The sequence below is a fragment of the Chiloscyllium punctatum genome, chromosome 4, assembly GCF_047496795.1.
Source record: "Chiloscyllium punctatum isolate Juve2018m chromosome 4, sChiPun1.3, whole genome shotgun sequence".
NCBI classification, from domain to species: domain Eukaryota; kingdom Metazoa; phylum Chordata; class Chondrichthyes; order Orectolobiformes; family Hemiscylliidae; genus Chiloscyllium; species Chiloscyllium punctatum.
Genome location: NC_092742.1, coordinates 99,537,575 through 99,825,932, shown reverse-complemented (window position 1 = coordinate 99,825,932; position 288,358 = coordinate 99,537,575). Strand labels below are relative to the sequence as shown.

Below are 288,358 nucleotides of genomic sequence, written 5' to 3'. Positions count from 1 at the left end.
ACAATTCTGCAGCCCTGACAACATACCAGCAAATCAGCTCTGCACTCTCTCCAAAGCAATTGCATCTTTCCTGTAATGTGGGAACCAGAATTACTTCAGTTGTGGCCTCACCAGTGTCTTCTACAGTTTCATCATTATATCCCTACTTTCGTATCCTGTACCTGAGCTGCCATGATCTCCAATGCCGAAACTTGCACCTTTAATACAGTACCCTGTATTGAATGCTCAAAACTAGATTTGCTCTGACCATATACTTGCTGAGGAGCTTCTCTGTCTGACTTCTTTTGATCTGGTGTGCAGAATTCTTCTTGATTTGTCGATTGCTGCCCCCACTTTATTTCAACAATTTACCTGAATGAGTGGGGTCAGACTGGAGTGACCACTACCAGATACATATTCCCCTCCTCTCCCTTGTCAGTCCTTTGCAGGCACTATTCCATCTGGGACACACTGATCCACTCCTCCTCCACTTCACCTTCTCCCCAACACCTTCCAGGTGGAGTAGCGATTTACCTGGACTTCACTCAATTTAGCCTCCTGGATTTGCTGCTCACAATGTGGTCTCCTCTACACTGGGGAGACAAAACGCAGACTAAGTGACAGCTTCACAGTACACTTATGTTCTGTCCAACCAAAACTGGAGGTGTACTGAACAATGAAGAAGGTTATCTCAGAGTACAACAGTACCTTGATCAGATGGGTCAATGGGCCAAGGATTGGCAGATGAAGTTTAATTTAGATAAATGTGGGGTGCTACAGTTTGGTAAAGCAAACCAAGGCAGAACTCATACACTAAATGGTAGGGTCCTGGGGAGTGTTGCCAAGCAAAGAGACCTTGGGGTGGAAAATCCTTGAAAGTGAGGCACAGGTAGACAGGACAACAAGGAAGGTGTTTGGTACATTTGCCATTATGGTCTGTGCACCAAGTTTAGGAGTTGAACTGTCATGTTTTGGCTGCACAGGACATTGGCTAGGCTAGTTTCGAATGCTGCATTCAATTCTGGTCTCCCTGTTATAGGAAATAAATTGTTAAACTTGAAAGGATTCAGAAAATATTTATAAGGATGTTGCTTGGACAAAGGATTCAGCTATAGGGAGAGACTGAATAGACTGGGGCTATTTTCCTTGCAGCATCAGAGCCTGAGCGGTTATCTTATAGAGGTTTATAAAATAATGCGGGGCATGGATTGGATTAAACACCAATGTCTTTTACCCAGAGGAGGGGAGTCCAAAACTAAAGGTGAGAGGAGAAAGATTTAAAAGGGATCTGAAGGGCAACATTTTCACATAAAGGGTGGTGCGTGTGTGGAACAAGCTGCCAGAGGAAGTGATAGAGGCGGATATTTGGACAGGATTTAGAGGGATATGGTCCAAATATTGGCAAAAGGGACTGGTTCTGTTTAGGAGACCTGGTCAGCATGGACGAGTTGAGCCGAAGGGTCTGTTTCTGTGCTGTATGACCCTGAGAACATTTATTGCATGACAGACAATTGCTCAGGCATGCTTACATGAACCTGACAGGAGTTAGTACAAAAGTTAGATATAACTAGCAGTAGAACAGGTGAAACAAGTACAGCATGAATATTAGCCCCTTCAGAACCATTACTTTGTACAATATTTCACTCCACCAGCCTAAACCTATTTCCCTGTGTTTATCCCATTATACAATCGGGGATTTTTAAAAATCAAATGCGACAATTTTATTGGCTGTTGTTTCATATAACGTGCACAAGACCCATCATGTGAAGCCTGATACAGAATTCAAATACAGAATAATTGTGTGTCAAGGGAATCAGGATAGTTAGGAAGGCATTCAGTATACTTGCCTTCATTGCTTTGAGCTGGGATGTCAAAGTTGTACGGACATTGGTGTGGCCTCTTCTGGAGTGTTGTGTGCAGTTCTGGTCACCCTGTTACGGGAAGAATATTATTAAAGTGGGGAGAATGCAGAAAAGATTTACCAGGATGAAGCTGGGAATGGAGGGTTTGAGATCTAAAACAGACTGGGACTTTTTTCACTGGAGTGTAGGAGGTTGAAGGGTGAGCTTATTGAGATTTTTAAAATCATGAGGGGCATAGATAAGGTGAATGACAAGTGTCTTTTCTCTAGGGTGGGGAAGTTTGAAAGTAGGGGCCAGAGGTTTAAGGTGAGAGGAGAAAGATTTGAAAAGGACATGAGGGGCAATATTTTTATAGTCTGTGGAATGAACTGCCAGAAGAAGTGGTGGATGTAGATACAGTTACAACATTTAAAAGATATTTGGATAAGTTCATGAATAGGAAAAGTTTGGAGGGATAGGGACCAAGTGCAGCAGGGAGGGCTGGTTTAGTTTGAGAACATGATCGGTGTGGATTGGTTGGACCGAAGGATCTACAGTATTTCTGTGTTGTATGATTCTGTGATTGTAAATCAGTTTTGTAGGATTCTTGTTTAAACCATTCTAATACACTGAACTAGGTACATGTGAGAATAACTGAATATGTGCCATGTAACCTAGAGATATAACAGTAACTATAGTCTCAGATAATGGGCACAGAGGACCTTCTTTTAATATATAAAAGTACAAAGGCATATTCAATCCACTTCCATTTCCGTGCCCTGATTTTCTGCTGGTTTTAGCTGTTTGGTGTTGCTTCCAGTTGCAGCATTAGATTCACTTCGGATCAGTCCCACATTCCTTATTAAGTGGTCCATTTGCTTTCTCCTCTTTTTCTGGAAGGGACTCCACTTTGGGTTTTGATTGGTTAACAATTACTACTGACCCATCTCCCCTCAAATTTCACAAATCCAGGAGCTTTGGACATTTTACAATCTACCCAAAGTCTGTGTGAAAGTGGCAGACACGGTAGTGTCCAAGAACATTGCATCTGTCCCGATCCAAAATGGAAAATCCTGCCCCACATGTTAGGACATTCCAACAAACAGCTGCCAAGCTGAGTTCCTGTTAGTAGCTGGGCTATGAAATAGATGCTTTGTCTCCCAGTCATGGGACCAGGCCAATGAAACAGCATTCAGGTCAAGAATGTAATGCTAAATGCAATTTAAATCTGGCACTATGTGCTGGGAGAGGAATGTGCTCTGATATACTGTATATTCAGCTCAGAGAGACAGTCAAAATATTCTGAAAATAGATGTCAGTAAAGATTCCTGGGAATGGAAGTCTCTTTCTCTCTCACTCACAACATGCATACTCCAGGAAGCAAAGAATGCAATATTGTCCTGCCATTTAATCAGGAGTATTTTTGAATGAACTTTCATTTCATACTATCTCCCCCATTGACTCTGGACGAGCCCCTTCTGCTTCTTAATGTTTTTAACCCAATGATTATTTTAGATGATTAATAGCTTGCTTCTTTGATCTGCTTTAATACATTTGCAGTACTTGATGGATTCCTGTGAGTGTGACTGTGCCCTGTAATCCTATGTGCTGAAATGTGCTGTATCATGTGAGCGATAGCCTTCTACAAATCAATAGTGCATTAGAGACTGAATGGGTTAATTTAGGTAACACCGTATAAAACACATTAGAAGTTATGAAGCAGACATTTCAACGTTTGTGTATGTATGCAGCTTGCTAGGCAGAGTCATAATACTGTATACAGACAGCCTATGAAGTCCTTAAAACAGGTCACATTGCACTTTGACATAATCATCTTCACTTTCTACTATACCTCCAATTTTGGAGTGATCTGCAAACTTACTAACCATACCTCCTATATTCATATCCAAATCTTTAATGCAAATCATGAAAAGCAATGGACCCAACACTAATCATTGTGACACGCTGCTGACTCCAGGCCTCCAGGCATAAAAGCACCATTATCTGTTTGATATCTTCGAGCCAGTTTTGTATCTAATTGGCTAGCTCCCCCTGGATCCCATGTGATCTAACCTTACCAAGCAGGCTATCATGTGGGACCTTGTCAAATGGTTTGCTGAAGTCCATATAGATAACTTTGGATGGTGTTAAATTTGAGGGGGTGCAGGAAAGATTTACAAGGATGTTGCCAAGACTGAAATGTTTGAGTTATAGGGAGAGGCTGAGTAGGCTGGGGCTTTTTTCCCTGGAGGCTGAGGGGTGACCTTATAGAGGTTTATAAAATCTTGAGGGGCATGGATAGGGTTAACAGCTAACAGCTTTTTCCTAATGGCGGGGGTGGGGGGGGGGTGTCCAAAACTTAGAGGGTATAGTTTAAAGGTGAGAGGAGAAAGACTTAAAAAAGACCCAATGGGTAACATTTTCATGGTGGTGTGTGTATGGAAAAAGCTGCCAGAGGAAGTAGTGGAGGCGGGTCAATTACAACATTTAAAAGGCATCTGGATGGGTATATGAATAGGAAGGGTTTAGAGGGATATGGACCAAATGCTGGCAAATGGGACTAGACCAGATTGGGATGTCTGGTCAGTGCTGATGAGTTGGAAAGTAAGGTCTGTTTCTGTGCTGTATGATTCCATGAACTCTCTTAAAGGCAAGGTACACATAGAACATGCTGCACAGCTGCAATGCATATTAAACTTTCTATTCTGAAAGCAACTTTTGTATCTTCAGTTGTTGGTAACCTTACTTCAGTTGTTGGTAAAGTGTTGGAAAAGGTTATAAGAGATAGAATTTATAATCATCTAGAAATGAATAATTTGATTAGGGATAGTCAGCATGGTTTTGTAAAGGGTAGGTTGTGCCTCACAAATCTTATTGAGTTCTTTGAGAAGGTGACCAAACAGGTAGATGAAGGTAAACCAGTTGATGTGGTTATATGGATTTCAGCAAGGTGTTTGATAAGGTTCCCCATAGTAGGCTATTATACAAAATGCGGAGGAATGGGATTGTGGGAGGTATCGCAATTTGGATCAGTAATTGGCTTGCTGAAAGAAGACAGAGGGTGGTGGTTGATGGGAAATGTTCATCCTGGAGACCAGTTACCAGTGGTGTACCGCAAGGGTCGGTGTTGGGTCCACTGCTGTTCGTCATTTTTATAAACAACCTGGATGAAGGTGTAGAAGGGTGGGTTAGTAAATTTGCAGACGACACTAAGGTCGGTGGAGTTGTGGATAGTGACGAAGGATGTTGTAGGTTACAGAGAGACATAGATAAGCTGCAGAGCTGGGCTGAGAGATGGCAAATGGAGTTTAATGTGGACAAGTGTGAGGTGATTCACTTTGGTCAGAGTAACCGGAATGCAAAGTACTAGGCTAATGGTAAGATTCTTGGTAGTGTAGATGAGCAGAGAGATCTCGGTGTCCAGGTACACGGATCCTTGAAAGTTGCCACCCAGGTTGACATGGTTGTTAAGAAGGCATACAGGGTTTTAACTTTTATTAATAGAGGGATCAAGTTCCGGAACCAGGAGGTTATGCTGCAGCTGTACAAAACTCTAGTGCAGCCGCACTTGGAGTATTGTGTACAGTTCTGGTCACCGCATTATAAGAAGGATGTGGAAGCTTTGGAAAGAGTGCAGAGGAGATTTACTAGGATGTTCGTGGGCGGCACGGTGGCACACTTCTGCCTCACAGCGCCAGAGACCCGGGTTCAATTCCTGCCTCAGGCAACTGACTGTGTGGAGTTTGCACATTCTCCCCGTGTCTGCGTGAGTTTCCTCCGGGTGCTCCGGTTTCCTCCCACAGTCCAAAAATGTGCAGGTTAGGTGAATTGGCCACGCTAAATTGCCCGCAGCATTAGATGCAGGGGTAAATGTAGGGGAATGGGTATGGGTGGGTGCGCTTCGGCGGGTCGGTGTGGACTTGTTGGGCTGGAGGGCCTGTTTCCACACTGTAAGTAATCTAATCTAAATGTGCAGTTGCCTGGTATGGAGGGAAGGTCTTACGAGGAAAGGCTGAGGGACTTGAGGCTGTTTTTGTTAGAGAGAAGAAAGTTGAGAGGTGACTTAATAAAGACATGTAAGATAATCAGAGGGTTAGATAGGGTGGACAGGGAGAGCCTTTTTCCAAGAATGGTGACGGTGAGCACGAGGGGGCATAGCTTTAAATTGAGGGGTGATAGATATAGGACAGATGTCAGAGGTAGTTTCTTTACTCAGAGTGTAATAAGGGAGAATGCTTTGCCTGCAACGGTAGTAGATTCGCCAACTTTAAGTACATTTGAGTCGTCATTGGACAAGCATATGGACATACACAGAATAGATGGGCTTCAGATTGGTATGACAGGTTGGCGCAACATCAAGGGCCGAAGGGCCTGTACTGCGCTGTAATGTTCTATGTTCTATCCCTTTTAAATGTTGATATTTATCTTTAACAACTGATGAAGAGGCACATAGTATAAGCTATATTTGTTTTAATTTACTGACATATCACACAGAATTAGACTTCATTAATGCTGCTACAATGTATATATGCTCACACATTCACATGGGTTTGGTTAGGGATGGCACCCCTATCACTGTAACCTCTTCCAACTTCATAATTCTGGAAATTAGGGAATACCATCCCCTGTAAGTTCCCCTACCAGCCACTTACCATCTTGATTTGGAAACGTATCATCATTCATTCACTGTCGCTTGATCAAAATCTGGAATTTCCTCCCACAGAGGCTGATATCCCATCACCAAGTCACCCTTTATTTACATGTGGAGAGTCCTTGATACTGACCAAGCTCCCTCAGAGCCAGCGCTCAGAGTGCCAGGATGTCTGGCATTCCTGTTTATTTCTGTCAGCCAGGGATCCCTAACTGGACCAGATTAGCAGCCCCAATCAGGGAACTCTAAACTCATTACAATCATGACAGTGGGTCAGCCCACAGCCCATGGGTTGCAGCGATTCAGGAAGGCAGCATATCAGAAATGCAGTCTTTTTTTATTTTCACATACAGTCTCTCTCCAGTTCAGTAGTTAGAAATACCAAAAGAAAAAATCTGCCCTTTTTGATTTTTTAAGAGGAAACCTCTCTGTTCAAAATTTTACCCTGAAAACGCAAGTATTCAGCTCCAACAGCCAGCAAAAGCCCACCAACTGAAAAGAAAACTAAAGTCCTTTTGGGTCAGGATGAGCCTGACCCCACTCACTGATGATTCTTTTGACTTACTTTTAAAAAAAACACTCACAGAGAACTCAAAGCTGTTTGCTGACAGCCTGTCTGAAGCAGACATTTTGGTACCACTGTGACAGCACTCCTCTGCAAGAGGACCAGCATAGAATACAAGTCTTAAAGGCACGATATTATCATAGAACTGCAAAGATGGTGGTGGACAGGCCACTTCAACTCACGCTCGTCTGCTCCATCTGTTCCTTTTTTTCCCCTTGTTTTTCAATTTTCTCTTTTTCTCTCTTTAGTGCTTTTTTTGCCTCTTCTTTTTTCTCAGCATCTTCCTGTAGTCCTAGCCTCAGCAGCACAGACTTGGACTCCCAGCCTCCGTGCAGAATTGGACTCTTGGCCTCTGCAAGAACCCGGCAAGGCCTCCTTCCATCCTGGTGTAGAGGTCTCCTGGCCTGGTGTGGTGAGTTCCCATCCTGGCGTGGTGGTCTCCTGGCAAAGTGTGGTGAGTTCCCAGCCCGGTATGGTAAGTTCCCGGCCCAGTGTGGCAGTGTCCCTTCCTGATGTGGAGATCTCCTGACCGGGTGTGGAGATCTCCTGGCCGGGTGTAGAGATCTCCTGGCCGGGTGTAGAGATCTCCTGGCCGGGTGTGGAGGTCTCCTGGCCGGGTGTGGAGGTCTCCTGGCCGGGTGTGGAGGTCTCCTGGCCGGGTGTGGTGAGTTCCTGGCCTGGTATGGAGGTCTCCCACCCCGGTGTGGCAGGTTCCTAGCCCAGTGTGGAGGTCCCCTTGCCCGGTATGGTGAATTCCCGGCCTGGTGTGGAGTTCACCCAGTCCGGTGTGGCGGGTTCTTGGCCTGGAGTGGCAAACTCCCGGCCCGGTTTAGTGGTCTCCTGGCTGTTGTGGTGGTCTCCCGGCCCGGTATGGAGATCTCCCAGCCTAGTGTGGTGAGTTCCTGGCCCGGTGTGGCAGTTTCTCTGACTAGCGTGATAGTCTCTTGGCCCCCGGCATGGTTTCAGCACAAGCCTCTGGCCTCGAGGTGATTCCAGAGCAGTCTCCTGGCCTTGACAGCCTTGAGGTGAAGCCTGGCACAGTCTGGAGTCAAGGCCCAGTATGGTCTGGAGGCTAGGTGCCAATGTGGACTGGGTTGGAAGGACTCTTTGTTTTGAATTTTTATTTCTCTACTTTCTAATATAGTCCCAGATTTTCAATGCTGGGCTTTTTAAAATTTTACCAATTTTTTTTCCTACGAACTTGTACTGAACAATCTGTACCTAGGTACCTTGTGTCCAAGATGGCACTGTAAGTGGCGATTTGTAAACTTTTCACTGTACTCAGTTAAGTACATGTGGCGAAAACCTAATTTAATTCAATTCAGATTTGAAGGAGGTGTCAGACTTTTACCTATAAACACAAAGCCAGTTTTCAGTTGTTTAGCCCAATGTGCAGCATGAGGGTGGAGTGGATTGCCTGATATTCCTCAGTTTCTGATCTAGATTAATAGAAGCGATGAGGAATTTGCAACAGCAACAGTTATGTGATGGATGGCAGTTATAGGAAGGGGGGAAAGTCTCAGATACAGTCATATCGATGGGTTAACTCCACGAAAGGTAAGAGAGGTAGGTACCTAGGGCAGGAGTCTTTTGTGGATATACCCACTTGAAACAGGTATGCTGTTTTGGAAAATGTAGGGGTTGATGGATTCTCAGGGGAAGGTAGCATGAACAGCCAAGTTTCTGGTATTGAGACTGGCTCTAATGCAACAAGGGGTATGTCGGCTTCCAAGGGATCAATTGTGTGAGGGGATTCTGTAGTCCAAGATACAGACAGACGTTTCTGTGGCCAGCAGTGAAAAAGCAGAATGGGGTGTTGTTTCCCTGGTACCAGGATCAAGGATGTCTCAGAGAGGGTGTAGAATGTTCTCATGGGGGAGAGGGGCCAGCAAGAGGTCATTGTCCACATTGGAACCAACGATATAGGAAGGAAAAAGGTTGAGATTCTGAAGGGAGATTACAGAAAGTTAGGCAGAAATTTAAAAAGGAGGTCCTCAAGAGTAGTAATATCTGGATTACTCCCAGTGCTACGAGCTAGTGAGGACAGGAATAGGAGGATAGAGCAGATGAATACATGGCTGAGGAGCTGGTGTATGGGAGAAGGATTCACATTTTTGGATCATTGGAATCTCTTTTGTGGTAGAAGTGACCTGTACAAGAAGGATGGATTGCACCTAAATTGGAAGAGGACTAATATACTGGCAGGGAAATTTGATAGAGCTGCTTGGGAGGATTTAAACTAGTAAGGTGGAGGGGTGGGACCAAGGGAGATAGTGAGGAAAGAGATCAATCTGAGACTGGTGCAGTTGAGAACAGAAGCGAGTCAAATAGTCAGGGCAGGCAGGGACAAGGTACAACTAATAAATTAAACTGCATTTATTTCAATGGAAGGGGACTAACAGGGAAGGCAGATGAACTCAGGGCATAGTGAGGAACATGGGACTGGGATATCATAGCAATTTCAGAAACATGGCTCAGGGATGGGCAGGACGAGCATCTTAATGTTTCAGGATACAAATGCTACAGGAAGGATAGAAAGGGAGGCAAGAGAGGAGGGGGAGTGGCGTTTTTGATAAGGGATAGCATTATAGCTGTGCTGAGGGAAGATATTCCCGGAAATACAGCCAGGGACGTTATTTGGGTGGAACTGAGAAATAAGAAAGGGATAATCACCTTATTGGGATTGTATTATAGACCTCCTAATACTCAGAGGGAAATGGAGAAACAAACTTGTAAGGAGATCTCAGCTATCTGTAAGAATAATAGGGTGGTTATGGTAGGGGATTTTAACTTTCCAAACATAGCCATAGTGTTAAAGGTTTAGATGGAGAGGAATTTGTTAAGAGCATGCAAGATAATTTTCTGATTCAGTACGTGGATGTACTTACTAGAGAAGGTGCAAAACTTGACCTACTCTTGGGAAATAAGGCAGGGCAGGTGACTGAGGTGTCAGTGGGGAGAACTTTGGGGCCAGTGACCATAATTCTGTTAGATTTAAAATAATGATGGAAAAGGATAGACCAGATCTAAAAGTTGAAGTTCTAAATTGGAGAAAGGCCAATTTTGACGATATTAGACAAGAACTTTCGGAAGCTGATTGGGGCAGATGTTCGCAGTTAGAAGGATGGCTGGAAAATGGGAAGCCTTCAGAAATGAGATAATGAGAATCCAGAAAAAGTATATTCCTGTCAGGGTGAAAGGAAAGGCGGGTAGGTATAGGGAATGCTGGAATGAGGATTTGGTTAAGAAAAAGAAGGAAGCATATGTAAGGTAGAGACAGGAGAGATCGAGTGAATCATTAGAAGAGTATAAAGAAAGTAGGAGTATACTTAAGAGGGAAATCTGGAGGGCAAAAAGGGGACATGAGACAGCTTTGGCAAATAGAATTAAGGAGAATCCAAAGGGTTTTTACAAATATATTAAGGACAAAAGGATAACTTGGGAGAGAATAGGGCCCCTCAAAGATCAGCAAGGTGGCCTTTGTGTGAAGCCAAAGAAAATGGGGGAGATACTAAATGAATATTTTGCATCAGTATTTACTGTGAAAAGGATATGGAAGATATACACTGTAGGGAAATAGATGGTGACATCTTGCAAAATGTCCAGATTACAGAGGAGGAAGTGCTGGATGTCTTGAAACGGGTAAAGATTAGATTAGATTACTTACAGTGTGGAAACAGGCCCTTCGGCCCAACAAGTCCACACTGCCCCGCCGAATCGCAACCCACCCATACCCCTACATCTACCCCTTACCTAACACTACGGGCAATTTAGCATAGCCAATTCACCTGACCTGCACATCTTTGGACTGTGGGAGGAAACCGGAGCACCCGGAGGAAACCCACGCAGACACGGGGAGAACGTGCAAACTCCACACAGTCAGTCGCCTGAGGCGGGGATTGAACCCAGGTCTCTGGCGCTGTGAGGCAGCAGTGGTAACCACTGTGCCACCGTGCCGCCCAATGTAAAGGTGGATAAATCCCCAGGACCTGATCAGGTGTACCCGAGAACTCTGTGGGAAGCTAGAGAAGTGATTACTAGGCCTCTTACTGAGATATTTGCATCATCGAAAGTCACAGGTGAGGTGCCAGAAGACTGGAGGTTGGTAAATGTGGTGCCGCTGTTTAAGAAGGGTGGTAAGGACAAGCCAGGGAACTATAGACCAATGAGCCTGACCTCGGTGGTGGGCAAGTTGTTGGAGGGAATCCTGAGGGACAGGATATACATGTATTTGGAAAGGCAAGGACATGGCTTTGTTCATGGGAAATCATGTCTCACAAACTTAATTGAGTTTTTTGAAGAACTAACAAAGAGTATTGATGAGGGCAAAGCGGTAGATGTGATCTATATGGACTTCAGTAAGGCATTCGACAAGGTTCCCCATGGGAGACTGATTAGCAAGGTCAGATCTCATGGAATACAGGGAGAACAAGCCATTTGGATACAGAACTGGCTCAAAGGTAGAAGACAGAGGGTGGTGGTGGAGGGTTGTTTTTCAGACTGGAGGCCTGCGATCAGTGGAGTGCCACAAGGATTGGTGCTGGGTCCTCTACCTTTTGTCATTTACATAAATGATTTGGATGTGAGCATATAAATTTGCAGATGACACCAAAATTGGAGGTGTAGTGGACAGCGAAGAGGGTTACCTCAGATTACAACAGGATCTGGACCAGATGGGCCAATGGGCTGAGAGTGGCAGATGGAGTTTAATTCAAATAAATGCGAGGTGCTGCATTTTGGGAAAGCAAATCTTAGCAGGACTTATACACTTAATGATAAGGTCCTAGGGAGTGTTGCTGAACAAAGAGACCTTGGAATGCAGGTTCATAGCTCCTTGAAAGTGGAGTCGCAGGTAGATAGGATAGTGAAGAAGGCGTTTAGTATGCTTTCCTTTATTGGTCAGAGTATTGAGTACAGGAGTTGGGAGGTCATGTTGCTGCTGTACAGGACATTGGTTAGGCCACTGTTGGAATATTGCGTGCAATTCTGGTCTCCTTCCTATCAGAACAATGTTATGAAACTTGAAAGGTTTCAGAAAAGATTTACAAGGATGTTGCCAGAGTTGGAGGATTTGAGTCATAAGGAGAGGCTGAACAGGCTGGGGCTGTTTTCCCTGGAGTGTCGGAGGCTGAGGGGTGACTTTATAGAGGTTTTCAAAATTATTAGGGGCATGGATAGGTTAAATAGGCATAGTCTTTTCCCTGGGGTCGGGGAGTCCAGAACTAGAGGGCGTAGGTTTAGGGTGAGAGGGGAAAGATATAAAAGAGACCTAAGGGGCAACGTTTTCACACAGACAGTGGTACGAGTATGGAATGAGCTGCCAGAGAAAGTGGTGGAGGCTGGTACAATTGCAACATTTAAGAGGCATTTGGATGGGTATATGAATTAGAAGGGTTTGGAGGGATATGGGCTGGGTGCTGGCAGGTGGGACGAGATTGGGTTGGATATCTGGTCGGCATGGACGGGTTGGACCAAAGGGTCTGTTTCCATACTGTACATCTCTATGATTCTATAATAACCCACTCCATGGTTCCAGAAGCCAGTGGAGAGAGCGTGACAGAAACCTGCTTCTCACTTTTGCTGGTGTTTATTTCAAAGGAATGTTGGGGATAGGAACCAAAACAGAGAGGCCATACATACCAAGGACAGTTTAGAAAAGCTAGGTAAACAAACCAGACAGGGCAACGTGTCATAGAATAATAAAGGGCCTTTATCGTAGAGAGAAACCATTTGGCTTACTGATTGTATGCTAACTCTTTGCTTTGTTGTACTCCCTAGCCCTCTTTCTGTAAATATTAGCTCCAATTTCCAATTATTGAAGGGCAGAATGATTGAAACCAGAGGCAACAAGTATAAAATAATCACTCAAAAATCCAATCAGGGACTGAGGAGAGAGGTGAGAGGGTGGAAATTACATCCACAAGGTGACACTGACATGAAGTGCGGAGATATATTTAAAAGGAAACCAGATAAGTACATGAGGAAGAAAGGACTAGAAAGACAGAATGGGAAGTTATGATGGAGGCTGAAAAGAGACACATATATGGTAGAAGAACTAGTTTCGACTGGTCAACTGGCTCCTGTACTGTAACTCCCATGGAATTCAGTGCAATAACAAATGTGGTCCTTTTATCTTAAGTACAAACATGTTTATTGCTGGACTTTTTGTCAGTGTCTGAAATGAGGTTATCAGCTCCTCTGTGTAAACGACTTAGAACTTTGGAATTTTGTGATCGTACTTCAATTTACATGGGAAGAAGCATCTGCTGGATCCCTTCCAGGGTTTCTATTCCAATGTGTGGTCTCTGAAGATATCACGTAAATAGAGCTGGCATTTGTACCAGGGAGAGTGTCAACTTTATAAATGACTGCTCAGCATCAGGCATTTTCAGGAGACATTTCATCCTCAGAATAGTTCCAATGACACCTTTCTAGAAAATTCCTGAACCATTCCCCATGTCAGCTAAACATTAATATATTTTATTTAAATAGGATCATTATCACAGTAGAAATTCTTGTGGCTGCATTCTGACCAAAAACTCATCGATCTTCAAAAGGGGATATGAGGACAAGTCTTGATCAAAGAGGTCATTTTGGTGTCTTAAGCAGGAGAGAAAGGTGGAATGGTTTGAGGAAGGAATTCCAGACTTTGAGACTGAGGACACTAATGTGGAGATTTGAATGGAAGTCCACAGGAAATCTGGAGGCAGAGGTGAACTAATGTTTTGGAGAGTTCGAATGTGAACACAACGATAAGAATTTTTCAATTAAATTACTTTTTGACAACAGGAATCAATACAGCATTGGCTAGGGGAGAAATGTCTGTAATTCAGATGGATAATTACGGAAACAAACAGTGACCAGAAAGAATTGGGATGGGGGTGGGTGCAGTCAGTGAGAGTTTGGGGGAGGTAGTAAGTGTTGGGCACAGGGTGGTCAGTAAGTACTGATTTGGGAGGGTCAGTGAGTGTCAGGGGAGTCAGTGTCAGGGGGGTCAGTGTCAGGGATGGCAGTCAGTGTTAGAGGGTCAGTAGAATAGAGTAACTTTATTTGTCGTTTCTACCAGATACAACAGGTACAATAAAAATGAAACAGCATTCCTCTAGGACCAAGGTGCTATGTAAACACACAGACTACATGAGAGTATAGTCATACACAGGGCAGCATAAAGTGCATAGAAAAGTGCAAAACATGCAAGACAGCACTGTAATTCCTGACAAGACATCAGGCACAGAGGTGGACAAATTATAATGTGATTTGAATGATCATTAATAAAACATTATTTTAGACGCAATTCAAAAAGTCATCTGAAAATTGCAAATGGAATAGAGTGTGTCGGTGGGTTGGTGAATGTCAGGGAGTCAGGTGTCAGGGGTCTCAGTGTCGGGGGTCAGTGCTGGGGTATCTGTGTATGGGGCGGCTCAGTGAGTATCTGGGGTCAGTGAGTGTCAGGGGTTTAGTGTCAGGATGTCAGTGTCAGGAGGTCAATGTTGGGGGAGGTCAATGTCGGGCAGTCAGTGAGTGTTGGGAGGTCAGTGTCAGGGGAGTTCATTGAGTGTCAGGGTGTCAGTGAGTGTCAGGGGGACAATGTCAGGGGGTCAGTGAATGTCAGGATGTCAACGAGTGTCAAGGGGGTTAATGTCAGGATGTCAGTGTGTGTCAGGATGTCAGTGAGTGTTGGGGGGGGTCAGTGAGTGTCGGGGAGGTTCAATGTCAGGGTGTCAGTGAATGTCAGGATGTCAGTGAGTGTCGGGGGAGTCAATATCAGGGTGTCAGTGAATGTCAGGATGTCAGTGAGTGTCGGGGGGGGGTCAATGAATGTCAGGGTCAGTGAGTGTCGGGGGGTTCAATGTCAGGGTGTCAGTGAATGTCAGGATGTCAGTGAGTGTCGGGGGAGTCAATATCAGGGTGTCAGTGAATGTCAGGATGTCAGTGAGTGTCGGGGGGGGGTCAATGAATGTCGGGGTCAGTGAGTGTCGGGGGGTTCAATGTCAGGGTGTCAATGAATGTCAAGATGTCAGTGAGTGTCGGGGTGGTCAATATCAGGAGTCAGTGAGTGTCGGGGGGTCAGTGTGTGTCGGAGGGGGTCAGTGATTGTTGTTGGGGAAGTTTGAACCAAGGCTTAATGAGGCCAGGATCTGAGTGGTCCTGGCAGAATCCAAACCCAGCAGTTTGTGTTTCTTTTTCCTTGCAGTGCATTCATACTGGACACCAAATAGGGTCTAGTGACCTTCTTCAGAAGGTGGTTATGGTTCTGAAGAAGAGTCATAGAGATGTACAGCATGAAACAAACCCTTCAGTCCAACTCCTCCATGCTGACCAGACATCCCAACCCAATCTAGTCCCACCTACCAGCACCCGGTCCATATCCCTCTAAATCCTTCCTATTCATATACCCATCCAGATGCCTTTTAAATGTTGCAATTGTACCAGCCTCCACCACTTCCTCTGGCAGCTCATTCCATACACGTACCACCCTCTGCATGAAAACATTGCCCCTTAGGTCTCTTTTATATCTTTCCCCTTTCGCCCTAAACCTATGCCCTCTAGTTCTGGACTCCCCCACCCCAGGGAAAAGACTTTGTCTATTTATCCTATGCATGCCCCTCATAATTTTGTAAACCAATGTCCTGTACAGCCGCAACATAACCTCCCAATTCCTGTACTCAATACAATAAAGGAGAGCATACCAAATGCCTTCTTCACTATCCTATCTACCTCCCACTCCACTTTCAAGGAGCTATGAACCTGCACCCCAAGGTCTCTTTGTTCAGTAGCACTCCCCAGGACCTTGCAATTAAGTGTACAAGATTTGCTTTCCCAAAATGCAGTACCTTGCATTTATCTGAATTAAACTCCATCTGCCATTTCTCAGCCCATCGGCCCATCTGATCAAGATCCTGCTGTAATCTGAGATAACCCTCTTCGCTGTCCACTACACCTCCAATTTTGGTGTCATCTGCAAACTTACTAACTGTACCTCTTATGCTTGCATCCAAATTATTTATATAAATGATGAAAAGTAGTGGACACAGCACTGATCCTTGTGGCACTCCACTGGTCACAGACCTCCAGTCTGAAAAACAACCCTCCACCACCACCCCGTCTTCTCCCTTTGAGTCAGTTCTGTATCCAAATGGCTAGTTCTCCCTGTAATCATGAGATCTAGCTTTGTTAACTAGTCTCCCATGAGGAATCTTGTCGAACATCACTGGGCCCCAAAACATTAACTCTGCATTCTTTGCATAGATGCTGCGAGACCCATTGAGTTTTCCCAACAATTACTGTTTTTGTTCCTAATTTCCATCATTCACACTTCTTTGAGGTCTTTTTTACATAGTGTTGCACTGAGCTATTGTTTCAAGGTATTGCTCCACACTGCCACCTAGTGAGATGCTCATTCAGATAAACTGCATCATCCGACACTCCTGTTTTCACAAGAAATGGGCTGTCAAGACAGCAAAAATGCCACAAACCAAACCAATCTGCATCCTATCCTGATCTTGTTTTCAGATTGTAGCATTGTGGTAATGTCACTGGCCTAGAAATCCAGAGGCTAGGCTCGTTCAAATCCCACCAAAGCAGCTACAAGGGGAAGCTTAAATTCAATTCATGAGCAAAATGATAGTCTCATTAGTAATCTTCATGAAACAGCTAGATTATTTTAAAAGTAGTTCACTAAGGAAGGAAATCTATTCCCTTACCTGGCCTTGGCTACACATGACTTTAGGTTCACAGCAATGTGGTTGATTTTTAAATGGCTCATCAAGTCACTCAGTTTGAGGGCACTTAGGGATGAGAAATAAATGCTGGCCTTGTGGGTGATCATCCCACAAAGAGGGCTTTTCAAAAACGTCATTGTTTTGCACAAAGCTCACCCTCCCCTCCCCCTCCCGTCCTTAAATGGACCTTTGTATTGTTTGTGCCCTATGAATACCTGGTATATCCATTCATTCACTGTCTGGAAACGGTACATCCAAGCAGTTTCCACAATCACTCCCCACACACCATCAGCTTTTAAAATTCCTTCACTTCTACAGAAATGTCCTCAGGCCATCGAAGTGTGCTTGCAGTCAATGCATCAAAGAATCATCTGCATATTCTTCAATGCTATTGCAAACACAATGTCCTTAAGGTGAGTTCAGAACCAGGCAAGATAAAATTGCAATCCTGTGAGCTCAGGATGTTCTATGAAGTTTGAAGGTTTGATTTTAGGTGTGTTTATGAGATGCTGCTATATTGGAACAGTTGATTAGTAGTTAAAATATATATTATTTTGTTAGTATTTCAACAGAGTTAATTATGCCAATTCTTTTTATTTGTTTCTATTTAAACTGTGGTGTATGAATAAAATGTATTCTGCTTAAAGCCTCATAGTTTGACCAATTGAATCACATCTAGAAGCCAGCACCTTGCACTTGTCTTTAAATAAGATAAAAGTTAGAGTCTAGACTATCTCCTTGATATGCTTTGAGGGTGTTTGGTCTGGTGCATATCAATTAATTGTCACCAAAAAAAATCACCCGATTCATTGGTGTTCTCAGAATATCTCCTTTTGGGAAGGATAATCTGCCATTTTTACCTGATCTGTCCTACATGTGACTCCAGGCACGCAACAATGTGACTGCCTCTTAACTGCTCTCTGAAATGAAAGGAATGAAACTGCTCAGACCACCTGGCATCCAGCCAGTTAATTACCCTCCAAAGCAAGCTACAAAGGTCAAGGGAAATTAGGGATAGGCAACCAATCCTGATCTTGCCAGTGATTCTACATACCTTGAATGAACAAAAAAAAGTGTGCTTTCAAAGTGTACGAAGAACACCGTGGTTTTTGATATACATTAATGAATTAGATTTGGAGGTACATGGCTCAATGATCGTGCAGGTGGAAACTTGGAAATGGAAGATGGTCAAAAGATCGTAATAAACCTGAGGAGGACCTGGATAGGTTAATAGAATGAGTAGGTTCAATCAGATGAAATCCAACCCCCAGAGTTGAGATGTCATGTTGAGGTTGTACAGGACGTTGGTGAGGCCTCTTTTAGAGTACTGCGTCTAGTCCTGGTCACCCTATTATAGGAAGATATTATTAAATTGGAGAGGGTTCAGACAAGATTTACCTGGATGTTATTGGGAATATAAGATTTGAGTTATAGGGAGAGGCTGGATAAGCTGGGACCTTTTTAATTGGAGCATAGGAGTTTGAAGTGTGACCTTCCAGAGGTTTATGAAATCATGAGGGGCTTAGATAAGGTGAATAGCAAAAGTCTTTTTCCCAGGATTGGGAAGTTAAACTAGGGGGCAAATTTATAAGGTGAGAGAAGAAGGATTTAAAAAGGACATGAGGGGCAAGTTCTTTACACAGAGAGTGGTTCATCTGTGGAATGGATTTCCAGAGTAAGTGGTGGATGTGAGTACAGTTACAACATTTAAAAGGCATTTGGACAAGTACATGAATCGGAAAGGTTTAGAAGGATATGGGCCAAGCTCAGGCAGGTGGCACTATTTTAGTTTAGGATTACAGTCGGCATGGATTAGTTGGATCAATGGATCTTTTTCAGTACTGTATGATTCTGAGAAAAACACAAAGTGAAACGACATAAGGATAGACAGTGCAACCCAAATGGTGAAATTTGAAGATCAGAAAGGGTTCTGGGAATGGTCATGCACAAACCTTCTCATTCCTTTTTTCAGTTCACTCCATGGTCTTGGTTCTCTCATTGTTTGCCTTCCCATTCAGTCAAACAACTCTGAGATCTCTCCCCTTCCCATCAACCCAAGCTTCTTAACACCCCCTCCCCCCACCCATCCCCATTGCATCCCCAACCACACACACCCCCAACACATACTTTATGTTTCCCCATTGGTGGCCATTCCTTCAGCTATCTTTCCCACCCCTGAGCATCATTACCTTAAAGATGCTCCTTTGGTCCAAACTTTAGACACTGGTCCTAATATTTCGTCATTGATTCGTAATCAGACAGAATTTGACAATGTAATGCATGGCAAAGTTTTACCATGCTACTAACTCTCCAGTCTTTCAGGTCTTTTTTTTCAACTGCTGTGGTTCTGGATGGCAGTTCTTTACAAATTCAAGAAAACCATTTCCGTTTCCAACTGCAGGTTACCAACACCACTCCTCTCGTTGCAAAGGTGACAAGTAAAGTCACCCAATAATCCTAGAAGACTCGTTCATTAGAGACAACTGGGGGTGGTTTAACCTGAGGGTCACTACACCTCATGGTAACTTCAGCCAGTGTGGGAATTGAACCCGGTTATGGACCAGACCAGACCCCCTCAAAACATTTCAAGAAGATAGCCCAGACCCTAAGTTTTCTAGTTGCTTTAAGCAGGTGTAAGCGGATATTCCAGGAGTGATGCAGCTCGTCAAAGCTCCTTGGTTTTAAACAAAACAGAATTTATTTGCAGAATACCAAATGAAACACAAACAAAAGAAAACAGAATACAGAATAATTTAACCTAGCCAAAAGCCCAACAGACTATCCCAACTTAATGATGCTCTTCTAAATGCCTGCAACAGTCCCCATAAACACCCCCTTGGCAAAAAGGTAAAATCAGATACAAGTTCTTACAGGAGGGAGATAGCAGAGAAATTCAGTATGGAACCCCCTTCCACTGTAGCTGTTTCCTTAGATTCACAAGCTTAAACTGACCAGCAGCTCTGAACGGCCAGACTGCTAAAACCAAACCAAACCAAACCAAACCAAACCAAACCAGAGAAAGGCTGAGCTGGGAAAAATGGACACTCCCTTTTCATTGTACAAGTGTTTACTTTTAAAACTAGAAAGCCTTTTTCCGAGGCAGTATCTGTTAGCTATATTCAAACTGGCCCTAAAACCCCAACAAACCAGACACCTCGGAATTAATGCATTTATAATCAAGGACAACCTAACTTTGTTAATGGAGCAGCATCATCAGAACCCATGTTGTTGTCATCACTCTGCATCATAAACCAGCTGTCCAGCCAACTGAGTTAACCAAGTCCAACACACACTGACACAAAAGCATGTACAGGCATTTACACACACGTGTAGGTGTGTATATATATGCAGTCATATATACACATGGAGATAAAAGTTTGCACACGTGTGTGTAAACAGATACCTGTAGATGAGCTCAAACACATACACGCATGCACACACAAACATACGCAGATGCTCATACATGCAACACATACATAATCCAGACATGCATGGACAGACACACACAGATACAAGCATGTACAGACACATGAAGATAAATTGAGTCGAAGTCTGGGTTTCCATCATTACTGTCATCAATGTATGGGGTCAGAGGTTACATACTTTGAAATTCTTCAGCACTTGTCAAGCATGCTATCAGATCTGTGTGTGAGAAATTTGGAATGCTGCTGAGGTAATTAGATGAGACACTTAGAAGAATTAGCAATGGAAAGTACACTTCTCATTAATTACCAGGCAGTCTTTTATCAAAAGTGGGCATGATTAGGCCACACTTGGAGTACTGCGTATTCTTCTGGTCTTTGTGCTGTAAAAATTAATATAGAGGTACTGAAAAAGATGCAGAAATGATTCATAGGATGATAATTAGAAGTGAGAGGCTTAATGATTGGGAAAGGCTTTCAGAATGTGAGCTCCTTTCTCTGGAAAATAGAACACTAATGGTGATCAGTGACAGCAGATAATGAAGTGTAGACATGGATACAATGTTGTATCCGTGGTTGAGCTAAAATCAAAAGGCCATGAAATAAGTTGGTTGCTAAATAAGCCAGAAAGGAATTCAGAGAATTTGTTCAGAGAGCGGTTTGAAAGTCAAACTTTACACTACAATCTGGTCCAGTCGTATCATATGCATGAGCCAGAGGGAGGTCTGCAGTATTTTTGCCCGATCTGCACAGAGTGCACGTCAGAAGATTTCACACAAAAGTATAAACTGTAAAGTCCAGAACAGTTAGTGAGGTCGGACTTGGTATACCAGAGGATTTCTATGCTCTATGGCTGGATGAGAATCAGACATTTGATCTTATTAATCACATCACAGAAACCCTTCAGCTCATGGGCAATTAGGAATCGACAATAAATGTTGGCCCATCCCGCGATGCCTTCATCCAGTGAATGAATTAAAAAAAAGAGAAAGCATGTTTCTGATGACCAGGTTGTCCACAGCCAGGCGTCACAATCTTAGGATACACTGCCTCTCTGACTAGTGGTCTCTCAAGGCCATGCACAGCCTGTCAACCATGAAAACTTTGTCCTGGCTTTAGTACTGAACAAACTGTGGCCCATTTCCTGTGTGACTGCTGAAGGCTTTTTATCCAATCTGAAAGGGAAAGCAGGCCTAGGGTCATCTGGTCCTCTGGAAACCAAACAGTGCTCAAGGTGAGACACCTTTTTCATACTGGCCAAAAGTAGGTGCTGGCTCAGTGGTTGGTACTGCTGCCTCACAGCACTAGTGACAGAGGTATAATTCCACCCAAGGGTGACTGAAGTTTGCACATTCTTCCATTTCTGCTTGGGCTTCCTTCAGGAACTCTGGTTTGCTCCCACAGTCCAAAGATGTGCACGTTAGATGAATTGGCCATGCTAAATTGCCCAGTGGTATCTCGGGATGTGTTGGCCAAGTGGGTTGGTTATGGTGAATACAAGGTGGTTCAGGGAGTTGGTGCAGACCTGATGTAGGGATCTATGAGAAGTCCCAATATTTAAGAGCCCTATTGCAGGATTACACGTGGAGGGGCTTCTCTTATGATGAATTGGCCAGAATTGTGTGTGTGTATGTGTGTGTGTGTGTGTGTGTGAGAGAGAGAACATTGTGCAATTAAGAACAGAACACGACACTATGTCTTTAGTGTTTAGGTGCCAAACTGCAGCAATTGATAATGCAGCACTTCCAAAAGGTGACCCAGCAGGCGAGTCAAAAACTTTCTGGCAATTCCATTTGTAATGCCCCCGGAGCTGTTCTGGCCATTGTGGAAGAAGGAATGACAATCCATGTCATAGGAATTAATTTCGTCAGGGAAATCTCAAATCAACTGGGATCTGAATCTGAGTTAGTCTATGTAATTCCATTGATACTGATATTATAAAAACAAAGCACCAATGGAAACACTCAGTAATTCAGGCAGCAACTATGAAGAGAAAACCCAAGTTAAGAATTTAGGTTAGTGACATTTTATCAACTGAGTTCTACAAAGAATTCTTCAATTGGTGAAATGATTCCACCACAGTTCATGCTCCAATATGTTTTTCAAAGGCAAGTGTATTATTCGGACACAAAAATACACTAATTATTACATTACACAAACACACTAATGTAACTGTGCTTCCTTCAAGCTCAGGGTGATTAGCTTTGCTTTCTAAAGATGGTTTTTTGGCTGTTCATCAGCTCTTCCAGCACTGTTACAGAGAAATATTATTTCCCTTCCACTCACGCCCAGATCATCTTTGATAAGTCAATCACCTGATGTTCTCTCTGTACAAACCTCTAGGTAATAATATATCTGCTATTTCTATGAATCCAAAAGGAAGCATCCTAGCCACGTATCCATTAAATTTCCTGTTTCACCCACCATAACAGCCAAACTACCATGTTCACACTGTGTTCAAACTGGATGATAATGATGTGAAAACTGACACTGATGTGATTAAAAAGAGAAACCAGGCAGTTGCTGATTTTCCCCACAAGTGAACCTTAGGAATAAGCTCTGTTTCATGTATTTATAATTGCTCTTGAGAAAATGCTGATGAAGTGCCTTCATGAGCCACTGCAGTCCATGTGCTGTATGTAGATCTATAATGTCCTTAGGGAGGGAATTCCAGCATTTTGATCCAGTGACACTAAAGGAAAGGCAATATATTTCCAAATCAGGATGGCGAATGTTTTGGAGGGGAACTTGGAGGGGTGGTTTTCCCAAATATCTGCTACCCTTGTCTATCTAGATGGGAGTGGTCATGGATTTGGAAGGTGCTGTCTAGAGTTTTTGGTGACACTACATCTTGTAGATAGCACACACTGATGCCAATAAGTATAGATGGGTGGAAGGAGTGGATGTTTGTGGATGTGGTGCCAATCAAGAAGGCTGCTCTGTCCTGGATGGTGTCAAGCTTCTTGAGTGTTGTTGAAGCTTTTCCCATCCAGGCAATCATTGCTGAACATCCCCACTTCTGACGTTATTATGGAGGGAAGGTCATTAATGAAGCAGCTGAAGATGGTTGGACCTAGGATACTACCCTGAAAAAGTCCTCAGAGCTATCCTGAAGCTGACATGATTCTCCTCTAACAACTACGATCATCTTATGTGCCAGGTATGACTCCAACCAGCAAATAGTTGACACCCCAATGCCTACTGATGCCAGTGACTCCTTGATGTCAAACTTGGTTAAAAGCCATCTTATGTCAAGCATAGTCACAGTCTCCTTTCATCATGATTTTAGCTCTTTTGTACATGCTTGAATCAATTTAGCAAGGTGCTAAGGGGCCTGACAGAATTTAAACTGAGCATCAGTGAGCATGCCTGACAAGTTACTTGAGGACTGAAGCCTTGCAATTGACAGAACCTTTAACAGTTTCCCAAAGGTGATTGCATGGATTCCCTAACACCAAGGATCTGAAAAGCCACAACCCCACACTGTAGCTACCATGTGCCACCATTTATCAACTTCATCATCTGGTGTGGTCCTCCATCTCTTTCCACAGGTTAACTACAGTCTATTTGTTGTAATCCCATAGAAATCAGAAGTCAATGCCATTGAAGATAAAGAGTAGCAGCTGAACAAAAAAGGGCAGAATCCTGAGTATCAGGAGGCCAAAGAGTGGGGTATGAAGGAGAAGGAGACACTACACAAGCATAGTTTTGCCTCTGCCTGTAGAATCTATCTGAACATGACTGCTGACCTGTGCTGAAGGAATCTGCAACTTTATACTCTTGTTGCTGTGAATTTCATATCACTTTATCTGCCAACAATAGCCCAGTTAACTGTGTCTTTGAGTTTTTTAAGCACTGGATTCTGTCAAAGGTCCCTGAGAGATTCCAATTCCAGTCTGTCACCAAGATGATAGATGCCTTGTCCGACAAAGCTGGATAACTACCAACGTAACTGTTGCTAGTGAGAAGCTGCTGTTTTGTTTTTTGGCATTGATGATAGTCTACTATTAGGATGCGATGCTGTGTCCTCCTCGACCTGTCTAAAAGAGGCTTTGGGTTGATGATGAGGCTGGTGAGCGATATAGGAAGAGTTCATGAGCTTTGGCCTTGGAGAGCTAAAAGTTTGGTAATGATGAGACCTTCCACACCACCCTGCAATCAGCATTTGGATAAGGTGTGGCACCGCCCTCTGCCTCTTCAGTAACCTGGATCAGTAATCTCATCATCACCAACTACCTTCTGAAAGAGCCTTCTCAATGCCTCAACCACCTTCTCAATTCTCTTTAAGGCACCTTCTCCTCCCATTCACCCCACTTCTTGAGTCTTAAGAAATAGGAGCATGATTGAGCCACATTGCCTTTGAGCCAGCTCTGCTGTTCTATATGATCAAGGAAGATCTTGGGTTTCAATCCCACTTTCTCATCCATATCCCTAATTCCTTCAACCTCAAATATCTGTCTTCCACAGCCTTAAGTTGACAGGGGGTTCTGGATACTCTGAGTACAGAAGATTCAGAATTAACCGTTTGGCATGGCAATTGCTCTGCCCAAGACCGCAAGAAATTACAGGGAGTTGTTAATGCAGTCCAGTCCCACACAAGCCAGCCTTCCTTCCATTGACTCCCTCTACACTTGCCGCTACCTTGGGAAAGCAGCCAAAATAAACAGAGACCCCTCCGGTTATATTCTCTTCCATTGGGTAGAAAAGTTTGAAAACGCTTAACAACAGATTCAAGAACAGCTTCTTCCCTGCTGTTATCAGACTTATCAATGGACCTCTCTCATTATACTGGAGTTGATCTTTCTCTGCACCTTCTCTGTAGTTGTAATACTATATTCTGCATTCTGTTTTATTACCCTGATGTACTTTCATAAAGTATGATTTGTCAGGATGGGACACAAAACAACACTTTTTCCTGTATCTTGGTACATGTGAGAATGATAATTCAAATTTTAAAAAAAATTATTCACATTTCAGACCTAACTAATTGGCCATTCTCCTGAGACTGTGCTCCTGCGTTCTAGATTCTTCAAGCCAGTGATTACAACCTCAGTTTCTACATTGTCAAGCAGTCTTCATAGGTTTTCAATGAGATGATCTGTCAATTTTCTAAACTCCAGAGAAATTAGACCAAATATACTCAGCCTCCCAAAATAGGACAACTTCTTATCCCAGGAATCAAATTGAGTGAACTCTCACTTCACTGCTTCTGATGCAATGATATTGTTCCTTAAATATGGAGACCTAAAGTGCACATACTATTCTAAGTGTGGTTTCACCAAAGCCCTGTACAACTGTTGCAAAATACTTTATTCCTACACTCCAACCCCCTTACAATAAAGACCTTCACCTAACTGCTTGCTGTACCTGCCTTCTAACTTTCAATATTATTTGTACACTGCCAAGTTCAGTCCCTCTGAACATCATCATTCAAAATGTTTCTTGCTTTATAAAGATATGCTGTTTTCCTATTTTTATGACCAGAATGAATAATCTCACACAGCTCTACATTCTCCATCTGCCATTCGACTGTACAGCCAACTTATCTAAATCTTTCTACAGCCTGAGTTCCCTTGATAATTTGCATTCCCACGTATCATCAGCTAAAGCTGATAATTAGCCTCAGTCTTTGCATCGAAGTCTCTATGTCCAACATAGGTTATAAGTAGCTGAAACCTCAACAATAATCCTTGTGGCACTCGAGCTTACAAAAGCTGTTACCCCAACCTTCCTGAATGTTAACCAATTCTTTATCATTGCTAATATATTATGGTCAACTTGCAAACTCATTTCTTGCATTTTTTTAATGTGGTGTCTTTTTAGAAATATATTGCATCTACTGGCTTCTCTTTATCAACTCTACTGGCGACATCTTCAAAAACTCCAATAATAAATTTGTAAAACATGATTTCCCCTTCATAACAATATGTTAACTTTATCTGATTATACCACATTATACACCCATTTCTCCTGTGAGGACTAAAGAAAGCTATGACACTGTTGTCCTTTAGGGACAGGTAAATTGTTCCCAATAATCTGAAAAAGTATTTTAATCAACCTACTGGAACATGTGACATACCTCCATGGAACATGAACCCAAACCTATAAGCCTAGAGATAGGAACACTACCACATGGACTGCAGCACTTAAAGGTAGCAGCTCACCACCACCTTCTTAAGGGCAACTACAGATGGGCAATAAATGCTGGCAAGCCAGCGACGCCTACGTCCCATGAGCAAAGCTATTGGAGAGGATTCTCAGGGTTAGGATATATGCACATTTGGAAGAGCATGGCCTAATTAGGGACAGTCAGCATGACTTTGTGCAGGGCAGGTCATGCCTTAATAACTTGATTGAATTTTTTGAGGAGGTGACAAAAGTGATCAATGAGAGGAGAACAGTGAATATTGTCTATATGGATTTTAATAAGGCCTTCGACAATGTCCCTCAATGTAGGCTTACCCACAAGATTAAGATGCATGGTATCCACGGTGACTTGGCCACATGGATTCAGATTGGCTTGGCCATAGAAGGCAGAGGATAGTGGTGGAAAGTTATTTTTCAGGCTGAGGTCCATGACTAGTGGTATTCTGCAGGGATTCACAGTTCTGTACTGCTTGAGATATACATAAATGACTTGGATGAAAATGTAGATGGGGGTGGTGGTTAGTAAGTTTGTAGATGATACAAAGATCTATGGAATTGTGGATAGTGTAGAAGCTTGTCAAAAGATACAGTGGGAGAGAGATCAGTTGCACTATGGGCGAAAACGGCAGATGGTGCTTAATCTATGTAAGTGTGAGGTACTTCACTTTGGGAGATCAAATGTTAAGGAAATGTATACAGTTAATGGCAGGATCCTGAACAGCATTGATGTACAGAGGGATCTTGGTGTTCAAGTCCATAGCTCTCTGAAAGTGGCCACATGAGTATCTAGGGTGGTATAGAAGGTGTATGACATGCTTACCTTTATTGGTCAGGGAATTGAGTACAAGAGTCAGGATGTCATGTTGCAGACTTTGATTAGGCCATACTTAAAGTACTGGTCACCACAGGCGACTGACTGTGTGGAGTTTGCACGTTCTCCCCGTGTCTGCGTGGGTTTCCTCCGGGTGCTCCGGTTTCCTCCCACAGTCCAAAGATGTGCAGGTCAGGTGAATTGGCCATGCTAAGTTGCCCGTAGTGTTAGGTAAGGGGTAAATGTAGGAATATGGGTGGGTTGCGCTTCGGTGGGTTGCGCTTCGGTGGGTCGGTGTGGACTTGTTGGGCCGAATGGCCTGTTTCCACACTGTAATGTAATGTAATGTAATCTAATCTAATTACAGGAAGGATGTGGAGGCTATGGAGGGAGTGCAGAAGAAGTTTACCAGGATGCTGCCTGGATTAAGGATATGAGCTATAAAAGGGAGGCTAGGAAAGCTGAGGTTGTTTTCTCTGGAATGGCAGAGGCTGAGGGGAAACTTGATAGAAGTCTATAAAATTATGAGATGTATAGATAGGGTTGACGGGTCAAAATCTTTTTCCCCAGAGTTGAAATGTCTCAAATTAGGGGGGCATGCATTTAAGATGAGAAAATGAAAGTTCAAAGATGTGAGGAGCAATTTTTTTATTTAAAGAGAGTGGGAGGAGTGTGGAACAAGCTGCCAGAGATGGTGGTGGAGGCAAATATGCCAGGGGCATTTAAGAGATTTTTAAATAAGCACATGAATATGCAAGGAATGGAGGGATATGGACCGAAGGCAGGCAGAAGGGATTTGGCGTCATGTTCGGCACAACATCATGAGCTGAAGGGCCCGTTCCTGTGCTGTGAAAAAAGAGATATTCCACAAACTGCACATTTCCATAATGGCATGTCATAGAGTCAGAAGAGTCATCCAGCATGGAAACTGATCCTTTGGTCTAACTTACGATATTGACCATGTTCCCAAGCTAAACTAGTCCACTGGCCCATGTTTGGCCCATAATCCCGACAATCTTTCCTAAACAAAATGTTGTAGCCATACCTACATCCACTATTTCCTCTGGCAGTTTATTCCACGTCTGAGAAGTGTGACATCTCAGAGCTTCTCTATGGAGTGACAGAGGCACAGATTGGGCACACATTCCTCCACAGTTGAGGAGCAGTACAAGTCCTGTATCTCCTCAGCAACTGAGTGAGGTAGGGACCATACCCAAAGACCTGTCTTAAAACTGGAAAGTTTTACTCACCCTACCAGATTGTGATGGTTCATTGAACTGTTTCTTACATTGGTTCATGTCTGCCAGATCCCTCTCTAGCATTAACTTTGTTGATTAATTCAAGCCATCTCCTCTTGTTCTGGATAAGTGACATATCTTGGTCTCTGGGAAAATAGGATCGATCTCTCTTTCACATGGCTTTGACTAAGGTATCCAGGTCATCATGTTAGTAAACAGCTATCTGAACTGAACTGTTTTTTTCTGCAAAAGAGAAGATATTCAGTTCTGAAATCTTCACTTGAATTTTGTGTACTTTAGTACTACTTTCAAGAGTGAGATGTTTGCTATTTGTATATAAACCCAAGATCGAAAACAACAAACAAGGTCACATTGTCGAACTCGTACGACAAATACCTACAATAGTTTGCCATGAGCAAACTGAAAAGTTGTTTTCACAACATTTATTTTCCATGAATAAATGAGACTCAGTTTTGGGAGTCAGTTACACAGAAAGAGGCAGTGCATAATGCTTAGCTTTGTAGCCCCTGAAAACGGTGCTCTCCCATCAGTCAACGGTTGTGATCTAGCTCAGTTCCCATCAGCCATTAATTAGTCAGGCAAAACCCAGCCCCTTTCCAATGCAGTCTTGACAGAAGTGATGATCAAGACAGATGTCAGAGGAAAGATCTTTACGCAGAGGGTGGTAAGGGCGTAGAATGCCCTACCTACTAATGTAGTCAACTCAGCCACATTAGGGAGATTTAAACAATCCTTAGGTAAGCACATGGATGATGATGGGATAGTGTAGGGGGACGAGTTGAGAATTGTTCGCAGGTCGGTGCAACATTGAGGGCCGAAGGGACTGTTCTGTTCTGTATTGTTCTATGTTCTATCAGTTCCAGTTTAGTATGAGGGATAGATTTGAAACACGGAAATTAACGTGCCTCCCGATTCCTGAAATCTGCAAAAATCTGACTCTTAGTGTCTTCACACAGATCATAACTTATAAGAGTTTGATGCTCAGTTTTGAATTCTCTCAACTGCAGTTCAGTATAAAATCATTGAGCAGAGAAAAATTAGCATAGCTAGTTAGAGAAATAAGTATGGTGCTGTATATCAGCGGGAGTGGGGTATTCATTACCATTGCCCATTCAGGTTTTGTGATAATTTTACACAACCCAAAGACAGCACCAGAAATACAATGGAAGAATACTTTGTTCTGTTTCCAGTGATCGGACAGGATTCTTATTCCAAGTGTGTACATCCACTTCTTTAATGTCCTCACTGTACCTTCTGTTTCTTTGGCAAAGACTTTCACACAGTTCTGACAAGTTTGATGAAATGGTGAGGTAACCAACTGTTGCTGAATTGAGCGAAGCCTGGTGATACTATGTAGAAGCAAATGTTTCACATCCTAAAGGAATATCGAATCAGCTAAACATCATGTCAAAAGCAACAAAAAGCAGCTTATCATTGTTGAAAGTAAATAAATGCACTGACAGGAAGCCTGTTATTTTGATGACTGTAAATACCCTTTCACCCTAATCTTCTCTCAGCAGCTAGGTTCACTTGCCTTGAGCATAACACTCCTGTGACCTTCGTCTGGCTTCTATGCACAATGAGCAGTGAGATTATACTGATACCACCTTTCCTATCTGGAAGGATCTTGTGGTGTAGGATGCCAGGGCAATAATGACTTCCAAGGCCATTGGGAGAGCAGCACTTAACCTAATTCGAGGCCGGAGTTTGCTGTAAAACCAGCAGCACAACTCTGTGACTACCTCCTTCGTGAAAGTTAAAAAAAATCAAACAACACCAGGTTATAGTGCAACAGGTTTATTTGGAAGCACTACCTTTCGAAAAGCTGCTTCTTCATCACACAACAACCACTTGATGTTGTGTGATTTTTAACTTTGTCCACCCAGTCCAAAACCGGCACCTCCAAATCCTTTGTGAAACATAGTCTACACAGCTCCTGACTTGGGCCAAGTCAGAGTGGTGCTTCTGGAATATCCTTCGTGGGTCAGGCCGTTTATGGAAAAATCACCTTCTCATCCCTCATCATGTCTAGTCAATGCACCATACCACGTGGCACAGCAGTGACAAATCTCATACATATGCAAGGAAATGTTATTTTCTGCTTCCCCTTCATGAGCAAAAGCCTCAAAATTGTGCCAATAAATCACCATACTGCCTCCAGAAACATTGTCTTAGCACAAGCATATTAAATTATTCTGTTGTGACATGCTGTTACAGTAAACCGCAGACTACAGCCAATCTCGCTTTGTATTGTTTAAGATTAATTAAGGAAAATGGTGCTGCATGACCTTTGAGCAGTTTTAGTATCCTGGAGTCACATCAGCCTATTCTCCTCAATGACAGTATGATTCCATGTTTAGCACATCTTTGAGCACACAGGGAAGGCAACTGCGTACACCATTCTTGTCTATTCACACCACATGAGGAAAAAACTCACATAAAGTAAATACTGGGAAGCCACTGTAGCACTGCAGAAAGCATTTATTCCTACACTGTTTTCTACCTTAGTGAATGAATGATTTATTTTCACATATGTCTAGGTAGATACAGTGAGAGTGCTCTGTCACCACAATCCGGTGCAATTTTGAGGTCTAAAAGAATAAAAAGATACTTAAATAGAGCTTGTCTTCATCAGCTGGGGTCCCAAACATGGCTCCAGGACCTATGCAAGGTCTCTGCAAGGTCCTTGCTTTCAGACTACCAGAGCCAGGAGTCCCTGTTTCCACCATCACTGCAGCCTGGCCGCTGATTCATGGAGTCCACACATCAGTCCTATGAAGCCAGCAGGCCCCACTCCAGTCATCACCAGACCATTGAGGCAGCCACGTGATGTCAGGAAGTACAGAAGAAAAAGGTTAAAAAGACAAAAAAAGGAGAGAAAACAAAACCCCGCAGATGGACATTGTTGAAGAAAATCTTTTGAATAAATCTCGTACATAGACCTTGAGTATTGACATGTTTATTTCATATATAGCATGGGGGGAGAGAGAGAGAGACCAACTTGAATGAATGGTTCCGAATCACTCCAACAGGTTACAGAGTTTCACTGGACTTTATAGTCTTACAGGCATACCATGCCAGTGCCAACATCTTGAACAGCTGAGCCTGCTCTCTCCTCCGCACTGCAAGGTCAGGATCTGTAAATCAATCCTTAATCCATGCCAGTATTGCACTCCTAACCCACGTGGGTTAATTTGGTCACCCAAACTCTTGGTGGGGACCTTAACAAAAGCCTACAAAATCTAAATATACTACAGCCATTAGCTCTTCACTCTCAATGTTTCAGCAATATCCCTCAAATAAAGTCCAACAATTTTGTTGAAAATGATTTTCCATTCACAAATCTGTGCTTACTATGCTCAATCAGATCATTTGTATCCAAGTATCCATTTGTCATGTCCTTTATCAAAAATTCTAGGATTTTTCCCTACTGTTTCAGGATTCTTTTTTCTCTTGTTTCTTTTTTAAGTAACGGGGCGGCACTTGCAATCTACCATGGAATCATTCCAGAAACTATGGAATTTTGGGATATAATTATCAAGGTATCACCTATCTCTTTGCCACCTCTTTCTACCCACTCCACCTCAGCCTTTTGTAAGTTAATAAGTGCCCAGGTCATGGGCACTTATTAACTTACAAAAGGCTGAGGTGGAGTGGGTAGAAAGGACATATTTCCTTTAGCAAAGAGGTCAATACAAAGGGTCACAAAATTAAAGTAAGGCCAGAGGATTGAAAGAGAGTTAAATAGAAATGCTATTACACTGAAACTGGAGGAGGTCTACAACTCATTATTTGAAAGGGCAGTAGGGGCAATCATCATTGGGTATACAGTTGGAGGTGCTTTAACCTACAGTGCTAAGACAAAGAGCTGGAAAGTAGAATTTGGCTAGCACCTTCTTGCCATAAACGCTTCACCTTCTACACTGCACTTTACATAAATACCCAGAATTAAAATAACACTCTTGCTCAAGGATCATTCTGTAGAATTTCGATTGTAACAGCTGTGACTGCAGTCAGGTGATGATTCATTAACCCAGAGAAATTGAGGATTGACTAAGTTGTGTTGTGACAGAGTTACAAAGGTGTCCGATCCCAATGTCAATCTTCCCAAGTCAGAATGTTCAGGGACAGTTTCGTTCTATACCCAGTGACATCATTCCCATTCAGCACTGGGGATAAAACTAGATATTCAGAAATAGATTACATTGAGGCCAGGATGTTTCTGAACATTTTTTTCACAAAGTAAATATTAAAACAACCAGATAGCAGAATGAGCAACAGCAGCAAAGAATTGCAATAAATCCAGCCTGTCTAACGGTCCCTGTCTAACTGGGACAGGGACTGCTGTCATACAGGATACCAGCACACTGCTGGGACAAGGACTGCTGGCAGTACAGGATAAAAGCACATTGCTGGGACAGAGACTGCTGTCAGTACAGGAAATCAGCTCACTGCTGAGACAGGGACTGCCGTAAGTACAGGATACCAGCACACTGGTAACATATATCTTTACTAGGGCTTGTCTCTCTTTTTGCTGATGAAACTGCTTGCATTTAATCCAAAGCAAATTTTGTCGAGTTGCAAACTCAAATGGGACTGAATCCTCATATCTCATTTTTCTGATTCCTCTATGAAAATGGGCCCTGCTTGAAAGGTGCAGACATTTGGGGCAAGCAGTAGGGGATCGCTCTCCGAATGGCAGCAGCTGAATTACTACACTAACACTGCTGGAATGTTACCCAACCCATTTTGAGAGCATTGTCAATCACATGATCACTAGATAAGGGCCAATGAACAATACATTCCTGAGACTCCAAACACTCTTGCTCATTGTTAGACTATCTTTCAATGTGAACTTTTTCACCTCAGAACGAAAGTAGTCTGTTCTAGTGCTAAGTGATCCAATAATACATGGATCTGATCCCAAAAAGTGGAATCTTATGCAGACAGGATAGTGAAAAACCCATCTGGTAGTTTGCCTTTATTGGTCATTGTGTGGCGTCTCGGAGTTGGCAGGTCATATTGCAGCTGTACAGGACATTGGTTAGGCCACTTTTTGGAATACTGCAATCAATTCTGGTCTCCCTGCTACAGGAAGGATGTTGTTAAATTTGAAAGGGTCCAGAAAAGCTTTATAAGGATTTTGCCAGGGTTGGAAGGTCAGAGCTACAGGGAGAGCCTTATTAGGCTGGGGCTATTTTCCCTGAAGCCTTGGAGGCTGAAGGGTGGTTTTATAGACATTTAAAAAAACACTGGGGGAAAGGATAGGGTAATAGCCAAGGTCTTATCCCCAGGTAGGGGTGTCCAAAATTAGAGGGTATAGGTTTAAGGAGAAAGGGAAAGATTTAAAAGGGACCTATGAGGCAATTTTTTTCCCACAGAAGGTGGTGTGTGCATGGAATGAGCTGCCAGAGGAAGTGGTGGAGGCTGGTCCAACATTTAAAAGGCATCTGAATGGATATATGAATAGGAGGGTTTAGAGGAAAGTGGCCAAATGCTGGCAAATGGGATTTGATTAATTTAGGATGTCGATGGGCATGGATGAGTTGGATTTAAGGACCTGTTTCCATGCTGTACAAATTTATGATTATATGATTCTATGATCAAAGTTCTGCATCTTGTCGCACTCAGTTACGAATGGTGGTGCTAAATTAAACACAACTAGAAAAGGAAACTCTGCAATCATTCCCATTAAGTCAAGGTGAGTATGAAGTGGATGATCCATGTTGACATCCTCCTTAAGTCCCCAGCATCACAGATTCCAGTCTCAACTAATTGTATACACTCCATGTAATGTCAAGAAATGGCTGAAGGCAATGGATACTGCAAAGACCCTACCTCTGGCTGTAACACTAAACATACCCCAGAACTAAATGCACCTTTATTCCAGGATATATGAACATGTTATGATAATCTTTGTTTAATATAATCATGTGAGCTAGTTTGAATAAGATTGGATAATATATTCATGTATGCTGGCCTGGAATGTTGACTATGTGAACACCGTTGGATAAGTATGGATGAGTCAATGTATAACGTTTTGATTGGAAATTATTATCTGTAGGCATAGCTGATCGGAACCTTGGTACCAGGAGAAATAGTACAAAGTCTTTGGTTTCGTAATAAAGTTTGAGCTATATGCCATCTTTTATAATGTACACTTTCCATGCATGCATGAATAAATGTTAAACAAAGAAATCTGAGTTCCGTCTGGTCTAAATGTCCTGGAGCTGAAATGGTTGACCTCTACGACCACAACCATCTTCCTTTGTTTTAAGTTCAACTTCAACTGGTATTCTCATTTACTCCAGTTTTACCGGGACTCTTATGGAATACTCGATCAACTCTTCCTGATATCAAGGCAGGTACTCTTACTTTTCTCTTGGAGTTCAGCTTTTTTCTCCATGTTTGAACCAGAGATGTAAGGAGGTTGGGTGCACAGTGAGCTGGCAAAAGCCAAACTGGGCACCAGCTTTCCTTGGCGCCAGGCAGAGGTCAATGTTGTTACTGTACGTAGCTAGAGGTGTGGCAGTACCAGAGCACAAATCTTCAGTACAATTGCCAGAATGTTGTTAGGTTTTGCAGTAACCAGTGCCTTCAGCCTGCCTTGATGCTATGTCAGGTGAATTGAAAAGAATGACGACTGACATTGGTGATACTGGGGACCTCTGGAGAGAGCCAAGATGGAACATCCTACTTCTGACTCAAGATGATGGAAAATACTTCAGCCTCTTGCACTGATATGCTGGGCTCCCATCATTGAGGATATTTGTGAAACCTTCAGTGAGTTTAACTGCCCAGTACCATTCACGACTGGATGTGGCTGGACTGAACTCTATCCTATCACTTGCTGTCACAATTTGGCATACAAGTACTCCTAGTAGAAAGTGAGGACTGCAGATGCTGGAGATCAGAGTCAACAGTATGGTGCTGCAAAAGCACAGCATGTCAGGCAGCATCTAAGGAGCAGGCGAATCGACGTTTTGGGCAAGGGCTTATGCTCGAAACATCGATTCTCCTGCTCCTTGGATGCTGCCTGACATACAAGTACTCCTGTTTGGTAGCTTCACCAGGTGGACACCTAATTTTTAGGTATGCCTGGTCCTACTCCCAGCAAGCCCTGTTGCACTCTTCATTGAACCAGGGTTGATTCCCTTGATGGTGATGTTTATAGATTGTAGTTGAATACAGTTCTACTGCTGCTGCTGCTGATGGCCTACAGCGCTTCATAGATACCCTGCTTGCATTGCTAGATCTGTTCAAAATTTGTCCTATTCAGCACAATGGTTGTGCCACACAACACGATGGATGGGACTTTGTCTCAAAAAACGCTGTGCAGTGCTCATTCCTACCAATATTGTTTGATGCATCTGCTGCAGGTAGACTGACAAGGATGAGGTTATGTTTTCTCTTTTGTCGGCTCCCTCACCAATGTGTCAACCCACGTAAAAGTAAAGTGGCCATAGTCTCAGAAGACAACTCTCTCATTACAGAGAGAGACATTGGTGGTGGTTTAACCTGAGAGCCACTCCAGCAGAGGCGAGGGGAGAGGTTGATAAGGACAGTCCTTCATGGCAACCTCAGCCGGTGCGGGAATTGAACTACACCGTTGGCAGTGTTCTGCATCACAAAGCAGCTAAGAGTCCAGCTAACTGAGCTAATCAACCCTCACTATCTGCCATAGATACAGTCTGGAAGATTTGTTCTTCAGGTCAGAGGCTGGGAATTTGTAGAACTTACGGCATATAGAGTACAATACTGTACATGTCAATGTCAACTCTGAAAGAATTACCCAATCAATCCCACTGCACCACTTTCCCCACAGCCTTGCAATTCTAACACATTGTAGTATAACCATCCTTCTAAGGTCTCAGCTAATTCTTTGATCTTTCTCTTAAACTACTTATTATTGTCTCACTGACAAGTTGAATTAACCTCAAGAAAATTGTTTATCATCTTGCTGAAATCAGTCTGGTCACATAACCTTTCCAGGTTAATTCCAAAAAAATGCAAACATCCGCAGCCTCTTATTTTAGCTACTCCAATCTTGATCCTTTCCTAATGATTTTATAACTGTACCAAGGAAATTTTGAAGGGTTTATCTGTTTGTCCAGTTGTGGGCTTTGCTCGTCAAGCTGCTATTTATCACCCTTACCAAATTGTACTGAAGCAAATCATGGTGAATCTTCTTGAAATGCCTTATTAAAGCCCAAGATTCTCCTACAGTATGTTCGGTAGGATAACAATAACTTGCATTTATATAGCACCTTTAATACAGTAAAGTGTCCCAAGGCCTTTTTGCACAGAGATATTACCAGACAAAACTTGACACGGATTCAAGACAAAATGTTATAAGAGGTGAGAAAAGAATGGTCAGAGAGAAGATTTTAAGAAGCACCTTGAAGAGAGAGTGAGGTTGAGAGACAAAGGGGTTTAAAGAGGGAATTCCAGAACATAGGGTCCATATAGCCAAAAAACATAGCTACCAGTGATAGAGTGATGAACATCACGTGTATAAAAATCGAGGATTGGAGGACAGCAGAAATGTCAGAGATAGGCAGGGAGAGATTTAAAAACAAGGATTAGAATTTTAATATGCTTGACTGGGAGTCAATGTACGTGCAAGGGAACAATGAAGGAATGTTGTAGTATAGGGCTGATGGTATTCCCATGAAACTGCTGACCTTATATGGGCCCATAATCAAATGCTTTCTGAAACTCTTTCCAATCACAATTCCCCATACCTTTCTTTCCACTTCTCCATATGTTGATCTGGTTTCTTCCTTAATTGTTATCACTGAATTCCAAGCTTATAAATGTGTAAAGAGGCTTTTTCCAGTCTCAGACCTAAATGAAGTCAGACCTATATGCATTGAATCTTATATCTGTAGCTTCTGTTTCCTCATCCCTAAACTTTATTTATCCCTGCAAAACATTTTCTATGAATGCATATAACTACAAAGACAGAGGCTCCAACCTGTTATACATCAGACTCGATCTACATTTTGAACAAACTTGACAAAATAAATCAATAATTTAATCACTTTCCCAGATTTGAATGCTTTTACTCTTTGTGTAAAAGGTGACAGAAGAACAGTTCACGAGAGCTGTCCAAATCTGATTGTTGCATCAGGAGCAATTTGGAATTGAAAAGTAGCTCTGAGAAATCAGAGACATGGAAGAAAGATCTGGGAGCAGGAAGACAGCCAAGCACATGGATAAGTCCAGCAATGTTCTCTCGAAGGAAGATCCTGAGGGTAATTTACCCAGTATTCTGGTGAACCACTACCAGTTTTGTGGCTATGACTTGGAGATCACTCGGTACTTGAATGAAAGGATGGGGGTCTCAGCTTTCGTTTGGAACAGTGTAAGTTTAAAGAACTTTTGTATTAACCTAATTTGGGGAAACTAGTCAATATTTATATCTTACATTACCTGAGAAAAACTGCAGCATCTTCACTCACTAATAGCAGAAAATGTTGCAAATACTCAACAGGTCGGGCGGTACCCTTGGAGAAAGAGAGATTTAATATTTCAGGTCAGCAACGACTGATCAGAATGAGGACATGTTGGAGATATAACAGGCTTTAAACAAATGCAAGTGGGAAATGAGACAAGGGAGGAACCAAAGGGGAAGTCTATAAGGGAAGAAAGGCAGGAGAGATTAAATAACAAGAGGAATGATAGTCCAAAGCAAAAGGAGCTGGTAGTTCATTGGATATTGAATTCAATTAGCTTTATTGTCACGTATACTCACATGACTACTGTGAAAAGTTTATAAGTTACCACTTATGGCGTCACCTTAGACACAAAGGTATCAATGTATAGATTGAGCACAAATCTTTAGGTTAAAAACTCAGAAAAATAAATTAATAAAAATTCCAGCAGTACAGACTTTCAAAAGTACTGAAATCAAGTCTTACTATTCTTGGTGTTTAAAAGTCTGAAGAATTTCCCAACTTACCTGTCTTTTTGTCCCAGATTGACAGAAACCATAAACTAGGTTTCTATCCTTAATAAGAATGACAATTTAATACAAAATAATGCTTTCTAACCATAGGTAAACAATTATATAACTTACTGGTTAAATAACCATAAGCTTCTCCTCTATACACATACACACACACAATATTATGAGTGAAGGGGAAGACTGGGAAGGCAGTTCACTGGCCCTAGTATACATGGGTTTTTCTGAGATGATCTTTTTACTGTTCAGAATTCTGCTTCTCAATCTTCCTTCTGTAGGTACTTTCACTTGTTTTCAGAATGCTGAGGGTGAGTGATACACACTTATAAAAGTCTCTGATTTAATAATTTAAAAAATCACAGCTTGAGGTAACTGATTAGGGGAAACGAACTGGCTGTCGTCAGGCATGAGATACTTTTTACTGCAGAGCAAAAACATGGTTCCTTCTCTTCCAGATAGCCCCTGAACATTTACATCCCCAACCTATTCAGCTATTTAGGAGTCAATCTCATAGTTGGTACGGGCAGGGAGTCTTTGTTATTGATAACTAGTCACTATTTCACTGACCAATCCTGTTGTCAGGAAAATCTCAATTTGTACACAGCCTCTGGCTCCAGTTCATCTGGAACCAGGCTTTCCACCTTTGCTTGAACAAGCAGCTGTGTAAACAGCACTCACAATGAGTGTCTGGTAACTTGCTTTTAGAAAGTGTGTGTGTGTGTTATAGAGGAGAAGCTTATGGTTATTTAACCAGTAAGTTATATGTTAATGGTTTATAATTGTTTACCTATGGTTGGAAAGTATTATTTTGTATTAAATTGTCATTTTTATTAAAGGATAGAAAATCTACAATAATCCTTGTCTTTTAAAACAGTACTTTTCTGATTTCAGTCCACAATCAAAAAATTAGAAATAAAAGAAGATTATAGGCTTTACAACAAGTAAAGCATTAAATGGTAGATCTACAGATTTCCCTCAGTAGAGAAGGCCCTTTCTTTCCTGTCCGTATCTTAATATACACTCATTTTATATCTTTTTTTTAATCAACATTAACAATCTTTTGTCTGTTGCATTGGGCCTCTACGCCTTCTGTTCCCTTCGCCCCACCTTTTTTTCTGTCAGAAGTATTAAATAAGCATTTTCTAATGTCTTTCACTTCTGAAGAAGTCACACTGGACTCGAAATGTTAACTCTGTTTGTCTATCCACATATCTGTTTGTCTAGAATCCCATGTGTTTGTCTGTGATGTTAGCAGGATCCCTGCAGAAGCAGGAAGTGGCCCTGAAATGATTACTTAAGTGACTCAATTGGACATTTGGCAACTAATCTGCCAACTGTTGGCAAAATGGCAGTAGGAAGGCATCATGCATGACACCCCATTCCTGCTTGCCATGTTCCCAACTACCAGAGGGCTCATAAAACTCTGACAGTTTGTCAATATCTTCTAATTCCTGAATCCTCCTCCAATGTGCAAACTTTCTCTAGACCTACTCTGGTATTGATTCCTTTTGGTTTTGATCACTCTTATATCTTTTCCCAATATTCTCATTTTTAAGAAGATCAACCGCAGCTTCTGTAATATATCCACATTAAATCTAAGCCTTCATCTGTAGAACCATTTCTATAAATCTTTTCATATCCTCTCTAAAGGGTTTAGTTTCTTCCTAAAGTGTGGTGGTTAGAATTGGACTTTATAATTCAGTTGAAGCTGAAGATGTGTTTAATAAAGGTTATCATAATCTCTTGGTTTTCACCCTAGTTACAAATCCCAAAATCACATATGCTGGGTCTTCCTAAAGTGGTGTTTGGGACCCCAAGTGGAGTTGCATGCAGTAATTTGGAGGTTGCAATTTCCAAGGTAGCAATAGCCCTTGCGGAGCTATACTCCTGCCCTAACAGACAGCCACCCATTCTCACAGGCATAATCCTCACAGTTCTCATTGAATGGGTCCCTTTCAAGCCTTGTATTCAGGTCACAATGGGAAAAAGTTTGGGAAGCACTGCCTAAGCCTCTATGACCATTGGCTCAACGTGCTTGTCACCATCAACAATCAGCTATCTCTTTTGCTGTATCATGTTTTAGAATTGTACCCTTTATTTCCCATTGTCTGTAATTCTTATGAGAAAAATGTATCACTTCAAATTTCCTCAGCAAAGTGTTTACCCATTCCACCAGCCTGGCTATGTCCTTTTGAAGACTGCCACTATCCTCCTCACTGTTCACAATACTTCTAGTTTTCACTTACCTACAGATCTTGAAAAGTGTTCCTGTAGACCAAAGTATATTTCATTTGATATGTACTCAGAAAAATAGTGGTCTTAGTGCCAGACCCTGTGGAACCCCATATTTATCTCCTGCTAACCGAAAACGCAACAGATTCCCACTACTCTTTCACATCACCTGCATTACCCCCATTGATCCTCTCTGTAACTTCATCAAAACTTTCAGTCTAATTAGTTAAACATGCTTTGAACAAATCCAGGCTGGTTTAATTAAACTCATTTGTCCAAGTGATTGTTAATTGTGTCCTGAACTATTGCTTCTGACTGCCTTCTCCAATCACCAAAGTTAAACTGACTGGGCTGTAGTTGCAGGATTTAACTTTACAATCTTTTCTGAACAAGGGTGTAATATTTGTAAACTTAGCACCACCCATATTTAAGCAACATTGAAAGGTTATAACCATGCCTACTTACTTTGGTATCTTTGATACATCCCGTTCAGCCCTGGTGATTTATCAATGTTACTACAGTCAATCTTTTTAATAACTTGTTTATTACTCTATCCAGTTTCTAACTTGCACTCTTTCACGAAAACTTGGAAACATCTTTCTGCTTGGGAAGGACAGATGCATTTATTTAGAAACAAAGTCAGAAATTGCTGGAAAAACTCAGCAAGTCTGGCAGCATTTGTGGAGAGAAAGCAGAGTTAACATTTCAGGTTCAGTGATCCTTCTTTACAGCTGATTGTAGCTGGGAAAAGGTTGGTAATGTATGCTGAAGCTGGGGTGAGGGTAGGGGGTTAGGGAAGAGAAGTAAACTATAGGTAGTGGTAGAAAGAAAGGGAGAGAACAATAGTTTAGCAGACAAAGGAATGAGTAATAGTCAGCCTAGAAGAATCGCGAGCTACTAATGGAGACCATTAGTACCTGAAAATGGGTTTGTTTGTGATAACAGCCCATGTGATGACAAGGCCTGGTGTACACTGGTTGCGCTAAGGACGAGGGAGAAGGTGCTCTGACCCTAAAATTATTGAACTTGACATTGAGTCCTAAAGACTGCAGGGTTCCCAAGCAAAAAATAGGATGAGCATTTTTCCTGCAATTTCTGTTTTTGTTTCTGAAATCTGCTGGAAAGTTGTAGTTCTTCGGTTTATTCATTTAGAACCTCAGCCATGCCCTCTGCTTCTTCGTGTAGATCCATCTTTTTTGTGTCCTAATAAAGCCCACTCTCATCTTGCTACTTTTTTTGCTATTTATATGTCTGTAGAAGACTTTTGGATTCCCTTTTCATTTAGCTGCCAGTTTCTTCTCTCATACTCTAGCTTGTTATAATCCCCATAGAGACTGATGATGTTTACAAAGGGATTTGAACCTCCAGGGACTGGCTTAAAGGATTACATATGATTTCAAGTTTTAAGATTTTAATTTAACAAATAAACTAAACACAGCATTGACTATTTTCGTAGGTAACATGTAGTTTAGTTCACAGAAAATATCCCTCATTTAACTTTTAAAATGGCCAAAACTCCCCATCCACAATTACACTTCATCCTGTCCTAGTAGCAACACTGATTAACTGTCCTCTAGTAGTCAAACTCCATTTTAGCTTGAAATTCAAGAGGCAATTAAAGTATAACTGTTTATAAAACCTGATACGTTGTAGTTCCATGTTGTTTCTATTTTATAGACTGGTCCTCCTCTCAATTCTTTACACTTTTACCATCCCATTCTATATTAGGATAAAATTAAAAATCACACAACACCAGATTATAGTCCAACAGGTTTATTTGGAAGCACCCCAGTCCAAAACCGGCACCTCCTAGTTATATATTAGGATAATTTAAGTTACTCATCACAAATGTGTGCATTCTCTATAATTTCCTTGCAAGTTTCCTCCTCTACATTTTTCGTACTAGTTTATGCCCTTTGCAATACATAGTAGTGTAACTGTAGTAGTAGTGTAATTGTATCTCTACCACTTAACTTGAACCAATCAGATCCTGTTATTGGACTCCCCAGGACAACCTCTCTCTAGCACTGGAATATAATTCTTAACTAATGAAAGCCACTCCCGCCCCATCCATTTTCTTTCTCATGTGGATATCTGCACGAAAGCTCATCAACTTTATTTATTACATATGTGCACAGTTATTATATTCCCCTGAATCTGACTCCACTTAATACTTTGCTATTTCTTACACATGTGCTATGTGTCTCTCCTACCTGATGAAGGAGCAGTGCTCTGAAAGCTTGTAGATTCAAATAGACTGTTGGACTCTGACCTGGCGTTGTGTGATTTTCAACTTGGTCCACCCGAGTCTAACACTGGCACCTCGAAGTTATCTCTCCTAATCATTCTTGCAACTTCTTTTTTCAAATTCAGTCAAGGGGTGAGGGCATCGCTGGCCAGGCCAAGATTTATTGACCATCCCTAATTGTTAAGAGTAAGCCACATTGTTGTGGATCTGGATTCACATGTAGGCCAGAAGGATGGCAATTTCCTTCCCTAAAGGGCATTAATGAACTAGATGGGTTTTTCCTGACAATCGACAATGGATTCATAGTCATCATTAGACTCTTAATTCCAGATATTTATTCAATTCAAATTCCACCATCTGCCACAGCGGGATTCGAACCCAGCTGCCCAGAACATTACCTGGGTCTCTGGATTAACAGTCCAGCGTTAATACCACTTCCTTACACTACATCTTGCTTCCAATTCACCTGCCAAAGTAGTTTGAACTCTTCCCAACAGCACTAACAATCCACCCTTCTCGAATTGTCCTACTCTCTTGTTGGTCAAAGATCTATCGAACTCAACTTTGAATATACACAAATTACCAAAATCATTTTAACATTGTTTAGATGTATCTAGAAGTCTTGAATGCATAACATAAAAGAATTGTGAAAGCCCTAACAATAGCATTTTTACAAAGAGAATGGAATAAATTCTTAGATATTATTCTGAAATTGTGCTTCCCAGTCCTAGATTCGCTCAGGGAAGTCCAGCATGGAAACCCGAGGTGTTATGCTTTCCTGAATATGGAAAGAGGTTGTTAAAGAGATAGGGTACACTATAGTCAGAGTTTGCCAGGAATCTTCTAACATAAGGCCTCAAAAATCTAAAGCGTTGGGAAGGGTATATTCATCCAGAAGACAGAACAAAAGGATAAATCATACCATAATAGGCTGCTTGGTCATTACATCACAAGAAAACAGGCATTCTGTCTCAAAAATAGTGCGGTGAAGAAGGCATATGGTGTACTGGCTTTTATTGGTAGAGGAATTGAGTTCCGGAGTCCTGAGGTCATGTTGCAGTTGTATAAGACTCTGGTGCGGCCGCATCTGGAGTATTGTGTGCATTTTTGGTCGCCATACTATAGGAAGGATGTGGAGGCACTGGAACAGGTGCAGAAGAGGTTTACCAGGATGTTGCCTGGTATGGTAGGAAGATCGTATGAGGAAAGGCTGAGGCACTTGGGGATGTTTTCATTGGAGAAAAGAAGGTTTAGGGGTGACTTGATAGAGGTGTACAAGATGATTAGGTGTTTAGATAGGGTTGACCATGAGAACCTTTTTCCAGTATGGAGTCAGCTATTACGAGGGAGCATACCTTTAAATTAAGGGGTGGTAGGTATAGGACAGATGTTAGGGGTAGATTCTTTACTCAGCGAGTCGTGAGTTCATGGAATGCCCTGCCAGTAGCAGTGGTGGACTCTCCCTCTTTATGGGCTTTTAAATGGGCATTGGATAGGCATATGGAGGATAGGGGGCTAGTGGAGGTTAGGTGGGCTTGGATCGGTGCAATATCGAGGGCCAAAGGGCCTGTACTGCGCTGTATGTTTCTATGTTCTATGTTCTAAATGTTTAATGCTGGTGTTTATGCTCCATGTGACGGTATTAAACTGGAAAGAGTGCAAAAAAGATTGACAAGGATGTTAACAAGACTGTGCTTATATGGAAAGAGCTGCCAGAGGAAGCAGTATAGTTATGCACAATTGCAACATTTAAAAGACATTTGGGCGGTACGTAGATAAGAGCCAAATGCTGGCATATGGGAAAGGTCAGTTTAGAAAACCTGGTCAGCAATGAGTTGGGCCGAAGGGCCTGATTCACAGCTCTCTTTCCCAAATCCTATCAGCATAACCTTTTATTTCTTTTTCATTCACAAGCTTATCCATTTCACAATACCTTACATACAAAACATACTAAGTCATAGCTCAAGAGTGGAAAAATGCAGGGAGAGTAGATAATTGGATAGCTCTTTCAAACAGCTGGTAGAGGTGTATGGTTTGAATGGTCTCCTTATTCTCTGTATGTTAAAACTCCTGTTCTATCGCTGCACCTGCATGACAGTAAATTCATAGAGCCATAGCACAGAAACAGACCCTTCATTCCAACTTGTCCATGCTGACTATGTTAATCGAGTTAATCGAGTCCCATTTGCCAGCAGTTGTCCCAAATCCCTGCAAACCCTTCCTATTCATGTACCCATTCCTGAAGAAGGGCTTATGCCCGAAACGTCAATTCTCCTACTCCTCGGATGCTGCCTGGTCTGCTGTGTTTTTCCAGCACCACATTTTTCAACTCTGGTCTCCAGTATCTGCAATCCTCACTTTCTCCTATTCATGTACCCATTCAGATACCTTTTAAATATTGTAATTGTACCAGGCTCCACCACTTCCTCTGGCAGCTCATTCCGTACACGTACCACCCTTTGTGTGAAAATAGAACATATAACATAGAACATAGAAAAATACAGCGCAGTACAGGCCCTTTGGCCCTCAATGTTGCGCCGATCCAAGTCCACCTAACCTACACTAGCCCACTATCCTCCATATGCCTATCCAATGCCTGTTTAAATGCCCATAAAGAGGGAGAGTCCACCACTGCTACTGGCAGGGCATTCCATGAACTCACGACTCGCTGAGTAAAGAATCTACCCCTAACATCTGTCTTATACCTACCACCCCTTAATTTAAAGCTATGCACCTCAGGTCCCTTTTAAATCTTTCCCTCTCACCATGAACCTATGCCCTCTAGTTTTGGACACCCCTACGCTGGGAAAAAGATCTTGACTATTCACCCTAACCAAGCCCCTCATGATTTTATAATCACCTATAAGGTCACCCAACACTCCAGGGAAAATACACCTAGTCTGTTGAGCTTCTCCTGATAACTCAAACCCTCAACCCTGCTAACATCTTTGTAAATCTTTTTTGCACCTTTCCAAGTTTAACATCTTTTCTATTAGCAGGAAGACCAGAATTGAATACAGTATTCCAAAAGTGGCTTAACTAATGTCCTGGCCAGCCACAGCATGACATCCCAACTCCTATACTCAATGCACTGATAGTCCACTATCACCTGATAAACAATCACCTGATGAAGGAGCGTCGCTCTGAAAGCTAGTGTGCTTCCAATTAAACCTGTTGGACTATAACCTGGTGTTGTGTGATTTTTAACTTTGTACACCCCAGTCCAACACCGGCATCCCCAAATCCTGATCATTTAAGGAAGTGTACTTAAGATCTTCTTCACTACCCTGTCTACCTTTGACTCCACCTTCAAGGAGTATGAACCTGCACCCCAAGGTCTCTTTGTTCAGTAACACTCCCTAGGACCCTGCCATTAAGTGTACAAGTCCAGCCCTGATTTGCCTTACCAAAAGCGACACCTCACATTTATCTAAATTAAATTTCATCTGCTTTTCCTCGGCTCATCGGCCCATCTAGTCAAGGTTCTATTGTAACTGGATGAAGTGTTAACTGCATCTCCATAGCGTGATTTTTGACAATGGTTGGAAACCCATTCTGCTCTGCACTGGGTTATGGGGTGCATGCCACTCACTGCCCACTACTGCACTGCTACCTGATATTTTGTTACAATGATGTGCCCAAACTAATTCTGACTTCAATGGATGTTGCCCTTTGCTTTCCTCAGGGCCTCACTCTCTGCCAGTTCTTCCAGCAGGAGAAGATCAATTTCTCTGGGATGAAGGTGCTTGAGTTAGGATCTGGCACTGGGATTGTGGGAATTCTGGCAGCTTTGCTGGGTAAGTTAAAGAGCCGTTGTCAACCCAATATAATTGCTTTACTGATGTGGAAAAGGTATAGTAACCAGACAAGTCCCATGAATTACCAGAAGATGCATTTCGCGTTTGCCACCACAGAGTAATGTGTTCAAAGACCTCCCTCCCCTATGCTTCATGCTTTGGACAATTAAAAGGGGAACATTCGTCTAGACAATCAGGCTCCTGTTGGGAGAATGCATCAGCTAAAGATCAGCATTTCTTGCGGTCAGAATCAAACCCCTTAGTGGAGCGAAACCCTGATCTCAACTCTCCATCTCCTGATCAGTTGCATGGGGTGGGTGGGGACTAGAGTGGCCAACTCTGATTTAAGGTAATCTGGAAAATTTGTCACATGACCAATTCCCACCAACCACCCTGACCCTACACTCCCAATATACCAACAGGTGCTTTTGAAGTTATGTTCCATTATAGAAACACGACAGGCAATTTACAGAAGGCAGTCCCACTTAGACTTTCACTATACTCTCAGGTTATACAGAGGAAGTGCCGGCTGAGATCTGTGCATGAATTCTGTGAGTGGGATTCTGAATTAATCTCACACACAGTCTGACAATTTCTGCCTGCCACAGGCTTTTGTCCTATAACACACTCACTCACTCATTCTCTCTCTGCTTTCTGTCAGCCTTGAGGTGCTTTTGGGTCAGAAAGTTATGGGTTCAAGTCCCCTCTAGACCTGTGAGCACAAAACCCAGGCTAACATTTTTATGTAGGAACGACCCATTCACCTGACACAGTAAACCAAAGGCTCCATTTACTCTTCCTGGTTAAAATAGGCTCAGGTGGGCAGCATGATGGCTCAGTGGTTAGCACTGCTGCCTCACAGCACCAGGGTCCCAGGTTTGATTCCAGCCTCAGGCGACTGTCTGTGTGGAGTTTGCACATTCTCCCCGTATCTGCGTGGGTTTCATCTAGGTGCTCCGGTTTCCTCCCACAGTCCAAAGATGTACAGGTCAGGTGAATTGGCCGTGCTAAGTTGCCCGTAGTGTTAGGTGCATTGGTCAGAGGGAAATGGGTCTGGGTGGGTTACTCTTCGGAGGGTCGGTGTGGACTGGTTGGGCCAAAGGGCCTGTTTCCACACTGTAGGGAATCTAATCTTAATTGGAAAACAGTAGGCAACTCCTCTCTGACATTTGTCCCTTGACCAACACCAATGAATCAGATATTTCAACACAGCTTTCATTCCAGGCTGTGGAAGTTTCTATTTGCAAATTGGCTCTCCCACACCCTACACTTCAGCAGGATGCTCCAAAGTCCTTAATTTCTTGGAAATGTTTGGCCATCCAAAGGTTGTGAAAGCCTAGAGATAATATTTTCTTTATCTTATTCTGTTTCATACCGCTTCCCTGTGACTGTTAACTGGGGTACGGGTCTCCATGATGGGACATAAAGATGAATTAATTCTGTTGCTTCTTCTTTAGGTGGGGAGGTAACCTTGACGGATCAGATCCAAGCTTTGAAGCAAATTGAGTACAACGTTTCAGTCAATGTCCCTGATTCATGCAGACACCTTCCAAAAATCAGAGCTCTTTCCTGGGGATTTGACCAAGTACACTTCCCCAGTGACTATGACATAATCCTGGGTTCAGACATTGTGTATTATCCATCAGATTTCCCCCTGCTGCTGCAGACACTGCGACACCTTAGCAACCAGCGAACAACCATCTACATCGCGACAGAGTTAAGGGGCTGTTGTGCAGCTCACAAATTCCATGAGGAGATTATCCCACAATATTTCAACTCCCGCATTGTTTACAGAAACCAGAGTGCTGACATAAATCTGTACAAATTAACACTGAAGGTTCCCAAAACAGGAGAGGAGCTGTCAATGGAGAAAGAGACAAGGAAAAAATTACTGTCCAATTAATTCACAGTCTCACAACTCACTAACATGCTTGAAGAATTATAAATCCAGTGCAGGAGGAAGAATGTGATGGATGGTCTTCAAACTTATGCAGAGTTTTACAGATAAATGTTGGCCAGACAACCCAAATAGTCCGTGCTACTTCCACCCTCACTACTTCACCCAATCATAATATCCTGTTTTCTTTCTCTCATAGTTAGATTCCTCCTAGATGCACGTGCCTCAACCACTCTATGTTGAATCAAGTTTCACACTTCAAGCTATCCGTATTGAAAGAGGTTTCTCCTGAACTTCTTATTGGATTGATTAGTCATAACTTATCATTTTAACACCTACTTTGGACTCCTCCACATTGGTGCAAAATTGGCAATGAAAGTAACGGTGAGGTGAATGGCATTCCCTATAGTTTATTTCACAGACAGTTTAGGCAAAGAGTATATGTGCAATTGAATAGAGCTATCCAAAATTTGCTGTTAGAGTTGTGCCACTGCCTTTATCTTTAAGAAACCTCAATGCACTGATCAACTGGCAATGCAAATGCATTAATTCTCATGAAGCTGCTGAATTTCATTTTAGGTATGACACATGCATGTCACATGAAGCGAATTCCAGTCCAAATATGACCACAACATCATAATAATTTTGACTGCTTGCAGCCAAACTCTTGCACTGAAATTAACAATGTCAAATTATTGCAAGTTCATCACTGAAAATTTTGAAAATGTCCAATATATATTTATTAGTATTTCAATTTTTCCCACTCCTTAATTTCCCTGTCCTTATTTCCCATCTGTCTTTGATTTGACATTGAAATGACTTTCTGTAATCCACCTTTCTTCTCAGAGTTTGAGCAGCTACTTTCCCAAACCTCCAGTCTGATTCTGTGGGAAAGTGGCTTCCCTCTTCACAGATGCCCAGTTTTACACGCTGCAATATTACTGGCTCACAATTTTTGCAACGTGCTACACAAAACGATTTGGAAAACTACGCGTAAACACCTAAGTTTAATTAAGCAGAGGTCACAGATTTAAATTATTGCTGAAAAAAGGCACTTTTTGTCAAAGTTTTTCATGTTGCACTCAACACGACAAGTCCCAAAAATACCAATTCTAGGGGGATACCAATACATATACTCCAACAGTGTAGACTGCTGACATGTTGGCTAGATGTCAATAGTAGAGGCGTTTCCATGGAGAATACACCAATGAATGATGATTGCCAGTTAACAGTTAGCTTTGTCTAAAGTTTACCATTCTGAAAGCCAGTATTCATGGAACTTACAAACTTGTGCAATTGAGTTTTTAAAAATACACAATGCATGCCCAAAAAGATGGGATCACCGCCTCGCTCAACAATATTTTTGTTGGATTCTATGAGAGTCATGTCTTCAATGGAATGACACCTAACCTCTTATTCCTTGCATATTTCTGAGATGTAGATGATAGTTTTGCTATATTTGAGTCTGCAGCTGCATGTCAGAATTTCTTTATATATTTTAAGGGGCACCACTGGACACTCAAATTCACATCTGAAATGCAACAGTCAAATAAGCTCCCTATCTTCAATTACCTAGTTGAGAAATCGGCCAGGAGAGCTCTGTATGACTGTCTACTACAAAACTACCTTCACTGGTCAGTATATACATTGGGAATCTTACTGTTCCACATCTTGGTCATCTTGGAAACCTTGTAAATAGGGCCGGAGTTATTTTTTTCACTGTGCAAACTTGATGCTAAAATAGGGTGCGATAATGGCTATCCTGATCAGATTATTACTTGCAATGTATTTGGTAAACTCATGAACAGAACTTAAACATGGTGACGGTTGGTCCTGAAAAGTGCCCAGTCTACCTCAGATTACCCCGAAAGGATAGGGTATCACTCTGCTCACTCTGCTATAAAGTAGTACCACCAACGGTCTCTGCCACTAAAGAAATGCTACTGTCAAGTCAAAAAGATGTTCTGCCTATCAAACAAACAAATAATGTGATATATGAATTCAGAACTGATTTGACGTGGGATTTGTACAAAACTGGCGGATTGTATGAAATAACATATCCCTTCGGTTGTTCACAACAGGCAAGGCACTGACTATGCCCAACTACCCAGTGCTTGGGAACCTTATAACACCATATCTGCATGTATGGATTGAGCCACCAGAGGAAATGGTAGAGGCTATTTTAAAAGGCATCTGGATGGGTACAACCACAAAGGATTTTTTTAGTTATCATTTCTATATTGGAGATGGTTGCGTAAAATCTGTTCCCAAGAATGACCACTTGGACAAGGTACTGAGTGGTGGGTAGTATGAAACCTGACCAATAATCAAAGCCAGCACTTTCAGATAAAGAATTGAAAAAGTATATCTGTAATAATTTAATTTTATTATATGTAATTTCATTCCCTGAGTATATATTTATTAATGTTATTTCAGTAATAGGGCAAAGGTCAGTGTGATTTGATGTTTATATTAAAAAACTGATTGTAAAAGATATAATCAAACTTGTTGGTTTAATGATGCTCCGATGAAGAGTCAACTAGACTCTTAGCTTGCTCTCTCTCCATGGATTCTGTCTGACCCACTGTGATCTCCAGCATTTGTTGTTTTCAGTACCGATTCCAGCATCTGCAGTAATTTGCTCCTCTTTGTTGGTTTAATTATTGTGCAATTTAGTAATTATTTCAGCTTGTTTTTGTCTCTAGTTATATATGGAATGAGCTGCCAGAGGCAGGTACAATTATAACATTTAAAGGAAAGGTTTAAAGTGATATGGAGCAAATGCAGGCAAATCAAACTAGCTTAGTTGAGGAAACCTGGTTGGCATGGTTGTGTTGGGCCGAGAGATCTGTTTCTGTGGTGTACATCTCAATGACTCTATGAATATGAAGGAATTAGAGGGATATAGGCCAAATGCTGGTAAATGGGACTAGATTAATTTAGGATATCTGGTCAGCGTGGATGAGTTGAACCTTCTATGACTCTACGTCTAACATTAGCTGTGATTCTGCAATTAGACAACATTTGCTGCAAAAGTCCTGAGTGTGTGAAGTATTACACTGACAAACAATTTAGGATTCTGAAACTTGGTCTCAGTGTGACACAATTGCAAGTATTTGAAGCTACATAATATGAATACACAGGGCCCTATTCTTTTCAGACAGAAAGAACACGTGTGCGCACTAGGGCCCGTTTCAATTCAACAAAATGGGTAACAGCCATTCTCTGGTTCACCTCTTGGGGCAATGTCCCAACCAGAATCAATCTGTCTGGTTTAAAATTTAACAAAGCCTAGCTGTTAATTGTCAATTCACTAGCTGGTGTATCCTTCAAGGCACTGTCTCCAGGAACCAAATCAACCATTCAGCACTTTCCTCTCAAGCATTAATTTCCTGATAATTGTGCTGATGAGCACAAGAAGAAAAGCTTTAACAAAATTTTTTTTTACAATACTTAGATTAGATTAGATTCTTTACAGTGTGGAAACAGGTCCTTTGGCTCAACCAGTCCCCTCTGAAGAGTAACCCACCCAGAACCATTTCCCTCCTAACACTAACACTAGTGGGCAATTCAGCATGGCCAATTCACCTGACCTGCACATTGTGGGAGGAAAACAGAGCACCCAGAGGAAACCCTCGCAGACACAGGGAAAATGTGCAAACTCCACACAGATAGTCACCCAAGGCTGGAACTGAACCTGGGACCCTGGTGCTGTGAGGCAGCAATGCTAACCACTGAGCCACCTACTAAAATCTGTACTCTGAAATGACTGATTTAAGATAATTGGCAAGACAACAAGAGTACAGATGAGGAGGCACTTTTAACTATTATCTGGAATGCTTTGCCTGAAAGGATGACAGATGCAGGTTTATTAGTTATTTTCATAAGAAAATTGGAGCAGAGAGAGAGAGTGACAGCGAGAATGAGAACACTTTATTTGTCATTTCTACCATATACAACTGATACAGTTAAAAACGAGACAGCTTTCCCCCAGAACCAAGGTGCTACATGGACAGCACAAAATACACAATCATACAAAGGGCAGCATAAAGTGCATAAGACGTGCAAAACACGCAAACTACAGTGTACTAAAAGAATGATAATTAATAGACATCGTTCTAGCATCAATTTGAAGTCGTGCAAAGAATAAACCTGAAATGGAAAATCTGGCTATCTTGTTTAAGAAACCCACATGGGCTGAGTGGATTACTTCATTCCCTGATGGTTCAAAGAGTAAACTAATCAAAAATGATATTTACTCAAATCATTTCAATCTGGGATGAATGACACTAAAAAAAAACTAAAAGTGCTGTTTAATAACAAGATAAATGCATAGAACATTCTTAATTTATGAAAAATTAATTAGTGGTAAATTTTTTAATGACAAATTACAGAATCCAAGTATTTTTGAGATTTTCAAACACATTTGGAAATTTGTCAGTTTCACTGGTGGTTGTAAGGTCGATTGGAAGACTTGCATTTGTACAGCACCTCAAAACATCCTTAACTACTTTATGGCCCATGAAACAACTTCTTAAAGTGCAATCAGTCTTGCAGAAAACACGACAACAAACTGGCACACAGGTCTCATAATTAACAAGTAGAAAATGCCCAGATAATTTATTTTATTGATATAGATTGAGGAATAAATATTGGCCAGCATGGTAAGGAGAAATATCCCACTTAGCTCAAATATTTTCAAGGAAGCCTTCCCCGTACATCTGTGCTCTTCCAGCACCACTAATCCAAAATCTTGTTTCAAGCATCTGCAGTCATTGTTTTTACCTAGTTGATTTTAAGCCTACTGCGAATCCTCTTGCAAGGATGCCTGCCTTGAAGAAGTTTTCCTCCTCTCTCGACAAGAATCTCAGGGAGTCCCTCTCCCACTGCAACTCCCAGGTCCTACCTGCCTATCTTCTTTTCCATCTATCCACTCCACCCTCTTCCCTGACCTATCATCTTCATCCCCTCCCCCACTCACCTATTGTACTCTATGCTACTTTCTCCCCACCCCCACCCTCCTCTAGCTTATCTCTCCACGCTTCAGGCTCTCTGCCTTTATTCCTGATGAAGGGCTTTTGCCCGAAACATGGATTTTGCTGCTCCTCAGATGCTGCCTGAACTGCTGTGCTCTTCCAGCACCACTAATACAAAATCTGGTTTCCAGCATCTGCAGTCATTGTTTTTACCTTCCCCGTACATCTAATATTCCATCTGCACAACATCACCTCTTCAGTACATGGCAGAATTATACAGCTCATTGGAGAGGCAATGAATACTAACTGCAGAAAGAAGTTAGCATGGTCAGAATTAAAGACCATACACAGTATAATTTTGTCAAAGTAAGCCTCTGTGACACTGAATAAAAGTGGATTCTGGAAATCTGAACTAAAAAGAGAAAAGTGCTGGTGACACTCATCTATGAGGAAACAGTTAAGTTTTTTGAGTGTATTCAGAGAGTCCTCTTCAAAGGTTATATTGGACCCAGACTGTTCACACTTTACAACGATGTTGCCAGGGTTGGAGGTTTTGAGCTGTAGGCTGGAGCTGTTTTGCCTGCAGCATCAGAGGCTAAGGGGTGACGTTATAGAAGTTTATAAATCACAAGGGGCATAGATAGAGTGATTGGCTAAGGATTTTTTTTCCTAGGGTGGGGGAGTCCAATACTAGAGGGCATAGGTTCAAGGTGAGAGGAGAAAGATTTAAATGGTTGCTAAGGGGCAACATCTTCACCCAGAGGGTAGTGCGTGTCTGGAATTGAGCTGCTAGAGGAAGTGATGGAAGCTGGTATAATTACAGCATTGAAAAGGCATCTGGATGGGCATATGAACAGGAAGAGCTTAGAGGGATATGGGCCAAATGCTGGCAAATAGGACTAGATTAGTTTAGGGTAACTGGTCGGTATGGACGTGTTGGGTCTGTTTCTGTGCTGTACATCTCTATGACTCTCCACAGAAGGTGGTGGATCTCGTGAATTTCTCCAGGAAAGGTCAGCATAAACTATGTTCAAAGGATAGGACTGTAGGAGTGCCCTGAGGCAGTCGGGTTAAGAATCAATCCCTCTTGATATCCATTCACCTTCAGTAATAACTCAGTGGGAACATTCACACCTCTCTCAAAGTCTCATTTCGTGATGTTGATCGGGTTTAAATTGAAGTATTGCAGTAATTTACCCCCATTCCACTGGTATAAACGTCACTAAAGATAAATGTATCGGCAGTAACTCCCTATATACTCACACAGCCTGAGGACATCTCTCCCTCCCTCACACACACACAGTACAACAACCGTTAACGGGCATGCGTACTGGGCACAATGTCACCGCAGGGAGCGCGTCCCCGAGCGTGGGAGCAGCGAGCAGGGCGGCATCTCAAGCACGAGCAAACAGCGCCCCACCCCCAAGTCGGTGGGCTCTCCGCCTCAATAACCTGCTCCGCCCTCTAAACCAGAGGGGCCGGACACGCGGCGTCTTCCGATTACGATTGGACAGATGTTTAGGGGACGTAACAACCCGCCCTGAATAGACAGGAAGTAAATGACTGGATAGGCGGGGTCTCCGCGGACACCCCGGGCAGTGATTGGTTGTTAACCGGGATCGCTGCGGATGCCCGGGTTGTGATTGGTAAGTACCTGGAAGGGCGGAGTGACGGTGTATCCCGGTGATGCGATTGGCTATCTCCTCTAGGCCCCAGACCTGATGCTGTGTACGTCTCCGCAGTCATGAGCTCGATCCTGGATGAGTATGAGGATTCCCAGGCCCGATCCCGTTCCCGGCCCGTCGGACTCCCCTACCAACAGCAACGCCTCGGTGTTTCAGGCATCGGCCAGTCAGGTACCGCCAGCCGGGTGAACGAGAGAAAGAGGGACGGGTTGGGGGGAAGGAAGGAAGGAAGTAGAGGGGTGCCAGAGATGGAGGAGGAGGAGGGAGTGAGGTGCCAGAGACGGGGGGAGGGGGTGGGAGGAGGAGGAGTGGGGTGCCAGAGATGGAGGGCTGGGGGGGGGGGGGGGGAGAGGAGGAGTGGGATGCCAGAGATAGGGAATGTCAGAGGTTGAGGAGGGGAGAGTTAAAGGCTTGATAGAATGCGGGACACTTGGCTGTATGCCTTTGTGTGTATTAAATGCCTATCCAGCTGAAAAATGTTTTGCTGGAAAAGCACAGCAGGTCAGGCAGTATCCAAGGAGCAGGAGAGTTGACGTTTTGGGCATAAGCCCTTCTTCAGGAATGAGGAGGGTGTGCCAGGCAGGCTAAGATAGGTAGGGAGGAGGGACTTGGGGGAGGGGTGTTGGGAATGCGATCGGTGGAAGGAGGTTAAGGTGGGGGCGGAGAGGTCGGGGAGAAGGTTGCAGGTCAAGAATGCAGTGCTGAGTCTGAGGCTTGGGACTGAGATAAGGTGGGAGGAGGGAAAATGAGAAAGCTGGAGAAATCTGCATTCATCCCTTGTGGTTGGAGGGTTCCTAGGCGGAAGATGAGGCGCTTTTCCTCCAGGACCTGCGTGTCCTTGGCGGAGTGGGAGGGGGAGTTAGTGTTCAGCCATGGGGCGGTTGGGTTAGTTGGTGCGGGTGTCCCAGAGGTGTTCTCTGAAATGTTCTGCAAGTAGGCAACATCGGGTGCAGCGGATGCAATAAATGGTGTGTAGAGATCCTGGTGAACTTGTGATGGATATGGAAGGATCCCTTGGGGCCTTGGAGGGAAGTGAGGGGGGAGGTGTGGGCGCAAGTTTTGCATTGCTTGCGGTTGCAGGGGAAGGTGTCGGGAGTGGAGGTTGGGTTGGTGGGGGGTGTGGACCTGACAAGGGAGTCGCGGAGGGAGTGGTCTTTCCAGAACACTGATAGGGGAGGGGAGTGAAATATATCCTTGGTGGTGGGGTCTGTTTGGAGGTGGCGGAAATGACGAAAGATGATACAATGTATCTGGAGGTTGGTGGGGTGGTACGTGAGGACCGGTGGGGTTCTGTCCTGGTAGCGATTGGAGGGGCGGGGTTCAAGGGCAGAGGAACGGGAGGTGGAGGAGAAGCGGTGGAGAGCATCGTCAACCACGTCTGAGGGGAAATTGCGGTCTTTGAAGGAGGAGGCTATCTGGGTTGTTCGGTATTGGAATTGGTCCTCCTGGGAGCAGATGCGGCGGAGTGCAGTAAATGATGTGTGTGGAGGTGCAGGTGAATTTGTGACGGATATGGATGCAGGTGAATTTGTGACGGATATGGATACGTTTCAGAGAACACCTCTGGGACACTTGCACCAACCACCTCGTGGCTGAACACTTTAACTCCCCCTCCCACTCTGCCAAGGACATGCAGGTCCTTGGCTGCCTCCATCGCCAGACCATGGCAACACGACGCCTGGAGGAAGAGTACCTCATCTTCTGCCTAGGAATCCTCCAACCACAAGGGATGAATGCAGATTTCCCCAGCTTTCTCATTTCCCCTCACCTCATGTCAGTCCCGACTGTTGGACTCAGCACCGCCTTCTTGACCTGCAATCTTCTTCCCGACTTCTCCGCCCCCACTCCTTTTTTGGCCTATCTCCCTCACCTTAACCTTCTTCCACCTATTGCATTCCCAACGCCCCTCCCCTAAGTCCCTCCTCCCTACCTTTTATCTGGCATACCCTCCCCATTCCTGAAAATGGGCTTATGCCCGAAACGTCGATTCTCCTGCTCCTTGGATGCTACCTGACCTGCGTTTTTCCAGCAACGCATTTTTCAGCTCTGATCTCCAGTATCTGCAGTCCTCACTTTCTCCTTATATACCTATCCGGTCAGGCTATTGTATCGAGAGAGAGAGAGAGAGACTGGCAGCTGTTGATGTTGCAAATAGCAGGGTTATAGTTGGCAATCTAGCAATCTCTGGTTGTTACAGGTTACGTCAGTGCACGCCTTGAAGAGGAAAAGCCAATCTTTTCCAAACAGAGGATTGATTTCAGCCCTCCCAGTGCCATCAACCACCTTGTGGTATGCAACAACCAGCTGTGTATGTGTTTAGGCAAAGAGACTCTTCTCAGGTAAGAGCCACTCAACCCTCCATGCTCTTTGTGGCTATGTTCCTGTTGTTTTCACCTGGCTTTGTTGTCTTTGCATTAAACCAACTTGGCATCAGATGTTCAGTTGGATGGTGATTATTGAGTTGGTGGAGCTGGTCTCTATGCTGAAGTGTGTAGTCAGTGGTGTTTTCTACTATTGAACCAGTGAAGGGAGTATCTACTGCAATATTGGATGCCAGAGCAGCAGCCATGTTGATTTAAGATACTGGAAGGGTTGTCAGAAGCAGAGGTGGGACATATCTGGACATAAGAATCCATGTTGTTTTGGTTTTGGATGATGTTCCCAATGGCAGCAATAACATCATAGTGAACCTGATGCTTATGCTGCTGAATTTGTGATGAAATGGCAGTGTGCGCTCAAACCTACCAGTTGGGGTAATAGTCAGTTATTTGTATAAAAATGTGAAATTAAAAAGCTACATCAATAATGGTGACCATAAAAACCCACCTGATTCCCCAACATCTTCAGGGAAGGAAATTTACTGTCTTTCCCTGGTCTACATGTGACTCCAGATCCATGGCAACATGGCTGCCTTGTCACAGCTGCCTGTAATGGTGTAGAAATTGCCCTCCCTCAGTTTCATGAAAGCCACTCACCACCATGTTCTTGAGGGTAGTTAGGGATGGGCAATAAATGCTGGAATAAAAGCAAGATACTGTGATGCGAATCTGAAACAAAGACAGCTGGAGAAACCCATTGGGTCTAACACCATCTGTAGAGAGAGAAGGAGAATTAATGTTTCAAATCTGCTGTGATTCTTCAATAAATACCCCATGAATAAAGAACTGGAGGGGACAAGAATATAGGAAATTATATTGGAGGGGGAAAAGTAACCTTGCAGTTAATTCATTGGCTATGATTCTATCGAGCAGTGTTACCCAACTCACGAGTAAAGCTCTGAATTGAATCTTGGACTCGCTGGGGTTGTGTGCTCCATTGTACACTGAGATTATTGCTGATAACTTGAGTTGTTTCTTTTTCTCTTTTTTTTTTTCCCTTCTTGGGTAGGATTGATTTAGGAAAACCTGACCAACCAAACCAGATTGAACTGGGGCGCAAAGACGATGCCAGGATCCACAAATTGTTTCTGGACCCCTCTGGTACGGTGCTTGTACTTCCTTTTGTTGTGGGGTGACAGGCTCCCTGGGCACACACTGACTTCTGCTGTACGTGACTTGTAAAATCAACACCTTGTATTCAATTGCTCCCTCTCCCTTCTCTGTAATTTCTAGCTATGCAACTCTGAGCACCTCTAATTCCAGCCTCCATCATTTCTCCACCTTTAATGCACTACCATTAACTGTTGCTAAGGCCCTAAGATCTAGAATCCCTCCCTATATCTCTGATTTTCTGCTGCCCTCTCTTCCTCAAAAATCTACCTCTGATCAAACTTTTGAACACTGGTTTCTTTGGTTCAGTGTTAACTTTGGTCAAACTGTGCTCCTGTCAAAGGACTTGGGGTGTTCTGTTATCTTAAAGGCACTGGATGAATATGAGTTGATGTGATGGTCCCAGTTTATCCATATTGAGCAGCAGCCTCCCATCTGCTCAGTAAGTGAGCAGTTGTGCCAGTCAGCCTTGCATTCAATATCATGTTTCTGAAACGAAACACTGACGTTTCCACCAATGTTACACCTATCTTGAGGCACTTGCTCTTTCCTAGCATGAGGTGGGGTTGTGTGTGTGTGTTCTAGTCCCTGCTCTCGTGAGCCCAGATGAAGTGCATTCATGACTTTCAGTGTGGAAGGATTATAACTGAGCAGACCTATGACCTGACCTGAACTGGATAGTTCTTTGGGACATGAACCCTGGCTAATTCTCCTCCCTGGGGTACTGAAGACAAAACTTGTGTCGGAACAGCACATTTCTAATCATTTTATATACCTCATCTCCCATCTGAGCACCACAAACCTGTAATGAACGACATTTTGAGATTTAGCTCGGTGTGCTTAACTGTGGCCCTGTGTTCAGTGTGAACTGATGCAGATGTATTTGCTCCGTGTTGCAGGGTCCCATCTCCTGATCAGCCTTACGTCCAGCGAGTGTCTTTACGTGAACAGGAATTCTCAGAAAATGAGAAGCCTCTCCCGCTGGAAGGGCCATTTAATTGAGAGTGTAGGCTGGAACAAGCACATGGGCAGTGAGAGCAACACTGGCCCCATTCTGGTTGGAACCAGCCAAGGTCAGATGTACGAAGCAGAGATTGTGGTCTCAGAGGATCGGCTGTTTAACTCTAGTCCTGATCAGTACTTCAAGTACATTTACAGCCTGGAAGAGGACGGCTCCCCGGCTCCCGTCTGCTGCCTGGAGATTGAGCGCAGCATTGACGCGAGATTCTTTGTCATTGCCACCACTCGCAAGCGGTTGTACCAGTTTGTCGGGAAGGCCCCAGAGGCCAGTGAACAGCAGGTATTCCAGCCCATCTTCAACCAGTATGCTGACTCTTTGCCCAGTTTCCAGGAGTTCCCAGTCAGCCTGGGCTACAGTGAGATCTCTTTTTACACCTCCAAACTGCGATCCAGTCCACGCTCCTTTGCCTGGATGATGGGAAATGGTGTGCTGTACGGCACCCTTGATTACAGCAGGCTTGACTCCCTTCTGAGTGACATGAAGGTCTGGGAGTACTCGGCAGACACCGAGTCTCCCCGCTCTATTGTCCTGACCCAGTTTCACTTCCTGCTGCTACTCTCTGACAGGGTGAAGGCCATTTGCACGCTGAACGGGCAGCTGGTCTTCGAGGACGTGTTCCCTGACAAGTTTGGCCGGCTCCTGCGGATGGTCAAGGATTCTGTGGCTGGGTTGATCTGGATCTACACAGAGAAGGCTGTTTTCCGGTACCACGTTCAGAAAGAATCACGGGATGTCTGGCAGATGTACATGAACATGGGCAAGTTTGACCTGGCGAAGGAATACTGCAAAGACCGGCCTGAGTGCCTGGATGCTGTGCTTGCCAAGGAAGCCGACCACTGCTTTCAGAACAAGAAGTACGTGGAAAGCGCCAAATACTACGCTCTGACGCAGAGGTATTTTGAGGAGATTGCGCTGAAGTTCATCGAAGCCAAACAAGAGGAGGCACTGAAGGAGTTTCTGCTGAAAAAGCTGAAGAATCTGAAGCTGGAGGACAAAACACAGATGACCTTGTTGGTGAGCTGGCTCACTGAGATCTACCTGAACTGGCTGGGCATGTTTGAAGGCGATGAGAGCAAGCAGAACCAGTTTGACGCGACGAGGGAGGAGTTCCGACAGTTTCTGAGCAGCTCCAAGATTAAAGAGTGCCTGCTCAACAACCGCTCGACCATCTATGACCTCTTGGCTAGCCATGGCAACGTAGTGGACATGGTGTTCTTCTCTGTGATCATGCAGGATTATGAGCGGGTTGTGGCCCACCATTGCCAGCATGATGACTACAGTGCAGCTCTGGAGGTCATGTCCAAGTACCAGGACCCTTCTCTCTTCTATAAGTTCTCCCCCGTCCTCATGCAGCACATTCCCAAGCTGGTGGTGGATGCATGGATCACCATGCGGAGGCGGCTGGATCCCAAGAGCCTCATCCCGGCGCTGGTCAACTACAGCCAGATCGGCAGCTCGGAACAGATTGGTGAAGCCATCCGCTACCTGGAGTTCTGCGTACACGATCTGAATGTCACCGACCAGGCAATTCACAATTACCTGCTGTCTCTGTATGCCAAGTACAAGCCCAAGGCCCTGCTGTGGTACCTGGAACAAGCTGGGTCGGATACAAACCACATTCATTATGACCTGAAGTACGCACTGCGCCTGTGTGCAGAGAATGGTCACCGTCAGGCCTGTGTGCACATTTATAAGACAATGGAATTATACGAAGAGGCGGTAGATCTTGCACTGCAGGTATGTTAGATTTTTGGTTGCTGTTCTTCTTGCAATAGTTACTGTGATTGGGATTGAGGATCGTAGAATCCCTACAGTTTGGAAGCAGGCCTTTCAGCCCATTGAATCCACATTGACCCTCCAAACAGCATCCCACCCAGACCCACACCCCTACTCTATCCCTGTAAAGAATTCAAGGCAGCTCACCACCACCTTCTCAAGGGCAAATAAGGATGGGTTATCAATGCTGGCCAGCCACTGATGCCAAAGTCCCACAAATGAATAAAAAAACCTCCTGCATTTCTGTGGCTAACCTGCCTAGTCTGCATAACCCTTGCCACTATGGGTAATTTAGCATAGTCATTCCACTTAACCTGTATATCTTTGGAAAGTGGGAGGAAACCACATCACCTGTGGAATCCCTTGCAGGCCCAGAGAGAATATGCAAAATCTGCACAGACAATTGCCCAAGGTTGGAATTGGACCCACGATCCCTGGAGCGGCAGGGGGGGGAGAAGCAGCAGTGCTAACCACTGAGCCACCGTGCTGGCCTCATTGTAACGAGCAAGGAGCTGAGGATCAAAGAGCTTGCATTTCTGCAAATTTAATTTCATTTGAAAGAAGGCAGTCTGATAGTGCAGCACTTCCTCTGTACGGTACTGATGTGTCAGCCTGGATTTTGTGCTTTTGTTTGTGGGAGTGGCATTTGAAACTGATTCCAATAGCTTCCTGTTGCTGAGACTGGTTGTGTCTAACTCTGATCTCAAGTAAAACTAGTTAATTAACCATGAACTAGTGACCATAGCTTGGAAACTTTATCCTTTTTGCTTTGTGTGGTTCTGCCCAATTCTTTTAAACTGAGTAAAGCCACCAAACACTCCCGGGACAGCACAGGGTTAGATGCAGAGTAAAGTTCCCTCTTCTCTTTTAAACTAAAAGTAAACAGAAAGTAAAGTTTCCTCTATCATCTGGTTCTGCTCTGTATTGGATGTTACATTCATACAGCACCACGTTCCCAACTGTGCACATCTGTGGAATACAATGAAGTGTTAGATATTGCTGTGACAGAGCAGGAGAGACGGAGAGTCTATGGAAAGGAGTAGGGGCCACAATTCCATCAGCCATTACCTAATGACATAGCAGAGTAGTTCCAGGTGAATGGCCTACTCCTGTTCTTTTTTTCTTTCAAACCTTCTAAATCTCTCTGTTAGAATTGTTTTAAATCATTCTCTCTCTATTCTGTTAAATCCAGGCAGTTTCAGACTAATGAATGGTTTTTGTAAGGGGAGGCCTGACCACAAAGGTGGAATTGATTCCAAAATGGGCTCATTTTCTCCAGTCCAGCCTTTCAGAGTTAATCCAGTTCAGACTTCTAAAATACTGCTGCTGCAACTTACAAAGACACACCTCCCTTGGGTAGTAAAATGGTGCTGTCTGATAAATTGCTTCCCCTCAAATCTAAGATACCAGGGTCTTTAATGTGCTGTAACTTGAATCATACAACTATTGTGTGGAAGCTAACTCTGTGATAAAGGAAACAGACCTTTTGCTTAGTCAGGAATGACTCTTGCAGTTAGATGGAACATTTGGACCTTCAGATGACAACATCTCTTAACAGCCCAAAATGTTGGGGATTGCTATTTCAAAATAAATTACTATTTTCAAATCACTTTTATAACATATCTTCTTCCTGCCAGCTTACTCTGAGTGAGCAAACTGTATTAAAGGTATCAAAATATAAGTTTTAAAATATCAATATGTAACAAGTGTGAGGTTACATATTTGGACCAAAAAAGGATACAGGTACTTTCTAGATGGTATAAAGTTAAATACAGTTATTGTCCTAAAACACGTGCGGGTTTAGGTGCATAGATCTTTAAAATGCTATGAATTGAAAAGAAAATAATTGAGATAGCTAATGGCCTTTATATTAAGAAGACTGGAGGATGCAGAAGTGATGATGCAGTTTTACAAAATTTGTGATTAGACCCCACTTAGAATAATTTGAGCAGATATAGACATCTTAGGAAGGATAATATTGACCTTGGATGGAGGATAACATAGGTTTACACAATGAAACCAGGTTAAGTTTGATAAGAGATTAAACAAATTAGGCCTGCTTTCTCTAGAATCTAGAAGGTTAATGGGTGATTTGCTCAAAGTCTTCAAGATACTAACAAAAAGACAGGGAGATAAAGATAAATAGTTTCCACTGGGGATTCCAGAACTAGTGGGCATAGTCTGAGAATTAGGGCCAGACTGTTCAGGAGAGATAGGCAAAAGTGAGATTAGAGTCAAGAGTGTGGTGTTGGAAAAGCACAGTAGGTCAGGCAGCATCCGAGGAGCAGGAGGAATGACATTTCACACAAAAGCCTTCCATCAGGAATGAGGAGAGATGTTAGGAAGTGCTTCTACACACAAAGGGTAGTAGAGGTTTCTACCACAAACAGCAGTGGATGTTGGATCAGTTGCTAATTTTAAATCTGTTAGATCACTTTTTGTGAAGGAAAGTTATAAAGGGGTATGGACCAAAGGTTTATATGGAGTTAGGCCACAGATCAGCTATGGTCTCATTAACAAGTGAAGCAGCATAAAGCAACAAAACTGCCTACTTCTATTCATGTGTCTCTATTGGCTAAAACTAGCTAGGAACACCCTAATTTATCTTGGAGTACTTAGGACGTTTCTACAATTTCGACTCCTTTCAAAGTGTTGACACTGCCATGGCAACTCGACATCCTTTTGGTTCTGAAACTTGCCCCTTTTGAATCCCAAAAGTAATTTATGCCCGTCTGCTCTAAAAGTTTGAAAATCTCTCACAGCTCACTCTATTATTCAGTTTAAAACTTTGTAATTGAATTTATTTACAGAATATATAATTTCACAAAATAGGAGTGAAATACTTGATTTACACAATATTTTAAAAAGTCTAAATTCTTGCTGCCATCAGACGCCTGAGTTGTGCATTTAATGACTGTAGCATGGATTCTCAATTTGAGTGAGACAAGGAGGCAACAAGAAATACTTGTACTCTTCCATGTGCTTCTTAAAACATCCTTTTTAAAATCATCTTTTGTACTGAACCCCACTTTTTTGTTAAACATAATTAGATGAAATGTAAATAGCACATTTAGCGATCTAGACAGTTGTCAAACCATATCTGAAATATAACCTCTTTGAATTTTCTTCTAACAATTTAACATGAGTTAGAACTGATAATAAAACTAACATTATCTCTTTTTCCAATAAACTAAATGGGCTAGGTATCCTAGCAATGTAAATATTGCTTGGTAATGCTTGTGTTTTTTTGTTTAATGAGGCCCCTATGATTTTTAAAAAAGCACACTAAAACTAGTGCAATTGACCTTTTGAGCTGAATATTAGGAACTAAACAATATCAAAAAATAACACTTGACAGTCACCAAAATGATACTGGGGTTAAAGGATATGAAGATAGGTAATGCAGACTAGACTTTTATTCCATTTGAATTTAGAAAATTGGGGTGAGGGGATCTAATTAAGATATTTCAGATGATCAAAGAATCTGATGAAAGCGAGAAACTTCTTCTGGTGGAGTAAGTCCAGAATAGAGTTAGGGGATGTATAACTTCAAACTGAGAGCAAGGTCATTCAGGGGTCATGAAGCTTTTCTTCACTTGAGAAGCAGAGAATCTCACTTTTCCTTTCATCTCCCAAAAAGCTGCTGAGGCTGTGGGAAATTTGAAAATGTCAAATATGATTGGCTGTGATTTAACTGAATGGCAGAACTAGCTGGAAGAACCAAATGGAATCCTGTACCGAGGTTTCTATTATAGAAATGTTCAAATATGAAGTGGTTGTGTAACTTCTACCATGTCACTTTCCTCATGAGAGTAATTGGATAGGAGTCAGCAGTAGGGGGTGGCAGGGTGGCTCAGTGGTTAGCACTAGTTGAAAGGTTCTCTGGTGAAGATGTTGGGGGCAGGGAATCTGAAGTTAGAGGAGGTGGAGCCTTGATGAAAGGTTACGCTGGAAATGTCAACACTCATGCTGTGCTTTTCCAGCAACACACTGTCGACAATGGTTAGCACTGCTGCTTCACAGTGGCAGGGATCTGGGTTTGATTCCACCCTTAGGTGACTGTCTGTCTGTGTGGACTTTGCACGTTCAGTGTCTGTGAGTTTCCTCCCCAAGTCCAAAGATGTACAAGTTAGGTGGATTGGCCGTGCTAAATTACCCATAGTATCCAGAGATGTGCAGGCTAGGTGGAATAGACTTGGGAAAATGCAAGAGTAGGGTGTGTCTGGGTGAGACACTCTTTGTGGAGGTTCGGTGTTTACTTGGGCCAAATGTCCTCTTTCAGTACAGATTCTATAATTCTAGTACACAGGTATCTTTGTGGTCTAAAGCATTTGAATAGCAGTTGGCCCTTCTGGGCATGAATGTTCTGTCTCTGTTCTCCTTATGACTGTTGAATGTCTTTATTAAAAACAGATGGATGTAGATCTTGCTAAGTCATGTGCAGACATGCCGGAGGAAGATGAGGAGCTTCGTAAGAAGCTGTGGCTGAAGATTGCCCGTCATGTAGTTCAGGAAGAGAAGGATGTCAAGAAGGCCATGGTTTGTTTATCCAGCTGTAACCTGCTGAAGATTGAAGACATTCTGCCCTTCTTTCCAGATTTTGTGACTATTGACCATTTTAAGGAGGCCATCTGCAGCTCCCTGCAGGAGTATAACAAGCACATCGACGAGCTCAAGCAGGAGATGGAGGAGGCGACAGAGAGTGCCAAACGAATCCGGGAAGATATCCAGGAGATGAGAAACAAGTATGGTGTGGTGGAGTCTCAGGAGAAATGTGCCTCGTGTGACTTCCCACTGCTGAACCGCCCGTTCTACCTATTCCTGTGTGGCCACATGTTCCATTCGGACTGCCTCTTACAAGAAGTGATTCCTCACCTTTCCCCTTTCAAGCAGACCAGGCTGGAGGAGCTGCAGAAAAAGCTGGTGACCAGTAACCAAGTGAAGTCCCGGCAGCGGCCAAAGGAAGGAGGAGAGGGCAGTCACAAGGGACAACAGTCCCGTGATCAAATCAAAGCTGACATTGATGATATTGTGGCAGCCGAGTGCATTTATTGTGGAGAACTGACAATTAAATCAATAGACAAACCTTTTATCAACCCACAGAAATATGAAGAGGAGAATAACAGCTGGCTGTAAGGTTTGTTCTCTGGTACAATTGCTCTCCCAACCTGCAGGCTGTTCTGTGCTGAACCACCTCAGATATTGGGACTTGTAGTGTTACTATTTGCACTTGTAACTGTTGCTTCTACACTGCTGAATATTCAAAGCTGGCATAGCTACCCAATGGGAGCAAATAAATTGTAAACACCTTGTACAGTTAAAGTTTTATGTAGTCCAAGTCATTCTGGCATTGAAATCCAGGAAAAATGAATCATGTAAAATTGTGGTTATTGTTACTGGATTAACCATCTCGATTCCCACCATACAAATTCACAAATCCGATCCAGTTTATGCAACGGGGAATAAAATGTTCACACTGGTAAAAGTGATCACGAATCTGTCATTTTGAGAACCTAAATAGTTTACTTAATGACATTTTGGGAAGCAAACCTGCCATCCTTAAGTTTGGAGTTTTAAAAAAATGAATTTCTGCTCCTAAATATGTGCTTCAAAAGCATTTGCTTGAAGTGCCATAGTAATGTTATAAATCAGAGGTAGTCAACCATTCCACTTGAGGTCACCCTTCTCTCTCAAATATTCTGAAAATTCCACAAACCCTTAAAACAAGAATTTAACTTGAACATATGTTTGTTTTATTTAATGCAAAACTTAATGCTGAACAATAAATTGGCCAGTCACACTGCTTTGTGACATACATGTTGTTAAATATTGGTTTGTTTTCATTGATTTGGAAATCCAGTTTTGCAGAAGTTGGTTGCACTAGGTGGAATGTCATTACAGCAAGTTTCACACTGAGCCACTCACCATCCTGACTTGAACATATATTGCTGTTACTTTAGTGTCAGTGGGTTCAAAGCCTCAAACTCCCACCCGTTGAGGATTTAGATCATAAGCTATAAGAGCAGAAATAGGCCATTCAGCCCATGTCTGTTCAGCTTCTCTGTATTCCTTGATTACTTACTGATTAACAACTCAGCTATTTCTGTCTTAATTGCTAAACAAACATGCATGTTAAACTTGAGAATATTAAACCAAGGTCTCCAGAGTCTGTATTCCATCTGCTGCTACTCTGCTCACTGTCTGTCCAAGTCCTTCTGCAACCTCCCTGCTTTTTCAACACTTGCCTCTCCACCTATTTTTGCATTATTTGCAAACTTAGTAACAATGCCCTGTTACACTGTCAGATATGACCTCCCCTTGTCAAAGCCCTATTTTACCCCACACTTCCAAATCCATCACAATCTCACCCTTAATGGACTCTCAAATCTTACCAATGACCGAGGTCAGGCTAACTGGTCTTCCTTCCTAAGCAGGTGTTCCATTTGCCATTTCCAGCCCTCACTGACTCAAGTGATTCCTAAAAGATAATCACCAACACCTCCACAAATTCCTTAGCTATCTTTTTCAGAATCCCAGCAGATTTATTCACCTTCAGACCTTTCAGCTTCCCCAGAGCCACCAATGTAGTGATGGCCACTACTCCCTGTTCCCGAAACTCAGTTCTGATATACTACTGGTTTCTTCCACTCTGAAGACAGATGCAGATGTAAAGTACCTAACTCTCCAGTCTTGGTAACATCCTTGCAAATATTTTGGGTGGTTACTCATTCCCTTTATGTATTTCTGTCCATTCACAGCAACCCTAGTCAAAAGCATTTTCCATACAATTATCAAACTATTGCTTCCAACATTTTGGTTGACTTTTTTTTGGGTCATCCCTCCAATCTTTCTGTTACATTTGCAGTATTGGTTTGTGGTTCCAGGAGTTATTAACATTCACAGACTTCAGAGGTCTGTACAACAGCCACACTTGCCTGCTGTCTACTTCCTGAATGTTTCTTCCTCAGGTGTAATTAGGCTCTCTGCAAAGCTAGTGTTGATTCCATCTCAGAAAATACTAATTCCCAACAATGCTGCTGACAAATCTAGCTACAATGGCCCATTACTGAACAACAGCCTTTATTCATGAGTTGACTAATCTGAGCAGCAATGGCTGGATGGGAAATAGAGCATATCAAAAGACAGCCTCTTGTATTTACAGGAAAACAATCTCAAGCAGTATAACTTAAAATATTGAAGAAGCTTTCTTGAGAGTTAGTCAATAAAAGTTAACTATGGCACATGATTGAGGAATATCACAGCAGCAGAAGTACCCACTGGCTTCAGAACAAAAGACTACATAGATGCTGTTCTGTAAAAGTAAGTACTGCAACAATTCAGATCTGGCAGCATCTAAGGAGAAAGAAAGAGTTAATGTTCCAAGTGCAATACGACTCTACTTCTCTCTTCACACATAGTACCATTTTGGACGTCACCTACTCCACCTTGTCCTCCCCCTTGCATTTTTTTATAAACCATGGCTCAACTCTGAAGTCAGTGCAGCTGGGTGGATGTCAGGAAAATCTCCCCTCAGTCCTTGCTTTTCAATGACTTTGGGCCCTTTTTTTTGGAAGTTTCCACATGTTGCCAATATTCTGCTTGCATCAATAAAGGAACAGTGATATATGTCCAAATCAAGCTCCTGTGCAAATGGCAGGGGGAGGCGCTGAAGGGGTCAGAAACTAAAGCTAATGGTGTTTCCACATCAGTAAACAAAGTTGTTGATTCAGCAAACTCCTACATCCTAGAGGGTGTCAAGCATGAGATGTATTGTTGCAACTGCACCTATCCAAGCCAATGGTACACATTGAAACATTTTTGATTTTGACCTGGTAATTGGTAGAAGGTTGGAGAGATAAGTATTTCAAACACTAGACTCTTGTGGCTTCTCCACTGATCATATGCTTACAGTTAGTGCACTGTTTGCTAATTTATATTTGTAATTTTTTTTTAAATGGCTCAATATGCTAAAACAAATTTCACAAGAAAGCATCACTGTACCCAATTTTTTAATACACAAGATTGTGTGCAAATGTTATCCTTTGAGGCAAGGTCATTGACAGCATAACATTCAATAAGTTAATATAACTCAACACAAAGATTAATCTTTGGGTATGTTTTGGGCTTGCTTTCCCTGATGAAATGCAGTGTCCACTTGGAATCAAATAACACCTTCCTATCGATCCCCTATTGGCCTAGGATAACATGCCCTAGTGCAGCAAAGCCACTGACAGAAGGTTCCTGGTTTCATTCCTGTTTGGGGAAGGCTGGGAAGCATCAGCCTTGGGTCGGCTCCTCATCACAATTCAGTGATTCCTGCTGGAAACTACAGGGCAGAACACTGGGCAAGGCCAAGATTGGACTTGGCTGCCCCTGTGTAACAGCTCTACTGACATTTTTTGTGTGGGCTACTTACTTGAGTGAGGTGCCAAAGCAGTAAAGGTTGCCAGGAAAAGATGCCCATAAAGCAGTCACTACCTAAGCAATCTCAGGCATAGCTCTGCCAAATAAAATGTGCCAGCCTGCTATTTTCTATAGGGAATGACCAAGGGTTCAGTGCTGACATATTAGCTTGTGACTGTTGAGGGTAGTCAAGTCAGTCATTTCAGCAATGTGGTTTAACTCACAAAGTTGACCTGGATACTTCCCATAATCAATGATAAAAGGAAGCAGTCACAACCACTGGTTAATTTCTGCTATCAAGACTACCCACAAGAAATTTATACATTAAAATCTAGAAATTCAAAAAAAAATTCTTATAACAAATGGCTAATTCTGATTTCACAGCCCAAAAAGCAGTCATCATTTACTTCCCAGATGTTCAAGACCAGTCTTCTGCTGCTCTCTCCATCTCATGATCAACTCCAACAGTTCCTTCAGCTCCAGTATCTCGGATACCATTTTGGCAACAAGATTTTCCTAAATATAAAGCAGATGGTTTAAAAAGACAACAGTTTTTTTTTTAACTAATTATCTTTCTACTTATCACAAGTGGATCAACATAAGAGATAGAGAACTGAATTGTTTTATTTCTAATGCAGAGGCAGGTACAGCATGAGGATAGACACAGAATAGAGCACCAACATGGTCCCCAAACACTTCCAGAAGAGGGACTGATACAGAGTAAATCAACCTCCTCTTACACCAAAAGTAAAGCTCAGTTCAAACAGAAAGTAGACTTCTCCTAGATCCTCAAACACAGGATTAGATTGAGTAAAGCTTTCTCTACCAGAACAGGGATTTATACAGAGTAAAACTTCATCTGCTCTTTCACAGAAAGTAAAACTCGTTCCAGATTTCCCCATCAAACAGGACAGGGACAGCACAGGGTTAGGTACAGAGTGAAACTCCTCTTCGTTTAAAAGAGAAAGTAAACTGAAAGTAAAGCCCCCTCCACACTGTCCCCATCAAACACTCCCTGGATATAAATAGCATGGAGTTAGATATAGAGTAAAACCTCTTCTACATTATCCCATGAAACTCACTGAACTGGTGCTGCATGATTCAGACAAAATGTCTGATGGGAAACTGACTTTGTATCTGATTCAGGGTGTGATACTGGATGACTGAAATGGAAAATGTTCTGTTCCTCACAAAAATACAGAAATAACATTAAGATAGTTGGAAAAGTAACTGCAAGAAATTTCTATTGTTTACTTACCATTATCTTTACTTTCTTGGTCACCTGAGGAATGGTATTTATCAGCTCCAGATTGGAGTCCAGTTTCTCAATGAAATTAACCATCATGGGCAAGATTTCAGAGACATACCTAGGAAACATTAATGTGATTAGCAGGGAGATGAAAGTAGCAACAAAACATTCAGTCTTGATTCAAGCTTGGAACATTACTCACTGCATCTTTACTGACAATAATCCGGCTGTCTCACATCATTACTCAGCAACACGTCTTCCCTCCTCCTCCTCCCCCAAGTTCCTTTATAACCCAGAACCCTTCATATCAGTAATCTCTCACTCTAGCACCTTATGTTAATTGTTTTTACCCAGCTCCCTCACACTTTTGGGGTTTTAGATAAAATCTTATTACTATTTAAAGAAAGACTTGCATTGAAGTAGCACTTTTCATGACCACAGGATGCTCGAAAGTGCTTTACACCCAATGGAGTATTTAAAGTGTCATAAAGCTCATCCTGATGAGTTAATCTGTTTTAGTAATGGCAACATCCAAACATGAAAGTTGCTGGATGATGACAGGTTGAGGTCACTTTAGTTCAATTCTGCAAGTGCTGTACTGAGTGGCAGTCACACTGAGGTGGGGCTCAAAGATACAATCACCTGACTCAGTGAGCTATGTGCTCTCAGATGCGCCAAAACTGACACTTATAACTAATCTGATTTTTCTCATAATGCACTCAAAGGAGATTCAGATTGTTCTTTCCACAGCACAAGTGGAAATGTTCTTAAAATTCTTAGAATGCTCTTAGAATCTTCTTGGAATCTTAATGTGGAAATAGATCCTTCGGCCCAACAAGTCCACACTGACTCTGAAGAATATCCCACCCAAACCCATTCCCCGTTACTCTGCATTTACCCCTGACTCATGCACCTAACCTATACATTATGGGCAATTTAGCATGGCCAATCCACCCAACCTGCACATATTTGGATTATGGAAGGAAACCGGAGCACCCAAAGGAAACCCATGCAGACACAGGACAATGTACAACTCCACATAGTCGCCAGAGGCTGGAATCGAACTGGTACGGTGAGGCAGCTGTGCTAACCACTGAGCTGTGTCACGTTGATTGGGTACATACCAAACCTCTACAGAAAGGGAAGAATAATAATGTGAGCAATGTGTCATTTCTCTCCCAGCCCAAATTCACTCTAACCTATCAGGATCTTTACCTCGACAAAAATTGCAACACCATCCAAAAACCTCATTAAAATCAGACTGAGCTTACTTGTTGCAGAATCCACAGTCTAATGCCACAGAATCCAATTGGTTTTACTGCAGAAATTGGTTTTGAGGTGTGGAAGGATTTTATATGTCCTAATTATATTTAACTGCCATGGTGCTAACACTGCTAAACCCAGTTGCAGCTGGGATATGTACAGCTCACCTGTGACAATTGGCTTCAACAGGTAGACACTGATGGCAAATAGGCTGCACTAACCGCAGCTTCAGCAACACTGTCTCCTGCAAGATCGCCTCCAAGTGGCTGTTCATCGACTGAAGCCGATTGTACTTCTCAGCTAGCAATACAAGAGAGAGAAGTGTTAAACATTTAATGCCACAACATTGAACACCTGACACGTGGTGTACATAACAACACAGCACCAAATCAATGCAGTGTCTCTCCTCTCCTACAGGTATCTCCCCATTCTTAAAAATGCTAATTCACACCAAATAGCATTTTACACATGGCAACTTAGCTAAATGGTCTTTCTTCATTGAGAATTGGCAGGTCATTCACCAAGGATCAAGGGCAGGATCCTGATTTGCTCCCTGTTTGGTTCAGGAATAAAGCTGATTAACTCAACACAAGCAGACGTGATGAATTTGAAAAGTTTGGAAATTTCTGCACATGATCCACAGCAAATTCTGCTAAACTCATTCGGTGGGTTACTCTTCAGAGGGTCAGTGTGGACTTGTTGGGCCGAAGGGCCTGTTTCCACAGGTTAGGTTAGGTAGGGAACCTAACCTAATCTAAAGTACACCCAGCACATTCGAAGGGATAAGCACAGCTGGACTCTTGGATCTAGCTTGTTCAATTCCTTATCTCTCAGATTCACACACTCCCTAAAGCGCTTAGTATCCACATTGGTGCATCTGACAGCAGAGTATCCCACATACAATGCAAAAAAACTGTTCATTTGGGCTATGTACTAGAAACAGAACTTGATAGGAGGTGCAGCGCACAGCTTAGAGTCATAGAGATGTACAGCATGGAAACAGACCCTTCGGTCTAACCGGTCCATACCAACCAGATATCCCAACCCAATCTAATCCCACCTGCCAGCTTGTTCTGCTATGACTCGTGTTTCATCAACGCAAATTGGCTGTAACATGATTGACAAATTGGTAATGCTGTTTCTAAAGCGTGGACGTTTAAAATGTGTTGGCTCTAACATGACTGCAATACCAACACTAAATGCTATCTTTATTGCACAATTTTTATATAGTGCTGGGTTGCATAAGAATGCAACCATCACGATACAAAAGAAATACCTGTACAGTAGACTCATGGTTTACTATTAGATTAGCAATCTGAATTCAACTCCCTCAGAGCAGGTCATGAAACATAATTCAACCAACCTGGTCATTTGAGAGTTGACAAAATGCCACAAAAATTATGTAGCATTAAAATCTCAACCAATTTCCAAGAGGGAAGAGATCCTCTCCAGTCAGGCCTACATGCCATTACAGTCTCTTAAAAGAATGTGTGGCACTCAAAACGCACAGCAAGTCAGGCTGCATCTGAGGAGCAGGAGAATCAACATTTCAGGCAGAAGCCCTTCGTCAGGAATGAGGGATGGGGGCAGGGGCTGAGAGATAAAGAAGGCGAATGGGGGTGAGACAGCTGGTAAGACGATAGGTAGATGCAGTTTGGGGGGGTAGTGATGGTGATAGGTTGGAGCAGAGGGTGGAGCAGATAGGTGGAAAAGTAGATGGACAGGTAGGACAGTTCAAAAGGGCAGTGCCGAGTTGGAGGGTTAGATCTGGGATGAGGTGGGGGAGGGGAGATGAGAAAACTGGTAGAGTTGACATTGATTACATGTGGTTGAACGGTCCCAAGGTGGAAGAGGAGATATCCTTCCTCCAGTCGTTGGGTGACTGGGATTTGGCAGTGGAGGTGGCTCAAGACTTGCATATCGTTGGTGGAGTGGGAGGGGAAGCTCCCACTCCACCAAGGAGACAGGGTGTTGGGATTGTTTGGTGCATGTCTCCCAGATGTGTTCCCTGAAACGTTCTACAAATTGGCATCCTGTCTCCCCAATGTAGAGGAGATCACATCGAGAGTAAGGGATGCAATAGATGAGGTGTTTAGAAAATCTCTGCCAGATATGGAATGATGCTTTGGGGCTTTGATTAGAGGTGAGGTGGGGGTGAAGAAGGTGGGTGCAGGTTTTACATCTCTTGTAGCAGCAAGGGAAGGTGCCGGGAGTGGAGGGTGGGTCAGTGGGAAGCTTGAACTTAACGGAGAGTCACAGAGGGAATGGTCTCTGTGGAATGCTGATAGGGGTGGGGATGGAACTATCTCTCTGGCAGTGTGGTCTGATTGTAGTTTGCAGAAATGGCAGAGCATGATGCACTGTCTCCGGAGACTAATGGAGTGGAAGGTAAGGAACCCTACCCTCCTATTTATATCTCAGCTTCAGCCACCCCCACCCGCCCAAAATACCTAAAGAAAGGCTTATGCCTGAAACATCAATTCTTCTGCTCCTCGGACGCTGCCTGACCTACTGTGCTTTTCAAGCTCCACTCTTTTCGACTCTGATCTTCAGCATTTTCAGTCCTCACTTTCTACTTAAAACAATATGCCAACTCCACCAAGCAAACTACCTGTTCCCATTACTACTTCACATGCACAAAATTAACCACAGACTTACCCAAACACACTGGGTGGGCAATATCTGCGGTGGCATTCTGCAATTTCAGCAGCTTTAACTCTAGAGATTTCTGATAGAAGTGAAGAAATGTTAGTAACAGCATGGCACACAATCAATGTAGGAGAGAAGACAGATAAATGTTTCACTTTTAGTTTACTTACAATCGCATTATCAAAGTATATTTAGTGTAAAAACCTTGTATGATTCAGCTTTCCTGTAACCTATATAGATTCTAGACCTTTAACACATTGACTCTGCTTTGGCTGGCAAAGGAACGCATCATGGAATTTTGAACAACAAGAAGCTAACATGCTAATCAGTAAGTGTTAAAAGGACCCAGTATAACTTTTTAAAAATTCATTTGTGGGACATGGGCATCACTGGTTGGCCAGCATTTATCGCCTGTCCCTAGTTACCACCGAGAAGGTGCTGGTGAGCTGCTTTCCTGAACTATAGCAATTCGTGTGCTGTAGGTAGACCCACGATGCCCTTAGGAAGAGAGTTCCAGGATCTTGTCCCAGTAACAGTGAAAGAACAGTGATATATTTTCAACTCAGGATGGTGAGTGAATTGGAGGAGAACTTGCAAGGAGCAATGTTCCCATGCACGTGTTGCCCTTATCCTTCACGATGGAAGCAATTGTGGGTCTGAAAGGTGATGTCTAAAGATCTTTTGTGAATTTCTGAAGTGCATCTTGGTAGATAGTACACACTGCTGCTACTGAGTGTCAGTGATGGAGGCAGTGGATACTTATGGATGTGATGCCAATCAACTGAGCTGCTCTATCCTGGATTGACGTCAAGCTTTTGAGTGTTGTTGGAGCTACAGTTGTCAGGCAAGTGGGGAGTATTCCATCACACCCCTGACTCATGCCTTGTTCATGCCTCAGTTCCCCCATCTTTCTCTGTAGAAGTCAACTGTCACTTGGTGGGTAGCAGGCTTGCCCAAACCAAAAGATTGCAGAGATTTGCAATATGAAATCTAAGCCAACATTTCAGTGTTTCACAAAAGTTTCCATCATAGCTCATCTTCCTTCCGGCTCTGTGTCCACCCTCCTTACATTCACTGATGGGAACATATCAGAGTGCTCCTTTATAGTAAGGTCTTGTATAAACAAATGCTACTGCTGTTAGTGCATAAGCAGGAGTACGCTGTTGCTTTTGGAATCCCTCCCTAATAGCATGGTTGGTGGGAGCTACACCAATCAGACCGCTGTGGTTCACAAAGGCAGCTCACCACCACCTTCTCAAGAGCAACAAATGCTGGCACAGCTAGCAAAGACCACTTTCCATGAATGAATAAAACACCCCCTTGTCCCCAGGTATTCAGGTATGGTCTCAAAACCACTGCCAAGAGTTTTTTTTTTAAAGCAACCCTTCTTGCAAAATATCTTGGGACACAAGTTGCACAAATTCAAATGCTGCTTTGTTTGGCTCCTTCCTGCCCTTTACATAGTGAAGAATTACATTATCTAGACTTATAATGTCAAAGATACTCAGGTTACAAACCTGTTCAAGTTCTGCCCTGGTGTGTGAAATTTCATCTATTAGTCTGAAACGTTCAACAAATGGCACTGTGTTTCCAAACTCCACCTTGTTTAAATCCAAAGTGTCCTGTTTCACAGGGGAAAAAGGTAACCTACATCAGTTTCTGGGGAACGAAACAAGCGCATAACTTCTAACTACAATTACAATAGATTTACGTGCATCTTTCTAAAGCCTCCAAATATAATGTTAGAAATAACGACAAATTATACTCACGTTTCCCAATACAGAACTGAGTAGGAATCAGAAGGTAAGCTTTTATTTTATAAAGTTTTTTATATGCCACTAAGCACTGCTATTTAGTCTATAGGCTGAGAGAGGAGACAGGACTAAGGGAGTGGTGGGTCAAGGATAGGACGAAAAGATCAGCTATTGGAAAGCCTTTCATCATTTTAGAGATTAGGACTCAAGTGAGAAACCTTGTTTCACTCAGCATAGGCAACTTATCTAGAAAGGAGAAAACTTAAAATTGGCTCTGCAAGTCAATTCTCATGGCTAAGGAGCAATCCCTACTGTAGCAATGATATATGGCTTAGTAAGATTAGATCACACGGGATCTGGGGGAGTTAGCCAACTGAATACAAAATTGACTTGAAGGTAGGAGACAGAAGGTGTGGTGGAGGGTTGCTCTTCAGACTGGAGCCCTGTGACCAGTGTGCTACAACGATCAGTTTTGGGTCCACTGATTTTCATCATTAATGTAAATGGTTTGGATGTGAATATCAGAGGTATGGCTAGTAAGTTTGCAGATGAAACCAAAATAGATGCTGTAATGGACAGTGAAGGTGTTATCCCAGAATACAACAGGACCTTGGGCAGATGGGCCAACGGGCTGAGGTGTGGCAGGACCTTGTTTAAATCCAAAGTGTCCTGTTTCACAGGAGAAAAAGGTAACCTATGTCAGTTTTTGGGGAACGAAACAAGTGCATAACTTCTAACTACAATTACAATAGATTTACTTGCATCTATTAGATAAATGTGAGGTGTTGCACTTTGGAAGGCAAAACAAGGCAGAACCCATATAGTTAATGGCAAGGCCCTGGAGAGTGTTGCCAAATAAAAGAGACCTCGCGGTGCACATGCATAGTTCATTGAAAGTGGAAGTACAGATAGGCAGAGTGGTGATGGTGGTGTTTGGTATCCTTGCTTTTATTGGCCATAAAATTGAGTATAGAAATTGGGATGTCACGTTGCAGATCATAGAATCCCATTCGGCCCAACAAGTCACACCGAGCTTCCAAAGAGTTACCCACCCAGACCCATTCCTCCTACTCTATTAATCTACATGTACCTAACCTAATAATGTACCTACTCATAATCTAACCTAATAATGTACCTACTAATGTTCCTAACCTACACATCCCTGAACACAATGGGCAATTTAGCATGGCCAATTCACCTAACCTGCACATCTTTGGATTGTGGGAGAAAACAAGCACCTGGAGGAAATCTACGCAGACATATTGAGAATGTGCAGACAATTGCCCAAGGCTGGAATCGAACACAGGTCCCTGGCACTGTGAGGCATTAGTGCTAACCACTGAGCCACCGTAATGTACATGAATTGGTGAGGCCACTTTTGAAATACTGTGCACAATTCTTGTTGCTCTTCTAGAGAAAGGATGTTGTTAAACTTGAGCGGTTGCATATAAGATTTACAAGAATGTTGCCAGGACTGGAGAGTTTGAGCTATAAGGAGAGGCTAATTAGGCTGGGGTTATTGTCCCTTGGAGTGAGACTGAGGAGTGACCTTATAGGAGTTTATAAGATCATGATGGGCATGGATAGGGTGAATAGCCAAGGTCTTTTTACTTGAGTGCACAAGTCCCAAACTAGAGGATAAATATTTAACGTGAGAGGGGAAAGCTTTAAAAAGGACCTGAGGGACAACTTTTTCGCATATGTCTGGAGTTCATCTGTATGGGTATATGATTAGAAAGGATTTGGAAGAATATGGGCCAAATGTTGACAAATGAGACAAAGTCAGATTGGTTGGCATGGCCACGTTGAACTGAAGGGTCTGTTTTTGTAGTCTATAACTTGACAAGTATGCATGCTTGAGCAACTGAGGATCTGGATTGAGATGTAGCTTGTTTTATAATCCACCAGCATTCTAGGTTGACCTAAAGATAACTGCAGATGCTGGAGATCAGAGTCAAAAAGTGTGGTGCTGTAAAAGCACAGCCAGTCAGGCAACATCAGAGAGCAAGAGTTGAGGTTTCGAGCATAAGCCCTTCTTATTCCCGATGAAGAGTTTATAGAACATAGAAAAATACAGCGCAGTACAGGCCCTTTGGCCCTCGATGTTGCACCGATCCAAGCCCACTACACTAGCCCACTATCCTCCATATGCCTATCCAATGCCCATTTAAATGACCATAAAGAGGGAGAGTCCACCACTGCTACTGGCAGGGCATTGCACGATTCGCTGAGTAAAGAATCTACCCCTAACATCTGTCCTATACCTACCACCCATTAATTTAAAGCTATGCCCTCTCCTAATAGCTGACTCCATACGTTGAAAAAGGTTCTCATGGTCAACCCCATCTAAACCCCTAATCATCTCGTACACCTCTATCAAGTCACCCCTAAACCTTCTTTTCTCCAATGAAAACAGCCCCCCAAGTGCCTCAGCCTTTCCTCATACGATCTTCCTACCATACCAGGCAACATTCTGGTAAACCTCCTCGGTATCCGTTCCAGTGCCTCCACATCCTTCCTATAGTATAGCGACCAAAACTGCACACAATACTCCAGTTGCGGCCGCACCAGAGTCTTATACAACTGCAACATGACCTGAGGACTCCGGAACTCAATTCCTCTACCAATAAAAGCCAGTACGCCATATGCCTTCTTCACCGCACTATTTACCTGGGTGGCAACTTTCAGAGATCTGTGTACACGGACACCAAGATCCCCCTGCTCATCCACACTACCAAGTATCCGACCATTAGCCCAGTACCCCATCTTTTTGTTACTCATATCAAAGTGAATCACCTCCCACTTACCCACATTGAACTCCATTTGCCACCCTTCTGCCCAGCTCTGCAGCTTATCTATATCCCGCTGTAACCTGACACATCCTTCCTCACTGTCACCAACTCCACCGACTTTCGTATCATCCGCAAACTTGCTCACCCAACCTTCTAGCCCCTCCTCCAGGTCATTTATAAAAATGACAAACAGCAATGGTCCCAAAACAGATCCTTGTGGAACACCGCTAGTAACACCGCCAAGATGAACCTTTACCATCAACTACTACCCTCTGTCTTCTTCCAGCAGGCCAATTCCTAATCCAAACCTCCAACGCACCCTCATTGCCATACCTCTGTATTTTTTGCAGTAGCCTACCATGGGGAACCTTATCAAATGCCTTACTAAAATCCATATACACCACATCTACTGCTTTACCCTCGTCCACCTCCTTATTGAATTCTTTGAGAAGGTGACTAAGGTTTGTAAGGCACGACCTGCCCTTCACAAAACCATGCTGACTATCCTTGATCACATTATTCCTATCCAGATGTTCATAAATCCTATCCCTTACAATTCTCACCAAGACTTTGCCCACAACAGAAGTGAGGCTCACCGGCCTATAGTTACTAGGGTTATCCCTACTCCCCTTCTTGAACAAGGGAACCACATTTGCTATCCTCCAGTCTTCTGGCACTATTCCTGTAGACAACGAGGACATAAAAATCAAGGCCAATGGCTCTGCAATCTCCTCCCTTGCTTCCCAGAGAATCCTAGGATAAATGCCATCAGGCCCAGGGGACTTAACTATTTTCACCCTTTCCAGAATTTCCAACACCTCTTCCCTACATACCTCAAAGCCATCCATTCTAATTAATTGTGACTCAATATCCACATCAGCAACAATGTCCTGTTCCTGAGTGAATACTGACGAAAAGTATTCATTCAGTGTCTCCCCAATCTCTTCAGCCTCCACGCGCAACTTCCCACTACTATCCTTGACTGGACCTATTCCTACCCTGGTCATTCTTTTATTCCTGACATACCTTCAGGAATATACCTTTCTATAGAAAGCCTTTGGGTTTTCCCTAATCCTACCAACTAAGGACTTTTCATGTCCTCTCCTTGCTGCTCTTAGCTCTCTCTTCAGATCCTTCCTGGCTACCTTATAACTCTCAATCGCCCCCATTGTACCTTCGCGCCTTATCTTTACATAGGCTGCCCTCTTCCCTTTAACAAGGGATTCCAATTCCTTATTAAACCACAGCTCCCTCACACGACCCTTTCCTCCCTGCCTGACAGGTACATACTTACCTAGGACACTCAATAGTTGCTCCTTGAACAAGCTCCACATATCGATTGCGCCCTTCCCTTGAAGCCTACTTTTCCAAGCCACGCATCCTAAGTCATGCCTCACCGCATCATAATTTCCCTGCCCCCAGCTCTAACTCTTGCCCTGCAGTGCACACTTATCCCTCTCCATCACTAGAGTAAAAGTCACCGAATTGTGGTCACTGTCCCCAAAGTGCTCACCTACCTCTAATTCTAACACCTGGCCTGGTTCGTTACCCAGAACCAAATCCAGTATGGCCTCACCTCTTGTCTACATATTGTGTCAAGAAACCCTCCTGCACACATTGGACAAACACCGACCCATCTAACGTACTCGAGCTATAGCTTTCCCAGTCAATATCAGGAAAGTTAAAGACCCCATAACAACCACCCTATTACTTTCACTCTTCTCCTGAATCATCCTCGCAATCCTTTCTTCTACGTCTCTAGGACTATTAGGAGGCCTGTAGAAAACTCCTAACAGGGTGACCTCACCTTTCCTATTCCTAACCTCAGCCCAAACTACCTCAGATGGCGAGTCTTCATCCATCGTCCTTTCCACTGCTGTAATACTATCTTTGACAAGCAATGCCACACCTCCCCTCTTTTACCCCCACCTCTGACCCTACTAAAACATTTAAACCCTGGAACCTGCAACAGCTAATCCTGTCCCTGTTCTGCCCATGTCTCTGTAATAGCCACAACATCGAAATCCCAGGTACCAACCCACGCTGCAGGTTCACCTACTTTATTTCATATACTTCTCGCATTGAAGTATACACACTTCAAGCCACTTTCCTGTTTACAGGCACCCTCCTTCGAGATTGATGCCATGTTCCTAACCTCCCTACACTCCAGGTCCTGCACCCTAAAGCTAGTCTAGGTTCCCATGCCCCTGCAGAGTTAGTTTAAACCCCCCCCAAAGAGCACTAGCAAACCTCCCCCCAAGAATACTGGTGCCCCTCAGGTTCGGGTGTAGACCATCCTGTTGATAGAGGTCCCACCTTCCCCAGAAAGAACCCCAGTTATCCAAATACCGGAATCCCTCCCTCCTGCACCATCCCTGTAGCCACGCATTTAACTGTTCTCTCTCCCTATTCCTCGACTCTCTATCACGTGGAATGGGTAACAAACCAGAGACAACTCTGTTTGTTCTAACTCTGAGCTTCCAACCTAGCTCCCTGAAAGGCTGCCTAACAACCTCATCCCTCTTCCTACCTATGTTGTTGGTGCCAATGTGGACCACGACTTCGGGTTGCTCCCCCTCCCCCTTAAGGACCCAGAAAACACGATCAGAGACGTCACGTACCCTTGCACCTGGGAGGCAACATACCAAACGTGAGTCTCTCTCACCCCCACAAAACCGCCTATCTGTGCCCCGAACTATCGAGTCCCCAATAACTATTGCTCTGCTCTTCTCCACCCTTCCCTTCTGAGCAACAGGGACAGGCTCCATGTCAGAGGCCTGAACCCCATTGCTTACCCCTGGTAAGTCGTTTCCCCCCCCCCCCCCCCACAACGGTATACTTGTGCTTGAGGGGAACGGCCGCAGGGGGTCCCTGCACTGGCTGCTTCCTCCCAGTCCCCCTCACTGTCACCCATCTGTCTGCAATCTTTGGAGTTACTACTTCCCTAAAGCTCCGATCTATGACCCCCTCTGCCTCCCTAATGATCCTAAGTTCATCCAACTCCAGCTCCAGTTCCCTAACATGGTCTTGGAGGAGCTGGAGATGGGTGCACTTCCTGCAAGTGTAATCAGCAGGGACGACCACGGCATCCCTCACCTCAAACATGTTGCAAGAGGAACATTGCACTGCCTTCACTGACATCCCTCTAAAAGTAACCTTTCAAAAAAAAACTAGGTCTAAAGAATAGAACAAGCAAAATGCAGCACTTACCTGCTAACCACAACGGGTCTTATTATTAGGTTAGAGGAGGAGGGCGGGTGGGAGGCACTACCTCTGTCGTGCCTCGGGTTCCTCTCCTGCACGCTTTTATAGGGAAAAAAAACCTACCCAGGTAAGCTTGCGCTACACCAGCTTCCGAGTCCGCTCCGCGCTTTTTTTTTTACAAAAAAACTTTCAAATTTAAACCATTGAACAAACGTCACCGAGCCTTCAAGCAGCCACTGCCAAACAGCCCTTACCTGCTCCGCTAAGAGAGTGAAACATCGACTCTCCTGCTCCCCGGATGCTGCCTGACTAGCTGAGCTTTTCCAGCTTCACACTTTTTGACCTAATGAGAAGTCCAATGTCTGATCACAACCAGGTTGACTTTGCAGGATGCCTGCTACAATGACCAGGGCCCAAGTCAGCCATGGTTCTGAGGCATAGCATGTGTGTTTCTGTATCAGAGAATAGTAAGTTCAAGTTCCTATAGAGAGACTCAAGCAGGTAATCCAGACTATCATCGCAATCCACCACTGAGCGGAAGCACAATGTCAGGAGTAGTTTCTTTCAAATGTGACGTTAAAACCAAGACCTTCTTGGGTATACTAGAGTGTTTCGGTCACGACTACAATGAAGAGCAGAGTGTTCTCGTTAGTGTCCTGGCTAATATTCATCCCTCTGTCAAATAAAAAACTTACTGGTCATTATCAGATTGTTGTCTGTGGTCATTTACTGTGTGGAAATGAGAATTGTGTTTCTTAGGCTCCAAGATTTCAAAAGTGTTTCATGAATCATGAAGCCTTTTGGAAAACAAAGGGTGTCATGAAAAAAGTTATAGAAATAAAAATCTTTCTTTGAGCGATTCTACTGAGAATGGAAGTGGTGTCAATGCAAGCAAACATCAGATAGAGGGGCAATGGAACATCCATCAAAGAGACAGTTTTAGATTAGATTTCACAGTTATCGACTAGGCTCAAGTCAAGGACAGCTGCATAGATGAGTAGGGCCATGGAAACAATTCTAATTTTAAAAAACAGAAAATGAATAAATATATGGGCATTTAAAAGCACAAGATGCATTAAACTAGTCCCGAGCTTAGCCAGCCATACCTGTGTCAGTAATCCCTTTCCAACACACCTCTCAAGGAAACGGGCTGCTGGGTTTTCAACTGTTGGCTCCCATGGATTTGAAGACTGCATTCTCACTTGAAGATAGGCTGAAAAAGAGATTGCAGAAAGAAATAACCTCAAAAGTTCAGCACAGTCAGAGGCTCACTGCAAGGTGTGTGCAGCAAGATTTCTCTTTATTATGCACTTGTATGAACTTAAGTGTCCTGCTCACACAAAGGGTGAGATCATTAGCACAAGTTCCAAACGGGAGGAGGGTTGGGCAGTGTTGGCAGACTTTTGCCTGAAACGTCGATTTTCCTGCTCCTCGGATGCTGCCTGACCTGCTGTGCTTTTCCAGCTCCACTCTAATTTAAACTCTGGTTTCCAGCATCTGCAGTCTTCACTTTTGCCCAGTGTTGGGAGGGGTTTAATGCAGCTGGTGGTTTTGGATGAATGCTGGGGGGGTGGGGGTGGAGAGGGAATTTGAGTGGTTCATAGAAGGTTGGGGCAAGTGTAATGGTCGTTATGAAGTGTTGGAGGCAGAGAAGGGGTGGTGTATGCTGGCAGGAACGGTTTAGTTTTTGAGGTGAGGTGGATGGAAATGGGCCTATTGTGAGGATAGGCGTTTGTTTGGGGGGGTGGGTGCTGTCAGAGACATGTGGTTTTATCGATGGGGAATGGGATGGTTGGGTGGCTGATGGTTTGTGGGATGGAGGTGATGAGAAAGGGCTGGGGGGGGGGGGGGGGGGGAAGGTGGTGGTAGAAAGGGGTGGCTTGAGGTGGGCCTGTCATTTGTTTGAGGGGGTGAGGGTGAGGGGTAGGGGAGGAGTGGTGAGAATAGGGAAGGGTATCAGTGGTTTTAAAGGGGGGGGGGAGCAATCAGTTGATGTTGTTCTCCCGCTCAGGCCGTTACTCACCGCGTCGCGCGCTGATGAGGTCACATCCGATCTCACGCGCTGACAGATAAGGTCCGAGCGTGGCCCCACAGATCAGGTGACCTGACCCGTTACCATGGGGACAGCGGACGGCAGGAGCCCCGGATCTTTATTGGACGGTGCACCGGCGGAGGGGGCTCGGCCCGAGCGGAAGTGACCGGGGGGGAATATTTGGCGGTCGGTTTCCGCCTTAGGGATGAATGGACCCTGGGCCTGTCTCTGTAAGAAGATAGAGCCAGTGCCGCCCACCCAGCCCCAACAGATGGACGTGCAGGCTTCAGAGACAGGTACTGAGTGGGGCCTGAGGCTCACCAGCCCCCCCCTTAACACGGGATCTCTCTTCAAATCACCAGATCGTCACCATTAGACGGTGGGGTGGGGCCCACAAGTTTAACTTCAGCGAGTTTTGAGCAGATTTGTAGCTCAGGTTGAGTTTCCAGCTCAGCGAGCAAACCTACATCCAGAAGTTTAACTCTGCTTCTCATTCAATTTCTAGTTCCACATTCACCCCGTCCTTTGCCTGAAAAGAATCTCTTCTTCTGCCTGAAGAACCCCGCCTCCACCGCCCTTCTCAGGCAGACTTCCAAATCTTATGAGAGAAGAAAAATCCAATTATCTCTGCGCTTCATGGGCTGTCCTTCATTTTAAAACCTTGTACCCTACTTCTGGATTCGTATGCAACAGGAAATGTCCTTCCCCAAATCCACCTTGTCGAGACCATCATGTACACTTCAATCAAGTCCTCCCTTCCCCCTCCATCCTTCTAAACATTAATCGTACAGGCCCAACCTTTCTTCATAAAACAAACTCCTCATCCCAAGTATCCGCTTCATACACCTCCCTATCCGTCCTCCAGTTAGTAATTGCTGGGCACAGTTGTCACTTAAAGTTTACTAGGATAATCCCTGTTATGGAGGGATTGAATATTGAACAAAGTTTAATCAGGTTAGGACTCTACTCACTGGAATTTGTAAGGATGAGAGATGATCTCATTGAAACATATAGGATTCTGAAGGTGCTTGACAGGGTGAGTGCTGAGGGCATATTTTCCCCCTCATGGAAGAGTTTAGGACCAGCGGGCATTGTTTCAAAGTAGAGGGACACCAATTTAAGACTGAGGTGAGGAATTTCTTCTGAGGGTTGAGTGTCTTTGGAAATCCTTGCCACAGAGAGCTGTGGAGCAGAGTCCTTGTGAATATTTAAGGCTGAAATTGATAGTTTCATTATCAGTAGAAGAATTGAGGGTTCTGGAGAGAATACAAGAAAATAGGTGTTAGGAATGTTGCATTTCATGATTCTATTGAATTGATGAACAGGTGCTTGGGACTGAACATCCTGATCCTGTTTTTTTTCTGGTCTAATTGTCACTTATCAACCAAGCTTTAACATTATCCAGTTCTTTGTGTGTAGGCAAGCAGCCTGATTGTTTATCATATATTGCCTCTTTTCTCATTCTTTCTGTCTAAAGACATTGCTCCAAATTCCATATATCCTCCTATTCCATCAGTTCTTTACTTCCTGCTTGCTATTCCCCCCCCCACCCCCCACACTTCCCATCTGTTGCTGTTGTTAACGTTGTTTATTGCTCTCTGATGCTACTTTCTCATTGGTACTGTGTCCTGTCTGCCCATTCCCAGGCCATTAATAAATATCAAAAAGAGCAGTGGTACTGACATTATATATCTGAAAATCAGTTTGCTATTGTTTTCTGTCCCTTTGCCAATTTTGTATTATGTTGTAATGGACCTTCTAATCCTATGGACTTCAATTTTCCCATCTAGTTCGTTATTGCTACATTGGTACATCAATTTTCAGGTATAAAGAAAGTCAGATTTTTTTTTCGACAGACCTTCGGTGGTCACTATATAATCACAAAGCACCTAGCCAATTAAGTATTTTTGAAGTAGAGTCACTGACGTAGGAATGGTAGCACCCAATTTGCTTACAGCAAACTCCCACAAACAACAATGTGATCATGACATAAAAAGCAAATTACTGTGGATGCTGGAATCTGAAACCAAAAGAGAAAGGGTCAGTTAGACTCGAAACGTCAGCTCTTTTCTCTCCCTACAGATGCTGCCAGACCTGCTGAGATTTTCCAGCATTTTCTCTTTTGGAATATGATCATGACTACTAACTTATTTTGGTGATGCTGATTGAAGAATTGCCAGAACACAGGGAAGAGCTTCCAGCTTAACACCTCATCTGTAAGAGGGCACCTCCAACAGTACCACATACCATCAATGCTACAGTAGGGCCTCATATTTGATATTTCCCCCCTTTTAAATCCTTAACCTCTGAAGTGGGATTTGAAACCATAATCATGTGATTCACAGGCAAAAGTGCTACCAAATGATCTATGGCTGTCAGCGTAACCTTTATCCTTTTGATTGTATGTTTTAAGCCACCAAATAGAGTGTAAGGATATAGAGAAGAAAGCTTATGCGGCAATTTATAACATCATGCAAGAATTAGTGTAGTGATATCGGAATACTTCAATTATTCTAATATAGACTGAGATAATTAGAGGGAAGTAGTTGCAAGAAAATGTACAGGAAAACTTGCCTTCATCAGTTTTTCTTTCTATTTGTTCTTGGGAAGCAGCATTGCTGGCTAGACTAGCATTTGTTGCCGTTCCCTAATTGTACTTGACAACAGTTGAATCAATGATAGGGGTAATAGACTTGTTGGATCTAGCGTCAAAGATAAATACCGTGCCAGACCAGTTAAATAGAGCAGAGTTTAGTGAACCAGCTGCCATTTTTATTGACAATTGGTGACTGTAATACTGTGATCAATTATTGTTGAAAACCCATCTGGTTTCCACTGGAGAGAGATGTGTGATTGTGCCTGAAGATAGTTTTAACTATTAGAATAGGTAGCAGTTACCTGTTGGGTTCAGAGGTCCTTATTTGTTAACTTCAATGCTTTCATTTTAGGTATAATCTGGAGGAATCGTGGAACCTTTATGGAGCAAACGTGGATGTGATTGGAGAGTGGGGAGATAGTGTTTTTTTTAATTTGGGATTTACGCAGTTCTGCCATGGGGAACAGTGCCCTAAAAGCTCATCTGGAAACTGCACAGAAGACAGGGGTCTTCCAACTCACAGGGAAAGGCCTGAATGAGGTGAGAATTTGCAGGAATTGGAATGAGTTACAGGGTTTGTCTGTGGATGGTAGGCGAAAGCAGTGCTGGCTTTGTGATTTCACAATGAAATAGCTGTGGATAGGATTTGAATCGAATCATGTCAGTGGTTAGCCTGAGGGGGAGGGGAAGGGGGTGGCGATGGGGTGGGGGAAGGATGGCAGTGGGATGGGGATGGGGTGGGGTGGGATAGTTGAGGGAAGGAGAGGGTGGATGTGAGCCAGAGGGAGAGGGCAAGGAGGGAGAGATGTTGGGAGAATGAGGTGTTGATAGATGGAGGGGAAATGGTGGTGAGATGGTATGGCGCGAGTGTCTGGGGATGGGGGGAGGATGGACAGGAGTGGGCGGTATGATGGGTGATTGTGAAGAGGAAAGGGGAGAGCCGGGGGAATGATAGAAGGATAGGGACGAGAGGAGGGAGATTGTAGATGGAGGGAGGGAAAGAGAAATGTGTTGCTGGAAAAACACAGCAGGCCAGGCAGCATCCGAGGCCTGGCCTGCTGTGTTTTTCCAGCAGCACATTTTTCAACTCTGATACTCCAGCATCTGCAGTCCTCACTTTCTCCCGGAGGGAAGGAGAAACCAGGAATGGATGGAGAGGGGGACTTATAGATGAATATGAGGGAAATGGAGAGTACAGGGATGGTGGAGGAAATGTTGTTGGGATGGGTAGAGGGAGGGGATGGTGAGGGGGAGAGTGGGGAGTGAGTTGTAAGGGAATTAGGATGTGGGCCAATGAGGTGAGGAGCGGCCAGAGGTAGGGATGGAAGGGAAGGGGTCAATTGGTGCAAGTGGAAGGACAGAGGTGTGGGGGGGGTGGGGGCATTGAATCCAATAGAATGTGGGGTAGGAGCTTGTTGGTGATCAAGAGGATGGAATGCCAGTGAGGTTAGGGTAAATGGTGTACGGAATGAACAGTGGAAATGGATCTGAGTGTTTACTGGATCTGCTGCGAATCACTTTTTTTAGTGGACATCATTATTAATTGCTTTGTTTAAATGATTGATTTGATTTGTATTTTGATACTGATTTTTTTTTACTTGTGAAATACATATTTCCTGTCCTGACAAATCATATTGTTCTGAATGTGCTTACTAGTCCTGGAGTGAGTGACAAATTAAACTGTGCCCCTTCCTCTGTGTGGATCTGATTTAAAATAGCTGACATTTATATTTTCTCATTATTCAGTTTCCCATGGACCTACAGAGACTTGCATCGAGTCTGAGGACAATGGACCTGTCAGGGAATAAGATTGAGACCTTGCCCTCGGTCATTGGCCACTTCACAACTTTGAAGAGTTTGAATCTCAACAGTAATAAATTGGGTAAGGCTAATTCAGTGATCAGTTGCACACAGCCTAGTCCAGCCCCACGTTGGATATGGCTCCATTGATACCATGTATGTCAGCCCCCGCCACCCACAGCAGGTGGTACCTCTAGCTCACCAGTTTTATTCACCCTGCTTTGTGCATCAACAAACACAACTCTTGCTTCCATTTTTCTTTGAATTGCTCCTCTTCCTGAATTTTTTTTCTAGTTTTCCTTTCTTTCCCTCTCATTTTTACCCAGATTCTTTTTATCTTTCTGCTCCATCTTCACAGCCTAACAATTTCCAATGACAATTAAGATAGTCTGTCAGTAAGGACACTGGTCTTGTTCAGGTGGAACCTGTCCATTCTGTATAAAGTACTTCTGTCCCAGAACTACGTTCCTGTATCCAGTGTTTCCAATCCCAAGAGCCTCAACCCTTCTCTCATACATACCATGTCACCAGCCCCTTTTTCGACAGTACAGACCTCTCCTGCCTTTCAGTGGATCCCACTGCACCACGAATCTGAACCCTTTCCCTCTTGTAACATTTCAGAAGGATCCAGTAGCTTGATTACTCACTAGTTGTTCCACCGCTGAACAAATTTTGTTTGGTTACTGTGATGTCTTGTCTATCAGCTGTTCTCCCTGAGGATGTGGGAAAACTGAAGAAACTGGAGGCCCTTCACCTGAACAGTAACTCACTGAGACAGCTCCCCTCCAGCTTTGGCCAGCTAGCAGCCCTAAAGACCCTGAATCTATCTGGGAACCAGCTTCGGGAATTCCCACTGCAGCTGTGCCACCTCCGGCACCTGGATGTGGTGGATCTGTCCAAGAACCGAATCCAGCGTCTGCCGGATGAAGTGGAGCAGCTGCAGGCCATTGAACTCAATGTCAACCAGAATCAGGTCTGTCACTACCAACTGCTGCGGCTCAATAAAACAATAGCATTGTACTGGGCCGGGGAGGGACGTGGTCTCTATGTTGTAAATTTTGTGCATTGTGAGAGTTGTACACTCTGTCCTGTCTGTATTAGTCATGTGAGATGAGAAAGAGGTTAGGAGGTAGAGTACATGAGAAACCAATGGGCAAGTACAGGTGAAAATTTTAAAAACCTAATGAAAGTTAGCTTTTCACTCAAAAGGGCTGGATTACAAAGTGGTGGAAGTTATATTATCCTCTTGTTTGACCTCAGCTGACGCACTGCATTCCTTTTTGGATAATGTGTCTCAGAAGGATAGATATTTTTAATCAACTTGTTCAGATATGTTATGACACTCCCTGGAGCAGGTGGGACTTGCACCCAGGCCTTATGCTCCAGAGATGGGGATGCTACCATCGCATCTCAAGATGTGCGTATTGGACAGATTGCAGTGTAGTTTTAACAGAATGATAAGGAGCTAACTGGATTCAATTTTGAGATCCAGCTGCACAGCTTAGGAATGTATTCCTTTTAAGATATGAGGGGTAGGGATGACCAAATTGAGGTATTCTTGCTGACTGCTTCATTTCACAGTGCAGCTATAAAAGAATATCTACCTCAGAACAAGGGCATGCGACCTTTAGAATTAAACCTAGTCAGTTCAGATCAATCCCCTCAAAGTTGAAAAGGGTGGGGAGATAGGGTTAGGATGAATCTTTCAAAACAGAGATTGATAGATTTTTGTTACACAGGTGCAATTAAGGGTTTTACAACCAAGGTGGATAAATGAGGTTAACACACACATTGGTCAGGATGTAACTGAATGGCAGAACAGAGTCGAGTGTGGTGCTGGAAAAGCACAGCAGGTCAGGTAGCATCCGAGGAGCAGGAAAAAAATAAATCGACATTTCGGGGAAAAGCCCTTCGTCAGGTACTCACTTTCACCTGAAGGGCAGAACAGTATACTGTGTATTGGTTATGTAACTGAGGTGTTGTTGATAATGTTAAAACAGCATTGATCCCCATGAATCAATTAGATAACTCATTAAGTTTCAATATAATTCAATTTATTGTACAAATCCATCAGTACAATATTTTTGACAAATTGCTATCTATTTACGTGCACATGCTAATTCAGAATCTCATTTTGAAGGGTAGGTAGAATATATTGCTGAAGAGCACCAGTGCTCTTGAATTTGTCTTCTAAAAACCGCTAGCTTCACAATGATTTGGTTTTAAATTTAAGTAACCATTTCACATTTGTAGATCTCTCAGATTTCGTCACACATCGCCCGATGTCCCCGGCTGAAAGTTTTACGGATTGAAGAGAACTGTTTAGAAATCTCCATGATTCCTGTCAGTATCCTGGCTGACTCCCAGATTGCCTTGCTGGCCGTGGAAGGGAATCTTTTTGAAATTAAGAACCTGCGAGATCTGGAGGGCTATGATAAGGTTGGTCGAAGTATATTAAGGGCAACAACATATGCCTAGTTTAATGTGCTACTTTGATCTTAATGGAAACCCAGACATTTCTGCAATAGGTTGTGGAAATCTGAGATTTTACCCATGCTGTCTTTTGGCACTATTTAATTCACAAAATACCAGGACAAAAACAGGCTCATCCAGTCTTCACTAGTGTTTTTTTTCACATGAACCATCCAATCTAATACCACTTCTGGAATCTGCCCATACTCCCATCCTGCCGAAAGCCATTTCCTTAGTACCTGGTATAATTCTACTCATTCCCCAAAACCTTTCACATCAGTCAATCTAAATCTAAAAAGGAATGTGAGCTAAATGGAAAAAGGAGGTTTGAAAGGGGAGGGTGTAGTAACTGACATTCCTAATAGTCTGTTCATTTGAATTTCTTGATGTCATAGAGATGTACAGCACGGAAACAGATCCCTTGGTCCAAATCGTCCATACCAACCAGCTATCCCAACCTAATCTAGTCCCATCTGCCAGCACCCGGGTGACTAAATCCTGCAACGTTGATGCAAACTCGACTCCACAGAGTGAAGACTGATGGTTGATTGGGGGTGGGGTGTAGACGTTCAGTTCTGAGTATGTGTTTTGGGGCAGGGTTAAAGAATTGTGATGGTAGACATGATAGAGTTCAGATGTGGGTTAAGCTCCTGAAATAGACAAAAATGTGAGTGGACTATTGTCGTGTTTTTCTTCCCTCAGTACATGGATCGCTTCACAGCAACAAAGAAGAAATTCTCTTGAAGGTCTGAGCTTCCTCCCTCAGCCATAGATGGTGGTAGTAGTAACCTGCAATAGACCATACTGGGGAGGCAACTCCAATTCATTGAAGGAGACAGTGGAAAGGGGCAGTACATGATATGATGCCATGGTCCTCAGGCTTGCCTACATTCCAGTTATTGGTGTTAGTAAAACTGATACTGTCTTTAATCTATATAATGCATTGTACTCTGTCTTCAAGCTGCTGTAAACATGGACACACAGCCCTGGACAGTCCTGATTTATACACTACAGTCGCACTTTGTACATAAATTCTGAATATGGGACAGGTGCTGAAATTAGGTTTATGCAAGCGGATGGCTTCAGTTACCTCAAGCTCACCCTCTGCTTTGAAATGGTGATTTGCTGGTATATAGAGGCTGCTGTTGGGTATACTTCTGCTTAGACTCAGCATTTAATTCAAGGTGACAGTGCAGCCAGCTAGTCGTGGAATTTAGACTCCAATCCAACCCATCATTTCAAACAGCACTTTGTATATAAAAAAAATAAAGTATTCTATGTGCAAGTATTTTCTTGAGTTTTTTAACATTAGATTTGAAGGGAATTCAGGTTAGGGGCAGAGTGTGGGTAAAACTTCCTCTGCCCTGCTTGACTATCTAAAAGACAAACTAAGGCATGGGGAAAACCTATAGTTACACTTTAAAAAGGGTAGTGAGAGGGGTAAATAGGAGTTTGAAATTTAGCTGCATCACAAAGATAATTCAGAGAGCAAAGAAATTACAAAGGTAACACCAATAATACTCTCCCTACCAGAAATTAGCTCTTTAACTTTGGCCTGAAGTAATATTCAGTTCAGGTAGACTTAAGAAAACCTAGAAATGGTTGAATGAAGCTTCATCTCACTGCATAAATAACATTTTTAAAACCAATGCTCTAATCAATAGGTTCAGAGGTCCTTAATCCAATATAACACCAGTTTCACTTCAATCAATGACTTAAGGATTTATTTAGAAAAAGAAACGAGATGTTTTCAGGCACAGTTATGTTTGAGTTAATTATTTCTATAAAACATTATTAGTTACAATATTAGAGAAATTAAGTGTGCAATATATTACAGCAAGCCCCAAAGCACTGGAAATAGTCTGTGCAGTCTGACCACTGCTTATTTTCTTTTCTGTACAAGTAGTTGATAGTAAGTAATGACATGAAGCGGAGGGGCATTCTCTATTTTTAAAAAAAGGCTTTGTGTAGTGACCCTTGCCCAAAGAGACAGCCAGCTTTGCCCAAGCAACATGAACAAATACAAACATCTACCTCATGGACAGATTATTTCACATTATTTCCAACTTTGAATTCAGTGCCTTTTGGAATCTTCGTAGTCACTGATTTCACTTAAGAATTGATCATCGGATCAGTACCCTGTCCAGACCCCTAACGGAGGCTTAAAGACAGGTCGGTTGTAGATCAGTAACTAGAATCCAGCAGCTGCAGTGCTCTGGGTACTGGGTGAGATGGCTGAAGCTGATAGGAAAGCCAAATAACTTGCAGTTGACAGCAAGACCCAGAATGGGTTGGGGGGAGAAGACAGATTAACAAGCAGTCAGTGGGTCCAGTGCATTTTGAGTTTTGACAGGAAAACCTATGATCAGGGTGAATAGGAAGCCTTGAGGAGAGTTTAGGGTTTGATGGGAAGGTCCAGGGCCTGGTGGTTTGATAGAAAACAGCATTTCTACAGTCACTATCAAGCAGCAGTAGTTGTTCAAATCAGATTTGACTGCCCACCAAAAATCATAATTCTCTCACGATCAGAGATCCAGCACACATCATAATGCTTCTTCCATCCAGAAAACATTCTGGGGCAAAATTAAAAATACACTTTGCACTGTAGGAACAGCACCATGCTAGATCATATATAATCAAACTACTCATTCTCATCCCTTCAGAGCATGCTCCTCTCTGGTCTTACTTTGGCCAATGCAGTTTTTCTCTGAAAGATCAAACACCAATTTAAGATAACCTGGTGGTGTTTTTGCCGAGGGGGAATGGATGAATGAAAGTAGAAAGTGGAATTCAAGAAGAGAGAGATCAGTCTCCCAGCTATTGCTTATTTGAACTGCCCACAGTTCCCAGTTTTAACCTTTACAGTTAGCCCTCCATAGTCACTCCATTGATAGACCCAAAAAAAAAACACAAGCAGATGCTGGAAACGTACAATGATTAAACTGCTGCCAAAAGCCACTTAAACTTGAGGCCACTGGGGTGGAAATCAGTCAGCTGAATGACTCCGGAGTTCAGCTTTGGAGACTGTACACTTATGAAAAGCGCCAGGAGTCACTTGGCACCAATTCAGATCTTACACTAATTCAAAATATTTAACTTGTTTGGAGAAATCAAGATGCAGAAAGGCATAGGAAGGCAGTGACTCCCATAGAAAGGGATACAGACTGGTGAAGCTGTACATTCAAGGTTAAGTCTGGAGTTCAGCTCCGTGTTAATTCTGGATGAGTTTGTTTGCTCTCTGGTTGGCTTCATCAATCCGAGCTTTGTTAGCATCAGCCTGTTGAATACACAGACAGACAATCAGCACTCGCACCTACAATATTTCCCTTCCCACTCCTAATTATTCAAGTCCACACCGACCCTCCAAACAGTATCCCACCCAGAACCATTTCCCCTAACTAATGCACCTAACCTACACATCACTGAACACTATGGGAAATTTAGCTTGGCCACTTCACCTAACCTGCATATCTTTGGACTGTGGGAGAATGTGCAGACAGTCGCCCGAGGCTGGAATCGAACCCGGGTCCCCAATGCTGTGAAGCAGCAGCGATAGCCACTGTGTCACCCACACAGAACCAATTTAATTCAGTTTACAAAAATCTGCGGCTGAAATGCATACCATAACCCAACTCTATCAGGGCAGATGATGACATCGGTAGTCAGTCGGGACATGTCCCATCACGCAGTTCGATTTAGCGACTTTGAATCTTGCCTAACAAAAATCCATAAATCTCAGCTGTGAAATTTTCAACTGAACCTCATCATTTACAGCCTTTTGAATGTTCCAGACTTACATTACCCTTTCTGAAATCACCCTTATGAAGGGCCAAGCTCTAATTTTAATGCCTCTTGGTTTGGTTTCTCACTAGAAAACATGCTTTCATCATCTTCGATATAATTGGATAAACTTGTAATCAACAATTCACAATTTTAACCCCTATTGTCCTATTCTGGTGCACTGCATTCCCCAAGGCAGTATATCCTTCCTAAGGTGTCATGCCCACAACTGAACCATGGTATGCTTGCCTTCATTGGACGGGGTATTGAGTATAAGAGCTGGCAGGTCATGTTAAAATTGTACAAGACATTGGTTCAGCCGCATTTAGAATACCATGTACAGTTCTGGTCACTAGACTACCAAAAGGGTGTGGACGCTTTGGAGAGAGTGCAGAGAAAGTTTACGAGGATGTTGCTTGGTATTGAAAGTGCTAGCTATGAAGAGAGGTTGAGTAGGTTAGGTTTGTTTTCATTAGAAAAAAAGGAAGAGATGAGGGGAACCTGATTGAGGTTTACAAAATCACGAAGGGTATAGACAGGGTAGATAGGGATAAGCTTTTTCCCAGGGTGAAGGATCCAATAATAAAATCAAGTTTCCAAGGTGAGAGATGGAAAGTTTAAGGGGGATACACGCAGCAAGTACTTTACAGAGAGGGTGGTGGGTGTCTGGAACGTGTTACCAGCAGAGGTGGTAGAGGCAGGCACGGTAGATTCATTTAAGATGTGTCTGGACAGATGCACGAGTAGGTGGGGAGCAGAGGGATACAGATGCTTAGGAATGGACGACAGGTTTAGACAGTAGATTTGGATCGGCTCAGGCTTGGAAGCCAAAGGGCCTGTTCCTGGGCTGTAAATTTTCTTTGTTTTCTTTGGACTTGTGATACAGTCTAACCAGAGTATAATACAACATGCAAGTTCTAGCCCTTTGTAATGATATGAATCTTAATCCAATCTAAGCTAGGAGGGGCCAAGCCACACTTAAACACATTATGTAATCTGCTGTTATCTTAATGACTTGCACTTTTAGATAGGTGTCCAAATTCTTCAAACAGAGGAAGCCCCGTGAGGAGGCGTTAGCTGTATTTTAAAAACTCAAGCTATTCACCCAAAATGTTAAAACATTGCTGCCTCTGTAACAAGAGGTTAGATCTTTGAACAACCCAAGGTAAATGGGTTTGACCAATTAGAACTCTCAGGAACTGACAAGAGGAAGAAACCTAATAAAAACATCTCCAAAGCAAAAGGTTAATATTTTATTTTTCCGACAAGAAATAGCCTTGTTTCCACAACATAAATAGATATTTTCCATAATATGCTATATATTCACTTATTCATCTTTTAATTAAAGATGTGGAGCAAGGCCTGAAATCGGATCCAGTAATTGTGGTAACTTAAGGAATGGTTTCCCGCTTGTTACCTCCCTCTTGAGTACTTGAGACCTTAGGGAGTTACCCTGGAAAAGTAATCTACATTTCAGAAGCCTCAGCAGTTGAGAGAAGGAGGTTGAAAACACAGGAAGTACCTTTCCAGAAATGGAGTCAATCTTTTTGTTCTGGGAATCTATTTCGTTGCCCATGTCAATTGCCATGTTTTTCAGATTTCCAATGATACTGCCCACTTGCTGCAGATTTTCTTCCATTTCATCCTCTCGAGAGTCATTGGTTATCCTAAAACAGACCCAAAATTGTCAGGTTATTTCAAAGAGAAATTTGGTGTGGTGAATGCTTCTCTAACATCTTCTGCTCTTCGTTACTGAAGCAAAAGCACCAGTGAGTCTCGAGTAAACAGGGGCTATGTGGAGAATCATTAGGATTTAGGTGGATTCTCCACTTTGGATGGGTGCAAAGAGAGTGAAAGATGGAGAGGTCACGCCTGTTCTCCTTTAGGATCAGGGATGGAAAGGTCATGCTGCCCCTTACATACAAATCAAGCTGTTCTCAGTGGCTGGGGATTAGTGGTGAAAGGACATTTGCTGATCCCAACGTGACAAGTGACATGCGCAGCCAGCCGCCTATGCCCTGAATCTGGACAATGATGCAGCCCTATCCCTTCTACCTGGCAATGTAGCCTTCTCCTTCACCGCCCCTCCTGGCCATCTCATGGTGATTCTGCATGTTGCCTGGCTGATTGGAGACAACTTTGCCTGTGTTCCCATCAGCATCGCTACCCCAGGCTTTCTTGTAAGCATCCCCCATCTCGAAGTTCTTCACCCTGAGAGAGACAGACAGAAATGTAACTATTAGTTTTGAAGGATTCATTGTGTTGGAGAGGGGGTTGTGGTCTCTGTAATTGTCCAATTGGGGTGGGGGCACAAAAAGAGGTGGAAGGAAGTAAGTGTGTATTTTATTGGCTAGAAAGCCCTTTGGGACACTGGGGTTGTGAACTGTAGTGTGTAAAAGACTTCTCTTCAATGCCAACATGAATCTCTACATTTGCTCTCCTGCACTGCAACCTGGACTTCATTCCAAACCTGGCAAGCAGGTTTATACAATGAAGCGTGGGACAATCCAGACTATTCAGAGATGGCTGGTTAACAAATTAGGGGAGATTGGGCTGATTGTTTACAGATTAGAGTGTTGTTTAGAAGACATCAAATACGAATTGGAGATCTGGTGATTTGCAGAGAGATGCATCAGGGGTATGCAACTGGGAAACGATCTAGGATGAGCAAAGATTGTAGGGTGAGGTTTGGTGTCAATAAAAATATTTCTGGAGGTCAGGGACGGGGATGGGTTAGTCAGCGTTGGGGGTGGTTTGATATTTTGTCCAATGACGTGGAAGAGTAAAGGCCAATGAGTGCAGGGTTATCATGGGAACGAGCAACAAACTAAAGTTCACCTCTCAACCTTTGAGATGTCATGGACTTTGTCTCTCATCTTGCCTTAGTCGTATTTAGTCCATTTTGGATTTTGATGGTATTGAATCAGTCTGGTACTTACATTGAAGGAGATGTGAAAGCCATCACAACTACTAGAGAAGTTTGCAAGGATTATGACTGCTGTTCTTGTCCTTAGTCTAAATCTCAGTGTGTTAACTATTTTTTCAATTACTCATTTACTCAATTATTTACACAAAGAATGTCTTCATGTTGTTTTTGACTATTCAACACACTGCTCATTCCCAGTTCCTTGTCTGTTTCCACGTTTGATTCGTGGTTCCAATATTTCTCATACTAATTCCCTCCATCTTTTTCCTTACACATTTTGATTTGAGCCTATAATGCAGGCTGATGCATCAGTGCAGTAATAAAGGGTTTTCTGCACCATTGCAGGTCTTTCAAATGAGAGGTCATTGCCACAATTATTGACTAGAAGAAAAGGCAATAGTATTTGTGCAATGATTACGGGATGTTCTGAGGAACGGTCACTCGACCTGAAACGTTAACTGCTTTCTCTCCACAGCTGCTGCCAGACCTGCTGAGCTTTTCCAGCAATTTCTATTTCAATTTTCCAGCACTGCCAACTTCAGCAGTTGTGACAGTTTTCAATTCTCCTTCTTTCACACATCTTTTGACACTATTTCAAAACTGAGCAGGGGAATCTTTCCTTGTTCTGGAGCCAGTACTTATCCCTCAATTAATAGCTCTAAGAACAGACCATTTGGTCATTATCACGTTGCATTTGGGAAGCGTTTTACTGTGAACATTTGGCCTCCAACAGTGACTGCACTACAAAAATTATTTATTGAAAATGAATCACTTGGTGACATTGAGGTATAGACAGACAATGCAATTTATTTAGTCTAATGGCACAAAATTGCAAGACTTCCACAATTACACAGACACACAACAGGCTCATGCAGCATGCGGTTAAATGTACCACCTACTCAAACGTGGACACGGTCCCCAAAACGGCTGACTTTCTCCATGCCAGATTCCACGATGTACATCACTGATTGGCTCCCATTTTCCACTCAGGCTTATATTAAGGTTAATCTTCAATGAATGAAGCATAGGGAGGGAGATATAGGGTTTCGGGGTAGGGGGCAAATGAGAGAAAGAGAAGGCACGAGAAAGAGAGAGAGAAAGAGCAAGAAAATGAACTCAAAAGATCAGTCATTTAGGTAGAGCAGTGTCACTGAGGAGCCCAGCATTACAGAAAACAGCCAGGACCACTCCTCCCGAGCTGCTCATTGGAATTAGGATCCTACCAGACAAAGTTTGATTGATTAACCGGTTAATGGATAGTGTAGCAGAAGTGTTGAACTTATTGTGATCATTAGAATTGATCGTTTTAGTTAGCCGAATTAAGAAAGGAGTTAGTTTGTCATATAGCAGGCCCAGGTACTCAAACACACGTCATGCCAAATGTTAATGTTAATTACAGCTGCTCAGCCAAAGACAATGTTGATGAGATCGTGTGGTTTTAAGGTAAAATTCTGTACAGCTCACATTTGCACAAAATTTACATACATGTTCAGCTTGAGGCAAATCGACTGGCAGCTCCCAGCACCAATGTGTACTGTGACAATGACTGAGACTAAGGGAAGAACTGACAACCAAAAACAGAACCAGCTACACTGGCAGCTACTGAACATTTTGAATACAAAGTAAAGTTCCCTTTACATTGTCCCAAAACTGGTACCTGTGTGAAACAGCCACAGCCCTCAAAAATTCTTAAGTCAATTTCTGTCTCTTCACTTTAACATCAGAAATGTAACTATAATTCTATGACTTTATGACAGTGACTGATGCCCTTCTGGACTGAAGAGGAAAAAAAATGCAGATGCTGGAATCCAAAAGTAGACAAGCAAGAGGCTGGGAGAGCATAGCAAGCCAGGTAGCATCAGGAGGTGGAGAAGTCTGAGAAATCCAGAACATTGACTCCTCCACCTCCGGATGCTACTTGGCTTGTTGTGTTCTTCCAGCCTTCTGCTCATCTACTTTCTGAACTGAAGTCTCTGCATTCTTTAAATACATGACATACTGCCAGCCACTGCTTAGATATTATCTGAGTCAGAGGATTAAGAATCCCATTCCAGAGACTTGAGCACATAACCTAGGCTAACTTCCAACATGGTACGAGAGTGCTGCACTGCCAGAGATATTCAATTGAGACCCTCTTGAGCCAATGCATATGATTATATTGAGGAAGAGCAGGAAATTTCAGTCCTAGCCACTTTTGCTCAACCAACATCAGTAAAACAGATTTTCCAATTATTATCTCTATTTGTGGGAGTTGGCTATGCACTAACTGGTTACATTTCCTATACTCTGATAAGTCTACAACTTTGTAATGTCCCAAGGCCGTAAAAAACGTGAGACAAGTTTTGGTTGGGAACTGATGGTCAGCTGGAAGCCATTCTCTGACCAATTCCAGCAACACCTACCTACTGCAAGGACACACACACAGGCCACAGCATTTGGTGAGGTCAGTCAGGTTTTTCTCCGCTTCCTTCATATCCTGGTTGATCTGGTCCAGCCCTTCATCGATGCGCCTCAGTTGTTCTAAACAAAAACAGCACATGGTCACAACATCAGCTGTTCTGTGGGCTCTCTGCTTTCCTCCCAGCTGCCCTAGCCACTCCAAGCTAACCCCCTGAAGCTTCAGAATGACCCCATGTGCAATGAAGAAACCTCTGCTGGAACAGTCCAGAGTTTCTTTCCTCCTGCTGACTTCATCCACTCACACAAATGCTTCACCTGTGCAGAAATACCAAGCAGCCCTGTCAAGCAGGCAAAGTCTGCTTCCAAGTTTGAGAACCCGTGACAGAGATCAGGTTCACTCCACATGGGAATCATCATGTGGACACATGTGACATGGTAAGTAACTAATCCCTTCTCCCTAGGCTGGGGTTGATCTGCCTAGGACAAGAGGAGGGAGATTTGATTCAGATGGACAAAACTATGAGGGGGCCTAACTGCAGTTAATGGGACTTACCTTAGCAGAAAAGTCAGGAGTGAGGGGAAAAGTTTTAAAGTGATTTGTAGTAAGTGTACAGGGGTGATGAGGAAATATTTTTGCCCAGACAAAGGAAAGGGTCTGGAACTCACTGCCTGCAGAGACAGTAAAGGCAGAAACCCTTAACTAATTTAACAGACACCTGGACGTGCATCTTAAGTGCTGGAACCTGAAAAGCTACAGATCAAATGCTGGAAAGTGGAATTATGCTGAGTGGTTTGTTTCTCAGCCTGTGCGCACACAATGGGCTAAACTGCCTCGTTTTAATATCATTCTTGTTCAGCTTTCCCTCATTCTCACAGGCCAGCGATCTAGGGGTTGCTACTGGCGATAACTTCACTTCAATGTTCATGTTGAGGAGATGAAAGGGTGAGATTGTAAGTTTCTCTCCACTGGACTGCCCAGTAGTTAAGTGAGTGACCAAATACCTGAATGCAGAACCATTGGCAAAGATCTTACATGCACCACAGTCTGCCCTAACCAGCCTAAGTGCTGTAAAGGAAGTCACAGCAAGACTACATTAACATCCCTGTTCCACCCTTCCCAACAAATACAGGGACACACTAACCAGACCAGGGGCCTGTGGAATAACAATGCCAGGCCAACCTGCCTATCCAGACCAGCCCCAGCTCCCTATGATCAGGCAGCACTACATACTTACCTCCCTGCTCATCCAGCATGATCATAGTCTTGCCACCAGCATCCCTACTCTGAAACAAAAAGAAGTGTCAGCACTGTATCTAGGGATCTAACAAACTGCATTGTGCACAGCCCAATCACATCCATCAATTAAATGTACTATGCCAGAACTGAATGAGACAGGGCAGAGGCAGCCTGGCTACGTCTCCCACCATCCATGCCCAAAGTTCCATGGAATTCAGAAACCCAAGGATTTACTAAATCCACTTGCAGCTTTTGCTTGAAATCCCCAATAAATATTTTTAATAGGAATTCAGATTGAGATCACTGTCTGAAGAGTCAAGACAAACTCAGAAGAACACATGGTTGGTTGAGAGTGGGACTACACCATGAGACTCTATGCTAGGTCTTCAACTGCAACATGCACGTGCACTAATTCTTTCTGCTGTTCCAAGTCTCCAATACTTAACCAGTAAGACCCATGGGATTAAAGTGATCGTGGCAGCATGAAGAGTGATTAAAAGAACAGAACTAACTGTTTACTACTGTTGTTTGGTTGATCAGACTGGAAGGAAATGCGCAATGGAATCCCCAGGGATCAATGGTATTTTTGATTTACATTAGTGACTTGCAAATGAAACACGTGGTGGTGGGGAAGAGCGGGAAGATAAAAAGACACTAGTATGGCGATCTCAATAGCACTGGAGGCTGCAGATGACCACTCTCAGTGCTGTATTTTCAGAAAAGTGTTTCAGAGAATTGTGCAGACCTGATGATCAGACTGTTCAAACCTCAGCAGAAGTAAGTGTAGTGTCAAGAGTAAGGTAAGAGTCTAAACACAAATACGGTAATACTGATATATTGCCAAACACAGCCTTACCAACTCTTTCCGAGACACCAGTTCTACCCTAAGGTAGAATGAAGCCTGCAATAATGTGTATTTGTTTTTGCATTCGTAACAACTACTACACAATGTGTATCGTGTACACCTACTGTATTATTAAACCTGAACAATGCCTGCTTCAGACAATCACCCTGTAGCATGACCGTCATATATCCAAACCTGTTACCTTCCAGTGTGACACTGACAGATCCTGTCACCCTGTTCCATGACCCCCAATAGCAAGCCTTACCACCTTTACACTATCAACCCAATGTGCCCGAGTGCCCTGCAGTCAGCACTAAGGTCAATAGAAGACACAGTTCAGCTTTACCTCCTCTGCCAGCTGCAGCATCCTCCGGGTACTCTCCAGGGACTGCGAAGAGAGGAACAAAAATTGTCAAGTCCAAGACATTATGCTCACAAACCAACAGCCATGATAGTTTATACCCCTGTAGCTTTACTGCCCCGAATCTGCCTTGAAATGACTGACAGTCAGACCCCTTTGGAAATCAAATAAATTGCTGGAAAGTAAAGCCAAAGCAGCCCTCATCAAATCAAGGACACTAGAAATATCCTGTAGAACAGGCCTGAAAGCCAGCTAACAGTTGGAATGGGCAGCAAGTTGTTTGGGGTGAAAAGCTGAGGTCAATGTTGGTTAACTGGTTCAAGAAGCAAAGTGTCCTTCTGTTGGGAAAGGTTTACAGGATTCTGATGGGCACGCATTGTTTGCTAGATAATGATAGAATTGTGATGATGGAAATGGTCTGAAAGACTAATTGGCTACCATTAGCCATCTACTGCAGGGAGTTGAGATCCAACCGAGGAGAATTGTGTTCCGTGTCACACCCGCTCCCCCCCACCCCCAACCCCCCAAAAATGTGTGTGTTGTGTCAGAGTTTCATAAAAACCCACTTTTTATAAGGATACAAACCGGCCCATCTGACTCTTCCACAGCCTGCTTTCAACTAAAAACCCAACTCAGAGCAGAGACTCACCTCATCTGTCACCTGGTTTGCTCGGATCTGTATGTCCTCAGTCGACATGTCTGCCATTTTGACCGGCCCAAACCTAATGGGGCAGAGAGAGAGAGACTTGTGAAACAAAAACAGATGTCAGCCCTGCTGAGGCTCAGGGAAAGTAGTGCTCTTTGCTCCTGGACTGTGTGAATGTTGCAGATGAACATGGGAGCTCTGAATCAGCTCTGTGCACGTTCATTGGAGATATCATAATAATCCCTTTGGGTCCTGTAATCACTTCTTGTGCTGTAAAACACTAACACATTCTAAGATCATAAAATACGACCTGAATGCACGTCCATTCTGATTGTTTTTGTCAAAGGGTCAGTCAATGAAACTCAGAATTCCTTTAGTTCTGAAGCCAACTTACTCAGTCAGTTCTGGGGCTTATTTTGGAACCCTATTGCCTCAAAAGACACAATGTAATAGTATTGAGAGATAGACATTACTAGCATTGTGTAAAATTGGACCTTATATGTGGTTTCCACAGCATGTGAAGCAGTTCCCTCTCGGTATGTAGTAACTGCACCCTCCAGTGAAAGATGTTCACAAAACTAAGCTTCCTGTCAGTGGTTCTTGTGTTAATAAGGAAATGACCACTGCTCCAACTATTTCCTCCAGCAGTCTACCTAACAGGCAGTGCCGCAAATTGTTCTTTGTACCGCACAGTAACCCTGGAAATGAAAAAGAGGAACTCCAACTTGCAGCAGTGATGAGTACCCTGTGGAAACTGATAGTGCCACACGGGGACAAATCAAACAACCCCAATGGCTGATTTGCCTTGAGGCCTGGGTGTGGCAGCAGGTTCAGCAAGGGAGCTAGAGCAGTTACATAGAAATGCTTTCTCACCAGCTGGTTCAGATATGGTTAATACACATCTTCGGAGCAGGTGGGTTTTGAATCTGGGTATCCTGATCCAGAGGCTGGGACACTACCACAAGAGTAGTTACACAGTGACAAAGTATCTACAGTTATCATCTGAAATGGAAAGAGGAATGGGTGATTGATATCAATTAAGGGTCAATTGGGTGTTCATAGAAACCCTACAGTGCAGAAAGAGACCATCAAGTATACACTGGCCCTCCAAAGAGCATTTCACTCAAACCTAGCCCCCTATTTTATCCCTGTAACTCCACATAGAACATAGAAAAATACAGCGCAGTACAGACCCTTCGGCCCTCGATGTTGCGCTGACCGAAGCCTACCTAACCTACACTAGCCCAATAACCTCCATATGCTTATCCAATGCCCGCTTAAATGAATCTAATCTATTGTATGTGTTGCACAAGGTAATAGTTTTGAAAATGTTAATGCTGGTACTGCAATGGCTCCACCTAGTCTAATGATGTAATACAAGCTTTGGCGCCGACAGTGGAGTTCTGCATGAATGTCCAAAGAGAACAAATATGTTCTGTAAAGTTCCCGAGTGTCTTCCGGTTTACGCCCAACCAGTAATGTTAACTATAATTATTACTGTTATAAAATATACAATCTTGTTTAGACTCATTAATTAACACTGATCATTAGAGGAGCCCGAGACACAGTATTGACAAAGTGGAATGGGGACAGCCAACTACCTCAACCACCACAGTATCACATACTGACAGCAGTGACATAAGCCTGCTTCTATTATTCTGCATCTCATTAACAGCAAGACACCTCTATTTCATCTTCCTCAAATCTTTACAAACAGGAGTGAGGGAGGTCTTAAAGACTTTAAAAATACGAGGGGCTTTTTTTTAAAAAACAGTGGACTTGTGTGTGCAATGAACTTAGAGGAAGTGGTGGATGCAGGTACAGTAACATTTAAAAAGATATTTTGATAAGTACATGGATGAGAAACATTTGGAGAGATGGAGGTCAAGCACAGACAGGTGGGACTGTGGTTGCTGTGTACTAGTTGGACCGAAGAGTCCATTTCCATACTGCATGACTCTGAAGAGGAGTGAGTGGGGCATCAAAAATTCCTGATGAAGGCCTTATGCCCAAAACAACAATTCTCCTGCTCTTTCAATGCTTTGCTGTGCTTTTCCAGCATCACACTTTTCAACTCAAAAATTCATTGGTTTCTTCAAATGAAAGGAAGTTTTTTTTTTGTTTGCACAACCTTAGGAAGTTCCAACTTGCCTTACAGTTAATAAAGTACTTTCCAAGTGTAGTCACTGTTGTAACGAGCAAACATCCTGTTTTTATAAAAAACTTTCCCTCAAGTGCATCTATGCCATTTGTCCCAAATATTCCACATAGTCATGAGCTCTCCATTCTAATCATTCCTCATTGGATTTACTGGCAATCTGCTTATAATTGTGCTTTTTAATTCTGGACTCTCATCACCAGTGGAAACGTTTTCCCTGCATCAACCCTATAAAACACTTCCATAAATTTAAAGACCAGGCACATCGTGCTGCCTCAACCTTCCCTTGTGCAAAGAAATCCCTAACCTGGTTAGCAAATTTATATGATGATATAATCAAAGCAGCACGCAGTGCTCCAACTGTTAACCATGGTCTATACAGGTCATATGCAAGTCAAGACTTCCATTTAACATTTATTCCTGATATATCTATACCTACAGGCAGCTTATGATTGCCATAGGGAGGCAAAATCTGCACCCAAGCCAAGTTGCAACTCTTTTACTGAATTCCTAAGCAGAGATTGCAGGCAGCTGTTCAACTGCAGGGAGCATTACAGTCAAACCAGAATTATGCCCATTCAAACAACAACATGTTTTCGTACAGCACTACTTATCTTGTAAAAGATTTCAAGGCACATTCCCTAGTGGCATTGTGGGCCAACCCACAAAAGGTAATCTATACTGGTTCAAACCAGCAGCTCACCATCACCTTCCCAAGGACAATAAATGCTGGTACACCTCGCAACGCCACATTCCACAATGAATAAAAAAAAAACTTTCATTCAAACCCCACTCAGGACAGACTGGGAATCATGAAAATTAAACACTGACAAACATAGGCGACATTTACCTGAATTTAGAGAGGATCTAACACCAAGCAATACACGCTACACATCTGGTTTCCCATTACACCTGCCATCTCCCATTCATTATGGATCATTTTAAGTTTTTAGAACCTGTTTCCTACTATTGGATATTTGATTAATTTTTGTGCTCAAACAGAAACTCAACAAGCACTCTCCAATTCAGAAACACGCAGGATTGGACAGCATGGGGGTTAGATACAGAGTAAAGCCCTTTCTACTCTTTTACACTGTAGATCTTCCTCTACTTTGCATTTACTTTTGGTTTAAAAGAGCAAGCCGCCTCGATTCCATCCCCAAAATGTTCCCAGACAAGGACAGCACGTGAGGAATTAAATACACCGAGTAAAGCTCTCTTTTGGGCGGCACAGTGGTTAGCACTGCTGCCTCACAGCACCAGAGACCAGGGTTCAATTCCTGCCTCAGGTGACTGACTGTGTGGAGTTTGCACGTTCTCCCAGTGTCTGGGCGGGTTTCCTCTAGGTGCTCCGGTTTTCTCCCAGTCCAAAAATGTGCAGGTTAGGTGAACTGGCCATGCTAAATTGCCTGTAGTGTTAAGTGAAGAGGTAAATGTAGGGTAATGGGTTGTGCTTCAGCGGGTCGGTATGGACCTGTTGGGCTGAAGGGTCTGTTTTCACACTAAGTAATCTAATCTTTACTTTGTTAAATTGAAAGTTACATCAACAATCCCCTCCCTCACCACTCAAACTGCAAGAAAACTAAATAAAGCTCCAAGCACTGTTCCCATCAAACGCTCTTGGGACAGTGACAGCACATTGCTAGATGAGACAGATGTACAGCATGGAAACAAATCCTTCAGTCCAAATTATCCATGCCGACCAGATATCCTAATCTAATCTAGTCCCATTTGCCAGCACTTGACCCATATCCCTCTAAACCCGTCCTGTTCATATACCTATCCAGATGCCTTTTAAATATCGGAATTGTACCGGCCTCCACCACTTCCTCCGGCAGCTCATTCCATACACGCACCACCCTCTACATGAAAAGGTTGATCCTTATGCAGAGTAAAAATCCCTCATCTCTTAAACTAAAAGTAATGCTCTCTTGATACTGTCCACATCAAACACACAAAGGACAGGGACAGCATGGGGCTAGACACAGAGTAAAGACTAAAAAAAAGTAAAGCTCTCTCTACTCTTTGAAACTGAAACTAAATAGTTCCTCTACACCATCTCCATCAAAACACTCTCTGGGCAGGTACAACACAGAACTGCATCCAGAGTGAAGCTCCTCAGCAACTGTCCCAATTCCATGGTTGTGGACAAAGTTAGACATACTGCCTCAGAGTACATGTGATAAGAAAAAGGGACAAAGAATGGGGAGTGAGAACAAAAGCAATGGCTGTTTTATTAACTTCTGCCCTTGCCTCTGCCTCAAGTAATCAATTTAAACTCCTCTCTCCGGGGTAACATCAACATCAGCAAGTGTCAGATATCACTGTCATCAAGATTAGCACCATCTGATCAGCTGGGTCTCTCTCAATAGCCCACAGAGCTAATTCTGCTCCATTTTACATTTTTCAATAGTTCTCTAATTCCTTCACTCTTGTCTGAGCTAACTGTGGCCATGGGGTCTTCCTTAGTTCCCAAGCAATATTGTCAAAAAGTGTGGCACTGGAAAAGCACAGCCGGTCAGGCAGCCTCCGAGGAGCAGGGGAGTTAATGTTTTGTGACATTCCTCATGAAGAGCTTATGCTTGAAATGTTGATTCTCCTACTCCTCAAATGCTGCTTGATCAGCTGTGCTTTTCCAACAGCACACTTCTTGACTCTGATCTCCAGCATGTGTGTCCTCACTTTCTCCTATGATATTGTTAAGTCCTCTCTTTTCAGCTACTTATCTTTCCCCTTCCAATTTGCCTTCAGCACAAAAAGGAATCTTTTGATCTCCCTATTCCTCTGCAACCCCAACTCTCCAACCTCCCCTTTCTTTCCAAATCTGTCTCTAAAAGTAAGTGGAAAGTAATACTCTCTTGATACTGTCCACATCAAACACACACAGAACAGGGACAGCATGGGGCAGCACAGTGGTTAGCACTGCTGCCTCACAGCAGCAGGGTCTCAGGTTCAATTCCAGCCTTGGGCAACAGTCTGTGTGGAGTTTGCGCTTCTCCACGTGGGTTTCCTCCGGGTGCTCCGGTTTCCTCCCACAGTCCAAAGATGTGCAGGTCAGGTGAATTGGCCATGCTAAATTGCCCATAGTGTTAGATGCCTCAGTCAGAGGGAAATAGGTCTGGGTGGGTTACTTTTTGGGAGGATCGGTGTGGACCAGTTGGGCCGAAGGGCCTGTTTCCACATTGTAGGGAATCGAATCTCTCTTTCCTGGAATCCATGATCCAGTCCCTCCAGTTTTCAACCCTGTTGTGGGGTTGAAACGGATCAGGACTCAAATGATCCCTATGTGACTCCGACAAGGTAAACTATCCCCCCCTCACATGCACCTTGACCCTTTCACCTCACTGAACACACTAAGTGCCTCCAATACCTCTCCACTGCTGGGCAATACTGTAAATATCTGCTTCCATTTTCCTCCAATTGTAGAGGATGATTCCTCTTACCAATCCCACCCTGTTACCAATGGTTTCCCCAAGAACTTTCCATCTCAGAAATATCATTCAAAAAGGAACATCAGTTTCTCCACGTCACCATCATCACTATTGCAAAATCATCAAACTACTTATCTGTTAAGCAGGAATTTCCTCCTAAATATTGGCAAAGCTATATTTTTAACCACTAACACCACTCCTTTCCTAGCAATCGGCTATGGCCGTATCTGCAACCTTGATTTCTTTCTATCTTGAGCTACAACAGCTACTCTCATCTCTGGGAGCCAACCTGTTCCAACCATGTCCCACTCCACCACTGTCTTGGCTGTCTGCAACCCTCAACGACACATTGTTAAACTTGAAATTCCAATGGACTCCTGGCTAGTCTCCCACTTTGTCTTTGCAAACTAGAGGTCAGCCAAAGCTCTGCTGTCAAACTTGCACCAAATAACATTCATCTACCCACCCTATGCTCACTAACCCAAACCTGCTCCTGGTCAACCACATCATTTTCAAAATTCTCACTTAATTTGCAAATTTTTTTCACGGCCTTGATCCGCCTCATCTCTTCTAAGCTACAAGTAGTACCCTGTTTCTAGCATCTAGAACAGGAGTAGGATTCAATTTCCAAACAAATTTAGAGTTGTTAGGTGTAAAGTATTCAATACCAAGCACCCTCTCAGAAGCAAGTGATCAATTTTAAGATAAGTGAAAACAGCAAAGCTGACAGAGGAAAAACAGCTGGGGTGGAGTCAAAACTAAGAGGCTGTTATTTACAATTAAAAGAAAAGGAGAGATAAAAATGAAAGAGTAAGTTTCTCAGTGCTCTGTATAGAAGATGGGCTACCATTCTGGGAATCAGTGCAACAGAGTCATAGACAGTATTGATTACACATGGGACATTGAAATGAAGAACAGTAACAACACAACTTATTACTTTAATTTAGGTTCTTTCAATTGCATGCCCTTCTTTTTAAGATTAGATTACTTACTTACAGTGAAACAGGCCCTTCGGCCCAACAAGTCCACACTGACCCTCCGAAGAGCAACCCATTCCCCTACATTTACCCCTTCACCGAACACTACGGGCAATTTAGTATGGCCAATTCACCTAACCTGCACATTTTTGGACTGTGGGAGGAAACCGGAGCACCCGGAGGAAACCCACGCAGACACTGGGAGAATGTGCAAACTCCACACAGACAGTTGCCTGAGGCGGGAATTGAACCCGGGTCTCTGGCGCTGTGAGGCAGCAGTGCTAGCTGCTGTGCCACTGTGCTGCCCTTGTTCTTTATTTTAACTGCACAAATACAAAAGGTCATAAGGTATTCTTGTGAAACAGTGGTAACATCACTGTCTCTAGGCAAAGGAGTCCTGGGGTTAAGTCCCACATGCTCCAGAGGTCAGAGTGTCATACAATAATACAGAAAACAACTGGATTACAGCCAAAGCAAATTTACTGCAATTGGGTTAATAAATGACAAAAAGACCAGCCTTGTAAAAAATGTCAGAGCTGGAAAATGACAAACATGCACAGGGTTAATTAAAATACAGTATAAGGAAAAAGATCTGTACCAAATTTCAATAACAGTCTGTACTTTGAAAGCTGCATCCAAGGGCTTCTCCCAAATGTACATAGAGCTGTACAGTATGGAAACAGACTGTTCTGTCCAACTCATCCATGCTGACCAAGACATCTTAAATTAATCTCGTCCCATTTACTAGCATTTGGCTCATATCCCTCTAAACCCTTTCTATTCACATACCCATTCAGATGCCTTTTAAAATGCTGTAATTGTACCATCCTCCACCACTGCCTCTGGCAGCTCGATCTATACACCCTCTGTACAAAATGTTGGCCCTCAGGTCCCTTTTCCCTTAAACCTATGTCTTCTAGTTTTGGATCCCCTCACATTGGTTATTCATCTTATGCATGCCCCTTATGATTTTATAATCCTCTATAAAGGTCACCTCTCAGCCTCTGATGCTCCAGGGGAATAAAATCAGCCAGAGCACATTCAGCCTCCTCAACCCTCTAATTCCAGCACAACTTTAACTTTTTCTGAACTCTTTCAAGTTTAACAACATCCCTCCTATTGCAGTGGGAATCAAAATTGAACGTAGTATTCCACAAGTGGTCTCACCAATGTCCTGTACAGCTGCAACAATGACACACCAACTCCTATACTCAATACACTGACCAATGAAGACAAGCATGCCAAAAGTCATCTTCACCATCCTGTCCATTTGTGACTCCACTTTCAAGGAACTATGTACCACCCAGTCTTTGTTCAACAACACTCCCCAAAGTACAGACTGTTAAGTGTATAAGTCCTGTCCCAGTATGCCTTACCAAAATGCAAACCTTTGCATTTATCCTTCTACCACTCCTCAGTCCATGGATCATGAGATAACTTCCTTCATTGTCCAGTACACCATCAATTTTGAGTGTCCTCTACAAACTTCATGCCACATTTTTTATATTCAAGTTCAAACCATTTATATAAATAACCAAAAGCAGTGGATCCAGCACCATTCCATGTGGCACACCACTGGTCACAGGTCTCCAGTCCAATCAACAACCCTCCACCATCACCCTCTGTCTCTGACCTTCAAGCCAATTGTGTGCCCAATTAGCCAGCTTCCCCAGATTCCACACGATCTAATCTAGTTAACCAGTCTTCCACGTGGAACCCCATCGAAAGCCTTGCTGAAGTCCATATAGATAACATCTGTCACTCTTGAGGTGCCCTTATCACCTCAAAAAAAAAACTCAGCTAAATTCATGACACAAATCTCCCATGCACAAAGCCATGCTGACAATCCCAAATCAGTTCTTGTCTTTCCAAGTGCACGTCCATCAGAATCCCTCCAACAACAAATCAACCACTGATGTCAGGCTCACCAGTCTGTAGCTCCCTGGCTTTTCCTGACCAACTTTCTTAAGTAGTGGCACCACATTACTCAACCTCCAGTGTTTTGGTACTTCACCCATTAAAGCTGATGATACAAATATCTCAACAAGGGGCCCAGCAAACTCTTCCCTAGCTTCCCAGAGTTCTGGGATGTATAACAACATCTCTGAACATGTAATTGTCTGGGTAATGCAAGATTACATTGTTATGATTTTTAATCACTTATGATTTTGAGGTCATAATTTATAATTTTACTTCGTATCACACTATGGACTTGTTAAAAAAAAAGTTTTTAACCAACTAAAGTAATTGGGTGCCAACTTTAGTATATCACCAGATTTAATCCCATTGAAGAACTGACCCGAGACAATAAACCCTGGAAACATGTAAACAGCTTTTAGCATCTTCACAGCTGTTAACTCTCAGAAGTTATTTGTGTGATGTCTATGTCTATGAACATGTCTATGTAGACATCAGCTAAGCTGAACATACAACGGTCATCTGGAGACTGAATTTGGCAGAAACCACTCACTGTCAGAGTGAGTAGCTTTCACACACTCTCTGCAATATTCCATCTAGGCTTTCAGCTTGGGTTGGGTAGTCTCTATATTGCTTGCAAGCAGACAAATAACTCTAACATTCATCGCTGACCATAACTAAAATGCAGGTGAATACCACCTCTGGATAGTTGTGGGCAGCTATAACCTTATCTTGTATTTTCTTATTAAATCTTAATTTGGCCAAGGTTAACCACTATTACATGTATACAATTGAGCACAAACTGTAGATTTTTTTTGACATTCTAAAATAAATTTGGAGTGGATTTTAGCAAAATAAAGTGTGTCTCTTACTTGCTTAACTCAAGAAATCCTGTCAGACACCTTTATTACAGCATATAAACAGTGAGTACACACATACAAAATTGGCAAAACATTATTTTCAAGAGTTAAAGCCTGTTAATATAATAAATCAATGCGAATGGGAAAAGAAAGCTAATAGAAACCACAGAGCCATACAGAGACCTTACATGGACTCTTCAGTCTACAATCTTTTCAGAAGGAGCACTCTGGGACCCATACCATTTACACTCAGACATAGTGAGGTTAGGGCTGATCAGGGATAGTGGAGGGAACTGGAGTCAGAGGAGGTAAGGGAAGTCCTTAATGAATCCTTTGCTTCAGTATTCACTAGTCATTTGTGTGGACAGCGTGAAACAGGCCGATATACTCAAACAGGTCGATGTTAAGGAGGAGGATGTGCTAGAAATTTTGATAAACATGGGGATAGATAAGTTCCCTGGGGCAGATGAGATATACCAAAGGTTACTACAGGAAGCAAGGGAAGAGATTGCTGTGCCTTGGGCAATGATCTTTGTGTCCTCACTGTCCACTGGAGTAGTACTAGATGATTGGAGGGTGGCAAATGTTATTCTTTTGTAAAAGAAAGGAAATAGGGATAACCCAGAAAATTAGTAAGTTTTACGTCAGTGGTGGGCAAATTATTGGAGAGGATTCTGACAGACAGGATTTATGATTATTTGGAAAAGCATAGCTTGATAAGAGATGGTCAGGGGCAGGTCATGACTGAATTCTTTGAGGATGTGACAAAACACTGATGAAGGTAGAGCAGTAGTTGTGGTGTATATAAATTTTAGCAAGGTGTTTGATAAGGTTCCCCCATGGTAGGCTCATTCAGAAAGTAAGGAGATAGGGAAATTTGGCTGGAAACAGAACTGGCTGGCCCATAGAAGACAGAGGGTGGTAGTAGATGAAAAATATTCAGCCTGGAGTTCGGTGACCAGTGGTGTTCCACAGGGATCTGTTTTGGGACCTCTGCTCTGTGATAGTGGAAGGGTGGGTTAGTATGTTTGCCAATGACACAAAGGTTGGTGGAGTAGTGGATAGTGTGGAGGGCTATTGTAAGTTGCACTGGGTCATTGACAGGATGCAGAGCTGAGCTGAAGTGGCAGATGGAGTTCAAACTAGAAAAGTGTGAAGTGATTCATTTTAGAAAGTCAAATTTGAATGCAGATTATAGGGTTAAAGACAGGATTCTTGACAGTGTGGAGGAACACAGGGATCTTGGGGACCATGTCCATAGATCCCTCAAAGTTGCCACCCAAGTTGATAGGGTTGTTGAGAAGGCATATGACATGTTGGCTTTCATTAGTAGGGGGATAGAGTTTTAAGAGCTATAAGATTATGCTGCAGCTCTATAAAGCACTAATTGGACTACATGTGGAATATTGTGTTCAGTTCTAGTCATCTCATTATAGGAAGGATGTGGAAACTTTAGAAAGGGTGCAGAGGAGATTTATCAGGATGCTGCCTGCACTGGGGGGCATGTCTTATAAAGGAAGGTTGAGGGAGCTAGGGCTTTTCTCGTTTCAGTAAAGGAGGATGAGAGGTGACTTGACAGAGGTGTACAAGAATGATGAGAGGCATAAATAGAGTGGATAGCCAGAGACTGTTACCAAGGGTAGAAATGGTTCTCACGAGGGGGCATAATTTTAAAAGGTCATTGGAGGAAGGTTCAGGGGAGATGTCAGAGGTAGGTTGTTTTTATACAGAGAGCAGTGGGCGCGTGGTAGAGTTTGATACATTAGGGACATTTAAGCGACTCTTAGATAGGCACATGGATAATAGTAAAATGAAGGATATGTAGGTAAGTTTGATCTTAGAGTAGGATAAAAAGTTGACAAAATCGAGAGCCAAAGAGCCTGTACTGTGCTGTACTGTTCTATGTTCTATATTTCTCACCATCTGCAACAGTTTGTTGAAAAACAGCTTTGGCAGTTTAAAACCTCAGGTCATTTTTGGACATTACATCGGAGTTGACACTTGCAAGAGCAGTTCTGAGCTAACCACGCAGTACTGCCAACCTGCAGTCCTGCATCTTTCTGCAACGAGCAGGAGTCACAACTTTACATTGTGCATCTGCTTATCTGAACTCTCATCTGTGACTCAATTGACAGCGCTCTCACCCTAAGAGCCAGAGGATTGCGAGTTCAAGTCCCACAGTAGACACTTCAGCCTGCAATCTCCAGTGCAGTATGAATAGAAGTGTAATACTATCAAAATTCTTTTTGGTAAGATGTAACACTGAGGGTCCACCCATCCTGTCAGATGAAAGATCCCGTAGAAGTATACAGCATTTCCTTCACCAGTCAGCATCATAACCCAGATGTCATTACATTGTTGTTTGTTGAGCCTTGCTGCCACCCATTTCCTACACTGAAACAAATTACTTAATTGGCCACAGAGCACCCTGGGACATCCTGAAACAAAAATGCTGAGCTTTGTAAGAATATTCCCTAGCAGCTGGGAGAGCTCGAGTAGAGCTGTCATACTAATGCTTAACATTGTTTCACACCATCTAAGTAAGTAGTAGATGGGCTAAGTGGCCCACAGCACCCTGCTGGGTGAGCAGCAGCTGCCTGTTGGTTGCATAAAGGTCCATAAATCAATTAGCTATACAAAAGAGCAAAGTCCTGTATCTGAGGAAGGATTGCCACAGAAATTTGAAAAGATAATACAGTATACAGGATCTGTGAGGGAACTTAGAATGACTAGATTGCAGCTTGACTGAGAAACTCAAAGAAATGGGAAGAGCTTAGTGGAGAAACAATTGAAACCCTTATTTATTATTTTGTTACATGTGCCACAAGGAGAAAATGTTGCAATTGATTTTGAACAAAGTGCACCGGAACAGTTACAAAATACACCTTTAGGCAATGCAGTAAACACAACCAGTCCTGAACTCAGGATATCCTGAAAACAGTCAAATACTTTCCAGTAAGTGCAGCCAGTGTTATTTCTGTCAGTCAGTTATGGAGACAGACCCCAGACAGTCAGGGACACATGAACGACCCTGGTCACTGCTACAGCCTCCTATCTGAGTTGTCTCCTGAGTCAGAAGGTGATCCACTGCAGACACTTGAGCCAAGAATACAGGCTGGTGACCCAATGTTGTACTGTTAATGGTTTTGGATAGGACATTAAATAGGAGGTTCCGTGCGCACTTTCAGATCATACTGCATCAACCTGAACAACAGAGGAGCTCTGTCTGTTGTCCTGATCAATATTTATCCCATAACTAACATCATATTTAAAAAAAAATTTAGAGAGTGGGAGCTTGTTGAGTGCAAATCAGCTGCTATTTCCTACGTTACAATGCCATGTCACAATAAATGAAATACTTTTGAAGTAAGTGTTTGAGGTTGTTCAGAAGTTGTGAAAGATACTGTATATGCAAATTAGTTCAGTTAGAACCTCACAACCAGGGGCATGGAAAGTAACACAATTAGTCCAAATACTCAGACAAATTTGACCCATTACTTAATAATGCACACTGGAAACTTGATTCACTCATATTCAGAGTCAATACGCGTGGTGCTGTAAAAGCACGGCAGGTCAGGCAGCATCCGAGGAGCAGGAGTATTGTCATTTTGGTGTAATTTACATTTCAGTGGTAACTGATCAGTCAGAGGACTATTCAAAAGAATTGTTATTTGACTACAGGGACAAATACATCAGATCAGCTAGCTCCAGACCCACACAGGCGTCTGGGTGGCACAGTGGTTAGCACTGCTGCCTCTCAGCGCCAGAAACCCAGGTTCAATTCCCGCCTCAGCCAACTGTCTGTGTGGAGTTTGCACATTCTCCGTGTCTGCGTGGGTTTCCTCCGGGTGCTCCGGTTTCCTCCCACAGTTAGGTGAATTGGCCACACTAAGTAATCTAATCTAAAACAGCCTGCATTCCATGTCATACTGCTCAGTTCGCGTGGCTGTTGATTCAAGTTGCAAACATACAGCAAAAATAAAGCATTTCCTGACATATGCATGCAATTAAGATAGGTCAACAGTTCTCTGCTAGTGAAACAAAAAGTATTACAAAATTTGTTTTGTGCCCAGTATCAACATTTACAAACAGGAGTCATGCCAAACATGTTGATTGTGCAAGATGTGCCATGTTTGACAGATGTTTCTTGCAGTGTCAGTGACAAACCAGTCATCCCTGTCTGACACAGCTCACAGCACTCCCAGCCAGGTTCTGAAAGGATTAGCTCGAGTTAGTAAAACCCTTTGACACGTCCATCCCCCAGAGTGGTCTCAGGGCTTTCCACTTCTTCCTGGAAAGAAGGCCTGAATCATTCCCAAACACCTCAACACTCCAGCTGGCTGAGCTCATCCTCACTTTTCATTTAACTCCAATCACTTTCTTCTGGTTAAAGGCATGGCCATGGGTACCTGCATGGGCTTTAGTTATGCCTGACTCTTTGTGGAATATGTGGAAGATTCCTTGTTCCAGTGCTATCAGCCCCCACCCTCAACTCTTTCTCCACTAAAACCGATGATATCATCATTGCTTCTCCCACTTTTTCAGAATTAGAAAATAAAAGTATGAATTTTGCTTCCAATTTTCACCTCACTCTGACCTGGTCCATCTCTGACTCCTTCCTTCCTCCCTCCTTGACATCTGTTTCCATTTCTGGGGATAGGCTAGCCATGAAAATCCACTATAAACTCTGACTCCCAAACTTACCTTGACTATACATCCTCACACCTTACTTCCTCTAAAGACTCCATTCCATTCTACTAGTTTCACTATCTGTGTCATTTCAGTTCTGATGACGCCAAAGTCCACAGGGGAAATTGCCAAAATAGCCACCTTTTCCCACAACTGAGGACTCCACCCCTCCGCTTCACATACCACCACCCCCTTCCCACCCCCAAACCAACACCACTACCACGACCACGGTTCCCCTCAGCCATGTCTGGCCCCTCTCCTGCACTTCTGCTCTCACCCACCATCTTTCCACACGATTATAGTCTGGTCCTCACTTCCCATCCAAACTGCATCCATATCCAAAGGATCGTTAGATGCCATTTCCGCCACCTCTAACAGGGGAGGGCAATATGTTGGTTGTAGTATCCTGTTAGCCTTCTGCAGGGACCATTCTCTCCAGGACATCCTCGCCCACTCTTGCTCCACTCCCAACACTTTCCCATGCAAACTCAGAAAATGCCCATTTTCTCACTATCCAAAGCTCCAGATATATGTCCCAGGTGAAGCTGCAATTTACCTGCACTGTATTCAATCTTGTCTGCTGTCACTGTTACGCAGAGACTGGGTGACCACTTTGCAGAACACCTACATTCGGTCCACAAAAATGACCCTGAGCTTCCAGTTGCCTGACACTTCAAAACACCAGTGTTTGCTGGCTAACATCTCTGCCCAAGGCTTGCTGCAGTGATCCAGTGAAGCTCAGTGCAAACTGAAAGAGCAGCATCTCATTTTCTGATTGGGAACCCTGCAGCCTTCAGGATTCAATATCAAGTTCAATAATTTTAAAGTCTGAGCATCTTTCCCCAACCTCCACACGCATCCCCCTTATCATCACATGGGTTGTTACCACTAACAATCCACAATCACTAATCACCCAGAGAGTGGTGACTTTGTGGAATGCTCTTCCCCAGAGGGCAGTGGAGGCCCAGTCTCTGGATTCATTTAAGAAAGAGTTGGATAGAGCTCTCAAGGATTGTAGAATCAAGGGTTATGGAGATAAGGCAGGAACAGGTTATTGATTAAGGATGATCAGCCATGATCATATTGAATGGTGGTGCAGGCATGAAGGGCAGAATGGCCTACTCCTGCACCTATTGTCTATTGTGCCTATTAAGAGCTATTCACTCTCCCAGGCTGACTATTACCCATTCGGTTGCCCACCTGTTGTTTTCTCTCCAGGCTTCATCTCCAATTATTTACTCCTCCCAACTTCAGCAAATACTATATTTGCTGAAATACCTTTTCCTAGCTTCAATTAGGTCTGAAGGTCACTGGTCCAGAAACATTAACTCTACTTCCTCTCCACACACTGCCAGAGCTGCTGAGTTTCACCAACAATATCTGCTTTCATTTCAGATTTTCATCATCTGCAGTACATTTGTACATTTTTAGTTTTGTGTACACATCTACAGTTCCACTTTGCCCTAAAGCCAGTGCTGGAAACAAATTATAGCATTTGAATTACTCCCAAATGAACAACCTCCTCAAACAATAGATCAGAGGGGATACTAAAGGCAGTATCAGCCAGACCTGAATCAACGAAGTTTGAGGAAGTGTCTCATCAGACATGAAAGACAAACTTTGTTTCTCTTTCCACCGCCAGAGTTGCTGAATTCCTCCAGCTCTTTCTGTCTGTATTACTTTTAAGGGCTGTACATCTGTGACTATGACAGGTTTTACACTTGCTGTAAAACACCAGAGATAAATTGCCCTGACTTCAACTGTAAATCTAACCCAAACTACATGACACACAGATAGGTCTCCCACCTGGCAAAACCTGGTTCACAAGCACAGATGTTTGTGTGTGTGTTGGGGGGGGGGTGATGGTGGTGGTGATGTGTGATATGTTTCAGAGATGGGATGATGAAAACGTTACAGATAGCAAGCAGGGGAAGAAAAGGAGCAGCTTATGGCAGTAGGATGGGAGGGGGGTGAGGAAGAGAGGTAGACGGGGTACTTAAAATCTCAGAATATGCTCCATAGTAGGGCATCTTTCAGTCATTATGATGCCTGTGTTGGCTCTCAGGAAAACCAGTTTAGCACATCTCAATTCCCATTCCTTTATCCCTCAAACAATGCATTTCTAATTCCTTTGGAAATTAACATTTGAATCTGACCCTCCCGTACATTGCATATCCTAACCCAGTGTAAAAAACCTTTTCCTCAGTGCACTCAGTCCTTATTATTAACCTCTATGTTCTTCTGCTCTCTCATCTGCTAATGTGAACAGGTTCTCTCAGTCTATACCCCTCAAGTTTGGACGTTTTATGAAATATTCTCTTTAGAGAAGATAAAAGTGAGCAAACATCCCAGTTTCTCCAAAACAAAATCAGAAATAGAAACTGCTGAGCAGGTCTGGCATTATGTAGAGGGCAGAGTTTTGAGTCCAGTAAGAATCTGCAGAACCTTTTCAATTCATGCACCTAACTTGGAGGCACAGTCATACAGCATGGAAACAGACCACTCAGATCCTTCTAACTCAAAGCTCTGCAAACACTCACTAGATAATATACTTTCTTTTTATTCTCTCTGCTAAGAATGGTCAATTTCCCACTGGATACTAAACTTGCCAGATCTTCACCCACTCACTTAACATATCGATAATACCCCTCTGTAGCTCCCTTACAACTTACTTTTCAATCTGTAGGCCAAGAGTAGCTTTTCTTTTGTCATTTCCACCATATATAACTGATACAGTAAAAACAAGACAGCAAATGTAGCAGTGCTTTCTGTTCCTTCATCTAAATCATTCTTAGAAATTGTAAAAAGTGGAGGCCCCAACAACGCCCATACACCTCTCGCTAGTTCCATGTTGCCAACCATAAAATGACCCATTTATCCTCACTGAACCTTATCAAATGCCTTCTGAAAATTCAAGTACACTACATCCATCAGTTTCCCCTTAACTATCATTAATGTTACTTCCTCAGAAGTCCAATAAAATGGTTAGACAGGATTTCTCTTTCACAAAACCATGTTGACTCTGCCTGAATTTCCAAAATGCCTGCTACAATGTCTTTAATAATCATTGTTATAACAGTTATTAAGCTAAATAGCCTGCTCCTTGGTCCTTTTTTTAAAAAAAATTAAAAAGTTACTTTCACTACTTTCCAATCCAATGAAAACTTTGAGTTTTGGAAAATTAAAACAAATGGATGAACAGTTACTTCTTTGAAATACATTTAGATGAAGCCCTTCAGGGTCCAGGAATTGCCAGCCCACAGTTCCAACAATTTACTCAGTAATACTTCCTAGGAGATTGTAATTTTCCTGAGTTGGTCCCTGCCTTCCACTTTTTGACAATGCTATTTCTGAGATACCCCTTCTTTCTTCAATGGTGATGACACACTTTATCTTATTCTTTTTACTCTCTTATTCACCCAGGAATCTATTCCTACACTCATTTTACAATCAAACCTTTCTTCCACTGCATCTTGTAGATAGCACACTACTACTACTACTGAGCATTGGAGATGGAGGGAGTGGCTTTTTGTGAATATAGTGCCAACCAATGGGCCAACTTGCCCTGATAGTGTCAATCTTGAGTATTGTTAGAGCTGCATTCATCCAGACAAATGGGAAACATTCCATCACGCTCCTGACTGAACCCTGTAAATGGTGGACAGGCTTTCGAGAGTCAGGTGAGTTACTCACTGCAGGATTCTTAGTCTCTGACCTTGCTCTCGTGGCAAATCCAGTTGAGTTTCTGGTCAATGGGTCAGAAACTTCTGGTCAATTTTGAAATTGTGCAATGCACCCCCTTGTACCAAGGAAACAACACTGTATAACCATATTCATCATTACCATTTCCTATTAGCCAACTAATTTACCCCTCGTATTCCAGCATTTATTATGTACGGTGCTTTACTGAATCCCCTTTGGACGTCCATATCGACATTAACAGCTTAAACACAGCTTGCCTTTACAAAAATCCCCGCAGATTTTCCCGAATAAAGGCACATTGATCCGACTAGTTGGGGCCCTGTGCTCACCAATTCCCCGAGACTTGCTCGCCCTACTGCCTGGTGCTCCCTGCTTTCCTCACCACCCCCGCCCCCGTCTCTCCCACCAACCCCCTCCCCATGAGAACATTCACTCCCCAACACCCAGAACTCATTTCTCCCCGTTCCGTTCCCCCCGCCCATATTGTACAAAGACACCCCACCACTCTCACTCACCTCTCTACAGCTGTCCCTCTCCTTTCCCTCCGGTCTTGATCGAACCCACCCTCTCACTGCGCATGCCCCACGCCTCATGACGTTATCGACACCCGATGGCCGCACTGCGCATGCCTGGGCACGGCCGGCGACACACACACGCGCGTGCGCCCTGACGCCGGTGACCTCTCCCAGGATCCCCCACGCGGCCACAACAAGATGGCGGCTTTCCGTTGAGCGTGTGGCCCCGGGCTCGGGCCCGAGGGGTTGATTTATCGTGAGTAAACACTCCTCTCCCCTTCACCACACAAAGCCACGTTCACCCGCTTCCCTCGACCCTCTCACCACAGTCACAACATCCTTTCCCCCACTTAGCATTCCCGCACCATCTCCAAGTTTCCTTTAACCTCGCCCCCATCCCCCTTCCTTTGGTACTCTTGTTGCAATTCGTTAGATGAGATAGCCGTGTTCGAGGTGGAAGTTCTAAAGGAGGTGTATGTGGTCAATGCGTGAAAACTTGTAAACAAGTTGGTTTTTAACTTTGGCACACATTGATTGCAAATGGACAGTTGAATAGGGTGAGTTTCCAGGATAGGTATGAGGAGAAGGATGTATGTTGAAAGTGTGTACAGAAAACAGCCTCCAAGGATGTTTAACCCGAAAGACTAATGATAGGTAGACTTTTTTTTGTTTTATTTCATTTATTATTGTCAAATGTACAGTGAAAAGTTTCGTTCTGGTGCAGTATTGGCAGATCACATACAAAGTGCATTAAGTAATAGAAAACAGTGAAGAATACAATGTTACAGTTGTGGAGGAGGTGCACAAAGAGTGAGATCAGTATTTACATTTAAAATTTGAGAGCTCCATTCAGAAGTCTATTAATAATGGAGAAGAAGCTGCGGTTGAATCAGGTGATGTGTATGCATGTAAAAGGATGCCCGGAAAATGGGACGCCTCCATAAATGAGATAACTAGAGTCCAGTAACAGTATGTTCCTGTTAGGTTGAGAGGCAAGGGTCATAGGTGTAGGGAATGCTGGATGACTGGAAACATTGAGGTTTTGGTCAAGGAAAAGAAGGAAGCATATGTCAGTTACAGGGAGCAGAGATTGAGCAAATCCTTGCAAGAATACAAAGGCAGAAGGAGTGTCCTTAAGGGAATCAAGAGGGCAAAAAGGGGACATGAGACAACTTTGACAAATAGGGGTAAGGAGAATCCAAAGGGATTTTATACATACATTAAGGACAAAGGAGTAAGTAGGGAGAGAATAGGGCCCCTCAAAGATCAGCAAGACTGCCTCAGTGTGGAAGTGCAGGAGATGGGGGAGTTACTTTGTATTTTGTATCGGTGTTTACTGTGAAGAAGGATATGGAAAATAGATAGTGATATCTTGAAAAAATGTCCATAAAAGTTGATTAATCCCCAGGATCTGATCAGATGTACTGGAGAACTGTGGGAAGCTAGGGAAGTGAATGCTGGGCCTCTTGCTGAGATATTTGATTCATCGATAACCACAGATGAGATGCTGGAAGACTGGAAGTTGGCTAATGTGGTGCCACTATTTAAGTAAGGTGGTAAGGAAAGCCCGTGAGCTGTAGAGGTGAGCCTGACATTGGTGGTGGGCAAATATATTGGAAGGAATCCTGAGGGACAGGATTTATATGTACTTGGAAAAGCAGGGACTTGAAAGGGTCCAGAAAAGAGTTACAAGGATGTTGCCAGGGTTAGAGGATTTGAGCTATGGGGAGAGGTTGAATAGGCCAGGGCTGTTTTCCCTGGAGTGTCAGAGGCTGAGGGGTGACCTTATAGAGGTTTATAAAATCGTGAGGGGCATGAATAGGATAAATAGACACAGTCTCTTCCCTGGGGTGGGGGAGTCCAGAACTAGAGGGCATAGATTAGGGTGAAAGGGGAAAGATATAAATGAGACCTCAGGGGCAAAGTTTTCACACAGAGGGTGGTATGTGTGTGGAATGAGCTGCCAGAAGAAGTGGTGGAGGCTAGTACAATTGCAACATTTAAAAGACATTTGGATGGGTATACGAGCAGGAAGGGTTTGGAGGGATATGGGCCGGGTGCTAACAGGTAGGACTAGATTGGGTTAGGATAACTGATCGGCATGGATGCGTTGGACCGAAGGGTCTGTTTTCATGCTGTACATCTCTATGACTGAGAAGGGATAATCAACATAGTTTGTGTGTGGGAAATTGTCTCACTAACTTGAGTTTTTTTGAACAAGTAACAAAGGTGATTGATGAGGGCAGAGTGGTGAATGAGATCTATATGGACTTCAGCAAGGCATTCGACAAGGTAGACTGGTTCCTGATGAAGAGCTTTTGCCCAAAACATCGACTGTCCTGCTCCTCAGATGCTGCCTGACCTGCTGTGCTTTTCCAGCACCACACTGTTGACTCTAATCTCCAGCATCTGCAGTCCTCATTTTTGCCTGGTTAGTAAGATGAGATCACATGGAATGCAGGGAGATCTAGCCACTCTAATACAGAACTGGTTCAAAGGTAGAAGACAGAGTGTACTGGTGGAGGGTTGCTCTTCAGACTACAGGCCTGTGACCAGTGGTGCGCCACAAGGATCCATGATGTGTCTACTGCTTTTCATCATTTATATAAATGATTTGGGTGTGAACATAGGAGGTATGGTTGGTAAATTTGCAGATAACACCAAAATTGGAGGTTTAGTGAACAGCAAAGAAGGCTACGTCAGAGTACAATGGGAGATTAATGGGATCTTGATCAGCTGGGTGAGTGGACCAAGCAGTGGCAGATGGAATGTAACTTAGAGAAATATGAGTTGTTGCATTTTGGAAAGGCAAATCAGGGCAGGACTTGTGTGCTTAATGGTTCAACAACACTCTGGGGAGTGTTGTTGAACAAAGAAACCTTAGAGTGCAGGCTCGTAGTTCCTTGAAAGTGGAGTCACTGGTAGATAGGGTAGTGAAGAAGGTGTTTGGTATGCTTTCCTTTATTGGTCAGTGCATTGAGTAGAGGAGTTGAGAGATCATTTTGCAGCGGAATAAGACCATTGGAATACTGCATTCAATTCTGGTCTTTTAGCTACAGGAAGGATGTTGTGAAACTTGAAAGGAATCAGAAAAAAATTAAAAGAATGTTGCAGGATTGGAGCGTTTGAGCCACATGGAGAAGCTGAATAGACTGGGGACATTTTCCCTGGAGTGTCAGAGACTGAGGGGTGACCTTTTTGAGATTTATAACATCATAAGGGGCATAGATAGAGTAAATAGTTAAGAGAGGGGGGGGGGGGGGGGGGGTTCAAAACCAAAGGGCATAGGTTTAGGATGAGAGGGGACAAGAGACAATGTTTTTATGCAAAGGATGGTGGGTGCATGGGATGTGCTGCCAGAGGAAGTGATGGAGGCTGATACAATTACAACATTTAAAAGGCATCTGGAAACGTATATAAATATGAAAGGTTTACATGGATATGGGCCAAATGCTGGTAAATGGGGCTAGTTTAATTTAGGATATCTAGTCAGCAAGGTCAAGTTGGACCAAAAGGTCTGTTTCCATGCTTTATATCTCTATAACTCATATATGTTTAAGCTTTTATATCTTCTGCCCAACAGCAGAGATTGCAAGAGATTATCACCGAGGTGGGAGGGGTCTTTGATTATGTTGGCTGCCTTCCGAATGCAGCAAAAAATATAGGTGGAAGCAGTGGATGGAAGTTTGGCTTTTGTGATAGATTTGTGAACACAGCCCATTCTTAACGGTTTCTTAATGGTTGTGGGCAGAGCAGATGCCACACCAAGCAGTGATGCATCTGGATAGACTGCTTTTTGTGTTGAGGTAAAAACAATGACTGCAGATGCTGGAAACCAGATTCTGGATTAGTGATGCTGGAAGAGCACAGCAGTTCAGGCAGCATCCAAATAGCTTCGAAATCGACGTTTCAGGCAAAAGCCCTTCATCAGGAATAAAGGCAGTGAGCCTGAAGCGTGGAGGAGGGTGGGGTGGGGAGAAAGTAGCATAGAGTACAATGGGTGAGTGGGGGAGGGGATGAAGGTGATAGGTCAAGGAGGAGAGGGTGGAGTGGATAGGTGGAAAAGAAGATAGGCAGGTAGGACAAGTCCGGGCAAGTCAAGGGGACAGTTACTGAGCTGGAAGTTTAGAACTAGGGTGAGGTGGGGGAAGGGGAAATGAGGAAACTGTTGAAGTCTACATTGATGCCCTGGGGTTGAAGTGTTCCGAGGCGGAAGATGAGGCGTTCTTCCTCCAGGCGTCTGGTGGTGAGGGAGCGGCGGTGAAGGAGGCCCACCAAACAACCCACCCTCCAATCCTGGCACTTTCCCCTGCCACCGCAGGAACTGTAAGACCTGCGCCCACACCTCCTCCCTCACCTCTATCCAAGGCCCTAAAGGAGCCTTCCACATCCATCAAAGTTTTACTTGCACATCCACTAATATCATTTATTGTATCCGTTGCTCCCGATGCGGTCTCCTCTACATTGGGGAGACTGGGCGCCTCCTAGCAGAGCGCTTTAGGGAACATCTCCGGGACACCCGCACCAATCAACCAAACCGCCCCGTGGTCCAACATTTCAACTCCCCCTCCCACTCTGCCGAGGACATGGAGATCTTGGGCCTCCTTCACCGCTGCTCCCTCACCACCAGACGCCTGGAGGAAGAACGCCTCATCTTCTGCCTTGGAACACTTCAACCCCAGGGCATCAATGTAGACTTCAACAGTTTCCTCATTTCCCCTTCCCCCACCTCACCCTAGTTCTAAACTTCGAGCTTAGTAACTGTCCCCTTGACTTGCCCGGACTTGTCCTACCTGCCTATCTTCTTTTCCACCTATCCACTCCACACTCTCCTCCTTGACCTATCACCTTCATCCCCTCCCCCACTCACCTATTGTACTCTATGCTGCTTTCTCCCCACCCCCACCTTCCTCTAGCTTATCTCTCCACGCTTCACGCTCACTGCCTTTATTCCTGATGAAGGGCTTTTGCACGAAACATCGATTTCGAAGCTATTTGGATGCTGCCTGAACTGCTGTGCTCTTCCAGCACCACTAATCCAGAATCTGGTTTCTGTGTTGGATCTCTTGACCTAAGTGATAAAGTAGTGCACAGGCCTCTTTTCTCTTGTTGAGAGTGGGGGTATTGGGGAAATGTATTTAAGGTTGGCAGGATAGAAAAGAAACCATGCTTTTCATTCCAGGTTAATTCTGTAAACCCACAAACCTGTTTATTTGAAGTTAAATATACAAACAATCCTCAATTATGATTTCAAGATAAAAAATCTGAATTTTCTGAACCACATAGAACATTACAGCACTGACCTGTGGAACCAATCTGAAGCCTATCTAACCTACACTATTCCATTTTCATAAGATATTTATCCAATGACCATTTAAATGCCCTTAATGTTGCAAGTCCATTACTGTTGCAGGCAGGGCATTCCATGCCCCTACTACTTTCTGAGTAAAGAAACTACCTCTGACATCTGCCCTATATCTATCACCCTGCAATTTAAAGCTGTGTCCCCTTGTGCTAACAATCGCCATCCGAGGAAAAAGAATCTCACTATCCACCCTATCTAACCTTCTGATCATCTTCTATGTCTTAAGTCACCTCTCAACCTTCTCTTTAATGAAAACAGGCTCAAGTCCCTCAGTCTTTCCTCATAACACCTTCCCTCCATACCAGGCAACATCCCAGTAAATCTCCTCTCAACCCTTTCCAGAGCTTCCACATTCTTCCTCTAATACGGTGATCAGAACTGTATGCAATACTCCAAGTGCGGCCGCACCAGAGCTGCAACATGACCTCATGGCTCCAAAACTCAATCCCTCTCCCAATAAAAGCTAACACGCTGTATGCCTTCTTAACAACCCTATCAATCCGGGTGGCAACTTTCAGGGATCGATGTACATGGACACAAGATCTCTCTGCTCATCTGCACTACCGAGAATCTTACCATTATAGTTCTGTTGCCTCTTCCAAAGTGAATCACCTCATACTTTTCTGCATTAAACTCCATTTGCTACCTTTCAGTCCAGCTTTGCAGCTTATCTATGTTCCTCTGTAATCTGCAACATTCTTCAGCAGTATCCACAACTCCACCAACCTTAGTGTCATCCGCAAATTTACTAACCTATCCTTCTAGCCCTCATTCAGATTGCTTATAAAAGTGACAAACAGCAGTGGCCCCAAAACAGATGTTTGTGGTACGCCACTAGTAACTGAACTCCAGGATGAACATTTCCCATTAACCACCACCTTCTGACTTCTTTCAGCTAGCCAATGTCTGATCCAAACCACGAAATCACCCTCCATCCTATGCCTCTGTATTTTGTGCAATAGCCTACCATGGGGAATCTTATCAAACACCTTACTGAAATCCATGTACACCATATCAACCGCTTTACCCTCATCCACCTGTTTGGTCACCATCTCAAAGAACTCAATAATTTGTAATGTTCAATAAGAAACATCTAAAGCACAAAATGCTCAGGCACTTGGTGACCAGTTCCAACTTTTGAGAGAGCTAAACCCAAGTCAACTTGTCACCTTACTGATTCAAATATGCAATCTGGTGATTGGTAGAGAGATAAGGAGGGTCCTTGGAGACAATTTTGAATAGATCAGCCAATCAATCATAGGATCACAGAAATAGGCCTAAGAGTTGGCTGTTTCAAACCATCAAGGCTGCTCCAGCATTCAGAAAGTGCTTGGCTTGAATTTTTTTTTATTCGTTCAATGGTTATGGGCTTTGGCTAGTCCAGCATTTCTTGTGAAATGCCTTGAGAAGTTGATGGTAAAGTGCCTTGAACCTCTGCAGTCCTTGGTGATGTAGATACACTCTCAATACTATTAGGGAGGCAGTTCTGGGATTTTAACCTAGTGACCATGAAGGGAGAGATTTAATTCTAGATCAAGGATCATGTGTGTTTTAGAGGTGCGTTGCAGATAGTGATGTTCACCTGCATCTGCTGCACTTGGCCTTTTGGGGGTAGAGGGCATGGATTTGGAAGGTGCTGACGAAGGAGTCTTGGTGATTCCTGCAGTGCATCTTGCAGATGATGCACACTGCTGCCAGTGAGTGTCAGTGCGAGAGGGAGTGAATGTTGAAGTGATGGATGAGGTGCCACTAGGTGGGCTGCTTTGTCCTGAATGGTTCTTGAGTGTTGTTGAAGCTGAACTCATTCAAGCAAGTTGAGAGCATTCTATCACACTGACTTATAGATGATGGACAGGCTTTGGCAAATTGGAAATTGAGCTTCTTACTGCAGAATTCCTCATCTCTGGCCTGCTTTTGTAACGACAGTATTTATAGATATTTTCTAATCAATCTGTTCATTGGTGTTACATACCTCTGCAGCAGGTGAGACTTGAACACTGGCATCCTGGCTCAGGTAGGGACGTAAAAGCACAAGCCACAATGTTGATATGGTTAGTCCAGTTCAGTTTCAGTCAATGGTGAGCTTTCCAGAATGTTAGTTCGGGGATTTCATTGATTGTAATACCATTGAATATATAGGGGCAATGGTTAGATTCACACTTCATTGTGTGAGGATACACAGTTGTGCTGAAGATTGTGCAAACACAGTTGAGCATCCCAAACTCTGTCTTTATGATGGAGTGAAGGTCATTAATGAAGCAGCTGAAGATGGTGAGGCCGTGGATATTAGCCTGAAGAGCTCCTATACTGATGACCTGGAGCTGAGATATCTGGCCTCAAGCAAGCGTAAGAATCTTCCTTTGCCCTTGAAGTATGATCCAACCAGCAGAGAGTTTTTCTGTCAGTTTCTGTTGATTCCAGTTTTGTTAGGGTTGCTTGATATTATACATGACTAAATGTTGCCTTGATGTCAAGGGCAGTCATTGTCACCTGACCTTTGGATTCTATTGTTTTGTTAAGCCTTTTTTGATCAAGATTGTAAAGAAGTCAGAAAGTGAGTGGGCCTGTTAGGCCCAACTTGAGTTCAATAAATGCCACTTGATGGCACTATTGAGACTTTCCATCACTGGTTGCATCACATCTGCTACCTTTTGTAGATTCTACCATTATATCGTACTGTACTGGAACAGCTTAACTTGGGTTTTGGCTTGTTCTAGAGCACAAGCCTTCAACCTGGGCCTGTAACCTTTGCAGTATCCAGTGTCTACAAGTGTTTCTTTATATTATGTCAAGTTAAATCAAATTGGTGAAGATTGGCATCTGTGATGCTGGGGATCTCAGGAAGAAGCTGAGATGGATCATCTACTTCGCATTTCCAACTGATGATTGGTACCTTATCTTTTGCACTAGTGGGCTGGGCTCTTCCATCGTTGAGGATGGAAATATTTATGGAACTGTCTCCTCTAGTTGTTTTTGAATATTCCAGTTCCTCTCATTCCTGATGAAAAGCTTATGCCTGAAAAATTGATTCTCCTGCTCCTCAAATGCTGCCTGACCTGCTGTGCTTCTCCAGCACCACACTATCAACTGAGTTCCTCTCAGCTGCATGTAATAGGAATGAAGAGGTTAAATCTGCTCTATTGGCTGCAACATTGCTTAATTCTGTCTGTTGCATGCTGCTTCCACTGTTTGTATACTTGTAGTCCTGTGTTGTAGATTCATCAGGTTAATATCTCATTTTTAGATTTGGCTAGTTTTGCTCCTGGAGTGCCACCCTGCACTCTTTACTGAAGAGTTTATTAATTGGCCCAGACTCAACAGCTCACTGTGGAAGAGAATTCTAAAAACAATGACACTCCGAGAACAAATCTCTTACCACAGCTTAAACAGGACACCCATTTTGAAATCTTCATCAGTTCTGTTTTATTTTCCAAGGGACCCAATATCCTGTCAAGACCCCTGACAATCCTATGTTTCAATGAGATCACCTTTAAACTCCAAGGAGCACAGGCTCACTCTGCTCAACCTTTCTTCATAAGAGAAACCTCCTAATACAAGAATTTACCACTTCAGTTAAGGAGACCAGGATTCTACTCAGTGCTCCTGGTTCAATCTCACTTTACCATGCACTGTTACAGTGAGAGTTCGCCAGTTTTATTTTAACTATTACTCCTACCAGCCAGAGGATGGTGAATTTATGGGACTGACTGTCACAGAAGCTGTGGAGGCCAAGTCATTGAGTATATGTAAAATTGAAATAGATAGGTTCTTGATTATTGGAGGGGATGAAGGATTACAGGGAAAAGGGAGAGTATGTTTGAGAAACATATCAGCCATAATTGAATGGTAGGGTGGACTCAAATGTGCCGATTGGCCTAATTCTGCTCTTGCATCTTGTAGTCTTTTATCCTTTGTAATAAAGGCTATCATTCCATTTGCCTTCCAAGTAATGTACGTTGACTTCTTGTGATTCATGAACTAGAACACTCGATCCCTTTGTTCTGCAGCGTTCTGGAGTAAGACGAGAAGAAAAAGGAAAAAGAGTAGGCTGTTTGGTCCATTGAATGACTCTGCCATTGAAAGGATCCTCACCCTTCTGTGTCTGCCCATTGAAGTAATATTCTTTTCTGTTCTTCCTGTTAAAGTACTCAGTCTCATATTTTCCCCCATTTCACGACTGGCAATTTTTAGCTGACTCATTAATCCTGTTCCTTTGAAGACTCTATCCTCCTCACACTTGCTTTCCTGCCTACCTTTGTATCATTGATAAATTTAACTGCATGGTATTTGTCATTTCATCAAGTTATTATTATGTACTGATTGCTGTCACAATTCACTAATTTTAATTTGACCATTTTTCCTGACTGTCCATTCCTTGTTAGCCAGTCCGCAAAAAATCATTCCCAACACTACATCCTCTTAATTTGCAATTAGCTTTTTTTTTGTGGCAGCTTATTGGATACCTTTTGGAAACCCAAATACGCTACACCTATAGGTTTGCCTTTCTCCACGTGCTTACATTTTCAAAGAAATTTTACAAATTTGTCAAATTTTGGATAGTATGGTGGCTCAGTAGTTAGCATTGCTGCCTCAGCACCAGGGACCTGAGTTCAATTTTAGCCTTGGATGACTGTGTATGTGGAGTTTGCATGTTCTCTCTGAATCTGAGTGGGTTTCTACTGGGTTCTCCAATTTGCTCCCACAGTTCAAAGATGTGCAGGTTATATGAATTGGCCATGCTAAATTACCTCATAGTGTCCGGGGATGTGTAGGCTAGGTGGATTAGCCATGGAAATGTGAGGTTACGGGGATAGGGTGGGATTCGGGTCTGGGTGGGATGCTCTTCGGTGCAGATTCAATGGGCCAAATGGCCTCTTTCCAAACTTCAGGGATTCTATAATTCTATAAACATTATTTTCCTTTCACTAAACCATTTTGTTTCTGCCTGATTTTTCATTTTTCTGCTAGTAATCCCTCAATGGGATTTCTCCAGTGGCAGAATTCTCACTAACTGACCTATATTTTCCTGCTTTCCATCTCCCTCCTTTCTTAAAAAGTGGTGTTACATTTGTGATTTTCTAATGTGGTGGAACCTTACAGAATCTAGAGAATTTTAGATGTTCACACCTTACGTATCCACTATCCCCATAGTCACTTGGTTTAACACCATAGGTCCAGTACACTTGTCAGCCTTTAGTCCCATTTAGTATTTCTTTGGTACTTTTTCTCCAGTCTTGATTGTTTTAAGTTCCTCCCTTCCTCTGATTCCCCCACCTTTCTACAATTCTCGGGATGCTTTTAGTGTCTTCCATTGTGAAGACAGGCAATTTATTTATTTCAAGTCTCTGCCATTTTCAACCTTTCCATTATTAATTCACAGTTTGCTGCAAAGTGACCTGAGCTACTGTTTCCTTTTTCTGTTCTTGTAGAAGTTCTTAGAATTTTTGCTAGTTTTCTCTCCTTAGTCCAATTTCTCCCTTTTTAATTTTTTTTCAGTCATTCTTTGGTTTATAAATAAACTTCCCAATCTTCTGGGCTATCTTCCTTAAGGATACCATCCTTAAATTCATTAGTTACAAACTTCTTGTATAGTCTTTCATGTATTCAGTGGAATATAGTTTTGAGATTTGCGAAATATCACATTAAATGTGACATCACATTAAATATTCTGTTTCGCTGTGGTCTTACCTTTTATTTTTCTATCCCTCTTTAGTAAACTCTGTTTTCAACATTTGAATTTAAAAATGCAATTTTCCAATTCACGTTTCTTACCCTGAAATGAATGTTGAAATTCTGCCATTTTGCTATCTCTTTTATCTCGAAGAACCTTTACTATGAAGTCATTAATTGTATCCCATTGCACACTGCAAGTGTAATACAGCCTGATCCCGTGTTGGTCAGAACTTATTGATAAGAAACTGTTCTGAGCAAACAGACAGGTGCACATGCACACGCACATGCACACACAGGCAGACAGACAGATACACAAGCACAGTTTTTGTGTACGCAGGCTACAACAATACTAAATTTGTTGGGCATTTGAAGAGATCATGCCCCTCTATTTCTACTTTCCGGATCCCCATAACTGCACCTCCTATAGCTAGATCTTCCTGTCCCTCACCACTGACCGAATGTGAAGCCTCCAGCCCAATGGTTCTGAGTGCTTCCTTGCCTGAAGAGACCAAGCAATATTTACCATCTTAATACATTGGTATAGTTAGTCTTTTCATCAACACTCCGCCAAGTTCAAGTTGCAGTCTTACCACAGGTGCCATGATTCACATTGGTGTATTCAGCGCACACATTCTTCAGTTGCAACCTCTCTCTTAACTCCAATGACCTCATGTTTCCTAATTTGACATCCCCTTTAGCCCATGTGAACCTTTTCTGAACTGTGCATTTGTCCCTTTGCAGGGAAACTATAGCCATATATATTAGGTGTTATTTCACCAAAGCTTCCAAAAATGCCCATATCCCTCTGTACTGTTAAAGTAACTATTCCAAATGGCTCAGAGAATCCCTGATGGATTTGACCTGTAGCCTCTCTTAGTTCGTCCTGGAGATCATACTCTGTGGTAGCCAGATAGTTTTGTTTAAATTATTACCTTTATTAACCAATGGCATCAATATTACACTATAACATAGATACGTACGAGCCAGGTTTGAACTAAGGTTCTAAAATCTTTAGTAGAGTAGTAGTACCAGCTCTTACCCCTAAGAGCTCTCTCAGGCTACTCTCTTTATTGCTACAAAACAAGCTGTCTTTATGCAGAATTTGGTACTAAAATTACAAAACGCACAGGTCCTTAATCAGGTAAGCAGCAATAAAATGGCAAAAGTTTACAGAGGAAGAGAAACTCATTGACGCGTCTGTGGACACTTGACTAATTAAGCTACATGCACATCAAAGTTGGAAACTTTGATCCAGCCAAGCCCCAAATGACCAACATCCTTACTATGTCTGTTTTTCCCTGCCAGTAAAGGTCATGGGACATTCACATTCCAGCACAGCCAAGATGAGGGAACTGAACTTCATAAATTCAAATCTGCTTAGTATGGTATACATGAAAATGTATCAGGATTGTTCTATTATGTGCATATTCCATTCAGCTTATTACATTACAGGTCTTTTTTTTCTATTGAGTATGAGTTTTGTTAAGAGTCTTTGATATAAACGGAAATTTCGTTATCCGACACCCTACTGTGAAATATGCGCGCCTCCGGTGTGAGAAGCAAGTACTGCTACACATTCCACAAATGAACAAATGTTATCACCTTATTTATACTGATCCATAGACAGTAAGAACAGATGTCCCCAATTCTTCTGAACAAATGCCTCCCCCACCCCATGATCAAGCACTTTCCCGCATTCTCAGCAGCAAATGTGTCACATCTAACACTACATGTTTTCTCAGTAATTCAGTCTCTCTTCACTCAAGTATTCTGCCTTTCTGTTCCTGCCACAATTGAAGACATCTTGTTTCCTAACTTTCACTTGATCTACCATTTTTTGCCCATTGATTAGCCTATATATATATATCCCTTGACGTTTTGTATCCTCCTCAGAACGTAATTTCCTACCTATCTTTGTAATATTAGCAAATTTACCTCCAAGTGAGGTGAAGACACGTGGTTCCTGATTTAGACCAAACCTTTAAACGCTTTCTAGTACTTTTGTACTTGTGAGCTTGATTTTATTAATTTTCTGCATAAGGTATAGTCCTTTACTTGTTTTCAGTTTCCCTTTATCACTCACCCTTTTTCAATTTAACAAGGGATTTAATTAAATAGTTAAAAAGGAATATGCAAGTGGTAGTTGGAGTGGGAGAGAAATGGAATGTAGTTTGAATTTCAGTTGAAGAGCTGAAAAATGATTAGAATGATCTCTCCTTGTACTATCAAATTTGTGGTGTTGAAGCATTAAGAATGCAAAGTTGGCACAGGAACAGTTTAAAAAGGTAAACCAAATCTCTTTAGAAGTCTGTGTGAGGGGCTATCTGGTGATGCAAACTCGATTGTCTTGCTTACCATAAACGATAGCCTGCTGATATTTATTGCAATTGCCTTGTGCTTGGAATAAGGCACTCAATGGTCAGTAGAGTCTAACCACCAGCATCAGTGGCACTGCTGGGTGGGGAGAAAAGGTGTGAAAGGAAAGGATACGCATGTAATCTGTGTAGTGCTTGGAAGTTATCTGGCTGAATAACAGGATATCCTGGTACAGGGCAGGCATGGGTTGAGTGATATTGATAATGTTGACTTCATTGTGTTTCACATGCATGATAGTTTTACGATGATATTGTGAAACTTGCAATCTGCTGTCTCTTCAGGAATAAATTAGTGAATGGGCATCTTACTGGGGCAAGCTGTGCTCTGCTGAATCAAGGTCCATGAGAATTGCAGTGCTTTCTCGTGGTTGCACAGAATACATCACAGTACTGAGTAGTCGATGATTACATTATTTTTCCATTATTAGTGTTGTTATTATAGCAAAAATAGCAGAGCATTCAGGAAAGAGTAATGCAATCAACATGAATCAGCATCATTTTGTGAAAGGGGAAGTGTTTTTGACAAATGTGCCAGCCCTCTTTAGGGATATAACAAGCAAAGTAATAAAGAGGAGCTAATAGACATAGGCCATGTGGATTTCCAAAGCATGCATTCATGTGCCCCACAAGTTAGGAACTCATTGTATTAGGAGTAGCGTATCAGCATTGACTGAGGATCAGTTAACACATAGAACACTAAAAGCTCGGATTAATGAGTCTTTTTTCAGGTTGGTAAGATATAGCTAGTGAAGTGCCATAAGGATCAGTCTTATGGCCTCAATTATTTACTATTTATACTAATGACTTGGAGCATGGTGCAGAATGTAATGTATCCAAATTTGATGATGATACAAAAATAGGTGGGAGGGCACGCTGTGATGACATAAGGTATCTGTTAGGGATATAGATAGGTTGAGTGAGTGGACAAATGGAAGACTGAGTTCGGTCTAAGAAAGTGAGAGGTCATGGTAGGAAGTATCAAAAGGCAGACTGTCTGAGCAGAGAAAGCAGCAACAGAGTGAAGGAGAGCGTTGCTTGGGGTGAACAGCAACTACAACAGGATAAATACCTGAGAAGCAAAATTAGAGTTGAACAGCAGCAGGATAAATACCTGACAAGTGACGTCAGTCAGAGCAAACCTGGATGTGAACAGTGGCACCAGGATAAATACCTGGGGAGTGGGGTCAGTCAGAGTGAATCATTGGGATGTCTTCTGGAACAGGTAAGGCCTGTGCAAGGAGGATGGGTAGCACCTAAACTGGATTGGGACCAGTATCCTGGCAGGGAGGTTTGCTAATGCTACTCGTGAAGGTATAAACTAGTGTGGCAGGAAACAGAGCAGTAAGCAAGATCAGCAAGTGAAAAGTCTGAGACTAAGGCCAGTAAGATAGGAAGAACAGATAGGGAAAGGTTACTGAACATAGAGGGACTGGTAGTCTGAAGTGTATTTGTTTTAATGGAAGGAGTATGATAAATAAGACAGATAAACTTAGAGCTTCGATTAACATATGAAGCTCTGATATAGCTATTACAGAGACTTGGTTGAGAGAGGGGCAAGACTAGCAGCCTAACATTCTGGGATTTAGATATGATAGAGAAGGATGTAAAAGAAGTGGAGGAGTTGCATTACTGATGATAGAGAATATCATAGCTGTGCTAAGGGAGGACATCTTGGAGTGCACATCTAACAAGGGCATATGAGTAGGGCTGAGGAATAGGAACGGTCCACTCATTTTGTAGATTATACTACAGACCTTCCAACAGTCGGCTGGCAATAGATATGTGGACAGATGATGGAAAAGAGGTGAAGACAAAAGGGTTGTTGTGGTGGGTGATTTTAATTTCCTCTATATTGACTAGGACTCCCTTGATGTCAGGGGCTTGAATGAAGGTGGGAAGTTGTTAGTTGTGTTCAGGATGGTTTAGGGGAGGTTGTGCTAATGTACTTCTCCACATCCTGACTATTGATGCACACTACTTGTCGTTATACTCTCATCCACACTTTGTCTATTGACATTAGAGTAGTTACAGTAGATGAAAAAGGTCATCAATCTATGTCACTCTCTGCAAGATTAATTTAACATGTTGCATTCTCCTATCTTTTCCCTGTTTGTCCTATAAATATTTTCTCTTAAGTTACAAATCCCTTTTGAAAGTTGCAATTCATTCTGCCTTCCGCATACTTTTAGCAGTGTATTAAAGACCTAGACCACTCACTGTGTTAATGTTTTTCTTGTGTCAACTTTGGTCTCTTTGCCAGTTACTGTCCTCTGGTTCTGACCCTCCTGACAAAATGAACAGATTTTTTCTACATACTATCTAGCCCCATCATGATTCTGAACATCCCTTTCAGATCTCTTCAAGGCCTTCTCTTTAATAAAAGTCTATCCGATCATATAGCTGTGGCTCTTGTTCCTGTGACCATTCTTATAAGTATTTTCTGCATTGTCTCTAAAGCCTTCACATCACTTTAAATGCTCAGAATTGGGCACAATTTTCTAATTGCAAACAAATAAATGTTTTGACAAGGTTTCTCACAAGTTCTTTGGTTTTGTACTCTGTAGCCCTATTTATAAAGCCAAGTGTCCTGTATACTTTATCTCTCTCAAACTATACTGCTATCTTCAGTGACTTGTGCACATAAACCAGGGGCTCAAGGTCCTCAATCAATTTGTTTTAAGGTTTAATTTTACAGAGGACCTAATGTTAATGTTAATGTAAAAACAAAATCTGCCCTATTACATAGCCCATAAAACACGTTGAATTGAGATTCCAATTCAGATAAGGTAAAATAGTTACTTTGATATCTTCTGAACCAGTATTTTTAATAAACCAAAATATTTAAATAGCAAACACCTTCACAATGGCATAATTTGTATTGAAACTTCCTTTTCAACCCAAATATTAGTACAACCTTAATTTCAGCGTTTCTCTTTTGCTTGCATCCTCTCAATGAAATTACAGTTATAAAAAGGGAAAACCCTTGCAGCGGACCACACGGCACCGCAGTGCGTGCCACTTCCTAACCCCAGAAGAAAGACTTGCCGAGTTGAGTCCACAGCCCAGCAACTGAGACTCTCTCAACAAAAACCCAGACAAAACTTCCCTGGTAGTTAATTTACTCTACTGTCGGGTTCTGGGCGGACTGGCTCCATTTTCTCCCCCTTTTCCAGGTGACACCATGTTGTCCTAAAAGAGGAGGTGTGGACGATAAAGGCGATAACATTAAGAAGAACTAAATTTTGTTTAGATGTTTTTCTTTGAGGTTCTGGGTTTCTAACTTTTGTTTTGCTCCGGGGCTCCAGACCTCATGTCTGCAGTCTCCACGCCCACTTCAGGGTCCTGACCTTCCCATGGGGGATCTAAGGCAGGGTCATAGAGACAGACGCCAGTTTTGTTTTACACTATGCACTGGAACCTCAAACTTCACCACAAGGTGACTCCAACTTCCTTTTTACAGGGGACTTTAACCTTTTCCCAGGGAATTTTAACCTCTGAATTCCAAGTAACTTATGATTCTGAAAGCGAACTTGTGGCGTGCAAGTGCGTAACAGAGATTCCATCACCACAGAGTCCTAGGGGATGAGGGGTCGACTGAGTGGTAGGTTAAGGAGAGAGATCAAGGTAAATCTTGCCTCGTAGGCCCATTCGTCTCATGCAGCCGGCACTCAGATGATCACTTATTCAGTCTACTTGAAAGCTCCGTGTATGTTGGAACCCCACCACTGCCACCAAATTTTAGGTTCTTTTTCTCCTGATGTCCTCAGTGGTTAGCTCTGCTGCCTCACAGCACTAGTGTCCCAGGTTCGATTCCAGCCTCTGGTGACTGTGTGGAGTTTGCACATTCTCCCCATGTCTGCGTGGGTTTCCTTCAGGTGCTCCGGCTTCCTCCCACAGTCCAAAGATGTGCAGGTCAGGTGAATTGGCCATGCTAAATTGCCCATAGTGTTAGGCGCATTAGTGAGAGGGAAATGGGACTGGGTGACTTACCCTTCGGAGGGTCGATGCGGACTTGTTGGACCGAAGGGCCTGTTCCTAATCTAATTCTAAACGGGGTGCTCTTTGTAAGGTGTAGCAAGCAGTAAAGAAGGCAAATAGTACGTTAACCTTTGTAGCAAGAGGATTCAAGTCCAGGAGCAGGGATGTCTTGCTGCATGATACAAGGCCATGATGAGACCATGGAGTATTGTATACAGTTTGGGTCGTCTTATCCGAGGAAGGTTGTTGCTGCCAACAAGGGAGTGTAGCAAAAGTTTTTCAGATTTGATCCCTGGGGTTGCAAGACTGACATATGAGGAGAGGTTGAATCTATTCAGAATATATTTACTGAAGTTCAGTAGAATAAAATGGGAATCATAGAAACTGCTAGAATTCTAACAGGACTAGACAGTAGATGCAGGAAGGATGTTCATGAAAGTGGAGGGGAGTCCAGGACCAAGTCTAAGGATTTGAGGTAAACCATTTAGGATTGAGATGAGAAATTTCTTCTTTTAAGGTTTTGTGAGCCTGTGGAATTCTCTACCACAGAAAACAGTCAAGGCCAAAACATTACATGCTTTCAAGAAGGAGTTAAATAGAACACGTGGGGCTAAAGGGATCAAAGAATATGGGGTAAAAGTAGGAGCAGGCTGGATGATCAGCCATGATCGTAATGAATGGCGGAGCAGACTCGGAGGGCCATATGGCCAATTCATGCTCCTGTTTCTGCGATTTAAGCTAACTTAGGCAGCTAGTAAGATACTTTTATTGTTTTTGCAGAGAGTTCCAAATGATGATGTGTGTATTTATTATAAATCGACTGGATCCCAGCTTCAGGAATCTCCCTGAAATGGTCTGGAAGCTTTAGTGAACAAAGGGTGTTAGCCAGTCATAATTTATGTGGTGCTGAAAGAGGCTTCAATCCTGCAAAGGTAGTTTGAGCAATTTAGTGTTAAACATTACAGAGGTAAATGGTGCTATGTGCCAGACAAGGGAGATAAATGCCTTGAAACAGCAGTGGTCTGTAGCATAAAGTGGGGATTGGTATATGAGGGATCTGTTCAGATTCCTAGGGGCTATTGGGTCCAGTGCTGGGACAGAAGCGACCTCTGTGGCTGAATTGGGGCAAGTGAGATGGTTTTAGACTCCTGGGTGACTGGGACTTGTGCTGAGGCAGAAATACAAGGGAAGGCCATTCCACCAACACACACTGGACAATTACACCTCATTACAGATCTGTACCTTAACTCCACTTTTAACTACATTCCAATTGTAAGGCTCATTGATGATTATGAAGCACTCGCCATTTCTCTGGCTGAATCCAACTCGAGGTTTGTTGGACAGGACATGGATAAATATTGACTACAACACAGTGGTGATGCCTCACTTTTTGAATCTGGACAGGAGTTTGCTCAGTGATAATGTGGTTGCAGTAGGAATAGTGTGTAGATTGCAGCATAGTATCTCTCTATTTCTACTTAAATAGCACCTTCCCTCTTCTGCAACTTCTAGCACTAGACGAAGAATTTCTGAGAATAGAATGGCAGTGTAAATGGAAGGAAGTCACCAAGTTTTCTACCAGCATGTAAATCCTAAGCAGGCAGTAGGAGATCCAATGGGACTGAGGAGAGTTTTATGTCTAGATGCACAGGACAAGCCTAGGAAACTTGATGAGTACTTTCTACTGGTGTTTGTTTTGTATTAAGGAGGAAGATGCTATTAGTGGAAGTGGAGATGGTGGAGCTAATAGGTAACTTGATAGGCAGGATGTACTGGGAAGGCTGGATATGCTTGACATGGCTGTGGTTAGAGTGGATAAGTCAGCTGGTCTAGGTGGCTTGCCTCCCAGGTTTCTAAAGAAAGTATGAGTGGTGATATTGGAAGGCTTGCTGTAACCTTCCAACCTTCCTCAGATATGAGGGAAATGCCAGAGGATGGGAATGTGACAAATGTGATGCTCCTGTTCTAGAAAGGATGTGAGGGCATAAAAATGCTGTTTAACATCTGTGATGAGTATGGTTTCATTTTTAAAAAACCAAGGAAAATGAGTCACTTGGATGTTTTCCTGGTAATGAAGCGGAGTCAGGAAGATTGTACTCCAATAACTACATTTTTTTAAATGAAGTAACAGAAAGTTGCTGTAAGGAAAGCTACCATGAGATCACAGGTGGCTTTTAAGGAGGTGGCTTGATGGCTCAGTTAGTGGGGGGGCGGGGGGGGGGGGGGCGGCGAGCGGCATGGTGGCTCAGTGGTTAGCACTGCAACCTCACAGGGCCGGGGATCTGGGTTTGATTCCAGCCTAGGGCGACTGCCTGCATATTCTGCCCGTGTCTGTGTGGGTTTCATCCGGGTGCTCCAGTTTCCTTCCAGAATCCAAAGCTGTGCAAGTCAGGTGAATTGGCCGTGCTAAATTGCCAATAATGTTAGGTGCATTAGTCAGAAGGAAATAGGTCTGGGTGGGTTATTCTTTGGAGGGTCGGTGCGCACTTGTTGGGCCAAATGACCTGTTTCAGCGTAAAACATATCTTTCAATAAAATTGTCAAAAATGCCCTGTTTGGAAGCCCAGCTTAAAGGATGCCACCATGTTTTTATATCTGGTTCAGTTGCTGCTCAGTAGTAACCCATAGGCTGTTGGTGTTTTTGTGCAGAGCCCTTTATGGTCATGTAATTCGATGAAATCTATGGTACAGAAAGAGTTCATTGAGTCCATTGTAACTGAGCCATCCTGATCTCAGTGGCCTAAAGCACTTTTTAAAAATGTTCATCCAGGGAATGTGAACTGTGCTTGTTTGGCCAGGATTCAATACCCTTGAGAAGGTGGTGGTGAGCTGCATTCCTGAACTTCCACAGTCCATTTGATGCACATAAACCTTTATTAAGGAGGGAGTTACAGGATTTTGACTAAGTGACAGTAAAGGAATGGCAATATAGTTCCAAGTCAGGATGCTGAGAAGCTTGCAGATAATGTCGTTCGGTGTATCTTCTGTTCTTGTCCTTCTTGATGGTAGAGGCCATTGCTTTGGGAGGTGCTGTCTAAGGAGCCAGTGCAGTTCCCATGAACAGTCAGTGCAGTATTTGTCAAATGTTCCTATTGTTGTAATATAGGGAGATGTAACATGCAATTTGACAATAGCAAGGGTGCTCAGATAATGTGTATTCATGATTTATCTCTAGTTGAGGGATAAATATTGACTACAACACAGTGGTGATGCCTCACTTTTTGAATCTCAAGCAAATCTTGTTTTAAAGTCTGCTCTGTAAGGCTATACTTGTGGCAGTGCACTGCTCCCTCCGTACTGAAAATGTGTTGCTGGAAAAGCGCAGCAGGTCAGGCAGCATCCAAGGAGCAGGAGAATCGACGTTTCGGGCATCAGCCCTTCTTCATTCTTCATTCCTGAAGAAGGGCTGATGCCCGAAACGTCGATTCTCCTGTTCCTTGGATGCTGCCTGACCTGCTGCGCTTTTCCAGCAACACATTTTCGGCTCTGATCTCCAGTATCTGCAGTCCTCACTTTCTCCTCCTGCTCCATCTGTACTACCCTGAAGGGTAACTGAGTTGTGTGCAAGTCTTTGGGGTGTGAATTAGAAAAAGACTGTTTGGTTTACACTCTTTGAAAGTGCTGATCAATTTAGTCCCACATTTCAGCATTTTCCCCATATCCCTGCAATTTACTCCTTCATAAGTCAATATCCTGTTGCCTTTTGAAAGCTACTTTGGAATCTAGGTTTTTCTTTCAGACAACATTTTTCAGATCTTAATGCCCATCAAGCAGATGTCTCCGATCTAGAATGCATTTTTACAGCCCAATATTTAGTTAAAGAGTAACACAGTCTGAGAACAATGACATCCATCTCCATTTAGTGTATTGATGACACTAATCCTGTACGTACCACCATATGCATTCTGTTGGCCTGAGACAGGTAGTACCCTTAAAACAATAGGCTCAATTATCAATTAACAAGCTCCATAAAGTTATATGAAAAGCCTGAATGAACAAAATAGTTTCCAAAGTGAAACACTTTTTCCAAAGAAATTTGAATTTGTTGTTCCAAAAGAAATATTCTCATTCTTCAATAAGTGGTTGGGATTGATCTTAGTTGTAGCGTGAGCATGAACTCTGTTTCCTTTGACTTATTTCTGTCATGTGTTTCAGGTTTGAACTGACTGCTGTCAAGTTCTTCACAATGGGGAAAGAAAGGAAGTGTATTTTGTGTCACATCACTTACAACTCAAAAACGGTAAGTATCAGTTTTTTTATTCACACATGGGATGTAGGTGTCTCTGGCTGGCCAACATTTATTGACCATATCTAGTTGTCCTTGAAAAGGTGGTGGTGAGCTGCCTCCTTGAATTGCTGTACATTGACCCACAATGTCCTTGGGAGGGAATTCCAAAATTTTGACCCAACAATACTGAAAGAACAGTGATGTATTTCCAAGTCAGGATGCGGAGTGGCTTGGAGTGGAACTTGCAGGTGCTGGTGTTCCCATGCAACTGCTGCCCTTGTTGTTGTAGATGGAAGTGGTTATGGGTTTGGAATGTGCTGTCGAAGGAGCAGTGGTGAGTTTCTGCATTGCATCTTGTAGGCAGTACACACTACTACTGAGCGTCGATGGGGGAGGGAGTGGATGTCTCTGAATGTAGAGTTGATCAAGACAGCTGCTTTGTCCTTGATGGTGTCAAACTTCTTGATGTTGGAGGTGCACCCGTCCAGACGAGTACAGACTATTCCATATCATTCCTGATCTGTGCCTTGTAGATGGATCACAGGGTTAGGGGAATCAAGAGCTGAGTTACTTGATGTACTATTTTCAGTTTCTGACCAGCTGTTGTAGCCGCTGTGTTTATATGATGAATCCAGTTGAGTTTCTTGTCAATGGTAGCTCCCAGGATGTTAATAGTGGTGGATTCAGTGATGGTAATACCATTGAATGTCAAGGAGCAATGGTTAGATTGTCTCTTATTAAAGATGGAGGTTGGACCTGGATAAGCACTTCAGGTCAGGCAGCATCCAAGGAGCAGGAGAGTCGAAGTTTTGAGCATCAGCCCTTCATCAGAAATGTGAAGGGGGCAGGGGTCTGAGAGATAAATATGGAGATGTGGAGGGGCTGAGAGTGGCAGGTAGGTGGGAAATAATTGTGTTAGATCAGTGGGGAAGGTGGAGCGAGTAGGTAGGAAGAGAGATGGACAGGAAGGTCAGGTCAAGAGTGTGGTGCCAGATTGGATCTGAGATGAGGTGCAGGGAAGGGAGGTTTGGAAACTAGTGAAGTTAATGTTGATGCCGTCTGGTTGGGGTCCTGAGGTGAAAGATGAGCTATTCTTCCTCCAGTTGGTGGGTGTGTTTGATTTGGCGGTGGACGAGGCCTAGGAATTGTATGTACTTGGGAGAGTTGAAGTCATTGGCCACAGGGCAGTGGGGTCGTTTGATGTGTGTGTCCCAGAGATATGTCCTAAACAGCTCCATAAATCGGCGTCCTGTCTCCCCAGTATAGAGGAGACCACACCGAAAGCAACGGACACAGTAGATGAGATGGGTGGATTTGCAGGAAAACCTCCACCGGATTTGAAATGATCCTTTCGGGCCTTGGGAGGAGGTGAGGGAGGAGATGTGGGTGCGGGTTTTACACCTCTTGTGGTGGCAGGGGAAGGTACCAGTTGTGGAGGGGGGGGGCATTGGTGGACGGGGCATGGACCTAACAAGGGAATTGTATAAGGAATGGTCTCTGCAGAAAGCAGATAGGTCTGGGGAGGAAAATATATCTTTGGTGGTGAGGTCTGACTGAAGGTGGTCGAAATGGCAGAGGATAATGTACTGTATCTGGAGATTTGTGAGGACCGGGGGTTCTATCCTTGTTGCGGTTGGAGAGGTGGAGGTGCAGGAAGTGGAGGAGATGAGCTGGAGGGCATTGTTGATCACGTGGGAAGAGAAATTGTGGTCCTTGAAATAAGAGAACATCTGGGACGTCCTGGAATGGAATTGGTCCTCCTGGAGCAGAAGTGGAGGAATTTGGGTAAGGGATCGCATTTTTACAGGAGGGGGATTGTGAGGAGGTGTAGTCAAGGTAGCTGTGGGAATAGGTGGATTTGAAATAGATGTCCGTATCGAGTCAGTTGCCAGAGATGGAGACTGAGAAGTCCAGGAAGGGGAGGGAAGTGTCAGAGATGGTCCATGTGAACTTGAGATCAAGGTGGAAGGTGTTGGTGAACTGTTCAACCTCCTCATGGGAGTATGATGTGAGGCCAATACAGTTATTAGTGTAGTGGAAGAAAAGCTGGGGGTTGGTACCTTTGTAACTGCAGAAGATGGACTGTTCCACTATCCTACGAAGAGACATGCATAGCTAGGCCCCCTGAGAATACCCACGTAGGATGTCGGAGGATTCAAAGGAGAAGTTGCTGAGGGTGAGGACCAGTTCTGCCAATGGAATGAGAGAAACCAAAGGCTTGTATACTTTCGTCATGGGTGATGGACGAGTATAAGGATTGGATGTCCATGGTGAAGATGAGATGTTGTGTGTTCCGCAGAGACCATTCTCTCGCTGACTCCCTTGTTAGGTCCACTGCCCCCTCTCCACCAACCCACCCTCCACACCTAGCACCTTTCCTTGCCACCACAAGAGGTGTAAAACCTGTGCCCACACTTTCCCCCTCACTCTGTCCAAGGCCCTAAATGATCATTTCAGATCTGCCGGAGATTTCCCTACACATCCACCCTCATCGACTGTGCCTGTTGCTCTCCGTGTGGTCTCTTCTACATAAGGGAGACAGAATGCCAACAGATCAGTGCACCTCTCTAGGACAGATGCACCAACCAATCTCACCGTCCTATGGCCAACCACTTCAACTCCCCAAGGACATGCAAGTCATAGGCCGTTTCACCTCCAAATGAAACCTACCCCCTAACTGGAGAAAGAATGCCTCATTTTCCACCTCAGGGCCCTCCACCTACACTGCATCAACATCGACTTCACCAGTTTCTAAATCCTGCCCCCCTCCCACCTCATCCCAGATCTAACCTTCCAACTCGGCACTGCCCTCTTGAACTTCCTACCTGTCCATCTTCCTTCTCACCACTCCACTCCACCCTGCCCACTGACCTATCACAATTACCACCCACCTGCATCTATCTATTGCTTTCCTATCTTTCCACCTACCAGCGCCACCCCCAATCCCCTATTTATCTCTCAACCCCCTTCCCCGCTGCACATTCCTGATGAAGGGCTTATGCCCAAAACGTCAACCCTACTACTTCTTGGATGCTGCCTGACCCATTGTGCTTTTCCAGCTCCACTCTTTTGGACTCTGACTCTCCAGCATCGTCAGTCCTATTTCCTCTTTGTGAAGATGGTCATTGCCTGATATTTGTGTGGCACATCTGTTACTTGTCAGCACAAGCCAGGATATTGTTCAGATCTTGTTACATTTGAGCATGGAACTGCTCCAGTATCTGAGGAGTCACGAATGGTGCTGAACATTGTACAGTCATCGACCAACGATGCCACTTTTGACCTTATGATGGAGGGAAGGTCATTGATGAAGCAGCTGAAGATGATTGAGGAACCCCTGCTGAAATGTCCTGGAGCTACGATGACTGAACCCAAAAACCAAAGCCATCTTCCTAGTGCCTGGTATGACTCTAACCAGTGGACAGTTTGCCCATGATACCCATTGATTTCAGTTTTGTTAGAGCTCCTTGAGGCAAATGCAGCCTTGATGTCAAGGGCTGTCAGTTTTACCTCACCTCTGGAATTCAGCTCTTTTGTCCATGTTTGAACCAAGGTTGCAATGAGGTCAGTTGCTGAGTGGGCCTGTCAGAACCAAAACTGGGCATCACTGAGCAGGTGCTGCCTTCCATTACATCACTGCTGATGACACCTTCCGTTACATCACTGATGATCAAGAGTAGACTGTGATGGGGTGCTGACTGGCTTGGTTGAACTTCTGCTTTTAGTGTTTAACACATACTTGTGCAATTTTCAACATTGTTGGGTAAATGCCAGTGTTCTAACTATATTGGAGCAGCTTAGCTAGGGGAGTGGCAGGTTCTGGAGCACAAGTCTTCAGTACTATTGCCAGAATGTTGTCAGGGCCCATAGCCTTTGCAGTATCCAGTGCCCCCAACTGTTCGTTACTATGATGTGGAATGAATCAAGCTGGCTGAATACTGGCATCTGTGATGCTGGGACCAGTAGAGGAGGCCGAGATGAATCATCCACTCAGCATTTCTGGCTGAAGATTGCTGCAAATGCTTCAGCCTCTTCTTTTATACTGATTGTGCTCACCCCTTCCATTATTGAGGATGAATATATTTGTGAAGCCGCCTCCTCCAGTGAGTTGTTTAATTGTCCACCACCATGCACGACAGGATGTGGCAGGACTGCAGAGCTTAGGTCTGATCCATTGGTTGTGGGTCGCTTAGCTCTGCATGTCACTTGCTGCTTATGTTGTTTGGTGTACATACACTCCTGTTGGGTAGCTCCACTTTTATGCATGCACGGTGCTGCTGCTGCTGCAGTTAATCTTTGTCCAGTCACTCCTACTTATCAATAGTAGAACAATCACAACTGCTAGTTTACCTCAGTAATTTTTAGTTAGGACAGTCACATTGGTGAAAGACGTTCAACCAAGAAGGTCAGTGGAAGCAGCTCTGAAATGATACAATTAGTTGGACAAAGTACATAAGTGGATGGAATAGTGCCAGATGGGATTTAACATACATCAGAAGTACACTATGGCACTTCAAAGTGTAACGTGTCCAATATATCTAACTAATGCAGAGTATCGATCAAAGAGCATTGGGATGTTGGCATTATAAACCAGAGTAGTACAGTGCAAGTTGTAGGAAATTGAGGAACCTATTTTAGTGTGTTAATCACTCTGTGACTTGTTCAAGTGCAAGATAGAATTCATAGAAGAGCTGTGAAGCTAATTTCTGCTCGAGAGTCTGGATTGTGTTGGTTTTTTACAAAATCTGAGAGAAAAAACAATCTTATAGAAAAAATAATCTTATAGAAGAGGCAAAGAAGACAAATTGCATAGAAAGCATACATCTGGAAAATATTTAAACCAAACCGGAATGGGTTAATGTGGGGGCAGCCCTAATCGCTCTGAGCCTAGAATGCCAAGGTTATAGACATATATTCCTTGAAGAAACTAGTTTTCCCAAAACATTGTTGCCACTATTGAAATTGAAAACATTCACAAGTCAAGTTAATGAAAGGAAAGTTTAACTCTGAAATGATTAATTCTGACTTATTCATATCAGAAACAAACTTGTGTTTGTACTTGTGAAGGTAAAAACTCAAATCATTCACAAAACGAAATTTAAATGATGGAAATGTATGGTTTTGAAATGGATAAGCTTGAATGGTTTGACATACATGCATGTATGTGTGTGTTTACTTTGTGATGTCCTGAAGCTACTTGTGAAGCATGCTTCCAGGTTGCCAACTGAAAAGCCAGCCTATGAGCAGAGCAGAGGCATCAATTGCTTCCGGAAATATTTAGAATTGGATTGGAAGTATTTCAGGAAGAGGGCTTGCCACGACCTTCTGAATGGCAACTTGATATGGGCAGTAAATGTTGATGACACTCTGATCATTAAAATTAAAGTTACAATCAAAGTATGGTGGATGTGAGGCTGAATAGGTGGACTATTCTCGCCTTTTGCTATTGCTTCCTATGTTTTACATTTTCCCTCCTAAAATTACTGAATACAACTTGATAGGCATTGTGCAGCCTTCATCTGGAGGTCTGTTCTTCATTTGGATCTGTAGTCCTTGAATATCAGCAGGATAGTGGCTGTGGAGAGGATTGGGTATCAGAGCTAATTCCTGATTGGTCCCAACGCTGTCCAGTGAGGAGTAGTCAATAATGAGAAGAAGGCAGGGAGTATTACTGATATTTTTCCCTTCCACCTTTCCTAGCCCAATTGTAGTGATCCCACCTGAGAGCTGAGGTCAGGGCATCATTTGGGCAATCAAAAGCAATGCATAAACAACTTCTTCCAACATTGGATTGGTTCATAATTGATAAACAAATTGAGAGAGAAGGGTAGAAATGACATGTACGTGTTTGTTACAGGAGATGGATGAACACATGAGGAGCATGCTGCACCACCGGGAGCTCGAGAATTTGAAAGGAAGGTAAGAATTACAGCTCTTTGTGTCAAATACAATACCCCTTTGTATTGTTGTCCCCACAACAGATCAAGAGTTGAAAAATGTGGAAAATGGGAGAGGAAATGATGTTACTTCAAGGCAAGAGGGAAATGTGTTCACCAGTATAGGATACCTGAGATTTAGTAGAATGCTTCAATAGGTAACCTATGTGTGTCCTGAATCATAGCTCAGTGCTATCTCGCTCTCTGTGAGCCAGAAGCTGTGGATTTGACTTACTATTTCAGAGCCTGCAGTACATTATTTGAGGAAGTCAATATTGTAGATGCCACATTTAATCTAATTTCCTTTCCTTGTTAAATCAGCCTCAGGCAATTGCAGTAGAAGGAGATGGAATGAGAGAAGGATTGGATAATCTACTTCTCAATTGATCAGTATTGTTCAAGATACTAAAGAGAACACTATTGCCTTGTTTCAATACTGATACAAGAGCTATTTCATCCATTTGAGAAGGCTAGTAGTGGTATCTCAGTTTCATTAATCCCATTTTCCTATCAATCATTTCTTTGAGCTTTTATCCACTTCCCTTTAGAATGTTGTTTGAAGCTACTTTCACTGTATTTTCAGGTAGACCATCATAACATGTTTTAAAACAAGACTTTACTCCCATCGCTTCAGTTTAGTTTGGCCGGTAACCTTAAGATGCCTCATTTGAATGCAACAGTAGCTTAGTTAAGAATTGAAGTGACAGCCAACTTTATGGAATCAAGTGTTTGGATTGGGGCTTGAAATCTCTCTAAAAGTGAGAGTGCTGATTGTTGATGCTTGAAATTCTGGCACAGGTGCCATGGCCTTAGTAGGTGTTCCTCAATACAAATCGTATGTTTCTATTAGTTGCAAGCTTCAATGACTGCACAGGCATGAAACCCTTCTGTTGCCTGGTTTGCCAATGATACCTTTCCTCTCCATTCGCTGTGGTATGTTGCCATAGCTTTCTGGCTCTCTTCCTGAAGTGGACCAATAATGGTGGAAGTCCAGACAATAAATATTAGCAAGATATTCAACTGTCTGGGGCATCACAAAGTTAAAAATCGCATAGCACCAAGTTATAGTCCAACAAGTTTATTTGGAAGTATAAACTTTTGGACCGCTGCTCCTTTGTCAGGTAGCAGCACTCCAAAAGCTTGTACTTCCAAATAAACCTGTTGGACTATAACCTGGTGTTGTGTGATTTTTAACTTTGTCCACCCTAGTCCGACATCAACACCTTCACATCATGGGGCATCACAGCCCTGCCTAGTCCTTTTCATCGTGTGCACCTCACATAGGCATAAATGAGCAGGAGCCTTGGTGATTTTTCTTTCCCTAATCCAAAGGTGTTGAGGTCAGTTGTGAGCACCTTCACTGAGGGCAGTTGCTGGCACACAAGGCAGCAGTTAAATTTTGGTCTTTCTGGTCTATAGCACGCTTAGCTAGAATAATGCCTACTGAGGTGTGAAGGATTAATGGGAAATGGAATTAAAGGTGAGTTTAATATTGAGTGGAGCTGGCATAATGTAAAATATCTCACAATGTTGGAGGTAGTATGATGTCATGGATAGAGAATTGGCTCATGAGCAAGAAACAGTGAGTGCAGATAAAGGATTCTTTTTCAATTTGGCGACCTGTAACCAGTAATGTTTCACAGAGGTCAGTGTTTGGACCGCAACTTACAATATATATTTATTACTTGAAGGAAGGAAGTAAATGTACTGTAGCCAAATTTGCAGATGAGACAAAAATAGGTGGAAAGGCAGATTGAGAGACGGATACAAACAGAAATTACAGAAAAATATTCATAGCTATACAGCATGGAATCAGATCCTACGGTCCAACTCGCCTATGTCAACCAGACATCCCAATCTGACCGTGTCCCACTTTCCAGCATTTGGCCCATATTCCTCTAAACCTTTACTATTCGTATACTGATCTAAATGCCTTTTAAGTGTCGTAATTATACCACCATACACCACTTTCTCTGGCAGCTTATTGCATACGTGCACCACCCTCTGCGTGAAAAAGTTACCTCTCAGGTTCTTTTTAAACCTTTCCAGTCTCACCTTAAAACTGTGTACCCTAGTTTTGGACTCTCCCACCCTAGGAAAAAGGCCTTTGCTATTCACCTTATCCACACCACTCATGATTTAATAAATCTCTGAGGTCATCCCTCGGCTTCCGATGCTCCAGGGGGTAAAATAAAAGCCCATGCTGCTCAGCCTCTCCTTATAACTTAAACCCTCCGGCAACATCCTTGTAAATCTTTTCTGCACCCTCTCAAGTTTAACAACATCTTTCCCATAGATGGACAACTAGAATTGGCTTCACCAATGCCATCCCGACTGTTATGTCAATGTTATGACCAATGAAGAGAAACGTCTTCTTTACTACACTGCCTATCTGCATTTTCAAAGAGCTACGCATCTGCAACCCTAGGTCTCCTTGTTCAGCAACATTTCCCAGGGCCCTATCATTAACTGACATGATTTACCTTACAAAATGCAACAGTTAAGTAAGTTGGGGAAAAATTTTGACAAATGGAGTATCATGAAGGAAAACGTAAAACTGTTCATTTTCAAAGGACAAAACAAAAGAACAGTATTGTTTAAATGGAGGAAAAACTGCAGAAAGCTGTAGCACAAAGGGACTTGGGGAGATTTGTGGATGAAACACAAAGCTAGCGCACAGGTGCAGCAGGTTATCAGGAAGGCTGATGGATTTTTAGCTATTTTTTAAGGGGGTCAGAGTATAAGAGTAGGGAAGTCAGACTTATACAGCATGAAATCAGATCCTTCGGTCTAACCAGTCCATGCTGACCATTCCAAAACTAAACTAGTCCAACCTGCTTGCTCTTGGACCATATCCCTCCAAACCTTTCCTATTCATGAACTTATCCAAATTTTTTTTTAAGTTGTAACTGTACCTGTATCTACTACTTTCTCTGGCAGTTCATTCCACACACAAACCAGTATACAATAAAAAGTTGCCCTTCATGTCCTTTATAAATCTTTCTACTCTCAAAAATATGTCCCCTAATTTTGAACTGTCCAACCCTAGGAAAAAGACCCTCGTCATCATCTATGCCCTTCATAATTTTTTAAACCTCAACACGGTCACCCCTCGACCTCCTCCATTCCAGTAAAAAATGTCATGCTATTCCAGTCCATTTTCAACTCTCAAATACTTCAGAATTGTTTTTATGTCTAAAAGCAAAGTTCCCTTCAGTCAATAAGGAGTTAACTTCTCTACTAACAAATGTTTACAATGAAAGAAAAAGATTTACATCATCTAAGAGTTCAAAACCCCCAAAAGCCTCTGTAATGTGTCTACAAAGAAATCACTTTTCCCGATGACTCTGCATTCAATTCTAACTGCACCTTTATCCACCTGGGTACCACTCACAACCAAGTCAGAACTGTACAAGGTGCTGGTAAGACCACATCTGGAGCATTATGAGCAGTTTTGGTTCCCTTATTTAAGGAAGGAGGCATTTTAAAGAAGGTTCACAAGGATAAACCATCGTATAGAGGGATTGTCTTAGAAACAAAGGTTGAACAGTTTGGGATTCTGCACTTTGGATTTTTAAGGTGCTTGACACGTAAATACTGAATGAATGTTTCCCTTATGGGAGAGTCTAGGACCAGGGAGCGTAGACTCAGAATAAAGCAGCACCATATTAAGACTTAGATGAGGAGGAATTTATTCTCTCACAGGGTTGTGACTCTTTGGAATTCCTTGCCACAGAGAGATGGGGGGAGGCAGAGTCCTTCTGTGAATTTAAGGCTGGGATAGATTCTTGATCATTAGAGGAGTCAAGGGTTATGGGGAAAATGCAGGAAAGTGGACATGGATGTCAAATCAGCTGTGATTGACAGAGGAGGCTCGAGGGGCCGAATGGCCTACTCCTGTTCCTATTTCCAATGATTTCTTCTAGGTTTGGCACAGAAGGTAGAGCTTGGCACTGAGGTCAGGCATAGCACAGAGGATCAGGGAGATGGTCTGCAGGGGACCAGTGCAAAAATTGTGGAGTAGGGTGAAAGGCCTAGCTGTGTGATATGGAAGTGTTTAGATTTTCCTACTCTTCTGATTTGTTAGCCATCCTGGTGGTTGAAAATCCCAAGTACAGTGCCCTTGGCGGAGGAATATAATGTCCCCCGAAGGCAGCAAAAACATGTTGTTCTAATGAAGGAAACACCGAGGGTGCAGCAGATGTGAACAACAACTGTCATGCTTGGTGTCAGGTTGCACCAGCAAAAGAAAATGAAGCCTTTGGTGTCTCCAAATAAAGCAGTGTTTCATACAGTACATCCTGGCAGCTGTCATAATACACGCCCTTTCAGGATTTCAGGCATCTCTGCTATGCTGTGGCAGGCTGTAGTTACAGGCCTACCATTGGTAGCAGCTCCCTAAGGTTGGAATTAGCAGAGGCACAATTAAATAAGGAAACTGTTGCTAGGGCTGCCTCTCAACAGCTATCCTGACATTATGTGCCAGGCCTGCCTCCTCAGTACGTGCTTGAAGACCTGGGTGACTTTTGCTCTTCCTGTTCTCAGTCGGGGGAGTGCAGTAACCTTGGTGCAGGGGGAAGCAGCACAGTCATGGCCTGCCACTGCTACTGAAAATAAATGTTAAGTTAAAGGAGCCGGGGGATGGTGTAACCACCCCCCTGATACCCTGCACCTCTCTCCCCCACCCCCAAGAACCTGCACCTCTCTCCCCATGCTGTAACACTCCAGCTTTTTCCACGATGCCTGTCGGTACAGTTCAGTCTCCACCATCTCCCTCTTTCGACAGGGACTGCAAACATGAATGCCGAGTCTGCAAGGTAACAGTGGTGGGCCTCTCAGCCTACGCCAAGCACATCTCCAGCCAGCTGCATAAAGAGAAAGTGGACGCTCAGGGGAGGGAAGAGAACCAGAGAGATGATGGCAAAGATGAGGAGTACTTCGATAAGGAGCTTCTTCAGCTGATCCGGCAGCGAAAGGAAGTAAAAAGGTACGCCTGCTTAAAAAGCTAAGGGTAAATACCTGAGGGTGGGATTGTCAATTGGCAGAGGGTCTTGATGCCTGGTATTAAGTTGCAGGGAAAGAAGTGTCTGACTGTACAGCCCCCTTAAGGATTTCTGAGACTATTTTAGGGACTGTTACTAAGTGAATTTCTGTAAATAGTCTGATGTTGATTTCATTGTCATTTTTGCATTTTTACTGATGTGGCCATAATTTGGGGCAGGCTTCATCGGACGAGGCGTAACAGATTGTCCTCACTTGCCTATGGTTGTGATTAATGCAGCAATAATGAAGATATAATTAATGTAGCAAGCTGCCAGTTAAAGTGAAGACTTGTGGGCATGTATTAATTCGTGCTGCCATTCCCTTTAGCTCAGACTTACTCCACTCTAGTCGGACTGTTCCTTTGTAAACAGCGCTTTAAATATCATGGCAGGGCATATTGATAGTTCGACATTGCAACTTGAGCTAAGGAAAGGTTTTGAAATGTGTCCTGTATGCTTTCTCCAAATTACTTACACAAAGATATAAGCAATAATTGCTAAAGCACAAAACTAAAACAGAATTGCAGCACCTTAGCTGACTTAGTTATCCTGTTGAGGCTGGGGAAATTAGATCCTAGTCAGAGTACATTCTCAGAGAACACAGTCCATATTCAGCTCATCAATTTAGGCTTCTGGCAGAGGCTAAAGCCTTAGAAATTTTGTTTCAGTGCTGCTTGAACACTAGAAATTTCACTCTGGCTGACAATGGTAGGCAGTCTTCCTCAAAAGAAATCCATTTATTGGGCCGGTGAGATAAGGCAAACAAGGAGCTGAATCAGACCATTTGACCTCCGATATCTTTTGTCATTTAGTAATATCATGGCTAATGTGATTGTAGCCTTATCTCCTCATTCCCATCTCCTTCTCCTTCCACTACCCCTCATCCCTGAGCTTGCCAAGACCACCTCTCCCTAAAATAGGTAATGTAGTGATATGGGACCCTCCTGAACTTCACCTCTGTACTGAAATGAAGCACTGTGCTGTTACGGACAAACCAAGTTATGACAGGCAAAGGGGGATGCCAGGGTAAAGCATGAATGTGTGGAGCTTGTATAAGGAGAGCCTCGTGCTAGTGATTTCACAGAATATTATTACTGAAATCCAGACCTTTGAGGAGGAGGGTTACATATGTTTTTACAAAGAATGGTGTGTCAGTATTCCATCAGGAAATTTCCATAATTTAATGCAGGTGATATTACCTGGGAATGTGGTCAGTCTGGTCTTTCAGGTGGGGTTCACAAAGAAAGCCTGTGTGGTTGCAAAAGTTCAGCAGTGTGTTCTGGCATTACAGTTCCCTGGTTATATGCCTAGCTACTCATTTGTAAGGGTAATCTACAGTTTTAGGAGAATCTGCAGCAGAGAGAAAATAACTAGGTTAAGAACAAGAACAACATGGAATTATGCTGCACAGTTAGTGTAATAAAATGTATCCAAAATGCTTCACAGAGTAAAATTTTGTTTAATAATAATTTTTTTAAAGATTGTAAGGTTTCCAGCCCTCCACTACCTTCTGAGGCAGTGTATTCCAGATTCCCACCACCCACTGAGTGAAAAGGCTTTTCCCCCAAATCCCCCCTGAATCCCCTGCCCCATACCCTAAAACTATGCCCTCTGGTCAGAGTATTTGAGATGCTTTGATGCTCAGATTGTGGATGAGGGTGTTGACTTGCTCGCAGAGCTGGTAATTTTGTTCACGGACGTTTCATCACCATTCTTGTTAATATCAGTGTGCCTCTGTGAAGTGTTGGGGTTCTGTCCCACTTGCTTTTTATTTGATGAGTCCATTGGGGTTGGTAGTGTCATTTCTGGTTTTGTTGCTGGTTCTGTTTCTTAGTGGTTGGCATATGGGGTCCAACTCTATACGTTTGTTAATGGAGTTCCGGTTTGAGTGCCAAGCTTCTAGGAATTCCCGTGCATGTCACTGTTTGGCTCATCCTAGGATAGATATGTTGTCCCAGTCGAATTGGTGTCCTTTATTATCCATGTATATGGATGCAAGCAATGGGTGGTCATGTCTCTTAACGGCTAATTTCCTTCCTGTTTGCTTTATGTAGAGCTTTTGGTAGTCTTTACATGGTATTTTGTATACAACGGTCCTGTTGGTTGTGGCTATGGGGTCCTTTATACTTGTTAGTAGTGGTCGTAGTGTGGTAATTGATTTGTGGACTACCATAATACCCAGGGTTCAGAATAGTCTGGTGTCATTTCTGATAAGTCCTTAATGTACAGCAGTGTGGCCAGTGTGTGGACATGTTGTGTTTACCTGAAGTGCTCTGTTGTGTAGATATCTGCGGACTGCGCTTTCTCGGTACCCATTGATTCTGAAGGCGTTGTATTCTTTCTCTGCTTTGCATAGTTCCAGGGTGCTGTACTGTGTTATGGCTCGCTTCAACAATGTTCTGATGCAGTACCGTTTGTGGGTGTTGGGATGGTTGCTGTTGTAAATGAGTACTTGGTCTATGTGGGTGGCCTTATGCCAGTCAGGATGGTGTTGATGAGTTGATGGGCTTCCTTCACCTGTTCACGTTTGGTAATGACAAAGGTGTCACTTACATAATGGATTCACATTTTAGGTTGGATAGTGGGCATTGCTGCCTGTTGTAGTCTTTGCATGACAGCTTCTGTTATTAGTCCTGATATCTGTGATCCCCATGGGTGTTCCGTTGATTTGTTTGTATTCCTGGCTATTGAAGATGAAGTGGGTCGTGAGGCACAGATCCAGTCGTTTGAAGGTGCTGTCCTTGCTGATGGTGTTGGTGTTGAAGGTTGCCTGCATTCCTGGTCCTTCGAGTAGCGAGATTAGTGTTTCCTTGGGCAGGGGGATGTCTATGGCAGTGAACGGTGTTGTAATGTTGAAGGAGGCTATAATCTGGTCCTCATCTACAAAAGCCAGGAGAAATTAACAAGACAGATATCCAAAGAAATGAGGCCAGAGGGATCCAGCACACCCCATTTCTGTGGACTCCCCAAGGTAAACAAACCAGGCTCCCCCAACTCCAAAACCTCCTTAGATCCATAGTTTCACTTCCAGAACACTGACAGACAGGCAAGCTAAAGGACTGCATCAAAAATGAAAACACCCAGGAGACAACTCAACCCACTCCACTCAAGAATTCCTCAACTTCATCAAGGACACCAAAATAGGTGAGGATGAGATTACGGTCTCCTTTGACGTGATAGCATTGTTCACCTCCATAGACATCCCCCTAGCCAAGGAAACACTAGCCTTGCTACTTGAAGGACGAAGAAATAAGGCAACCTACAACACCAACACCATCAGCAAAGACAGCACTCAAACTACTAGGTCTGTGCCTCATGATCCACTTCATCTTCAATGGCCAGATATACAAATAGATCAATGAAACACCCATGGGATCACCAATATCAGGACTAATAGCAGAAGCTGTCCTGCAAAAGCTAGGACAGAAAGCACTGCCCGTTATCCATCCTAAACTGTGCATCCGCTATGTAGGTGATACCTTTGTCATTACCAAATGCGCACAGGTGTAAGAAACCCATCAACCCATATACAACCTCCTTACTGGCATAAAATTCATCAAGGAAGAAGAGAACAACCTCCAACTCCCTTTCCTGGCCGTAATGGTTGAACACAAGGCCAGTGGGAAGTTCCAGACCAGCGTATATAGGAAGGCCACCCACACAGACCAAGTACTTACTCACAACAGCAACCATCACAACACCCACAAACGGAGCAGAATAAGAACATTTTTCAAGTGTGCCATAACACACTGCGGCACCTCGAGCTCAATAAGAATACCTGCATAACGTCTTCAGAAACAACAGGCACCCTAAAAAGCATAATCTGCCGATACCTACACCAGAGACTACAACAGGAAGGCACAACACATCTGCACACGCTGCCATACATTAAGGACATATTAGAAATGACTACCAGACTATTCCTGGGTATAATGGTAGCCCACAAACCAACTACCACACTATGACAGCTATAAAGGATCTCATACCCACAACCAACAGATTATTTATAAAATACCATGAAAAGACTGCCAAAAGCACTACATAGGGCAAACATGAAGGAAATTAGCCAGCAGAGTACACCAACACCAACTAGCCATCAAGAGACACGAACACCTATCGCTTGATTTCATACACACTGATAATAAAGGACACCAATTCGACTGGGACAACGTATCCATTCTAGGACAAGCCAAACAGTGACATGCACGGGAATTCCTCGAAGCTTGGCACTCAAACTGGGACTCCATTAACAAACATATAGAGTTGGACCCCATATACCAACCACTAAGAAACAGAACCAGCAACAAAACCGGAAATGACACTACCATCCCCAATGTACCCATCACATAAATAGCAAGTGGGACAGAGCACCAATGCTTCACCAGAGGTACACTGATGAAGTTACCTAGAATGGTGATGAAATATCTGCGAACAAACTTACCAGCTCAACGAGCAAGTCAACACCCTCACAATGCCCTCTGATTAACCCGTCAGCTAAGGGGAACTGCTGCCCTCTACTCACCCTGTCCATGTCACTCGCGATCTTCTACAGCTTAATCATGTCCTCTCTCAGTCTTCTCTGCTCGAAAGAAAATAATCCAAGCCTATCTACCTGTAACATTCTGTAAACTTGCCTCAATTTCCCCACATTTTCATTTATATTATTTATGTATATAAAAACAAGGGTCCCAGTACTGATCCTTGTGATAGACTGTCACTCAAACTGGCAGTGCTGTATTCCTAAGCCAGTTCCTGGAGCAGGTATGCGGTTCCAAGCTGAGCTCAGGCTCAGCCTTCAATATCTGCCAGAGTTGAGGCATGGAGTTCTTGTTTAGAGAGCAGAGGGTAGGTCCTGACTCCTATGGCTTTGGTTTTCCCAATACTCAGTTGGAGACGTCTCCTCATCTAACGGTGGACCCCTAACATGTCACATGACAAATTGGATACAGTACAATGATAGACTGAAGTGGTGAAGACGCAGATTGGGTGTGTTTAGTGCATTTGTGGAAGCTAATGCAGAATGAACTCCAAGGTTAAATGGCCTCCTCTCATTTGTATGACTTCAGAAATACAGAGGGACAAAAGTTGATCTAATAGGCGTGGATTCTTTTAAGAGAAGTAAAAGTTTGTTTATATTGGTCAGTAAATCAGTAAGAAGGGGCATTCTGATCCATATTGAAATAAATTTCCGAAAAGAAGCACACTTCTCCAACAATAGAAGCCAATGAATAAGATTCACTTTTTTGAGCAAATACATTTTCTGCAACTGTGTCATGTTAGCATCACATTCAACCTCGTCATTTTCTTACAAAGCATATTTCCTCCTTTTTGCCCCATTAGGTTTAAGTACTGTTGCTATCTGTTTTGCCACATTTATGATGTGGAAGTGCCGGTGTTGGGCTTGGGTGGATAACGTCAGAAGTCGCATGCCACCAGGTTATAGTCCAACAGGTTTATTTCACATTACAAGCTTTCAGAGCACTGCTCCTCCTTCACTTCACCTGACAAAGGAACAGCACTCCGAAAACTAGTGATTTCAAATAAACCTGTTGGACTATAACTTGGTGTCTTGTGACCTTGCCGCATTTAACTCATGCTTTTCCTGCATTTTTCATTCAAGCTATTTGCAAGTTAATTTAAATGTTAAGGTTTCCTCTTTATCTTCATAATTTTTAAATATAATTTTTAAACCAGCAGACAGAGTTTCTAACTCAAATGAAAGCAAACTACTGTGGGTGCTGGAGTACTAAAATGAAAATAGAGTGCTTGAGAACCTCAGCAGATCTGGCAGCACATGTCTTCGGAAGAAGTTGTCCATGGAAGTGTCACTGGACTCTGTACGTTAATTCTGTTCCTTTCTCCATGGAATCTGCCTGACCTGCTAAGTTTCTCCAGTCCTTTCTGTTTTTATGTTAGAGTTTCTAACTCTTCTGGACCATCTTCAGAAACATCATTATTAGCAGCAGATTCACAAAATTCTGTTCAGTCACTCTGCTTTCCCTGTCAGACCTTATGTTCAGCGACTTCCCAGGGATCCACACCAACATTCTCTCGAACTTTGCTACTCAGTTGGCCATCAACTTCTAAAAGTGGAAGTCAGTGCATTGTCAGATGGAACCTTGGAATGGCAACCCAGAGGGGATGTGATCCACATCTTCAGTGGCAAATAAGGAATGACATAAACGGAATCAGGGCCAGTGACTAGGTCATGGTTTAGTTTAGGCTGCACTGTGGCCAACACCACTGTTAAATGATTAATGTGTATGAGATTCAAGTGTACCTTTTTAAGCTCTCACTGAACAACAAAGTACCAAGTGTTGCTAAGAAATGCAAGTACACTAGGGAGAAGCCCTGGGGTGTAGCTTTCCAAGTAGTGACTGTTTTTTAGAATTTTGTACAGACCTTTTTCCCTGTATTTTAATTGCATGTTGCTGTCACTTTCAGCTCTGATATATTTTACAAGACTGTTCTTTTTGTCGTTTATTAACCCAATTGCAACAAATTTGATTAGGCTCTAATCCAATTCAGTTTTCTGGGAGTAGCCTGAAATTGTGCTTCAACTACTTTTACTATACAGGAATGTAAAGGGTACAACAAACAGATGGATCAAGATGGCAATCTTAAATGGCAGTATCCTATATCCTGCATTAAGTGTGTACATTCTGTTTAAATTAAGCCTGTACAATGGAGAGTTAAATAATTGCCTTCAATATCTTGAATCAATATCTTTGCATTTAGTGAACTATCTGGAGGGAAATGCATATCATCAACCACTTGTTTCTCTGCCACCCCTGTATCTCTAAGGATAATAATTGGCTTTCCTCTCTTGCCATACAAGAGTGTGACACTACCAGTAAAGAGAATACTCCTATAAATTTCTGTAACCCAGCCTATTCTATTAATAAACACATGAGAAAGTATCTACTTATTATGAGTTTTAGTCATTGGGACAGTATTTTCTAGGCAGGGACATTGTCAGTACAAATATTACAGTTTTATTGGTCTTCCAACATTCAGCCTTCATGTGTAGCTTTTCATGTTATCCCCGAAACTAAATTTGTATAGTAGGCTATTTTGTAAAATAATCTGAAGCATGTCCAATCTCCTGTGGAGACCATTTAAGTCCTGCGAAACCTCTCATTTGATCCAGCAGAAGAAACCAGTGGTCTACATGTAGATTTTTAAACTTTTACTCAGTCAAACCAAAATAAATGCAATTGTATTCTGTAGGAATTGTACAGTTGGGCGGCACGGTGACTCAGTGGTTAGCATTGCTGCCTCACAGCACCAGGGTCCCAGGTTTGATTCCAGCATTGGGCAACTGGCTGTGTGGAGTTTGCACATTCTCCCCGTGTCTGTGTGCGTTTCCTCTGGGTGCTCCAGTTTTCTCCCACTGTCCAAAGATGTGCAGGTCAGGTGAATTGGCCATGCTAAATTGCCCGTAGTGTTAGGTGCATCAGGCAGAGTTTGGGTGGGTTTGGACTGGTTGGGACAAAGGGCATGTTTCCACACTGTAGGGAATCTAATCTAAAGAAATATAATAACTATAGATAAATCTCTCAAATGTCTCAAGTATTTTCATTGGCATATATGGCAATCACCTCGGCCACAAAGTCTTTCAAACCCCTCTTCTTTCCAGGTGGAGTTTTCTGTAATCCCATCTGACAACAAATTTCTTACTCCCACATTTCCACGTTCGAATATCTGCCAAAAGGTGCATCCTTTGGGATCTTTCACAACACTGCTCCCAGAATCAGTTGTTTTGGATGTCTTCCAGCTGTGCGCTACTATCCACCTTGGGTGTTTTTTATTCAGCTTCTCCATCACTACCAAACTGTCCATCCTGTGCTTAAAAAAATTAACTTTGAATCTTACCTTTTCTGTCTATTGGGTAAAATTTGACTATGCTTCCATTTCCATAGCCAATCTGAGCCACAGGCGTCATGGCCAGGAATTCCAATTTTCAACTCCCTCTCACAGAAACTGGGAGCTGTAATTTCTGTTTCAGTAAGAGACTCTCACAAAGATAAACACGATGTTTGAAGCTACAGTAAGTGCAGACAACTGTTTAAAATCTGCAAACTTTCTTCAGATATCGGCAGGAACAACTATGTACACTGTCGCAGTGTACTTGATGGTGTTACACTTCCCCTAGAATGATAACTTTTTGAAAGAGATTAATCTTCCTAATGATGATAAAAAGGTTGAAGGACAGTATTTTCAAACCTTTACTGCAACAGAGATTAAAAATAGGAGACTAAATATTAATTGGGGTGGCACAGTGGCTCAGTGGTTAACACTGCTTTTTCACAGCGCCAGGGACCCAGGTTCGATTCCCGTTTTGGACAACTGTCTGTGTGGAGTTTGTACATTCACCCTGTGTCTGCGTGGGTTTCCTCCTGGTGCTCCGGTTTCCTCCCACAGTCCAAAGATGTTGAGGTCAGGTGAATTAGCCATGCTAAATTGCCCATAGTGTTAGGTGTCTTTATCAGGAGTAAATATATGGGACTGGGTCTGGGGGGGTTGCTCTTCGGATGGTCAGTGTGGACTCGTTGGGCTGAAGGGTCTGTTTCCATACTGTAGGGAATCTAATTTAACCTAATATAATTAAAAGGCAAATTATATGCAAATCATAATATAAAAAGTTACGTTTTGCATTTAACAACACAACCGACGTATGTCTTATACACTTTTACCTAACATCACGCTTTTGGCAAAGATGTTGTATGAAAGGATAATTGGCTGTTAGTAAGGATCACCTCTCTGCTACACTCAGTCAAATCCCTCAATGTCCTGTGATATGCATTCCCCTCCACTTGTGTTTTCCTGGAGCCAAATAACATCAACATGACTGAATTCCTGTCTCCCTCAGGTTATAAGTGATAATTTGGAATTGCAGAGATCCCATATCGGACCCCTTTAGAAGGTTTTGTCATAGAGCCACGGGGTCAAACAGCATGAAAACAGATGGTTCCACTCATCTATGCTGACCATAATCCCAAACTGAACCAGTCTCACCTGTCTGCCCTTCCAAATATTTCTTCTTCATGAGTTTATCCAAACATCTTTTAAACATTGTAACTGTACCCGCATCTACCACTTCGTCTGGAAGTTCATTCCACAGACGAGTACTCTGTAAAACAAACGTTGCCCCTTGTGTCTTTTTTAAATCTTTCTCCTCTCACTTTAAAAAATATGCCCCCTAGTCTTAAAATCTCCAACCCTCAGGAAGAGGCACCTGCCTTTCACCTTATCCATATGCTCAATTTTTTATAAACCTCTATACGGTCACCCTCCTATACACCGGTGGCAAAAGTCAATCCAACCTCTCTCTATAACTCAGCCCCTCCATTCCCAGCAGCATCTGGGTAAATTCTGAACCCTCTCAGCTTAATAATATCCTTCCAAAGCAGTGCTACCAGAACTGAACACACTACTCTAGAAGAGGCCTCACCAAAGTCCTGTACAATCCTCAACATGGCGTCCCAACTCCTATACTCAATGGTCTAAGCACTGAAGGCCAGCATGCTAAATGCCTTCTTTACAACCCCATCTACATGTGATACAAACTTCAAAGAGATATATACTTGAGCCCCTAGTGTTCTCTGTTCTGCAACACCACGACAGCCCTACTTATAATTGAATAAGTCCTGCCCTTGTTTGTTTCACCAAAATGCAATACCTCACATTGGTCCAAATTAAATTATACTTTCCACTCCTCAGCCTATAGAACATAGAATAATAGAGCGCAGAACAGGCCTTTCAGCCCTCAATGTGCGCCGACCTGTGAACTATTCTTAGCTCGCCCCCCTACGCTATCCCATCATCATCCATGTGCTCATCCAAGGATTGTTTAAATCTCTCTAATGTGACTGAGTTAACTACATTGTCAGGCAGGGCATTCCACGCCCTTACCACTCTGAGTAAAGAACCTGCCTCTGACATCTGTCTTAAATCTATCACCCCTCAATCCCAGTTAATCACATCTCTCTGTGTCTTCACCATCCACTATACTACCAGTTGTCAGTTCAAGTTAAACTTCTCTACATTGAGAAGTTATTTTTGCTCGTTACTGTTTTGAACAGAACAGTGAAGACTTGTCAGGTGGAGAGTTTCAACTCTTCGACCTGTATCTCATTAGTACCTGTGCTCTTCTGTGGGATACTATGAAAGGTGTTAAAACTAGCATTCCATTGCAATGGATTTCCACTTGAGTTTCTCTCCTCATGGCATGAGATCACATGGGTATTTCTCCAAACTGAGGTGTTTATCAGGAATGGCAAGTACATGTTTCTTTCCACAGTTCTCCGGTGTAGTTTTGAGTTGAAATTAAATTGTAAAACATAGCCATCTTGCAAATTTCACTGTTTCACATCAATAGAGAAGTGGTAAGAAGAGTGGAACATATGACTGTAGAAGAGGCTAAAGATTTAGACAAAAAGATGGATATTTAGAGTTTTTTTTAAAGAAAAGGGCATCTTGGCAGGCAAGTATGTTTGCAGAGCAAGAGCTAACTCGGTCACCAGTGGTCGAATGCAGGGAATTGGGGAATGTGCACAGTCACAAATGAAAGCCAAGGACAGGAACTCTAACTGAAGATTAGAGGAGGTTTCAAGAGGTGGCAACTTATTTAACACCGAGAATTTAGAACATGGAATGATATACATTAGTTATTGCTGAACAGAAATTATCATATTTCGAGGGGAATAGATCGATATTTGGAAAGTAAAAATTAAATGTGATGGAAAAGGGGCTGGAAATGATTTAGTAGATAACTACAGTTGAAGAGCTGGTGAAGGTATGACAGGCTGAATGGTGTCCCTGCACGCTCTAATTGCTGTAATTCCGTCTGACCGCTTCTGTTTTCTTTTCATGCAGAAAGAATGATACTTCAACAACATGGAACAGAGCAACAGAAAGTGATGACAGGCAGCACAGGAGGCCACGAGAAGATCGACAGGCATACCCTGAACCCATGAGCAAGTATAATCCGGCCCCATGGCATCATGAAAAAGGAGAGCGTAACTGGGACTGGGAGTCACGAGATTATGGAAACTCCAGATCAAACAATTTTCAGTATTGCCATTGGAAGACCAATTCAGGGGCTCCTTTGAACTGGCACTCACCAAGGGGATCTTATAATTGGCATTCAAATGGTCCAGGAGGCTCGCAACAGTGGTATTCCAACTACAACTGGCATTCCAGTGGATCAGGGGGAGTGTCTGGCTGGCACTCCCAAAGCCAGAGTGGAGCACCCAACTGGAACACCAATGTCAGCAACAATGGGGACAATCCATCTCAGTACATGACCAGTTGTCCGAATGTGAGATTCCAGCCTTGTGTATTAAACAATATGGGGAAATTGCGCAAGCTGAATAAAAAAGAGGCTAAAAGAGACCGGTATACCTGGGAGAACACACAAAGCTGGAGGCGGACAGCTGATGGCAGAGGAGCAGCGTTGGCACAGAGGGACTCCAGTGACAGGTGGAACCTGGGTGATGGCCCATTCCAGGGCTACATGGATTTCACCAGAGAGGATGTGACAAATCAAGGAATGATGATGTTTGACCCACAGGATGGCAAACTGAGTAAAGAAGACCAGAACGGGGGAAAAGGGTTGAGCCCCTCAAGAGATAAGAAACATCGGTGGGCCCCTTATCGGTCTCATAAATCTGCAGAGGTACCTGTGGCAGCCCGAGATCTTGGGTCTAAACAAAAAGGCAATGATGATTCCATGAAAGGTAGTATGTTGCAAAAACCGAAAGAGCTGGAAGCGGAACATGAGGGCAGTGCTGCCTCTGTCCCTGGGAAGACAAGTGGCAGCCTGAATGGCTGTGAGAATTCTCTGAATCAGCAAGCAGGTGCCTCTGAGAATGAAACCAAAATAATGGACAAAGATGGGAATCGGGTTCCTGGCACACTTCGCACCAAATCATTTCCTCCTCCTGAATTCACACCGTGTGCATCAAATTCAGATCCGACAAGTCTTTTGAAAGAAAATAAATCTTCGTGTAGCACAGAAAGTGGGAAGTCCCTGAGCAAACCCGGTTTAGAAACACAGGGCTGCTCACCATTCAGTAATGCCATACTACAGCCAAATAGCCCACTTACTGCATCGGGAGCTCCACTTTCAACACAATCTAGCCCAAGCCTGACTGTACAACCTTCGCTGGATGTGCCAAACAGTGCCGGTAAATACCAACTGGACAGCAGTTTGAGTGAAGAGCTCAGGCGTGCCAGAGAAGCTTTGAGATGCAGTCAGACTGAAGCTATGAAGTGCAGCCAGCAGGAAGCTTGTACAGAGTCCACAGAGAGTAACTGGAAAAATAGAAACAATAAAACAGCTTGCAAGTCCCCCCCTGCAACGGCAAGTGCAAATCCAAACATGGCAGAAACACGATTAGGCTGTAAAGAAATTGGTGAAGAGGAATTTACTGACATCTCAGAAGAAACAAAACAAACTATGTGTGTAGACTCTGCCAACATTTGTTCAGGTCAGGGGCAACTACATTTCAATCCATTGAAGCAGGAAATGGCTGTGTTATATTCTCAGAATGGTGATGGTGTGAATTGTGAACTTTCAGCTACAAAAGGAGCATGTAAGGCCACCTCAGCTGTGGGAAGCAGTGTTCATTCACCTACCACCTTCTCCTTTGCAATGATTGAAACCAAAAGTGATAATGAGATTCAAAGCACTGCTTATGGCAAGACCAGTGATAATTGTTCCTCCGACTCAGAGCTGCAGAACGGGGGTCCTCAAAACTCCAACCATCTCCTCTCGGAGCTCAACAAACTTGGGCTTCCCACCTCGATACAGAGAGACCTGACCCGCCACATCAACGCAAAGGCAAGGCCTGGGACGCATGTCCCTGAACCGAACCTCAATATTGCCCGCAGAATTCGGAGCATTGGGAGCCAAAGAAAGAGTGAATCGGAAAAGGAATCTGGCCTAAAACCAACCTTGCGCCAGCTGTTGAACGTATCACGGCGTCATCTCAACTGGGATCAAGTCATTCAACAGGTCGCGAAGAAGAAACAGGAGCTTGGCAAGGGTTTGCCGAGGTCAGTGCTGTTAGAAATTGTTCTTTTTCTCTTTAGTTCTTATAATCTGTCTAGTCTGTCAATAACTTGGTGATTTTGTCTTGGCCATGCACACACACTGACGTAGCTGGGCTATGAAGTACAGTCAGGTCATTCTTATCCCAATGCTCAACAGTTATGTGAAAGCATTCTCAGGTGCTCCAAAAAGTCTTATCATCTTCTTATCTCCTAAGTTGGAGTAGTTAGTTGAGTATCATTTTATTGAAAACCATTCATCATGAGTGGGGTGATGTTAAGTTCTGCTGCTTGATTTCCTGAGCACAGTGAGCTGCTCAAAGGGATGAGCTCAATCTCAGGATCAAATTAATCAAAACTAGGATTTGGTTGCTCATTGCTTTGAGTAAAGTGGTGCAGCAGGGAGAATTGGGTGGAGATGAAATGGTTCCTCAAAGACAGGAACCTGGAGGGGCTCTGACACCATGTGGTAGTACTTGGGAATTGATTTGAATGGCTTTTCTCCAGTAAAAGCTTCTCAATGTTATACAATGATTTGAACTATGTGTCTGGATTTTCGTCTCCCAGCTGTACTTGCCAGTCTGAACATCTCTAGGTGACTGGGCACGTGCGGACTGCTGTTGAGTCTGGGTTTGGATTTCTCTCCCAATTAGACACGCCTCTGTCTTCCTGAGCATTCACTTGCTTTTCCTTTGTTCCCCCTCTCCCACACCATCTCCACCCTCTGTTCTTTCCCGACTCTTTCTTGTTCACTGTCCCTTTCCCCACCCCTTGCCCAGTATTGTTTCCAGATCTCTGAATATTTCCTTATCCACATCCCACATGAGGGATCGGTGCCTGTAACTGTACATGGACATATTGGTTTTGACTTTGCTGTTGGACTCTGCCTAGGCACAGCTTGTAGATTTGCAATGTGGTTCTTTTTCTAGGTTTGGGATTGAGATGGTTCCTTCCGTACAAACTGATCTGGAAGCTCTGGAGCTGGATGAAGATGAAAATTTATCCTCTCTGGAAGGTTTTCAGTGGGAAGGGATCTCCATCACTCCAAATGGAACTGTCCGGAAGCGCAGCCTCTCTGAAAGCAGTGTGGTCACGGACAGGAGGTCGATTTACAGCCTGTTTGGCGACGAGGGGAAAGACTCTGGGGGAGTCCGAGCCAGTGAACGTACACCCAGCATTCCAAGCAGCCAGCTATCTCCTGCGCCTCCAGGACCAAACTCACAGGCCTCCCAGGAGAAACCAGCCAACCGCAACAGTCCTGCCATCCCCAGTCCAGTCCAGTTCAACAGCAGTGGTGTCAACGCTATGCCTGATACCAGCACTTCCACCCGGGATGTTCCCTTCGTGAAGACTGAGCGGACTTCACAGTCACCCCTGGAGTTCGAACGTGTTTCCACAACAAACAGTGGCCCGGGGAAAAAGTGCCCCAACTCCACTAGCGATGACCCCTCTGGGCAGAACACTGCTACGACAAGCCAAAGGTCCAAGGTGTTCTCCCAGCAGAGTTCTTCAGCTGCAGTACAAGGACTGAATGCAGCAGAAGGGGCAACTGATAGCAGCTACACATCTGGAGGGGAACTCAATGACGGTCAGACCCTGGGGAAGAAAAGAAGAGCAACAACTGTAAGTTAAATACTACTCACTACATTCGGTAGAATTACACAGAAACAGATTATTAGCTGATCCAATGGCTATTCCCAAAAGTCTTCTGTTATTTTCTCAAATTCTTTTAATTTATCTTCCTCTTGAGTTTATGCCCTTTGCCTCTACTCCATGTGGTTGTGAATTCCATATTTTAACCACTGTCTGGGGAAAAAACGTTCCTCTTGAATTGATTTTATTGATGTAGAATCCTTGCTGGATTTAGTAATGGCAGGAGAAGATGAGCTTTCACTGGCTTCCCGTTTTAGACATTTATCCCCTCACAATTCACTTACACTAAGGACCTCACTCCATGACGTGTACTCATTCTGAGGAAAACCATCGTAACCACTGTCCTCTACTTAGATTGTTATTTGACTAATACTTGGGGGGCTTGAACTAATGATCCAGCAAATGGAGTGTTAAGTCTCAGTCATGATGTTTTCAGAATCTGAATTTGGTTCAAAAAGATAAAATCTGTAAATAATGTCAGCAATAGTGAGAATCAATTTATGTTAAAAGTCCACTGATTCATTCATGATCCTTTTACGTTTACTTAACCTTTTCCTAAATCAACCTGTACAGATGTTATTACGCACCTCTGGAGCAGATGAGACATTTGAACTCTGGCCTCCCAGACCGGAGTATGGCTACTGCCACTGCATCACAAGAGGGCCCTACTAGCGAATCTTTAGGGGAGAAGCCATAGTGCTAAGGGTTTAGATGGAAAGGAATTCAAGTGTGTACAAGAAGAATTTCTGATTCTATATGTGGATATACTACTGGAGAAGGTGCAAAACTTGACCTACTGTTGGGAAATAAGGCAGGACAGGTGACTGAGGTGTCAGTGGGGGAGCACTTTGGGGCCAGCGACCATAATTCTATTAGTTTTAAAATAGTGATGGAAATAGATAGACCTGATCTAAAAGTGGAAGTTCTAAATTGGAGGAAGTGAATTTTGATGGTATTAGGCAAGAACTCCATGTGGTTGTGAATTCCATGTTTTAACCGCTGTCCGGGGTGGCACGGTGGTTAGCACTGCTGCCTGATAGCGCCAGTGACCCGGGTTCAATTCCCACCTCAGGCAACTGTCTGTTGGAGCTTGCACATTCTCCCCGTGTCTGCGTGGGTTTCCTCCGGGTGCTCTGGTTTCCTCCCTCAGTTCAAAGGTGTGCAGGTTCGGTGAATTGGCCATGCTAAACTCCCGTAGTGTTAGGTGAAGGGAAAATGTAGGGGAATGAATTGGTGTGGACTTGTTGGGCCAAAGGGCCTGTTTCCACGCTATAAGTAATCGAATCTAAACTCCCAAAAGTTGGTTGGGGGCAGATGTTTGCAGGTAAAGGGATGGCTGGAAAATGGGAGGCCTTCAGAAATAAGATAATGAGTCCAGAGACCGTCTATTCCTGTTAAGGTGAATGAAAAGGCTGGTGGTGTATGGAATGCTGGATAACTAAAGAAATTGAGGTTTGGTTAAGAAAAAGAAGAAAGCATGTGTCAGGTATAGACAAGATAGATCAAATGAATCCTTAGAAGAGTATAAAGGCAGTGGGAGTATAATTAAAAGGTAAATCAGGAAGGCAAAAAGGGGATATGAGATAGCTTTGACAAATAGAGTTAAGGAGAATCCAAAGCGTTTTTACAAATGCACATATTTTTGAGGGATATGGGCCGGGTGCTGGCAGGTGGGACGAGATTGGGTTGGGATATCTGGTTGGCATAGATGAGATGGACTGAAGGGTCTGTTTCCATGCTGTACACCTTTGTGATTCTATGACTCTCTAACTGACCTGGTCTGGTGTTTGTGACTCCAGTCTCACACCAGCATGACAGACATTTAACTGCCATCAGAAGCCATCTGACAAGCCAGTGGCAATCCAAAAAGGCCCCAGAGCCACATCTGAGGGCAGCAATGAAAGAGCACTCAGTGTGGGCCTGACCAATGACACCCACATCTCATGAATTTTTTCCAAAGGCTTTTTGCAACTAGCCCTCCTCAATGCTGTCTGACCCTGATGATTCTGAAAGTGTTTATTGTTCTGTCCCTGTTGTGTAAGTTCTTCATCTGACAGCCTAGATGTTGAGGATTGGATAGCTTTCAGCAACATTTCAGCCAAGTCTGAATGAGTCGGCCTCAACTTCTTGCACCCTTCCCAGTAACAATCTCAGGAGCTCTGCCTAGTTCAACCTTTATAATCAGCTAGCCATTCAACCCAGATCGTTATCAGACCCAGACCTTCCAGTCCGGAAGGAGTACTGTCGACAATTAATGACATTAACTATCAAGCCAGGCTATACAGTGCAGAGGATGATGGATTTGGAGATGACCTCGGCAGTAAAGTGTGTCAAATAATTGAGTGGATGTATTGACGTTTTATGTTTGTGTAGGATGTTCTGTCTCCAGAGGTCCCTTGCTTGGAAAGGAAAAATAAGAGAAGAAAACTCAAGAGCAAAAGAGGTGAGTGTGGAAACTGGTAGTACCTAGTGGTTCTGTTGTAATTGTCCCAGTACTCTCAAATCCTCACTTGTTTGACCGGGCCTCTATCTTATTCCATTATGTATATTTTCTAAGCAGTCTGGTCAGAGATGTTACTACTCACCTCTGGAGTACGTGGGACTTGTATGCAGGCCTCTTGGCTCAGCAGAAGGGATACTACCTCTGCACCACAAGAAACCTTGTTTTGTGAGTTTCTTTTGCTGAATTCTCCTTGACCTCAGTCTGAGCAATTTAATGAGCAGCTCCGTTCAAAGCTTTGGACACTTGTGTTTAATTCACAAGTGTAAGACTGAACTAGCAATGACCTGCTGTTTTAATGCTCCACACTGCTCTGACCCCTCTGTGCCCAATCTCCTCCATTACTGCAGTGAAGGTCAACAGAAACTTGGGGGACTGCCTTCAATTAGAAGGTTCTACAGCTTTCTGGGCTCAACATCTCGAGCTGTCAATTTCAAACCACAATGACTGCTCCCATTTCTTTTAGACACTGGTTTTGCTGTTGCTATTTAAGCCTTCTCAAGGCTCATTGTTTCTGTCCACTCTATCCTTGTGCCATCATATTTTTGTTCTCACTCTCTTGTCTGCCACCCTAACACAGGACTTCCCCTTTCTTCTTTGTGTGCACCTTTCCTGCCTCTGATGTTTCTTGTAACCTGTCACATGTCTCAATTTTGTCCAGATTAAAGGATTATAAACCTGAAATGAGAATCTGTTCCTCTCTTTACGGATGCTGCCTCACCTGTTGAGTATTCCCAGCATTTATTTTAGATTTCCAACCTCTGCCCATTTGGATTTTGTACCAGCAGTTAGGGTAGTACTCTATAAGCAGAGAATGGGAGGCTCACCGTTCGGGTAGAGTCCTAGAAGTATGGGACTTTATGGTACGCTAGGAGGTCAGTGTACTGATCAGGCCTCTTTTAAGAAAAAACTACCACTCAATCCCCTACCATGCTAAAGCTGTTAATTCCAATATCCAGCTCTACAACCATAAAAGATTTATACTGTGTCTGAATAAGACACAATGTTGCCCCCAACTCTTGAAGACATTGAGCACCTGGCAATTTATTCGGATGCTTCATTTTGATATGGAATGTTGTTCTGTCTGTACCATCCTCAGTGAGTGCCATGTTCAAGTGAGTCAGAATTCAGACTGTTGATTATCTAATTCCAGAAAGGTGCCAGGTGGACCAGTTGCTGAGCATTTCATTACGGGAGGATGAGTTAAACAAAGCATTGCAAAGTTTGGATGGTAACCTGCTGCAGGCACGTGCTACGCTCCAGGCTGCCTACATTGAGGTTCAAAAGCTGTTGGTTCTCAAACAACAGGTACTTGCTATGTTGGAATAAAAATTTCTTCTGGATTAAACCAGTGAATGGGATGTGACATTGGATAAGGTCTAAGAATGGGATATAATGTTTGTGAAACTCTCCCACATATATGAATACTTGATAATATGAAGGGGCAGGTAGTTCGATGCTTGATGATGGTTATGGTGTTTAACAAACGTGCGCTCACTGTGCATGTATCAACTCAACAAAATAGATGACAGCCGCTCACTGGTTTATTTCTCAGGCAATATCTTGACCAATTAGAGTCAACCTGCCTGTTAACTGTCATAACCATTGTCTAAGGCAACTCCATGGCAATATCCTTTAGTCTATTTGCCAATCAATCGTGACTGTCCACATATGGTATAGTGATGACCTCAAAACTATTGCTAATTATTGTAAAAGAACCCAAATGCTTCACTAATGTCATTTCTAGAAGGAAGTCTGTCTACACGTGACTCCAGACCCACAGTACTCAATCTTATCTGACTCTGAAATGGCCCAGCGAGACATTAGATTGCATCAACTGATTAAAATAAAATTGAAATAATGCAATAGATACAGATGGACCACCTCAAACTGGAAATGATAATGGGAAACAGCCTTGTCAATCCTGCAAAGTCCTTCTTAATAATGTTTAGGGGCTAGTTCCCAAATTGGGAGAGCTGTCTTTCAGACAAATCAAGCAACAGCCTGATATAGTCGAACTCAGGGAATTGTACCTTGCAAAATCCCAGTGAACACTATCACCATTCCTGTATATATCTGTCCTGTTCATTATTGGTTCAGTCATATCTATTGCAAAGAAAAATTATTGCGGTTGTTGGGAGTCAATCATCTCAGCTCCAGAACATTTTGGTAGCAGTTCTTCAGGGAAGTGTCCTAGGCTTAACTGCGTTCAGCTGTTTCATCAATAACCTTCCCTCCATCATAAGGTCAGAAATGAGGATGTTCACTGATTGCTCAATGTTCACCCTTCATGACTCCTCAGGGACTGAAGCAGTCCATTTTCAAATGCAGCATGATCTGGACAATATCCAGACTTGAGCTGACAAGTGTCAAGTAACATTTGTATTGTTCAAATGCTAGGCAGTGACCATCTCCAACAAGAGAAAAACTAATCATCTTAACATTCAATGGCATAATCATCACTGAATTCCCCACTATCAACAACCATTAGTTACAAACTAAAATGGATTTGCCACTAGGGTAGTGTTTATAAGAGCAGATTAGAGGTAGGAATCCTGTTGTGAGTGATTCACATCCTGACTACCCAAAGCCATCTACAAGGCACAAGTCAGGAGTGTGATGGAATACTCCCCACCTGCCAGGATGGGTGCAATTCCAACAATACTCAAGGTGATTGACATTATCCAGAATAGAGCAGCCTGCTTGATTGGCACCACATCCACAAGCATTCACTCCTTTCGCCACCAACAGTCAGCAGCAACAGTGTGTACTATCTACAAAATGCATTGCAGAATTCAGCAGGGTCATTAGACAACACCTTCCAAACCCACAGCTATTTCCGTCTCGAAGGACAACAAATACATGGAAACCTTCATTTGCATGGTTCTATTCAAGGCATCCACTATCCTGATATGGAAATGTATTCATTTAGTGTCTCTGGGTCAAAATTCTGGATTTCCTTTCCTTAGGGCATTGTGGGTCTATCTGCAGCACGTGGACTGCACTGGTTCAAGATGAACCATGACCTTCTCAAGGGCAACTAGGAACTGGCATAAATGCTGGCCCAATCATCCCGAAACTGAATTTTTTTTAAAAACTCTCTTTACATTAGTAACTCTTACTAATTCCTGATTGTCCTGATGAGCACAAGACATAAAGATGTAACAAAATGCCTCTTCCTTGCAGTTTTATACATTTGGCTTTATTTCCCAATGGTATGCCTCATGCAAGGTTCCAGTGTTCACAGTATGCTGGGAACGCTGTTACTTTTTATCACAGGTCCCTTTTTATCTTCTGTACAGATCACTCTGGAAATGAGCACTTTGAGGAGCAAGAGAATTGAAATCCTTCAAGGACTACAAGGTGTGTTTCATTTAAAAGACTCACACCAAAGATTTCAGTGCAGAATCCAAACTGACACTCTTCGTACAATGCTGCGTAGAGGTCTGATTCCAAGATAGCTCTCACTCAGGGTTTGAATCAGGCATCACATTTGTGCCCATTGATCAGTAGACTAGAAGGTGATATTGGGAAAGAGGTATTGGGAGTGAGGCTGAAGGGGGGAAATGTGGGGCTTGGGGGTGCAAGGTGGGGTACAGAGAGCTTTTAGATTAGATTCCCTACACTATGGAAACAGGCTCTTTGGCCCAACAAGTCCACACCGACCCTCCGAAGAGTAACCTAACCAGACCCATTCCCCTACCCTATATTTACCCCTGACTAATGCACCTAACCCTGTGGACAATTTAACATGGTTAATTCACCTGACCTGCACATCTTTGGATTGTGGGAGGAAACTGGAGCACCCAGACGAAACCCACGCAGACACGGGGAAAATATGCAAACTCCAACAGACAGTTGCCTGAGTTGGGAATTGAACCCGGGTCCGTGGCGCTGTGATGCAGCAGTGCTAACCACTGAGCCACCATGCCACCCACAAGGAAGAAGCCACAGGAGATGGGGTAGGGTTGGTATTGGTTCCTGTTTGGGAGAGGAAACTGGCTGGGGAATCCACTGGGAGTGGGGACAAGTAGGGTGTTCTATTGGGAGAGGGAACAGGAATAAGATCTCTTACAGAGATTCTGTTGATAGAGAGGATGGGCAGGCGTAGATGGATAATTCAGCTAGTCAGCTGGCTGATGTCAGTGGAGGGCAGGCTGTACACAATATTGCTGCCCGTTTTCATCGAAGTTATCAGGGACTGTGTCTGTGATTGATACTGCATTCCTGACAGAATCTTTGTGGTCTTCTTCAGAATCATATGATTCTACTGGGGAGCGACTGCCACTCAGTCCAGCCACTGAAAGGAGCAGCAACAACGAGCTGCACGTTGGATTGACTGAGCTCAATTTGCAGACCTCATTCTCGCCACCCTTGCTGAACAACTCATCCCCTGGCTCCAGCTCCATCGCCCGGCCACACAACGTCAAAACATCCTCTGCCCTCCAGACCTTTATGGAGAAATCAATGCCAGACACTTCCATTAAGCAAGAGCCTGTCTCTCCAAAAAGGACGGAAGAGAATGCGAAAGACCCCTGGGTGCCAAGCAGCGGTTTCCATTCTGCCTCATCGCAGTTGGCACTTCCAGGAGCTCACAACAAAGGTACAGGGTTGGGATAAAGGAAAATATGTGCATTGATGATGCAGCACTTTCATAAGCTTAAGCATTGAACCATGCATGCGCCTGGGCATGGCATTGCATTGCTGATGAAGTATTTTATGCCGTCACTGAATTTGGGAAACATGGCAAGACAATTTGTATACATCGAGATCTCACCAATAGCTATGTGATCGATGAGCAGCTAATCTGTTCTGGTGATCCTAGTTGAAAGATAAATATTGGTCAAGACACTGATGTAAATACTCACCTACCTATTCTATGAAATGGTGTTTTTACATCCACTTGAGAAGGCAGGCCAGACCTCTCTTTAATGTAAAAAACCGAAAGAACTGTGGTTGCTGTAAATCAGAAACAAAAATAAATTGGAGGAAAATCACAGCAGGTCTAGCACCATCTGTGGAGAGAAATCTGAATTAACATTTTGGGCTCTGAGGAAGGGTGACTTGACCCAAAAAGTTAACCCTGACCTCTGTCCACAGATGTTGAAGTTAACTGATCAATTAGCTTTCGGTTTACTGCTCCCCTCCCCTCATGGTTAGGGCCTGTAGCCAAAATCCTGAGTTTAACTGCATTCTTGAACAGTGAAGCCAGAGAAATCGGTTAACGTTTCGGGTCTGGTGACTCTCGGAACTGAGGGCAGTGCAGAAAAATGACCGTTTATATGCAGAAGATAGGGTGGGGGGAGGGGATGAGGCGTAAATGATGATGGGGGATAGAGTCCAAAGCTAGGGAAGAACAATTGGACAGACAAAGGTCTGTCCAGACAGATAACGATCTTGTAGGAGGGTAACTATCTAGTTATGAGGACTGTCAGTAGCGAACAATGGGTTGTGCGTTACACAGAAACAAAGAGGATAAGAGCAGGAGGAAACCATCTGGCCCTTTAGCCTGCTCCACCTTTCATGGAACATAGCAGCGCAGTACAGGCCCTTCATCCCTCGATGTTGCGCTGCCTTGTAAAACCAATCCAAAGTCCATCTAGCCTACACAATTCCATTCTCATCGTATACCTATCCAATGACCACTTAAATGCCTGTAAAGTTGGTGGGTCTTTAACTGTTGCAGGCAGTGCATTCTACACCCCTACTACTCTCTGAGTAAATAAACTACCTCTGACATCTGTCCTATATCTATCACCCCTCAATTTAAAGCTATACCCCTCGTGCTAGCCATCACCATCCTCGGGAAAAGACTCTCCCTGTCCACCCTACCTAACCCTCTGATTAGCTTGATTTGGAGATGCCGGTTTTGGACTGGGGTGTACAAAGTTAAAAATCACACAACATCAGGTTATAATCCAACAGGTTTAATTGGAAGCACACTGGCTTTCAGAGTGACTCTCCTTCATCAGGTGATAGCGTCGCTCCGAAAAATAGTGTGCTTCCAATTAAATCTGTTGCACTATAACCTGGTGTTGTGTGATTTTTAACTCTGATTATCTTGTATGTCTCAATTAAGTCACCTCTCAACCTTCTTCCCTCTAACGAAAACAGCTTCAAGTCCCTCAATATTCCTCATAAGATTTTCCCTCCATACCAGGCAACATCCCAGTAAATCTCCTCCGAACCCTTTCTAAAACTTCCACATACCAGAACTGTATGCAAAAAAAGTGCGGCCGCACCAGAGTTTTGTACAGCTGCGGCATGACCTCATGGTTCCAAAATTCAATCACTCTACCAATAAAATCTTACACACTGTATGCCTTCTTAACAGCCCTCTCAACCTGGGTGGCAACTTTGAGGGATCTATGTACATGTTCATCTACAATACTAAGATTCTTAACATTTGCCCAGTACTCTGCATTCCTGTTACTCCTTCCAAAGTGTATCACCTCTCATGTTTCTGCATTAAACTCCATTTTCCACCCCTAGCCCAGCTCTGCAACTTATCCATGTCCCTCTGTAACTTACGACCTCTTTCAGCACTATCCACAACTATACCAACCTTAGTCTCATCCACAAATTTACTAACCCATCGTTCCATGCCCTCATCCAGGTCTTTTATAAAAATGACAAACAGCAGTGGACCCAAAATACCACTAGTAACTGAACTCCAGGATGAACATTTCCCATCAACCACCACCCTCTGTCTTCTTTCAGTAGCCAATTTCTGATCCAAACTGCTAAATCGCCCTCAATCCCATGACTGTATTTTGTGCAGTAGCCAACCATGGGGAACCTTATCAAACGCCTTACTGAAATCCATATACACCACATCAGCGGCTTTACCCTAGTCCACCTGTTTGATCACCTTCTCAAAGAACTCAATAAGGTTTGTAAGGCATGACCTATCCTTCACAAACCATGCTGACTACCTCTAATCAACTTATTCCTATCGAGATGATTATAATTGCAATCTCTTATAAACTTTTCCAACACTTTACCCACACCTGAATTAAGGTTTACTGGTCTGTAATTACCAGGGTTGTCTCTACTCCCCTCCTTGAACAGGGGGCAGCATTTGCTATCCTCCAGTCTTCTAGCACTATTCCTGCAGACAATGACATAAAGATCAAAGCCAAAGGCTGTGCAATCTCCTCCCTGGCTTCCCAGAGAATCCAAGGATAAATCCCATCCGGTCCAGGGTGTTTATGATGATCCTGGCTGATCAAACAACTCAATAGCCTAATGCTGCTTTCTCCCCATAACCTTTGATCCCGTTTGCCCCCAAGTACTATACCTAGCTGCCTCTTGAATACATTCAATGTTTTGATATCAACGACTTCCTGTGATCATGAATTCCACAGGCTTATCGCTTTCTGCGTGAAGAAATGTCCCATCATCTCTGTCCTAAATAGTCTAGCCTGAATCCTCAGACTGTGACCCCTGGTTCTGAACACACCCACCATCAGGGACGTCCTCCCTGCATCTACCCTATCCAATCCTGTTAGAATTTTTATAAGTCTCTGATATAGCCCCTCATTAGCCTGAACTCCAGCGAAAACAAACCTAACCTAGTCAAACTCTCCTCATGCGTTGTAGCTGACTGTGATAATAAGGTCTGATGTGTGGGGCTAGGGGCAAGAAGATGGGAGAGTTCAAGTCCTCAAGTTATTGAACTCAATATTGAGTCGAGACCGATGCAGGGTTCCCAAGCAGAAAATGAGGTGGTGTTCTTCCAGCTTGTGCTGAGATTCACTGGAGCACCATAGCAAGCCTGAGCCAGAGAACAGGGTGCTGTGTGGAAGTGGCAGGCAACTGGAAGCTCAGGCTCTTTTGTGGTCACCCAGTCTACACTTCGTTTCCCCAGTGTAGAGGAGATCACATTCTGAGCAGTGAATGCAGTAGACTAGACTGTGTGAAGTAAAGCACTGCTTTATCTCTAAGTAATGTTTGGCCCCATGGATACTGAGGAGGGAGGAGATACATGGGGCAGGTGTTCCATCTTCTGCAGTTGCAGAGGAAGATGCTGTGTGTGGGGGGGTGGGGGGTTGTTGTTGGGAGTGAAGAAAGATTGGACAAGGGCACTCCAGAGGAACCAGTCCCTGCGGAGGGTGAACAAGGTTGGGGAGGAGTATGTGTGACTTGTGGTGACGGATATGGTAGGTGAAAGTGAGGACTGCAGATTTCCTCATGAAGGGCTGATGCCTGAAAGTCAGTTCTTTCCTGATGAAGTGCTTATGCCGAAATGTCGATTCTCCCGCTCCTCGGGTGTTGCCTGACCTGTGTTTTTCTAGCACCACACTAGTGACGGAAATGCTGGTTAATGATTCTCTGGATGTGTGTGCTGGTGGCACGGCGGGAAATCTCTCTTTAATGTCTCTGATTTCTATTTGTCCTCTGCTGGTGATCACGTTTTCAGCTACCTGTGCCCTAGGTTCTGGTATCTTCCCCCATTCCATCTTAATGCCTTTTTAAAAACCTATCTTTATAACCAAGCTTTGGTAACCTAATATTTCTTATTTCCTGTCATGGTTTGTATAGTAATGGTCTGCTAAGACACCTTGTTTTGCTTTCCTACGTGAAAGTCACAAAAGGTTTTTGTGTTATGATGTGACCCTCACTGCAGGCAGCCAATTGGTGTTCGTATATTGTGGTTGTGTATCAAGAACTGCTATTCAGCACCTATCCCACCCTTCTGATCTTCCTTAAATGTCATCCTTGCACTGAAGTCTCCTTTCCATGTGGACTCCTCAGCCTGTATTCATGGCTGTGCCATTAACCCTTCTATTTCTTGAGAGTCTCTCTATTTCATGGTATCAATTGCCGATAAGGCCATCAATGACCTTTATCCCATTCTCTGCTCATCCCCTTTCTGTGCCTTATGTTTCCTCCTTCCATATCCAACTCTGGGAAAAGAAATCTAATCCCAGTTACTTACAACTGCACTTCCACAATCTAAATAATCTAGAAACAAAAACAGAAATTGCTGGAGAAATTCAGCAGGTCAGGTAACATGTGGAGAGAAAGCAGAGTTAACATTGGGCTTCAGCACTCCCTTTTCAGAACTGAAGAGGGTCTCTGAAGAAGGGTCACTGGACCCAACTCGTTAACTCTGCTTTCTGTCCACAGATGCTACCTGAACTGACTTTTTCCAACAATTTCTGTTTTCATTTCTGATTTCCAGCAACTGCAACTTTTGAGGGTTTTGGTTTGTCTAAATAATCTAGCCTTTTTTTAAAACCGTATACTTGTTGGACTTGATTTGGAGGTGCCGATGTTGGACTGGGCTGTACAAAGTTAAAAATCACACAACACCAGGTCATAGTCTCACAGGTTTAATTGGAAGCACTAGCTTTCAGAGCGCCACTCCTTCAACCACCTGATGAAGGAGTGTCGCTCCGAAAGCTAGTATGCTTCCAATTAAACCTATTGGACTATAACCTGATGTTGTGTGATTTTTAACTTTGTTATCCTCAAAAAGGTGGTGGGGAGCTGCCCCCTTGAACCACTCATGCCCCCTTTTTGCCCTCCTGATTTCTCTCTTAAGTATACTCCAACTGCCTTTATACTCTTCTAAGGATTCACTCGATCTCTCCTGTCTATATCTGACATATGCTTCCTTTTTCTTCACCAAAACCTCAATTTCTTTAGTCATCCAACATTCCCTGCACCTACAAGCCCTTCCTTTCACCCTAACAGAATATACTGTCTCTGGACTCTCGTTATCTCATTTCGGAGGGCATCACCATTTTCCAGCCATCCCTTTACCTGTGAACATCTGCACCCAATCAACTTTTGAAAGTTCTTGCCTAATACCGTCAAAATTGGCCTTACTCCAATTTGGAACTTTAATTTTTAGATCCAGTCTATCCTTTTCCATCATTATCTTAAGTCTAATAGAATTATAGTCACTGGCCCCAAAGTGCTCCCCACTTACACCTCAGTCATCTGCCCTGCCTTATTTCCCAAGAGTAGGTCACATTTTGCACCTTCTCTAGTAGGTACTTCCACATACTGAATCAGAAAATTGTCTTCTGTACACCTCACAAGTTCCTCTTCATCTAAACCCTTAATGCTATGGCAGTCCCAGTCTATGTTTGGAAATTAAAATCCCCTATCAAAACCATCCTATTATTCTTAAAGATTTACAAATTTATTTCTCAATTTCTTGCTGACTGTTGGTGGGTCTATAGTACAATCCCAATAAGGTGATAATTTCTCAGTTCCATCCAAATAACTTCCCTGGATGTATTCCAGGAATATCCTCCCTAAGTACAGAGGGCATAGGTTTAGGGTGAGAGGAGAAAGTTTTAAAATAGGCCCATGGGGCAACTTTTTCCACGCAGAGGGTGGTGTGTGTATAAATGAGCTGCTAGAGGAAGTGGTGGAGGCTGGTACAATTATAACATTTAAAAGGCATCTGGATGGATATATGAATAGGAAGGGTTTAGAGGGATATGGGTCAAATGCTGGCAAATGGGGCTAGTTCAACTTAGAATAGCTGGTCAGCATGAACGAGTTGGACCGAAGGGTCTGTTTCCGTGCTGTACATTTCTATGACTGTGATGATCTATCTGAGTATCATTGGTTGTGTAAAGCTTGTGGGGACATCCTGATGTTGTTTCAGGCAAATGCAATTCACTGTTTGATGGACCCCATTGAGATGTATCTGTTCCTCTGTTCCGTGCAGGTGAAATGCGATCTCTGGGCTTCCCAATCATCACATTGCCACCGCCTCTGCAGCAACTTGGCGAAGGCCTCTCCTTGCTGGGCCCTGGGGGACCGGGTATACCTGTGGACTGCAGCAGAAGTGGGATTGAGGAAGCTCGCGGCACCGTGCCCCCGGCATTTAGACTCCAGAAAGGCGGTGAGACTGGGGAGGCCCAGCAGAGAAAGGCATCCGCCATGCCAGACCAATCCAACCCACCGCCAGCTGGAAAGTGCCAGAAGGATCCAAAGTTCCCTGAGAAGGATCGGAGGAGCCGGGCAAGCGAGCAGGTGGTCGAGTCCTCTTTCACCGCCTCGGAGGGCAAAGGCATTAAAAAGAAGAAGAAACTCAGAAAGAAAAAGTCCGCCCGGGTGGAGCAAGCGGGGGAGAACAGCGACACCGAGCAAGACACGGAGATTTTCCGACCCACCCGCAAACTGAAAAATAAAAGGACGCCCAAGGGAAAAGTCACGACCTCAACCCCCCAAGAGTCGGAGGGCATCTCGGTCCCCAGGGAGAGAGGTGGCCCGAAGGGGGAGAGTGAAATGGCGAGTGCCTCCACGGACAGTGATTTCTCTGTGGAGCTGGTCGAAATCCCCAAACCCCAGGTAGATGTTATTGATGTTGAATCTGTGGAACTGGCGACTGAGCAGCCTGACAGCCCGTCCAAAGGAGAGCAGCCGATTCCAAGTCAGTGTCCGACTGACACCCCCAAAGCAGGCTGCAACGAGGTAACTTCGACCAGTGAGATGGTGACTGGCCTCACTAAGAGGTGAGACTCAGAGAGGTTTATGGGCAGGTTTAGCAATCTCCCCATTTTTCAAATTCTCCTCTTTCCTCTCTTCATGTCCCTCATCGATCTGCACAATCTGTTTTAAGGCCTACTACCCCCTCTGATCATCAACTACAGGCCTCTTGCCATTTTTATCACTCGAGCATCGATGGTCATGATTCCAGCTGCCTGAGCCTTGCTGCTTTGCAGTTCCCTCCCTGGGAGCCTCCTTGCTTTTCCCAGTCTCTCTCCTCCTTTAAAATTGTCCTTTAAAACATCTACACAGGGATGTTTCAGTACATTAAAGATACCATGTAAACACGCGATGTCCTTCCTAGACAGACTACAATGAGAGATCTCAGACTCAGCTGATGAGGAGTTAAACAGTCTCCGCATTGACACCAAGCTGAGTGCTGCAACCTGGTCTCCATATTGTGCAGGTGTAGCATCGCCAGGAATCTCGGGCCTGTGGTATTGCACCCAGTAGCAGTCAGTGCCGTCATGAGCCAACCTCGCTGGTTCAATACCATCACTTTAGAAAAAGGGAAAGCTTTAAGTGGGCGGCATAGTGACTCATTGGTTAACACTGCCTCACAGCGCCAGAGATCTGAGTTTGATTCCAGTCTCGGGCGATTGTCTGTATGGAGTTTGCTAATTCTCCCTGTGTCAGTGTGGATTTCTGCTGGATGCTTCGGTTTGCTCCAAAGTCTAAAGATGTGCAGGTTAGGGTGGATTGTCCAGGATGTGTAGGTTAGGTGCATTAGTCATGGGAAATGCAGGGTTATAGGGAATAGGCTAGGAGGGTGGGTCTGGGTGGGATTCACTTCAGAGGGTTGGTGTGGACTTGATGGCTTCCACACATTAGGGATTCTATGCTGATTTAAAAGGGTAGGGAGGGGAAAGCACCTTTCACAAACTCAGGGCACCCCTAGTGTTTCACAGTCAGTTGTAATGTAGGGAAACTCAGCTGTCAGTCTATAATACATTTATCCCACAGTCCTCATGGTGATATTGTCTTGGTTGCAGGTTAAATTTCACCAAAGGAGCTGCCATACTTCTCTTCTAATAGTGCCATCAGCATCTTTTACATGCACCGCAAGGGCAGTTTGGCCTTCTGACTAACACCTAAACTCTGACTGTGTAGCCCTATCTCAGGAGGGTCCCATCATGGATCAACTTTGAATAGATACTTAGCTCTGTTTACCATGTGACAGTGGTGTCCACCACACCAATGTTTGTTTTCTGTTTTTAAATAGTGTGGCTGAGACACAGACTCCTGGGTCATCATTGAAAGGATCAAGGAACACATCAGGTAACAAACCCAATGTTGAACGAGATGACTGAGATTTTGTTGGGCACTTGTGTGTTTGAATGGCGTGACCTTGAGCATGTATGGATAGTGATGATGACTTGTCCACTTAATTCTGTCCCTGCCTGTGTCTTCCCCCACCAGCCACACAGCCACCCAACTCCTCTCCGTGCTTCCTGCTCCCCTATTGATCGTCAGGGCATTTTGCTAGGTCAGTAGGAGGCAGGTATCAGTTTTCCAGTGCTGAAGCAAGCAAATTCCAACATGTCGAGAGTGGTACGTGTATGGAATGAGCTGCCAGAGGAAGTGGTGGAGGCTGGTACAATTACATTTAAAAGGCATTTGGATGGGTATATGAATAGGAAAGGTTTGGAGGGGGTATGGGATGGGTGCTGGCAGGTGGGACTAGATTGGGTTGGGATATCTGGTCAGCATGGATGGGTTGGACAGAAGGGTCTGTTTCCATGCTGTACGTCTCTATGACTCTATGTCCATGTGCTGGTAATAGAACAGTATAGCACAGTACAGGTCCTTTGGCCCTTGATGTTGTGCGAGCCTTTTATCCTACTTTAAGATCAGACTAACCTACATACACTTTGTTGTATTGTCTTCCATGTGCCTATCCAATAGCCGCTTAAATTTGCCTAATGTATCTGATTCTACCACGACTGCTGGCAGTGCATTCCACATACCCACCACTCTCTGTGTAAAGAACCTACCTCTGACATGTCCCTTAAACCTTCCTCAGATTACCTTAAAATAATGACCCCTTGTGATAGACATTTCCATAATGGCAAGAAGGTCTCTGGCTATCCATCTTATACACCTCTATCAAGTCACCTCTCATCCTCCTTCAATCCAATGAAAAAAGCCCTAGCTCCCTGAACCTTCCTTCATAAGACATGCCCTCCAGTGCAGGCAGCATCCTGGCAAATCTCCTCTGCACCCTCTCTAAAGTTTCCACATCTTTCCTATAATGAGGGAACCAGAACTGAACACAACAGTCCAAGTGTGGTCTAACCAGGACTCTGTAGAGCTGCAGCATAACCTCGCGACTCTTAAATTCAATCCCCCGGCTAATGAAAGCCAACTCAACATACGACTTCTTAACAACCCTATCAACATGGGAGGCAACTTTGAGGAATCTGTAGATGTGAGCCCCAAGATATCTCTGTTCCTCTGCACTGCCAAGAATCCTGCCTTTAACCCTGGGAAACTTAAGTGTGCAGTCGTGATGATTTGAGGTGCAAGCAAGTTTTGTTTCTCTGCGTGATCACTGCCTTGTCCTCTTAGAGGTATCTTCGGATGGCGCAGAGGATGAAAATCCCACTGAAGGAACCTTTGAAGGTCACCAGGCATCTGTCAATGCCATGCAGATATACAATGGCCACCTGTATACCTGCTCTGCTGATAAAACCGTGCGCATCTACAACCTGATGGTAAGAGTAGTCTGTGTTCATACCGTGGTGATGGGCCACTTCATTGATCTAGCTTTTTGTTTCAGTGATACCTGGTTGCAGTTATACTAGGCATCAGTTTTCTGCACACTCTATATCAGCCACAAATGATTTTTTTTGACTGTGAAGAAAGGTTTGGTAGCAATAGGTTTGACTTCGCTGTTCAAGGAAACAGTTAAACTCAGAATTTTAGCTAGAGGGCCTTTCCAAGAAGGGAGAAAAGCAGAAAACCAAGATCTGGCGGCCAGTTAACTTCAACGTTTGTCATGGGGTGGTGTTTGAATTGGTCATTAAAAAGATTATAGCTTCACACTTAGAAATACTGTCAACAATTGGGAAGCGTCAGTGTGGTATTCTTAAAAGGAAATAATATTTAACCAATTTATTGGAGTTCTTTGAAGGAGTAATTCATAGTGACCGCCAGGTGCCTCAGTGGTTAGCACTGTGGGCTCGCAGCACCAGGGACCCCGGTTTGATTCCAGCCTCGGGTGACTGTCTGTGTGGATTTTGCACATTCTCCCTGTGTCTGTGTGGGTTCCCTCCGGGTGCTCCGGTTTCCTCCCACAGTCCAAAGATGTGCAGATTAAGTGGACTAGACATGCTAGATTGTCTCCAAGTGTCCAGGCTAGGTTGGTTACCTATGGGAAATGCAGACGTGCAGGGTGGGGGTGAGTCTGGGTGGGGTGGTCTTTGGAAGTTCAGTGTGGATTCGATAGTCCGAATGGCCTGTGTCCACACTGTAGCATATTTATGATTCTATACTGTAGATAAAGGTGAGCCTGTCCTTTTATTTCCAGACAGCATTTGATAAGGTGCCACAGTTATTGTAGAAAATAAAAGCTTTCGGTATTGGGGATAGCATATCGGCATGGGTAGCAGTTTGGCTGGCAGCAAACAGAGACTATTTGTAAATATTTCTTTGTCTGATTGGCAGGGTGTGATGAGAGGACATTTGCAGGGGTCTGTACTGGCATTTCAACTTTACACAATTTGAATCATTGAGTTGAGTGACAGTGTGCTTGCTAAACTCGCAGAAAACCCTGAAATGGGTGGAAAACATGGTCAAGACATGAGGTTGCTGATTGAAAGATAGGTTGAAGGGGTGGGCCAACACCTGACAGTTGGAGCACAATGTGTGAAAATGTGAAGTTCAATTTGGCAAGAATAAACAAAAACATATTACTAAATGAAGGATGTTGGTGAGACTATACCTCAAATACTGTCTGCAGTTTTGGTCTCCTTATTTTAAAAAATGATGTGAAGGCATTGGAGGCAGTTCAGAGGAGAATTATGAGATTGATACCTGTAATGATACCTTACGAGGATAAGTTGAGTAGGCTGAGTTTGTTTCCACCTTAGTTTAGAAGAGTGAGTTTTGTCTTGATTGAAGTTTATAAGATTCTGAATGGTCTTAAAGTGAATGTGAACAGGTCATTTCCTCTTGTGGATCAGACCAGAACTGGAGGGCACTTTTTTAATGTTCAGAGTCACCCTATTAGGACAGAAATGAGAACATTTCTCTGAGGGTTGAGAGACTTTGGAACTCTGCTTCAGAAGGAGGTGGAAACCAAATATTAATGGTTTTTCCAGGCAGAAGTAGCAAGATTCTCACTGGAAATAAGTGAAATTCAAAACAAACAAACACAAACTGATCAGCCATGATCTTAATGGCTAGTGGAGCAGGAACTAGAGGCTGAGTGGACTACTTGTAATTGGAGAAGCTGGGATTACTCTCATGGCAGCGGAGTAGATTGGAGAGATCTGGTGGAGGAGTGCAGGGTTATGACAATTTTAAATAAAGTGGGGAAAGACAAGCTATTTCTACAGCTGATCATGCAAGGGCTACGGGACACAACATAACTCTTTTGGGTAAGAGATGCAGTAGTGTGAAGAAGAGCATTTCTGGCCAACAAGTGCTACTAACCTAAAATTCACTGCCTACGAGGAAAATGGAAGAGTAGCTCATGAAGGGTTCAAAGAGGAAGTTGGGGAAATGCATGAAGGCAATAAACGTGAATAAGTGCGGAAATGGAATGGGGTGTGAGACTGGATTGCATTTCGAGAAGCCAATGCAAATTGGATGGGTTAAGTGGCCTTATGTGTGCATAATCATTCAGGATTATTGAAGCTGTTCCTAGCTCCAGTTTAGTTACAGAAATTATGGATGTGAAATTTCTGCTGGTGGAATTGCAGTTTCTCAAAACCAGATCTAAGCCCTTGCATATTTTGGTTGAGACCTGCAGCCTGGCCGAGGGAGAGTTCTCAGCATTGAATCTCCTGCCCATCTGGCAAGACTGTATCTGTAACTGGGAGCAGCAGGGGATGCATGCCCCCCAGTAGGTGCTGTTCCCACACATGGCGTGCAGCTACCTTCTTCCACATGGTTCTAGCAATTATCAGAACTGATGATACTGGAGTGTGGTGTGAAAGCAAGACTGAAGGGATGTGAGACTGAGAGTGGGGGGCCTGGGAGGCTAGTCAAGGAGTGATGGGTGAGAGCCAGGGGAGGGGAAGTGGGAGCGGTGAGGCCAAGAATGTGAGCCAGGCAGGGAGTTAGTAAGTAATGGAAGGGGACAAAGTGAATCTAACCCATTGTCCTATGCTGGGATGGGAGCTTGACTAAAACCTTTGAGTACTGAAAAGATCAGTCTCACAAAGTATCAAGACTCTATAGTTGGTTTGGACCGAGTACAGGTAAATGGGATTGGTATAATTTGGTAGCTGTTTTAGAAATGGTAGACCAAAGAGCCTGTTTCCATGCTGTATGACCATAATACTTTTCTACATTTATGTGATAGATGTTGATCTATAATAGTCAAATTGTAATTGTAGCAGGCAAATTGTTTCAAGCTGCTGTATTGCTGTTTTGTATTTGCAGGCACTTGGAGTCACATTAAAAATGAGCTCTTGGAATTTATATAGTTATCCTCAGTATGGTCATCTTTTGTTGTCCCACATCTAATTGCCCTCAAGAGGGTGGTGGTGATGATTTAAAATGGAGTTGCATTGAGAAGTGGTTTGCAATGTCGGACCTTAGTCCTTTGCTTTGCTTCACATGTGTATGGTCCAACAATGTGATGTCATTTGTCAGTATGGGCTTCATCCTGTTTTACATTCACTAACAGCGTTGAATGTTGAGATCACTTTAATACTAATACATTGATCCATAGCCTTAATGGTAATAGATAAACAAAGGGAAACCTAATATTTCGACTCACGTAATGTCTAAAAGTTCCGTCTATTTGAAGATATTTGAATTTTCACGGCAGGTCATAGAACATGCTCAATTGCTTGATTCTTTGTCACGAAAACATTTCAGACCGTTTTGTCTTTGACCCCTCTCAGCCTTGGCTAATCCCCACGGAGCATGGGAACTACAGGGAGGTGACCATGTACGTCCATCAGGATGATACAAGGGATGGGAAACTAAGGTTAGGACTAAGATGTGAACTATCAAGACTGTCCCCATTGAAACATAGAAATTGAAGGAGAAATTTCACTGAGATTTCTAAAATGATGAATAGGGAAAGAACTTTTTCATGGTTATGGAGTGAGTAATGAGGGGTCATTATTAATTATAACTTTAATTATTTGCTTGTATTCAGGTTATGGGTATTAGCTGAAGACTCAACAACTGTGGTTGTTAGGTTTGGAGCTGTGTGTATGTAATATGTCTCTGTAAATCAAAGCTTAAAGGATGTAAAGCTCCTGTTAAATCCTCCACTGCCTAGCTATCTGAAATAGAACAGTCATCACTTGAAAGATATCACAGATAACAGGCAGGAGAAGGTCCCTTTAGAGAAAGGGTAGATGTAGCTTGAAATGCTTTTGCCTTGCAATGTTCATTATACAGATCACAGAATCTGTTCAGGGAAAATTGGGCAACATTTGTGCCGTAGTTTAATAGCGTATAATGAAAAGAGTGTGGCTCTTTCGAACTGATACCTGGCACTGACACAGTGGACCAAATGGCTGTCGGTGCAGTAAATTAATGCTCCAGTGTTTTACTTCAGGCCAGTCTACCAGCTGGTCCAGGAGCTGCCAACCGTTCAGCATCATCTTTGTTGTGTTTTTCAGATCAAGCATTTTTAACATGTATTTGGAAAGGCAAGGACTGATTCGGGATAGTCAGTTGGCTTTGTGCGTGGGAAATCATGTCTCACAAACTTGATTGAGTTTTTTGAAAAAGTAACAAAGAAGATTGCTGAGGGCAGAGCAGTAGATGTGATCTATATGGACTTCAGTAAGGTGTTCAACAAGGTTCCCTATGAGAGACTGATTAGCAAGGTTAGATCTCACGGAATACAGGGAGAACTAGCCATTTGGATACAGAACTGAATCAAAGGTAGAAAACAGAGGTTGGTGGTGGAGGGTTGTTTTTCAGACTGGAGGCCTGTGACCAGTGGAGAGCCACAAGGATCGGTGCTGGGCCCACTACTTTTTGTCATTTACATAAATGATTTGGATGTGAGCATAAGAGGTATAGTTAATAAGTTTGCAGATGGCACCAAAATGGTGTAGTGGACAGCGAAGAGGGTTACCTCTGATTACAACGGGATCTTGATCTGATGGGCTGAGAAGTGACAGATGGAGTTTAATTCAGATAAATTCAAGGTGCTGTATTTTGGGAAAGCAAATCTTAGCAGGATTTCACACTTAATGGTAAGGTCCTAGGGAGTGTTGCTGAACAAAGAGACCTTGGAGTGCAGGTTCATAGCTCCTTGGAAGTGGAGTCTCAGTTAGATAGGATAGTGAAGAAGGCGTTTGGTATGCTTTCCTTTATTGGTCAGAGTATTGAGTACAGGAGTTGGGAGGTCATGTTGCTGCTGTACAGGACATTGGTTAGGCCACTGTTGGAATATTACGTGCAGTTCTGATCTCCTTCCTATCGGAAAGATGTTGTGAAACTTGAAAGGGTTCAGAAAAGATTTACAAGGATATTGCCAGGGTTGGGGGATTTGAGCTATAGGGAGAGGCTGAACAGGCTGGGGCTGTTTTCCCTGGAGCGTCAGAGGCTGAGGGGTAACCTTATAGAGGTTTACAACATTACGAGGAGCATGGACAGGATACATAGACAAAGTCCTTTCCCTGGGGTCGGGGAGTCCATAACTAGAGGGCATAGGTTTAGGTTTAGAGGGGAATGATATAGTAGAGACCTAAGAGGCAACATTTTCACACAGAGGGTGGTACGTGTACGGAATGAGCTGCCAGAGGAAGTGGTGGAGGCTGGTACAATTGCAACATTTAAGAGGCATTTGGATGGGTATATGAATAGGAAGGGTTTGGAGGGATATGGGCCGGGTGCTGGCAGGTGGGACTAGATTGGGTTGGGATATCTGGTCGGCATGGATGAGTTCGACCGGAGAGTCTGTTTCTGTGCTGTTCATCTCTATGACTCTATGACTCAATCATGAAGGAAACAACATGTCTTCTTCCTGCTGAATCCTCAGTTGTTTCTCCTGCAAGCATTGTTCAACACAGATTTAATTATATGTTTTGTGCTTCTGTTTCAGAGTCGGAAATGTGTGGGGCTCTTCGAGGGTCACAGTACAAAGGTGAACTGCTTGCTGATCGTACACATTCAAGGGAAAATGGCGTGTCTGTATACGGGATCCAGTGATCACACTGTGCGCTGCTACGATGTGAAGGTGGGTCATAACACCACATGATAGATCCATACACGAACCTGTCGTGATAACTGCAAAGAAATAGAAAGAGACTGGTTCAACTCCTCCAACTTATTACAATTTAACAGGAGACCTCCTATCTCTTTGAGCTTGTTTGTCTGAACAGTTGGTCCGCACTTCAATTTATCCACTGTCGTATTATATCCCTTCATCTTGAGTGTAAATGGAACAAACTCAGTTCTGAAATTTCAGTTGACTCCCACAATATTTGGGGGATGAGAGACGTTGGCAGCGTTAAGGAGTTCTGCATCACCACTGCCTTTTGAGTGAAATTATTTTTCTCGACGTCATCCCTGAATGGCCAACTGCACCATTAGGTCTTGGGATCCTCTGCTCTGGACCCTTCTACTACCACCCCGCCTTAAGCTCCTTAAATCATCTTAATACCTGAACTAGATCATCCCTTGTAAGACCACAAGCAAACAGAGAGTTAGATTTGGATGTTGAGCTTGATTGAAACTGTTGAGTGCACAGTTGAGAGCCCTTGCAGCCTGTTCCTGTGCTTTGTAGTTGGAAGCTGGGGAATTGCTGAGCTGGTGTACTGAACTGCCTGAGGCTGGGAGAGGACGATCAGGAGGATGAACCATTCCACTACTGACAGGAGAAACCCAGCTTCTGGCAGTGATGGCATTGCTGGCTGCTCAGTCTGAGTGAAGGGAGTGGGGAGTTATGATGGAATTGATGAGCCCAGGGCATGTTGGTTTTAAAATACTCCCTTCTGTCTTTCTGGCATATTCTATACATTGGGCTGGCCAATGGCTCTCTGTATTCCTTCAGTGTTAAGGTGGCTCAGTAGTTAGCACTGTTGCCTCACAGCACCACAGATCCAGGTTCGATTCCTCAGCCAACTGTTTATGTGGAGTTTTCACATTCTCCCCGTGTCTGTGTGGGTTTCCTCCAGGTGCTCTGGTTTCCTCCCACAATCCAAAGATGGGCAGCTGAGGTGAACTAGTCATGCTAAATTGCCCGTGGTTTCCAGGGATGTGCAGGCTAAGTGGGTTAGCTATGGGAAATGCAGGGTTGCAGGGATCAGGGTGTGTGGGTCTGGGTGGGGTGCTCTTTGGAGGTTTGGTATGGACATGATGGGTCAAATGGCCTGCTTCTACACTGATAACATGTTGTTTTACAAAGAATGATGGCCAGGCTATGATATATTCATCTGTTGGAGAATTGGGAATGTACTCCTTTCTATATTGTTGCCCAGTCTTTAAAGAACAGCCTGTGTGGAGATTGGGACCATTGTAATTACTGAACCCTTTGTTGTAGTTTCATTCATGTGAACACTTTGCTTTCGATTTCAACAGAGTAAGAAGCAGCTGGAACAGTTCACTTTGTCAGACCGTGTGCTGAGCTTGCACAGTCGATGGCGTATCCTATACATTGGGCTGGCCAATGGCTCTGTGTATTCCTTCAGTGTTAAGGTAAGCACATAAACATATATCTTGGCACCAGCACCCCTCCTGTCCCCCTCCACTCATTTGCATGGAACCCTGCTTCACCTCCTCGGGCCTGCCCTTGCCTTCAGACTGTAGGCCTTTGCCCCTCCCTTGGGCTTGCAGACCACAGGGCTTGTATTGGGGTACAAGTGTTGGATCTTTAAATAGGGTATTATTGATGTTCTTTGAGATGGTTTCTGCTCACTCACATCTTCTGTAAAACCAAATTGATCCAAAATTCCAAAGTGATATTATGACTCGCACTGTCCAGTTTACCCATAACCCTATTGCTCAGTGATCTGCAGTCACTGATTAGTTTTAAATTCCCATCCTCATTTTCAAGACCCTCAATATCTCTCAATTTCCAAATCCACAATCTTCATGTGTACACTCCTATATTTCTGGCTGCTTGTACATTCCCAATTCTAATTGCTCCAACAGACATGGCCATGTCTTTTGCTACCAGATTCCATTCTCTGCAATTCCCTCTGACTGTACGTTGCAATCCTCCTTTAAGGCAGTTTTTTAAAACTTTTACTTGACCTGGCTTTTACTTACCTCTCTTTTTGGCTAGTGTTAATATTTGTTTGATTATGCTGTAGTTTTACTGTGAAGTACATTGTAATACTTTACCACGTGAAAAGCCCTCAGTAATTAGAAGGTGTTGTTGAAGCAGAGAGAATCAGTAAAATTGGGTTGGGTTTTGTGGAAAAGGGAAAAGAGGAGTTCACAAAAGTATAAGCTTTCAGTATGGCTCATTTGTCTATATCATGAAACTACGGTGAATCTTTATGGAACACTGGTTCAGTCTCAACTGGAGTATTATGCCCAATTCTAGACACCAAGGATGATGATGGCATTAGAGAGAGCGCAGGAATGATTTATAAACATGGGTCTGGGGTAAGGGACTTCAGTTTGCAGATTGATCAGAGAAACTGAGCTTGTTCTTCTTGGAGAGGATTTAGAGGAGATTTTGTAGAAGTATTCATCTGCTGACCAGTCTGAGCAGAGTTACAAAATTGGTAGTCCTCATTGGGGACAAATGTTGTGGTGTGGCAAGCGGTTAGGAAATGAATTACCCAAGAGTGGAGTGGAAACAGGTGCAATTGTGGCTTTCAAGTGTGACTACAGTGGAATGGACGAGCTACAATTGTCTTGCAAAGAGGTGCAATGGATGTAATGGACTGAATGACTTCCTTCTGGTACTTCAGCATTCTATGGTAAGACATGGGCCAGGATTAGAGAGGACGCAGAGGACACTGCTCTCAGTATTCAATATATGGTCACACCAAAGTGTATACTTGGTAAGATTAGATGCTCTTATACCCTTCTTATAGAGGACAACCGATTTATCTTCCTGTTTGCTTAGTGAATTAGTATGCTGACTTTATGTTTCTTACACGGGTAGACCCAGGTTTCCCTGAATATTTGCAAGTTTCACTCATTCTTTTTTAAAAAATTCCACTTTTTTATTTTTACAACCCAAGTTGTAAGCAAGAATAAAGCTCATGTCCACACATTATTTTCCCTCTGCCACTTTATTGTCCATTTATTCAACCAGTCACCACCTGTTTGTAGCCTCTCCGTGTCGTCCTCACAATTTGTATTCCCCAATAGCTTTTTATTGTCATCTAAAGTCATTAACATAAATTGTAAATAATGAGGCCCCATTCCTGTTCTTTACAGCACTCCACTTAGAAGTTCCCTGTTTATATCTTTATTCTTGCTGTCCTGTTTGTTAATCAATCCTCCAATCTCCCTCATACATTACAGCCAAGCTAAGGGGTCCAGGTTCTAAGTCCAACAGAGATGTGTCATTATATATTCAAATAGATTGATTGTTTTTTATTACTCTGAACCTCCATAAGCCTTTTGTGTGGCACCTTATCAGCTGGTTCACCTTTATCCAACCTATTAGTTGTATCCTCCATGGATTATGTTCAAGCTATCGTATGCAAAATGCATTATTTAAGACTTTCTTAACAACACTTTATTGTTGACAGATGTCAGGCCGACTGGTATACAATTCCTTGTTTTCTCTTGCCCAGCTTTCTTGAATGTCAGTGTCACATTTGCTAATCAGTCCTCCGGAGCTATACTAGAATCTAGAGGATTTTGAAAACCCATAAGCAGCACATCCACTATCTCAGCAGCTTGCTTCTTCAGAACCTGCGTTCCTGGGAATTGGTTTTATTTTATTCTCCAGTATCTTTTCACTGATAATTAATTATCTTTAGTTTCTCATTCTTATTTAAATTGGTTGTCTCTTCTACTGTGAAGAGTGCAAGTGTTTATTCAATTTTTTTTCTATTTCTTCATTTCCAATTGCTACTTCTCTTCCTCTTTTATTTATTTATTTAAAATGTTGTCTTCTCTCTGTATTCTGCAAAATAACTTCTATTGATCTTGCTTAACTTCCGTTAATGTTTCCAACTTCACTAAGCTAACTGCACCTCACTTCCCAAACAGTCCTCAAAACTGTATCATTTGAAATCTTTACCTCTCCCACCTCTTCTACCAATTGTTCTGTCCTACTCTTCAGACAAATCTCAATGAGTAGACATTTTCTCGAGACAAGGGCAATGTAGAAGGATTTAGAAAGAAGGCAGGATTAGTTGATGCCTGCTGAGAAGCACCAGGACACATTTGATGGGCCGGATGATCTCTTTCTGTTGTCTGGTAAATATGGATAGTGATCATTCTCTTCTAATGGAGAGAGTACATGGCATCCTGACTGTTTTGTCCTATTCTTATTTCTTCAGGCTAACAAACAGCTCGATGTGTTTGACTGTCACGGTCCCCGAGCGATCAGCTGCTTGGCAACAGCACAGGAGGGAGCCCGCAGACTGCTGCTGGTCGGATCGTACGATTGTACCATCAGTGTTCGTGATGCCAGAAATGGGTTATTGCTGAGAACGTTGAAAGGTCACACTAAGACTGTCCTGTGCATGAAGGTATGGCTGGTGAAGTGGTGCAGCTCAGGGTATAGTCTGTAAAATAAAAAACAGACTTGAGGTGTCTGCTGTCAGGAAGTGTGTGTGTGTGTGGGCACGTGGCGGGGTGAGAATGCTGTATGTCTGGATGCATAGGGTGCAGAGAGGTGGTGTCTGTGGCTGGAGACAGCACTGACTTATTTTTTATGTTTTTAGGTGGTGAATGACTTGGTCTTCAGTGGTTCCAGTGATCAGTCTGTCCACGCTCACAACATCCATGTAAGTGTTTGCTGTTTGGAATTCAAACACATGTTGTTTAATATGTTTTTCGAACATGCCTTAAACACAAGACCTAGTGGTTGCTTCGTGTTTTCTCAAGGTTTTTCCTACTTGAAATAAACCCTAATGTAAGAGTAAGTGAGCCTTGTATGGAAGTGCTGGATCAGGCTCATTCTGTGCTAACATTACTCCTTCAGTGATTTAACGTGTCTGCTAACCAAACAGACTTTAACCTGGTGGGGCTGGTATCAATGAACACAACAGCCTAGGATTAATGCACGCGACCAAATTTCAGAGATTGCACTTGATGCAACCTAAAGGGGTTTGAGTCTGGTGTCACTCACAGAATAGACCTGCTTGTTTTTCATAAGTCGGGAGGGCCAAAACATCCAATTCAGATACAAATATTATCTCCAAATTGCTTAAGCTACTCTTGGTTCTTTTCCTTCATATGCAATCTAAACAAACTGGAAAAAAAATCACCTTTGGGTTTCAATTCCTCACTAGACTATGAGAGAAAAGGTGTATACTTCAGTTGCGCCCACATCCAGCATTGGTGATAACCAGATGTTAGGTTTTTTTTGGCTGCAAGCTAATAAAGACCCAGTACACTGGGGCAACTGTCCTCCTTTTGGACAAACCCCTTTGGAATCTGTGAATGTGGATTGGTAGCATTCTTGCCTCTGAATCAGAAGCTGTGGGTTCAAGTCTTACTCAGGAGTATGAGCTCAAAACTCAAACCTGACATTTCACAAGGGCCCGTCAGCATTTAGAATTTTGTGTGTCAGGCAAGTCAGTAAACTTCGGCTACATCTTCCACCTCAGGGGATGGGAAAAATCCAGTGACACTGACTTCCAGACACGAACTCTGATGTCCTGGCCAATGTTTGCTCCTCTGTCGATCTCAGCAGAGCAGATTATCTGACCATTGTCACATTGTTTTTTGTGGGAATTCCATATCAATCGCTGTGTTATATCAGTCAGCTAACAAATACTTCAGCAACAGAGGACTTTGGTACATCCCGTTTTCATAGAAGGTATTAAATAAATGTGTTTTCTAAATCCACCTGAGGGTGCAAATGGGGCTTCAGGTTTCAATCAAAAGACAGTGCAGCACTCACTCAACACTGCAATGGAATGTCACTCTTGATTATGCATCGCCTTGATCAAATATTAATAATTTAAACTTCAAGCTCAAGGCCATGACTCAGGCTGTGCAGATGATGGAAAGCTGACTGTGTGCTTAAAGAAGGGAAGGCGTAGACTGCAGCATGGACTTGTCAGGTGTAGGGACAATAGCAATTGCAGTGTTGTCCAGGCAAGTAATCAATCTGGACATGAGAAACCAGGCAGGGAACTTCACAGTAATAATAACTTGTGGAATACTGAGAAGTGAGTTCAGGAAGATGGAGATTGTTTACTTTAGAACACAGGACTGAGAGAAGATTTAATTGACAAAACCAACGTCATCTACAAAATTCCATGCAAGGACTGCCACAAACACTACATAGGACAAACAGGAAGAAAGTTAGCCACCAGGATACACCAACACCAGCTGGCCACAAAAAGACGCAATCCTCTCTCCCTCGTAGCCCTACACACGGATGAAAAAAAATCACCATTTCGACTGGGACAACACATCTATCCTGCGACAGGCTAAGCAAAGACATGCCAGAGAATTCCTAGAGGCCTGGTACTCCAACCACAACGCCATAAACAAACACATAGATCTAGATACTATCTATCAACCCCTCAGAAAACGAACAGGAAATGACATCACCACAAACCCCAGGAACCCCATCCAGGAGAAAGATATAAAGAGAAAGCAGGAGACAACAGCTTCTCTTCACTTGGAGGTCACCACTGATGATGTTACCTAGGCAGGTAATGAAACGTCTGGGTATCAAACCTACAGCTCAGCGAGCAAACCTACCCCCTAGATTTAATTGAGTTGTCTAAAATTGAAGAAGTGGGTAGAAGGGTTGAGGTGAGTTGCGTAATTTTTTTCACCAGGAGTTTGTTGGCATGTGGAACTCATGATAGAAATAGTAACACTCATTGCATTTAAAAAATGTTTGGACGTGCACTTGGAAGTGGTGTAACCTGCAGGGAAGGAGACCAAAAGGGTATCACTGAGTTAAAAGCAATCCAGGGAAGGTTCACTTGACTGATTCCTGGGATGATGGGTTATCTTAGAAAGGTTGGACCAGCTGGGTCTGTATTCAATGGAGCTGAGAAAATAAGGTGATTTTATTGAAACACAAGATCCTGAGGGGACACAGGAGTAGATCCTTCTGCCCATCAAGCCTGCACCAACGTTCAGTTACACCGTGGCTGATTGTCTACCTCAGTGCCTAATTTCTGCTCGCTCTCTGTATCCCTTGATGTTATTAGTCTCCAGAACATGTTGATTTCTGTCTTGAACTTGCTCAATGATTCAGGTTCCACATTCACTACTTTCTCCTCATTTTAGTCCAGAATGGCCTACCACTCTCCTCAGATAATGTTCCCTGGTTTTCAACTCAACAGTATATCCCCTCTATGAATTTTGTAAGTTTCAATAAGGTCACTTCTCATTATGCAAAATTCTTGGGAATGCATCCTAGAGCCCTCAATGTCTCCTCATAAGACAATCTCGCCATCCCTGGGATTTATCTGTTGACTTATCTTGCAATTTTTCAATGGGAAATGTATACTTCCTCAATAGGAAATATATTCTTCCTCAGATAAGGGAACCAAAGCTGTGCACATTCTGCAAGTGATAACTCACCAAGGTTCTATACAACTACAGCAGGACATCTCTATTCTTGTTCTCAAATCCACTTGCAATGAACACAAGTGTACAATTTGCCTTCCCATGTGCTTGCTGCACCTGCATGATGATCTTTAGTGACTCGTGAACAAGAACACCCCGGGCCCTTTGGATACTAGTGCTTCATAGCAATTCCTCATTATTTGAGAAATATTCTATCTTTCTGCTTTTTCTGTCTTCACGCTTCACACTTACTTCACAATAACATCATTTTTTTCTAAACTATTCACTGTCCTATTGAATCCGCCTTTAATGTCATCAGCAAATTTTGAAATATTGCATCTGGTTCACCATGTCCAAACTATTTATATAACTTCTGAACAGCTCTGATCTGGTTCAAGAGATTATCAATTTTGAATCCCCTTAACTCTCCAAGTGCACCCTCTTTACTAGTTTTAACTTCCCCATTTTCGCAAGACCATTGGTTGTCCAGTCAAGAGTGTTTTGCTGGAAAAGCACAGCAGGTCAGGCAGCGTCCTAGGAGCAGGAAAATCGACGTTTCGGGCAAAAGCCATTCATCAGGAATGCCCTGTACTTTTTGAAGAATTTCTGCATCTTTTGTGAAGACAGTTGCAAAGTAACCATTTAGTTTCTCTGCCATTTTCCATGGCTTTCCATTGTAAGCTTTCCTGTCCCAACTTGTAATGGATCCACATTTATCCGAGCTTTTTCCTTTCCACAAACTGAAGAAACCTTTACAGTCCACCTTTATGTTCTCACAAGTTTGCATTAATATTCTGTCTTCCCTTTCTTAATAAGTTTCTTGGTCCTCCTTTGCTGGGTCCTAAATTGATCCTAATCCTCAGGGTTGCTACTTTTCCTGGAATCCTTATGAACCACTTGCTTCAACCTAATACAATCTTTAACTTCTTTCATTAATCACAGTTGATTTATCTTTCCCTGGATCTTTATGTCTCAGAGGAATGCTGCAGTCACTGTAATCTTTTCTTTAAATACTGGTTAATGCTTGTCAAGTCTTTCAGCAGAGTTTCCCAATCCACCATAGCCACTTCTGCCCCATTGCTTCATAATTTCCTTTCTTCACATTTAAGACTCTTGACGGGGTGGGTGCTGAGGGGATGTTTCCCCTTGTAGTTTCCCCACTGAAACTAGTGGGCACAGTTTAATAATAAAACAGATGAGAATTTTTACTGAGATTGTTAGTCTGTGGAATCTTCCTCAGAATGTAGTGGAGACTGGATCATTGAATGTATTCAAGTCTCTTAGATTTATGACAGTAAAGCGAGTCAAGGGCTATGGGGGAAGGCAAAAGATGGTGTTGAAATCCACCTTGATGGTATTGAATAACAGCAGATTCAAGAGGCTGGACAGCCTCTTTCCAACAGACAAGGATTACATTACTTACTTTGAGGGTAGATACTTTTCCTGTATGAACCAAGTCTCTGTAGCGAGATTTGAACCACAAACCTGTGACTTAGAAGCAAGAGGTTGCCCCCAGAGTCACAGCTGGTATCGTGACATAATCTGTATGCAAATTGGTTGATCTGCACTTAAATCCAAAAACCTGTCAACACCAGGTTATTCTGACATGTCTGTGAAGAATTTCTATTAGGCTGAATTGTTTGAAATCTGTAGATCTGTCAGGGAGAGACAGCAAGTCCCATGTAAATATAGCAGTCAGTGAGTAGAGGTTTGAGGGGTCCCAGAGTTCATTGGAGATGACTTTGATTAACTTACACTCAGAACTGAACTGACTATCTTGTACCCTTTCTTTCCTCAGACTGGAGAATTAGTGCGGATCTACAAAGGCCACAACCATGCTGTCACAGTTGTAAACATCCTGGGAAAGGTGATGGTGACAGCCTGCTTAGACAAACTCGTACGAGTTTATGAACTACAGGTAAGCCAGCTCTGTCACAGTGTAACATGGGAATACAGTAGAGGTATATCCAACTCTGTCACTGTAACACTGGAGTACAGTACAGGTATATCCAAATCTGTCACTGTACAACACTGGGGTACAGTACAGGTGTGTCCAACTCTGTCACTGTAACACTGGAATACAGTACAGGTATATCCAGATCTGTCACTGTACAACACTTGGTGTACAGTACAGGTGTATCCAACTCTTCACTGTATAACACTGGGGTACAGTACAGGTGTATCCAAGTCTTCACTGTATAACGTTGGGGTACAGTACAGGTGTATCCAACTCTTCACTGTATAACACTGGGGTACAGTACAGGTGTATCCAAGTCTTCACTGTATAACACTGGGGTACAGTACAGGTGTATCCAAGTCTTCACTGTATAACGTTGGGGTACAGTGCAGGTATATCCAACTCTGTCACTGTTACACTGGAGTACAGTACAGGCATTCATGGGCGGCACGGTGGCACAGTGGTTAGTACTGTTGCCTCACAGCACCAGAGACCCGGGTTCAATTCCCCCCTCAGGCGACTGACAGTGTGGAGTTTGCACATTCTCCCCATGTCTGCGTGGGTTTCCTCCGGGTGCTCTGGTTTCCTCCCACAGTCCAAAAATGTGCAGGTTAGGTGAATTGGCCATGCTAAATTGCCCGTAGTGGTAGGTGAAGGGGTGAAATGTAGGGGAATGGGTCTGGGTGAGTTGCGCTTCGGCGGGTCGGTGTGAGCTTGTTGGGCCGAAGGGCCTGTTTCCACACTGTAAGTAATCTAATCTAATCTAAAAATATCCAGATCTGTCACTGTACAACACCGGGGTACAGTACAGGTGTATCCAACTCTTCACAGTATAATACTGGGGTACAGTACAGGTGTATCCAACTCTTCACAGTATAACACTGGGTTACAGTACGACCCACCCTCCCATTCTGGCACTTTCCCCTGCCACCGCAGGAACTGTAAAACCTGTGCCCACACCTCCTCCCTCACCTCTATCCAAGGCCCTAAAGGAGCCTTCCACATCCATCAAAGTTTCACCTGCACATCCACCAATATCATTTATTGTATCCGTTGCTCCCGATGCGGTCTCCTTTACATTGGGGAGACTGGGCGCCTCCTAGCAGAGCGCTTTAGGGAACATCTCCGAGACACCCGCACCAATCAACCAAACCACCCCGTGGCCCAACATTTCAACTCCCCCTCCCACTCTGCCGAGGACATGGAGGTCCTGAGCCTCCTTCACCGCCGCTCCCTCACCACCAGACGCCTGGAGGAAGAACGCCTCATCTTCCGCCTCGGAACACTTCAACCCCAGGGCATCAATGTGGACTTCAACAGCTTCCTCATTTCCCATTCCCCCACCTCATCCTAGTTTCAAACTTCCAGCTCACTTACTGTCTCCTTGACTTGTCCGACCTTCTTTTCCACCTATCCACTCCACCCTCTCCTCCTTGACCTATCACCTTCATCTCCTCCCCCACTCACCCATTGTACTCTATGCTACTCTCTCCCCACCCCCACCCTCCTCTAGCTTATCTCTCCATGCTTCAGGCTCACTGCCTTTATTCCTGATGAAGGGCTTTTGCCCGAAACGTTGATTTCGCTGCTCGTTGGATGCTGCCTGAACTGCTGTGCTCTTCCAGCACCACTAATCCAGTATTTGATTTTCAGCATCTGCAGTCATTGTTTTTACCTTACAGTACAGGTGTATCCAAGTCTTCACTGTACAACACTGGGGTACAGTACAGGTGTATCCAAGTCTTCACAGTATAACACTGGGGTACAGTACAGGTGTATCCAAGTCTTCACTGTATAACAATGGGGTACAGTACAGGTGTATCCAACTCTGTCACTGTCACACTGGAATACAGTACAGGTATATCCAGATCTGTCACTATACAACACTGGGGTACAGTACAGGTGTATCCAACTCTTCACAGTATAACACTGGGGTACAGTACAGGTGTATCCAAGTCTTCACTGTACAACACTGGGGTACAGTACAGGTGTATCCAAGTCTTCACTGTATAACAATGGGGTACAGTACAGGTATATCCAATTCTCTCACTGTATAACCCTGGAGTACAGTACAGGTGTATCCAACTCTTCACAGTATAACACTGGGGTACAGTACAGGTGTATCCAAGTCTTCACTGTATAACAATGGGGTACAGTACAGGTGTATCCAAGTCTTCACTGTATAACATTGCGCTACAGTACAGGTGTATCCAATTCTCTCACTGTATAACCCTGGAGTACAGTACAGGTATATCCAGATCTGTCACTGTACAACACTGGGGTACAGTACTGTTGTATCCAAATCTGTTACTGTATAACACTGAGGTACAGTACAGGTGTATCCAGTTCTGCCACTGTATAACACATGTACAGTACTGGTGTATGCAACTTGTCACTGTATAACCCGAGTACAGTGCAGGTGTATCCAGTTCTGTCACTGTACACAGTGGAGTACAGTACAGGTGTATCCAACTCTGTCACTGTATAACACTGGAATATAGCCCTGGTGCAAAGAGCTTTATTGCAGTGTACATAACTCTGCACCTGTGTGACACATGTACAGTACTGGTGTGTACATGCTTTCCCACTGTGTAACACTAGTACAGCACTGTTGTATGTACAGGTCTATCGCTGTGTAACACTGGAGTACAGTATAGAGCCCTGTCACTGTGCATCAATGGAGTGCAGTACTGGTGTGTCACTGTAACACAAGGTTGCAGTGTTGATGGGTGCAATTCTGTTTTTATTCTTTCCCAAGTTGTGGGTCATTGCTAGACATAATTTATTGCCTTTGCTAATAGTCATTCAGAAGGTGGCACAAAGTCACTTTATACAGTCACTCCAGTCAATCTGTTGCAGAGTTATCCATTGTGCTATATAGGGTGTTTGAGAGTTTTGACCCAGTGACGTGGTGATATATTTCCCAGTCAGGGTGGTGAGTAATTTGGAGGGGAACCTGCAGCTGGTGGAGTTCCCATGTATCCGCTGTCCTGTCCTTCTAGATGGAAGTGATTGTGGTTTTAGGAGGCTCTGTCTAAGAACCTCTGTTGAATTTCTTCATTGCAGATAGTACACCACCAACACTTAGTAGCAGCAGTATGGAGGGAGTGGTTGTTGGTGGATGTGGTGCCAATCAAGTGAGCTGCATCGTCCTGGATGGTGACAAGCCCCAACAGCTCCCATCTAGTCAAGTGGAGAATATTTCATCACACTCCTGACTTGTGCTTTTTTATCTGACTTAGGTTTTAGGGAGTCAGGAGGTGAGTTTCTTGCCACAATATTCCTAGCCTCTGACCTGCTATTGTAGCCGCTGTGTTTATATGGCTAGTTTAGGTTCTGGTTGATAGTAACCCTCAGAAATTTGATAATAGGGAGTTCAGTGATGGTAATGCTATTGAATGTCATGGGATGATGGTTATTTGACATGAATGTTTCTTGCCACTTGTCAGCCCAAACCTGGATATTGTTCGGATATTGTTCAGATATTGCTGCATTTGAACGTGAACTGCTTCACTGTCTTAAGTCGTTGTGAGTGGTGATAACGTTTACAATCATCAGTGAACATCCCCACTTCAACCGTATGATAGACAGAAGGTCATTGATGAAGCAGCTGAAACTGCAACTTCTGCAGAAATGTCCTGGAGCTGAGATGACTGAGCTCCAACAACCCCAATCATCTTCCTATTTTCTAGCTATGACACCAACCAGTGGGGAGTTTTGCTCAGGCTCCTTGATGCCAAGGGCATCTCACCTTATCTCTGAAATTCAGCTGTTTTTGTCCATGCTCCATGCTTCATTCAAGCCTAAAGCCAGGAGCTGCAGTACAGGTGAATTTGGGTCTGTCACTATATAATACGTGCAATGCTGGTTGTTCCAGTCTGTCATTGATTGGCTGGGTTCAGATATGCTGAACATGTCTATTTCTGTACATTTACAGTACTGGTGGATGCAAGCGAACATTACATTTGTAATATACACAGGTCTGTCACTGTTTAAGACTAGTTAAGAGTTTTGGTGGATGTAGGTCTACCACTGTATTGACATTAGTGTACAGTCCTGGTCGGAGCAAAGATCTGTCACCTTTGACTTGGAAGCTGCATGTGGAGAAAAGCTTGTATCTTTAAAATGTCTGTGGAGTTTTTATTTGGGTTTAAGAACATTTAAAAAGATCCCACCTGGGTACTTTGGGTCCCAGTAAGATCACTCCTCATTTTTCCAAACACCAACAAGTATAGGCTCAACTGTATCTCACAAGGCAATCTCTTCAGTCCAGATGTTTCCTCTGCAAAACTGTCCTTCCTTAAGTCAGCCACCAAACTGTACACATACTTTTGGCCTCAGCAATTGCAACAAGACTTCCAATAATACCATTAATGGGAGCAGGAGTAGACCATTTGCCCTGGCTAGCCTACTCTGTTCTTCAGTAAAATGATATCTGCTCTTGGATGTCAACCCCTCCTTTCTGCCTGCTCCCTATATCAGGTCATTCATTTAACTGAAACACCAAAATCTGTCTAAGCCAACCTTGAAGATACTCAACACCCAAAGCCCTCAGTTCTGAGGATTCACAACCAATTAGGTGAAATAATTTCTCCTTGTCTCAGTCTGAAATGATCTGATGCTTATCATGAAACTCTACCATGTGTTAGATTCCCCAATGAGCCAAAACAAACTTCATGTGTTTCAATGAGTTCTCCCCCTATCCTAAACTCTAAAGGATACAGACCCCGCTTACTTTGCCTGTCATCTCAAAGACCACTCTCAAAGCCCAGAAACCTTTGCACATCATGTTTCAGGTGCCAAAATCACATATAATTGTAGTGAGACTTCTTGAGTCCTGCAAATTTGCTTTTCGAATTGCTTGGTGACTTTGTGTTTCACACATAAAGGTACCCAGATCCCTCTGAATTGTATCATTCTGTGAGGCCTCTTCATTAAAATAATATTCTTTTAATTTTTCCTGCCAAAGTGGGCAAGTTCACATTATACACATTCTGTCATATATTTCCCATTCACTTAACCTATTTATATACCTTATGTATGCTCCTCACAACTTGCTTTCGAACCTGTTTTTAAGCAAATTTGTCGAAAATACGGTCAGTCCAAGTCAATTATATAGATTCAAGTAGCTGACCCATCAACAGTGATCTTGGCAGTCCACCAGTTACTTTTCCAATCTGACCCATTTATCCAGACTTTGTTTCCTGTTGGTTAGCTGGTTTAACACTCTCAACAGCATGAACTCTTACCCTTTTCACGCAGCACCAGACATGCTGCAGAGGCCACTGTTCTCAAACTCTTAGTGTTTACCAAGCTCTGTAGAGAAGTCAGTTTATTGTTTGAAAATAAGAAGAAAACCAGAATTTCAGAAGCTCCAGGAGAAATGCTGTGTGACCCCAGCTAAAAGGTTCTGAACGCTGAAATTAGTGTGGACAGTTCAGGCATACAAAAGAGCCAAGGATTTGTATCAGAGGACCAGCTTGTGAGACTGGAAGTTATTGCTTGCTTAGTTAAACAGGAACTGGGGAAAGATACACCATCAGGATTGCTATAACCCAAAAGAAGGGTTCATAGCATTCTGATGCGCTGGTGGTAATGTAACTGAGAGGCTGGCTACAGTTTGTTGCTGTGTAAAACTGCAGTACAATACTGGTGGTTTCAGGACCGTCACCTGTACTAACCACACTCTGTAGGTTCTGCCCATGATTACCTTGTGTTTTATATCTGGTGACATGATCTTACATTTGACTTATCTACTGCACAATCTCACACAAATAAGTGTGACATGAATGAGACCAACTGGTGAAATCTATATGTCATGTTGTATTTGTTTCTAAAATACTTGAGAACGTTAAAATTCAAGTGTTTGTGTTCATCCCTAACTAAAGAGTTTCCTCCAGCCTCCAAAACTTTGAGATGCCCATAATCCTCTAATTCTATCCCCGTCATACAGATTTTAATCATCCTGTCATTATACTTTGAACTCCCAAGAACCTCAGCTTTCCAATCCATTTACTCCCCTCCCCTGCTCTCCTTTTGGATCCTCATGTAGCTCTGTGTTCACATCTTTTTGATAGTGTTCTTGTGAAGAGCCTTGAAACTGTTTTACCTGTGTTAACGGCTATATTTACCTAACTTAAAGTTAAGCAGAACAACATGTAGAATGATTGTCTAACAGAATGTTATTCTCCTTCTCTTTTGGTATCTAGTCACACGATCGTTTACAGGTATATGGCGGCCACAAGGATATGTTGATGTGTATGGTCATACACAAGAGTATGGTGAGTGTCAGCAGCAATCTGATTAAATATGAACGTTCCCCTTGTAGTGATCCATTGGAATCAAGGAATTGCCCCTGTCCCCGCCCCCGCCCCCGCCCTGGTGCGTTACACCATGATACAGCAATGAATGGCAGGATCACTGCTGTACTATCTGTTTGACAAATCCAAATTACAAATCCAGTGAATCAGAGATCTAGGATAATGATGTAGAGAGAACAAGTGTTTAGATCCCACCAGGGCAGCTGAGGCGGGGGAGCTTAAAGATAATAAAATGGAAAGCTCAGTGATGACAATTAAATTCCCAAATTATCATAAAAACCGATCCAGTTTCTTCCCGTTCTCAAAGGAAGAAAATCTGCCCTCCTTCACCAGTCTAATCTTTGCTTTGCATCTGGAGTTAGCTAATGTGATTGATTCACAACTTCCCTCTGAAATGGCCTAGCAAGCTGCTCAGTTCAAGGGCAGTTATGAAACTCAAGTTTTGTTTTTGAGACTGTTTCAAACACTACAGCGCAACACAGGCCTTTCGGCCCTCCATGTTTTGATCAGCAATTTTATTTTTACCCGTAGATCTACACAGGTTGTTACGATGGCAGTATACAGGCTGTGCGACTGAACTTGATGCAGAACTTCCGCTGTTGGGTAAGTAAAAAAGAAACTTTATGTATAAATATACAACAGTTGGTTGCTGCTGTACCCACCTATTACTAAATCTGACTGTTGTACTCAACTCATACAGTATTTTAGCCTGTCTCCTTAACCCTGCTGTGGCCAGCTCATGCTGTATCTGCTGTTTCCCTGACTCCACTATACCATGTTCTCACTGTATTTCCCTTTCATGAAGCCAAGCTGATTTTTCTTGATTAGATTATTATTTTCCAAATCAGCTATTACAACTTTAGTAATTGATTCCAGTGCTTCTCCAACAATACATTAGGGTCTTCTGCTTAAAGTTACCTGCACTTTGCCTCAATCCATTTATGAATAGGTACATCACAGTGCTAGTTTTCCAATCCTCTAGTACTTCTCCAAAATCCAAGAATTTTTGGAAAATTACACCCAATGCATCCACTATCTGTGTAGCTCACTTCTTTACATTCCCTGCCCCCAATGTGGTCTCCTTTACATTGGTGAGACTAAATGTAGACTGGGTGACCACTTTACTGAAAATCTCCGCTCCGCATGTCAGTGACCCCAACTTTCCAGTTTCAATAAATCACCTTGTTCCTGTGATAACACTTTGTCCTTGGTGTGCAGAAATATTCCAGTGAACCTCATTGGAGGAACAATACCTATTTTCTATTTTTCAGCATCTATTGAGTCCGCAGTCAGAGTATTACTGTCCTCTGTTGCTCTTATATCACCCATTTTCTGTTGGTGTTGGTCTTTGTTTGTGTCTTATTTGGCTTGTTCTACTTTTCACAGCTAATATTTACACCTATTTTCCTCTCTAGCACTCCTTTACCACCTCTATCACTGCCTTTGTCTTTTGCTGTGAGCACCCCCACAATCTATTCTAGTCGCTACTCCTCCCCCTTGGTCAACAACACAAGCAGCATTTTCCAGCTCCTTTCAATTCTAGACTCGAAACTTTAACTTGTTTCTCTCTCCACAGATACTGCCAGACATGCTGCACCAGCATTCTGTTTTGTTTTGGATGCGGAGTTGTCTCCATTGACAGCAAACAAGAGTTTTGATTCATGGAAGTTTTTCAGATTGAAGAACGATTTATAACAGAGTTGCCCAGGGGTTTAGGACCTTTGCTGTTGCTGAATTCAAAATGTGCAGATGTTACAAAAATCTGGAAGTGTTATGAGCTGTGAGGAGGATGGTGTTGAACATCTGAAGGACAGACAACTTGGTGAACTGGGCAGACAAATGGCAGATGAAGTATACAGCATTTTTATTTTAAATGCTAGAGCAGAGACCTGGGTGTATATGTGCATAACTCATTGAAGATGGTTAGACAGTTTGAGAGAGCAGTTTCCAGAACGTGCAGTGTGCTGGCCATTATTAATATGAGCAGAGAGAACAAGAGCGAGAAGGTACCATTAAACTTGTGTACAACACTTTTTGTTTTGGAGAATGGGGTTTTGCATCCACTTCTGGGCTGTACACTTCAGAAGGGTGTGAAGCCACTAGAGAGTGTGTGCAGAAAGGGTTATGAGAATGGTCCTGGGGTGATGGGGTAGGTTGAAGAAATTGAGGCTGTTACTTTTGGAGAAGGCTTAGAGGAGATTTGATAGAGATATTCAAAATCATGAGGGTCTGGGGTAATTAGAGCAATACATTTCCCGTTAAAGGAATCACGAACAAGAGGACACAAATTTCAGCTAATTGGCAAAAGAAGTAACAGCTACATGAATGTTTTCTCACACGGTGGATGGTTCGACTCTGGGACATACTACAGGTTACTGGGAAGTGAGGAGGCAGGGTTAATTGAAGTTCAAAACAGAAGTAGGATTTTATATGAAAAGAAAGGGTTACAAGGAGTAATGAGAGACTAATGCTGGGGAATTTGTTCCAGAGTGCCAGTACATGCAGAATGGACTGAAGAGCTGTTTATGCTGTAATCATTTTGTGAATCCAACTGATATATTCAAATATATTCTCCCTAACCCCACCTCCTTTACATTGTTCTCCCTCATCACTCACTGCCCCTCTGTGCCCATTTAATTCTTTGCCTGTTCCCTTGCAGTGGTCTGGCTGTACTTTGATTTTTGGTGTTCTCAGTCACCTGAAGCATCACCTGTTGTCTGATCATCACAACCCCACCTTCCAGACTCAGAAGTGTCGCTGGCGCAACTGTGACGCTTTCTTCTCTGTGAAAAATGGGTCCAAGCAGGTGAGGAAAGACAGGGGCTAGGAAAGAACAAGGTCACTTGAAAAATTACTGAAGTAAGGGCAAGTCCAGTCAGCATTCTGTACCTGAGGCAGGGGAACGGAGTTATAGGTGGGAATCTATTCAGGGGTTTATAAAGAGTTTTTAATGTACTGCATTGTGTATGTTCTATAGATCATCAAATGTGGATGCTGTAAATCAGAAACAAAAACAGAAGCTGCTGGAAAAGCTCAGCAGATCTAGCAGCATCTGTGAGGAGAGATCAGAGTTAATGTTTTGGATCCGATGATCTTACGGAGAACTTGAAGTGTCTATGGAAGGGCCACCCGACCCGAAACGTTAACTCTGATTTCTCTTCATAGATGCTGCCAACCTGCTGAGTTTTTCAAGCAGCTTCTGTTTTTGGTATAGGACAATGGAAGTAAGCTCAAAGGCAGGAATCTCTACAAGTTTGTGTGGTTCCATAGAAGTACCTGATGGGTGAGTTACAGACTGCTGTACACTCCAGATGCATCGAGTGTACATATCAGATACTTGGATCAAGCTTGAATCTGATCGGGGGTGTTTTGGGATTCTTGTGAATGATTTACAGACGGGAATCTAACTAAGAGGTTTGTGAGATTCAAATATATAGGTTATCTGTCCGAGCTGGAGCTTTTGCTTGTCAGGACGATGTGGGTATGAAACAAGGCCTTCAGTCCTTGTCTGTCTGTCTGCCCATGGTATTCTGAAACCTTGTTAATTGGTTTTGCAGGATGTTCCCAAGCACCTTTGTGAGCATGCTGAGGAGAATGGCCGGGTGGACCCATGAGAAGATATTTGACCTCCCAAATTGGGAAGCAGTTTAGAAGTCTTTATAAAACAAATCGTCTTTACACAATACGTTTCCATCATTCCAAGGTGATAATATTTAAAACGTGCTGCAGATCTTGGAGGAGTCTCGATGGCTTCACATCTGGACTAAACCTACCAGCTGCAGGTGTCTCAGATCTGTACGCAACACAGGCTGTGTTGCCTGAAGGGTGAAAGTTGACAGAATGGGACTTTAAAGGCATGAAATGAGCAAAGTCGTGGGAATACCAATCAACAACGGCTGCTGCGCAAGCTTGTGCACAGTGTGTACTTGCACGTGTCTTGGACTGCATGCAGGTGTGTCTCAGTCTGTGTGCATGAGTTGATTTGTGTGTGTGTATTTGAGAGTCTGGGTCTGCGCGAGTGCATGTGACCAAGTGTGATACTATGGATTTTGTAACTCAAGTACATATTTGTGTGGCAGTTTCCCACTGTTCAAGAGCTGCCGTGTGGAATCCTTGCTGATTCCTGCAGCCAAGATCTGGTCTGTCATTTTGCATACCATTTATTTCTTGTTGTTTATTAATTTTATGCCTATTAAATTGATAGAGAATTACATTAAGAAAATATGTTTTCTGAATCAGGACTGAGGTTTTTTAAAAAATATATGGGATGGAATTTGAGTGTGTTTTGTATGTGTTAGGGATTGTGAAATGGAGGATATTGTGAATGGATATAGATGTTGATGCTCAGGCCATATTCTGAGGGGAAGTCTCAATTCGATTCAAGTCCAGTCCTGATGGTGAAAACCATGGCTGGAGTAGAGACATGATCTGGTGGGTTTTTTTTGTTCATGCTGTGTGTGTATACTGCAAATCACTGCGGTTTTATTTATTCTTTGGTTCAATGCGATTATCGTTTGATATGAGCATGGGGTCGCAGTCAGGCCTTGAGCTACATTGCAGCCTGACCATGACCATTTCATTGAATTTTTTAAGTAAAGCTTTATTTTCTTCAAGTTTTAAGCTAAAATATACTAAGGTCAATAATTGGATGAGGTATCAAGAAAAGATTCTTTGAAGGATAGGCTGGCCAAATGAAACAGTACTATGAGGTTGTGAATTATGCACCCTTTTTACAGAGTGTATAACATATGGCACCAAGGCTGAGTGTTTTCGCAACACAAGAGACAAAGTAAAGAGGCTGCGTTTTGTACCTGCTTTGTGCGCCTACATGTAATATGGCCATGACTTTATGTATTGTACATGGCTCCTTAAGTGTATCACAAGTGGCCATGAGGCTACATATTATATACACCATGTATCATGTAGCTGCATATTGTATATGATTGTGAGACTGCGTCAGAGGTGAGACTGTGAATTGTCAGTGTGTGGTCGGAATGAATGTTTACAATAAATGATTTTACATTGATTTGGAAACTATTCCAAGAATCTGAATAAATGTCACTCGGATTTATTTCTGAATCAGATGTGTTGTGTAATGACCTTGCAGATTCCATTTCTGATCTATCCCTTGGTTTTTAATGTTCAAAATGGACTGGAATAGCTTATCAGTTGAACTTAACCTGGCCCATTCAACTGGCCTACCACCTGCAGACTGTTTCAAAGATGAGGGGTTGTTCTGCTTTCATAGGTGAGCTACACAACAGATAAACACCTGTAATGGAGAGGTACACAATATTTGGAGCTTCACAAAGGCTACACAGATCATAAAAGAGCCAGTGAAGAACAATTCTATGAGCAATTTATTTTTGCCATTCTGCTGTAACCTTGCATTTTCTTTCTTTGCAGATAATAGTCTAATTCGCCTTTGAATGTTGTAATTGAATTTGCCTGCTTCATCCTCTCAGGCTATGCATTCCTCTTGACTACTGTGAAGAAGATCTGCTTTACTTCCGGCCTATTCTCTAAGATTAAAATTGGTTTGGACCCATCACAGATTTGATTACATTTCACCTCTCCCTGCCACTTTATTAGCAGCTTTTTGGAGTTTGCTGGGAAACGATTATCATCTAATTTGGCAATTTACCCTCCAGTTAGAGAGACTGACCACCACCTTTGTAAAGTCACATTGTTGTATTTGATTGAGATACGTTTGTAACCAAGGCAGGAGGTAGGGTTTCTAATTTATGGACCATGTTCTGAAAGAAGGGGAAAACAAAATCCTGAAACCTAAACTAATTTATGCCCATGCACACATTTCCCCCATTATTCTGTAATTAATCTAATACAAATTATATCTGCTGTTGTCTTGTGATTCAATGAACTCTGCCTTTTTCTAGTTAAAGCGCTTTTGAAACTTGGAGCTTGTTTAATAGCTCTTCTCTGAATGTCTCTAGATAAATTGGAACATTATCTCAATTTTGTCTTTTGCAGAAGAGGTAAATCTTAATGATGTCATTTTCGTTTGATGAAAGGTTCCTTGAGGTTAGATTTAAGGATTTCTTTTCATTATTGCCAATTCCTTTGAGGTTATTCACTTAGACAGTAACATCGATTCTGTCTTTGTGTGGGGTGCTTGCCCCATTGCAATATTAAATTAATCCATCACTATCTTAAATAGTTACCAGTCCATTAAGCTGAAAGTCCGAAAACAAAACATTTCCTTGACATTACAGTTTTTAAATTGGTACAAATGGTTTAAATAACTTGACACTTTTTATACAGAAGAACAATTACCCAAAACATGTCACAGCTGAACCATTGTTTCTGCACCAAGTAATTCACAGTATGAGTCCCTTTGCATAAAGACCGTATAATCTTGAATCTGCAAGGAATTATGCTGACAGCCGATTTTTACACATTGTCAATGAGGCATACTCTAACTGTGTTCTGGAAGCTACATATCAATATGCAGGGTGTTGTGCTTTACAGACAATGTACTGTACCTGTTTGAACTTAACAAAATGGACTAACAGTAACAAATCCATGCTGCTAACTGTCATCAGCATTAATGGGTGTATTCTCCATGGCAATACCACTACCTGCCAAATCGCTGTCCTGTCTTACAATATAAATGTTGGTTTTTCTCCTCGAATTAGCAATCTTGTAAATAATCCTGAAGAGTGTAAAAAAGAAAAGCTTGGACAAATGTAGGTTGCTTTTAAGTAATACCCAAGTTCTGTATCACTGAATGATGAATTTTAAAAAATGGGAGCAAATCCTCCCATATATGCCAGATGGAAAATCGTTCCACTAGAACAACGCCGAAGAGGAGACTGTTTAGAACATTACAGCACAGTACAAGCCCTTCAGCTCTCGATGTTGCGGTGACCTGTGAAACCAATCTAAAGCCCATCTAACCTACACTATTCCATTCTCGTCCATTTGCCTATCTGATGACCACTTAAGTGCCCTTAAAGTTGGCAAGTCTACCACGGTTGCAGACAGAATAGTAGGGGTGTGAAACACAGTTTCTAGAGATATTTCCACTGAACAAAGATATTCTAGAGATATTTCCATTGATAGGCAAGTCTTAACTAATTGATTAACTACTATTGATTGGAAGAACCAGTAGTAGAGGTGACTTAGTGGTTAGCACAGCTGCCTCGTAAGAATAAGGACCTGGGTTCAATTCTACCCTCTGGCGACTGTCTGTGTGGATTTTGCAAATTCTCCCCATGGGTTTGCTCCCACAGATGTGTAAGTTATGGGTGATGTTAGCATGGCCAATTCACCTTGTGTTCATGGATGTGTAGGTTAGATGCATTAGTGATGGGTAAATGTAGACTAATAGTGTAGGGAAATGAGTCTGGGTAAGATACTGTTTGGAGGGTCAGTGTGGACTTGTTGGGCCAAATGGCATGTTTCCATGCTGTAAGGATTCTATGAACACAACTATCTGATGAACACAGCGCACTGCAAGTTCATGGAGCTGTTCATTTTAGTACCACTCCCCAACTTTTGCCTCACCCACCTTTATTAAAATTCCTCTGGAATCCGATTCCATCAGCCTTCACAACGCCATAAAGAACATCCTAATTTGCTTGTTGATTATTTGAAGTGATTAACCCTGGTTATTGATCCACTGATGAAGTGTATGCTCCATTAAACTTTATAAAGACTTGAAGGATCTGTTTGTAAAAGTAAATTATTCCTACATACATTATTTTAGCTATTATTTCTGGTTTATTTATTAAATTTAACTTTCTCCAAGTGCTTTGTTTTTCCTAATTGGCTGTTGCCCATTATATGGCTGACAGGCTCCTATAGCTTGCCCTCCCTCAGCGCTCTGGAATAGTGCAGTTCCTCCTCAGTGAGTGTTTGCCACTCCCCATTCCTCTGGCACCTGACCAACTGGTTTTCCTTTGTCAGTTGTAAGGCTGCTGGAGTGGAGCTGTCCAGAACCGACTGCAACAAAAAGATAAGCAAAGTTCACAGCAGCAGGGACAGGGGAATTAAAGAAAACAAAACCTCCCCCCACCAGAGAGCAGCTGCCTGACTATGAAGCTGGCTGAAACTCTGTTCCCAATCTGGATTGAATTGAACTGAAGTCAGAGGATCAAGGACAGAAGCAGAATTGGGGACAGGAGGATAGAAGTCACGGACTGACATGTCTGCCTTCTTGGGGGAGGTGTAAAAGGGTTTAAGAGGGTGGAAGAGTTAGGTGTTCAATCACAGCTTATGAACACTCCCAATGTAATAGTTAGCTACCTCAATTTCAGCCTCGCATTCCTTATGATCATCTTCAAAGTTGATCTCTGTCGAAGGGAGACGGGGAGCTGGAACAGAGAGCGAGAGTCAGTTTCTCAGTGCACTCACCTGCTTCTTTGCACTGTGCTAACTGTACCATTACACTGATTGCTGGCTCCCACCAACTGTTCCCACACCATCAAGACCCAAGCTTTTAACTCTATGCCCTTCACTCCAAGCCTGAATTTTATTTCAGTGTGGTACCTGATCTCTAAACCACCCCCAAGTCCAAAATGATAATCTGGTGACTTACTGACTTGAGTGGTATGGGGATATTTGAAATGACTCCAAACCTGATTCCAATAGCTCACGAACCCCTATCAGCACTTGTTTAGTCCATTGACAGTCTTGTTACTCCCAGATCCCCACACCCTGTCATCATCTCTGAATCTACTCCTCTTGCACACCAATCACACTCTTGTTCAGGTGTTCGATCTGTTCACGCAGGGCTGTTAGATGTTCCGGTTGTTTCTCGAGATTGATCCACTGAATCTGCTGGGCAATATCCAACTTCACCATCTCCAGCTTCAGCAGCTTCCAAATGACAATATCTTTCTGACATAGTGTGTTGATCTGTTAAAATTGAATTAACCAAACATGTTACTCCATCAACACAAAGTGCTTTCCAAACAAACACGCCCAGTTCAGGGGCAGCATGGGGCCTAATTTCAGTTGAGCTTCCTTTACTCTTCTAAGCTGAAAGTAAAGCTCGCTCTACACCTCCCCCCTCAAAGTCTCCCAGGACAGATACAACACAGGGTTAGATTCAGAGTAAAGCCCCTCTACACTCTCCCCTCTAACACTCCCAGGACAGGGCCAGCATGGGGTTACATACAGAGTAAAGCTACCTCTAGACTGCTGAACTAGCAAGGTAAGTGATGCAGTGTTTAGGGTAGGTTGGAGTGGATGGAGAAATCAGGCCTGTTGGGATAGTGCAGGTGTCAGGGTTGTGGTGGTATTGATAGGTGTGAATTAGGGAAGGGAGGAGCTTGTACTGGGGTGAAAGGATGAAGAGAGGTTAGTTTCTGTGTCGAAAGCGAGTGATCAGTTCCTTTGTGTATGATGTGAGGGAAGTGGAAGGGAGATATTAGGTCCTGGGATTGTCTGAGGGAAGGGTAGTTGCTTGTGTGAGAACCTTAGGTTAGACATACTTCTGGTCTAAACTAGTCATGGACCGGGAATTTGACTGATTCTGAGGGAATTGCTAAGCAAAATAATCAACTTCCCAGGCAATTCCTTAGCCATCTGCTACGATGGGAATTCCATAAGGTTTTCTTGTGTAACTGCCATCTACACTGGAATAGTGACTGTCAAGCCATTGGAAATCCTATGATTATTTGGGAAAAGGTACCAAGGGATTTGAGCAAAAGGACACCTTAATCAAGACAGGAGAAGGACATTTGGTCCCTCACACCCACTCCACCATGCAATACAATCTTGACTGACCTGAAATGAAAACAAAATGCTGAAGAAACTTGGCAAGTCTGGCAGCATCTGTGGATTGACAGAGGAGTTAATGCTTCAAGTCCAGTAAGACTCTATCAAATTTGAAAAGGAAATTTGGTTTCTCTCCACAGATGCTGCCAGACCTTCTAAGTTGCTCCAGCACTTGCTGGTCTTATATCGATTTACAGCACTTGCAGTACCTGTACTTTATTTTATGTGGCTTGATTGATTGTGCTCTCAACTCCACTTTCCTGCCTGACTCCCAATACTCTCAAATCTCTTATAAATCGAAAGTCTGATCATACTCGAGGCAGAGTTAGACAATGGACTAGCCTCCACTGCTCTCTGAGGAAAAGAAGTTCATAAGGCTATTGACTGCAGAGAAGAAATTCCTCCTCTTCTCAATCTTTAATGAGGACCTCTTATTGATGGTGGCTGTAGGTTTAGACTCTTCCCACAAGGGGAAACATCACTCAGCAACTACCCTACCAAGCCCCCTCAGAATCTTTCACTTTTCAATAAGATCACCCTTCCAATTTCTAATTGGTGTGGCCTCAACCTTTCCTCATAAGCGAATCCCCTTTAAACAGGAATCAGCCTCATAAACCTTCCCTGAACCATTTCCAATATAGCCCCCAGGTCTGGTCACACCAATTCCCTGTACAGTTGTCACTCGTCTTCTCTAATTAAAGGCCAAAATACCAATAGGAACAGGAATTGGCCTCTCAGGGACTTGATGGGCTGAATGGCCTTTGTCTGACACACCATTTAGATTCCAGTGTATTTTCCGAGAAAATGGCCCGGTGATATTAATGGTACATGTAATTCGTGCCTGGGTTCAAAACCCACCATGGCAGATTATTGAATTCAAATTCAACCAAGAGTATCGAGGGAGGGGTCTAATGACCTAAAACCAGAAAAATCCTTCTAGTTTACTTTAGGGAAGGAAATCTATCATCCTTACCTGGGCTGGCCTACATATCACTCCAGACCCACAGCAATGTAGGTGACTTTTAATCACCCGGAGGAAGTTATGGAGATAAATGCTGGCCTAGCCAGAGACACCCACATCCCATCAGTGAATTTTTTAAAAAATTGCTCTGAGTTCAGCTGTAGTGAGAGATGTAAAAATGTGTTTGAAGTTTTTACCTGTTGTTTGATTTTTGGCAGCATCCCTTCAGTGACTTCGCTGCTTCCCCCTAGCCTCTGTAGTGCTAACCTCACATCTCTGGGGGATAAAATTACAAAGCAGTCAATATCTATGACATTCCAAACGAAGGAGTACACTTCTTTCCTAAGTTGACTAAGAAAATGTAGTAGTGGGTAGCACTCCCATATGGGCGAAGACTTATTAGCAACGTTAAACTGATTCTTTGAACGTTGTGTAGGAATACCACAAAGAGACACATGCATAAAATAGCCACCCCTTCAGACACATGTTAACATGTACAAATGGCCTCTTTTAGCACACCAGGAATTGTATGACTCGAGAAGTTGTGGTGCCGAAGGAAATGATTGCCCTCACCTTAACTGAATCCTGACTCCAGAATCAAAGCCAACCTCCGATAGCAGGAGACCAAAGGACAGATGATGGGGAGGATCTACAATCAACAATGTCAATCACTGCAATCAGGTCAAGAAGGCTGAGGTTCAATAGTTTACCTTCATCACAGTCTCCAGAATTCCAATATCTTCCTACTGTGGCTGGGGCTGAGACTTGATTGGAGTCCACGGAGTCCCTGGAAATGGTGACGTTTTTCACTGCACTCCTGCTATGGTACGTCGGGCATCAGAGACAAAACAGTTTGCAAACCACTCCTTCCTGGCTGTTATCAGGCTCATCAATGACTGCTCATATATTAGAGTTGATCTTGCTCTGCACCTTCTCCATAGCTGTAATACTATATTCTGCATTCTGTTCTATTACCCTGATGTACTTACGTAAGGTATGTATTGTCTGGTTAGGACACAAAACAACACTTTTCACTATCTCAGTATAGGGGGCAATAATAAATCAAATCAAATCCTTCCTGTGGTAGGGAAAATTCCTCTCACCTACGCAAGCCCACTTCACACATGAACAAAGCCCCTCCAAACCAGATAGGCATGACCCCTACACAGACACAAGCACGGATTCTTTCACAAGCATGACCCTAACCTACACATGCACATGTACAAAGAGACAAACCCTCCCGTAATGTATCAATCCTCACCTACACCCCTAGAAATCTACATTGAAAACATCTAAAAAGAATAAAGTTAGATTAAACAACTGGCACCAGAAATTGAAAAACTAGTCACATTTATTTAGCTGCAAAGTCCATTGCAGATTTGTGCCAAAATTGACAGAGCAACTCCCTCAGGATAGTTCAGTAACAGTCTGACAGTCTGCCATAAGCCACAGAATCATAACTTTCAGCAAATAGAAAGTGAGAATCCCCAGAAGTGACAGTATAATGGTATACAGTCAGGATGGTCCTGGGAATCATCAACATTGACTGCAGACCTCAGGACATCAAGTCAAACATGGACAAGGAAATCACTTACCACCCAACCCGCTCCATCCTGAGTTCAACTTGGAGAGGCACCAAGGGTGGAAAGGGTAAAGAATGCCATCTGAACGGAGGCAAGACGAGAGGGGGAATACTTCAATACCCATCACTAAGAGGGGCTTGGTCTCACCTGTCCTGACTGAGTTGGCATACCTTGAAGGATATAGCAGCTGTAGTTAATGGTGAGACAAGCAAAACCTGAAGTAAAATCCAAAAGTACTGAAAATTTTCAGCAGGTCAGGCAGCATTTCTGACAGCACTCAAGAAGATCAACTCCATCCAGGACAAAGCAGCCCACTCAACTGGCACCACGTCAAGTATCCACTCCCTGCACCACCAATGCTCAGTAGCAACAATGTGCATCACATACACCAGTAGTCTCTAACCTTTTTTTGAACTTAAGTGCAACCCAGATCATACCCCTCAGAAAATACAGAATAAACAGCTTATTTTTAGTGCCAAGTATGAAAATCACAGCACAGTACAGGCCCTTCGGCCCTCAATGTTGTGCCGCCTTGTGAAACCAATCTGAAGCCCATCTAACCTACACTATTCCATTCTTGTCCATATGCCTATCCAATGAGCATTTAAATGCCCTTAAAGTTGCCGAGTCTACAACTGTTGCAGGCAGTGCATCCCACGTCCCTACTACTCTGAGTAAAGAAACTGCGTCTGACATCTGTCCCAGATCACGTGCTAACGAGGCGAGGAATAGGGAGAGAGAGGAGTTGAACACATGGCAACAGGGATGGTGCAGGAGGGAGAGTTTTGCATTTCTGGATAATTGGGGCTCTCTATGGGGTAGGTGGGACCTCTACAAACAGGATGGTCTTAACCTGAACTAGAGGGATACCAATATCCTAGCAGCCACCCAAATATAAAGCCTCACTTACCCAGCAGTCCCATATCCGCTCGTGCTCAGTGTGCGCTCCATCTGTACACGAGGTAAGTTTTTAAACCTGACTCCTACCTTCCCATTGGCCCTCTGATCCTCGCTGTCCCTCCTCCCACTGCAAGTGCCACTGAGAAAATGATGAATGCTGAACTCCTGAGATAGGTTTTTAAAATGTACTCCTATCTTCCCATCAGGCCTCTGGTCCTTGCTGTTGCTCCTCCCACTACAACTACCGCCAAGAAAACCAAGTATCTGTAATTATTCATTTTGTCCTTACTGAGACTGTGACTATACATCAGCTGCCAGTGCCTTTCCATCTGGCTTTTATTTTGAGGCTGCTAGTGGTGTGTTGTCCACCAACTGGATATCTGAGAGGTAGATGCAATACTTGGACTTGACTACCTTTATTTGGGAGAACACTGTTTTGCAGAGGTATGTGGGGTCAAAATAAGCTTTTGCTTTAAAAAAGCACAAAGTGATAGATTGGTTTACAAATCCCCAAAAATCACTGTTCCCTGACCGGATACCCAACTCAATAACATTTTACATAGTAATTACCTCCATATTATTTTCTCCACATTTTGAGTATTGCAGCATTTTGTTTAAGTATTGAGAAGACTGCAGACCCAGTTTCAATTCAATTCATCCCACTGATCAGACATGCTAAGTCTCTATCCTTTCCCTTAAGTTCACAGCTCAGCTCATTTAGTTTTGATGTTATATCTGTAAGGAATTTGAAGTTGAGCAATCATGCATTGTTTGGTAGCACATTGCATACTTCATTCCTTGAGTTAACAAAGTGACATTCCAGGAATTATATCTAAAATTCGCTGTAGGATCATCCCTCGACTTAACCAACTGTCCTCATTGTGCAGGATTATTCATCGTAGACAGCATTGAGTTTGCCATGCTGAAGGGCTTTTACTTGAATCGAGTTTACAATTTTAACAACTTCAATTACATGAGAAAAGTCATATCCTTCCACCAGCCCCCTAACAGGAACCTCAGCCTCCCCCCTCATCAGTGGCTAATGTACAAATGACAATGGCACTGTGTGTGGACCACGGAGCCATTCAATGCATATGCAGAGGTTTCCCATGATAGGGTCAGGGTTCTGTTGTGTTTAGTTGCTCAGTCATTGCTCTACGCATGCACTGTGGCCATGTTACACTAAGGACAATCAGACCAAAATGGAAAATGGAAAACAAACAAAAAAATATTTGTGTGGTAAAGAAATGCCAATAGCTGTGCCATCTGACATGCATCTATGCTGTATGTTTGAAACAAAACAAACATGCAGTCTAAAACTGGCAAGCACGCACATGTATATAAACACACCATCAGACACACAGGTAAACAACCATAAAGATGCATGGACACAACTACACAGGCAGGCATGTACACAGACATGTACCAACGTAGCTGTAAAGAAACCAAGCTTCTTCTTGTCCACTAAGTGGAGCATTATGCACAGTTCTCACTGCACCAATAGCCGCAGTTTGTTAACTTACTCACGGATAAGTGGATCGGGCTCCACCAGAAGCTGCTCTCTTAAGACATTCTGCACATGAGCATCGTTCAGGTTCAGAGACACAATACTGTTACAGGCTTCCATACGGATGCCAGGCTCTTGCTCGTAATGGAGTGCCCACAGAAGCAAGTTCTTCAGCTGCTCAGTCACATGACCAATGGCTCCTAAAGCTTCTCCATCAGGGTTTAGGTTTGGTGAATCAGCATGGAAAAGAAAATAGAGAATATCATAACCTCAGCCTCAATACAGTAACATTACTCCCACCAAATACGCTCGGTACTGCACTCCTGCAGCAAGCCACATTAGACTATCAGGGAGTAACATGTAAAAATGACAAACCAAGTAGAGAGACTGAAATTATAAACTGGAATTGTAAACTAATTAGAGAGGATTTGATCAGGATTACAAACCCATCAGAGGGTCACCCCTGGGAATTACAAACCCATTGGGAAGTCATGCAAGCAGACATTCCATTTGACAAATTTGCAGACCAAGTATTGAATTGAACAATAAAACTAACGTGGCATATGTAATTACCAAGTAAGGGTGAAGCAGAGACACCTACCCTTGATTGCATATGCCTTGATTTTCCAGATGTGATCAGACTGCATCAGTCGCACCAGATGATGAAGGACCTGTAGACAGTATAAAAGAGTTGCTCAATGTACTTGGGCTTTAGTCTGCCCTGCCCTCAAGGAAGTGGCCCTTGATGGAGAACAATGGACATTGGCAAACTCATCCAAATGGAAGGAACACTCCCTTCAATGTTCTGACTGGAATCAATAGATAGAAGTCAGAGCCCAGACCTCATAATCTTCGTCACTGATCCCTACCATCAGAAAGTAATCAGGATCTGAAAGGCTGGGTCTTTTACTCATGCTCAGCCCAGGACACAACGGTTCACAGCAGTATACCTATCTCCACCCCAATGTGAGGTCAGGTCAGTTGGCATAGGTACAAGAGTTTGTGCTTTCAATCATTTAACTCAATTTGGCGCCAAACAACAGATTAACTTTACTTTTTTAATTCATTTACAGGTTATGGATGTTACTGGCTAGGCTGGCATTTATACTCAATCCTAATTCCCCTTTGAAAAAGTGATGAGGCATTTGCTTACAAGAAGCATGAGTAATTCAAGTTCATCTCTGATACAAATAAGGTTCCGATGTATGGAATGGATAAGAGAGACTGGATGCTGTCTGCTGTGTATTTGATGTTATATTCTGGGCCATTAATTATTCAATACTAGCTTTAAACATAAACAGATACCAGGCCCATTAATTATTGGATAATCAACCTGATAATAATTGACTCATTCAGCACTCCACATGGCCCGAGGTGAGCACACGTGGTAAAATCTAGAAGCAACACTGAAAAATTATTTGCAAAGGATTAACCCATACGGAAGGAGGCCATCATACCAATACTGGCTGTTTGAAAGAGCTCTCCAAAAGCTCCACAGCACCACCACATATATCCCATAACCCAACTCATATGCCCCTACCCCACAGTCAGGAATTTTTTTTTCAATTTCAGCTATACATCCAATTTCCTTTTAAAGGCCTTTTCTTCTTCACCCATCCTTTTAGGCAGTGCATTCAAGATTGCAACTCATTGTCTAAAAACGATAAATTCTCTGCCTCACCTCCTCTGGATTTTTAGCAATCTAATCTAATCTTTCTGCTAATAGAAACAGCTTTCATCTGTGTCTCAATACTTCGTACAACTTTGACTACCTTTACTCGGTCCTTCCACTACTCCAACCTCAAATCTCTGATGTCCTCATTGCTGGTATGATTCCGGTAAAAGTTCTCTGCACCCACTCCAAGGCCTTGACATCATTCTTGAAGTGTGGTGCCCATAATTGAAAACAATGTTCCTACTGAGGCCAAACTAATATTAAACATAGCATCTTTCATTTTGGATTCTATTTCTCTACACATGATTGCAATATGATTTTATTTGTTTTTTAGAAAAGTCATCTCGACATGTCCTACCGCCTTCACTGGTTTTTGTACATACATCCCAGAGCTCAGTTCTTGCATTCTCTTTTAAAATTGTATCCTTTAAGTTTACTAATATTCCTCTCCTCATTTTTTTCTTTAAAAATGCATCAGTTCCCGTTACACAGCATTAAATTTGGTCCGTCATGCATCTGCCTATTTCATTGAAAAAATTGCCAGTGGGGAGATGCAACAACTTCCTCATTGGGCTGAATCTTTGCACAGATGGAAAGGCTGACTGTCTTCTGTGACAATGGTACCTGAGGCAGGAATCTGAAAGTCTGTCCCTTGCTGTCATCAGCTGGCAGGTTCACAGGGGAGGCTGCATTTTCTGAAAGGCAAATCTCATTTTCACTCATGGGATGTCAAAAATGCAGCTTGTGCATTTTTAGTCTTGTAAGACCTGGTCTAAACTAACCACAGATCTTTGGAGAGAAAGGGTACCCTTTTGGACAAGTGAGGTACCAATTTGGTTGTGGTCCAGCAGCCAAACCTTTGATAAAGTGTCAGGTAATCATTGGGAGAGGCAAGGTCTACATTTAGCAACACCAAAGGGCACATGAATGTGCATTAATCATAGATAAAATCATTGAGATTAACATGGTCAAGCAAGCTGTCAAGGGCATTTAAATCATCTGCCCTTTAAATGTTGTAGAAAGTGTCTGCAGTGTTAAACAAAAAGTGTGCAATTTACTTTCTATGATACAAGCCTGAAGATTGTCCTTATTGAGTCATTGCTGCATGACTGATTTCACATGCTATTATCAATGTGTAATATCTGTCAGTTCACAATTTAGTTGACGGTTCTAATTGCTTATTAAGTCTTGTCTTTTTTTTCCATAAGGGATTAAGTATTTGAAAGAAATTATATGTAGTGAGTAAGATTTATCAGTGAGGGTGTTTTTTCTAAAATATTAAATTTATCAATGTATATTTAAGAGCTATATTTAATCTCAGCATAGAGCCTGAGGTCTGTCCTTCGTGGATACTGGATGAGCTAGAATGAAGGGTACAAGGACAAAGGATGGCGGACCGTGGGCTGGGCAAACCGCACGAGTCACACAGGAGCTATCAAGGGTCATGGGGTTAGGTGGAGGAGCAGAGGTTGAAAACAGAGTTGCTGCTAAACCTGTTGGTTTTCTCCAACAATTTCTGTTTGTTTCAGTTTCAGACCTTCAGCATCCGTAGTTCTTTATTTCAGTTAAAAATGGACTTGTGAGCCAGCAACCTAAGATAACTTTAAAGATATTTACATAGTACAAATTTCACAGGTCACAGAGTCATAGAGATGTATAGCACAGAAACAGACTCTACAGTCCAACCCGTCTATGCCGACCAGATATCCCAACCCAATCTAGTCCCACCTGCCAGCATCCGGCCCATATCCCTCAAACGCTTCCTATTCATATACCCATCCAAATGCTTCTTAAATGTTGCAATTGTACCAGCCTCCACCACTTCCTCTGGCAGCTCATTCCATACCCATACCACCCTCTGTGTGAAAAAGTTGCCCCTTAGGTCTCTTTTATATCTTTCCCCTCTCACCCTAAACCTATGCCCTCTAGTGCTGGACTCCCCGACCCCAGGGAAAAGACTTTGCCTATTTATCCTATCCATGCCCCTCATAATTTTGTAACCCTCTATAAGGTCACCCCTCAGCCTCCGACGCTCCGGGGAAAACAGCCCCAGCCTGTTCAGCCTCTCCCTATAGCTCAAATCCTCCAACCCTGGCAACATCCTTGTAAATCTTTTCTGAACCCTTTCAAGTTTCACAACATCTTTCCGATAGGAAAGAGACCAGAATTGCACACAATATTCCAACAGTGGCCTAACCAATGCCCTGTACAGCCGCAACATGACCTCCCAACTCCTGTACTCAATACTCTGACCAACAAAAGAAAGCATACCAAATGCCTTCTTCACTATCCTATCTACCTGCGACTCCACTTTCAATGAGTTATGAACCTGCACTCCAAGGTCTGTTTGTTCAGCAACACTCCCTAGGACCTTACCATCAAGTGTATAAGTCCTGCTAAAATTTGCTTTCCCAAAATGCAGCACCTTGCATTTATCTGAATTAAACTCCATCTGCCACTTCTCAGCCCATTTGGCCCATCTGGTTGTAATCTGAGGTAACCCTTTTCGCTGTCCACTACACCTCCAATCTTGGTGTAATCTGCAAACTTACTAACTGTACCTCTTATACTCTCATCCAAATCACTTATGTAAATGACAGAAAGTAGAGGGCCCATAACCGATCCTTGTGACACTCCACTGGTCACAAGCCTCCAGTCTGTAAAACAACCCTCCACCACCACCCTCTGTCTTCTACCTTTGAGCCAATTCTGTATCCAAATGGCTAGTTCTCCCTGTATTCCATGAGATCTCACCTTGCTAATCAGTCTCCCATGGGGAACCTTGTCGAATGCCTTACTGAAGTCCATATAGATCATATCTACCGCTCTGCCCTCATCAATCTTCTTTGTTACTTCATCAAAACACTCATGGTCATGGATTTGGTCATGAATCTCATGTGGTCTGTATTTTTGGTGACTTTTCAGTCATCAGTTCCCATTCTAAGTGGTCACCATTATACCTACTGTAACAAAGTAGTGCAGACTCATTCCACAGAGCTACTTAATGGTCAAAGTTCTGAAAACTTCTTTTAACTCTAAAAGAACTGGGTGATGTCACTGGCAATGTCTACTTCTGTTCCACAGGAAAATCTTACACAGCAAGTCCCTGTTTAAAATTGACTCATTTACCTTTGTTGCACTTTAAAGTTGCTATTAAAATCATGGCTACATTTGCTTAACATGGTGAGTTTCAGTTTAATGTTGTCTGCCTGTTCTGTGGCCTGCCTATCTTCAAGACCTTACTCCCCACATCCTTCTCTGTCTCCCAACCACTGCTCCCCCATTCTAGCCCCTGTTCTCAGTCTCTCTTCACAACCACATGCACTCCAGGGCTCCTGTATAAACTCCTTTGTTTATACCTTTATAGTCAGCTGGTGTCTCTATCTGAACTGGATGTTGCTCTGAACTTGTACTGAAGTCTTCAGCTTCACTTAGTGACAGAAGGTCTGGTCTGCACTGGTCAGCTTTTACCACTAGACACAGCCTGGTGATCCTTTCCTTAGGGTGGGGGATTTCAAGACTAGGGGATACATTTTTAAGGTGAGAGGAGAAAGATTTAAAAAAGACATGTGGAGTAATTTTTTTTGTTTACACAGAGAGTGGTTCAAAGAACAAAGAAAATTACAGCACAAGGACAGGCCCTTTGGCCCTCCAAGCCTGCACTGATGCAGATCCTCTACCTAAACCTGTCATCCATTTTCTAAGGATCTATATCCTTCTGCTCCCTGCCTCTTCATGTATCTGTCTGGATACATCTTAAATGATGCTATTGTGTCCACCTCTACATCCCCGTTGGCAACACACTCCAGGCACCCACCACCCCTGCGTAAAGAACTTCCTACACACCCGTGTGTAGAATGAACTTCCTGAGGAAGTAATGGATGCCGGTATAGTTACAATGGTTAAAAGACATCCGGTTAAGTCCATGAATAAAAAGTGTTTGGAGGGATATGGGCTAAATGCAGGCAGGTGGGACCATTTTAGTTTGGGATTACGGTTGGACCAAAAGGTCTGTGAATCTATAACTGAAACTTCATTGGATTTGTCATTTTAACAATGTTTTAAAGTTGTTTTTCGCTGAGAAATGTCCTGAAGTACTCTACATTTGTTTTTGGTGCTCATCACTGGATTTCGGAATTTTGGATTAGGTCACTAACCTTTAGCACCTCATGTCAAGGCAGTCAGACAGAACCAAGCAGCAAAGTAAGTTTTGGTGTTTCTCACTGGAATGAGAATCCCCATTGCACGAAGTTGCCTTTGCATAGAGGGTGCATGAGTGCTGCTGTTGCATCTGAAGCACAAGTGAAGTTGACCCCTGTCATAATAAATGCTGGAACGTTGGCAGGTCAGGCATATCCACATTGTGAGAAGTTAACAACTTGGTCATTGAGAAATGTGGGAAATAGCTAATGGGAGTATGTCATTTGGCCCTCGAGCCTGTTTCACTACTCAATTAGGTCATGGCTGATCTTCTACCTCAAGATTAGAGTTGTGCTGGAAAAGCACAACAGGTTAGGCAGCATCTGAGGAGCAGGAATATCGACGTTTCAGGCAAATGCCCTTCATCGGGATTTTCCTGCTCCTCGGATGCTACCTGACCTGCTGTGCTTTCCCAGCATCACTCTAATCTCCAGCATCTGCAGTACCCACTTCCGCCGAGTTGATCTTCTACCTCAGTAGTATATTTCCACACAATCCCCATATCTTTTGAAATCTTTAACACACAGAAATCTATCGAATCACTATTTTGAGGATAGTTAATCACTCTCATGGCCTTTTGGAGTGCAGAATTCCAAAGATTCAGCAGCCTCTGGGTGAAGTACTTCCTCCGTGTCTCAGTCCTAAATAGTCTTTCTTTCATTTGGAGGGCATGTGTTCAGGTTCTAGGCCATAGAAAACAATAGAACTGGGAAAAATTAAAACTACAACAAATTTGAAGTTAAAGGTGAGAGTGCGAAAAGGAGCAAAAGGCCAGGTCTGAGATAGAGAGAAAGACGGGAAGATTTCAATAAGGAAAGTGTTGATGTTGTAAGATCAGCAGAAGATGTAATGGGACAAGTGATGAAATGAGATATTGACCAAGTAAGAGAAGGATGAAGATTGGAAGTAATATCAAAGGAACTTTCTAGCTCAGGGAAATTGCACCAATGACATCCCCGATGTATGAGAAAATGAACTGAATAAGACTGAGAAAAGGAATGCCCCACATATTTCAGAAACACCGCATAACAAGTGCCTTGTAGCAATGCCCTTCTGTTTGAAGGGAGTGAATAGAGTTGAAGGAGAGATTGTACAATATGTGAACAAGTTGGAGGAAGGTGGTGGTAAATTGGGCCTCCATTGTGGAAGAAGTGGAGATCCTGGAGACCATCCATAATGAAGAGGAGTTGATTATAGAACATAGAACATAGAAGAATATAGCGCAGTACAGGCCCTTCGGCCCTCGATGTTGCGCCGATCAAAGCCCACCTAACCTACACTAACCCACTATCCTCCATATACCTATCCAATGCCCGCTTAAATATCCATAAAGAGGGAGAGTCCACTACTGCTACTGGCAGGGCATTCCATGAACTTACGACTCGCTGAGTGAAGAACCTACCCCTAACATCAGTCCTATATCTACCCCCACTTAATTTAAAGCTATGCCCCCTTGTAATAGCTGACTCCATACGTGGAAAAAGGTTCTCACTGTCAACCCTATCTAACCCCCTAATCATCTTGTACACAAGATTATGACTTGGTTTACTGGAAACTGTTGGAAGTGGCAGACAGCATTGTAAGAGGACAGACCAGACAAAAGGAGAAAAAAATATAGAATCAAAATGGGAAGAAATCAGTTTCGTGGCTCATAGGCTGAAATAATGATACTACTAGGGGGTAGTCCTGTTTGTGGATCTTTGCAAAAAGGTTCATGTAGGCTTTTGAGGGATGGAGTCTACAAGGTTGGAGACTTGGCTATAGGGTAGGGTGTGAGCTTCAGCGGAAGGGAGGTCACTCGCTATGGCATTAAACTCTGTCATTAATCTTCACTCTCCTGGGATTTACGTTACATGGATTCTTTCCAGTAGTCACCTGGGATACTTCCGACCACTCCCATTTTGTGCAGTTGACCAAAAGTAAGTGGGGGACGTTTCTAGGGGTTATCTGGGAGTCAAGGGCCTTTGCTGTCCCTGATTGTGAAACATGGGTGTGTTGAGTATTCCTTCTGCCAGTGGGCAAATAGCCTGGCTGCCTGGCTGTTTGTCACTGTTAATGTGAGACATCAGAGACTCGTGCACAGTCTCTAGCAGTCACCCATGTGGTTTTCTTTTACAAGGTTTTGAGAATTTCAATTGGTCGGGTGGTGAGTGGCCACGGCTCAGTCAGCAGCTGCCAGACCTGCAGAGTTTCTCCAGCTTTTTCTGTTTTCAATGTGTTCAGTTTTTAACTATGCTTTCTGCTCCCCTGTGCATCTTGATGGCAGGCAGGCAGCAGAATCAACTGGGAATCCTGCTCCGATCACTGTTAAAGATTCTCGCTTAACGAAGGCAGAACTTCAGAGTAATTTAGTACTGTTCCTACCTGCTCATCCTTTATCTTCAACAAACCAGCTGTCAGGCATGCCTCTTGCCTCACACCAACAAAATCATCACTGAAACAGGCAAGGAAGCTCGGCATCAGTTTTCCAGTCATCACACCGAGCCGACCAATACATGACAAGGCCTCGATTCGGCTCCTGCAATCCCCTTTCTCCAATATCTCCCTGCAAAACAATTGAATACAGTACAATCACCCCTCATATACCGACAATCCAAGCTGCTAAGTCTAACAGCAGTCTAGATTTGTTTAATATATCGTTCCAGTTGCATGACCACTGTAGTCTTATGATCCTGCTCCACAGCTATCTGAAGGAGCAGTGCTCTGAAAGCTAGTGCTGTTGTGCAAATTTTAAAGATGAAATTAGACCGTGAATCAAATTTACCTTCTATCAACCTGATCGATGCCTTATGCAACGGCAAAGTTATTGATTATTCTTCATTATCAATATCTCTCTTAGATTAGAATGAACCCAGACATGAGCTAAGGAAACCCCAGAGAGAGAGAGAGAGAGAGAGAGAGAGATACCTTTGAGAAACATAGATTAGCAGGTCTCTTTCAATGTCATGTTTCACATTACTCACATACTGGATCCCAAAAGAGAATTTTCTGGAAGTGATCTGACTTACATTTAAGTGAATTAATAGTAACCACTTTCATTGTCAGCGGAGGTTGACCATTAAAATATTGTTTCTATTCAATTCCTAAGGTGCTTAAATAGCTAATTCTGTTCATCTTTAAGAGCTTCCTGCAAGAGCTTTGTGTTACCTACACCTTGAGTTATTGTGCATAATAACACTAGCTCCAAATTCTGATAAAGATATTAACACCTCAGAGATGCCACTGGCATCATTCCCCAGTGCTGACAGAAATCTCCCTGCCTTTGACGAGCTGAAGAGAATAGAAGAACATCTACAAATGAGGGAAACAATGAAGAGCAATCATGGATTTCAAAAATAAATGTTCTTGTTGACCATATTTCCTCCTGAGAAAACTAATATAGATTAGATAAGAGTCATAAAGATGTACAGCACGGACACAGACCCTTTGGTCCAACTCATCCACGCTGACCAGATATCCTAAATTAATCTAGACCCATTTGCCAGCACTTGGCCCATATTTCTCTAAACCATTCCTATTCATATAACCCATCCAGATGCCTTTTAAATGCTGTACTAGCCTCCATCACTTTTTCTGGCAGCTCATTCCACACATGCACCACCCTTTGCGTGAAAACATTGCCACTTAGGTCCAATTTAAATCTTTCCCCTCTCACCCTAAACCAATGCCCTCTAGTTCTGGACTAGAGATTATGCAGTGGATGTAATTTATCTGGATTTTCAAAAGGCCTTCACTAACATGACTCAAAAGATTAGTCCAGTTAGGTGATCTTGGGGAACATAAAAGATCCTGAGCAGGCTTGGGCTTGACACAGTTTTGAGAGGATATTTCCATTGATGGGGAAGCCTGGAATGAAGGAGAACAATTTCAAACTAAGGTCTCCCTTTTAAGGTGAAGAGGAGGAGGAATTTCTCCTCCTAGGACAGGTAATGTTTAGAGTTCTCTTCTCCAATGGATCATTTGAGTAGCAGAAGGATTGCTATCTGGCATTCAAGACGGACAGCAGAGATCAGGAGTCAGAGAGGCTGAAGGTAGGAACTGATGTTTCATATGGCTCTCCACTGGATTTACTGCTGGTCACAATATACAGAAACAATTGAGACACTGGAATCAAAAATACAATTTCCAAATTGTGGATGTCACTAAATTGGAGGGAGTCAACATTGAGAAGGGTTATCACAAAACTGTTTTCAAGCAGAGGGTGGTTCATGAATGGAACGAGCTACCAGAGAAAGTGGTGCAGGCAGATAGAAATACAAGATTTGAAAGGGCATAGACAAATATGGGCCAAATGCTGGCAAGTGGGACTAGGTCAGATTGGGTAATCTGCTCAGCGTGGATGAATTGGACCAAAGGGTCAGTTTCTGTGCTGTCTGACTCTATAACTCTATAAATCACAAGAGGACATTAATAAACCACAAAATAAGCAAACAATTGGCAAATAATTCATTTTGGCAAGAAAAATGTGGAGGTGACTTATGCACAGGAATGGGATTGCAGATTGAAAATACATCAAAAGTTAGCACACGATTACAGCAAAGGATTAGAAAGGAAAAAGGAGATATTAGAGCTTGATTCAAGAATGGAACAGAAAAACAGGGACATTTTACCACAGCAGCACTGGGCCTTGGTGAGACCACATCTAGTACTGTTTGGCTTTCTTGTTTGAAAAAAGATATAGCTATGCTAGAAGCAGTTCAAAGATGGTTCACCTGACTTATTCCTGGGATTAAATGCTTATCTCTGAAGAAATGCTGAATAGGTTGGGCCTTTAACTACAAGGACTTACAAGAACAAAAGGGTGATCCTATTAAAACATGTAAGATCTTGAGGAAATTCAATAGGGTGGGTACCAGGAGGAATTAGCCTCTTATGGGCAGACTAGAGACGGAGTTGAAAAAAATAAGAGAACTCCAATTTACAGTGTAGAAGAACAGAACATTTTCTCTCAATCTGTGTAACTCCCTTCCCTAGAAAACTGTGGAGGTTAGGTCATATGGCTAAAAAGCACTAACAAAGTTTTGAAAATCAAGTGGGTTTATGTTGTGCGCACTTTAGCTGCAAAGATTATGTTACTTTTTGGGGAAGCGAGGTGGCTATTTTGAGAGAGAATAGCACCAGGAGTTTTTGAGTCAAGAGACAGCCTTTGGATTGGTGCATCTGCAGTCTGTTACAGATCTGTGCAGTATACTCAGAGACATCTAGAAGTTTGCAAATCAGTATTCCTGACCATTTCTCTTGGTGAGTGAAGGGGTAGAAGTTGAAAACTTTGAAAAGGAAGAATTCAAATTCAAAATAAGACCTAGGCCCACCCAAACAGCTACTGAATTGAAGAACAATCATTGTTCTTCAGGCAATATTGAGTCACCTTTACTTTAAAACAAAACTTAAAAGAACTGAGAGAAACAACAAATCTCACCATTGCGTTCTGGACCAAACTACATAATTTGTTTTCCCCGTCTACATTTATCACCTCTGTCAAACTGTCTTTGTTTGACTTATTTGTGAATGAATATGTATTTGAAGTTTAAAATGAGTACAGCTTAGGTTACAAAATAGTATATTAAAGGGAGAAGGTAATATCTTGAACTACAGCATACCTTGGTGTGAAGAGACATGCAAAGTGCTGTGAAGAAGGGATTTCCAGGATTTTGACCTAGTGACAGTGAATGGTGATATATTTCCAAGTCAAAATGGCGAGTCGCTTGTAAAGAACCTTTATGTGCTGGTGTTCCCATGTATCTGCTGCCCGGGTTCTTCCAGATGGTAGCAGTCACAGGTTTGAAAAGTGTTGTCAAAGAAGCTTTGATGAGTTGTTGCATCGCATAATATAGTGATGAAGGAAGTAATTGTTGAAGGTGGTGGCAGGAACAGGTTGGACTGTTCACTTAAGCATCTGGAGTTGAGCTTGAATCACAGGTTTTAACATCAGGGACATCAAGTAAGTCACAGAGCCACGGATGGCATCTTCGCAGCAGTGAAAATGCAAACTCAACATGCAAACTACTGACTCTGAAATCAGAAGCATATTGTTTCAAATCTGATCCAGTGACAAGGTTTGGGCTAATGCACACACTGCAGTGCTGAGGGAGCACTGCACTGTCAGAGATACTGTTTATCAAATGAGGTGTTAAATCTGCCTGCCCTTTTAGGTAATTGTGAGAGATCCATGACACTATTTCAAAAATAAAAGCAGAGTCATTCTTCATAGAGATCTGACCAATATTTAGCCCCCAGTCAATTTCATGAGAAACAGATCACCTGATCATTTCCACACTGCTGTTTGTTGGAACCTGCTGCATTGATTACCATGCACACTATATTACAGCATTAACTATACTTCATAAGAACAAAATTACTGGCAAACAGCTTCACAATGTCCTGAGATCATGAAACATGCTAGATGAACGTAAGCAACAGCACATAATCGGACCTCCTCAGTCGGGTGCCTCAGCAGCTCCTCCCTTCACTGATAAGTAAGTGAGAAATGGCTGGGATGGTGTTTGAAATAGAAATAGAAGAAAGGATGGAAGGATAATCAACACATCATAGACCTCCCTTAAATGTGGCAGAAGCTACCTGGTGAGCCTTAAAGATCTAGTGACCTTTTTAACAGGAGAATTCTAGTGCAATTTAAAAGCAAGTCTTTGTTTACGACCTGAATTTTGCCCTCTGGAAGGTGGCTCAGTGATTAGCACTGCTGCCTCACAGCGCCAAGGACCCGAGTTCAATTCCTGCCTCAGGCAACCATCTGTATGGAGCTTGCACATTCTTTCCGTGTTTGCATAGGTTTCCTCCGGGTGCTCTGGTTTCCTCCCACAATCCAAAGATGTGCAGGTCAGGTGAACTGGTCATGCTAAGTTGCCATAGTGTTAGGTGCATGAGTGAAGGGTAAATACAGGGTAGGGGAATGGGTCTGGGTGGGTTACTCTTTGGAGGGTCGGTGTGGACCTGTTGGACCAAATGGCCTGTTTCCATACTGTAGGGAATCTAATACAATATTGGGCAACATGAATCTCTCCAAATTATGTGTGATGTAGGATTATGGACGAGAGCAACTTGTGCCACCAACCGAAAAAGGAATCTGCAGAAGGACCAAGCTTGTGATAAACTGGTTCAGACGCTTGGCATCGATAGAGACTCAAGACCTACTGTGGAGTGAAGCAATGACAGGAGAGATGGAATTCTGAATTAGTGGTGCTGGAAAAGCACAGCAGTTCAGGCAGCATCCGAGGAGCAGTAAAATCAACGTATCGGGCAAAAGCCCTTCATCAGGTATTGCTGATGAAGGGCTTTTGCCTAAAATGTTGATTTTACTGTTCCTCGGATGCTGCCTGAACTGCTGTGCTTTTCCAGCACCACTAATCTAGAATCTGGTTTCCAGCATCTGCAGTCATTGTTTTTACCTAGGAGAGACGGAAGTCAAAGTCATAGCTTATTGGACAGGCTACACAGACTGGCCCTTTGCCTACTGAAACAGTCAAGGACCTGCTTCACAGCTGCTGGCTTCTCCATTATTCTGTCTTACCTGAGCTTATCATGGGCTTCCTTCCCCAGACCCAAGGCTCCCAATGAGTGTGTTGCTGCCTGTCGGACGTCACTGTTCCAGTCATTCCACATCAAGTGCACAATCTTGCGTGTTAAATCCTGGGTCATCAAAAAGGTGACAAAACATTTTATTCCACATCTGAACACTTAGCCCTTCAAGCTTGTTCTGACATTCAATAAGACCACGGCTGTTCTGATTTTAATGTCAACTGTACATTTTTACATATACCCAGATATTTCAACTCCTCGGTCATCAAGAATCTATGTCCCTCTGCCTTAAAAATATTTAAGGATCTTGCATATACTGCGCCTTTTGAGGAAGGGAATTTCAAAGACAAACCACTAAGAGAAAATGTTTCATCTATTTTAAAAGGGTGAAAATTATTTTTAAACTATGACACCAGTTCTAGATTCTCCCACAAGAGCGAACATGCTTTCCACATCCACCTGGTCAATCATTCCTCATGATTCAATCCACTCTTTCTCTGTATTAATCCAGTAAACCTTCGCTGAACTGCTTCCAACACATTAATATCCTTCCATAGATATCGTGACCAGTGCTGTAGGCAGTACTCCAGATGTGGTCTCAACAATACCCTGTATAACTGAAGCATAACCTTCCTACTCTTCTATTCAATTCCACTCAAAATAAACTATAATCTTTTATTAGCTTTCTTGATTACTTGCTGTACCTGTATACTAATCTTCTGAATTTTTTGCACAAGAACAACCAGATCTCTCTGCATCTCAGGGCGCTGCAACATTTCAATATTCAGACAGAACGCTGTTTATTCTTTCTGCCAAAATGGACAATTTCACACTTTTCCACATTTATACTGGATCTCTGCCCACCCACTGAACTTAATTATATCCATTTGTAGGTTCCTTATGTCCTCTTTATCTCTTTAGCAAATTTAGCTAACACACCTTCAGTCCCTTCATCCAGATCATTTATATAAATTGTAAAGAACTGGGGCCCTAGCACCTACCCACCTCAACTTTCCTTGCTCTCCCCTCTCTTTCACAGCAGCAACTGCTATCCTCACTTACTGGTAACTATAGGCGTATCTTAGCCTTGCCCAGCTGAGCTGTGTGAATGATGATGTGATCCCACTCTACAAGACACCCAGTTTTGTGTTGCATTAGGAGCTGACTAGAATCCAGACAAGCCATCCCTGGATGCTAGCCACTCAAGTGATCTGTAGGGTTCTGGTTTACAACTAATTGGGGAATAGGCAGCACTATAATATAACCTAATGAGTGGTACAGTTAGAGTGATTACCCTGTCGAGATATTTGCAAAATTTACAAGAGGTGATCAAATCCCTGTCAAAAACATTAGTGTTGAGAGTACAAAAGATGCCCTGAGGTGGATCATACAGTAAATCTAAATCCACCTTCTCAGTCAGGGATTGAAGCCTGAAGAGGGAATACAAAAAGATTACATTGTGGGGACTTTTCACAAATTGATTTTCAGTTCCAGCAGCCGTTACAGGTTGGTCTTATACATGCTCAGGGTTGTGCTCATCTGAGAGGTTATATGGGATCAATACAAACAGGGAGCAATGTCCATTCAAAGCATGCCCCAAAAGGCGGCCAGAATATGCAATTAGCATTACAAATTGAACATAGGCCTACCTTGTTAAGTGAACCACGCAGACAGGAGAAGACCTTGCATGCCAGCACCTTCTCTTGCCAATTGCGGCTGTTCAGATGCTTCGCCAGTATGAAATGTGCCAGAGTCTGGTTAAACAGAGAGATTACCAAATACCAACAGGGAATGTACTAGGAGAAAGTGAGGACTGCAGATGCTGGAGATCAGAGCTGAAAATGTGTTGCTGGAAAAGCGCAGCAGGTCAGGCAGCATCCAAGGAGCAGGAGAATCGACATGATCCAGACTAATCAAACTTCTATCTCTAATCTCAACATTCATCATGTTCCTCTCCTCAGTGAACACTGATGCAAATTAATCATTCAGAATCTCACCCATTCCCTCAGGTTCGACACATAGCCTTCCTACATTATCCTTTAGTGGACCAAGCCTTTCTCTAGTTACCCGCTTGTTTTTTGTATAAGAAAAAATGCTTTGGGATTTTCCTTAATTCTGCTCACCAAAGCTATTTCATGACCCCTTTTAGCCGGCTTGGTTTCTCACTTAAGACTTGTCCTTAAGTGAAGAGAGAGTCAGACATAGCCCAGGGTTAGGGGAGAGAGCTCAGAGCTTGAAACATGACAGTAAGAACAAAAAATGGCATTAGCGCAGGGGTAGGAAACAAACTGGCTATTTGTGAAGCCTACACAGCACTTTTCTGCATTAAACAGGGCTCTATAGAAGTGAGGAAGAGGCTGGAGCTGCACACTGTGTGTTAGTGCCTATTCGTATTGTGTATCCCTGCCTCTGAACCACCAGGACTGTGTGGTAGTTGTTGTGCTACAAATGCCCTGTGTATCCCATGTACAGGCACCTCTCCCCTCTCCAAATGAGGTTTGGGCAGTGGAATTCTCATGGACAACCTGAACCTCGTATTGCTATCACAGCTCAGGATCTCTGATTTTATATCATTGACATCGCTGCCCTGACTGAGACACAGTGGGCAGGAGAAAGTTCAGCTCAAAGAACAAGGTAGCAGTTACACCTTTTACCAGAAAAGTAAATCTGAAGACTACATGGGATTCGTCTTGTCATAAAAAAGCCAACAAGTTGACCCTTTCAGTGAGCCCTTTCCACCTCCCCACACCCTATAGGATATAAAAATACCTCAAGACCCTTCAGCTCACCCTAACCCAGAAATAGTCCAACACAGTTGGCAATGCATACACCCAAACCTAGGAACAATGGATGGGGCGAAAGAAGATTTCAGCTCCAACTTTGATCAGTTGCTGTCCTGTGTCTCAAAGGAAGATGGGCTGATTCTCCAGTGATTTCAATGCCAGAGCTGGGAGAGAGACACAAACATCTGGAAAGATATGATTGATGAGGAAGACAAAGGGAAGATAAAGACAATGGCGTTCCCCAAATGAAAAGTCTAGAACACACCCTAGTCATAAATACCTGATTTCGTCAGAGAGACCTCAACAACAGATATTGGTACCTGCTTGACCAGGTCATCATTAGGCTGAGGGAGCACGAGTGACAGCACACCACCCGTGCCGTGACAGGAGCTGACCATTGCTGGACCAACCATTTCCTAATCCAGTCTGCCATCTCGATCAGGGTGGCCTAATAAACAGCAGCAGCATCAGAAACACTGCCTCAGGTAAATAAATAACAATGGATTCACAATCTCTGTCAACAAAGACCTACAGTCAGTGCTGCACAGACAACCTGGAGAAACTCAATGAAGAGGAGCCATAGCATGTCTAAAGTGTCTGGACTGTCCTTAACTCCATCATAAACCGTTACTCACAGGAAACCGTGAGGTTTCTCTCCCAGGAAACATCAAAACTGCTCTGACAAGAATGACTAGGAGGCCCAGGAGTGACTAAATCACAAACACAAAGTGTTCCGCAATTGGAAATACTATCAAAAGTTGGGAAAGAAAGCAGATCCACAGACAAATGAAGGCCAAACTCCAATGATAAAAAAAAACAACCTAAAGAACACATGGTGGGTGGAAAGCTCAAGGAAATAAAGCAACCTGCCAACAACCAGGATGTGTGTGAATTCTTCAACACAGTCAGAAATATCCATAGTCCCTGTACCCAAAGATCTATCCCACTGGCAGCTGAGAACAGAATGGCATTCATCAAGGACAGAGATGGAAGGAGTACTTTGAACACTCACCCCCTCGCCCCGCCGCCCCCAACCTCACCCCCTCGCCCTGCCACCCCCAGCCTCACCCCATCGCCCTGCCGCCCCCAGCCTCACAACCTCGCCCCGCCGGCCCCAACCTCACCCCCTCGCCCCGCCGCCCCCAACCTCACCCCGCTGCCCCCAGCCTCACCCCCTCGCCCTGCCACCCCCAGCCTCACCCCATCGCCCTGCCGCCCCCAGCCTCACAACCTCGCCCCGCCGGCCCCAACCTCACCCCGCTGCCCCCAGCCTCACCCCATCGCCCTGCCGCCCCCAGCCTCACCCCCTCGCCCCGCCGCCCCCAACCTCACCCCGCTGCCCCCAGCCTCACCCCCTCGCCCTGCCACCCCCAGCCTCACCCCATCGCCCTGCCGCCCCCAGCCTCACAACCTCGCCCCGCCGGCCCCAACCTCACCCCCTCGCCCCGCCGCCCCCAACCTCACCCCCTCGCCCCGCTGCCCCCAGCCTCACCCCCTCGCCCCGCCGCCCCCAGCCTCACCCCGCCGCCCCCAGCCTCACCCACTCGCCCCGCCGCCCCCAGCCTCACCCCCTCGCCCCGCCGCCCCCAGCCTCACCCCATCGCCCCGCCGCCCCCAGCCTCACCCCCTCGCCCCGCCGCCCCCAGCCTCACCCCCTCGCCCCGCCGCCCCCAGCCTCACCCCGCCGCCCCCAGCCTCACCCCCTCGCCCCGCCGCCCCCAGCCTCACCCCGCCGCCCCCAGCCTCACCCCCTCGCCCCGCCGCCCCCAGCCTCACCCCCTCGCCCCGCCGCCCCCAGCCTCACCCCATCGCCCCGCCGCCCCCAGCCTCACCCCCTCGCCCCGCCGCCCCCAGCCTCACCCCATCGCCCCGCCGCCCCCAGCCTCACCCCCTCGCTCCGCCGCCCCCAGCCTCACCCCCTCGCCCCGCCGCCCCCAGCCTCACCCCCTCGCCCCGCCGCCCCCAGCCTCATCCCCTCACCCTGCTGCCCCCAGGCTCACCCTCGCCCCGCCGCCCCCAGCCTCACCCCCTCGCCCCGCCGCCCCCAGCCTCACCCCCTCGCTCCGCCGCCCCCAGCCTCACCCCCTCGCCCCGCCGCCCCCAGCCTCACCCCCTCGCCCCGCCGCCCCCAGCCTCATCCCCTCACCCTGCCGCCCCCAGGCTCACCCTCGCCCCGCCGCCCCCAGCCTCACCCCCTCGCCCCGCCGCCCCCAGCCTCACCCCCTCACCCTGCCGCCCCCAGCCTCACCCCCTCACCCTGCCGCCCCCGCCTCACCCCCTCACCCTGCCACCCTCAGCCTCATCCCGTCGCGCTGCCCCTTTACCCTCACCCCCTCGCCTCACCGCCTCACCCCCTCACCCTGCCACCCCCAGCCTCACCCCTTGCCCCCCGCCCTCAGCCTCACCCAATCGCCCCGCCGCCACAGTCTCACGCCCTTGCCCCACCGCCCCCAGCCTCACCCCCTCGCCCCAGCCTCACCCTCTCGCCCCGCTGCCCCCAGCCTCACCCCCTCACTCTGCCGCCCCCAGCCTCACCCTGACCCCCTTACCCATAACCCCTCACCCTGCCGCCCCAGCCTCACCCCCTCACCCTGCCGCAGCCAGCCTCACTCCCTCACCCTGCCCCACTTATCCTCACCCCCTCACCCTGCCGCCTCCAGCCTCGCTCCTTCACCCTGCCACCCCAGGCTCACCCTCTTACCCTGCCACCCACAGCCTCACTCCTTCGCCCTGCCCCCTTATCCTCACCCCTCGCTCTGCCCCCCCCTTACCCTCACCTCCTCGCCCTACTCCCCTGACCCTCACCCTCTCACCCTGCCCCCCCTTACCCTCACCCGACACCCTGCCCCCCTTACCCTCACCCGACACCCTGCCCCCCTTACCCTCACCCCCAAACTGCCCTCTTACCCCAACCCCTCACCTCCCACCCTCTTATCCTCACCTCCTCACCCTGCCCTCTTACCCCAACCCCTCAGCCAGCACCCCTTACCCCCCACCACCTCACCCTGCCCCCTTACCTTCTCACCCTGCCCCTCTTACCTTCACCCCCTCACCCTGCCCCTCTTACCCTCACCCCCTCGCCCTGCCCCCTTACCCTCACCCCCTTGTCCTGCCACTCTCAGCCTCTGCCCCTCACCCCCAGCCTCCCCCCCTAGCCTCACCCCCACGCACTGCCAACCCGCCCCCCCAGCCTCACCCCCATGCCCTGCCACCCCTCCCACCCCCCAGCCTCACCCCTAAGTGTGCGTTCAAAACAGGAGGCAGTAGTACAGTGTGTTTGATAGAATTTTGGTGCACCATAATATTCCAGCTCACATACTGTCCTCTCACTGAGCGGGCCCAGGATCAGACACACTTGTTTCATAATCTCCGGTTCTGGTTTATTGAAGAGATGCTGGATGATTCTGCTGACTACAGGGTAGCTGTCATCACCGTTCAGAGCCAGGCTTTGAGCTGCAATCCAACAATCAGCAGAATTTCCTGTAAGACAAAAAAGTAACTCAACACAGGCCAGAAACCAAACATCACACCTTCCTGCTCCACATTCTTCTTGAAGCTAAGGAAGTCGAAGGGACCGAAAACAGAAATTGTGAGAGAAACTCAGCAGGTCTGACAGCATCTGTGGAGAAGAAGTAGCATCAGCATTTTGAGTCTGATATGACTACTCTTCAGGAGTTGAGAGGAGAGTGGATAGAGGTCTAAGAGATTATGGTGGGTTTGGATAAGGGAGACAAAGATATTGCCATTAGTTGATAGTACATGGACCAGTATATGTAAGATTTGGGGCAAGTGATAGATCAGAAGAATCTTTCTGCAGAATAAGCAATAATGAGCTTGAAGCCACAATCTGCGCTGTAGAGAGCTAGCGTTAGCTATGGTTCAGTGGAAGCACTCACGCCTCAGTTGAGAAGGCAAGGAACTGAGCACAATATCTAGTCATATATAATCACAAATATATAGTCAGATCTGAGGGAGTGCTGTACTCATGGAGGCGTTATCTTTTGGATGAGACATGAAAATAAAAGTTCAGCAATCTTGTCATGCACATGCAGAAGGTTCCACAGCACTACTGAAATACCAGCAAGAGAGCTTCTCCCAGTGCCATGGTCAGATTTTATCCTTGAGCAGATAGGATGAGAAATAGATCTGACCGTTATCTCACTCTTGGGGGTCTAGATTAGAGTGGTGCTGGAAAAGCACAGCAGGTCAGGCAGCATCCAAGGAGCAGGAAAATCGCATTTCTGGCAAAAGCCCTTCATCAGGAATGGAGGCAGGGAGCCTCTGGGGTGGGGGGAGCAGAGGGGCTGGGAGAAGGTAGCAAAGAGTACAATAGGTGAATGGAGGTGGGGATGAAGGTGATAGGTCAGAGGGGAGGGTGGAGTGGATAGGTGGGAAGAGAGATTAGCAAGTAGGACAGGTCATGAGGATGGTGCTGAGCTGGAAGTTAGGAACTGCGGTAAGGTGGGGGAAGGGGAAATGAGGAAACTGGTGAAGCCTCAGGACACTTCAACCCCAGGGCATCAATGTAGACTTGTGCTTTTCAAAATATAAAGAACTCATTGTGACACTATTATTTTAGAGAGAGAGATCCAATTAACTTTACCATATTATTAGCAAACCATCTGCCTCTGAACAATGCTAAAACCCAGACAGGTGAGGGAATTTCAACTCCATTGTTTTATTAAGAAGGTTTATGAAATATAAAAACAGGGGGTTGATGACGTGTGGTCCTGCCACAGGTTGGTTTTGAATCAACTGAAAGGTGTCTGACTCATCTCTGTTAATCAGGGTTCCCTGTAAGAGGGGAATCTTGAGGTCAGGACAGTTAGTCAGGGACTTTACCCTGTGTGAAAACAAGATGTTTTGTTTGAAAAAAGTAATAAACTTCTTGTCCAAGGGCAGAATTTTAGATCCAGTTCGAAGTCTGTCTTGTATTTCAATAAGTATGACTTTTCTATCTTTTGTCACAGTACTCAGAGTTCTCAATTGTCAGTTGAGTGCCTTGCTTGATTATGCTGAACAAAATTTGATATTATTTATTAACTCAGTGACCTCATCCTACTAGATGGTATATACCTGTCAAACCTGAAGCATTGAAACTACATACTTTGAACGGGCTGAAACTTTTAATTAGGTTAGCTCAACAGAATCAAACTAGTCCATAACTATGTAAACTCCATTTTAAAGCTTATAGTATTAGTTGACTAAAAGTTTCACTTAAGAACAGAAAGCAGTGAGTCTTGGTAAATAATTATCCTCCAGTCTGAAATACAATGATCCACCAAGACACACCTGGGACCACAATTGTACTGGTATAGATTTTCAAGAATAAAGTTATTGAATGCAAATATATTAAATGGGAGGGTTCATGAAGAGATGCAGAGAAGATTTGCAACAATGGTTCAAATGATGAGAGATTTTCACAACAAAGGTCAGAAAAGTTGGAGTAAAAACGGTTGATGAGAGACTTGATAGAGGCGTAAAAGACTATGCGTGGGCTAATTAAGATAAATAAAAATGCTGTCTCTCTTGGGAGTCTGCTATAGGTTTAAGGTGAGAGAGGAAAGATATCTAAGAGACCCAAGGAGCAACTTTTTCACCACCTAAGGGTGGTGCATGTATGGAATGAGCTGCCAGAGGAAGTGGTGGAAGCTGGTACAATTACAACATTTAAAAGGCTTTTGGATGGGTATATGAATAAGAGGGGGGTTGGACCAAATGGTTTGTTTCCATGCTGTACATCTCCATGACTCTATGGTGGTACAAACATTGTGGGACACAGATTTAAGGCTCAGGGCAGGAGAAGCGATGAGGAATGTTTTTACACAGCGAGTGCTGACTTGGAACTCACTGTTTACAAGGATGGTGACAGCAGAGACAATCTTTTCAAAAGAAATTGGAAATGTTCTTGAAAGAAATAAACTTGCAGGGTTATGAGAAAATTAGACTGATTGAATTGCAATAGAGACCCAGTATGGACTTGATAGGCTGAAAAGCCTCCTTCTATATCATAATTACTCTTTGACTTTAGAAGTTGGATAATCCTGAAGCTGTGAAGGGCACTGGATATATACACAAGGCTTTCTCATGGCTCAACCAGTGATAGTTCATACCGTGAAGGAGGTTGTCACGTAGGATCTCTAAGACTCTATCATTCACTTTCTCCATTGTGACATGGCAGATGGCTGCTGCCAATTGTACGTGCTTGTTGCTACTGTTCAGGGCCTCACTAATCAGCGGTTGAAGAGACTCGGGCACAGCTTGAACTTCACTCACATTCCTCAAGTGAAGATTGATATGATCTGGAATGAAATCATTAAAATTCAGTCACATGAAAACTTGTTCTGTCTGTGTACAGCCCTGTTATGACTCTCAGTATTCCAACAGTAACAGTTGCATAATGGTACTGTCACTGGATTGCTCTAAAGACCCAGGTTCAAATTCCATCCAAGCAGAAGGTGGAATTTGGATTTATTTATAAAAAGAGAAAGAATCTGGAATCAAAAGTTAATCTGTGATGGCAGCCATGAAACTATCGGTTGTTGTAAAATCCCACCTGGTTCGCTCATGTGTTTTGTCAGTTCACAAATGGATTCCAGCTGGGTTAACTCGCAGCTGTTGAACATCTTGCCTCAAGGGAGAGAAAAGCTGACATGGGATGCCATGGCTCCCACACAATATGCTCTTCAGGGATGCCTCACAGTAACTAAATATCTCACCTCATGGGAGGAGAAACTGATGATTCAAGCATTTTCATGTCTATTAGCTCTCAAGGATAGTGGAATCAAGGGTTATGGAGATAAGGCAGGAACAGGATACTGATTAAGGATGATCAGCCATGATCATATTGAATGGTGGTGCAGGCTTGAAGGGCAGAATGGCCTACTCCTGCACCTATTGTCTATTGTTTAGAGAAGTAAATCTACTACTATCTTCAAATGGTCTATCCAATGGGTCTGAAGCCACATGTAGAAATATGGCCAACCTGCCCTCTCTGAAATGGCTTACCAAGCTACTTGGTTCAATGGTAATTAGGGCAAACAGAGATGCCAAGATCCCATGAAAGATTCAATAAATGAAACCCCCATTGACAGTAATGGGAATAGGTGAAGACACATTCTGGCCTGCTTTTGCGTGAAGAGATTCAATGAAACCATCAGCACTCAGCATATTATGGAGTAAATCAGCAGCAGCCTCTGCAGACTTTACCTGTAAGTTAAACATGGCAAACAGGATGCTGCTGTCCAATTTGCCCTGATTCTCTAGATGTGATGCTACACTGATGTGTTATGGGATAGAAGGAGGCCACTCCACTCATCCTGCTGGCACCAATTTTTCAAATGAGCAACGTTGCCTCATGGCAATCTCCCACTTCTTGTCCATATCTGTCCACATTATTTTTATCCAAATAATTCAATCCAAATAAATGTTCAGGGATGTGTAGGTTAGGTGCATTAGTCAGGGGAAATATAGAGTAATAGGGTGCCTCCCCTCCTTTAGTGTAGCATATAAGGCATTCTCTATGTGGACTTGTTGGGCCAAATGGCCTGTTTCCACACTATAGGGATTCTATGATAATCATCCACATAATTAGGTCACAGCTAGAGGTTTGTATGTAGTTCTGGAATCTGCACTATAGAAGGGATGTGATAGCACTGGAAAGGATACAAAGGGGATATCAGGGTGTTGTTTGGGCTGGAGAGTTTAGTTATGAGGGTTACAAGGAAGTCAGGAAAGACCAAAAAAGAGAGCTCAGAAGAGCCAGGAGGAGACATGAGAAGTTGTTGGCAGATAGGATCAGGGTTTCCATAGGTATGTCAGGGATAAAAGAATGATGAGAGTTAAATTACGGCCAATCAAGGATAATGGTGGGAAGTTGTGTGTGGAGTCAGAGGAGATAGGGGAAGCACTAAATAAATATTTTTCGAGTGTTCACTATAGAAAATGAAAATGTTGGCGAGGAAGATACAGAGATACTTACATCTAGACTAGAAGAGTTTGAGGTTCACAAGGAAGAGGTATTAGAAATACTGCAGAGTGTGAAAATAGACAAGTCCCCTGGGCCGGATGGGATCTAGGAGAAAATGAGGACTGCAGATGTTGGAGTACCAGAGTTGAAAAATGTGGTGTTGGAAAAACACAGCAGGCCAGGCAGCATCCGAGCAGCAGAAGAATCAACGTTTCGGGCATAAGCCCTTCTTCAGGAATCCTGATGTAGGGCTCATGCCCGAAACGTCGATTCTCCTGCTCCTCGGATGTTGCCTGGCCTACCGGATCGGATCTATCCTAGGATCCTCTGGAAAGCAAGAGAAAAGATTGCCGAGCCTTTGGCATTGATCTTCAAATCATCATTGTCTACAGGAATAGTGCCTGAGGACTGGAGGATAGCAAATGTGGTTCCCTTGTTCAAAAAGGGTAGTAGAGACAACCCTGGTAATTACAGACTAGTGAGTCTCACTTCAGGTTTTTTTAGATTAGATTAGATTACTTACAGTGTGGAAACAGGCCATTCGGCCCAACAAGTCCACACCGCCCCGCCGAAGTGCAACCCACCCATACCCCTACATCCACCCCTTACCTAACACTACAGGCAATTTTAGCATGGCCAATTCACCTGACCTGCACATCTTTGGACTGTGGGAGGAAACCGGAGCACCCGGAGGAAACCCACACAGACACGGGGAGAACGTGCAAACTCCACACAGCCAGTCGCCTGAGGCGGGAATTGAACCCGGGTCTCTGGCACTGTGAGGCAGCAGTGCTAACCACTGTGCCATCGTGCCGCCAGTTGTTGGTGAAATGTTGGAAAAGGTTATAAGAGATAGGATTTATAACCATCTAAAAAAGAATAATCTGATCAGGGACAGTCAGCACAGTTTTGTGAAGGGTAGGTCGTGCCTAATGAATCTTATTGACTTTTTTGACAAAGTGACCAAACAGGTAAATGAGAGTAAACTGGTCGATGTGGTGTATATGGATTTCAGCAAGGTGTTCGATAAGGTTCCCCACAGTAGGCTATTATACAAAATGTGGAGGAATGGGATTGTGGGAGACAAGGCAGTTTGGATCAGTAATTGGCTTGCTGAAAGAAAACAGAGTGTTGTAGTTGATGGAACGTGTTCATCTTGGTGTCCAGTTACTAGCGGCGTACCGCAAGGGTCGGTGTTGGGTCCGCTGCTGTTTTTCATTTTTATAAATGACCTGGATGAAGGCTGAGAAGGGTGTGTTAGTAAATTTGTCGGAGACTAAGGTCGGTGGACTTGTGGATAGTGACGAAGGACGTTGTAGGTTACAGAGAGACATTGATAAGCTGCAGAGCTGGGCTGAGAGGTGGCAAATGGAGTTTAATGTGGACAAGTGTGAGGTGATACACTTTGGCTGGAGTAATCAGAATTCAAAGTACAAGGCTAATGGTAAGATTCTTGGGAGTGCAGATGAGCAGAGAGATCTCAGTGTCCATGTACACAGATCCCTGAAAGTTGCCACCCAGATTGACAGGGTTGTTAAGAAGGCATACAGTGTTTTGGCCTTTATTAAAAGAGGGATTGAGTTCCGGAACCAGGAGGTTATGCTACAGCTGAACAAAACTCTGGTACGGCCACACTTGGAGTATTGTGTCCAGTTCTGGTCACCGCATTATAAGGGGGATGTGGAAGCTTTGGAAAGGGTGCAGAGGAGATTTACTAGGATGTTGCCTGGAATGAAAGGAATGTCTTATGAGGAAAGGCTGAGGGCCTTGAGGCTGTTCTCATTAGAGAGAAGGTTGAGAGGTGACTTAATAGAGACATACAAGATAATCAGAGGGTTAGATAGGGTGGACAGGGAGAGCCTTTTTCCAAGTATGGGAACGGCAAACACAAGGGGACACAACTTTAAAGTGAGGGGAGATAGGTATAAGACAGATGTCAGAGGTAGTTTCTTTACTCAGAGTAGTAAGGGATGGAAAGTTTTGCCTGCAACGGTAGTAAATTTTCCAAGTTTAAGTGCATTTAAGTTGTCATTGGACAGGCAAATGGATGTACATGGAATAGTGTAGGTGGGATGGGCTTCAGATTAGTATGACAGGGCGGCGCAATATTGAGGGCCGAAGGGCCTGTACTGCGCTGTAATGTTCTATGTTCTATGTAGAGACTGGAGAGACTGGGGCTTTCCTTAGAGCAGAAGAGATTGAGAGATTGATAATGTTGCATAAAATTACAAGGAGCACAATACGGGTAGATAGGAAGAAACTTTTCCTCTTGATGAAGGGATCAATGACCAGAGGACATAGATTTAAGGGAAGGGGCAGGAGATTTAGAGAGATGTGAGGAAAAACATTTTCACCTAGAGGGATGGGAATCTGGAACTCCCTGCCTGTCAGGGTGGTAGAGGCAGAAACTCTCATACTATTTAAGTAGTATTTAGATGTATGCTTTGGCTTTTCGAGGAACAAAGCTATGGGCCAAGTGCTGGAAAATTAGATTAGAAGAGTTAGATCATTGTTTTTGACTGGTGCTGGCGTGACAGACACCTCTGTTTATAGATCTCTATGACTCTCTCACTCACATTACCCTTGCTTATTTTTAAATAACTTTAAATCTATGCTGTCTGGTTCTTGTTCCTTTGACAAGCAGGAACAGTATCTCCCTACCTACTCATTGTAGCCCACTGGTAATTTTGAAAACCCCTCCTACTGCGTCTCCTCAAATCTTTCTACTCTCCAAAGAGAACAGTCCCAACTTCTTCAATTTGTCCTCACAACTGAAGCTTCTCATCACTGGAACCATTCTTGCAAATCACCTCAACACTGTCTCCAATGCACTCACATTCCTTCCTACAATACAGTACCAAATTTAACACATTACCCCATCTCAGGTCCAACAAGTGTTTTATACAAATTTATCATCACCTTGTTGCTCTTGTCCTCAATGTCCCAATTAATAAAACGTCCAACTAGTTATCAACTAAAGAGATCAGAAAATGTTGAGACTCCTACCTTCAGGTTTCAGTGAATTTAACAATGTGATAAATCTTAATTACTACCAAAGACTAAATATTTTAACTTAGAGTCCGTGACTTTGACTGCATGTTTCAGTGGAGACTCTTCAACCTGATGCCTACCCTGACCACACACACTCCACAGTATCTCCCAATACCATAGTTTGCATCAAAAAAACCACAAAATGTCAGAGAGCAATAAAAGTGTAATGAACAATGAGCATCATTACTTTGACCACTGACAATTCTGGACTGCATACTTTTAAAAAGACTATATAAGATATAGAAGTGAAATTAGGCCATTCGGCCAATTGAGTCTTCTCTGCCACTCAATGAGATCATGTTTGATCTGATAATCTTCAACTCCACTTTCCTGCCTTTTCCTCATAAGCCCCAACTCCTTTCCTGATTAAAAATCTCTCTATCTCAGCCTTGAATACGCCAGCCTCAACAGCCCTCTGCAGCAAAGGATTTCACAGATTCACTACCCTCGGAGGGAAGAAATGCCTCCTCACTTTTGCCTTAAATGTAAAGCTCCTTAATCTGAGATTATTGCTTCTGATCTTGGATTCTCCTACAAGAGAGAAACAACATCTCTGTATCTACCCTGCCTAGTCCCCTAAGAATCTTGTATATTTCAATATTTCACACACTTCTAAATTCCAATGAGTACAGGGTCAACCTACTGTCAACCTCTTCTTATAAGCCAGTCTTTTCCATACCTGGTATCAACCTAGAGAACCTTCTCTAGATTGCTTGCTTCACATTTCCTGTTACACTGTGTGAGGTCGTCCCAGTTGTTCCTGCTACATAGTGAGCAATCTTCTCTATCCTCATGCAGGTCTCAGCATGTCACCCCATATTTTTCCGTGACGGAGAGATTCTCCCAATTGTTCCTGATTTTTGTGACTCCATAATATTCCTGTTATTGTGTCCAATTCTCCCAAACAGACCTATTATTTTCAGTGAAATTCTCTCTGTATGCGTGAGTATATATATTGTTTCTATTGCTGTGTGCCCCTCCTGACATTGTACTTGTTACTGTCAGTATGTGTCACAACTCTTCATGCTACCATTAGTGTGTGCATGCACATGACAAGAGTGTGAGAGAGAAAGTGTATGTGTGTGTGTGAGAGAGAGAGAGAGAGAGAGAGAGAGAGACACACAGACAGACAGACAGACAAGACAGAGAGAATGCTCTATACACTACGGCCAAGAAGGGTGGGGGAGGGGGGGGGGGTTGAGATTTTTTTTTTCTTTTTGCAGTCCATCTCTGTAACTGATATATTCCAAAAACAACAGCCGGACATCAACAAAACTGGTACAAAAGAAAAAAATGATTCAGTTCTTTCTGAAGATTGCTCTCAATCTCCCAGTGACTCTTAATCACCAGGCTGGGATTCAGCCGGGATGGGGGAGACCTACATGTGACTCCAGACTCACAGTCATGTGATTGACTCTTAATTGCCTTGCAAAGTACTCAGTTGAATGCAAAGTTGAGCAAAAGATACTGGCTAAAACAGTGTTAGAATCAACAATGGTGTTCCATTGTTATACAGCCCTGGGAAGCACCTAAACTGCTTCTGTTTACAAAGATCACAGATCTTTGTGCTATTGATAAGGTCAAGACAGCTGCAAACATTTTAGACATGCAATGATGCTACACTAATATGGAATTTCCTTAGGCATATACATGTAAATCACACCTTTGTCTTCTTCCAGTTGTGGACGCTCAATAGCTCCTGATGCACAGGTTGCGAGAGCACTGAGCTGGACATAACTATGTATTGCTTTGAGGTCCCTCTTCAGTTCTTCGATTGTGATATCCTGCCAATGTGAATCTAGACCGTAACACAATTGAAAAAACAGTATTTTATATCACTGTTTCCAGCTTACATAGTACTTTAGAAAGATTCATGATACAGTTGATGATTGTATCTGAGAAGAATCCAGTTTATACTGAAACTACATGCAGCAAGGTCAAGTGTTCAGCTCTCAGTCAGTTGACAGGAGGGAATTTGGGGAAGAAATAGGACAGAGCTCTCATTGCCAATCACTATCCAGGGAACCTGACTTAGGAGAAGATCTGATGCCAGAATCACAGTTTGGGTTCACACATGAACAAAAGTCCCTTGGCTAGGATGAGAGAGGGAACCAGCGCTCCTATAACTATTGTTAAACTAGAAAATATCACAAACACCCAAGTTATCAATTATGAATTGTAAATAGCGGAGGCCCTAGGATTGATCTTTGAATTTTGATCTTTGTAACTGATAGTTACAGCCTGGCAAAATGGAAATTTTTACTTTCTACTTTCTATCTTCAGCCCCATTAAGTAATTCTTAGTCTTTGCTAATATATTCTCCCAATTTCATGGGACCAAATTGTGTGCAACAGACACTTATGTGGCACCTTATCAAATGTTATTTTGAAAATCCAAGTTCAACACATCCAGCTACTCACTCACTCTCTTGCTCACCCACTCACTCTGCTGCCCATATTCATTTATTTAGAGACCCGAGAACTTTAATTAGTTGAAAATGGCAGTTGGGTCATAAATAGGATGCATGAAATCTCCTTTCTTGAACACTCCTACCCTTCTTAGACTTAAAGCAGTGAGATTAACCTGGCTCATTTTGTTGCGGGCAGGATCCCAAATCCAAATTGAAATTGGGCAATTTGATCAGGATGAAAAGCTGCAATTTATTCAGCATTAACCATGATCACAAGAGCTGGGCCTCTTTCTGTTAATCATGCACTACTAGCAACACCCCTATCTTCGACACTGTTTGAACACTTTCTCAATGAAATTTTTATTCCTTAAGGGAATGAATATTCGTTGCAAATTTTGAATTAATTCACTAAATGATTCAGCACTTTGGAAAACCATTCTTCAGCATGAGTCAATGAGTGTGAAATCTGTAACCCCGTGAGAATCAAATGTCTGTACAGCCTGTACCCGAGAGAGCCAGTAAGTGCGGGTTCCACAAATGCTAATTGGCAGGTGCAATGGGAGCTGACTGTCACTGGGGAGATGACGGGTACAAGGGGAGCTGACGGTCACTGGGGAGACGGGTACAAGGGGAGTAATCACTGGGAGACGATGGAGACAAAGGGAGCTGACTGTCACTGGGGAGACGGGGACAAGGGGAGATGTCACTGGTGAGACGACGGGGACAAGGGGAGCTGCCTGTCACTCAGGTGGCAAGTTCCACAGGTGCTGACTTTGATTGGGTATAGGTTTGATGGTTGAGAGGTGACCTTATAGAGGTTTATAAAATCATGAGAGGCGTGGATTGGGGAAATAAACAAGGTCTTTTCCCTGGTGTGGGGGAGTCCAGAACTAGAGGGCAAGGTTTAGGGTAAGAGGGGAAAATTTTAAAAGGAACCTAAGGGGTAACATTTTCATGCAGAGGGTGGTGTGTATATGGAATGAACTGCCAGAGGAAGTGGTGGAGGCTGGTACAATTACAGCGATGAAAAGGCACCTGGATGGGTATATGAATAGGAAGAGTTTAGAGGGGTATGGGCCAAGGGCTGGCAAATGGGACATTAATGTAGGATATCTTTTCAGCAAGTACAAGGTGGACCAAAGGGTCTATTTCCATGCTGTACATCTCTATGTCTCTGACTGGGTGTAGGTTCAATGGTCCCTGACTCTGTTGGAGGGTTGATTCAATGGGTGCTGACTCTCATTGTTGTCATGGATTGCTTGGGGGCTAGCTCACTTCAAGTTTTAACTAAACATTTGTAACAAATGAGCTTTCCCTTAAGAATAAAAGCTCCATGGCAAGAGTATTCCAATCCTGACTATAAGTGACCACAAAGTTATTTAACAAGACCTATAAACCCACTTATGCCATTTCAGGAAGGAGCGTGACCTGTGCAGAACTTTAAAGCCACCTTGTTTAGACTAAGTCCTGCCTTCACACAGAGGACACCCTCTAGCATACTGCATGACACTTCTACCAATTTAAACAGAATAAACTGGAAACAGATCGCACAAAACCGGGCAAATAAATATTAAAGTCTTGTCACTCTGCAATAATCAGCACCCCAGGGAATATTTGACATTCAAGAGCTTACAGCAGCTATTGGAATGAGGAAAATCACAGACATAATTTGCTAATTCTTTCCTGAGCAGAAAACGTACAGATGTGCCAAGCTTTGATCCATCCCGTGACCATGTTGCGCATCACTTGCAGGTCCTCTTGCATTTTAAAGGATTTCTTCACTTTTTTTTCCACCAGTTCATAGTCTGGTAGTCTCAGTCCTTGCTCCATAGTGTAATCAGCGAGGGTAGGGAGGCCTGTCCACCGCCTTAGGCCTTTCGACACCCTCTTGGAACCTGTATGGACAAAGATGCAATCAGTTCCTCCACTGGCAGAAACAGACCGAGTATCAGTGATTCTATTTTCCATTCTTGGAAGTGGCACAATTGAAAATCTCCCTGATTTCTGAATGCCCACTATTTTTCATCCACATCCTTTAAACATCTTGAGCAACATTATTCTGACTTGAGAAGCAGCTGTCATTATCTCTTCCATTAGTTATGCCACCTCAAGCTGTTTAGCTGCCTGTTTTAGATTAGATTAGATTACTTACAGTGTGGAAACAGGCCCTTCGGCCCAACAAGTCCACGCCAACCCGCCGAAGCGTAACCCACCCATTCCCCTACATTTACCCCTTTACCTAACACTACGGGCAATTTAGTATGGCCAATTCACCTGACCTGCACATCTTTGGACTGTGGGAGGAAACCGGAGCACCCGGATGAAACCCACGCAAACATGGGGAGAATGTGAAAACTCCAAATACTGAGTTGGTGCCAAATATTTCTCATCCTTGGCTGGTCAAGAGCATCAATATCACTAGGAGTGTCAGAATGCCACTCATAAAAAGGACATATAACATTAACCTTTACAAATCACTGGTTGGGCTTCAGTTGGAATATTACATTCATTTCTGGGTTTAGAACAGATGTCAAGCTTTGGGATAAGTTAAACAGAGATTTACTACAGCAGTACCAGGAATGAAATAGATCAGTTTTGTGGAGAGACTACAGAAGCTGGATTTACTCTCCCAAGAATAGCACAAGGTAATGGGGAAACCCTTTTAGTGGTGTTCAAAATTATAAGGGGTTTTGATACAGTGAAGGATGAGAAGCTAGTTTAATTGGCAGGGGAGTCAGTAACCAGAGGACACTGGTTTAAGATAACTGGCAAAAGAACCAAGGGAGAGGAAACATATTTTTTAAACAGCAAGTTACGATGATCTGCATTGTCTGTCTGAAAGATTGCTAAGAGCTGAAAACTTTAGTTTCAGGAAGGCTTTGGGTTATGAGCAAAGAAATAAGACTAATTTCACAGCTCTTTCAACTGTGATTCAATGATGATGTGACATCATCCGAGAAGGAACATTTCAAGGCCACCACACACCCAAATTCAACAAGGCCTATGCATGTTTTAATTTTACTCATCACATGAGGAGCGTTCTTCTTTCTTGGCTTATGATTCTACCTCAGTGAAAACAAAGGAAGGGCAAAATGCCATGTGTCTCAGGTAATAGGTGTTAACTCACTTCAAACTCATGGACTTCAATGCAGTTAAAATTAGGCCTCATATAGTCCCCAATTGATCAAATAATTAGAAGAGTTATTTTTTACTGTGAGGGAAAGTCACAATGAAATGTTATGCTTCAGTGAAACCATATCAGGAGTACTGTGTACTGTAGTGATTCCTTACTTAAAGAATACAAATGCATTGAAGGCAGTCAGAGAAGGTTTACTACACTAATAATTGAAACCAAGCTGTTGCCTTATGAGGAAAGGTTGGATAGCCTGTATTTGCTTGTGTTTCAAAGAGTAAAAGATTACTTCATTGTAACACAAGTTCCTGAGGGGTCTTGACAGGATGGCTGTTGAGAGGATGTTTCCTCTCTTGAGCGAATCTAGAACCAGGGTCACTGTTTAAAAATAAAGGATTACCTATTTAAGAGACGAAGTGAAAATAATTCTCTCAGAGGGATGATTGTCTTTGGAACTCTCTTCTTTAAAAGGTAGTGGATGTAGAATCTTGAAATATTTTTAAGACAGTGGTAGAATTTCCAGGAATTTCTGGGAGTGGAGAAACTACGCCATGTTCTTTGCAGCCTGCAACACATTATCGAGGAGGATGGCCACCTCACCAAGACCTTCCCTTCGCCTCCACTTCCTACCTTTAAACGACTGCCAAACCTTAAATAGACCATTGTTCGCAGCAAATATCCCAGCCTTCAGGACATGGACCACAACACCGTACAATCCTGTCATGGCAATCACCACAAGACGTGGATACTACCCACTATGTATGCGGCAGGTAACCACATGACTCGGCCAACATTGTCTACCTCATACGCTACAGGCAAGGATGCCTCAAGGCATAGTACATTGCCGAGACCAAGCAGATACTATGACAATGGATGAATGGACACCGCGCAACAATCGCCAGACAGGGATGTTTCCTCCCAGTCAGTAGACACTTCAGTGGTGAGGGACATTTGCCTCTGATCTCCAGGTGACTATCCTCCTAGGCGGACTTCGGGATACACAACAACGCAGAGTGACCGAAAAGAGGCTAATAGCAGAGTTTGGAACCCAAGTAGATGACTTCAACTGGGACCTTGGTTCACGTCACATCACAGGTGACCCCACTGCACTATACACTCTCTCATAAACACACGCTCATGCAGACCCTGTCTCATACACATGCTCTCTCTCATACACTCTCACAGGCTTATACTCCATCACACTCACACACACACTTTACCAAGCTTGCACACAGTCACACTCTCTTTGCATGCACACACACAAGTCTACGGGTGAATTTGCATTTGCAGAAGTTCATTTGCAAATACATTCTATTTTACTCAAAAAGTGTACAACCTGCAGGCTGACAATTCATGTAATATTTTATAAATTCCTACTTGGGAAATAAAACCAGTCTGATTTAAGTTTGGGATACAGGTAGACTTTAATACATTGTCGGAGCTGAAATGTCTCCTTTTTTATATACAAAACCTTAAGTTATCTCAAGAATGTGACTTAAAATTTCTGGGGGTTACATATTAATGAAACGTGTAACCCATGCTAAAAAATGAAAGACTTAACAGCAATCTAGGTTTGTTCAATATATCATTTCAGTTGCTTGACACTGTAATCTTTTGCTATAAATTTTATGTCTTATGATCCCATTCCACAGCTACCTGATAAAGGAGCAACGCTCCAAAAGCTAATGCTTCAAAATTATCCTGTTGGACTATAACCTGGTGCTGTGATTTCTAACGTTTTCCTATAGCAGGAAGACCAGAACTGAATACAGTATCCTAAAAGTGGCTCACCAATGTCCTGTACAGCCACAACATGACATCCCAACTCCAAGACTCAATGTCACTGACCAATGAAGGCAAGTGTGCCAAATGCCTTCTTCACCACCCTGTGACTCCACTTCAAGGAACTATGCACCTCCACCCAAGGTCTCTTTGTTTAGCAATATTCCCAAACACTAGTATGAACTGTACAAATTCTACCCTGATTTGCCTTACAAAAGTGCAACAATTGACATTTATCTAAATTAAACTCCATCTTCAACTCCTTGGTCCATTGGCCCATCTAATCAATGTTGTAGTCCGAGATGACCTTCTTCACTGTCCACTACACCACCAATTTTGGTGTCATCTGCAAAGTTACTAACCATTCCTCCTCTTTTCACATCCAAGTCATTTATAAATGACAAAAAGCAGTAGACGCAGCCTTCCCTGGACTGCCTCCAATGCTAGCACAACTTTCATTAGATAAGCAGTCCAATACTGCTCACCTGTGGTCTGTACCTTGTATAAATTTAGCAAAAGACTCCCTGTTTTTATGCTCAATTCCCTTTGAAATAAAGGCCACAATTTGATTTGTGTTCATATTACCACCAAACGTGATGATGCCAGTATTTTGTGATTTATGTCTGAGGCCTCCCAAATTCCTCTATCCTGGAACTTTCTGCAGTCTTTCTCCATTTAAACAATATTCAACTCCTCTATTCTTCACACAAAAGTGCATAACCTCACATTTTCCCATGTTATATTCTATCTGCCAAGATAGCCCTCTACAACTGAACCACAGTTTCCTTGCTAAATTTGGAAAGAGCAAAGTCATCATCTTGATCTCTTGCATCAAACCTCACACCTTTCCCATCCACTCCATTCCCCTGGGCCAATCTCAGGCTGAGTCAGATTGTTCACTATTCAAGCTGAACTTCTGACCTCATATCCCTTCTTTCATTATTTATACCCTCCTCTGCTCTACAACTCCCTCTGACTTCTGGTCTTTTGTGCATCTCTCACTCAGTTCATTAGTGTCAGCTGTCTCTTACCTCGCACTCCTGGAATTCTCTTTCTATTCCCCTCTATTTTTCCATTTCTATCTCTTTGTTTATACCCTCCTTTAAATTCCCCTGGATACAAGCCTTTGCTCACTGTATCTAATGTTTTCTCCTATACTTCAGCGCTCACTTTATGATTACACGGTGGCACAGTGGTTAGCACTGCTGCCTCACAGCGCCAGAGATCCGGGTTCAATTCCCGCCTCAGGCGACTAACTGTGTGGAATTTGCACGTTCTCCCTGTGTCTGCGTGGGTTTCCTCCGGTTTCCTCCCACAGTCCAAAAATGTGCAGGTCAGGTAAATTGGCCATGCTAAATTGCCCGTAGTGTTAGGTGAGGGGTAAATGTCGGGGTATGGGTGGGTTGCGCTTCGGCGGGGCGGTGTGGACTTGTTGGGCCGAAGGGCCTGTTTCCACACTGTAAGTAATCTAATCTAATCTACACCTCTGTGATACACATTGTTAAACTTTTCTATATTAAACACTACATAAAGCTGTGTCTGGCACATGGAGAACTTTTATCCATTAAAAAAGAAGAAACAGCTCGTATTTATATAATGCTGAACTGCTGTGTATAGCTTTATTCTACCCATTTAAAGAACTTTGAGACCTTGGAGAAGGGACAAAGAAAGGCAAAGTGGATGATCTCAGGCCTAAGATAGACCTCAGGTCTTGGGATTGGATATCCTGCAGAGGTGAGTTCTGATAGGATCTGATTCAAGTATTTAAAACTATTAACGTCACTGATAATGTAGAAACTAATGTAGCTTTTGAGATAATCAGTTCTGGTAGAATATACTTAATTTGAAGAAGGAATCCTTGAAAGATGATTTAAGAAGCCTACTTGAAAGAAGCTGTGAACATATCAGACGGGAGGTGAAATTAATAAAACTTTAGAGGATTCTTGGGAGCTGATCAACTTTGATGAGTCACCAAGGTATTTTTGAGAGGGGGCTCATAGGAGGTCTATTCAATGCATGTGGGAGTGAGCCCTGAAAAATTCATGTAAGGGAGCTAGATGTATTTTATCAGCCCATGCGTATGGCACTTGGAACAGGCTCAAAGACAAGGTTTTCAGTCTTCCAAATGTTGAGCAGGTAACTTCTACCATAAGATTTATATAAATGATTTGGATGTGAGCCTAAGAGGTATAGTTAGTAAGTTTGCAGATGACACCAAAATTGGAGGTGTAATGGACAGCAAAGAAGGCTACCTCAGATTACAATTGGATCTTGATCAATGGGCTGAGAAGTGGCAGATGGAGTTTAATTTAGATAAATATATTTTGGGAAAGCAAATCTTAGGACTTATACACTTAATGGTAAGGTCCTCGGGAGTGTTGCTGAATAAAGAGCTTGGCTGTACAGGACATTAGTTGGGCCACTGTTGGAATACCGTGTGCAATTCTGGCCTCCTTCCTATCGGAAAGATGTTGTGAAACTGGAAAGGGTTCAGAAAAGATTTACAAGGACGTTGCCAGGGTTGGAGGAATTTGAGCTATAGGGAGAGGTTGAATAGGCTGGGGCTGTTTTCCCCTGGAGCATTGGAGGCTGAGGGGGTGACCTTATAGAGGTTTACAAAATCATGAGGGGCATAGGTCGGATAAATAGACAAAGTCTTTTCCCTGGGGTGGGGGAGTCCAGAATTAGAGGGCATAGGTTTGGTGTAAGAGGGGAATGATATAAATAGACCTAAGGGGCAACCTTTACATGAAGAGGGTGATACGTATGGAATGAGCTGCTAGAGGAAGTGGTGGAGACGAGTACAATTGCAATATTTAAAAGGCATCTGAATGGGTATATGATTAGGAAGAATTTGGACGGATATGGGCCAGGTGTTGGTAAGTGGGACTCGATTAGGTTGGGATATCTGGTCAGCATGGACGAATTGGACCGCTTCCGCTTCCATGCTGTACATCTCTATGACTCTAGGAAGTGACAAACACCCCAGATTACAAACATGGCTTTTAATGGTGCTCAGACCTGGAGGTACTTGCTGTTTGTCTTTGTCCCCTTTGTCCTCCAACCACTCTTCTGGAGGCTTGGGGAAGCGCTCTTGGAGGTGTTTCTGATATTCGGAAAGGTTGTCCATGATGATCCTCTCCTTGTACTTCTCGCCACAGTGGTAAACCACACTGGATGACCCTGTAAATTAAAAACTCGGTGACACAAACCAATTTGTACATAATGCCCAAACATCCCAACATTAACACCTAAACAAGAATAGCCATGAAGAATTTGTTGACTCTTCCAACAGATCAAAGACATACCCACCACAATAACCTAAGCATATTGAGTTATGTCCTGTTCCTGTTTACACTGCCCCATGCAATGTCCTTACCTCAGACTTTTAACTTATTCCAAAGCTTCATGCCATTCTGGGTTACTTTCAGTATTTGAACACTTATCCACTTCAGTGATTTATTCACACCATGAATGAGGAGTTATTGTTTAGTGGCATATTGCATGAAGGGTGGTCAATTCAGAATAGTCACAAAATAGATGAGGCGTCGTCGTGCATAGATATGATCACAGAACAAGTGAGGGGACCTGCTTATTGAGGTAATTAAAGAATTTATGAGGATTCACCCATTCGTTCTCATTGCTGTACTAATGACATCCTTTATTAACAGAATGGCTGTGCCACCTTTTCCTCAATTCCTCTCTTTTCAAAATGTCAAATCCCCTTCAATATTAAGGTACCAGCCCATTCTGCTTGTGGATGCTTATATTTTGCTTTCTGATCCTTCTTGCCACACTCTGGTTATCCTTACACAAAACTTGTTCTATTATTTGATTGCCTCCCTTTGATTTACCACATCTCTCATGTAATCTCTTCACCTTACTCTTTAGATTAAAGCCTTTGCGACCACCCTGTCCCAACACTGTTCAGGTGAAGATAATCTCAATAGTACCTCACCCACTTTTCCAATACTGATGTCAGTAGCTAATAAGCTGAAACCCATATCTCCCACATTAATTTATGAGTCAGACATTCTTCTCTCTGATTTTATTTACACTACATCACTTTTCTTCTCTACCCCAGAGCAGATATTCCAAACTCAGGCAGACAACATAACTGATTCCTGATGAAGGGCTCCGGCTCAAAACGTCAATTTTCCTGCTCCTCGGATGCTTCCTAAACTGTTGTGCTTTTCCAGCAACACATTCTCAACACAGACAAGGTAACCTTCTGGACTCGAATTCTCAACTGCAAAAAATGGTGTTAATCTCTCCAACTACATACTTATTTGCTAACCCACTTAAATGGTATAACGGCTGCAGAAAGGCAGTTCGAGGGGGATCTGCCTTTGGAGGTAGTATAGGCTGAAGTCAGAAATAGGAAAGGAGCAGTCACCTTGTTGGGTGTTTACTATAGGTCCCCCAATAGCAGCAGAGATGTGGAGAAACAGATTGGGAAACAGATTTTGGAAAGGTGCAGAAGCCACAGGGTAGTAGTCATGGGCGATTTCAACTTCCCAAATATTGATTGGAAGCGGTGTTTGTGCAGTGTGTCCAGGAAGCTTTTCTAACTCAGTATGTAGATTGTCCGACCAGAGGGGAGGCCATATTGGATTTGGTACTTGGTAACGAACCGGGACAAGTGATGGGCTAGTTAGTGGGTGAACATTTTGGTGATGGTGACCACAATTCTATGACTTTCACCTTGGTTATGGAGAGAGATAGGTGCGTGCAACAGGGTAGGTTTTACAATTGGGGGAAGGGTAAATACGATGCTGTAAGACAGGATCTGAGGAGCATAAGTTGGGAGCATAGGCTGTCAGGGAAGGATGTCGTGGAAATGTGGAACTTTTTCAAGGAACAGATACAACTTGTCCTTGATATGTATGTACCTGTCAGGCAGGTCGTGTGAGGGAACCTTGGTTGACGAGGGAGGTTGAATGTCTTGTAAAGAGGAAGAAGGAGGCTTACATAAGGTTGAGGAAACAAGGTTCAGACAGAGCGTTGGAGGGATACAGGATAGCCAGAAGGGAGCTGAAGAAAGGGATTAGGAGAGCTAAGAGAGGGCATGAAAAATCTTTGGCGGGTAGGATCAAGGATAACCCCAAGGCATTTTATGCGTATGTGAGAAACATGAAAATGATGAGAACAAGGGTAGGTCCGATCAAGGACAGTAGTGGGAGACTGTGTATTAAGTCGTAAGAGATAGGAGAGGTCTTGAATGAGTAGTTTTCTTCAGTATTTACAAACGAGAGGGACCGTATTGTTGAAGAGGAGAGTGTGAAATGGACTGGTAAGCTAGAAGAGATACTTGTTAGGAAGGAAGATGTGTTGGGCATTTTGAACAACTTGAGGATAGACAAGTCCCCCGGGCCTGACGGGATATATCCTAGGATTATGTGGGAAGCAAGAGATGAAATTGCAGAACCGTTGGTAATGATCTTTTCGTCTTCACTGTCAACAGGGGTGGTATCAGGGGACTGGAGAGTGGCGAACATTGTGCCCCTGTTCAAAAAAGGGAATAGGGATAACCCCGGAAATTACAGGCCAGTTAGTCTTACTCCAGTGGTAGGCAAAGTAATGGAAAGGGTACTGAGGGATACGATTTACGAGTATCTAGAAAGATTAGGGACAGCCAACACGGATTTGTGAAGGATAGGTCTTGCCTTACAAGTCTTATTGAATTCTTTGAGGAGGTGACCAAGCATGTGAATGAGGGTAGAGCAGTGGATGTAGTGTACATGGATTTTAGTAAGGCATTTGATAAGGTTTCCCATGGTAGGCTCATGCGGAAAGTCAGGAGGCATGAGATAGAGGGAAATTTGGCCAGTTGGATAGAAAACTGGCTAACTGGTCAAAATCAGAGAGTGGTGGTAGATGGTAAATATTCAGCCTGGAGCCCAGTTACAAGTGGAGTTCTGCAGGGATCAGTTCTGGGTCCTCTGCTGTTTGTAATTTTTATTAATGACTTGGAAGAAGGAATCGAAGGGTGGGTCAGTAAATTTGCAGATGATACGAAGATTGGTGGAGTTGTGGATAGTGAGGAGGGCTGTTGTCGGCTGCAAAGAGACTTGGATATGATGCAGAGCTGGGCTGAGGAGTGGCAGATGGAGTTCAACCCTGTCAAGTGTGAGGTTATCCATTTTGGAAGGACAAATAAGAATGCGGAATACAGGGTTAACGGTAGGGTTCTTAGTAAGGTAGAGAAGCAGAGGGATCTTGGGGTCTATGTTCATAGATCTTTGAAAGTTGCCACTCGGGTGGATAGAGCTTGTAAGAAGGCCCATGGTGTATTAGCGTTCATTAGCAGAGGGATTGAATTCAAGAGTCGTGATGTTGCAGCTGTACAGGACCTTGGTTAGGCCACATTTGGAGTACTGTGTGCAGTTCTGGTCGTCCCACTTTAGGAAAGATGTGGAAACTTTGGAGAGGGTGCAGAGAAGATTTACCAGGATGTTGCCTGGAATGGAGAATAGGTCGTATGAGGATAGGTTGGGAGTGCTAGGCCTTTTCTCATTGGAACGGCGAAGGATGAGGGGTGACTTGATAGAGGTTTATAAGATGATCAGAGGAATAGATAGAGTAGACAGTCAGAAACTTTTTCCCCAGGTGCAACAGAGTGTTACAAGGGGACATAAATTTAAGGTGAAGGGTGGAAGGTATAGGGGGGATGTCAGGGGTAGGTTCTTTACCCAGAGAGTGGTGGGGGCATGGAATGCGCTGCCTGTGGGAATGGCAGAGTCAGAATCATTGGTGACCTTTAAGCGGCAATTGGATAGGTACATGGATGGGTGCTTAAGCTAGGACAAATGTTCGGCACAACATCGTGGGCCTGTTCTGTGCTGTATTGTTCTATGTTCTATGTTAAATGGCTTCCTATACCACTCTGCCATCGTACATTTGCTCATCCACCTTGCAACCCTCGCTCACATTCACACAAGCTGCAAGAGGCTCAAACCTGTTGCACAATTACAAAGCTGCACCTCCACCGCTTCTATCTTCTCTACCTCCTTTTTTGCCTCACTTACAGTCACACTTCCCTGTCCCTGACCCTAGAGCAAATCAGATGATTGTACCTTAAGGGATGTGCCTGCCTTTTTAAATGTCTTTGTAATTTTTCTGGTCCTTTATGCATCTTGCATTTGCAACTCGTTCTCCAGCTTAATGACAGAGCCAAAGTTCCTCGCACTTCAGATGTGGTTGCCTTGGATCACACTGATATCAATCAGCCCCCACAAAGTGCAGCAGCAATACATCACCTGTCCTATAGTTATTGTACATTAATACATTTTTCTCACTTTACAATCAAAAATCCTAGTACAACTGTCATGATGTCACAAATCCAAAGTGCTTATGGATATACTGAACTTAAGCAAATCTTTTTTTATAGAAGAGGAATGTACAGCCAAAGGTTGGTTTGGAATGTAAGTTCAGTGACTGTCTGGCAGAGTCTTTTGTGGATCTGTGGAAAGTCACATTTGTTCAGAGTGAGGGAAACTCCAAACAGAAAAAAATGAAACTAAAGAGATAATGAGAGGCTGACTACCCACACCACCCTCTCTCAGCAAGTGGCCACCTCCTGCAGACATGTTTGTGTTTAACCTTTCAAGGATATACAAAAGGGTTAAAAAGAACAGCAATTTCCACAAGTGTGTGTGTTACTGGTATTATACACTAGTCTTTTAATACAGTCATAGAGTCCTACAGCACAGCCCAAACTGGTCCATGCCTACCAAAATATCCATCAATGCTAACCCCATTTCCCTGCACTTGGCCCATATCCTTCTAAACATTCCCCATGCACATATTTGTCTAAATTCCTTTTAAATGTTGTTAAAGTATTTGCCTCAACTACTTTCGTTGGCAGCTTATTCCATAAGTATACCATCCTCTGCATAAAGAAGTTGCCCCCTTTATTTTCGCCCCCTAACCTTAAACTGACGCCCTCTAGCCCTCGATTTCTCAAAAAGACTGACTGCATTCACCCTATCCATGCAGATGCTGGAGATCAGAGTCAAGAGTGTGGTGCTGGAAAAGCACAGCAGGTCAGGCAGCATCCGAGGAGCAGAAGAATCAATATTTTGGGCATAAGCCCTTCATCAGGAAATTCCCGATGAAGGTCTTATGCCCAAAATGTCAATTCCCCTAATCCCCGGATGCTGCCTGATCTGCTGTGCTTTTCCAGCACCATACTCTCGACCCATGCCTCTCATGATCCTGTACATTTCTATAAGATCCCCGCTCAGTCTCCTATGCTCTAAAGAAAAAAGTCTTAGCTTGTCCAACCTCTCCCTATAACTCAGACCATGGAGTCCTGGCAACATCCTTGTAAATTCCTACTGCACTCTTTTCAGTTTAATAACATCCTTCCTTTAGCAAGACTGAACACAATACTTCAAATGCGGCCTCACCAAAGTCCTGTAAAACTGCAACATAACTTTCCAACTTCTATACTCAGAGCCCTGACTGATGAAGGCCAGTGTGCCAAGAGCCTTCCTCACTGCCCTGTCTACCTGTGACTCCATTTTTGAAGAACTGTACATCTGAACTCCAAAGTCCCTCTGTTCAAATAGTTTGCTGTTAAGATCATAGTTTGAGCTCAGCTGTCAAACATGCCTGTACTGCAGATCAAATACAAAAAGATTTCCGTTCTGAGGGCTTTTCCTTCCCCTCATGTGCTGTTACCATTTCTCTCACTGCTGCACCTCCCTCCCCTCATCCTTTGTGGTCTCTCATTGCTGCTGCAATGGTGCTCCAACATCCTGCTCTGCTCTTCAGAGTTGTGACAAGATGAGCTGTAAAAGTGATGTGGGCTTGAGGGTGGGCTGGGTAGGGTTCACTGCATCTCTACTGTAATGTCATTCCCCTGGAAAAATATTGGTTAACTCGTGCTATAACTGCTAAAACTGGCTTCCCAATGCCATCTAGACACACAGGTACAAATCATAGTCCTCACTTTCCATCTCACCAGCCTCCATACACAAATGATCATAAGCCACCACTTCCACCTTCTCCAGCAATATGCCACAACCAGACACATATTCCCCTCCTCTTCCTTGTCAGCATTCTACATAGAGTATTCAATCTGAGACACCCTGGTCCATTTCCTCCTCCACTCCCAATATCTCATCACATCTTTACAGCACCTTTCTATGCAATCACAGAAGGTACAGCACTCACATTTTTACTTCCTTCCTCCTCACTATCCATGGCCCCAGACACACCTCCTAGGTAAAGTAGCAATTTAATCTAGCCTACTGTATTTGCTGCTCACAATGTGGTTTCCTGTACAACAGGGAGACGAAATGTAGACTGGGCACTTTGCGGAACACCTATGTTCTGTCTGCTCCCAGCTGCCTGCTACTTCAACACACCACCATGTTCCCTGGCCAACATTTCCATCTCGGGCCTGCTGCAGTGCTTCATTGAGACTCAGAAGAAGCTGGAAGTACATCACCTCATTTTCTACTTGGGGATCCTGCAGCCTTCGAGACTCAACATTGAATTCAATCATTTTAGAACCTGAACACTTTATCCACCCCTACACTCCTGGCCCTGTCATGACACAGGCTGTTTTCAGCATATACAGTACTTATAATCCCCACTATCAGCTTTTTTGTCTACCTGATCATCCATTTGTTTGTCTGACTTTCTCCTTTAACCTCCCCCCTGCCCCTGCCTTTAGTGTATAGATCACTTTTGCCTCGTTATCTAGTTCTGAAGGAGGATCACTTACTGGAGCTGAAACGTGAACTCTGCTTTCTCTCCACAGTTGCTCGCAGTTTCTTCAGCAATTTTGGTTTTTGTTTCATTAACAGATATGCTACAGTATAGAAGAGGTGCTTTCAGCCCATAGTATCTGCACTACTTCAAATGAATTCAGTGCCATCCTCAAATCTTTCCTCTTTATCACTGCATATTCTTTCTATTCAAGTAATCACTCAATGCCTTCTTGAATGCCTCAATTGAATCTGTTTCCACCACATTTCCAGGCACTGTATTCCAAAGCCTAACAGCTCGCTGAGTGAAAAAGTTTCTTCTCATCAAATTTACTTCTTTTGCAAATGACTTAAAATCCATACACTTTCCTCTGAATTCTAGATCCAGATTCAGAAGTGCAGTGTGGACTCAAAGGTCTGAATGGCCTGCTTACACAGTATCGACTCTACCGCTAAACCAGCATTTGTTTCCCATTCCCAACAACTCTTGAGAAGGCCATGATATGAAGGTGCCAGTGTTGGACTGCAGTGGATAAAGTCAGAAGTCACACCACACCAAGTTATAGCCCAACGGGTTTATGAGAAATCACCAGCTTTTGAAGCACTGCTACTTTGTCACGTGAAGTGACACTTCACCCAACAAAGAAGGAGAACTTCAAAAGCTGGTGATTTCTAATAAACCTGTTGGACTATATCTTGGTGTGGTGTGACTTCTGCCCTTGAGAAGGAATAACTGGTTGCCTGGAATTTACAATCTCAGTGCTGTCAGATGGGAATTTCCAAGATTCTGACCCTGTGATATGGCAGTGGAGGGAGTGTCTGAACATGCTCTTCAGTCTGGTCAGGCAATGGGATGCAGTATTGAGGAACTCAACAAATACACCTCCAATAGCATTTCTTGGGTTGTTTATGCCATTAACCCTTTTCAGTGGAGGAGTAAAAGCTTGAATGAGTCAACATACAACAGTAATGCCTGGTATTAATGTTGCTCTGATCCAATGTTCTATGCAGTAGATTTGAATGGAAGTGCACAAGGGATTTCAACTTGCCACAGGTCTCAGTGTGACACTACCACATTGAAACAAAATGAAGCTCCAATACACATCCTGTTGAAATGTTGGACATTATCAGCATAAGACACACAGGTTATACCCAATCTCCTGAACCACAACAGAGTTAATCATAGAATCATAGAACATCTAGTGTGTGGAAACAGGCCATTTGGCCCAAAAAGTCCACACTGACCCTCTAACCCACCCAGACCCATTCCCTTACCCTATTACTCTACATTTACCACTAACTAATGCACTTAATCTACACAAAGCTGGACACTATGGGCAATTTAGCACGGCCAATTCACCTAACCTGCACATCTTTGGACTGTGGGAGGAAACCCACGCAGACACAGAGAGAATGTCCAATCTCCACACAGACAGTCCCCCGAGGCTGGAATTGAATCCGCATGCTAACCACTGAGCCACCGTGCTGCCCAGTGAATTGACAGGAGCTTTGTCCTATAGGAACTAGAGATCAATCAGGTCGGGGTGTGAAGTGGGAAGAATGGGAAAGGATTGGGAGCCTTAGAATCTGATGTTGGATTGTCAGCTAGTGTTGAATGCTAATAAGAATCTCATTATTTAGCAATACATCAAGAAATGTAGTACTCGGTTTCTCTGCAGTTACTGTAAATAGTTGTTCAGTTCTTAATGTCTCAAATTACCAGTGTACAGTTCTTGTTCAAACACATTCTCAGTGTAATAGACATGTTTTCCAAGCTTTGAATTCAAGATGGTCTTGGGTTTTGGGGGAGATTCAAAGTGCTTCACTTTCAGGTTGGCTGCAGTTCGATTTACAGATCCAGGTTCCTCCATGCCTTCATTCAGGTCAAACCCAGGAACCCTGTGAAAGCCAATCATAATAACATGTTCAACAACAACAAAAACAGAAGTTGCTGGAAGAGCTCACAAATGGTATGGCAGCATTTGGAAGAGAAATCAAAGTTAACATTTCAGGTCTGGTGACCCTTCCTCAGAACACAATAACATGTTGCCGGCCACAACTGTTGTTCTTGTTATTATCTTGTCCTGATACACAGAAATACCTCACAGAGCACAAACTTCAGCAAGACTTTGATCACTGTCTAAGCAGGTTCAGCGCTTATCCCTCCTTACCCATCAAATTAAACATTCTTGAATCATAGCTGCCCAAATAGGTTAACAGCTAGGAACCGTCATTTAAATTTTTCCCAATCACATGTTTACTTGCTGACCCTGCAAGTCTAAAACATATACTCTACCTTTTAGCACATGGGAAACAACAGGCAAATAAATTGGAATAGGTATGCCATGTGAAGAACCTGCACAGATAATGGGTTCAAGGGGCTCCTCTCATGCTTTAAATCCTATGATTTTCTTCTTGAAGCCAGGTGCAGCTCAGGCAGCAGCACTTTCACCTGTGAGTGACTAAATTTCAGGTTCAACTCCTGGTCCGGCGGGGGCAGAGTGCAAAACAAAACAAGTTTGATGCTCCAGTGCAGTACTGAGGGAGTGCTGCACTGTCAGGGGTGCCATCTTTCAGATGACTCCATTTGCTTCCTGAGATAGCTATATAAGATCTAATTTGAAGAAAAACACCTTCCCCCGGCATCCTGGATGATCTATCTCTTAATCCCTGTCTTCATTTCCCTTAATACCCTGACCTAGGACAAACTTATCAACTTGTTTGGAAAGCTCCAAACCATCACACTTCACAAACGTTTTGTGGTGCGTGAGAGAGCAAGAATGAGAGAGCGCAAGAGAGAGCAAGAACAAGAGAAGGTGAGAGTGAGGGTTCTACTTTGTGTGAAAAATTCCTTCCTGATTTAACTCTTAAACAGCCTAATCATTGCGGATCCCTGTTTTGGATTTCTCCAGAAGAAGAAATTGTTTCACTATGTCTTCCCTACTGAAATCCATAATCATGTGCAACAAATTGATAATATCATCCCTCAACATCTAGATTCAAGGGCATACAAACCGAGTGTGTGCAACTGGTCCCCTCATCAAAGACCCTACTTAGTTTGTGTTGCATCCTACAGTCATAGAGTCATACAGCACGGAAACAGACTCTTCAGTTCAACTCGTCCATACCCAGATATCCTAACCTAATCCAGTCCCATTTCCCAACACTTGGCCCATATCCCAATAAACCCTTCCTATTCATATATCCATCCAGATGCCTGTTAAATGTTGTAATTGTACCAGCATCCACCACTTCCTCTGGCAGCTCATTCCATACACGCACCACCCTCTGCGTGAAAAAGTTGCCCCTTAGGTCCCTTTTATATCTTTCCCCTCTCATTCTAAAGCTATGCCCTCTAGTTCTGGGCTCCTCCACCCCAGAGAAAAAAACCTTGTCTATTTATCCTATCCATGCCCCTCATGATTTTATTAACCTCTATAAGGTCACCCCTCAGCCTCCGATGCTCCAGGGAAAACAACCCCAGCCTATTCAGCCTCTCCTTATAGCTCAAATCCTCCAACCCTGGCAACATACTTGTCAATCTTTTCTGAACCCTTTCACAACATCCTTTGGATTGGAAAGAGACCAGAATTGCATGCAATATTCCAAAAGTGGCCTAACCAATGTCTTGTACAGCCACAATATGACCTCCCAACTCCTATACTCAATGCGCTGACCAATAAAAGAAAGCATGTCAAACGCCTTCTTCACCATCCTATCTACCTGCGACTCCACTTTCAAGTCACTATGAATCTGCACTCCAAGGTCTCTTTGTTCAGCAACACTCCCTAGGACCTTACCATTACGTCCTGCTCTGATTTGCTTTTCCAAAATGCAGCACCACACATTTATCTAAACTAAACGCCATCTGCCACTTCTCAGCCCATTCGCCCATCTGATTAAGATCCCATTGTACACTCAGGTAACCTTCTTTGCTGTTCACTACACCTCCAATTTTGGTGTCATCTGCAAACCTACTAACTATACCTCCTACGTTCACAACCAAACCATTTATATAAATGATGAAAAGCAGTGGACCCAGCATCAATCCTTGTGGTATACCACTGGTCACAGGCCTCCAGTCTGAAAACAATCCAATACCATCATCCTCTGTCTTCTACCTTCGAGCCAGTTCTGTATCCAAATGGCTAGTTCTCCCTGAGTATTCCATGAGATCTAACTTTGCTAACCAGTCTCCCATGGAGAACCTGGTTGAACGCCTTACTGAAGTTCATATAGATCACGTCTATCGCTCTGCCCTCGTCAATCCTCTTTGTTACTTCTTCAAAAATCTCAATCAAGTTTGTGAGACATGATTTTCCACATGCAAAGCCATGCTGACTATCCCCAATCAGTCCTCGCCTTTCCCAATACATGTAAATCCTGTCCCTCAGGATTCCCTCCAACAACTTGCTCACCACTGACATCAGGCTCACCGGTCTATAGTTCCCTGGCTTTTCCTTACCACCTTTCTTAAATAGTGCCACATTAGTCAATCTCCAGTCTTCTGGCACCTCACCTGTGACTATCAATGATACAAATATCTCAGTAAGAGGCCCAGCAATCACTTCCCTAGCTACCCACAGAATTCTAGGGTACACCTGATCAGGTCCTGGGGATTTATCCACTTTGTGTTTCAAGATATCCAGCACTTCCTCCTCTGTAATATGGACATTTTTCAAGATATCACCATCTATTTCCCCACATTCTATATCTTCCATGATCCTCTTCAAAGTCAATATATTCTTTATGAGATGCACTGCCCAGAACCAGAACAGTTATCCAGATCAGACCAGAGGCCAGTATTTGTAGCCAGGATTGCCCAGCACATACACTTTCTAGGTGGGATAATCAGTGGTCTCTAAGTGGAGGTGATGCCACACTCCAGCTGACCATACTCAGAGGTGTTCTTTTGGCACAGTTACAGCTGGAGGAAGGTTGAGCTGAAGAACAATGCAAGGACTCTGTGTGACAGTAAGTAAAATGACTGAGCTGACAAAATAAAAAAAACAGATTTAATGGAAGAATTACATTTCTGAACACAATTGGCTAGATCAAGCAGAGAGTAAATGGGTTTCAGGTAATGCCACAGGTAGTAGCAATGCCAAGTTAGTGCATGTTACAATATTGGTCAGACCTCAACTAAAGCACTGTATTTGATTTTACCACCACACTTTAAGATGTCAAGGTCTTAAAGATGGTACAGAGGTGATTTATCACAACAATACCAAGAATGGGACACCAGTTACATTAAGGGTATAAGCTATGTTGCTCACCTTAAACAGAGAAGGGGAGATTTCCCAGAGGTGTCTGAATGATGAGAGATTTCGACACAGTTAATAGAGAGAAACTGTTTCCAATGGCAGTACGGTCAGTAATCAGAAACTTAACATAGTTGGCAAGACAACTCCAAAAGATGATGAGATTTTGTTTTTAATGCGCAGGAAAGAGCATGGCAGAGAACAAGGGAAGACTGATGAATTATACAGCATTTATTTCAATGCAAGTGGCCTGACAGGTGAAGGAGATGAACTCAGGGCATGGATGAGAACATGGGATTGGGATATCATAGCTATTACAGAACATGTAAGGGACAGACAGGATTGGCAGCTCAACGTTCTGGGATACAGATGCTGTCGGAAGGATAGAAGGAGACTCAAGAGAGGAGGGAAAATGGTGTGTTTGATTAGGCAAAACATCACAGCAGTACTAGAGCCGATATTCCTAGAGGATCATCCAGTGAAGCTATATGGGTGGAACTGAGAAATGAGAATAGAGTGATCACTTTGATGGACCTGAGTATTATAGTACCCCAGTAGTCAGTGGGAAATTGAGGAGCAAATAATGTAGGGAGATTGTAGAAAGCTTTAAAAATATAGAGTTAATAATATAACTGTAGGGGATTTTAACACTTAAGATTAGATTAGATCACTTACAGTGTGGAAACAGGCCCTTCAGCCCAACAAGTCCACACCGTTGGGCAAAACGTGAGTTCCTCTTGAGAAATAAGGCAGGGCAAATGACTGAATGTATTTAAAACAGAGATAGTTCAAAACTAGAGGGCATAGATTGAAGGTGAGAGGGAAAAGATTTAAAAGGGATCAGAGGGGCAACTTTTTCACACAGAGGGTGTTGACTTTATGGAGCGAGCTGCCAGAGGAAGTGGTAGAGGCGAGTTCAATTACAACTTATAAAATATATTTGGACAGTTACACAGATAGGAAAGCTTTAGAGGGATTTGGGCCAAAATGTAGGCAAATGGGACTAAGTCAATTTAGAAAATGTGGTAGACGTGGACAAGTTGGGTTGAAGGGTCAGCTTCTGTGTTATATGACTCTACAACACCAATCAACAGGGAACTGTACATAGACTTAAATCAGAACTATTTGCAAGGCCACAAGAAAACAACAAATAGGTCCTTTAAGATGCTGGCAAAGGCAAGATTGACAGTACCTTCTATAACTGAAAAATGTGTTGCTGGAAAAGCGCAGCAGGTTAGGCAGCATCCAAGGAGCAGGAGAATTGACGTTTCGGGCATAAGCCCTTCTTCCTGAAGAAGGGCTTATGCCCGAAACATCGATTCTCCTGCTCCTTGGATGCTGCCTGACCTGCTGCGCTTTTCCAGCAACACATTTTTCAGCTCTGATCTCCAGCATCTGCAGTCCTCACTTTCTCCTAGTACCTTCTATAGTGCAAAGTGTTATAATTGCAACACAAAACCAACACAGTCTTCTGCAGATTGTTACACTAGGAAGATCGCAGCAAGATGCACTGAGAGCTTGCGCTGAGTATCAGTACCTGTAGTAGGCAGTCAGTGAAGTCTTGGTCTCTTTCCTAACTGTGGTCATGATGGGCTCCTGGACTTTGATTTGGTCATACAGGAGGAAGTCACTGGGGGTCATAGTCTCGTCCTCTATCAGGGCATGGGTGTGGGCAGAACCATAATGGTCCTGCAGGAGTCCCCTGAGTCTGGCACGAGACGGGCCCCTGGGCATCTGCTTGGTCACTAGCCACTGTGCCATCCTCTTGCTCACTTTCTTCACCAGGTACTCATCCCATGTCTCATGCAGCTCGCTGGTGGAATCTTTTGCTGCTCTCTTGGGGATGTCTCCGCTTTGCTCCAGTGCTGGAGCCTTCAATGCTCCTGCCACAGGACTGCTGCTCTCTGATGAGGGGATCATTTCAGCAGACCTGGCACCCTTGTGCAGATGGCTGGGTGTCAATCTCCGGTCAGAGCGGTCTGTGACCAGTGCAGCCCCTTCACCTTGCGCCTCCCTCTTGGGCACCTGGCGAAGAGTCTTGGGGTGACGCGACACTCGCTTCAAGTGGCCAGGCCTGCGGGGCACGTGATCTTTCACCTCTTCGCGTGCGACAACCTCGAAGAGATTGAACATGTTTCTGCCATCTCTTTCCTTGAAAGGGACCTGGTAAAATAGCAAGGAGTTAACTACATCCTGGGAGAATTTCAAGTTCAGAGATGCATTTTTAATGTATTGCCTGTGCAGCTGTTGCCTGTACTTGCGCTGGGGAGGGAGGATGGTCTTCCAATTCTGGCTGGTGGCAGAAGGCTGCAGTGTCGGGAGATCCATGGTTTAGATTGCAAAACTCATCGACCACAGGATGTTCTTCACAAATAATCCAAATTTCCATCTATACACATCTGTAAGCAAAAATAACAACCACATTATTGCGAAGCAAGTGAACTCAGATACCAGACAAGTGATGCCAAACCTAGATGACTTTAAGATATGCCATTAGTCCAGAATGAGTGAACGTCAGAGCACAGCGAGTGAACTCTGTATCGAATGAGCAACATCTCTCTGCTTATTTCCCTTCATTCTTTCACTCATTCTCTTCCTCTATTCATTTGACATTCCTTTTCCCCATTCATGTTCCTTCTCCCTTGCTCCCCTTTTCATTCTATTCCTCATAAGAATTGTCACTTTAGTGGATTTGGACAAACCAATTCTCGAACTGTAGTCCAGAATTTGGTGATGAAAGCGACAGGAAGGTAAGCAGGGACAACAAAATTCTTGCTGTGGGTGATCTTCATTGTTTTGTGCGGAGATGGACATAGCGATGGGGATTGTGAATAAGAACTTGTTTTGAAGGTATAAACATCACAAGAGTTTAAACTTTTCTATAAGAATCACACTGCTTCAGACTTTCTCATGACTACTTTGCAGGATAACATTCCCAAGTGGTATTGATACTGCAAAATAACTCATCATTGCTGCTCCAGATATTAAGGACCAGCTTACAGATTTATCTCCTATTTCTTTGGAACAAGCAAACTCATAAATTGCTGAAATGCAACCTAATCTCCCTTTCATTCCCTTTGCAGTATTAAACGTCTTTTAAAAATTTGGTTAATATAATTTTATTAATGTGTATTTTATTTCTCTCAGGATTAAAGTAAAGCACACTAAAAACCAAATTCTTTTGACTAGAACTTTATCGTCATCAAGGTCCTGGATTATGTAGTCATCATAGTAATGGAAAGGCTAGTGCTATTGCTCGAAAGCAAGTAAGGAAGGTCCAAGCCCATGCCAGTAACAGACCACACATTCTCACAGCTGACAAGTGGTGAGTATTTTGAGGTGAGGGGCATATGATCTGATTTAGGATCCAAATAGGGAAACTTTAAGTGCAAAGACATGTTGGAAGTTAGATCTGGAAAGCAGTGAGATTGAAAAGGAGTTCCTATTTGAAAGGATGTCAGACAACTGGTTTAGTCATGCAGTGCAATGTCTGATTGGACCACATAGAACACTAGAATCCTGTTTTCATCCACTCGTTATTCCTGTAACATCCTCAATTACAATGACGACATAGTTTGTTTACTGCAAATCATCATCTTAAACCTTCCTCTCAGTACCCTCACTTACAATTGTAGGGTAAAATTGTAGCATGCGGCTCTGGATCACTAATATCAAAACAAACTAATTAGCTGCCGCTGTCATGTCCCTTACACGAGGCTACAAAGACAAACAGCTTCTACCTTTTTGTCCATATCTCCATCATGCCCTATCCAAACTCAGATTAATTTCCTGTTTGCTCTACCTTATTCCTACCCAAACTTCCTGATGAAGGGCTTTTGCCCAAAACGTTGAGTTTCCTGCTCCTTGGCTGCTGCCTGACCTGCTGTACTTTTCCAGCACCACACTCTCTACCCAAACTGCTGCCAACCCAACTTCACCAACTGGTCCCCATCGCAGCCAATAAATGTTCTCTCACTGCCTTTTTATACTCAAGTCCTTATTGGAACATATAAGGTCCTGAGGAGAGCTTATTGAAATATGAGATTCTGAGGGAGCTCTTACAGGGTAGATGTTGAGAGAATATTTCCCCTTACTGGGAACTGGAGGACACAGTTTAAAAATAAGGCACCTCCCCTTACTGTTATGTGAAATAAGCTGAATGGCCTATTTCTGGTCCTTGTTTCTTACAGTCTACTCCCATCTTTCCAGGATCTGCGTTTGAATCCTTCAAACAGGTTTCTGTGACTCTGTTAAAGATGAACACTCACTATCTTTTCCTTTTTAGCCTGCCTGTGGCCTTTGACAAAGCTAACAACACCATCCTCCACTCCAATATGGTTGAGGCTGATTTTGCATGGCTTCATTCTTACCAAATTATACCCAAAGTATAACTTACACTGCCTTCTCTTCCTGGACTACTGCATTCAGTATCAGTGAAATTTCTACCCTTGAGACCCCACCTATTTCTAATTTGCACACTACCCTTGGGCAACATCATCCAAAAGTACAACATTAATTGTCTTATGTACTCTGACAACACCTCATCATAACCTTGTTGGACTCCTCCACTGTTGCTCAATTCCCAGACATCCAATTCTCAATGAGTAACAATTTCCTCCAAATATGGGAAGGCTAAGACCATGCACTAGGGCACCCAGACCTCTATGTATCCCAGAACTCTGGCACTTCTCACCACTTAGATAATATGCTTTTTTATATTTTGTCTTAAAATGGACAATTTCACATTTTCCCACATTGTATTCCATCTGCCAGATCTTTGCCCACTTAACATCTTCATAGCCTCTTTATAGCCTCTTCATAACTCATTTTCCTCATCATCTTTGTGTCATCAGCAAATTGGGAGGGATCACACCTCAGGAAGAAAACTTTGGGCTCAGAAATATGGTACATTCAATGTTGCTGCAAGAATGCATAGAGGCAATATAAACTAAATGGTACAATCTTAAAGGGGCACAGGACACAGAAACTTAGAAGTGTACATACACACTTAGCACAGTACAGGCCCTTTGGCCCTTGATGTTGTGCCAACCTTTTATCCTATTCTAAGATCAAACTAACCTACATACCCTTCACTTTACTTTCATCCAGGAGTCACTTAAATGTCCCTAATGTATTTGACTCATCTACCACTGATGGCATTGCATTCCTCGCACCCACCCCTGTCTGTGTAAAGAACCTTCCTCTGACATCTCACCTAAACCTTCCACCAATCTCCTTAAAATCCTCTCATGATAGCCATTTCCACCCTAGGAATAAGTCTCTGGCAATCCACTCTATCTATGCCTCTCATCATTTTGTACACCTTTATCAAGTCACCTCTCATTATTCTTCGCTCCAATGAGAAAAGCCCTACCTCCCTCAACCCAAGACATGCCTACAGTCCAGGCAGCATCCTGGTAAATCTCCTCTGCATCCTCTCTAAAGCTTCCACATCCTTCCCATAATGAGGCGACCAGAACTGAACACGTGTGGTCTAACCAGAACTTTATAGAGTTGCAACGTAACCTCGCAGCGCTTAAATTAAATCCCCCGCTAATGAAAGTCAACACACCCGAAACTTTCGTAACAATCCTATCAATTACAGACATTGACCCCAAGATCCTGCTGTTCATCCACACTGCCAAGAATCTTGCCTTTAACCCTGTAATCTGCATTCAACTTCATCCTTCCAAAATGAATCACTTCACACTTTTCCAGGTTGAACTCCATCTGCCAATTCTCAGCCCAGCTCTGTATCCTGTCAATGTACTGTTGCAACCTACAACAGCCCTTCACACTATCCACAACTTGAGTCATCGGCAAGCTTACTGACCCACCCTTCCACTTCCTCATTTTAGGCTGCCAAAAGGGCATAATGGATTGTTGGTTTTACAAAGAGGCAGAAAATACAAAAACAAGAAGTTATGATAAACCTTTGAAAAAACACACCAGTCAGTGGAGTAATATATTCAATTTTGGCTTAACACTTTCGAAAGCATAGTCAAAAAGTGTAGTGCTGGAAAAGGACAGCAGGTAGGCAGCATCTGAGGAGCAGGAGGATCAATGTTTCCGACATAAGCCCAACATCAGAAACGTGGGGGGTGGCACCAAGGGGGCTGAGAGATAAATGGGAGGAAGGTTGGGATGGGGCAGGGGGAGGTAGCAAGGAACTCGATAGGTGGATGAAGGTGATAGATTGGAGTGGATAGGTGGGAAGGAAGATGAACAGGTAGAACAACTTAGTAAATTGGAGAGTTGGATCTGGGATGAGTTGGGCGGGGGAAAAAGGAGATGAAAAAACTGGTGAAATTGACATTAATGCCACGTGGTTGGAGATGAGGTGTTCTTCCTCCAGGTGTCAGGTAGTTAGGGTTTGGCAATGGAGGCAGCTTAGGACTTGCATGTCCTTGGCAGAGTGGGAGGGGGAGTTGAAGTGTTTGGCTCCAGCGCAGTGGGGTTGTTGAGTGCTTGTGTCCCAGAGATCTTCTCTGAACCGTTCCACAAGTTGACGTCCTGTCTCCCCAGCGTAGAGGGGACCGCATCAGAAGCAATGGACACAGTAGGTGGTGTTTGGATGTGCAGTAAAATCTCTGCTGGATGTGGACTTGGAATGGAGGGAGGTGTGGAGGCAGTTTTACACTTTAGGAAGTATGTCAAGGCTGAAGAACGTAGACATGTGAGTGAGTGCAATTTGTATCCAGACTGGAGCAGTTGGGATTGTCTAAGAGCAGAGATGATTAAGATTGATCATGAAAAGAATTTGACTGAGCAAATAGATTACTGTTTCAGTGACAAGAATGGCTGTAAACCAAGTGGTTTTTGAAGAACTTGGGGCAAAAAGTGAAGAAAAAATTAAAAAGTAAATTATTGGAAACTGGAAAACACCGTCTTAAAAAGGGTCGTGAAAGCAAATTTGAGAATAACTTTCAAACTTGAAAGGAGAAGGAAATCACATGATTGAGAGAGTCGAGAATAGCACTTTACAAATCTACACGTTTAAATGCCCTCCTCCTCGAGGAAGTCTGTCTGACCTCCCCCGACCCCCACCAGACTTTCCCTTCTTTACTCCTGTGTTCCCCACCCCCCATCCCTGTCCACCCGTCCACCCACCAGCCCGCGGTTACCTGCTGTTCATGACCCGAGCTCAGCTCCGGCGCCGCACACAGACCAGGCCGCAGCGTTCCCAGGGCAACGGCACCGGCCCCGGCAACGGCCGCGCGCTGAGCTCACTAAACACAGGACAGGCATGCAATACTGACTGTGCCCTTTAAACACGGTGCAGGCATGTAATACTGACTGTGCCCATTAAACACAGAGCAGGCATGCAATACTGACTGTGCCCATTAAACACAGGACAGGCATGCAATACTGACTGTGCCCATTAAACACGGTGCAGGCATGCAATACTGACTGTGCCCATTAAACACGGTGCAGGCATGCAATACTGACTGTGCCCATTAAACACAGGACAGGCATGCAATACTGACTGTGCCCATTAAACACAGGACAGGCATGCAATACTGACTGTGCCCTTTAAACACGGTGCAGGCATGCAATACTGACTGTGCCCATTAAACACAGGACAGGCATGCAATACTGACTGTGCCCTTTAAACACGGTGCAGGCATGCAATACTGACTGTGCCCATTAAACACAGGACAGGCATGCAATACTGACTGTGCCCTTTAAACACAGAGCAGGCATGCAATACTGACTGTGCCCATTAAACACAGGACAGGCATGTAATACTGACTGTGCCCATTAAACACAGGACAGGCATGCAATACTGACTGTGCCCATTAAACACAGGACAGGCATGTAATACTGACTGTGCCCATTAAACACAGGACAGGCATGCAATACTGACTGTGCCCATTAAACACAGAGCAGGCATGCAATACTGACTGTGCCCATTAAACACGGAACAGGCATGCAATACTGACTGTGCCCATTAAACACAGGACAGGCATGTAATACTGACTGTGCCCACTAAACACGGAACAGGCATGCAATACTGACTGTGCCCATTAAACACAGGACAGGCATGCAATACTGACTGTGCCCAGTAAACACGGAACAGGCATGCAATACTGACTGTGCCCATTAAACACAGGACAGGCATGCAATACTGACTGTGCCCTTTAAACACGGTGCAGGCATGCAATACTGACTGTGCCCATTAAACACAGGACAGGCATGCAATACTGACTGTGCCCATTAAACACAGGACAGGCATGCAATACTGACTGTGCCCATTAAACACAGGACAGGCATGCAATACTGACTGTGCCCTTTAAACACAGAGCAGGCATGCAATACTGACTGTGCCCATTAAACACAGGACAGGCATGTAATACTGACTGTGCCCATTAAACACAGGACAGGCATGCAATACTGACTGTGCCCATTAAACACAGGACAGGCATGCAATACTGACTGTGCCCTTTAAACACAGAGCAGGCATGCAATACTGACTGTGCCCATTAAACACAGGACAGGCATGTAATACTGACTGTGCCCATTAAACACAGGACAGGCATGCAATACTGACTGTGCCCATTAAACACAGGACAGGCATGTAATACTGACTGTGCCCATTAAACACAGGACAGGCATGCAATACTGACTGTGCCCATTAAACACAGGACAGGCATGCAATACTGACTGTGCCCATTAAACACAGAGCAGGCATGCAATACTGACTGTGCCCATTAAACACAGGACAGGCATGCAATACTGACTGTGCCCATTAAACACGGTGCAGGCATGTAATACTGACTGTGCCCATTAAACACGGTGCAGGCATGCAATACTGACTGTGCCCATTAAACACAGGACAGGCATGCAATACTGACTGTGCCCATTAAACACAGGACAGGCATGCAATACTGACTGTGCCCATTAAACACAGAGCAGGCATGCAATACTGACTGTGCCCATTAAACACGGAACAGGCATGCAATACTGACTGTGCCCATTAAACACAGGACAGGCATGTAATACTGACTGTGCCCACTAAACACGGAACAGGCATGCAATACTGACTGTGCCCATTAAACACAGAGCAGGCATGCAATACTGACTGTGCCCATTAAACACGGAACAGGCATGCAATACTGACTGTGCCCATTAAACACAGGACAGGCATGTAATACTGACTGTGCCCACTAAACACGGAACAGGCATGCAATACTGACTGTGCCCATTAAACACAGGACAGGCATGCAATACTGACTGTGCCCAGTAAACACGGAACAGGCATGCAATACTGACTGTGCCCATTAAACACAGGACAGGCATGCAATACTGACTGTGCCCTTTAAACACGGTGCAGGCATGCAATACTGACTGTGCCCATTAAACACAGGACAGGCATGCAATACTGACTGTGCCCATTAAACACAGGACAGGCATGCAATACTGACTGTGCCCATTAAACACAGGACAGGCATGCAATACTGACTGTGCCCTTTAAACACAGAGCAGGCATGCAATACTGACTGTGCCCATTAAACACAGGACAGGCATGTAATACTGACTGTGCCCATTAAACACAGGACAGGCATGCAATACTGACTGTGCCCATTAAACACAGGACAGGCATGCAATACTGACTGTGCCCTTTAAACACAGAGCAGGCATGCAATACTGACTGTGCCCATTAAACACAGGACAGGCATGTAATACTGACTGTGCCCATTAAACACAGGACAGGCATGCAATACTGACTGTGCCCATTAAACACAGGACAGGCATGTAATACTGACTGTGCCCATTAAACACAGGACAGGCATGCAATACTGACTGTGCCCATTAAACACAGGACAGGCATGCAATACTGACTGTGCCCATTAAACACAGAGCAGGCATGCAATACTGACTGTGCCCATTAAACACAGGACAGGCATGCAATACTGACTGTGCCCATTAAACACGGTGCAGGCATGTAATACTGACTGTGCCCATTAAACACGGTGCAGGCATGCAATACTGACTGTGCCCATTAAACACAGGACAGGCATGCAATACTGACTGTGCCCATTAAACACAGGACAGGCATGCAATACTGACTGTGCCCATTAAACACAGAGCAGGCATGCAATACTGACTGTGCCCATTAAACACGGAACAGGCATGCAATACTGACTGTGCCCATTAAACACAGGACAGGCATGTAATACTGACTGTGCCCACTAAACACGGAACAGGCATGCAATACTGACTGTGCCCATTAAACACAGGACAGGCATGCAATACTGACTGTGCCCATTAAACACAGAACAGGCATGCAATACTGACTGTGCCCATTAAACACAGGACAGGCATGCAATACTGACTGTGCCCTTTAAACACGGTGCAGGCATGCAATACTGACTGTGCCCATTAAACACAGGACAGGCATGAAATACTGACTGTGCCCATTAAACACGGAGCAGGCATGCAATACTGACTGTGCCCTTTAAACACGAAGCTTGCATTACCGACCGTCCCAATTAAACAGCGGAGCATGCGTTACCGGCCGTCCCTATTAGACAGCGGGGTGTTCATCACTGTCCCCATTAAACAGTGCATGTATTATTGTCTGTCTCCATTACAGTGCGGCATGCACCACTGTCCTCATTAAACAGGGCAGCATGCATTACTGACTATCCCCATTACATAGTAGGACATTCATCACTACCTCTAATAAATAGCAGGACACGCACCATGTCTCCATTAACCAACAGGCATGCATTACTGACTGTCATTAACCAGCAGGGCATTCTCCACTGTGAAACAGCACACGAGGCCCAGGTGAACAGAGTGAGCACTTCAGTGATATCTTGAAGGCCTCACTAGTGAAGTGCGACATTCCCACAGACACCTAGGAATCACCAACCCACAACTGTTCAAAGTGGAGGAGGTACATTCAGGAAGGCATCGAGCATCAATACTGGACATTGGGGAATAAAGTGGTAGCTGAAAAATGTGCTGCTGCCTGACCTGTGAAAAAAAGCTGCCTGACCTGCTGCGCTTTTCCAGCAACACATTTTTCAGCTCTAATCTCCTGCATCTGCAGTCCTCACTTTCTCCTAGTTGAATAAAATGGTAGCCAAGCAAAAACAGCAATATGAGCACACTATCACACCATGGCCTAAACACCCCTTCCTGTGACCACCACCTGCCCCAAGTGTAATAGAGCCTGCAGTAGCCATATCAGTCTGTATAGCCATCTACAGACTCACCCTGAGTTTGGAAAAGAGTCCTCCTCGTCTGCGAGGGACTGCCCACGATGTTCACCACTGTATTAATCACTGTCTACATTTCACAGTGGAGTAATTGTCCCCATTATACAGAAGGGTACTTGTTACTGTCCCTATTACATTGCATGGCATTAATCACAGTCTCCATTAAACAGCACAGTACTGATCACAGTCTCCATAAAACAGCACGGTATTGATCACTGTCTCCATTAAACAGCACGGTATTGATCACTCTCTCCATTACACCACTGTCCCCAATAAACAGCAGAGAACTTTTTTTGCATTATACATTTGTGGGATGTGGGCACCACTGGCTACCACATTTATTGTCCATCTCCATTAAACAACAACTCTCTGTTGTCTTTTACTGTTGACCACATTGGTAAATAACTCAATTGTAGCACATTGACTCATGTCCCCATTAAACAACTTGTAGTATTGACAGCTATTCACCATTTTTTCTACTGTCCTCTGTTAAAACTTTGACAGGAGGAATCAAACTGCAGCACACTATCACACCATGGCCACTTGCAGTCGTCATTAATATTTGATGTTACCAATACATTGATTTTGTTTCCTTTCATTCTGTTGTTCAGAATAACAAGACTTTCATCAGGCTTCTTTCATAAACCTAAAATAAATCAATTTATTATAAAACGAAACCCTTTAAAACAAACAGTAAACATCTAAATTACAATCCAGAATTAGAACTATAACTCTTTTAATCCCACTCAAACAAAAAAAAACACACACATGAAACACAACAAAGAGGTGAAATTTTGAAATCTGCAAAAGCAGCAAAGCACCCTTATTGGTCAATAATCTGAAAAACAAAAGGATAAAAATTGGTGGATTCTCACATCCACTCCAGGTTACTTGCTGTTAAAATCTAATTGCTGACAGTCATAGAACAATGGAAGATCTTTCATTCAAGGCTTCGGGTCACATGTCGCTGGAGAATGGTCATAGTTCAACTTTTCAGGGGTTACAACATAATTAAATTATTGAGAGGAAAATCCCTATCAAGTACTTCAACCAAGTGAGGCAGAGAGATTTCAGTCTCCATTAAACAGCACGGTATTGATCACTTTCTGCTTTACAGTTGCTTGCTTCTTCTTAGGCCCCTAGGTTTGTGAAACAAAAAAAAAGATCAGGAAGGATTGATTGATAACAATCAACACAGGGTTTACCAGCAAATAAGGGTCATAATGTAAGGGTTTATCTTAACTCCCTTAAAGTTTTGCCTTGTTATTTTTTTTCCCCCAAAGCCTTTGACTATGTCATCAGCAAGTGGATCATAGCCCATATTAAACTGTTGACCTAATTTCATAGGATCCATATGGGTTCCTTTCAAACTCTTGGTAAAAACCCTTCTCAATCATGGGAGTCTCTAAACACTTTTCATTATCTTACAAGTCTCCATATGCTACATACAGATATGCACTGCGAACATTCCATTAGACAACATGGTATTACATGTCAGTCATGTAACCAGTGTCCCATTTGACAACACATTTTGTTTTGGCCACTGCCCCTATTAGGCAGCATGGTACTATCAACAATCTTTTACCACTGTCCCCATTAGACAAGGTGATATTGATATTATTGAGTCTTTTATCACTGTTTCTATGAGACATTATATCATTGACAATCTTTTACCATCATCAGCACAGGCAATTCCACTCTCAACCACCAACCCCACTGATTGAGACAGTCTGGAGACCCACTTGTGTGAACTGCAAGTGAGGCATTCCAGGGCTGTGCCGGTCTTTGCATCGGCTAACCCAATACATTCATCTTGAAAACAGGTTTTGTACCAGAAGGCTGTGGATGTTTAAGGCTAAGGTAAACTGACGCTTCTGCCTGACAGAGAATCAAGTCATTTCGGGAGACGGCAGGAAAGCAAACACATACTAGATTAGATACAGTCACTCTGAATGGTGGGGCAAGTTCAATGGAATTTATGGGGGGGTCCATTCAGCATCAAGCTGCATAAATTGACTTTAACTTGTCAGCAGCGCAGGAGCAAACAAGTGTAAGGTGGTAGAAATCACTTCTCAGAGAGATCATTCGAGGGATAGCAGCAGTGTCAATTTCATAACCTTGTTTACGCTGGTTTGAGAGAATTTGGAAAACCCCAAGTTGGTTACACAGTCTAAGGTTAATCCTCATTGAACTGCCATTTTGTGCATTCAAATTGCCAGCCCCGTTTCTAGGTATGTCTCCCCCGTGCTGCAAATGTGGACGCATTAAAAGCAGTCAGCAAGATCATGTGGGGCTCCTGATCCCATTCATCAACATCTGCACTCCCTTTGTAAGGAAAAAGTTTTTTTACAGTTCCCTACAGTATGGAAATAGGTCCTTCGGCCCAACAAGTCCACACTGACCGTCCGAAGAGTAACCCAATCAGACCCATTCTCCTCCTCTATATTTATCCCTGACTAATGCACCTAACACTATGTGCAATTCACTTGACCAGCACATCTTTGGACTGTGGGAGGAAACCCACACAGACATTGGGAGAATATGCAAACTCCACACAGGCAGTCAACCAATGCAGGAATTGAACCCAGGTCCCTGGTGCTGTGAGGCAGCAGTGCTAACCATTGAGCTACCATGTAGCCCAAAATTTGAATACACTCAATGACACCTTCAATACATTTAACCATTACTTACTTAATCATACTTGGTATTTTTCTCTCTTCTACCACACTCCTTTCACCTCATGTTCAAGGTATACATCATGAAAAGGATCATGCAGACACACTGGCATTAACAAGGTAAAAACAAGGACTGCAGATGCTGGAAACCAGATTCTAGAATAGAGTGGTGCTGGAAAAGCTATTGCCCTCTAGACCCCTCTGATGAAGGGCTTTTGCCCGAAACGTCGATTTTCCTGCTCCTTTGATGCTGTCTGAACTGCTGTGCTTTTCCAGCACCACTCTAATCTAGACACTGGCATTAACTGCCAAGTGCCAGATTTGACTGGACCACAAGACATTACTAAGTTCTTCGCTTATCTGTGGAAGCCACTCACCATTTCAGAATCATCCTGGAAGACCAAAGAAATTCTTGCCTTTTCTTATCTCCTACCAATCAGCCTCCTGTCCCCTCCACCCTCATTATGCACGAAGGACTCATGGATTTGTCATTAAGACTGAGACTATCCAAGCAGCTGCCTCTACCATGACCCTCCATTCCCCTGGGCCAAGTTCATCCAACCAAACTTAAGCGTCTCCCTACTCCATATTACTTTCTCTAACTTGACTATGGGACTCCCACTCCAAGCCCACTCCAACTAATCAGCTGATAACACAATTCAACTCCTTTCCTGCACCCTACATTAGCTGGTATCAACTTTTCCCTCAAAAACTGATCCCCTCTTGAAAGCAAAATCTTAACTCCTCCACCTTTGCACACTGCCACCAAATCTCCATCTCTCTTCAAAAGCCTAGAATGTGTTGTTTCTCCCAATTCCATTCTCAGCTTTCCCAAGGTTGAGCATCTTTTTCCAGTCTTCCACCTTGCCACAGTACAAAGATGGCAATCAAAGTTAATAACTTACATTCTGTGACTGAAATTATTTCTTCACTACCTATGCATATCTTCCAACAACCCTTTGCCATCTGGGTGTATGGGACTATTCTCACCTAGTTCCATCCTTATCCAGGTCATCGCACTGGAATAGCCATTAGTAGCTTCTTATTCCACTCCTACACCACTACTTCCAGTGTCAACAGCCCTAATGTTAATATTATGCCAATTGGTGCCCACACCTTCAGTACTTAGATACTAAATTCTGAATACCATCCCCAAACCCCTCTGCTTCGTTAACTCCTTAAAACATCTCTCCATTCCTGGTATCAGCTTAATGAACTCGCTCTGGACTGCCTCCAATACCAGTATATCGTTTCATAGATAAGAGGCCCAAACTATTCAGAGTATTGCAATTGTGGGCTGACTCATGTCTTGTATGGTTTTAACAAGACCTCCCTACTTTCATACTCCATGCCCTTTGAAATGAAGGTCAACAATTCATTTCACTATAATCCACTGAACATTGATAATAGCTCTTTGTGATTTATGAACGCACATTCCCAAATCCCTCTGTTCAACAGATTTGTCATCTTTCCTCCATTTAAATAATATTCAGCTCCTCGATTCTTTCTGCCAAAGTGCACAATCTCACACTCTTCTCCATTTTATTCCAAGAAACCTAGGGTTTCAGGTACATAATTCTTTGAAATCTGCATCACAGGTAGACGGGGTTGTTTAGATGACATTTAGCATGCTTGCCTTCATTGCTCAGACCGTTGAACATAGGAGTTGGGACGTCATGTTGAGGTTGCACAGGACCTTAGTATGTCCTCTTCCAAAGTACTATGTGCAGTTCTGGTTCACTTTTTATTTGAAGGATATTATTAAACTGAGAGGATTCAGAATAGATTTACCAAGATGTTACCAGGAATGGAGGGCTTGAGTTATAAGGAGGGGCTGGGACTTTTTTTCACTGGAGCATAGGAGTGTGAGGTACCTTAACAGAAGTTTATAAAATGAGGTGTATAGATAAAGTGAATAGCAAAGGTCATTTCCCCAAGGTAATGAATTTCAAAACGACTTTTAGTGTCTTCTACTGCAAAGGTTGATGCAAAGTATTTATTCAACTGCTCTGACACTTGCTGGTTCTCCATTATTATTTCCCTTGCCTTGTTCGCCAAGGGGTCTATGTTTGCTTTGGCTTCTCTCCTCCCTTTTACATATTTAAAAGAAATTCTGACTGCATGTTTTTGTTATGGCATGAAAGTGTACCTTCAAAGTTTGTCTTCTTCGGTGTTATTTTTTGTTGCCTTTTGTTGATTTTCAAGACGTTTTCCAAGTCTTTCAAGAACAACTTTCTCAGGCTTACTACCAAAGTTGGCCACGTTATAGGTTTTCTTTCAACTCAACGCTGTCCTTAACTTCCCTGATTAACCATGGCTGGCTTATGGTCTTCCTAGGATCCTTATTTGTTGGGAGTCATGAACTATTTTCTTAAACGTCTACCACCATTCCACTTAGCTGCTAAACTCCTTTCCCAACTCACTGTCAGTCAGTCAGTTCTGGCCTCATTCATAGAATCCCTACAATGCAGAAAGAGGCCATTCAGTCCATCCAAAGAGCTTCCCACCAGATCCACATACCCCCAACCCACATGGTTTCTTTTAATACCACAGCTAACTCACCTAATCTGCACACAATGCAGCAATGTTTTAGCATGGTCAATCCACTGGACCTGCACATCTTTGGACTGTGGGAGGAAACCGGAGCAACCAGAGGAAACCCACATAGGCACAAGGAG

At 43.4% G+C, this 288,358-nt stretch overlaps 7 protein-coding genes across 12 annotated transcripts; 4 read left to right on the top strand and 3 right to left on the bottom strand.

Moving 5' to 3' along the window:
• Nucleotides 1–37,572: 37,572 nt before the first annotated feature.
• LOC140476009 (EEF1A lysine methyltransferase 3-like) lies at nucleotides 37,573–48,544 on the top strand. Its single transcript, XM_072567913.1, has 3 exons — nucleotides 37,573–37,764; nucleotides 46,530–46,641; nucleotides 48,099–48,544. Exons 1-3 carry the CDS (start codon nucleotides 37,573–37,575, stop codon nucleotides 48,542–48,544), a joined length of 750 nt encoding a protein of 249 aa, XP_072424014.1.
• A 6,659-nt stretch (nucleotides 48,545–55,203) lies between these two features.
• On the top strand, nucleotides 55,204–66,969 carry vps18 (VPS18 core subunit of CORVET and HOPS complexes). Its single transcript, XM_072569402.1, has 5 exons — nucleotides 55,204–55,370; nucleotides 57,397–57,538; nucleotides 58,587–58,678; nucleotides 59,587–61,445; nucleotides 65,898–66,969. Exons 1-5 carry the CDS (start codon nucleotides 55,259–55,261, stop codon nucleotides 66,618–66,620), a joined length of 2,928 nt encoding a protein of 975 aa, XP_072425503.1. The 5' UTR covers nucleotides 55,204–55,258; the 3' UTR covers nucleotides 66,621–66,969.
• A 245-nt stretch (nucleotides 66,970–67,214) lies between these two features.
• On the bottom strand, nucleotides 67,215–84,922 carry haus2 (HAUS augmin like complex subunit 2). Of its 2 annotated transcripts, none has more exons than XM_072569410.1 (7): nucleotides 84,822–84,922; nucleotides 83,905–84,011; nucleotides 76,566–76,670; nucleotides 75,058–75,127; nucleotides 72,567–72,699; nucleotides 71,146–71,254; nucleotides 67,215–70,403 (listed from the first exon to the last, which is right to left on the bottom strand). In XM_072569410.1, exons 2-7 carry the CDS (start codon nucleotides 83,992–83,994, stop codon nucleotides 70,287–70,289), a joined length of 624 nt encoding a protein of 207 aa, XP_072425511.1. In that variant the 5' UTR covers nucleotides 83,995–84,011; nucleotides 84,822–84,922; the 3' UTR covers nucleotides 67,215–70,286. The 2 variants fall into 2 exon arrangements, with proteins under 2 accessions (XP_072425511.1, XP_072425512.1); XM_072569411.1 differs by lacking the exon at nucleotides 84,822–84,922 and adding an exon at nucleotides 84,137–84,759.
• lrrc57 (leucine rich repeat containing 57) lies at nucleotides 84,908–92,986 on the top strand. 2 transcript variants are annotated; one of them, XM_072569406.1, is made up of 6 exons: nucleotides 84,908–85,126; nucleotides 87,779–87,966; nucleotides 89,173–89,308; nucleotides 89,931–90,199; nucleotides 91,480–91,665; nucleotides 92,401–92,986. In XM_072569406.1, exons 2-6 carry the CDS (start codon nucleotides 87,883–87,885, stop codon nucleotides 92,440–92,442), a joined length of 717 nt encoding a protein of 238 aa, XP_072425507.1. In that variant the 5' UTR covers nucleotides 84,908–85,126; nucleotides 87,779–87,882; the 3' UTR covers nucleotides 92,443–92,986. The 2 variants fall into 2 exon arrangements, with proteins under 2 accessions (XP_072425507.1, XP_072425508.1); XM_072569407.1 differs by lacking the exon at nucleotides 84,908–85,126 and adding an exon at nucleotides 86,964–87,090.
• A 421-nt stretch (nucleotides 92,987–93,407) lies between these two features.
• Nucleotides 93,408–122,210, bottom strand: LOC140476588 (synaptosomal-associated protein 23-like). The gene is made up of 8 exons (XM_072569408.1): nucleotides 122,142–122,210; nucleotides 103,896–103,968; nucleotides 103,232–103,273; nucleotides 102,040–102,088; nucleotides 100,807–100,924; nucleotides 97,534–97,689; nucleotides 97,001–97,145; nucleotides 93,408–94,975 (listed from the first exon to the last, which is right to left on the bottom strand). The coding sequence occupies exons 2-8, from the start codon at nucleotides 103,950–103,952 to the stop codon at nucleotides 94,910–94,912; spliced, it is 633 nt and encodes a 210-aa protein (XP_072425509.1). The 5' UTR covers nucleotides 103,953–103,968; nucleotides 122,142–122,210; the 3' UTR covers nucleotides 93,408–94,909.
• Nucleotides 122,211–122,298: 88 nt separating this feature from the next.
• Nucleotides 122,299–212,634, top strand: znf106a (zinc finger protein 106a). The gene is made up of 22 exons (XM_072569396.1): nucleotides 122,299–122,397; nucleotides 143,688–143,772; nucleotides 149,618–149,679; nucleotides 154,483–154,683; nucleotides 165,617–167,800; nucleotides 168,724–169,417; nucleotides 171,821–171,890; nucleotides 173,101–173,255; nucleotides 175,250–175,310; nucleotides 176,203–176,550; nucleotides 182,641–183,430; nucleotides 184,687–184,742; nucleotides 186,033–186,178; nucleotides 191,710–191,844; nucleotides 193,188–193,304; nucleotides 196,082–196,273; nucleotides 196,469–196,531; nucleotides 201,085–201,204; nucleotides 207,453–207,524; nucleotides 208,095–208,166; nucleotides 210,223–210,369; nucleotides 211,121–212,634. Exons 2-22 carry the CDS (start codon nucleotides 143,719–143,721, stop codon nucleotides 211,175–211,177), a joined length of 5,796 nt encoding a protein of 1,931 aa, XP_072425497.1. The 5' UTR covers nucleotides 122,299–122,397; nucleotides 143,688–143,718; the 3' UTR covers nucleotides 211,178–212,634.
• A 271-nt stretch (nucleotides 212,635–212,905) lies between these two features.
• Nucleotides 212,906–279,007, bottom strand: heatr4 (HEAT repeat containing 4). Of its 4 annotated transcripts, XM_072569400.1 has the most exons (18): nucleotides 278,902–279,007; nucleotides 274,035–274,176; nucleotides 273,315–273,940; nucleotides 268,237–268,415; nucleotides 259,819–259,980; nucleotides 253,583–253,777; nucleotides 251,136–251,270; nucleotides 244,566–244,754; nucleotides 241,772–241,932; nucleotides 237,319–237,423; nucleotides 235,662–235,780; nucleotides 230,498–230,678; nucleotides 222,860–222,929; nucleotides 222,275–222,464; nucleotides 218,466–218,544; nucleotides 216,278–216,443; nucleotides 215,832–215,899; nucleotides 212,906–215,528 (listed from the first exon to the last, which is right to left on the bottom strand). In XM_072569400.1, the coding sequence occupies exons 2-18, from the start codon at nucleotides 274,164–274,166 to the stop codon at nucleotides 215,385–215,387; spliced, it is 2,901 nt and encodes a 966-aa protein (XP_072425501.1). In that variant the 5' UTR covers nucleotides 274,167–274,176; nucleotides 278,902–279,007; the 3' UTR covers nucleotides 212,906–215,384. The 4 variants fall into 4 exon arrangements, 3 of the variants coding, with proteins under 3 accessions (XP_072425501.1, XP_072425499.1, XP_072425500.1); XM_072569398.1 differs by having other exon boundaries at nucleotides 273,315–274,176; XM_072569399.1 differs by having other exon boundaries at nucleotides 222,275–222,458; nucleotides 273,315–274,176.
• Nucleotides 279,008–288,358: the final 9,351 nt, after the last annotated feature.

What these genes read in the sequence shown, in the direction of transcription:
- heatr4 (XM_072569398.1), bottom strand. Translation starts at nt 274,105, where the DNA reads ATGGATCTCCCGACACTGCAGCCTTCTGCCACCAGCCAGAATTGGAAG. An exon ending in CAAACAGCAAGTACCTCCAG is followed by an intron (nt 253,778 to 259,818) that starts GTCTGAGCACCA and finishes TTGTCCATACAG; the next exon opens with GTTCCAAGAGGGTGTCGAAA. An exon ending in TGCGTGGTTCACTTAACAAG is followed by an intron (nt 235,781 to 237,318) that starts GTAGGCCTATGT and finishes TTGATGACCCAG; the next exon opens with GATTTAACACGCAAGATTGT.
- znf106a (XM_072569396.1), top strand. Translation starts at nt 143,719, where the DNA reads ATGGGGAAAGAAAGGAAGTGTATTTTGTGTCACATCACTTACAACTCA. An exon ending in CTCGAGAATTTGAAAGGAAG is followed by an intron (nt 149,680 to 154,482) that starts GTAAGAATTACA and finishes CTCTTTCGACAG; the next exon opens with GGACTGCAAACATGAATGCC. An exon ending in TCCAGGAGCTCACAACAAAG is followed by an intron (nt 176,551 to 182,640) that starts GTACAGGGTTGG and finishes TGTTCCGTGCAG; the next exon opens with GTGAAATGCGATCTCTGGGC.
- vps18 (XM_072569402.1), top strand. Translation starts at nt 55,259, where the DNA reads ATGAGCTCGATCCTGGATGAGTATGAGGATTCCCAGGCCCGATCCCGT. An exon ending in GGCAAAGAGACTCTTCTCAG is followed by an intron (nt 57,539 to 58,586) that starts GTAAGAGCCACT and finishes CTTCTTGGGTAG; the next exon opens with GATTGATTTAGGAAAACCTG. An exon ending in ATTGTTTCTGGACCCCTCTG is followed by an intron (nt 58,679 to 59,586) that starts GTACGGTGCTTG and finishes TCCGTGTTGCAG; the next exon opens with GGTCCCATCTCCTGATCAGC.
- LOC140476009 (XM_072567913.1), top strand. Translation starts at nt 37,573, where the DNA reads ATGGAAGAAAGATCTGGGAGCAGGAAGACAGCCAAGCACATGGATAAG. An exon ending in CAGCTTTCGTTTGGAACAGT is followed by an intron (nt 37,765 to 46,529) that starts GTAAGTTTAAAG and finishes TGCTTTCCTCAG; the next exon opens with GGCCTCACTCTCTGCCAGTT. An exon ending in AATTCTGGCAGCTTTGCTGG is followed by an intron (nt 46,642 to 48,098) that starts GTAAGTTAAAGA and finishes CTTCTTCTTTAG; the next exon opens with GTGGGGAGGTAACCTTGACG.
- LOC140476588 (XM_072569408.1), bottom strand. Translation starts at nt 103,952, where the DNA reads ATGGCAGACATGTCGACTGAGGACATACAGATCCGAGCAAACCAGGTG. An exon ending in CAAACCAGGTGACAGATGAG is followed by an intron (nt 103,274 to 103,895) that starts GTGAGTCTCTGC and finishes CTCTCTTCGCAG; the next exon opens with TCCCTGGAGAGTACCCGGAG. An exon ending in TGTGTGTGTCCTTGCAGTAG is followed by an intron (nt 97,690 to 100,806) that starts GTAGGTGTTGCT and finishes TGTCTCTCTCAG; the next exon opens with GGTGAAGAACTTCGAGATGG.
- haus2 (XM_072569410.1), bottom strand. Translation starts at nt 83,994, where the DNA reads ATGCAGTCTTCAAATCCATGGGAGCCAACAGTTGAAAACCCAGCAGCC. An exon ending in GAAAGGGATTACTGACACAG is followed by an intron (nt 76,671 to 83,904) that starts GTATGGCTGGCT and finishes CCTGTGAAACAG; the next exon opens with GACACTTTGGATTTAAACAA. An exon ending in TGCCCACCCAGTGTGTTTGG is followed by an intron (nt 72,700 to 75,057) that starts GTAAGTCTGTGG and finishes TTGTATTGCTAG; the next exon opens with CTGAGAAGTACAATCGGCTT.
- lrrc57 (XM_072569406.1), top strand. Translation starts at nt 87,883, where the DNA reads ATGGGGAACAGTGCCCTAAAAGCTCATCTGGAAACTGCACAGAAGACA. An exon ending in CAGGGAAAGGCCTGAATGAG is followed by an intron (nt 87,967 to 89,172) that starts GTGAGAATTTGC and finishes CTCATTATTCAG; the next exon opens with TTTCCCATGGACCTACAGAG. An exon ending in TCAATGTCAACCAGAATCAG is followed by an intron (nt 90,200 to 91,479) that starts GTCTGTCACTAC and finishes TCACATTTGTAG; the next exon opens with ATCTCTCAGATTTCGTCACA.